This window comes from Armigeres subalbatus, chromosome 2 (assembly GCF_024139115.2).
Source record: "Armigeres subalbatus isolate Guangzhou_Male chromosome 2, GZ_Asu_2, whole genome shotgun sequence".
Lineage (NCBI taxonomy): Eukaryota > Metazoa > Arthropoda > Insecta > Diptera > Culicidae > Armigeres > Armigeres subalbatus.
Genome location: NC_085140.1, coordinates 176915405 through 177193583, shown reverse-complemented (window position 1 = coordinate 177193583; position 278179 = coordinate 176915405). Strand labels below are relative to the sequence as shown.

The 278179-nt window shown below is 41.1% G+C and overlaps 7 protein-coding genes across 12 annotated transcripts; 4 read left to right on the top strand and 3 right to left on the bottom strand.

The window, feature by feature from the left end:
- The first annotated feature begins 42231 nt into the window (after positions 1–42231).
- LOC134211274 (cuticle protein 19-like) lies at positions 42232–65031 on the top strand. Of its 2 annotated transcripts, none has more exons than XM_062687992.1 (2): positions 42232–42396; positions 64651–65031. In XM_062687992.1, the coding sequence occupies exons 1-2, from the start codon at positions 42232–42234 to the stop codon at positions 64981–64983; spliced, it is 498 nt and encodes a 165-aa protein (XP_062543976.1). In that variant the 3' UTR covers positions 64984–65031. The 2 variants fall into 2 exon arrangements, with proteins under 2 accessions (XP_062543976.1, XP_062543975.1); XM_062687991.1 differs by lacking the exon at positions 42232–42396 and adding an exon at positions 64511–64581.
- Positions 60852–255378, bottom strand: LOC134211266 (putative mediator of RNA polymerase II transcription subunit 15). Of its 5 annotated transcripts, none has more exons than XM_062687984.1 (7): positions 255025–255378; positions 254843–254957; positions 187850–187870; positions 187665–187750; positions 135712–135902; positions 119919–120399; positions 60852–63068 (listed from the first exon to the last, which is right to left on the bottom strand). In XM_062687984.1, exons 4-7 carry the CDS (start codon positions 187689–187691, stop codon positions 62967–62969), a joined length of 801 nt encoding a protein of 266 aa, XP_062543968.1. In that variant the 5' UTR covers positions 187692–187750; positions 187850–187870; positions 254843–254957; positions 255025–255378; the 3' UTR covers positions 60852–62966. The 5 variants fall into 5 exon arrangements, with proteins under 5 accessions (XP_062543968.1, XP_062543969.1, XP_062543967.1 ...); XM_062687983.1 differs by adding an exon at positions 208083–208219 and having other exon boundaries at positions 60853–63068; positions 187665–187870; XM_062687981.1 differs by having other exon boundaries at positions 60853–63068; positions 187665–187870.
- On the bottom strand, positions 83434–83837 carry LOC134211272 (cuticle protein 19-like). Its single transcript, XM_062687990.1, has one exon. The coding sequence runs from the start codon at positions 83835–83837 to the stop codon at positions 83490–83492; it is 348 nt and encodes a 115-aa protein (XP_062543974.1). The 3' UTR covers positions 83434–83489.
- On the top strand, positions 84437–85169 carry LOC134211271 (cuticle protein 19-like). The gene is made up of 2 exons (XM_062687989.1): positions 84437–84566; positions 84635–85169. The coding sequence occupies exons 1-2, from the start codon at positions 84558–84560 to the stop codon at positions 84971–84973; spliced, it is 348 nt and encodes a 115-aa protein (XP_062543973.1). The 5' UTR covers positions 84437–84557; the 3' UTR covers positions 84974–85169.
- On the bottom strand, positions 89224–89790 carry LOC134211269 (cuticle protein 19-like). Its single transcript, XM_062687987.1, has 2 exons — positions 89690–89790; positions 89224–89631 (listed from the first exon to the last, which is right to left on the bottom strand). The coding sequence occupies exons 1-2, from the start codon at positions 89696–89698 to the stop codon at positions 89293–89295; spliced, it is 348 nt and encodes a 115-aa protein (XP_062543971.1). The 5' UTR covers positions 89699–89790; the 3' UTR covers positions 89224–89292.
- LOC134211270 (cuticle protein 19-like) lies at positions 90231–90783 on the top strand. The gene is made up of 2 exons (XM_062687988.1): positions 90231–90317; positions 90376–90783. Exons 1-2 carry the CDS (start codon positions 90309–90311, stop codon positions 90712–90714), a joined length of 348 nt encoding a protein of 115 aa, XP_062543972.1. The 5' UTR covers positions 90231–90308; the 3' UTR covers positions 90715–90783.
- On the top strand, positions 137792–138617 carry LOC134211268 (adult-specific cuticular protein ACP-20-like). Its single transcript, XM_062687986.1, has 2 exons — positions 137792–137898; positions 137961–138617. Exons 1-2 carry the CDS (start codon positions 137890–137892, stop codon positions 138384–138386), a joined length of 435 nt encoding a protein of 144 aa, XP_062543970.1. The 5' UTR covers positions 137792–137889; the 3' UTR covers positions 138387–138617.
- Positions 255379–278179: the final 22801 nt, after the last annotated feature.

Below are 278179 nucleotides of genomic sequence, written 5' to 3'. Positions count from 1 at the left end.
CTTCTTCTTTATTAGCCTTACACCATCCACTCGGATATTATATCGCCGTGCAGCTTAGTGTTATTCTACAGTCTCTCCGTATACGTGGCAAAACAAAGCTCTTAAATGACACAAGACAAAGTATGATCATAATCGAGACAAAACCACCAAATTCGAGACGAAATGAAAAATCCCATTCTTAATTATTGCTGTGTTTCACGTTCTACCAATACTTTTCTTACTAATAATTCCAAAAACTTTCCGTGGCTCCTATGCAATGAGAGGTTGTATAGTTCTCTGCATACCAAGCTACCAAGCATACTCTTTCCTCAACATTCGTAAGGACGCGGCAAACACAAATCTTGACTGTTGAAGATTACCTTGCCTTTATCTAACTAAGAGATAGTGATTATTCCCAAATCAATATCTATGCTAACGGATGGAAGTTATGCTACTGCGAAGTTTCTAAGCCAAGTAACTTTTTTATCTATTGCGTTCATTTGACAGGCTCAGGTGTATTTAACGCTTAACGGAGCCGAGACTCTTTATGATATTTACAATCGATATCATCTTGTTTCAACAATTAGTAAGGGAAAGGCACACAGACCAGGATACTCGAGGCGACTCAAGGTTATATTGCGTAATTTCAGGACGGCCGAGGTTAGGATTTAGATTTGAGGCACTACAGCTGCTCATCCGGGCATTTTACGTCATTAACGGTTCGGCGTGGCGTCGTGCTCAAGTTTCCTTTTTTCGCATTCGTACATATATCGTAAGTCTAACACGTTGGTACTTCAATGTCGAAGGAAGTCGAAAAAAAAATTCATAATAAAAATTTCTTAGACCAGCATCTGGAATCCAACTCAGCTACTTTCAGCATGGTCTTGCTCTGTAGCCACGCATCTTACCTCTAGGCTAAAAAAGGTCTCTAATTGGGAAAGTTTTTTGATCACCGTACATGACTCAATCATTATTGATTTATTGGCATTTATCGGTGAGTACAACATCTAAAGCTCAAAGTAAGAGGGAGCGCAACAATGAAGAACAGTATGGATAGGTGTCACAAGCGAGCGACGAGTATGAAGCGAACAGAAATTGAAATTTTTAGTAGAGGGCCAGTTGTGAGAACAGCATTGTTGCGCTCCCTCTTACTTTGAGCTTTAGATGTTGTACTCACCGATAAATGCCAATAAATCAATAATGATTTTAAAAAAGGTCTCGTCTGAGGAAGATAAAACCAAATTATAAATATCAAAACATTTGTCAATATGTAAGAACTTCAGGGAGGGAGGGGGATTAATCGTTTTCTTACGCAGCATCAGCGCCGTAGCGTGAGATTGACCAGGTTGGCCACCGCCAAGGGCTCCAGTTTCTAGGGGGCGCTGAAATCAATAAAAACGCTATGAGAAATTGAACAATTTCATTAGTTAAGGCACCGATAAATAATAAATCGACCTACAAAGTTCAAAATTTGTGGGACAGATGTTTTGAGTAGTTTTTAACAAACAAAAAAATGTCTGTTCTTCCACATCAAATCATCGTCTCATGGATTGGACTAGGCTCTGACAACTATCATCCTCAACCTTTCTTAGTGTATTAATCATCCATCCGGAGGTGACTCCAACCATCGACCAACCTTCTTTGGTGTTGGATTTTGTTTAACCAACTAGGTCCAGAAGTTTCTCAATCCAAATAGGTCTGATGTCGATTTCAGCCACCAAACAAATATTCCAAACTCTAGAGATGATCCGACTAGGTCTGATAAATACTTCGATTATCGGTAAACACACTTCTGAGCTAGATTTCATTATCCGCATTATGTAGAATGGTGTATTCAATCCACTGACAGACCTACTCCAGAGTTGAGTTTTCGAGTCCAGTGAATTTTTCTTGATCCGAATGGAATGGGTCCGATAGCGATTCCGGCTATCAACCTATTTTAGCTAAGCTTAGCTTGATTGACTGTACACTTTGTAGTTGCTAGTCTTGATTGACCGAGAAACAACAAATATGCACAGCTCACCAATTGAATAGCTTTCTTGGGATTAGAAAAATAGGGGAAGTGCACTGGTTTTGGCCAACTTAGTACCTAATTTGGCCAACCTTGGAAAATACATATTTTTCCAAAATAATCGATCAGTTGAAAGCAGCGTTGAACCGTGAGGGATATATCTTTTGAAGAAACTAATGAAACCTTCGCGAATTGCTTTATTTTTGGAGTTATTCGCAAAATTGTCAAAATTAGGAACATGGTCAAAACCGGTACAGTTCACCTATTCTTACTTTATAAGCTTTGGAGTTTCATTAATTCAAGACTAATAACGATGCCGGCCACGTCTTCACAGATGATTAAGGATTAGGATTAGAAATTTAGTTCGACACCCACTGCTACAAGAGATCTAGGAATCCTCAGCACCTCCGTGAACACCACGGGAAAGGGATATCTGATTAGGAAGTCGCAACAAATAATTATTTTGTGCAAGGATATGTCAAAGTGATTTCCCCACCCGCATATAGCAGAACTAAGCATCTCGATAATTCTGCAATCGTTCGATGAGCACGCACGCACGCACAAAACAGGGGCAGCAGGGACTATGTCCAAGGGCTTGACGATCCCTCCCCAGGCCATCTGCGAGTTGTGGCGCCTGCCTAGGATGTGGTGGGGTTTGACAGTGGGCCCTGTTAAACCTTATTATAAAAAGCTGCATGTATCCGCAAGTAGGCTCCGCCAAAGCGACCGTGTGCCGCTCAAAGCGCACAAGCCCAAGTCCTGGTGTTAGGTGGGACGCTAAACAGCCTTGACACGACGGCCCTCCGACGAGACAGGAGGTTTGCGCAGGCCCAATAAGCCGCCTTTAAAAACAACCATTACCATAGAAGATAATACGACTCGATACAATCGGCAACGACCTAGGCGACGAATAAAGTATCACGATTGGAAGCTTGGAACATGGAACTGCAAGTCGCTAGGCTTCGCAGATTGCGACAGGATAATCTACGATGAATTACATCCCCGCAACTTCGACGTCGTAGCGCTGCAGGAAATATGCTGGACAGAACAGAAAGTGTGGAAAAGCGGGCACCGAGCGGCTACCTTCTACCAAAACTGTGGCACCACCAACGAGCTGGGAACCGGCTTCATAGTGCTGGGAAAGATGCGCCAACGCGTGATTGAGTGGCAGCAAATCAACGCAAGGATGTGCAAGCTGAGGATAAAAGGCCGTTTCTTCAACTATAGCATCATCAACGTGCACTGCCCACACGAAGGGAGACCCGACGACGAGAAAGAAGCGTTCTATGCACAGCTGGAGCAGACATACGATGGATGCCCACTGTGGGACGTCAAAATCGTCATCGGCGACATGAACGCTCAGGTAGGAAGGGAGGAAATGTATAGACCGGTCATTGGACCGGATAGTCTGCATACCGTATCGAACGACAACGGCCAACGATGCATAAACTTTGCAGCCTCCCGCGGAATGGTAGTCCGAAGCACTTTTTTCCCCCGCAAGAATATCCACAAGGCCACATGGAAATCACCTAATCAAGTAACGGAAAACCAAATCGACCACGTTCTAATCGACGGTAAATTCTTCTCCGACATCACGAACGTCCGCGCTTACCGCAGTGCGAATATTGAATCCGACCACTACCTCGTTGCAGTATGTCTGCGCTCAAAACTCTCGACGGTGTACAATACGCGTCGGAGTCGTCCGCCGCGGCTAAACATTGGGCGGCTACAATACGGTAGACTAGCCCAAGACTACGCACAGCGCTGGAAGTGAGACTTCCAACGAAAGAGCCGCTAGGCGCAGCATCTCTTGAAGATGGCTGGAGAAATATTCGATCCGCCATTGGTAGCACCGCAGCCGCTGCACTTGGCACGGTGCCCCCGGATCAGAGAAACGACTGGTATGACGGCGAATGTGAGCATGGGCGAGATTGCTGCAACACCACACAAGGGCGAACGAAACGGGTGTGGAACTGAAAAAACTCAATTTTCCGGAGGAAAAAGCGCCAGCAGGAAGATGTGAAGAGACGGAGCAACTGTACCGCGCTAATAACACACGAAAGTTCTATGAAAAGTTGTACCGTTCACGTAAGGGTCACGTGCCACAGCCCGATATGTGTAAAGACATAAACGGGAACCTTCTTACGAACGAGCGTGAGGTGATCCAAAGGTGGCGGCAGCACTACGAAGAGCACCTGAATGGCGATATGGCAGACAACGGTGGCGGTATGGTAATGAACCTAGGAGCACGCGCGCAGGACATGCGACTTCAGGCTCCGAATCTCCAGGAAATCCAGGAGGAGATCGGCCGGCTGAAAAACAACAAAGCCCCTGGAGTTAACCAACTACCAGGAGAGCTGTTTAAACACGGTGGTGAAGCACTGGCTAGAGCGCTGCATTGGGTGATTACCAAGGTTTGGGAGGATGAGGTTCTGCCGCAGGAGTGGATGGAAGGTGTCGTGTGTCCCATCTACAAAAAGGGCGATAAGCAGGATTGTAGCAACTACCGCGCAATCACATTGCTGAACGCCGTCTACAAGGTACTCTCCCAAATTTTATGCCGTCGACTAACACCAATTGCAAGAGAGTTCGTGGGGCAGTACCAGGCGGGATTTATGGGTGAACGCTCTACCACAGACCAGGTGTTCGCCATACGTCAGGTATTGCAGAAATGCCGCGAATACAACGTGCCCACACATCATCTATTTATCGACTTCAAAGCCGCATATGATACAATCGATCGGGACCAGCTATGGCAGCTAATGCACGAAAACGGATTTCCGGATAAACTGATACGGTTGATCAAGGTGACGATGGAACGGGTGATGTGCGTAGTTCGAGTTTCAGGGGCATTCTCGAGTCCCTTCGAAACCCGTAGAGGGTTACGGCAAGGCGATGGTCTTTCGTGTCTGCTGTTCAACATCGCTTTGGAGGGAGTAATACGAAGGGCAGGGGTTGACACGAGTGGTACGATTTTCACGAAGTCCGTCCGATATTTGGTTTCGCCGACGACATTGATATCATGGCACGTAACTTTGAGAGGATGGAGGAAGCCTACATCAGACTGAAAATCGAAGCTAAACGGATTGGACTAGTCATCAACACGTCGAAGACGAAGTACATGATAGGAAGAGGCTCAAGAGAGGTCAATGTGAGCCACCCACCACGAGTTTCTATCGGTGGTGACGAAATCGAGGTGGTTGAAGAATTCGTGTACTTGGGCTCACTGGTGACCGCCGATAACGATACCAGCAGAGAAATTCGGAGACGCATAGTGGCTGGAAATCGTACGTACTTTGGACTCCGCAAGACGCTTCGATCGAATAGAGTTCGCCGCCGTACCAAACTGACTATCTACAAAACGCTTATAAGACCGGTAGTTCTCTACGGACACGAGACCTGGACGATGCTCGTGGAGGACCAACGCGCACTGGGAGTTTTCGAAAGGAAAGTGTTGCGTACCATCTATGGTGGGTTGCAGATGGCGGACGGTACGTGGAGGAGGCGAATGAACCACGAGTTACATCAGCTGTTGGGAGAACCATCCATCGTTCACACCGCGAAAATCGGAAGACTGCGGTGGGCCGGGCACGTAGCCAGAATGTCGGACAGTAATCCGGTAAAAATGGTTCTCGACAACGATCCGACGGGAACAAGAAGGCGAGGTGCACAGCGGGCAAGGTGGATCGATCAGGTGGAGGACGACTTGCGGACCCTCCGCAGACTGCGTGGTTGGCGAAGTGCAGCCATGAACCGAGCTGAATGGAGAAGTCTTTTATGTGCACCACAGGCCACTCCGGCCTTAGTCTGATGATAAATAAAACACTTCGCTGGGGGGAAGAAATTTAGATTTCACAGGGCTTTTTATGACGCTTCTTGAGATATCGGCACATCTTGTTAAATAGTGCAACACATTTGCAAAACGGTCTCTAGGTTACAGAAACGACATCTGTCTTCATGATTCACAAGAGCAGTGTCCTGTCACTTCACGGTAGCCGGGCAAGCAGTGAAAAGGGTCAAAAACTTTCAATATCTTGGTAGAGCTTGGCACGGATCAATAAGCTAGATTTGCTTTTGCAAGTTTACGAAACATCAGATAATTGGTTAGGTTTAATTGGCAAATCAGTCTATGCAATTAAAAGAACGATTAAATTTTCATCCAACGTTTCGCCTTGCATAGATGCTTCTTCAGGACTTCAATTTGCTACGATATTTGCCCTATTTAATTTTTGAATGTTGTACAAGAAGGCTATAATTTCACTCCAAAAGTGTGTATGTGTGTAGCCCATAAATATTTTTTTGTTAAACGCGTCTCATATAGAAGGGCTTGACAGATTCGAGTGCAGCTGGTTTCATTCGACGGAGCAAATTTCCTAGTTGGACACTATTGTTTTTGTTTTTTAATAAATTAAGCAGTTTGGATTATATTTTTATTTTTTAATCAACAAAAACACAAATGTACACATTGAATCATTAATCATTTTAGCCGTGGCGCAACCCACGGTAACCCACGGTAAGTAATTTTAAAGCAACGTACTAGAATTGCACCAACTCTTTTTACCGCCGAAATGTAGGCAATAAGCACTGCATTTACAACATTAATTTGAATTTAACATATTGAATCGAGAAAGGCATCATCACCACCGGTGGATAAATTTGGGTTTTTGTATCAAGCTTAACTTTATACATTTGGGCACTAATTTCTCTAGTTTTATCATCAACTACTCGGGTGTCTATTTTTTATGGTTAGCTAGCCAAAACAAACTATATACCCAAGATATTTATGAAAAACTAAGTGCCTGAATGTATAAAGCTCTACTGGATTGAAAGTTACATCGGTGATTGTTGCTTCTGGTGCAAGATGCAACCACCCTAAAACGACAAATCAACTGCAGGCTGCCGAATTGCACTGCATTGGTAAGAAGAAAACATCATGAAAAAATCAAATCAATCACAATCGAAAACAGATAAAGCGCAAATTTTTATTTAATTTTTTGATATATTTTTTTAAACTTTTGGTCGCAGTGATTATAATACCTAACAAGGAAAAAAAGCACGTATGAAAGCAACAAATACCGACACAAACTAAACCAAAATAGTGCCTTTTACAAATGTGTTTAATATAGGAGCATATTATCGATGATAGAGCACATACCTAACTACTTACTTAACGAGAGTCCTCCGGAGTTGAATATTAGGAAAATTACCCGTTGGAATTTGTCCGGAGTTAGCAGATCATGATAAACCTTCCCCATAGCATGCAACGCAAAATATCAACAGCTACAATACATTTAATAACAGTATTAATCGAGTTAGCATGAATTGAAAATCACGTATCAAAAACTCCTTCAAGGTTAGTCCGCAAAATGCCAATCAGTAAAAAACACGTTTAAATGCCATCCAAAAAAAACACAAGTTGCGTCGCCCGGTAAATCTAAATATAAAACCCAGATTAATCCACCTAGCGGTGATGGCGCCTTTCTCGCGCAAAAAGGTAATAAATGTAGCCTTTACGCTTACACCTCGATGATGTACAAGAAAGGCAAAACAGTTACACCGTCTAATGTTATGATAGAAAATTTACACTAGTAGACGACAGATGCCGCTGCCAAAAGTTTCTCGAATTTCCTATGTTCGAATTTTGACTTTCGGACAATTTCATAGTACTATGAAACTTATCGAAGAGCATACTTACGCCTAAATGCGTGCAACACGAGCATCTTTATAGTACGATGAAACTCTTAATGGGAAGCCACGGATAAAATATTCATAGATGCAATGCATTTTTCATAACACATTATTGTTCTATGTGACAATGTCTCATCACTATTTTAATATTCTCTATTTTTTGCAATTTGCAATTATTATGAAATTCAATAGTGATCAACAGCGTTTTAGTCTCTATCGGATGCAACTTGTTGCAAGAAAATCGGTTGAGAGTTACTATGTGAAAATTTGGCTAATGTTTTTTATGGCATTTTGTGCACACACACACGCACACACATACACACACACACACGCACACACGGACAGACAGACATTTGTTCAGCTCATCGAGCTGAGTCGAATGGTATATAATACTATGGGTCTCCGGGACTTCTATCAAAAGTTCGATTTTGGAGTGAAATGATAGCCTTTCGGTACAACTTAGTTGTACGAGAAAGGCAAAAAGGAATCAACTGTATCATCAATTACTGAAACCATAGGACTGGTTATTGCAGTGTTCCACTTTACCCACCGTGTGCGGTGCTTTCATTTTTTGTGTGTGATTCCATTCCATCTCAAGCGAGTCCCAATTCGAAAGAGGGAGGAAGTGGTTTCCCGACGACAACGCGCCGTTGAACCCCCTTTTGTGCCTTCAGGTTATTGTCGCATCAAGCAAGCGACATTCCGCATTCGGTAAAGGTCAAGAGCAACCCCCCGGGGGCCCCGGCCGGCAGCAGCTACACGATCATTGCTCAACGGAGATGAAACAACTGATGATGGTCCCCGTGTTCAGGAGATTATACAGGGTGGGGTAACATTATCCGTGTTTACTGTTATTACTCGCATATATGTTTCGCATCGATGTTTCGATGTGAATATTAGAATCTTCTTTAACTGTAACACATATCTTAAATCACGTAGGGAAGATAACGACAATGTATATAGTTATTCCCTTCATAGATGTCGCACAGCATTCAATAAATCCTTTAGATTTAGATCCGCAGACTTCGTTGGCCATGTGTTTGAATAATTCTGTAAAATCCTCGGTGATATTTACAAGGAAACTTAGTGTGGTTTGTGAGCTAATGAGGTACCGATTTAAATTTGATCAACACTTTTTAGTCTGGGTTCTGCAGAACCGCATCAAACGGCTTTTTAGCAGTCTTATCACGCTGTAAAAAAATGGATTATTATCAAAGTTTCATGTACCTCCAATTTTCGTTTTACAGAAAGTTAGGTCAGATCATGAGAAATTAGGCACGGGTTGTTTTAAAACATTTCATCGGCGATTTTTTGAAAAAAGTTTCTTACTAACAATAGACCTGCCCACTGAAGTGCGCCATATTTTATAAAGTTTCTAACGTTTTATTTTTTAACACATGATACAGCTCGTAACTCATGCGTACGACACAGCTTTTTTCTGGTCTCTCACTGAGTAATGTACGTAACATCTTCCATTCGTTAAATTCTGAATCCAAACTTAGTTATAGAACTGATTACGTAAGCCAAAGGTAATCTTATTCGAATTAGAAATGCTTCACAGGAAACGTCATAATCGGACTCCTCCAAGCATTTGGAAGGTAAACATTTTTTCCACACCTTCAAATACAACTTTACAAGCACTACCTTAGCATAAACAACACAAAACTTATCTCTGTCTCTACACGCAACCAAGCTAACGCACATGCTCCTGGGTTTTGCAGATGAAATCGAGCTCATTGGAAACGATCGCAGAGGAATGATGTATTCTTTTTTCTTACTGAAGATTGAAATGGTAAGAATAGACATTCGTTCTACCAATAGTGGGAGTGGGACAATCATCCCTAGTAATATAGTTGTTCTTATGGTGATTTCATAGCACACTTGAAGAGTAAATCGCTATCTTCAAGAACATTATAATACCATAATTATTACTTGGGATGTTTCCCGTAAAGTTAAAAGCGTTTTGCTGCTGCAAAAATGGTCTTCTAAGGCGTAAGTAACCAATTTACTGCTTCTAAAAGCATGAATAACCCCCGCAGATATGGAACAAATCAAATATGAGACTGTCGAGCGTGTAGCAGCAGCTTAGCTTCCGTAACATACAGACAGAAATGAAATTCGCTCTATATAAAACTTTAGGTAAAATATTAGGAAGCCATTTTCGGACATGAAACATGGAAAATATGAGAAGTGTTTGTGGTTTTCAAGCAAAATGTGATGTGTACCACAGCAACTATGAGACAGTGTATCAAGTGGAAAATATTATGAATCCTATAAAATATAACAGATTGACAATGGGCTCGCTATCTAGTACGAATGTTGGGCGAAAAAAAAAATGCAAATACAACATTGAGCAGTGAACTGGATAAAGGCTTACAAAGTTTATACTAAGCTAGATTTGAAAAGTAATCTATTTAGGATTCAAAATTTGTTCAAAGAGGATACGGAGGTTATACTAAGGCTTGTTCACGACAAAATCTGAACACAACATTGAGGATTAAAAAAACTATGTAGTCAGTTTATTCGGCACAGATTTCACTTTAAATGACTTCATTCCTTGTCGATGCTTTGATGTGTACACTAAAATTGGTGATATTTTAATTTCTCAAGAAACAAGTCGTGCCAAAAGACTTGTCCGCCTCTATAGTATTCTTTTCACCTTCCATCTTTCACCATCTTTCTGGTAGTTCCCTAAATCCGTTCTTGTTCCACTCCTTGGCATCCTCATTGTTGTCAAAGAAGCATAGGTTTATCAGAGAAAAACACGAATTATTATTCCTCACCCTGTAGGTAGGTAGTTGCTTGCATGTTGATGTTTACACTCGTGCTGTTCCAAGCGATAGCGATAAGTAGTTTTATCCTTTTGTGATCAAGAGTGCGGTAATTTTCATTAACAACTTGTTACCATTTCGGTTGTGAAGGATGGAGAATGGCAGATGAGTGGAATCGGATATCAACTTCTGAATGATGGAACATAAATTATCAACTGTTCAGATTTTGATCGTTGATGACCAAATGTAATTGTCTCAACTCATTGGGGTTCGATTGATCGGTAAAGAAAATACAAGGACGATTCATGGTACAACCATAACTATGACATTATAAGGACGGCGAGACATTAGGCATAGATTTGTTAAACGCAGCACACTAACGATTCTTTAGTACGTTTGAAGCCTAATGTTCATTATGCTTATCCGTGAACTTTTGAATCCCTGAAATACAGGAAATTAGTTTGTTAGTGGGCACCTTTTTTCTTTGCTCCATACATTTTACCCTACCGAACCGGCGATCGTTAGATTTTTTTTTTAATTCTAAGCCTACCAAAATCTGTATATGAACTGTGCATATGCGAAAATGCTAGATTTTTATACACTGAAGTCGGTTTATTCGCGGGGGATATGTTCCGCGTGAATCAAAACCGCGTCAAAACCGATTTTTAGTGGTTTTTACGTGACGTTGGGCGATTTGTTTAACAAGGCAAAATGTTCTTCTCCATTTCTGAATCATGTCTGTGGATTAGGGTGGAAGCGTCTTAGAAAAGTCAGCAAAAGAACAAACACACCACACTTGGTCCATGGCTGCTTACAACGAGCATTCGTGCATCAAATCTCATTTTTTCGTCCTTTTCAGGAATCTCATGCATTGTCGATGCTACCGAGATCCTAAATATTTTAGAGCAGTGTGGCAGAATATAAGGTACTGTTATGTTTGTATGCTAACTTGGGGTCTAGTTAGCTGATTTACAGTAAAGTGATCGGTGACGGGATAGGAATCAACAGCACATCAGCTTTTCATGTGTGTCCTCTAACCTCGGACCGTTGTTGCCGTATCTTTGGGAAATATCTGAAATTTTATAACGCTACTGCAACAGCTCCTGAAACAATTGCACCGGCACCATGTCCCTTCGATAAGGTAACTAGAATCAACAATGGCTTCAATTAGAGTTTCCATCCCGGGACATCCCGGGACAAAAAATCCCGGGATTTAGGAAAATTCGGGATTTCCCGATTCCCGGGATATTATTTTCGAAATCTCCAAAAAAACCCGGGACAAAAAATACTGTTTCATTTACTGTTCGCAGACAGTGTAATTTTTCTTCTTACAAAAGTTATTTGTTTTGAACGCGAAACCAAACTTAGGTGATAAACTCATATCATATTTTTATACCTCCCATCAGACATGATTTTTTTTCCAAGTTCGTTTATTTGTAAGCATATGCGGTATTTCGAAAAATTTCGTTTCAGGTGGTTCGAAACGAAATTCCGCGGAATTCCGCGGAATTTGAGCATGGCGAAATCTGATTTCTTGATTTCGTTTCGTTTCGTAAAATTACAAAAATTTCGCTAGAAAAAACTAGCTTCTAACGAAATTTAACGGAATTCCGCGGAATTTCGCAACAAATTTAAACTAATCCATACTTTACATTATAAAAAAATTTTTGCTGCGCCGCTAAACAAAATCGTTAAGTTGTTTTCAAAACTTCAGGTTACACAATTTTTTCTATTAACGCTTACTAACCCCATTCTTAGTCGACAAATACGTAAGGAGTTTTCGTCTATAAAACGTCTTCAGTGTTTCCATGATTAAAATGTTGTGATATTTTTTTACCATTTGCACAATATGAATGCGGAATCGATCGTGTTGCTGCTGGTCATGGGACGGCAGCTAGTCCGGGAGAACGCGAAGTGATAAAAATCTACCTCGCGTAGCAGAAATTTGTTTAACCAGTGTGCAATCGATCGTGTTGATGCTGATCACGCCAGCTAGTGTGGGAGAACGCGAAGTGATAAAACTAATGTCCAGCGTTTGTAATGCTCACTCAATCTCAGGAGCACAGGATGCTCCCTCACGAAAACTTTCGGGGAGAAATCACTTTTTGGGAAAGAAAAACAGTCTGGAGAGTGATAACCATTTTTCGCTCACTTGATTGCCGTTGGAAATTGGTTTACTCGTTTTCTTTCATATCCGAGAATTTTCGGTGTCAGCAATCGGTAGCAGCCTTTGTGGAACAAATAACCTGGTACCTATATGCAGATAGCTTGGTGGTGTAGCTAGAGTGAGCGCATCTCTATGGCTATTATTGTTGATATGCTGGATTCGAGTCCCACCGTGGCCATACAATTTTATAATTGTTCTGCGATAATTCTCACGAAAAGTGAGTGAGAGATTAAAGTGATGAAACGAAAAAGGAATTTTTTAACGAAAAACGCTTGCTTTGGTCTCAACGAAAAGAAAATTCGGAACCCTGCTAATGCCTGCATCAAAGAGCACAAAATTATTTAGTGCGGAATCGACCGTGTTGTAGAAGATTATTAAACGAAGCACGACTTGAGTCGAGTCAAGTACGAGACGCTGAAGACGGCCTTACTTTTGAGGTCGAAATACGTCAATACTGTCAAGATACAATTAAGTGGTGGAATTCAAGGGGATTGTACAAACTCGTCTTATGACAAGTGATGAATTACCTTCTCAACAAACCAACGAGCGCTCACGGAGATGGAAAGCATACCTCGGTCTCTTAAAACAATGAGTGTTACACTAATTTTCCTCTCCTAATACTAAATTAACTATAAGCACCGTTATTGACCAGCATCGTTATTGTTCATAACTTTTTTGTATCCCAAGAAAATTATTTAATTGGTGAGCTATGCATATTTGCTGTTTCTCGGCCAATCATGATTAGCAACTGTGACGTGTACAGTTAAGAAACGTTATTAAGCTCTTCTTCGACTATTTGCACAATATGTGAGGAACATTGCAGATTTGTGGGCATTCCTAGATCTACGCATGGAATTTGCAAAACAAAATCCAGAACGGGTTGAAAGATCATTAGAATTGCTGAAAATTCTTTACTTATGATTGCTTCCGCAGCACATATTGACCATAATAGCTGTTCTCATCTGCCAAGGACACACACACAATAGCTCAGTTCTTCGAGCTTCAATACATATCTTTGTGCATTTTAGCAAGGTGCACAGGATTCTTCTAGTGAGCAAATGTATGCTATATATGTAGACGAGGAATAAGAAGGAATAAATTTTGGCAGATACACCCTTTTCAAATGTTGATCTAGTAATATCAATTCTATATCTGCGTATACGCCTGGCAGATGTGGATACCTAGTTGAGTATCCCACTAAATAAAAAAATAAATCTATGCATTCGTTTTCAAATTTTGACTAAGTCAATACTGTAAAACCACGCTGACAAGACAATATGAAATATGCTTCAGCATAATTACATTATTCTTAAGTGAACTAAGGTTTTAAACGAAATTTGAATCCGTATATGAAAAATCCCACAATTTCTTTATTTTTATATACTTACTTATATAAATGATACTGATATAAAATTGATCAGATTCAGAAGCACACGCTCCCCGATGAATTCTTATGAAAGCGGCACAAATGCTGGGGTATTGCCTTATCGCCAATGGTATATGCGGCGAGAATGTGGCGATTTATCACAGATTGCCTCTTCAGTTATTATAACTCTTTTGGTCGCAAAACAGTTATTCGACTTTGAAAAAGTGAAACCAGAATTGCGTACATTATGTAAAACCAATTCAATAAAAATTCCGCGGAAAAAATCCAAATTTCGTTTCGTTTCGAAAAATTTCGAATTAAATGAACCTTGATTTCGTATCGTTTCGAAGTATCGAAAGAAATCTATATTTCGTTTCGTTTCGATCCGAATCAACATAGACATTTTAAATTTCGTTTCGTTTCGATTCGTTAGGAAAAAGTGTGTTATCGCATACCCTTATTTATTTGATAGGCTCAGGCATGTATACGTAGCCAAGGTTCTTTGCGATGCTCAATCGATATCATTTTCTTCTTCATTAGCATTACATCCCCCACTGGAATATTGCCGCCTCGCAGCTCCACAGTTATTAACTGCGAGGTTTCTAAGCCAGGTCACCATTTTTGCATTCGTATATCATGAGGCTAACACGATGATACTTTTATGCCCAGGGAAGTCGAGACAATTTCCAATCCGAAAATTGCCTAGACCGGCACCGGGAATCGAACCCAGCCACCCTCAGCATGGTCTTGCTTTGTAGCCGCGCGTCTTACCGCACGGCTAAGGATATCATCTTATTATTAAATTAGTAAGAGAGGAACAGACATGACAATATTGGAGATAGTAAATAAAATATTAGATTCCCCTATACCACTCAATGGAGGGCTACTGAATGATACTTTTTCCAGTAGCTACAGCTCTCTATTAATTAAACGACAAGTATCTACACCTACAGTACAAGATCAGCTACATCTATTTGGCACCAGCTTCCTACCCAACTCCCTTCTACAGCGAGGTTGTGTTGTTGTGTACACTAGCTGATATTCGCCTTGCCAATCTCTTCGCGCAGCCGAACATTGAGGCAGTCTTCCTGAGCTTCTTGCCTTCAAACAATTCTTCCTTCTATGTCCTTCCAATCGACGTTCGTACAACAAACGTTCCCGCACATGCGCAAGTACAAGTAGCCCGATCCCGATGCTCTGCTCAATTTTTTGGTGTATCGGTTCGTTCAAAATCAACTCTGGTCAACAGGCTGCAATCAATTTGTCCAATTCTCGGCTTTTGTCAAAATTATATACCAACTTTAATCGCGTAATCTATTAACCCCATTATCGTTAAATTATCGAGTTAACTAACGTTAAATTATCGAACTCCGATAAGGCCGTTACAAATATTTAATTAAAATTATGTCCTGCTGGTCTGCGAAATGTCAAGTGGAGGAAGGGGGATAATAAAAAAATATATATTAAAATTGATAAAAATAAAAAATAAAACTCCTCGGGTTTGTTAAAGAATGTTTTGAAAATTCTTAAATCTTCCTAAATTTTTTTTGCCCCCTCAAAATATTATTTTTGGCCACAAAAGTCCGAGGGGGGGAGACATAATTTGTTTTAAATATTTGTATCGGCCTAATAATTGAATTGATTCATCTTCATCGCAGCAAGCGATTACGTTGAACACAATTAACGATAAATTAACGATTAACATCAAGATTAGGTATCGATCTTTTCAAAATTAGGAAAAACTGCAGCTCTTGGCAAAAGTATCAATTAGTGGCCTGCCATGGGTTGGAGGATACTCTAGTATTGTGTTTTCTTTGTTAGGGGGTTCCCATATCTCCAATAGGTTATGGGCCCAGTACGCTTCTACTGCGCATCTTCCATCTTTTGTCACTAGGGTATTGAATGCAATCCAAACAACTGTCAAAACCCAATGGATATTCAAAACAATGTAAACAGTCAAGACGACTTTAACCGCCAGCGAACTCTTCTTCTCGGACTCGGCGATCATATATCCCAAAAGGATAATCTACCTTCCGAGAAAAACGTGAATATTATTTGCTTCTTAAAGTCGTTTTTTTTCTTCGAGAAAATCAATTAAAATTAGAATAGAATTTCGTTCCAATTTGAAATCTGTGTTATCTGGCCTTTCTAAAATATGAACTTTGCCCCTGAACATTGAGTAAAATCAATTTTAATTAAAAATATAAGTTTTCTAAGGAAACAACGAAAAATCCGGGATATACGAACAAGTTCATCCCGAATCCCGGGACAACGAAAATAGCCGGGAAATGGAAACTCTAGCTTCAATGATGTCCCCAGCCGTGGTAACAACCCAATTATGCCCTCCGAGTATTTGTCTTTCACTTGCGTCTCAAATCTGGGCGTATAAAATGTTGAAAAGTCTCCAAATTGTGCTCGAGTCGAATCAAATAGTCTCCCGAATCAACCAAGCTGAATAATGGTCTCAGAGTATTTGTCTTTCACTTGCGTTTCAAATCCAGGCATATGAGTTATTTTAAGATCTCCAAATTGCCCTTGAGTTTGAATCAAATGGTCTGCCGAATCAACCAAGGCTTCCATGATGTCCCATGCCATGGTTTCAGCTGAATTATGGTTGCCGAGTATTTGTCTTTCTTCCCGTTACGCTGGGATATGGAGGTTCTATCACAAACGCCCGAATGACACTCGCCCGAATGATAAACTCCCGAATTCCATTCGCCCGAATGGACCAAACGCTCGTAAAGACCAAACGCCCGAAAAGACCATTCGCCCGAATGGACCGTTCGCCCGAAAAGACCATTCGCCCAAATGGATCATTCGCCCGAATGGATCATTCGCCCGAATAGACTATATGCCCGAATAAACTCTTCACATATCTTGATGAAAAGTTTTTTTGTGACTAATAGAAAGAAATTGTTTATTTGATTTCCTATTTATCTCATATTTTGTTGTACACGTCTCTCACATGTATCAAAATATTCGTTTCGCTTATGTGTGAAATAATAAGTAAAATAACGACGTTATGTACTTTATTTTTCATAATACTCAAATAATGACTTGATTTCTTCATATACGTATGCATAAAGTCCTTTAATGTAACTTCACACCTCGGGAATTTGGCCCGCAGATTTTTCCCCAGGGCACAGGGACCAAAATCCGACAGAAAACTTTCCCGAGGTGTAAAGCACCATTTAAGATTGATTATAAATAAAACCTACTTATCACTGTCTTGCAATCCATTCACATAGAATAAAAAGTCAGTTTCAATCGCTCAGCATTGTTGAGAGAATCAGATATTAAAATATGTTTTATGTATGCACTTGTACCGGTCCACAAGAATTCTGAAATGAATCAAAATCTAACGGAATAATTGGGTCCTAAAGCCCTACCTCGTTTATGGTTGCAAACGATAGTGCATCGGTCAAGATTACTTGTACCGTTGTTATAAAAAATCTCGTAAAATTCTATATCAGTAAAAATAATATTTTTGTGTTTAAGACATTTTAAGGCAAATTTTGGACTGTGCAACATTTCAGAACGAATGAACCATCAGCCCAAAACGTCAGCCCCATATATTAACTGTCAAAGGTTGAGTCAAGTGCCCTGTGGTGTTTTGCTAGTGCGTTTGAATCCGTACGTCAAACAAGACCGAAAATGTCGAGGAAGCATTTTTCATCTATTTTTCAATTTCAACTTAAAAATCGAAAAGAACATTGTCTTTTCGATTTTTAAGTCTAAAGAAAAACTGACACGTTTAGAATGATTACCTTCATCGTTCCCTGAAAGAAAATCGAATATCGATTCTTCATTTTAGGACCCAATTAGAGCTATAGCAAAAAATAATGAGCAAGGGTATTTATTTCAACCAATCGTCAAAAATCAGGGAACAAGTAGGAATTCGCCCTTCTTTTCTTCATACATTGTTCTTTCTAAATGTATTGGAGACATGATTTCCGAGATGATTTTTTCCCTAAGTATTGAGGTTCAAGCATAATTCGTTTTTAAGATAAGCAAAAACGAGCCACGTGGTATAATGTAACGCCGGTGAAGACGTGATGTACTCTTATAACCATCAGAATGTGACGATATAGGGGGAATGACGGCTTTGGCAGGTTTTGTTCTATTATTGTCAGGGGGGTTTTTTATGACTGATTTTGCTCAAATTTGGCCTAAACATTCTTTGCATATCAAAGAATATTGTGGCCAAATTTCATAAAATTCTGTCGACAAAAACCCCCCTGCAAATAATAGAACAAAACCTGCCAAAGCCGTCTGTTCCCCTATATATGCATTGTGCATATCGACAGATGCTATATGACAACATTGGACGCAGAACCTTTCTTGCGATCGACTATCCATGGTAATAATGGGACGATCTTGTTATTTCCTTCAACACATCATTCAGTGTTGTAAGCACAAGCCAAGATTTGGATAATTGACGGAACATTCTCAACTGCTCCACAACAATTTGCTCAAGTATTCACAATTCACGGAACTGTAAGCGAAGGTCAACGCCGTCGATTCGTTCCCTTGATATTAATGCTAAAACACGGGAACGTATGATAAAGCCTTTTGTTCATTAATGGAACGAAATTTATCAGTGTACGTTAGATCCAGAATATGTACTATTGGATGTTAAGATGGCTGGGATTAATACTGAGGAACGTGTCTTCCCAAATTCAACTTTCAAGGATGTTTCTTTCTCCCCAAACAAAGTTTTGTTTTTAGAAAACATCAGCGATTGGAATTACAATCGGCATACGGGAAGGATTACAGACTTCAACTTGCCTATAAAAAGTGTGTTACCTTAGTACTTTTTTCATGTTTCATGTTGTTCATTAAGCATTAACGGAGGTTCGAAAATCTTGCTCAAAGAAACGTTATTTTTTTATGTAAGTATTAGTAGTATTATGTGAATGGTACCCGTTAGGCATAATGGATGTTATACATAAATGACCCAAAGAACAGCCCATGACATAAAGAAGGCAGAATTATGCCAGACGACCATTATGCCTAACGTACATTATCCCTAACGTCCATAATGCGTAACGCCAATCATGTCTAACGTAGTTATGCCTAACCGAGTGGACTCATGTGAATGGTCGCCAATCAACGCACAAAAATACCACTAGAGACCCACTTTTCTCCCCTTCACTATGGTCGGTCTATGAAAATACCCTAAACAGTATTCCTCAAACTTCCAATAACATTTTAGGGAGGCACAATAAGTGGAATATGCTTTTGAAAGAAGGAAGTCCTCCGTTCTAAAGCGTTCTAAAACAGTTTCAACTAGAATAAAGAAATGCTACCACTGATACCCTACGACCGCTGTTGGCTAAGAAGACATCTAAAATAGCAGAAAAGAATGAAAAACTAGACAAACTGGTACGTTCATATATTCCAGGTGATTGGCATATTTTTTCTTTTAATATGATTAGAAAAAATAATATTTTGTTATAGAATCTGGAGGTATACATAAATATATGACCTATTCGGGCGAGTGGTTCATTCGAGCGAGTGGTCCATTCGGGCGAGTGGTCCATTCGGGCGAATAGTCTTTTCGGGCGTTTGGTCTTTTCGGGCGAATGGAATTCGGGCGATTGTTACATTCGGGCGTTTGTCATTCGGGCGAATGGAATTTGGGCGAGTGTCATTCGGGCGTTTGTGATAGAATCGATATGGATACTCTGAAGTAGTGCGTAACGGTGTAAATCCGGTCATATCGCCAGGCTCGGTACAACACTGAAGCTGACAATATGACGCCCCTAACCCCCAATCCCAAGGTGCCCGTGCCGAGGGGATGAATGGCCTGGGGGGTTAAACAATTAGCCAGGCAGTTAACGGAGCCTGTAATGCTTGGTAGACACCTTTCCGTGGTGCATTGCGGTAAAAGATCTACCACACTGTGCTCTAGTTCTTATTATTCTTGTTAATACTTATGAGTGATGGTCGGAAAAGTATGAAACGACTATAATTTGCTTTTAGATGACCCACCGTTTGCTCCTTTTGGATAGAGTCAATGGAGTAAATTATTAAAACGTAACTCAATCTTAGGCTGGTTTCGAAACCGACGACATGAATCTTCAAGCTCCAGAGCGCTGATTAATTATGAAAGAAGCAGATACGAGTTTTGTGGATCTGCTGAACCCTCTGACTGATTAGAGTTCTGTGTAAAGGTGAGATTCAGAAATGCCAAACGCAATGAAATTAGATCTCTGTACAAAAACGAATTCGGAACTCATAAGAAGATGCAAAAATATGTTTGAACTTCAGTGCCGATGCATGGTCAAAATCAGTGTTATCCCACTTATTGTTGAGCCGAAATTGATTGAGGGGAGCGCCTTTGAGAGTTGGTATAAGCCATTTTTGAAGGGTATAAATAGCGGTACCCTAATCTAAAGAGGCCTTACATTGAGTTTGAGAAATATCTGAATAAAAAACGACTACTTCATTTTTTCTCAATAGAAATGGAGCAGAAAGACATGCACTAAACAAATGACACGGGTAACTACAAAAGTTCAATTAAATGGACGCAGTGGTTCATCCCGAACAAAAAAAAATTGTCTTTCACTTGCGTTTCAAACCCAGGCATATGAGTTGTTTTATGTTTTCCAAATTGTCCTACTCCTGATATTAGATATGAGATACTGTAAGATCGCCAAATTGTACTGGAGTTTGAATCAAATGGTCTACCGAATCAACAATAGCTTCCTTGATGTCCTCCGCCGTGGTAACAACCCAATTATGACCTTCTATTATTTGTCTTTCGCTTGCGTCTCAAATGTAGGCATATGAGATGTTCTAAGATTTCCAGATATTCGTGGTGTGTGCATCAATCGGTCTTCCGAATCAATAGAGAGAGAATGAAATAAAAACTCATGTTTCATAACACATGCCATTGGACGAGTTGTAATTGTAACTTAACAGATACGTATTTCGACCTGAACAGTGAGGCCGTCTTCAGTGTCTCGTATTTGAATCGACTAATTATGTGCATGAGCTCGGCGTACATGATCGGGTACATGCCTTCGCTGGGGACATAGTTCCAGACGAGGTTGTCTTGGTAGACTACTTGATTCACACTGCAGGACAATATGGAGGACTTTGAACATCGCATCTTCATGTACGAATCATGTGCATCGGCTCTGAGGACGCGGACTAGAGAACTGAGGACTATTTGTCCCCATTCCAGGTCAATTTGGAGGACCTACAATATCGCATAGGACAATTTGGAGATCTCACAACATCTTACATGCTAAAATTTGAGACGCAAGTGAAAGACCAATACTCAGAAGACAAAATTGGGTTGAGACCGCGGCTGGGAACATCGTGAAAGCATTGTTTGATTCGGTAGACTATTTCATTAAAACTCCAGGACAATTTGGAGATTTTAAAACATCTCATATGCCTGGATTTAAGACGTAAGTGAAAGACAAATAATCGGAGGACATAATTGGGTTGATACCGTAGCTGGGAGCACCATGGAAAACTTGATTGATTAATTAGACCATTTGTTTAAAGCAACAGTACAATTTGAAGATCTGACAACATGTCATATGCCTGTATTTGAGACGCAATACTCAGAAGACAATATTGGGTTGACACCGCGGCTGGGGCATCATGGAAGTCTTGGATGATTCGGTATAATTGAGTTGATACCAACTTGGGACATCATGAAGGCTTTGGTTGATTCGATAGACCATTTGATTTGAACTCCAGGACAATTTGGAGATCCTACAAAATCGTATACGCATGTATTTGAGACGCAAGTGAAAGACTAATACTCAGAAGACAAAACTGGGTTGACACCGAGGCTGGGGACATAATGGAAGCCTTGGTTGATTCGGTAGACCATTTGATTCAAACTCCAGGACATCATCCAATAAGTGATGTGAAAAGAGGGTTGAGTGTACTTCACAAGATATTTATTTACAAGGAACGACGTTTTTATTCATATTCGGAGATGGCTTTTCAGTCTTGACAAAATCAAAACACTGTTATTTTATCTCGTCCAACGTTTCGGTCCGTTTGGAACCTTCCTCAGGGACTCAATTCTTACAGGTTCATCCTCAACTGTGGTTCTGCTGAACCATGATAAACCTGTAAGAGATTAAATAACAGTGTTTTGATTTTGTCAAGACTGAAAAGCCATCTCCGAATCACTAAACTACAGTCGAAATTAATAGTTTTTATTCATAAGCCATATGTATGTAATTAATACTAATGATTAATAATTTCATAGAAACCTTATGAAACGATTCTGAAATATATGTTTGGTGTTTCATAAGGCAAAACTTATGAATTTCCATATTTTATTGACGCCAATGACCGAACAGTGCCCACAACCGAATCACTTTCTTTACTTTATCTACGAGGCGTCAATGTCCCAATGGGAGATGCAACACGATTAAAAAAAAAGAATAGATCTGATATTTTATAAATTGGAATGCAATTATATTTAATTTTCCAATCTGCAAATCTGCATCATTACTTAACCATCACTTCACTCCTTTTTAAACCGCGATAAAGCTGATAGGGATCGTACTACTTCCCAAATGTCAACTTAACTTAATTGGACCCTTTTCAGGTGTACGTGTAGTGTGCTGCCTCATGCATTGCGCCGCTATCAACTTCTCGTAAAGATGAAAAAATCTGACATTTCGTTTCAAGCTCTTCCACAACAATTTCTCAAACCCCGGTTGGCCTTGCTGCTTGGCTCGTCTCGCTCCTCATCTCAAGATGGCCTTTGTTTTGTGCGGCGACTGACTGTGCCGTAGGTAGGCAGGTATTTAGATCAGTGGTTCATCCACTTTAGTTCCGTCGTCAAAACTCTTCTTGTTGCTGATGGCAAGACATGGTTCTTGCTCAACTCAAATCCCAAGAACTCGGAAAGTGCAACTACTACCAGTACCTGCCTACTCATCACATTATTGCTGACGATGGAACAGCATGAGCAGGCACAAGCCTTTCGATGAGGCAACTCGGCCGTAAATTAATGATAGCAGATGGAAAATAAAAACGGACTATTTTGCAGCAGCGTCATGTCGAGTCGGTGCGTTTCTTCACTTTAAATGTCATCTTCAAGGTGCGCTGGTTCGAAGAATACACATGTGCCAATTAAAGAACCAGCTGGAGGCAAAAGGATTGAGGAGGCATACACGTTGCACATCCTTTGAAAGGTTGGAATAAATCCTTCCGTACATTTCATTTTTGGATGAATTTCGTAACGATGTTTGATAAAAAGTCGGAATTTTCGTGAAAAGTAACAAATCGGATAGGATCCCGAGGCAAGTGGGACCTAAAAAACGCTAGTTCAGCAAAATTGTTAAGGGTCCTTTCTAAAATTACGTAACGCTAAATTTGGTGATTTTGGACCCCCACCCTCCCCCTTGTAACACGTTTTGTATGAAAGGTTTAATTGTTTTGTATAGATCGTAACACTCGGCTTGACCCCCTCCCTACCCCTACAATTTGTACGTAATTACGTAAAGGCCGCTAACGCATACTACGAAAACAGGGTATTCCAGAACATCAACCACGGATACATCATTATATGTTTCCGTGTTGAAGTGTAGACTTGTTGGAAGCCATAATTCAATTACAAACAATATTGGTAGTGACAGAAATAAGTTTACCTGTATGACCCACTTATCCCTTCAAACGGGGCAAGTGGGACCTATTCAGCTTTATACTGTCGAACGATACTAATTGATGATGATGATGATGATGATGATGATGGTCCCGCCACATACCCCTACAAAGGTTTGAGCTAGACGTTTATCTTTAAGATAATTAATTGAATGATATAATAACAATTTAATCAGATTAGCAAAAAACAAAAACGATCTGATTACCATCACAGATATGAATTACATAACTTTTCATTACTATCCAGCAAAAAAGGTAAATTAAGAAAAAAACTGTTGTTTTCATCTACAGATTCTCATAAGCATCGGTAGTGATACTTCGAGTTTATACTAAAATGCAAAACTTGTGATACCTCTCGCACAGATTTCAAAAGTTCCACCAAGAATCGCGTTTCATGTTTATACAAGACCACTTAACGTTTATCACTCGTAAGCATCAATAAAATTAATAATCTAAGTCGTCAACAAAACTAAAACTTGTGTTACCGCTCCGTCGATATCAAAAGTTTCGGTATCAACCACGGGACCAAAACTCTACCAGATAGCCCATTACTAATCCGAAGAATCATTCAAACAGTTGGAAATAGACGATTGACGTCGTCAGTCGCACGGCCATTAAGGCCACGTAATGCCAATAAAGAAGTTTGCCCTAACAGTTCATTTGGCTGTCATCAGACCGAAAGGAAAAAGTTGACCGAACGTGTCCATGGCCAAAAATCAATTGCAGAACGGCTAATATAGTAAAAAACGAGCAATGGGTAAAAAACCAGACCGCATCGTGCTTTCATGCTGTGCGGTTCTTTCTCTCTTTGCGGAAGGAAGTTTTTAATACTACCCGAAGCTATTTTAATTTCAACAGTGCTTCTCAGCGCAATTTGTACCCACTGATCCCGTTACGATCTTTGCAAGGACCCGTGCCTTCGTTTTACGTTGGACCCGTTTGCGGAAGTAAAATTCCGACAAGCGGTGGTAATCCTGCAGGGACACCGTTCTGGGAAAAAACCTCTTAGAAGGTCACGTCTCCACGCTCAGCAATGAGTATTAATAAAAACAAGAGGAAGGGGGAGTCTTTGAATTCTCCACTTCCTTCTAAGAAACAAGGTTTCAAGACCGTCCTGCCAAAGCGCGGAAAAAATAGAAGGAAGCTGGAGAATTCAGATATTCCTTCAAACTCTAATGTCGGAAATAATTTTTCTCCTATCGAACTGAGCAATCAGTTCGATTTGATTAATGATGATATTGAGCAAATCGAATCTAGCCCAGGTGATTCGATTCATGCGAAAAAGCAAAGGATTCCGCCGATTGTGGTATCTGTTGCCGAGTTTTCTGGCTTTAGGAATGAGATTTTGACTAACCTTCAGGGGATCAAGGTTTCATTTCAGATTGCTAGGAAGGGTGACTGCCGCGTTTTGCCGGGATCCTTTGACGATCGCAAACGTCTTCTTCAGTATTTAACTGAGAAGCGCCATAAATTCTTCACATACGACGACAAAACTGAGCGATTGTTCAAAGTCGTCTTGAAAGGTCTCCCCAGTGATGACAAATCACTGGATGAGATTAAAATCGAAATTTCTCAATTACTTGGATTTTCACCAGTCCAAGTAATTAAGATGAAAAAGAAATCCCATTCTGGTACTTCCCAGAGGGGCATTTCTCAAGAATTTTATTTAGTTCATTTTAACAAAAGTGAACTAAATAATATGAAAAGTTGGAAAAGGCCTGTATTATGTCTCATGTCCGTGTTACATGGGAACATTTCCGCAGGCCTGGGGAAATTCAAAACCCCACCCAGTGCCGTAAGTGCCAAAAGTGGGGTCATGGAACCAAACATTGTCACATGGATGCTAAATGCATGATTTGTGGTGGAACCTCTCACGCCAAGGACGCATGTCCTGTGAGAGAAGATTCAATAAATTTAAATGTGCAAATTGTGGGGCAATCATAAATCCAATTTCTGGGAATGCCCTTCACGCAAAAAGTTTTGAATTCCCGTGCAAAATTGATGATGGGAAATTCCAATCGGATCCCAGATTCGACGGGTAGAAATTTTCAAACGCTCAAATTTCGAAACCGGTTACCGGTCGAGCAATTCATACCCACCACAATTCACAAACAAATTTTGCCGCTCGTCAACAGGTAGCAAGCACTTCAGTAAATTCAATTTTTCCAATGTACCTACGTATGCAAACATCGCTGCTGGTAGACAAAATTGCTCTTCTCAAAATGAGGTTTATACCCATGTCCCAACGGAAAATAATGGTCATGTTGCCGATTCAGGTAGCATGACTGCTTCCGATTTTGATTTTTAACTGAACAATTGCATCACATGATTGATGCAATGTTCAAAGCAAATACCATTCCTGAAGCTGTTCAGGTTGGTATAAAGTACACACAAAAATTGTTATCGGACTCCGTTTCAATGGATCCAAATAATTGTGTGAAAGTTCTAAATTGGAATGCCCGCTCTCTAAAGGGTAAGGAAGATGAATTATTCAACTTCCTTTCAGTTCATAATGTGCATATTGCCATTATAACTGAAACGTATTTAAAACCAGGACTCTCCATTAAAAGAAATCCAAACTATTTTATCTACAGAAATGATCGTCTTGACAGCGCCTGTGGTGGGGTCGCCATTGTCATTAATAGACGTATCAAACATAAATTATTTTCTTCGTTTGAAATCAAAGTTTTTGAAACCTTGGGAGTTTCTGTTGAAACAAATTTTGGACAATTTTCCTTCATTGCAGCCTACTTGCCTTTTCAATGCAATGGGCAGCAAAAGAATTTGTTGAAAGCTGATCTTCAAATTCTGACTCGCAACAAATCAAAATTCTTCGTAATTGGTGACTTCAATGCCAAACACCGTTCATGGAATAATGCTCAAAGCAATTCCAATGGTAAAATTTTATTTGAAGATTGTTCTGCGGGATATTATACTATTCAATATCCCAATGGACCAACTTGTTTTTCTTCCAGTCGAAATCCTTCTACAATTGATTTAGTTTTAACGGATTCAAGTCAGCTGTGTGGCCAATTGGTAACTCATGCTGACTTTGACTCTGATCATCTTCCTGTGACATTTGAAATCTCACAAGAAGCCATTTATAATCCAATCAGCTCTACTTTCAATTATCATAGGGCTGATTGGGATTTATATAAAACGTATATCGATAGGAATTTTGATGTTGATATTCCTCTCGATACCAAAAGTGATATTGATAATGCTCTCGTATCTTTGACAAATTTAATTGTCGAAGCCAGAGGCATTACAATTCCTAAATGTGAAATTAAATTCAACTCCATTATTATTGACGACGATCTTCAGCTACTGATCCGTCTTAAAAATGTGAGAAGAAGGCAATACCAAAGAACTCGCGATCCCGCGTTGAAAGTTATTTGGCGAGATTTGCAAAATGAAATTAAAAACGTTTCGATATTCTGAGAAATACTAACTTTGAGAATAATGTCTCAAAGTTGGATCCCAGTTCGAAACCCTTTTGGAAATTAACGATTTTTTTTAAACCTCAAAAGCCAATTCCAGCGCTTAAAGAGGGAAATAAAATTTTATTAACAAATGGCGAAAAGGCTCAAAAACTTGCTCAGCAGTTCGAGAGTGCCCATAATTTTAGCCTAGGTCTCACTAGTCCAATTGAGGATCAGGTTACACGAAGCTTCGAAGACATTCTCAACCAAGATAATGTTTTTGACCCTTCGTTGGGAACTAATTTGGATGAAGTGAGATCTATTACTAGAAAATTTAAAAATATGAAAGCCCCGGGTGATGATGGTATTTTCTACATACTTATCAAAAAACTTCCTGAGAGCTCTTTATCCTTTTTGGTTAATTTATTTAACAAATGTTTTCAATTGGCATACTTCCCAGATAAATGGAAAAACGCCAAAGTTGTTCCTATTTTGAAGCCGGACAAAAATCCAGCCGAGGCTTCTAGTTATCGCTTAATCAGTTTGCTTTCTTCAATAAGCAAACTGTTTGAAAAGATTATTTTAAATAGAATGATGGTTCATATTAATGACAATTCTATTTTTGCTAATGAGCAATTTGGTTTTCGCCATGGGCATTCAACCACCCATCAGTTATTAAGAGTTACGAACTTAATTCGGATCAACAAATCTGAAGGATATTCTACTGGAGTTGCTCTTCTTGATATAGAGAAAGCATTTGACAGTGTTTGGCATGAAGGTTTGATTGTAAAATTGATGAATTTTAATTTTCCTCTGTACATTATTAAACTGATCCAAAATTATTTATCAGATCGCTCACTGCAGGTAAACTATCAGAATTCTAAATCTGATAGATTACCTGTAAGGGCTAGTGTCCCCCAAGGCAGCATACTGGGGCACATATTGTATAACATTTTTACTTCTGACTTACCTGATTTACCACCAGGGTGTCAAAAATCTTTGTTTGCAGATGACACAGGTCTCTCAGCCAAAGGGCGTAGCCTTCGTGTCATTTGTAGTAGATTGCAAAAAAGTTTGGATATTTTCTCCACTTACTTGCAAAAATGGAAAATTTCCCCGAATGCTTCCAAAACTCAACTTATAATTTTCCCACATAAGCCGAGAGCTTCTTATTTGAAACCTTCTAGCAGACATATTGTCACTATGAATGGGGTTCCAATTAATTGGTCTAGCGAAGCTAAATATTTAGGACTTCTGCTAGATCAAAAATTAACTTTTAAAAATCACATTGAAGGCCTTCAAGCCAAATGTAACAAATATATTAAGTGTCTATATCCTCTTATAAACAGAAAATCAAAACTTTGTCTTAAGAACAAACTTTTGATTTACAAACAAATTTTTAGACCTGCCATGTTGTATGCTGTGCCAATATGGACTAGTTGCTGCAATACCAGAAAGAAGGCACTCCAGAGGATTCAAAATAAAATTTTGAAAATGATTCTGAAGTTGCCTCCGTGGTATAGTACCAATGAACTTCATAGAATTTCTAATATTGAGACATTGCAACAAATGTCCAACAAAATAATTTCCAATTTTAGACAAAAATCGTTGCAATCTTCTATTGCAACGATTAACTCCTTGTACCTCTTAGTATAAAATAGGTTAAGTTTAGTTTAAGTTGAAAACATTGTAATTCCTACATGGTTCAATTCAACCAGAGGAAAAATTCTAACTGCCAGAGGCAATTGAAATGTATTAATAATAACTAAAAAGTAACATAGCAAATAAGGATGATAGTGTTAAGAAAACACGGAACACCTAGTCTAAGAGATGAATGCATGTATTAGATAATTAGCAAATAAAACTAGTTAAAAAAAAAAAAAAAAAAAAAAAAAAAGCAATGGGTAATGTTTTCATCAGAACCGCGAGTAGACGAAAAAAAATATTAGCTCAGGTACCTTATTTTATTTCGAGGAAGACTTGTGCATGATTAAAATACGCCTAAATAGTGTTTTAAGCCTCCCCCAGACCTAAGGGGCGATTCAAATATGACGTCCACTACTTTTTGGGATTTCTAGACCCCCTCCCCCCTCTGTCACGCTTTTTTGTATACCTAGTACATGTACTGTCACAAAATCTTAGACCCCCTCCCCCCTAAAACTTGTGACATCATTTTTGAACGACCCCTAAGCGATTTCATCGCCGCGACGGCGACAACTAGTCGCCGCGATTCTATCGCTGGGTCGGTGCAGGCAATGTTCCATTTATCCTTACCAGCGATGACAGAATCGCAGTCGCCAAGCGATAGAATCGCGTCGCGACTGTCGCGTCGCGTGTGTTTGGGGGAAGCTTTAATCTGAATATTGCCATCTGTTCATTTGACCACCTCTTCTCCTACATCCACACGACGCGAGAAATTAATATATCTACCTACTAACTATCAAATCCTTGTCTCATCCGTTTCACTGCATTCCGTTCGGGCTCTAATTGAAGTCACATTTTACCGATTGGTGGCACGGCTAATCCCGAGCTGCATCTCTTCGTTCTTAGTAAATCCACCCATTCCGGCAACAACGGAACAGCAATCGCACAGACGGTCAATCAAACTCCGACTGTGATCAATTTTGACATCTAAGACCTTCGATTCAATTAGCCATCAGACGAGCCTGAAACCATGACACAATCACACGAATAGCGGAATGACAAATGATGGTGTCATGGTTTGCGAATGCAGGCGATAGGAATGTCACACGTAATTACACATTCTAATTTATAGCGTTTCTTCACTGAAGCGCCCCCGCGCCATCTTCAAGCACCGACTGCTCCGCGCAGAAGGAAAGGTAACCCTATTCCAATGAGCAGCTGGAGAACGGATCGAGCGATCTTCAGCCTTCCGTTAACTGTATCGAATCATAATTATAAATGATGGTCGACGACGAGACGATGCTCCGGTGCGGAATCATGTTCTCGCTCTCTTTTAGCCCCGAGGACGTTACCTTCGTGTAATGAGTTTAGAATGGCTGCTAATTAGTTAGCTTTGAACGGGCTGCCAATTATTGATTTGTTTGCTCGTTTTTACCGATCGCTGTGGAGGCGGAATACGGCGTGGTGTCACGATTGCGGATTCCCAATAGAATACGACTTATTTGTACAGTAAACGATGGGTAATAATTGGGCAGTTAGTTGGGACAAAACGATTTAAGGATTAACGCTGCGGGATCCATAAATGGTCGTCGTAGTGACCGGTCTAGTTCTCATCTCGCTGTTTTTGATGGGACAAATCTCAATCGATAATTGATGCTACGCATCGTAGTCGTGACATCACGTTCATATGGAATTATTTGTACTTACCAATAAATTATTATTCAATTTAATATAGACAACAAGCGCTAGCGATGTCTAAAGATTCAGTTGTTTATTGAAATAAATAAGATAGTTCTTCTTCTTCGTCAATTGTTTTACATTCCAATTGGAATATGACCTCCTTGTTCGATAAGCATTTCCACGGTTATTAATAGAAAGCTGAGCCCTATGTCTGCAGTATGTAAAATTTCTCTCTATTACTTTATAGTCCTCGGAGGATCCGTAAATCCTAAACATTATTTAAGCTCTTTCAGTGGAATGTCTTCAACTGTCTAAGACGAGTTTAGTACTTTCCATTTGATTCCACTACGTTTTGTTATTTTTTTCAGATATGTATTTCGTTCACAACTGTGAGGCCGTCTTCAGTATCTCGTACTTGACTCGCCCCGTAAATCATGTTTCATTTGCCCGAACCACTTTGGGATACGCACCTTCTACGTGTGGCTACAAAGCAAGACCATGCTGAGAGTGGCTTGGTTCGATTCCCGGTTCCGGACTAGGTAATTTTCGGATTGGAAATTGTCTCGACTTCCCTGGGCACGCATAAATAATCGCCAATATCATCATGTTAGCCTCATGATATCTTATATATAAAAATGAAATGGTCTGTGTTCGTATCCGCATAACTCGAAAACGACTGGATGGATTTTCTTCATTCCTTCAGCACATATGTTCGTTATAATTTCCGACGGGTTTATATGATATTTTCTAATGCAAAAATCACGAGTAAGTTTGAGTAAATTGTGAAAATCTAAAATTAACATTCGAATGGGAATTTTTCCTGAGCAGTGCACAACGCGCATTATCGCCTACTATGCAGGACAACGTCTGCCGGGTCAACTAGTACGAATGCAAAAATAGTAACCTGGCTTAGAAACCTCGCAGTTAATAAATAAGTGGAAGTACTTAATGAATACAAAGCTGCGAGGCGGCTCTGTCCCAGTGTGGGGATGTAATGCCAATTAGAAGTACCGTGGGGGACCGAAATCCGTACAGCACCGAAATCCGTCACTTCGTGAGATATCAATAAAATAAAGGGGGTTTGAGGGAATTAATGTACACCCAAAAAACAAATCAGACAATTATTGTATAAGATCTGGGCATATACAATTCTGTAAGCTTTTTATACAAATATTGTATTAAAACAATACAAATCTGTATTATTTCAATACAATAATTGTATTAAAATAATACAGATTTTGTATATGCCCAATTATTATACAGTTTCTGCAAGGTTCTTATGCACAACTGTATTAAAATCTGCCATCCGCTGGTTGGGTGTATGAATCAATTATCTTATCTTGATCTTATGCTTGACAGAAAGCTTTCTGACCATTGAAATGGAAAGTAGGCTCTGAAATTAAAATAACATAATAAAAAAACAATTCGGCACCCCGCAAACGCGAAGTTTCAGGTGCCATTTTGTGCGCGTGTTGGACACAATTGCACCGAAAGTGAGTGTGTTTAAATTGCAAATTGCAATTCATAGAGCAAGATCAACAGCATAAATAACAAAGGGATCGCTTCTCAAGGTGCGTATTGCGCTATTCACAGTGTTAGTTTGATCAATTGGTCTGCTTTAGTTTAAATATTTTGTTAGAAAATAGCTGTACGGATTATGATTCTATGATTCGAAGTCCGTCCACGGTGGACGGATTTCGATTCAGGAGGTGTTGATTTTGCTCGTAATTTTATCATATTTTTCATTACTTTCAACGCAATACAGTGGAGCACACAAAAAATAGAGGCCCTCGTGCAGTTAGATCAATGACGAACGTTCGATTTGCATTCGATTTGTATTTTCTAGAGACTTTTACATATACTGAAGTGCTTAAATGTACGGGTTTCGATGCGCCACGGTAGAAGAAGAAACGATTTTTATGTACTTTCTGTCATCGATATCCTTTTCGCTCATTATTAACCATGACGACGTTGAGAAGCATCGCTCGACATTGACGTTGTCATGTGATAAAACTAAAGCTGTTCACTATCCGGGCGGGTATTATGGCTCTATACTCTATACTCGATGACAGCACTTTAATAAATTCAATTTGTGATGAAGAAGATCATAGTTGGCATGAATCGGAAGTACCTAACCTCACGATTTTCACAACATGCTTTAGCACCAAAGAACATAGTTCCCAAATTTAATATATTGCTACCAGATTCACAGTTGATTTGGTTGATGATAATAAGTGGAAAGTACAAATGATTTTTATTTTAAACTTTTTTTACAGTAGGCGATGCAAAAATAGTGACTTTTTAGTGACTAGACTCAAAATAGTGACCAAGTCACTAAAAAGTGACTCGCTACCAGGCCTGCCTATGAGCTGATGGTGTTGGTTTGCGTGGGAGTGCTATCAGATTCGTCAAATCGATGTTTGTATCTTTGTTTACAAAAGCGGAAGTTGTTTTGAAAATTTGTTATAGAATTAATTTCCTTGATGGGTGGTAAATATCCGGAAAATAGGCAATTATCTTTGATTAAACTGAATGATTTGAAAATTGCTGTGAGCTTTTAGAGAGGAAGAGAAAACCATAAATAGGGGTGGAGGGGGTGAATTGGACACCCTAAGAACTGCTGTTGTTTATCAAGTGACTATGAAGATATTTCTTTGTTCAATACAGGTGTGTCGAAGCTTATTTTATTGGTTATCAAAACCCGTTGTGAAAATTTTGAAAAAACCCGGATTAATCCACCTAGCGGTGATAGCGAATTAACCAAACAAGCTTATATGGTTCAACACACCATTTTCTTCATAGCTTTTGAACGCAATGACCGATCATGATTAGATTCAATGGTGATCAACTGGGGTTTGTCCCCCTTGATGCGAGGAAATCGGTAAAGAATTATTATACGAAAAATCTGAAGGGTTATGTACTAGACTCGATCGCCCAACTTAAACTACGTAAGGCAGTTTGATGCATTGAGGAATGTGGTGCCATCATGCATGAATACTTTAAAATAATAATATTGTATTGTATTGTAACTCCTATAGCCCGTTTCGAGAACCTATGCGTTCCGAAGCTATAGTCGTGCACAATAAGCAACGCATGATTATACCCACATATTATAAAAATACCTTAAGTACATTCACACCAATGAGCTCCTTGCATTTACACTTCCTGAATCAAATTTAAATTCTTCTGATTCTGACGCGTATTTTATTGTAAAAATATCACTATTAGTTTACAGTTTGCAAAAAAAAAGCTTAACATTTTTCCAAAGTTATCTTTGTGCATTTATTTATTTGTTTACAACACTATGATGGTCTTAAAATATAAAGTACATTTAGAAATCACAGTCAATCCAAAAAAGTTACAATTAAAGTATTAGTAAAATTGCTATCTTGGTGTGTTAAAAAGTCAAAAACCTCCGACGTAACATATTAAGCAATAAATGGAAGTCGAACAATGTTGCAACTCTTTTGAACATGCGTTGCCAGCCACGTAGTCCGTAGTCCGTAGTTCATCCTTTGAAGTGGTGGTCTATTTATTTATTTATTTATTATCAGACTAAGGCCGGAGTGGTCTGTGCTGCACATAAAAGTCTTATCCATTCAGCTCGGTCCATGGCTGCACTTCGCCAACCACGCAGTCTGCGGAGGGTCCGCAAATCGTCCTCCACCTGATCGATCCACCTTGCCCGCTGTGCACCTCGCCTTCTTGTTCCCGTCGGATCGTTGTCGAGAACCATTTTCACCGGATTACTGTCCGACATTCTGGCTACGTGCCCGGCCCACCGCAGACTTCCGATTTTCGCGGTGTGACACCTTCCATCCACTCCTGCGGCAGATCCTAATCCTCCCAAACCTTGGTAATCACCCAGTGCAGCGCTCTAGCCAGTGCCTCACCACCGTGTTTAAATAGCTCTCCTGGTAGTTGGTCAACTCCAGGGGCTTTGTTGTTTTTCAGCCGGTCGATCTCCTCCTGGATTTCCTGGAGATTCGGAGCTGGAAGTCGCATGTCCTGCGCGCGTGCTCCTAGGTTCATTACCATACCGCCACCGTTGTCTGCCATATCGCCATTCAGGTGCTCTTTGTAGTGCTGCCGCCACCTTTGGATCACCTCACGCTCGTTTGTAAGAAGGTTCCCGTTTATGTCCGTACACATATTGGGCTGTGGCACGTGGCCCTTACGTGAACGGTTCATCTTCTCATAGCGTTATTAGTGTGGTACAGTTCCTCCGTCTCTTCACGGTCTCGATCTTCCTGATGGCGCTTTTTCCTCCGGAAAATCGAGTTTTGTCTGTTCCGCGCCCGTTTGTATCGTGCCTCGTTCGCCCTCGTGCGGTGTTGCAGCTATCTCGCCCATGCTGCATTCTTCTCCTCAACTAACTGCTCACATTCGCCGTCAAACCAACCGTTTCTCTGATCCGGAGCCACTGCCTAGTGCAGCGGTTGCGGTGCTTCCAATGGCGGATCGAATATCTCTCCAGCCATCTTCAAGAGATGCTGCGCCTAGCTTCTCTTCTCTTGGGAGTGCCACTTCCAGCTGCTGCGCGTAGTCTTGGGCTAGTCTACCGTCTTGTAGCCGCCCAATGTTTAGCCGCGGTGGACGACTCCGACGCGTGTTGATCACCGTCGAGAGTTTTGAGCGCAGACATACTGCAACGAGGTAGTGGTCGGATTCAATATTCGCACTGCGGTAAGTGCGTACGTTCGTTATGTCGTAGAAGAATTTACCGTCAATTAGAACGTGGTTGATTTGGTTTTCCGTTACTTGATTAGGTGATTTCCATGTAGCCTTGTGGATATTCTTGCGGGGGAACTACCGGACTACCATTCCGCGGGAGGCTGCAAAGTTTATGCATCGTTGGCCGTTGTCGTTCGATACGGTATGCAGACTATCCGGTCCGATGACCGGTCTATACATTTCCTCTGGTGGTCTAAGCATTCTGCTATTGCGGAGTGTCCTTGTTCGAGTATTTAAATCTATCTGCTCCAGAATACCTTCGCAGTCGATTCGCCTCTGCAGTATATCAGCGATTGTCATCGCCCGGATGGTATCTCTCCTAGCATGAAGAAGTTCCAGATCGATCAACTGGCATCGGCTCTCATCAGTGGCGTAGCCAAAAAATTGGTTTGGGGGGGGGGGGGGCGTTCTGAACATTTTTGACGTAAACTACGTCTAAGGGGAAGACTCGGATACAGGGTGGCAAATGAAAATTTCCAAATTCGAGACCGTCACGAAATCATGTAAGATTTCAAACGTTAATAGCTCCGTTATCTTTCAATGGATTTTCGAGATTTTATTATCAATCGAATCGGAAACTCTCCAGCAATTTTTTAAGTCCATTGGAACTATTGATAATCAACGTAAAAACATTAAAAATTCCAATTCATTAACAACTCAGTAAGATTTTAAATTTTCGTTACGACCGCCGTATGGTGCCGTTGGTTCTTGCGCTCTACTTTTGTACGGTGATTCGCACAAAAAGTGCAACAATAGAACCAGAGCAATAACCGCGGTCGGAGCAAAAAAGTAGTGTTTATGAAAAAGTGCTAAATATGCTGGACATGTTGATGTCCAGTCACTCTCAAAATTGAGCGTACAGCATGGATTAGATGAATATACTCAAAATTTCCAAAGGAAATTTAATTGTTGGCTCAGTTGTTTTTAATGCATTTCAATATTCATCCCTTCCTTCAATGTATGCGTACATAAAATTATTGAAATTTTTTTCTCTAAAGTTCATTTATTTGAAAATAATCTCAAAATACGCCTATTAGATGTGACAAAATTGAGCGTACAGCTAATGTTTTTCTATAAAATTTCTTATTATAAACACGATTAATGTATTTTAATATTGTTTTTTCATGATTATATTTATAATAATAAACATCCGCTACTTAAACATTCAATGTTTTGACATTAAACCATGTTTTAATCAAAATTAATCATTGAAGGAAGGGATGAATATTGAAATGCATTAAAAACAACCGAGCTAACCATTTAATTTCCTTTGAAATTTTCGAATGTAGTCAACTAATCCATACTGTACGCTCAATTTTGAGAGTGACTGTAAGCAAGAGGTGATCATTAAAATTGATTATTAGGCAGCACCCCTTTAAAGTAACACTGCAAAAGTCACACAACAGACGGAAAAAGGAAAGGCATCATCACCAACTGCGGAATAATAAATTCGGGGTTTTAAAAAAAATGTTATATCTAATGTGACCAGACGCAGCATTTTTCAAATTCATTTTACAAAGTTATATTATTTTTTACGGTCTCACAAATATTTTAAAATATTTTTTGGCCCAAAATCTATGCGGAATGCATTTCTTTTATGTAAATTTTCAAGCCAGTGACGTAATACAGATAGGCGTTCTGCGTTTCGCAGGACGCTTACTGGTCACATTAGTTATATCATATATATTTTCATATATTGAGTTACGCTAATTTTGTTCGAAACACAAATGAATTGGTGTGCAATCAAACATGATTTGCGTAAAAACTACAAATTTCACGCGGCAAAACGTTTACCAAAACGAACCGCGCTGTTTCCTGACCCCATATATCCAACATCCCCAACGGCCGGCGCCGGTATTACTTAAATTTGGGTCACCCGTTTGTACACATTGAAAGTAATATTATTCTTAAATATCATCTGTTGGTTCTCTTTGTAATTACATCTGGCCTGGCAGAAACAGAGTAACAACCGTGGCGTCAATCATGCTCATAAGAGTGGTTCAATTTTTGACTTTTTCGCTCCCCTATGCTTAAACGGTTTCTATCAGTTGTCTTTATAGAACTTCCTTAATTTTTAGCAGATTTGTATGTAATTTGACTTAGGACGCGCGATTTGAAGTTTTGCAATGTTGCTCATTAATATCTAAAAATATATGAGTACGTTGGCAACATAGGAAATTTAGCGAGTGAATAAATCGTTTTTGTTGCGAAACAATTTGCTGCTTGCAAGAAAAATTATTAAGGAAATATTAAATCGTGGGAAATTCAATTGAGCACGTAAAAGAATAACATATCAATAATGAGCATTTCTTAACTTCGATAAAATGCTTGAACTGACTTGTCGTTCAAGATTCCTTAGAGACTATCTCAACTACATTTCTTCAGATCTTTGTCTTCCGTGTCATAATCCACCTCGAGTTCACTTCACCAACGACAGTTCCTCAATTGAATACGATCTGTCCATGGAATACGCTATTCAAGGAATACCAGATCATCTTCGACAAATATCTATTCCCTGCCTTTTTTCAGAAAAATATGAACATGTCAATTGCAACAACAGATATTTCACTGATGGTTCTCGCATTAACGGATCCACTGGCTTCGGTGTTCTCAATGTAACATCAACCACCTTCCGAAAACTTCAGGAACCGTGCTCGGTTTATGTTGCTGAGCTGGCAGCAATTAACTTCGCTTTGGGGATAATTTCCAATCAGCCCGTAGACCATTATTTCATCTTCTCGGATAGTCTTAGTTCTATCGAGGCAATCCGGTCGATGAAACCTGTTAAGCACGCATCTTACTTTCTTACAAACATAAGAGAGCAGATGCGTGTTTTGGTCGAAATATCATTTAAGATTACCTTTGTTTGGGTCCCTCCTCACTGCTCATTCTACGGCAATGAGAAGGCGGACTCGCTGGCAAAGGTAGGGAAGGTGAGGTTTATGATAGACAAGTCTCGAGAAACGATTTTTTCCCATAAGTCCGTCAAAGTACTCTTCAGAGTTGGCAAAGAAATTAGACACGCAACGAACTTGGACGGTGATTATTTTCCATAGCTCCAAAAGTTTCTGCGCGAACGTGGTTCAAAGGCGAAGCTTCATTCGCATGATGTCGATACTTATGTCCAATCACTATTCATTAAACGCACATCTGTACAGAATAAACCTTGTCGATAGCAACTTATGTAGGTGCGGAGCCGGTTATGATGACATCGATCACGTAGTTTGGTCCTGCTCGGAAAATGACGCCTCCAGAGAGCAATTATTGGATACCCTTGTGGCCCGAGGTAAACAACCCTTCAGGGAAGTTCGCGGTGTTTTGGGAGATCGTGATGTTGTCTATATGCAGGCCATTTATAGTTTTCTTTGTGCTTCTGACATCAAAATCTAACATTTTGTTTTTTTTTCTTTCTTTAAAGTTTTTTTTTTGTTCTGTCTGTTTGTTCCGTAGAGCTCCATAGCTCTTGCCATCCGGAAAATGCTCGCAGTCGAACCATTCCTCGAGCACGATGACATGCCACATCGTCACTGACGCCAAATGCCCGGATGAGAAGCTGAAATTTCCTGATCCCAAATCCTAAGCCCCGTCCATCCTTAAACATTGTAAACTAACCTCGAGTCACCACGAGTACGCTGGCTTCTACCCCCTTCTTACTAACCGTATAATAAAATGATATCGATTGTATATATCACAAAGAACAATGGCTCCGTAAAGTGTTATACACGCCTGAGCCTACCAAATAAACGAAATTGGAAAAAAAAATGAGCATTTTTGTTTTCTTTTTAACTTTGCTTACGAAAGTTCGATCGGTTCGCAACAACAACCGTCTTACAGATTAAGAAATATTCTTCGAAGTCTTCGGGTTGATTATATTTAGGGGGAGATCCTCCAGTGCCGGACATAAAAGCCATTTGACAAAAAACTCTAACTATCCGGATTATGTTTCCTTTTATACCTTTTACATAAAAAATGGCCATTGATGATTCATACAAGCTATATTTGATCATTTGAACACGTTTTACGACGATGAATTTTGGAGAAAAATTTCACGGTTCAGAAAAATGTCTCCTAGTACCGGACACTATTGCATCAAATGTTCAAATATTGTTCAAATGCGACTAAGTTCCTGTTACATGAGTAAAGACATCATTCAGAATAATCATATTTTTTACGTGCTTCAAGCTGTAAATATTAAAAATTGTTAATAGAGCTTATTTGACTCTTCAGCTAAATTGTTTACATCCTAATCCAAATTCTCACCTTTTTGAATGCCCTCTTTAATTTTTGTTTCTGCTAATTTCTGTGGCTTTCTCAGCAAGAAGAAACAATTGAATTGAAGTAAGTGTAACAAAACAGGTGTAAAAAATGGCTATGAAAAATCTCAATGTCCGAACACCACAATTACATGGCACATCTAACAAATCATCATCATTATTTAAAATATGGCTAATAAAGACCATCTTCACATAAACAAAATGCATTAGATTGATTTTAACATCGTTGGTTCAAACCTTCTTAAATAACGCGAAACATCAAAATTTTTAACATTTTTATTCAATTTCATATTTTGTACAAAGCTTACATGAAGATCTGATATATCATGCCGTTAAAAGCTTTTTAAATAGCTTCCTTTTGTACTTAATAAGCTGAAGGAGGGAGCTCTGCAAGTATCGTTTTAAGAAGTGTCCGGTATTGAAAGGTGTCCTGCGCTGGGGGATATCCCCCTAAATAGTTAATGAGCCGCCTCACGAAACGATCTTTCACATACGGGGCGATTTCCATACAAACTTCAAACTGCTCGTACTCAGTTAAATTACAACCAATTCGGTTGAAAATTTAGGAGGTTCATCAATACAGCAAATGTTATCGTTCAAGCATAGGGGAGCGAAAAAGTCAAAATTTCAAATTTCAATCACTCTAAGCTCTAAGCAAATTAATTATTATCTTATGATCTGCTTTACGTAGTTTACGTCGGGCGGTCGTATCTTGTATATAACCCTTCTGATTTTTTTTGTTAAAAAAAAAGTTCTTCTAAAAATTTTGTCTCGGGGTGGGGGGGATGGGGGTGGGCAAAACGGATCCCTCCATGGCAACTTCCGAAGTGCAAATCGCAGGAACCGTCGTTGAACCGATTCGATTCGTTCGGCGCCATTGTTGTACGCTGGGCTCGAAACTGCAGAGCAGTACTCCAGAGTTGAACAAAAGAACAGTAGATGGCTTTCAAACAATAAATGTTGGGAAAATTCTTGGCAATTCTAAATATGAGTCCTATGTCCTAGAAGCTTTATCGACAGCGTACGAGATGTGCTGCTTAAATGTTAGCTCTGAGTCCAGGACTACACCAAGGTTTTTGATGTGATTCGTGCGTTCGAGTGTCATGTCAAATAGTTTGTAGTCGAAAATGATCGATTTTTTTTTCGAGTGAACGTTATGACGGAGCACTTGGCTGGGTTTACGACCATGTGGTTTAGAGAACACCAGCTGGCAAAATGAGTGAGCTGCCGTTGTAAATTAAGACAGTCAGTAGTTGAGCTAATTTGAAGAATCATTTTCAAATCGTCAGCGTACGACAGTCGAGGGCTTTCGATGACTAGATGGACGTCATTGAACTAGAGCAGGAATATTAGTGGTCCCAGATGGCTTCCTTGCGGTATTCCAGATGTTGCTTGGAAACTATTCGATTCGCAGTCATCTAAACTCATTATCTGTTGTCGGTCAGTCACTATGTCGGTTAAACACTATGTAGGGGAACTGTTCCACTTTCCATCTCACTGAACATATATTCATCTCATCGCAAAACAAAGAAATACAGCACCAATCTCATCGCTTCTTTTCGTTAACACGCGTGATCACTGTTGAAAAATATCACAAAAATAGGAATCAAACAAATTTCCTTTCCATTGCTTTGTTTTTGATGGGATGGAAATAGGTGCTATTGGATGAGGTGCCGAGCCGTTCCCCTACTATACCTATATTACACATATTATTTGTTATATTTGTTTCAACAGCGGTCACTGCTCCGGATTCATTATTCTACTTTTTGTGCAACACCGTACAAAAAGTAGAGCCCAAAAGCCAACTGCACTGAACGACAGCCAAAATGAGACTCTTGCGAACGGGAAAATATGGGGCTGTCAAAATGATCCTATACCTTTGTTTAACGTTAATAATCAAAAGTTTCAATAAAACTGACAAATTGGCGGAGAATTTCCGAGTCGATTGATATATACATCTCAAAAATCCATCGAAAGATAAAAGCGCTATTAACGTTCAAAATCTTATATGATTTCGTGATGGTTCTCAATTTTAAAATTTTCATTTTACACCCTAGGCTAGATGTACCAGTGTGGCTATAGCACCAGTTGTCGCACTAGTGCTTTATATGCCAAATGGCCAATCAAATCACCGCAAACCAAGTTCATATCGATAAAGCATATTCATATAATTCATTGATCTCCTCCAAAACAAGCAAAGCATAATTGTAAAAATTGATTTTGCTTAATTTTTGACGTCCTTTGCACCAGTTGTCGCACTAGTGGTCCCTATTTGGCCAATCCCATAAGAAAACAATGAGATTTGCCAAATAAGGAACCAAAATTAAGAATCGTCCCACAACTGGTGCATGCGTACCTATTATGGATTAATCGATTTTGATTATTATAACAAATTTTATTGTGGTTTTCACAGCTGTTCTAAGGAGCAGGAAGTAAAACCTTTCGCTTGATATATAAAGTCCATCCACATGCCTTTTACTTATTTTTTCAAAAATAGTTGTTCTTATGTATGGCGACAATTGGTACACCCACCCTATATACGAGTCTTCCCATTAGACGTAGTTTACGTCAAAAGAACGACTAACATTTTCAAAATATTTTGGGATGAAAACGGTTTGAAAACGTGATAAAATCGGGTAGAAAACGTGATAAAAACAGGTGTAGCCAAACTCGGGGTAGACAAAATCGGTGAATGAAACAATCGGGTCAATATTACACAATTGAGATGAATAATATGTGTATGATGTAGGTTTTTGCTTAATATCAGCCATCGTTTGCATGCTACTTTATTTTCTCAATCGACAAAATTCATCAGTAATGTTGTTCAATGTTGGCGTAGCTCTCACCATGATGTGGATGGTGAGCATGTCCCTTGCGCAGCACATGAGGCTGGAATCCTCCCTTGTGGTCCGAGATGTAGTCCACAATGCGATGGGTACCATCAGCCTCATCCAGAGTGTACTGTCCCTTCACGTGGTCCCCATCGCGGTGTTCCCAGGCGCTCTTGTGATCGTGAGTATGGCCATCCTTAACGCCATATTCGAACTTGTATTTCGGGTGCGTATGATGATCTTCGTGGTGGTGACCGTAATCTCCTCCGTAGTACTGAGCGGAGGCAATGACGGCCAGACAGGCAACCAGAGCGACGATTTTGAACATCTTGGATCTCCTGTTTAATGGAAACGCTGTACTGTTTATTGAACACAAGCTGGCAAGCGACTGATGATAACTAATGGCTAAAATTGAGTTTTTATAGTTCAAATATCGCGTGGACAGAATAAATGCATCTTGTCTATTGATTCCGTTTTCCAAAACGAAATCGAAACTGTACCTACCGTGTTGGCCATTCTCTGCTGGGTTGCAGCAGGTCTAATTAAGCTAATTGAATTAAATCAGTAATCGCGTGCCATGTCTTCAACTTGTTAAGGGATTTGTTTTCGTTTTTGATTGTTGTTTCTTTCAGCTTGATCAAAATTCTCTCTCGTTCATTTAATTTGTATCGAAAGAACTTATTTCCATATGCTGCTTTTGGAAATGCCGTTATGATATCAATTTAGTCAATTGTAATTGTACACAAAAACTATGATCTTGATATTTCGGATGATTCAAAAGCCAGCTGGTGATTTTGTAGTTTATTTTTATTTACAAGTGATATGAATTTACATTTTTACAGTTCTACTATTTATTGGTAGGTTGGCTGTGCTCTAAAGTCTGCTGGCCAGTTTTGTTTGTTTTGTTGGTCGTCTAGGGTATTTAGTCGTGTCCATTGACCCATGTCTTGTTCGGTTTTCTTTATTGTTCAGCATTTTGTTAGTGGTGAAATATTTAGATGTATGATTTGATCCACCATTCCTGTTTGTTTTCTGCTTGGCATTATATTCTCAATCTATTTTACGTATGTATACGATAATTTACTTAGCTTTTCCAGCAAAACGTTGAGATAAAACTTAAAAAATAAATCATTCCATTTATGTCCTGAAAATTGTATGCTGAATCTTGTAGAATGCCATAAATATAATGCATTTCGTTTACTTATGATTCAGATGAGCGGTTTTTGAAATGGCAAATTAAAACCGAACATATATTTATTTAGAGCGTATTAAATCCGTTGTATGTTGAATATCCTAAAAATGGTAAATACCCTACGATCATGCAAGTGTATTGGCTTATAGATTCTGTTGTATTGGTTTTATTATAACTTTCAACTAGGTGTTTTAAAAGCCTCCACAGTATTTATGTCTACTCACAATGCATGAGTTTGTATATTGTAACCCTAGCAGCACAATTCACGTTGATTTGGTTGCAATAACTCATATATGACCAAATTTGGCCATATATGAGTATCATCAACTGATTTACAACATGTGTGTTGCTCGGGAAGGCAAGTTTATGTCCAAAGATTTCGAGAAGATATCCAACCCAAAACAAAACATCAACAGGACCGGGAATCGAACCCTCCTAGTTTTGACTTGATAACGTCCCAGGATGACGCCGTACTTCTACAAACTAAACAGATAGAAAAATCCATTGAAATTTACGCTTTTAATCATGCACGTAAATGGAACGCTATTATCTGCGTAATTCCATTAAGAGAAAAACAAACAACTATGCGTTCACCATTAATTTACATGAAATTGAGTCATTTAACACAACCATTCGAGCGTTTTGCCTCAGGCCCATTTTCAAAACATATGTTAAATGCGTTGGAAAGTTTTGAAAACCATGCTGTTTTAAATAGAAGATCATTATGAGATGTGGATAGTTTTGTAAATTTTGCATTGATTCGTTGAAATGGTTCAATGCTCTTGTTTATATTGGTGAATACATCGAAAAAGCAATTTGGACTGTTCTCTTCTATACATTACTTCACGTGAGCCTTTGATTTGTGTAAAAAAAACCTGTCATGTAAAATCCGTAGGAGCAATTGCTAAGGGTCTTAGTGAGTGAAAACTTCAAACAACCTGTTTTGTGCTATGATAATTTGTTTCCCCATTTTTTAATTCTATCGAATTATAACAAAATTATTAATGTTTCAAATTTTGGTTTTAAATTTTAGTTATTTTTACAATATTTTCTACCAACTATAAGGCCGATATAAATATTAAAAATCTATTTTGTCTCCCCCCCCCCCTCGTATTTTTTTTTGCCAAAAAATAATATTTTGAGGGGGCAACAAAATAAAATTCGGAAATTTTGAGGATTTTCGAAACATTCTTTAACAAATCCGAGGATTTTTTTTGATTATTTTTCATTTTAATATTTATTTTTTATTATCCCCCCCCCTTGACCTTTCGGAGACCAGTAGGACAAAAAGTAAATTTAAAAAATTTTAACGGCTTAATTGCCGTTGTTAGGAAAACTGATTAACTCAGTAACACAGCACGATAATATAAATTTGTTGTTCTTTTCTACTTATGATGGGACGGATTAGCAAATAATGCAAATAATTCAGATGGCTTCTCTGTGAAAGATACCACTAAGTGATTTGTTGGGTAAGGTTTGTGACGCCTATCTAGAGATATAGGGTTAGGATTGTGAGTTAAATTCCCACCACGGCTAGTGGATTCTTTTTCGCAAATGTGCTACATATAATAATATACATTTTCGAAACATGTGCTGTGCAAATTGATTTATGGAAGTCACACCTTTTACTTAAAAGTCGTCTTTGGTAGAAGTTAATCATTCCCACATAGTATAAACATGTTTCAGCATATATCCGTTCGATTCGACTCATTTTTCCATCATTTTTTTTATAATTTTTTTTTTCGTCGTAACGTGGATTGCATAGAGCGTGTATGCAATATTGTGTACAAGAAAAGTTGGATGTGAAATTAAAGGCTATAGAATTGTAAAAATACGAGTTCAAATTTTTCCATGACGTGTAATTTTCAGAATTTTCAACTGAGCAGCATTTCATTACCGCCGTGACAAGTAGTGTTGGTAAAATCTCAAATCTCATCGGTTATTCAAATCCCATCAGAATTATGGCCCAGAGAATCGCTCATGATTTGAATGGCTATTTGCATCATTGCATGATTTATACGTGTTCTTCGTTGTTAAATGTATTGAATTAACATTTATCGCTTAAAACAGTGCCTAATAAATCCATATGTAAACAAAATATACGCCTCGAATGCGTTTTGACTCTTTTTAGAGCGTCATTTTACGGCGAGTGAGCGAAGCGATGCGATTCTTTCCGAGAAACTCAAGCACGACGAGAAACTACAACGATCCACACCTCATCCACAATATTTCCACCATAGCTACACAGTTAAAAATTCTGAAAATTACACGCCATGGAAATACTTAAACGTATATTTTTGTGTTCAATAGCCTATAATATTACATCCAATATTTTCTTGTACGCAATATTGAATACAAGCTCCATAGTAACGACGACCTGTAATTTAAAAAAGTGATGGAAAAATGAGTCGAATCGAACGGAGCCTTTTTGTTACATCATATATGCTGCAACATTTTTATACTGTGTAGTGATACAAACTGACCGTTGACCGAAAAGTGAGAGATAATAACCGAGTTCAGATAATAGCCTTGATTAATGTTTATGTTCAGAAGTAATCCTATTTTATACATACTTAATATGAACTGCTTATTGAAATTAGTTTATACTTTTGTAGGAGTTTGCACCAACTTTTTCAGAATTTTAGACGGATTATGTTCATACAGAGCTTTCCAAACGATAACAGCTATACATTTCTGTAAGACTATACTTAAAGATTTGTATATTAAATTTAATATGTCTCGTTTTTTGTAGAAATCCCTGAAGAAGATGTAATATACCATCGAAGAAAAAAATCCCTGTGATTCAGTAACTCGTGATTAACTAACAGTCGATAGCTACTCCGTTTCCCATTTTCTTTACAGTTTATTATATATACAGATAATCGAGATTTAAAAATTTAAATTCCCAAACAAAATGTGCGAAAAACCATTTCATCAAAAAGAATGGTTTTTTTTTTCAAATTTTTACAGGTTCATCTGTAAAAGAATGATAGAAAGCAGTATAGATTGCCGTCTGTAAAAGAAATCTTATCTGTAGAAGAAAACTTATATAAATTAGCAGAAATTGGGCTGTATGTTCTTGAAGATTCTTCAATTATTTGAGGGGGTGAGTGACATTTTGGTCAATATTGAGTTGACTAAAGCTGAACATGATTTGGGTCTAGAGCTTTGCGGCAATATGTTGATATAGCTTGTAAGTTGTCCATAAAAAATGCAAAAATTCACAGAAAATTAGTAATTTTTTGAACTTTCATACAATTAGCATGAAACGAAAAAATATTGAGAAACTTTGCACCCATTTTTCTCAAAACTAGGTTTTTGTCACTTACACCCCTTTGCGTTCGACTCCATCATTTCTGAAAGCCCTCTCTACTCTATGTACGTATATGGTCAAAGCAGTATGGATTGCCAAATATGCATAAAGTTCCTAAAAAAGTTTTAATCATTTTCCGAAAGATAGAATAAACTTAAGTTAATCAAAAGAAAAATGTATTCTTTCGGGATCCCACGCACTACTAGACTTAATTGGGTCAATAAAATCCAACTCTGAAGTGAGGTGGTCAATGGTGAGAGTCGTTGTCGAAGCTAGTTGGAACACGAAAAGCTATATGGCCGAAATTACCATTTGGATCAAGAAAAAAATCAAAGGCAGTCGGTGATTTGAAGAAATAAGGATTGGAGGGTAGAGGGTTGAGAGTTCGAGTCCCTTCAAGGCAACATATCAATTTGTCCATTTCGAAACATGTTCTGCATATGCACAGCCAAGATATTCTATCTCAAATGAAAAAAAAAATATTTTCAACATTCATCCAGGAATTCCTACGGGAATCCTCCAAGGGTTCCTCCATATATGAAGGTACACGGGTACTTCGAACGCGCACCATTGCTCCCACAAGCAAATGTTGTAACATTATACCGTGATTCCTCTCTTATAATCATCGTGACCTTAACTAACACACAACCAGAGTGGATTGGGTGTAATGCACCTTGTATGGGAGATATCTGCAGTATTTTAAGGTTGTATCAACGGCTATTTCACTAGAGCGGCCATATCCAAAAACCGAGGGCGGCATCATTGTATGTAAGTGCCAACGACTACTTAGGTGACTGAGGAGGCAACTCCCTTATGTCACTCCCCTGGCAAGGCAGTTGGTGTGACAGCGGGCACACCCGCGGTATATCGGAAGTGCAACATCCTTGAAAAACCACGTTAATTGTATTTTCCTTCTTTTCCAAGGGCTCCGATGAGAGTCCTTAAGTGATTCCAACAGGAATGCTCCAACTAGCACAATTTGAATAGATTTGGTTGTAGCAACTTAAATGTAACCGAATTCGGTCACATATAAGTTGCAACAACTGACTTTGCAACATGTGTGCTACTCGGGGTCCGAAGGAAATTTTCCAGGGATTCTAAATCCTCCCAGGATGTCGACGGGAATCATCCAGGGATTCCGACGAGAATATTTAAATAATTCCAAAGGGAATATTCCGGCGATTCCGACGGGAATGTTCCAGGGATTCAAATGAGATCCTCCATCCTCCAGGAATACCGACGAGGATTCCGTAAATAATCCTCCAGTGATTCCGAAGGGAATCCCTGTTGAAGCAAATCGTTGAGGGATTTCGAAGCAAATCTTCGAATGATTCCGAAACAAATCTTTCGAAGCAAATCAACGAGAAATTCGGAAGCAAATCCTCCATGGGTATCACCGGGTATCACCTACAGATTCTCAAGGGTATCCCTCAACGATATCGAAAAGAATCCAGTGTGAATTGTTCTGGATGCCGGTTGGAATACTTCGATGATTCTGAAAGGAATTCTTACGAGATTCCAATGAGTATTCTTCTTGGATTCTGATGGAAATTCCATTCTGATTTTGATGGGAATTGTAAATATAATCATGCTGTTAGGCTAGCGGAAGTCTGCTGATAAACTGCCACTCCAGTCCGTGATGGTTGACCACATGTCTTTGACTGCTGGCGAGGTACCACGATTGCTTTGATTGATATTTTGGTGGCTCTCCGTCGTTGTTCACATCAAGCTTACTTTGATGTTTCCAAAGTAATTAAAAAAGGGCAATATCTTTCACAATTAACACCAAGTCCAATTTCGCTGCCAAACAGGAATCTTTCTCAAAAATGAGAAAAGAGCTCATTTGTCTTCCATCCATTTGATTATGATAGGGTGGATATGAGAGATAACTCTTTTGTCTTCGAACTTTTTCAGTACTTCATTATGGTAGGTATATGTTGAAAATTGATATCACTACTAACTAACTTTTCAAATCCTAGGGGGAGGGGGCTAATTTTTATCTAGGAAGAGCTAAGCCCCCTCCCTTATCTACACTAATTTAAAGCCATTGAAGAAGAAGAAGGTTATGACTTCCAGGAGGATCGTTTAGCAAATTGGCAGAGCCGACGACATTGATGATGTGACACCATTTGACACGTAACATTTATCAAGATAGAAGAAACCTGCTAGCCACGAACACGTCGTTGACGATGGGAGAGTTTGCATCGGATGTGATCAGTTTTCAGATTTTCGTTTTAATTGTGTTGTTTTTACATGTTTTTACATATTTTGAATCTGCATCAAAAAAACTTAGCCAAACCCCATTTTTTTAGAATTTTTGGAGAACCGAAAATACTTTTAACTTGCATTTTAAATTTATATGGCACTAAAAATTTGTTCTTATGCTGCATGGAACATCACATGTTCCAAGTCTTCCAAGGTCTTCCTGAAGTGTATCTGTGAGGCCTTTACGTGTAAACTGCCATCTATCCTCCGGTAAATATATAGAATTTTACTCAGAAAATGCTTGGATTTTGTAAAATTTTTGTGAATTTCCTTGGGAAACTTTTCGCAGATTCATAAATTCTCTGAAATTTCCTCAGAAAAGTTTTGGGTTTTTTTAATTATCTCAAGAAGTTCTTCAGGATTCGCTCAGAAAACTTTTAGAAAATATCTTGATGAATTCTGGAAATTTCTTTGGAATTTCTACGGAATTTCCTCGAGAATTACAGTGGATTTTCCTCAGAAAATATATTTGACTTTCCTTGAAAAACTCACCAGAATTTCTTCTGTAATTGCTCGGAAAACTCTTCGGAAATTTCTTGAAAAATTGTTTGGAATTCCATTGGAAATGGCATTTGCGTAAATAAGGGGGGGGGTTGGGCTGGCCCCCTCCAGACCTACTTGTGCCCCCCCCAGAAAATTTTGAAAAGTAATTCCAACTTAGTCAGTTTTTATTTCATTTACATATTTCCTACATATTTCTTAATTTTGATTATGAATTCTATAAACATATTTTTGTTGCGTTATCACATCTATGACCATTTGTTCAGCAAAGCATCGAAATATTTAAGTTGGAGCCCCGGGAACATTTTCTCGATTTTTAAGCTAAAATCAATGCCGCTTCTATTTCAGTTGCTAGCTTAAAACAATAAATTTGTTCTGCATTTGTTTGACTAGTATCCTGGTCGCAGAAAAATAAAAACATAATTGTATTAAGATATAAATATTTCTGTTTTATTAAACTACCATCCGCTTCAAAAAAGACTGAAGCAACTACATCAAAATGAGCACATGTACAGTAGACGTTCGATAACTGCAAGTCATATAACTGCAATGCTTTTTAACTGCAATTCAATAGTTGCAACAGTTTTGCAGTTATCGGACCGCTAAACTTCAAACTGATGTCAGACTCAATGACAGCTGCATTGCGCTGCACATTTAGATGCATTTTTATTGCATCTGACGTCGATTGACAACCGTTTGACGTCTAGAATGCATTGCAGCTATCGAACGGCATTCGTTAACTGAAAAGTAAACATTTTGCAGTTATCGAACGGCTACTGTACACAAATCCGGTCAATGAAATTTCGAACGACCATACTTTCGAAAATCTTCGAGTTAATCGCAAGGTATGCCGCAAAACAGTTGATCAAATTCCTATGGAGCTTTTTGCTCTCGCTAGGGTATCTGTTCCCATATTAGTAACAGCCCGTATATTAATCCCAACCATTGATAAACCAAATAAAAATCAATTTGATTACAATTTCTCACATCGTATGTACACAATAATGGATGGAACACATTCTTGAATGTTTCGAATATTATTCAAGATTGTGTTTAAGTAATGATTTAATTCACAAGAATCAAATTATTAAAAGATAAAATTATAAAGCACTTTTATTTTCATTTTCCTACCTCTGAACTGATGGTTTGATGCACTGCTCGTTTGCTACTAGCAGATTCATCTGTTTTCACGCCGTTGTTTTCCACTCAATTTCAAGCTAAAACAATTCTATCCCTTCAAAATTCACTTCACAGCACATAGAGCACATCACATTTTCACTATGAACATAAATATATTTTCAAAACCAACGCGATTTCCTATAGTTTGATATAGGATTATTTCGAACAACGTCTGAATTATCCTTGTCCGTATTCCAAACTGTTTACATGGCTTGCAGTACTCTCAAGGGTTGCCGACCTAGATTTTTATTTCAAAGCGCTTGAATGAACTTTCACTGTGAAATTCAACTCTTATGTTTGTAAAATAAATTATATCGAAAAGATAAATTATGACAAACACAAAATTGAACTGATAAGATGTAAAACAGCAACAAAAACAGCAATTTTGTAATTATATTTCAACTCAAATACAAAACATTGAAGAATTCGGCATCACTGCCATCATATCGTAACGTATACACACAAGTAATAGTGTGCGTATTTTATGTTGGAAACAGTATTATTGATATAGGTACAGGCATAGGATTAGCTGTTTTTGAATGTTATTGAAATAGGTACATGGCGGTGATGATGTTTTTTAGCTAAATACTTCTATATTGTGATGAAAATTTCATTTTTGAAGTTACCAAATTGTTTTCAATTAAAAATTACATGAGCCGAGCATAATTATTCTCACGTTTCTTGATTATTGGGTGAGAAATCAATGCATTTCATATGCACATTGCCTTATTGTTATTGATATAGGAACAGATACCCTATATAATTCTGGCACAGAAAAATATAAAATAATAAAACTTAAGAATCTTTGTTACAATGACATTCATTGACGAATTCCATTGAAAGTATGTATTAGGACAAAACTTAGGCAACCTTCGCACTCACAACAGAGATTGCATTAAAGAAATATTTTTATAATCCTCAAAAGATCTTGTTCCTTTTAATTTTTTGGCGATTTCATAAGCATCATCGGAAAACTCTTTTGTGCCTGCTTTAGTTAGATTTTGTTCTTTAGGATAAAAAAATAGATTAAGAAACCAGTTCGTATCAGAAAACATTTCTTTTGCAGCACAATTCAGATCGATTTGGTTGCTTCTCAAGTCTCTTTGATTTTTGCAGAGAAATCTCTCACCTATTCAGAAAACCATAATAAAGCCTCTTCCTAACGTCAGTAACTACAAAAACCCTATGTTTTTCTGGAATTTGATTTATGACTCATAATTTTATGACTCATGGAATTTATGACTCATAAAAACACCTTAGGATTCCAAATTTGTGTTCATCGGTACTTAACTATTTCAGCACATAGCATACATTTTGGAATTGCATGAATACTTATATTGATTATGACAAAATTTCGTGGAATTTATTCCACATCTAAAGAGTTTCAAAAATTTCAAGTTTCAAAAAAAATCGAGATCTTTATGCATTATATAATCATGGAAATGCTTGAAAACTTTCAGAAATATACTCATATCGAATTTCATTTAAAGATAATTCGAAGAAGATTCTTGAATCTTAGATTACACACTTATCCACATTTAGTAACATGGAGAAGACAAGTTGACACAGACACAGCGTTTTGAAGCAATCACAGCATCATTGGAAATCAATTGCATTATTCGCGATTTTTTATGTTAGTTCTAGGACGAATGAGCGATAAACTTAGTCAAACAATTACTATTGCAATCCATGCGTACAGTGCTTTAAATCGCCTTCGAAAATTACATCCCACCAGCTGGTGCCATGGCAACCCTGGACCGAGACTCTAGTTACGCCTATGGGAAATGGTTCCGAAATTTATTCGCAGTATTCGCAAAAACTCTTCGGGACTTATTCAGAAAAAATATAGAATTTCATCGAAAAATTCTCCGACGGAGCTCTGGAGAATTTATTGAGGAATTGTCAAAGCGGTTTCCGAAAAAAATCCCAAAGAATTTTGTGAAAAACAGTTCTAGGAATTTTTTAAAAAAATATCTTTAAAAAAAGCCCAGAAAACTTCATGGGAAATTCTTCGGCTTATTTTTCAGAATTTCGTAAGAAAACTCTTTAAAAATTCTTGAAAACAATGACGGAATTTCATTGGAAGTACACTGAAAAATTCGTCGGAAAATTATTTGGAATTGCTTGAGCTTGAGCTTGAACTTGATTGACTGCCCGTAGTTACTACTCCATTATGACCAGATCAGCTGTTCTGGCACAGAGAACCATCAGATGTTTGCTTGGAACTAGCATCTTTAATGTATAAGTACTGGTGAACCCATTTGTTAGGTCACACTAGCGCCTGCCATGTTATTGTAAGGAAGGGGGAGGAAGTTATGATGCAATCACTCGCCCACTGCAAGCCGAATATACTTTTGCACTTGCTACGAGTTCGTGTGGAATTTATTGGAATTTTAGGGTTAAGTTCTAGGGGTGGAGGTTCGTCTTTGTTAACGAGCTGCCAAAATGATAGAAAGGAGAAAGTAATTATTGGAATTACTAAATGGATGTAGGAAAAGAGTTTTTTTTTTCGTTAATTTCCAATAGAACATCAGTAGTTGTATCTGCTCAAGATTTCTGATATGTGGTGCATGTATAAGCAATGCTATTGCAAGTGAGAGTAGTAAAAAGAATATTAATATTTTTTGTTGCATTTATCCCAAATTTCGCATTTCAGCAACGTGTCGTTGGCGAGAACCAGCGATTCCTCCTTACTAAAAGTCATATTGTACTTTAAATGTAATGACGGCATCTCTTCGAAATACAAACTTTGACGACGTCTATTCTAGCCCAAGTGACACCTCGTGTTTCTCAGTGAGTAACAACAGATGTTGAGTGACTTACTAAGAATCTGAATTATGCACAACGCACTTGAAGCTCCGTTGTGACACGAATAGTGCAGGAGGAGGAGCCTTTTTACAACATCTTGCGACTACATTGAAAATAGAAACACAAAAACCAACTGGGAATCGAACCATGGACCTTGCGATTCGCAACCTGTTACTCTAACAATGTCACCATCAATTCTATTTGGAAGTTCTGCCTACAAGTACACTACTAAAACAACAAATTCATTTGTTACTTCAGTGTACCGTTTAGAGAACATGCAGATACTATTGAAAATAAAATGCTACTCAGCTGAGAACAAAGTGTAATCGAAAAATATCGGAAACATTGTGGGAACAGCAATGAACTGTTTTTTATATGAAACATATTGAACCCATAATCATCCAACCCGAGTAACACAATTGTCGAAGATAAGTTTCTGTAACTTGTCTTTGACCAAATTGAGTTACAGTGGAGTTGCTGCAACGAAATCAGCTAGAATTGTTCTACTAGGGAAGTAGTCCGATGAGAGGCAGATAGTGACGACACTGAATCGGCTTCAACACAGTATCGGCTTGGGAACAGTTACTGCTAGAATAGTCAATATTAGAGGAATTCTGCGTATGAGGCAGAAGCAGTAGCCGTATGACTACCAAGCCCGTTTCTTTGGAAAATTCTTCGGTATTTCCTCGAAAAATTTTCTTGAATTTTGTTGGAATATTTTTCGGAATGTAATGCTAAATACCCGATAAATTCTATCGGAACTTAGGTATCGTTCACATATTACGTAACGCTGTAAGAGAAAGCAGAGGGTAATGCAAATACATTAAATCTTCAATCCAAAAAGCGTTACGAGGGGGAGAAAGGTGGACTAAAATTGCCCAAATTTGCGAGACGCAATTTGTGAACGGTCCATTACTCGGAGAACTTTCCACAGTTTCCTTGAAAAATGTTCTAGAATTTATTTGGAACCAAATTTAAGGTATGAATTCTTCGGATGACGTAACGGACTTATTTTTGCAGTTTAACAAAGGAACATGGATTATTACTCGCGCTTTGTGGATCATGAGGGCGTAACTGTATTGATCGACTTCAATTTTTAGCGTGATTTGGAATTATGGAAAATTTTACTTTTTTTGTAATTCTAATAAACATTACCCATTGTGTATTTCCATGGATCATCACAATTCCTAGATTTCCGACGGTCTGGTGTCAATTCGGAAGATCCGGAACATCCGTAAAACTGATAAATTCATAAAACTCATCATAAAAGAGCGCAGGTTTTCCAAAGCTTTGATTATCGTACTCTGAGCAACAAACGGTTGTAGTGAACCATTCTGATGGACCTGAGTGGCCACCGGAGATCCCCCAGAAGATCCGAAATATCCGTAAAAGTTGTCAATATATGAGACTCATCATAAAAGAGCGCGTTGTTTCCAAGGCTTTCCCTTATCGTTTTCTGAGTAACGAATGACTTACTTACTTACTTACGGATCCTGTACACCTCCGGTGGTGCAAAGGGCCGACTTGAAAGATCTCCATCCTGAGCGTTGCCCGGCTATCGCTTTAACCTGTTGCCAGGTTAGATTTCGGTCGACTTCTTTTATTTCTTTATTGAGGCTTCGCCGCCATGAGCCTCTGGGTCTGCCTCTGCTGCGATGTCCCGCTGGGTTCCAGTCTAATGCTTGTTTACAGATTTCGTTTCCGCCCCTACGTAGAGTGTGGCCGACCCAGCCCCACTTCCGATCCCGAATTTCTGTCGAATGACTGCGGTGACCTATTTTCATGGACTTGAGTAGCCACCGGAGGTGAACCGGAGGAATCTCCGTAAAATCAATTCAATGGAGTTCATCATATGTACATGAAGGCGTTTTTTTCAAAACTCTTTATAATCGTACTCTGAGTAACAAATGATTGTCGCGACTCTTTGTGACCCTTTGGCTAAAAGAGATCTTCCAGAACACCCGTAAATCAGGTTAATTCATGAAACTCAAAAGAGCATTTTTTTCTTCAAATCTTTTCATTATCGTGCTCTGAGCCAGACTTGGGCCTCCATATACAGATGTGCTCGACTTGCGGCTAGTGGCAGTCTATATGTCAGATGGTTTTCTGATTGTTTTGCACCATTTCTTAAGTTTACCTCTGATAACTGCCTAATATTTTTCGTTGGGACGAAAATTTGGACATTTTGGTGGGTTGATTGTTTTATTTAATAACATCAATAACATTCGGTTCATACCAAGGGTCATAGCATTCCATTACATCCCGCCTGTAATAACAGCTACGCGAAGTCTGGCCAAAGCATCACAGGACCGTCGTGTGATTGAATGAATGGCAAAAATCGCTTATGAAAATACTTCTCCTTGTATACTTGCCCATTAATGGTTGCTCCAATGATGAAAATTTTAGTTTTTCTTTCCACAACTGCAGATGCTTTGCTATACTATCAATTGGTGGTCAATCTTGCCTACATAGACAAATTTAAACCTTTCTGGGGCATCACACTTCCGTTCGGCATATGTTCCACTTCTTCAGTTGTTTTGTTTCGTACGATCCAGCGATAGTTTTCCCGATAACAATTGCCGGTATTTACAGTCAATTTCGGTAATTTTAGATGCTTTGCTATCATTCTTCCTTACCACGTTGGATTTCCAACGTGAGTTTGCAAAAAAAAAATCCCGTCTCTCGCGTTGTATCTTCGATAACTTTTCAACGTGAGGATCAATACTGATGAAACTTTCACCACAAATTAAACAAACTTTCCTCAACGATGTGATGTATTTTGCTTTTCGGTATGGCCACCAGAGGCGCCGCAGTAATTGGAAAGAAACGGCCAAATATTTACTAAGTGGATCAAGCTTTATTGTCGAACCTTAAGCAAGAAATGGCATGTTCTCATGGACCTTAGTGACCAGCAGAGGTCCTCCGAAAGGTCCGGATCATCTGTAAAAGTGATCCATTCAAGACAACATTTTCAAAAGGACTTATCTGTTTTTGTAAACAAAGAAACGACGATTTGACGAATCTGATAGCTCTCCCATGCAAACCAACACCATCAACAGGTAGCGGAAACCTTCACCTACCTTCAAAATTTTGTCCTGCATTCATGAAATGCATCTTAGAAGCACGCCGATTTTTATTTTTGTTCTCATGTTCTGAGCAAGAAATAATTGTCCTGATCCATACATAAGGATTTGAATTGTGGATCCTTAAAAAATAAGCTTTTGAAGAGCCTGAATTGACCATTTTCGTGGATGTTCCGGATCTTCGGGAGGACCTCCGGTAGCCACTCAAGTCCATTAAAATGGGTCACGACAATCACTTGTTAATCAGAGTACGATCATCAATACAGTCAAACCTTCATGAGTCGATATTCTATGACTCAATATCGACTCAAGGAAGCAAATTGTGCTATAGTAAAAAAAAAATCTGGGTTACAGTGATGGTCGCTTCAAACAGCTACTCAAGGATTTTCTATTCCACATATCGATATTTCCATGAGTCGACGGTCCCTTCAAAATCGACTTACGGAGGTTTGACATGCTTTTCTATAATCAGTTTCATGAAGTCAGCACTCAGGTCCACAAAAATGTGTCAGGAAAATCATTTGTTATTCTCACGACAATCAATATATTTAAAAAAATACGCAATTTTCTATGATGAGTTTCATGAATTCGTTACTTTTACGGATCTTCCAGATCTTCCGGAGGACCTCCGGTGGCCACACAGGTCTATTATTGTGGGTCACCACAATTATTTGTTACTCAAAGTTCGAATAATGCAAAGGTTTGAATAAACCGCGCTCTTCTATGATGCGTTTCATGAATTGCTCACTTTGACGGACATCTTCTGGAGGAACACTGGACAGAGGAATTGTGATGATCCATGAAAATAGACAATGGGTACATTTTATTGGGATTATTGCTACAAAAAATTGTGAGCATTTCCCTTGGAAAGACAAGAAATCACGCCAAAAATTGGCCTAAGAGTTTATTTTCCTTTAAAACCGATTACTGGGAACCAGAATTGCCGAATTTCAACAATAAAAAGATTAAAAATTGGTTCGAAAATGAACTTTTGGGAGCGAATTGAAGTTGGGGTCATTTTTGATCTGCTTATGCGTCATTTTTTTTTCTTTGGCGTTCCTAGAGGTCGCTGAAATTTGGTCACCACCCACTATTTTTCGTTTCCAAGAGATATGAAAAGTCAGACAACTTCAGGCCCCTATCACATTTCGTTACAAAACTACAACGTTTTTAAATCATCTCTGGGCCAAAATAGACCCCAATGAAAGGTTAAGACGAATACTCTAGAACAGCGGTTCTCAACCTGGGGTACATGTACCGCTGGGGGTACCTTCGCTAGCCCCAATCTTGCTCTTGCCACAGTTAATCTTGCCACAACCCCAACTAGGCTATCGGACGAAAGGCCAAACGAACAAAACGAGTGAATTTTAAAATTCATCAATGTAATCTATCTGATCGAGACCAATAACAAGTTGAATAACTTAAGAATATGCTTCTGAACTAAAATCTAGAATCTAGAGGGTTGGAAGTCCCTATTTGAGAGGCCCAAATGCCTTTTTTGAAAGGCTTGGAAGCCTCCATTCAAAGAGGCTTGGAAACCCCCATTCAAAGGGACTCGGAAGCCTCCTTTCAAGAGGCTCGGAAGCCTCCTTTCAAGAGCCTCGGAAGCCTCTTTCAAGAGGCTCGGAAGCCTCCTTTTAATAGGCTCGGGAGCCTCCTTTCAGAAGGCTCGGAAGCCTCCTTTCAAGAGGCTCGGAAGCCTCCTTTCAAGAGGCTCGGAAGCCTCCTTTCAAGAGGCTCGGAAGCCTCCTCTCAGAAGGCTCGGAAGCCTCCTTTCAAGAGGCTCGGAAGCCTCCTTTCAAGAGGCTCGGAAGCCTCCTTTCAAGAGGCTCGGAAGCCTCCTTTCAAGAGGCTCAGAAGCCTCCTTTCAAGAGGCTCAGAAGCCTCCTTTCAAGAGGCCTCAGAAGCCTCCTTTCAAGAAGAGCTCAGAAGCCTCCTTTCAAGAGGCTCAGGCCTCCTTTCAAGAGGCTCAGAAGCCTCCTTTCAAGAGGCTCAGAAGCCTCCTTTCAAGAGGCTCAGAGGCCTCCTTTCAAGAGGCTCAGGCCTCCTTTCAAGAAAGCTCAGAAGCCTCCTTTCCAAGAGAGCTCAGAAGCCTCCTTTCAAGAGGCTCAGAAGCCTCCTTTCAAGAGGCTCAGAGCCTCCTTTCAAGAGGCTCGAGCCTCCTTTCAAGAGGCTCAGAAGCCTCCTTTCAAGAGGCTCAGAGCCTCCTTTCAAGAGGCTCTGGAAGCCTCCTTTCAAGAGGCTCAGGAGAGCCTCCTTTCAAGAGGCTCAGAGCCTCCTTTCAAGAGGCTCAGAAGCCTCCTTTCAAGAGGCTCAGAAGCCTCCTTTCAAGAGGCTCAGAGCCTCCTTTCAAGAGGCTCAGAAGCCTCCTTTCAAGAGCTCAGAAGCCTCCTTTCAAGAGGCTCAGAAGCCTCCTTTCAAGAGGCTCAAGCCTCCTTTCAAGAGGCTCAGAGCCTCCTTTCAAGAGGCTCAGAAGCCTCCTTTCAAGAGGCTCAGAAGCCTCCTTTCAAGAGGCTCAGAGCCTCCTTTCAAGAGGCTCAGAAGCCTCCTTTCAAGAGGCTCAGAAGCCTCCTTTCAAGAGGCTCAGGCCTCCTTTCAAGAGGCTCAAGCCTCCTTTCAAGAGGCTCAGAAGCCTCCTTTCAAGAGGCTCAGAAGCCTCCCTTTCAAGAGGCTCAGAAGCCTCCTTTCAAGAGGCTCAGAAGCCTCCTTTCAAGAGGCTCAGAAGCCTCCTTTCAAGAGGCTCAGAAGCCTCCTTTCAAGAGGCTCAGAGCCTCCTTTCAAGAGGCTCAGAAGCCTCCTTTCAAGAGGCTCAGCCTCCCTTTCAAGAGAGCTCAGGCCTCCTTTCAAGAGGCTCAGAAGCCTCCTTTCAAGAGGCTCAGGCCTCCTTTCAAGAGGCTCAGAAGCCTCCTTTCAAGAGGCCTGGAAGCCTCCTTTCAAGAGGCCTCAGAAGCCTCCTTTCAAGAGGCTCAGAGCCTCCTTTCAAGAGGCTCAGCCTCCTTTCAAGAGGCCCGGAAGCCTCCTTTCAAGAGGCTCAGAGCCTCCTTTCAAGAGGCTCAGAAGCCTCCTTTCAAGAGGCTCAGGAAGCCTCCTTTCAAGAGGCTCAGAGCCTCCTTTCAAGAGGCTCAGAAGCCTCCTTTCAAGAGCTCAAGCCTCCTTTCAAGAGGCCTCAGAAGCCTCCTTTCAAGAGGCTCAGAGCCTCCTTTCAAGAGGCTCCAAGCCTCCTTTCAAGAGGCCTCAGCCTCCTTTCAAGAGGCTCAGAAGCCTCCTTTCAAGAGGCTCAGAAGCCTCCTTTCAAGAGGCTCAGGCCTCCTTTCAAGAGGCTCAGAGCCTCCTTTCAAGAGGCCTCAGAAGCCTCCCTTTCAAGAGGCTCAGAGCCTCCTTTCAAGAGGCTCAGAGCCTCCTTTCAAGAGGCCTCAGAGCCTCCTTTCAAGAGGCTCAGAAGCCTCCTTTCAAGAGGCTCAGGCCTCCTTTCAAGAGGCTCAGAAGCCTCCTTTCAAGAGCTCAGAGCCTCCCTTTCAAGAGAGCTCAGAAGCCTCCTTTCCAAGAGGCATGGAAGCCTCCTTTCCAAGAGCTCAGAAGCCTCCTTTCAAGAGGCTCAGAAGCCTCCTTTCAAGAGGCTCAGAAGCCTCCTTTCAAGAGGCTCAGAAGCCTCCTTTCAAGAGGCTCAAAGCCTCCTTTCAAGAGGCTCAGAAGCCTCCTTTCAAGAGGCTCAGAAGCCTCCTTTCAAGAGGCTCAGAAGCCTCCTTTCAAGAGGCTCAGAAGCCTCCTTTCAAGAGGCTCAGGCCTCCTTTCAAGAGGCCTCAGGAGCCTCCTTTCAAGAGGCTCAGAAGCCTCCTTTCAAGAGGCTCAGAAGCCTCCTTTCAAGAGGCTCAGAAGCCTCCTTTCAAGAGGCCTCAAGCCTCCTTTCAAGAGGCTCGGAAGCCTCCTTTCAAGAGGCTCGGAAGCCTCCTTTCAAGAGGCTCGGAAGTCTCCTTTCAAGAGGCTCGGAAGCCTCCTTTCAAGAGGCTCGGAAGCCTCCTTTCAAGAGGCTCGGAAGCCTCCTCTCAAGAGGCTCGGAAGCCTCCTCTCAAGAGGCTCGGAAGCCGCCTTTCTAGAATAGAAGCTTGATGACTAAACCCAATTTGAATTTCAAAGTTTCACGGAATTATGATTTTTTTTGGATAGAAACCACGAGAAGCATATATCCCGTTAGTTTTCAGGTCTGTTTTTCATACATCTTGTTATTTATGCTAATTTTCATCACGGCGATCGAAATAGGGGGTACCTCAATGATGGAAAAGTTCGAAGGGGTACCTCGCAAGAAAAAGGTTGAGAAACGCTGCTCTAGAAAGATCTTGGGTGACATTGAATTTTTGAACAATTTCCAATTTGGTTCTATAGTGAATGAGTCATTGTTAGGGTCACTCATCACGGAATCCAGGTTTCAAAGTGCTCGCGTTTTCAGGGGCATACCACTCGATATGGAAGTAGCGCACAACTGTCATTTTTATTATTTCGCAGCAAAGCTGAAAACGCGAATACTTTGAAGTTTGGATTCCGTGAGGAGTGTCCTTAAACATAGATTAACAGCCCTTTTACTGTTAGATGTCAATAATGCTTTTTTTATGTCACCTACCGTTAAACCGTTAAATGAGACCATTCTGAAGGTGGTTGGGATCAGATCTCGATCTGGTCAAGGATATTATCGTTTAGGAGTATTTCTCGACTTCTCTAGGCATGCGAATATCCTCGTGTTAGCCTCATGATACGCAAATGCAAAAATGAAAACATGGCTTAAAAATCTAACAGTGAATAACTGGGAAAGTGCCTATAGAACTGTGAGGCTGAGGCTGAAAGCTGTAAGGCGGTAATGTTCCAGTGGGGGATGTAATGCCAGATACGCAGAAACAGACTAATAGTTTAGTAATAAAACCCAACTTAATTCACCGAGTGATGATACCGCCTTTCTCGCGTTTAGCCAAGACACCAACCTTATATGGCGCTTATATAGTTCGATTCCATTTTCTTAATAACTTTTAAACGCTAAATGGTCGATCGTTACCAAATTCAATAGTGATCAACAAGGCTTTGTCCCCTGTCGAATGCAACTTGTTGCGAGAAAATCGGTTAAGAATTACTATATGAAAAAGTGGCTAATGTTTTTCGGTTTTCGTGTGCACGCACACACACATACACACGGACAGACAGACATTTGTTAAGTTCGACGAGCTGAGTCTATTGGTATATAACATCATGGGTCTACGAGACTTCTATAAAAAGTTCGATTTTGGAGTGCAATGATAGCCTTTCGGTACAACTTTGTTGTACGAGAAAGGCAATAAGTAATAAAAGATAAAAACAACTTAGACACCGTCTGAGATGCTAACAGTTCCATGCGTCATGTTCGGTTTGCAGTCAGTTAATTTTACTTTTTTAACAAGTTTCAGGGTAAACCTATCCGCAATTGAGAAAGCTGCACGTGGGCATGCGGTCAGTGTGCTGGGAGACTGCCCTTTGCCAGAGCAAGAAGGAGCGAACTGTAATATGATGTTACAATCGTTTTACACCGAGCAACACGGAGTGTCCGACCATCGAAGGTTCTTTTTCATAAGCATTAGGTATCATCGCAATTTTTGAAGAGAAGTCTTTTTGTAAAATTTCCCAGGAAGTGATTTTTATTTTGCGCTTAATTTTGTGTAATATTTTTCCACATAAAAACCTAGGAAAAAATTAAACCGTGAGCGCTGATCCTGCTCACACAGTTGTATTGTAGGATGCTGTCAATACGATACACCGCGCAGCTGTTGTAATGTTTCTAAAAGCGCAATTGCACAAGATTCCACGCGGCGTTTCAGGTTCGAAAGGAACAACCGCACCTTAGGAAACGCCGCAATGTTATCTCCCCATAATAATCGAGTATACGGGCAGCAAAAAGCGCGGTGCGTCGTTTCCTGTGGGTAGCACCGCGTGTACTTTTGGGCAAATGCGTTAATACTAGGATTCAATACGCTTCCGTACTATCCGTAATAAAATAGTCCAAGGATATAATGGAAACACTGGATCTGAAATAATGCTTGCCAATATCTGTAATTTTGGAAATCTATGAATAGTCCAGTTTAGAAAACATCAATTCATGCATAGTGCTCAATTATTTTGCAAAAGCCAGTACTCTTATAATCTAATGAAAATAATTACACCTTAAGTTACCTCAGTACAATTGAAATGGTAACCCTAATTTAGGTTAGTTTGTTTCGTCGCGTCATTTGTGTCTTTTATATATCACCTCCAATTTGAACCATTTCTTGTTCGAAAATGTCGTTTAGTATTATTTTCGAGTGGATTAACTAGTCATTAGTATGTCAGAAACTGTCTTCGTATTCTTTCGTAAATGCTACTCTACGGCTTACGCTGCTGCTTTACCGGCGGCTGATCTACAAATTATTAGGGCTAGCATTACCATTAAAGTTATTATTCACAGCCTTTTGAGACACGCTGGACGAAACGTACTGCTGCTTCGTCGGCACGTCGTAAATCTGAAAAGAAACAAAAAAATATCATTAATTACTGTTGGAGTCAAGTAACGAATTAATATAATTAGCCTGTGTTTATAATGAATGAGAACTCCTGGATTTTGAAAAGGCTTCGTATATATTCACTTACGGGTCGTACAATAATTACGTAAGCACTTATGGAGGAGGGGGGTCTGCCGCTCCATATATTTGTAAAAATGTTTTATTTGGGAAAAATCTTACGTGGGGGGAGTTGGAGTTGAAAAACCCAGAAAAATTGCTTACGTAATTAGTGTACGGCCCTTAACTTTTTTTCGCATAAACCAACTTTTGAAGCAAAAGTTTCAATACAAAAACAGTTGAAATTTCATTTAAAAAATACTTCCTCTGTTATTTTTTTCAAATTAACTTATTTCTTCGGGTATTACGTACATAATCAATTTTCGGAGAATTATTTGAAGATGTTGCTTTCGAACTTAACTTGTAAACCGTTCAATTTGGTCTCATTCGTCCAAGTGCACTTGCTGGTCGATAGTCGTTGATTACCGGGCACTGCCAAAAATGATCTCACCCGCCGCTTATGTCATAAATTATCCCACAGACGCGAAGATTTGCGGCACCCATAGCATAAGACAGATCCCCTGGTGAGTATGTCTGCGTCGCATATGCATCTTGACCTGACTTGCTGGACGCAAAAGCCACGAAACGAAGACTGATGTGATAACAGGTTAATTGGTCATCTTGCTGTCGGTCGCAAATGCAGCCGCTCATATGCTCAGCTTTACGCCGGGCAATTTCCGAGTTAATCGAGTCTGACTTGCTTCCTTTTGAACCGCTATGCTCTCCTACATGAAACATGCCCCCAGTTACGAAATGTCCCATATTCCGGGCGAGCTGTCTCGAAGTTGTCATTAAATGTTACTCGCCTCTCGTCAAAAGGTCATTTTTCACGTCGATTATGATTCGACGCAATTTTGAATTTTTGGCGATTGATTTAAAATTATGCCGTTCAATAAATTGATGGCTAGCGGATTAATTGACCGGTACGAAGCGTCGCAAGCAGTGTATTACATTAAATGATCAACACCATTTACCGTAATGGGCGAAACGCGATGTAAGTAATTATGGCAAAGCAGTTTGTCTGAATCAGCAACGGAACAATGAGAGAAACATCTAAACCACGCAAAGTTAAGCCAAATGCAAGGCAAAGGTGGTGTCATACAGAGACTCATAACTTCGGACATGGCGTGTGGTGGCGCGCAAGGCTGCACGATAGAACGACCGAGAGAAGTGAAAACGGAATTGTGGGTAGCTGTGCAACTGTTATGAGAATTTTCCAATTAGTTGCATGTTATGAGATTTCGCTTTTTCGGCAGAGGCGAGACATTATGTTTAGGAAGGCCAGCATCGTGGAAACGAAAAATATGATATTTCGCATTTTTGTATATAAGATCTGTGTTCTAGTGAAGAAGGCATCAGTGTTCAGAAAAGTGTACAGCAGACGAGCCCACTCAAACCTATTGTCAAAATGTTTAAGGCAAGTATCATATGTGATATTCAAATGTTCCATTTCGAAAAATTTATAACAACTGTTCCATTTTCAAAGATTATCGCTCTAGTTGTTTGCCTGTCAGTCATTGCTAGCGCTGAGTACTATGGGCATGGTCATCATCACGAAGAACACCATCATGCCCATCCGAAATACAAGTACGAATATGGCGTCAAGGACCCACACACCCACGACCATAAGAGCGCCTGGGAACACCGTGATGGAGACCAAGTGAAGGGACAGTACACCGTAGATGAAGCCGACGGAACCCACCGTGTTGTTGATTACCACTCTGATCACCACCACGGTTTCCAAGCCCATGTTCAACGCAAGGGACACGCCCACCATCCTCACGGAGAGAGCTATGCCAATGTTGATCAGCATCACTGATTGAATAGATTAGTTGACTATATTAAATAAAATGTAGGAACATAATAATTAGCTCTTATTTCCATTGATTAGCTAAGAAAGAATTCCAAAAGTTTATGATTTTTCGAAAAATGTTGTTATAGCCTTGAAAACCAAAATTAAAATTAAAAAAAATAATGCAGAGTCCAATCCAAATCCAATCCAAATCCAATCCAAATCCAATCCAAATCCAATCCAAATCCAATCCAAATCCAATCCAAATCCAATCCAAATCCAATCCAAATCCAATCCAAATCCAATCCAAATCCAATCCAAATCCAATCCAAATCAATCCAAATCCAATCAAATCCAATCCAAATCAATCCAGTCAAATCAATCAAAATCCAAATCAATCCAATCAATCCAATCAATCCAAATCCAATCCAGGTCAATCAAATCAATCAATCAATCCGTCAATCCAGTCCAGGTCAGTCCAGATCAGTCCAGGATCAGTCCAGGTCAATCCAGGTCAGTCCAGATCCAGTCAGGTCAGTCCAGGTCAGTCCAGATCCAGTCCAGATCAGTCCAGATCCAGTCAGGTCAGTCCAGGTCAATTCCAGTCAGTCCAGATCAGTCAGTCCAGTCCAGTCAGTCAGATCCAGTCAGATCAGTCCAGGTCAGTCCAGTCCTAGTCAGTCAGGTCCAGTCCAGGTCAGTCCAGGTCAGTCAGGTCAGTCCAGATCCAGTCCAGGTCAGTCCAAGGTCCAGTCCAGGTCAGTCCAGATCCAGTCAGATCCAGTCAGTCAGTCAAGTCAGTCCAGGTCAGTCAGGTCAAGTCAAGATCGGTCAGGTCCAGTCAGGTCAGTCCAGGTCAGTCCAGATCCAGTCCAGATCCAGTCCAGATCCAGTCAGGTCAGTCCAGGTCAGTCAGGTCAGTCCAGGTCAGTCCAGATCCAGTCCAGGTCAGTCAGGTCAGTCAGTCAGGTCAGTCCAGGTCGGTCCAGATCCAGTCCAGATCAGTCCAGATCCAGTCAGGTCAGTCCAGATCCAGTCCAGGTCGAGTCCAAGTCCAGATCCAGTCAGGTCAGTCCAGGTCAGTCCAGGTCAGTCCAGATCCAGTCCAGTCAGTCAGATCAGTCCAGATCCAGTCCAGATCCAGTCAGGTCAGTCAGATCCAGTCCAGGTCAGTCCAGATCCAGTCAAGGTCAGTCAGATCAGTCCAGATCCAGTCAGATCAGTCAGATCCAGTCCAAGGTCAGTCAGGTCAGTCCAGATCCAGTCAGGTCAGGTCAGTCCAGATCCAGTCCAGGTCGGTCCAGGTCAGTCCAGATCAGTCCAGATCCAGTCCAGTCAAGATCAGTCGATCCAGGTCAGGTCCAGTCAAGTCCAGGTCAGATCCCAGTCAGATCCAGTCCAGGTCAGTCCAGGTCAGTCCAGGTCCAGTCCAGGTCGGTCAGGTCGGTCAGGTCCAGTCCAGGTCAGTCCAGATCCAGTCCAGGTCAGTCAGTCAGGTCAGTCCAGGTCAGTCCAGGTCAGTCCAGATCAGTCAGATCCAGTCCAGGTCAGTCCAGGTCAGTCCAGATCGGTCAGGTCCAGTCCAGATCCAGTCCAGGTCCAGTCCAGATCCAGTCAGATCCAGTCAGTCCAGATCCAGTCCAGGTCAGTCCAGTCAGTCAGTCCAAGTCCAGTCAGATCCAGTCCAGGTCAGTCCAGATCCAGTCCAGGTCAGTCCAGGTCAGTCAGATCCAGTCCAGATCCAGTCCAGGTCAGTCAGGTCCAGTCCAGATCCAGTCCAGATCAGTCAGATCCAGTCCAGGTCAGTCAGGTCGGTCAGATCCAGTCCAGATCAGTCCAGGTCGGTCAGGTCAGTCAGGTCAGTCCAGATCCAGTCCAGGTCGGTCCAGTCAGTCAGAGTCAGTCAGGTCGGTCAGATCCAGTCCAGATCGGTCAGATCCAGTCCAGGTCAGTCCAGATCCAGTCAGGTCCAGTCCAGGTCAGTCCAGGTCAGTCCAGGTCAGTCCAAGTCGGTCAGATCCAGTCCAGATCCAGTCAGGTCAGTCCAGGTCAGTCCAGGTCAGTCCAGATCGGTCCAGAGTCAGTCCAGGTCAGTCAGATCCAGTCCAGATCCAGTCCAGGTCAGTCCAGAGTCAGTCAGGTCGGTCCAGTCCAGGTCAGTCCAGGTCAGATCCAGATTGGATCCAGTCCAGGTCAGTCCAGGTCCAGTCAGTCCAAGTCAGTCAGGTCCAGTCAGGTCAGTCCAGGTCAGTCCAGGTCAGTCAAGGTCAGTCCAGTCGGTCCAGTCGGTCAGGTCAGTCCAGATCAGTCCAGGTCCAGTCAAGGTCAGTCCAGATCCAGTCCAAGGTCCAGTCCAGATCCAGTCAGGTCAGTCCAGGTCAGTCCAGGTCCAGTCCAGGTCCAGTCCAGGTCAGTCCAAGGTCAGTCCAGGTCAGTCCAGATCCAGTCCAGTCCAGTCCAGATCAGTCCAGATCAGTCAGGTCAGTCAGGTCAGTCAGTCGGTCAGGTCAGTCAGGTCAGTCCAAGGTCGGTCCAGTGTCGTCAGTCAATCCAGTCGGGTCGGTCCAGATCCAGTCCAGTCAGTCCAGTCCAGTCCAGGTCAGTCCAGGTCAGTCCAGGTCAGTCCAGGTCGGTCAGGTCAGTCCAGAGTCGGTCAAGTCAGTCCAGTCCAGATCGGTCCAGTCGGTCAGATCCGGTCAGGTCGGTCCAGGTCAGTCCAGTCCAGGTCGGTCAGGTCAGTCCAGGTCAGTCCAGGTCAGTCCAGGTCAGTCAGGTCCAGTCCAGATCAGTCCAGATCAGTCAGGTCAGTCCAGTCCAGTCCAGGTCAGTCCAGGTCAGTCCAGATCCAGTCAGGTCAGTCCAGATCCAGTCCAGATCCAGTCCAGATCAGTCCAGGTCAGTCAAGATCCAGTCCAGAGGTCAGTCAGGTCGTTCCAGATCCAGTCCAGATCCAGTCCAGGTCAGTCAGAGTCAGTCAGATCCAGTCAGTCAGTCAGTCAGTCCAGGTCAGTCCAAGTCAGTCCAGGTCAGTCCAGTCCAGATCCAGTCGATCCAAGATCAGTCAGGTCCAGGTCCAGTCCAGATCCAGTCCAGGTCAGTCCAGGTCAGTCCAGGTCAGTCCAGGTCCAGTCCAGATCAGTCCAGGTCCAGTCCAGGATCCAGTCCAGGTCAGTCAGTCAGGTCAGTCAGGTCAGTCCAGATCAGTCAGGTCAGTCAATTTCCAGGTCAGTCAGGTCCAGTCCAGATCCAGTCAGATCCAGTCCAGGTCCAGTCCAGATCCAGTCAGATCCCAGTCCAGGTCAGTCCAGGTCCAGTCCAAGGTCAGTCCAGATCCAGTCCAGATCCAGTCAGGTCAGTCAGGTCAGTCCAGTCCAGGTCAGTCCAGATCCAGTCAGTCGGTCGGTCCAGATCGGTCCAGGTCAGATCCGTCAGTCAGTCCAGATCAGATCAGTCCAGATTCCAGGTCCGTCCGGTCGAGATCCAGTCCAGATCCAGGTCCAAGATCCAGTCCAGATCCAGTCAGATCAGTCCAGGTCAGTCCAGAGTCAGTCAGTCAGTCCAGGTCCAGTCCAGTCAAGTCGATCGATCCAGTCCAGAATCCAGTCAGATCCAGTCAAGGTCCAGTCAGATCCAGTCAGTCCAGTCGGTCAGAGTCAGTCAGTCCGGTCAGTCCAGTCCAGATCCAGTCCAGAGTCAGATCCAGGTCAGTCCCAGTCCAGGTCAGGTCCAGTCAGTCAAGATCCAGTCCAGGTCAGTCCAAGTCAGTCAGATCCAGTCAAGGTCAGTCCAGATCAGGTCAGTCAGTCAGTCCAGGTCAGTCCAGATCCAGTCAGAGTCGGTCAGATCCAGTCCAGATCGGTCAGTCCAGATCCAGTCCAGATCCAGTCCAGGTCAGTCGGTCAGGTCCAGATCCAGTCCAGATCCAGTCCAGATCCAGTCAGTCCAGTCAGGTCCAGTCAGGTCGGTCAGTCAGTCCAGTCCAGTCAGATCCAGTCAGTCAGTCCAGTCCAGGTCAGTCCAGATCCAGTCCAGGTCAGTCAGGTCAGTCCAGATCAGTCCAGATCCAGTCAGGTCAGTCCAGATCGGTCCAAGTCAGTCCCAGGTCCAGTCCAGTCAGTCAGGTCAGTCCAGTCAGTCCAGTCAGTCAGGTCCGTTCCAGTCAGTCCAGTCAGATCCAGTCCAAGTCAGTCGATCAGTCAGGTCAGTCCAGGTCCGGTCAGGTCCAGTCCAGGATCGGTCCAGGTCCAGTCCAGTCCAGTCCAGATCAGTCAAGGATCAGTCAGATCCAGTCCAGGTCCAGTCCAGATCAGTCAGGTCAGTCCAGATCCAGTCCAGATCCAGTCCAGATCCAGTCCAAGTCAGTCCAGATCCGGTCAGATCCAGTCAGGTCCAGTCCAGGTCAGTCCAGGTCAGATCCAGGTCAGTCAGTCCAGGTCAGTCCAGGTCAGTCCAGGTCCAGTCCAGGTCCAGGTCAGGTCGGTCAGATCCAGTCCAGATCAGTCCAGATCCAGTCAGATCAGTCCAGGTCAGTCAGATCCAGTCCAGGTCAGTCCAAGTCAGTCCAGATCCAGTCCAGATCCAGTCCAGGTCAGTCCAGGTCAGTCAGATCCAGTCCAGATCCAGTCCAGGTCGGTCAAGGTCAGTCCAAGTCCAGTCAGGTCAGTCCAGGTCGGTCAGATCAGTCCAAGTCAGTCAGGTCCAGTCCAGATCCAGTCCAAGTCAGTCCAGATCGGTCCAAGGTCAGTCCAGATCCAGTCAGTCCAGTCCAGGTCAGTCCAGATCAGTCAGATCCAGTCAGAGTCCAGTCAGGTCAGTCCAGTCAGTCAGGTCAGTCCAGATCCAGTCCAGATCAGTCAGATCGGTCCAGGTCAGTCCAGATCCAGTCAGGTCAGTCCAGATCCAGTCCAGATCCAGTCAAATTGTCCAGATCCAGTCCAGGTCAGTCCAGAGTCAGGTCAGTCCAGGTCAGTCCAGATCAGTCCAGGTCAGTCAGGTCAGTCCAGTCAGTCCAGTCCAGTCAGTCAGATCCAGTCCAGATCCAGTCAAGATCCAGTCCAGATCGGTCAGGTCAGTCCAGGTCAGTCCAGATCCAGTCCAGATCAGTCAGGTCCAGTCCAGATCCAGTCCAGGTCGGTCAGATCCAGTCCAGTCCAGTCCAGGTCAGTCAGGTCAGTCAGGTCAGTCCAGATCCAGTCAGGTCCAGTCCAGGTCGATCCAGTCAGTCCAGATCCAGTCCAGTCAGTCAGATCATTCCAGTCCAGTCAGATCCAGATCGGTCAGATCCGATCCAGGTCAGTCCAGTCGATCCAGATCAGATCAGTCAGGTCGGTCCAGGTCAGTCCAGTCGAGTCCAGTCCAGGTCAGTCCAGATCCAGTCAGATCCAGTCCAGGTCAGTCCAGATCCAGTCCAGGTCAGTCAGGTCAGTCCAGATCCAGTCCAGATCCAGTCCAGATCCAGTCCAGTCAGGTCAATTCAGTCGGTCAGTCCAGTCAGTCCAGGTCAGTCCAGGTCAGTCCAGTCAGTCCAGATCCAGATCGGTCAGGTCAGTCCAGATCGGTCAGATCAGTCCAGATCCAGTCCAGGTCAGTCCAGATCCAGTCCAGAGTCAGTCCAGATCCAGTCCAGATCCAGTCCAGGTCCCAGGTCAGATCAGGTCAGATCCAGGTCCAGTCAGTCGGTCAGATCCGGTCCAGGTCAGTCCAGTCGGTCAGGTCAGTCAGGTCCAGTCCAGATCAGTCCAGATCCAGTCAGGTCAGTCCAGGTCCAGTCAGATCCAGTCCAGGTCGTCAGGTCCAGATCGATCCAGATCCAGTCCAGGTCCAGTCAGGTCCAGTCCAGGTCAGTCCAGATCCAGTCAGTCCAGTCCAGATCAGTCAGGTCAGTCCAGATCCAGTCCAGGTCAGTCCAGTCAGTCAGTCCAGGTCAGTCCAGGTCCAGTCAGGTCGGTCCAGGTCAGTCCAGATCAGTCCAGTCCAGTCAGTCCAGTCAGTCCAGATCGGTCAGGTCCAGTCCAGGTCAGTCAGATCAGTCAGATCCAGTCAGGTCAGTCAGATCCAGTCCAAGGTCCAGTCCAGGTCCAGTCCAGAGTCGAGTCAAGGTCAGTCAGGTCCAGTCCAGATCCAGTCCAGGTCAGGTCCAGTCAGGTCAGTCCAGATCCAGTCAGATCCAGTCCAGGTCAGTCCAGGTCAGTCCAGTCAGTCCAGGTCGGTCAAGTCGGTCAAGGTCAGTCCAAGTCAGGTCAGTCGGTCAGATCAGTCAAGATCCAGTCGGTCAGGTCGGTCCAGGTCCAGTCCAGGTCAGTCCAGATCCAGTCAGGTCCAGTCCAGTCAGTCCAGTCAGGTCAGTCCAGGTCAGTCAGATCAGTCCAGTCCAGATCCAGTCAGATCCAGTCCAGTCCAGTCCAGATCCAGTCCAGGTCCAGTCCAGGTCAGTCCAGGTCAGTCCAGTCCAGTCCAGGTCAGTCCAGATCCAGTCCAGGTCAGTCCAGATCCAGTCAGGTCAGTCCAGGTCAGTCAGATCCAGTCCAGGTCAGTCAGTCAGTCGGTCCAGATCAGTCCAGGTCAGTCCAGGATCAAGTCAGGTCAGTCCAGTCGGTCAGATCCAGTCAGTCCAGTCGATCCAGTCCAGATCCGTCCAGTCAGATCGGTCAGGTCAGTCCAGATCCAGTCAGAGTCCAGTCCAGTCAGTCGGTCAATCCAGTCAGGTCGAGTCCAGTCAGGTCAGATCAGTCAGGTCAGTCCAGGTCAGTCCAGGTCAGTCCAGATCGGTCCAGGTCAGTCCAGATCCAGTCCAGGTCAGTCCAGATCCAGTCCAGGTCAGTCCAGATCCAGTCCAGATCCAGTCCAGGTCCAGTCAGATCAGGTCAGTCAGGTCAGTCCAGATCAGGTCAGGTCGGTCCAGGATCCAGTCCAGAGTCAGTCAGGTCAGTCCAGATCCAGTCCAGATCCAGTCCAGGTCAGTCCAGATCCAGTCCAGGTCAGTCCAGGTCAGTCCAGATCAGTCCAGGTCGAGTCAGGTCAGTCCAGGTCAGTCAGTCAAGTCCGGTCAGGTCGGTCAGGTCAGTCCAAGATCCAGTCAAGTCCAGTCCAGGTCCAGTCAGATCCAGTCAGATCAGTCAGGTCCAGTCCAGGTCAGTCAGATCCAGTCCAGGTCAGTCCAGGTCAGTCCAGATCCAGTCCAGTCAGTCAGTCAATCAGTCGATCCAGTCAGATCGGTCCAGGTCAGTCAAGGTCAGAGTCAGATCGGTCAGGTCCAAGTCCAGATCCGTCAGTCAGTCAGGTCTGGTCCAGTCGGTCCAGATCGGTCAGATCCAGTCCAAGATCCTAGATCCAGAGTCAGTCCAGGTCCAGTCCCGGTCCAGTCAAGATCCAGTCCAGATTCGGTCCAGATCCAGTCCAGTCAGTCAGTCAGTCAGATCCAGTCCAGAGTCAGTCCAGATCCAGTCCAGGTCAGTCCAGGTCAGTCAAGTCGGTCCAGTCAGTCAGGTCAGTCCAGATCCAGTCAGATCGGTCAGTCAGTCAGTCCAGATCCAGTCCAGTCAGTCAGGTCAGTCCAGTCCAGTCAGTCCAGTCCAGTCCAGGTCGGTCCAGGTCGGTCAGTCGGTCCAGTCAGTCAGGTCAGTCCAAGATCCAGTCGATCCAGTCCAGGTCAGTCAGGTCAGTCCAGGTCAGTCCGATCCAGTCCAGATCGGTCAGTCCAGTCAGGTCAAGTCAGTCCAGGTCCAGTCCAGTCAGTCAGATCAGTCAGGTCAGTCCAGATCCAGTCCAGGTCAGTCCAGGTCAGTCCAGATCCAGTCCAGATCGGTCCAGGTCAGTCAGGTCAGTCCAGGTCAGTCCAGATCCAGTCCAGATCCAGTCCAGTCGATCCAGGTCAAGTCCAGATCAGTCCAGGTCAGTCCAGATCAGTCCAGATCCAGTCAGATCAGTCAGATCGGTCAGAGTCAGTCCAGATCAGTCCAGGTCAGTCAGGTCAGTCCAGGTCGATCCAGTCAGATCCAGATCCAGTCAGATCCAGTCAGTCAGGTCAGTCAGGTCAGTCCAGATCAGTCCAGGTCAGTCCAGTCAGTCCAGATCAGGTCAGTCAAGTCCAGTCCAGATCCAGTCCAGGTCAGTCCAGATCAGTCCAGGTCCAGTCCAGATCCAGTCCAGGTCAGTCCAGATCCAGTCAGATCGGTCCAGGTCAGTCCAGATCCAGTCCAGGTCAGTCAGATCCAGTCCAGGTCAGTCCAGATCCAGTCCAGGTCAGTCAGGTCGGTCCAGGTCAGTCCAGATCCAGTCCAGGTCAGTCAGATCCAGTCCAGGTCAGTCCGGTCCAGGTCCAGGTCAGTCAGTCCGGTCCAGATCCAGTCGATCAGTCCAGATCGGTCAAATTCAGTCAGGTCAGTCAGATCAGTCAGATCCAGTCAGGTCGAGTCCAGGTCGGTCAGGTCGATCCAGTCCAGTCAGGTCCAGTCAGGTCCAGTCCAGTCCAGATCCAGGTCAGTCCAGGTCGGTCAGGTCCAGATCGGTCAGGTCCGGTCCAGGTCGGTCCAGATCGGTCGATCCAGTCGAGTCCAGTCAGTCCAGATCCAGTCCAGGTCAGTCCAGGTCAGTCCAGGTCAGTCAGGTCAGTCCAGATCCAGTCCAGGTCAGTCAGGTCCAGTCCAGTCCAGTCCAGGTCCAGTCCAGATCCAGTCCAGGTCCAGTCCAGATCAGTCAGGTCAGTCCAGATCAGTCAGATCCAGTCCAGATCCAGTCCAGGTCAGTCAGGTCAGTCCAGGTCAGTCCAGATCCAGTCCAAGTCAGATCCAAGTCCAGGTCAGATCCAGTCAGGTCAGTCCAGATCCAGTCCAGGTCAGTCAGATCCAGTCCAGATCGGTCAGGTCAGTCAGATCCAGTCCAAGTCCAGTCAGGTCAGATCCAGTCGATCCAGTCAGGTCAGTCCAGATCCAGTCCAGATCCAGTCCAGGTCAGTCCAGATCCAGTCCAGGTCAGTCAGTCAGGTCGATCCAGTCAGGTCAGGTCAGTCAGGTCAGTCCAGATCTCAGTCGGTCAGTCAGGTCAGTCCAGGTCAGTCCAGGTCAGTCCAGATCCAGTCAGGTCCAGTCCAGGTCAGTCCAGATCAGTCCAGATCAGTCAGATCCAGTCAGGTCAGTCCAGGTCAGTCCAGGTCGGTCGATCCAGTCAGTCGGTCCAGGTCGGTCCAGATCAGTCAGTCAGTCGGTCAGATCCAGTCAGATCGGTCAGATCCAGTCAGATCGGTCAGGTCGGTCCAGGTCCAGTCAAGTCAGTCCAAGTCAGTCCAGTCAGTCCAGAGTCGGTCCAGATCAGTCAAGGTCAGTCAAGTCAGTCCAGATCCGGTCAGGTCAGTCAGAGTCAGTCGATCCAGTCGGTCAGTCCGGTCAAGTCGGTCCAGATCCGTTCCAGGTCGGTCCAGTCCAGTCGGTCAGGTCCAGTCAGGTCCAGTCCAGGTCGGTCAGGTCGATCCAGTCGGTCAGTCCAGGTCAGTCCAGGTCAGGTCCAGATCCAGTCCAGAGTCAGTCAGGATCCAGTCCAGGTCAGTCCAGGTCAGTCCAGGATCAGTCAGTCAGTCAGGTCAGGTCCAGATCAGTCAGGTCGGTCCAGATCCAGTCCAGGTCAGTCCAGATCCAGTCAGATCCAGTCCAGGTCAGTCAGATCCAGTCCAGATCCAGTCAGGTCAGTCCAGATCCAGTCCAGGTCAGTCCAGGTCAGTCCAGATCCAGTCCAGATCCAGTCCAGATCAGTCCAGGATCCAGTCAGATCGGTCAGTCAGTCAGATCGGTCAGGTCAGTCCAGATCCAGTCCAGATCCAGTCCAGGTCCAGTCAAGATCGGTCAGGTCGGTCCAGGTCAGTCCAGGTCAGTCAGATCAGTCAGGTCAGTCCAAGATCCCAGTCAGGTCAGGTCGGTCAGTCAGTCCAGGTCAGTCAGGTCAGTCCAGGTCAGATCCAGGTCAGGTCAGATCCAGTCAAGGTCAGTCAGGGTCAGTCAGTCCAGGTCGGTCCAGTCCGGTCAGTCGGTCAGATCCAGTCAGAGTCCAGATCCAGTCAGGTCAGTCCAAGGTCAGTCCAGATCAGTCCAAGATCGGTCAGGTCAGTCCAGGTCAGTCAGGTCCAGTCAGGTCCAGTCCAGATCCAGTCCAGATCCAGTCCAGGTCAGTCCAGTCCAGTCCAGATCCAGTCCAGGTCAGTCCAGATCAGTCAGATCCAGTCAGATCAGTCAGGTCGGTCAAGTCAGTCCAGGATCCAGTCCAGAGTCCAGTCCAGGTCAGTCCAGGTCAGTCCAGATCCAGTCAGATCCAGTCCAGTCCAGTCCAGGTCCAGTCCAGATCCAGTCCAGATCCAGTCCAGGTCAGTCAGATCAGTCAGGTCAGTCCAGATCCAGTCCAGGTCAGTCCAGATCAGTCAGGTCCAGTCCAGGTCAGTCCAGATCCAGTCCAGGTCAGTCAGTCGATCCAGTCCAGATCAGGTCAGGTCCAGTCAGGTCAGTCCAGATCCAGTCCAGGTCAGTCCAGATCCAGTCCAGGTCGGTCCAGTCGGTCAGATCCAGTCCAGATCAGTCCAGGTCAGTCAGAGTCAGTCCAGATCAGTCAGGTCGGTCAAAGTCAGTCCAGGCCAGTCAGTCAGTCCAGTCAGTCAGGTCAGTCCAGATCCGGTCCAGTCAGTCAAGTCGGTCAGGTCAGTCCAGGTCAGTCGATCGGTCCAGATCCAGTCAGGTCAGTCAGTCAGTCAGTCCAGATCCAGTCCAGGTCAGTCCAGATCCAGTCCAGATCCAGTCCAGATCCAGTCAGGTCAGTCCAGGATCCAGTCCAGATCCAGTCAGTCAGTCAGGTCAGTCCAGATCAGTCAGATCGGTCCAGATCCAGTCCAGGTCAGTCAGGTCAGTCCAGATCAGTCAGGTCCAGTCCAGATCCAGGTCAGGTCAGTCAGGTCAGTCCAGATCAGTCAGATCGGTCAGATCCAGTCAGGTCAGTCCAGATCAGTCCAGGTCAGTCCAGGTCGGTCCAGATCCAGTCCAGATCCAGTCAGGTCAGTCCAGTCCAGTCGGTCAGATCAGTCAGTCAGTCAGTCCAGGTCAGATCCAGTCAGAGTCAGTCAGATCCAGTCAGATCCAGTCCAGATCAGTCCAGATCCAGTCGAGTCAGTCGATCGAGTCAGTCCAAGTCCAGGTCAGTCAGGTCCAGTCAGATCGATCGGTTGATCGGTCAGGTCAGTCCAGTCAGTCCAAGATCGAGTCATCCAGTCAGTCAGTCCAGGTCAGGTCAGTCAGGTCAGTCGATCCAGTCCAGATCCAGTCCAGATCCAGTCCAGATCAGTCGGTCAGGTCAGTCCAGGTCAGTCCAGATCGGTCAGGTCAGTCCGATCGTCAAGTCCAGTCCAGGTCGGTCAGGTCAGTCCAGATCCAGTCAGGTCAGTCCAGTCCAGTCAGTCAGTCCAGATCCAGTCCAGGTCAGTCCAGATCCAGTCAGGTCGGTCAGGTCAGTCGATCCAGTCAGTCAGTCCAGTCAGTCAGATCCGGTCCAGATCCAGTCAGGTCCAGTCAGTCAGATCCAGTCCAGGTCAGTCAGGTCAGATCCAGTCAGGTCCAGTCGATCAGTCAGGTCAGTCCAGTCAGTCCAGTCAGTCAAGTCAGTCGTCCAGGTCCAGTCAGATCCGGTCAGGTCAGTCAGTCAGTCCAGATCCAGTCCAGATCCAGTCCAGATCAGTCCAGATCCAGTCCAGGTCGGTCCAGATCAGTCAGTCAGTCCAGATCCAGTCAGGTCAGTCCAGATCCAGTCCAGATCCAGTCAGGTCAGTCCAGATCCAGTCCAGGTCAGTCCAAGTCCAGTCCAGATCAGTCAGATCGGTCAGGTCCAAGTCAGTCCAAGTCAGTCCAGATCCAGTCCAGGTCGGTCAGATCCAGTCAGTCCAGTCCAGTCAGTCAGGTCAGTCAAGATCGGTCCAGTCGGTCAGGTCAGTCAGTCCAGTCAGTCGGTCCAGTCAGTCCAGGTCAGTCGATCAGTCCAGTCGGTCAGTCCAGGTCCAGAATTCAGTCCAGTCAGGTCGATCCAGGTCCAGTCAGTCGGTCAGGTCAGTCGATCGGTCAGGATCCGAGTCAGTCGGTCCAGGTCAGGTCCGGTCGATCGATCCAGATCAGTCGGTCCAGGTCCGAGTCCAGGTCAGTCCAGGTCGAGTCCAAGTCGGTCAGTCCAGTCAGATCCAGGTCCAAGGTCAGTCAGATCCGGTCAGGTCAGTCCAGGTCAGTCCAGATCCAGTCCGATCCAGGTCGGTCAAGTCCAGTCAGATCCAGTCCAGGTCAGTCCAGATCCAGTCAAGGTCAGTCAAGTCGGTCCAGGTCAGTCCAGATCCAGTCAGGTCAGTCCAGATCAGTCCAGGTCCAGTCAGGTCAGTCAAGATCCAGTCCAGATCCAGTCAGGTCAAGTCAGGTCAGTCCAGATCGGTCAGGTCAGTCCAGGTCGAGTCCAGGTCCAGTCCAGTCAGTCAGATCTCAGTCCGATCCAGTCAGATCCAGTCAGATCCAGATCCAGTCCAGATCAGTCCAGGTCAGTCAGATCCAGTCAGGTCGGTCCAGATCAGTCCAGGTCAGTCATCCAGGTCAGTCCAGATCCAGTCGGTCAGGTCCAAGTCCAGTCAGGTCAGTCAGGTCAGTCAGATCCAGTCAGATCCGTTCCAGGTCAGTCCAAGATCCAGTCCAGATCGATCCAGTCAGTCAAGATCCAGTCCAGATCAGTCCAGGTCAGTCAGGTCCAGTCCAGATCGGTCCAGTCAGATCCAGTCAGTCGGTCAGATCAGTCAGGTCAGTCAGGTCAGTCAGATCCAGTCCAGATCCAGTCCAGATCCGATCGGTCCAGGTCAGTCCAGTCCAATCCAGTCCAGTCAGTCCAGTCCAGGTCAGGATCCGGTCCAGGTCAGTCAGGTCAGTCCAAGGCCAGTCCAGGTCCAGTCCAGATCAGTCCAGATCCAGTCAGGTCAGTCAAATCCAGTCAGATCCAGTCAGGTCAGTCAGAGGTCAGTCAGATCCGGTCAGTCCAGTCAGTCAGTCCAGTCCAGTCAGTCGATCCAGTCAGTCAGTCCAGGTCAGTCCAGATCCAGTCCAGGTCGGTCCAGGTCAGTCCAGTCCAAATCCAGTCAGGTCAGTCAGTCCAGATCCGTCCAGTCAAGTCAGTCCAGATCCAGTCCAGGTCAGTCCAGGTCAGTCAGGTCGATCCAGGTCAGTCCAGGTCAGTCCGATCCAGTCAGATCCAGTCAGTCCAGTCAGGTCAGTCCAGGTCCAGTCAGATCGGTCAGTCAGTCAGGTCAGTCCAGATCCAGTCAGATCAGTCCAGATCCAGTCAGATCCAGTCCAGATCCAGTCCAGGTCAGTCCAGATCAGTCAGATCAGTCCAGGTCAGTCAGGTCAGTCCAGATCAGTCCAGGTCAGTCCAAGTCCAGATCCAGTCCAGATCCAGTCAGATCCAGTCCAGATCCAGTCCAGATCCAGTCTGGTCAGGTCAGTCCAGGTCAGTCAGATCCAGTCAGATCCAGTCCAGGTCAGTCAGATCAGGTCAGGTCAGTCCAGATCAGTCCAAGTCAGTCAGATCAGTCCAGTCCAGTCAATCCAGTCCAGATCCAGTCAAGGATCAGTCCAGGTCAGTCCAGATCCAGTCCAGGTCAGTCCAGATCCAGTCCAGATCCAGTGGATCCAGTCAGAGTCCAGTCGATCAGGTCCAGGTCGGTCAAGTCAGTCCAAGTCAGTCAGTCCAGGTCAATTCAGGTCCAGTCCAGTCAGGTCAGTCAGTCCAGTCAGTCCAGATCAGTCCAGGTCAGTCCAGATCCAGTCAGAGTCCAGATCCAGGAGTCCAGATCCAGATCCAGTCAGTCAGAGTCCAGTCCAGATCCAGTCAGGTCCAGTCCAGATCAGTCCAGTCAAGGTCGAGTCCAGTCCAGGTCAGGTCCAGGTCAGTCAGATCAGTCCAGATCCAGTCGATCCAGGTCAGTCCAGGTCGGTCCAGATCCAGTCCAGGTCCAGTCAGATCCAGTCAGGTCGATCGGTCCAGATCCAGTCAGGATCCAGTCCAAATCCAGTCCAGGTCAGTCCAAGTCAGTCAGATCCAGTCCAGATCCAGTCAGTCAGGTCCAGTCAAGATCGGTCCAGATCCAGTCCAGATCAGTCCAGATCCAGTCCAGATCAGTCCAGAGGTCCAGGTCAGTCCAGATCAGTCAGTCAGTCAGATCCAGTCCAGATCGGTCCAGTCAGTCCAGGTCAGTCAGATCCAGTCCAGATCAGTCAAGTCGGTCCAGTCAGTCCAGATCCAGTCAGATCCAGATCCAGGTCAGAGATCCAGTCCAGGTCCAGTCCAAGTCAGTCAGTCAGGTCAGTCCAGGTCCAGTCCAGGTCAGTCCAGATCGGTCAAATCCAGTCCAGGTCCAGTCCAGATCCAGTCGGTCAAGTCGATCCAGTCAGTCCAGGTCAGTCAGATCCAGTCAAGTCAGTCAGATCCAGTCCAGATCAGTCCAGGTCCAGTCAGATCGGTCAGATCCAGTCCAGGTCAGTCAGATCAGTCCAGGTCAGTCCAGGTCAGTCAGGTCAGTCCAGGTCGGTCAGGTCAGGTCAGTCCAGGTCCGGTCAGGTCAGTCAGGTCAGTCCAGGTCAGTCCAGATCCAGTCCAAGTCGGTCGAGTCAGGTCGGTCCAAGTCGGTCAGGTCAGGTCCAGATCAGTCCAGGTCAGTCCAGATCGGTCAAGTCAGTCCAGATCGGTCAGATCCAGTCCAGGTCAGTCCAGGTCAGTCCAGATCCAGTCCAGATCCAGTCAGATCAGTCAGATCCAGTCAAGTCAGTCCAGTCGAGTCAGTCAGTCAGTCCAAGTCAGTCCAAGATCCAGTCCAAGGTCAGTCCAGGTCAGTCCAGGTCAGTCCAGATCCAGTCAAGGTCAGTCCAGTCAGTCCAGATCAGTCAGGGTCAGGTCAGTCCAGTCAGGTCAGTCAGATCAGTCCAGATCCAGTCCAGATCAGTCCCAGGTCAGGTCCAGTCAGATCCAGATCGGTCCAGTCGGTCAAGTCCCGGTCAGTCCAGGTCAGTCAGGTCAGTCCAGATCCAGTCAGATCCAGGTCCAGTCCAAGTCAGTCCAGATCGATCCAGTCCAGTCCAGTCAGGTCAGGTCAGTCAGATCCAGTCAGGTCCAGTCAAGGTCAGTCCAGATCCAGTCCAGATCGGTCAGATCCAGTCAGGTCCAGATCCAGTCTGAGTCAGGTCAGTCCAGTCCAGTCAGAGTCCAGTCCAGGTCAGTCCAGATCCAGTCCAGATCCAGTCAGTCAGTCCAGATCCAGTCCAGATCCAGTCCAGGTCAGTCAGATCCAGTCCAGGTCCGGTCAGATCCAGTCCAGATCAGTCCAGTCAGTCCAGATCCAGTCAGGTCAAGGTCAGTCAGTCAGTCCAGGTCAGTCCCAGGTCAGTCAGGTCAGGTCAGTCCAGTCAGTCAGATCCAGTCGGTCAAGATCAGGTCCAGATCGGTCAGATCCAGTCCAGATCCAGTCAGGTCAATTCAGATCCAGTCAGATCCAGTCCAGATCCAGTCAAGTCAGTCAGTCGGTCCAGATCAGTCCAGATCCAGTCAGGTCAGTCCAGATCAGTCCAGATCCAGTCCAGGTCAGTCCAGATCCAGTCAGATCCAGTCAGATCAGTCCAGATCCAGTCCAGGTCAGTCCATCAAGGTCCAGATCAGTCCAGTCGGTCCAGAGTCAGGTCCAGATCGGTCCAGGTCAGTCCAGATCAGTCAGGTCAGTCCAGGTCCAGTCCAGTCGGTCCAGGTCGGTCCAGGTCGGTCAGATCCAGTCAAATCCAGTCCAGGTCAGTCAGGTCCAGATCCAGTCAGGTCCAAGTCAGGTCAGTCCAGGTCAGTCCAGATGTCGATCAGTCCAGATTCCAGATCAGTCCAGTCGTCAGATCCAGTTTCAAGATCCGTTCCAGATCAGTCCAGATCCAGTCAGATCCAGTCCAGATCCAGTCCAGATCGGTCAGATCAGTCAGATCCAGTCAGATCCAGTCCAGATCCAGTCAGATCAGTCCAGATCCAGTCCAGATCAGTCCAGATCAGTCCAGGTCAGTCCAAGGTCAGTCAGATCAGTCCAGATCCAGTCCAGATCCAGTCCAGTCGGTCAGTCAGATCCAAGTCCGTCAGTCAAGTCCAGTCAGAGTCAGTCCAGATCCAGTCCAGATCAAGTCCAGATCCAGTCAAGGTCAGTCCGATCGGTCAGTCCAGTCCAGGTCGATCCAGTCCAGATCAGTCCAGATCAGTCCAGATCGATCCAGATCGGTCCAGGTCAGTCCAGATCAGTCAGATCCAGTCCAGATCCAGTCCAGTCAGTCAGTCAAGATCCAGTCAAGATCCAGTCAATCCAGTCAGTCAGTCAAGTCAGTCAGATCCAGTCCAGGTCAGTCAGATCCAGTCAGATCCAGTCCAGGTCAGTCAGGTCAGTCCAGTCCAGTCAAGTCAGTCCAGATCCAGTCCAGGTCAGTCCAGGTCAGTCAGTCGGTCCAGTCGATCAGTCAGGTCAGATCAGTCGATCCAGTCCAGGTCAGTCCAGATCCAGTCGGTCAGATCGTCAGTCCAGATCCAGTCCAGATCCAGTCCGATCAGTCCAGATCCAGTCAAGTCCAGTCAGATCAGTCCAGATCAGTCCAGATCCAGTCAGTCAGTCAGATCAAGTCCAGTCGATCCAGATCCGTTCCAGGTCAGTCAAGTTCAGATCCAGTCAGATCAGTCAGTCAGATCCAGTTTCCAGGTCAAATTGATCCAGATCAGTCCAGATCAGTCAGGTCAAGTCCAGTCAAGTCAATCCAGTCCGATCAGTCCAAGTCGAATCAGATCCAGTCAGGTCAGTCCAGATCAATTCAGTCAGATCCAGTCCGATCCAGTCAGTCAGGTCAGTCCAGGTCAGTCCAGTCAAGTCAGTCCAAGTCAGTCGAGTCAGGTCAGTCCAGGTCGATCAAGTCAATCGAGTCCGATCAAATCCAGTCAAAGATCGATCAGATCAGTCAAATCCAGTCAGGTCCAGTCCAGATCGATCAGTCAAATCGATCCAGATCAGTCAGATCAGATCCAGGTCAGATCAAGTCAGTCCAGATTCAGTCAAGATCCAGTCAAATCCGATCAATCAGTCAAGATCCAATCCAATTATATCTATATTTTGTATGGGAATTTAAATTGTGATCATTTGTATATATAAACGAAGTTTACTTAATTAATAGGAAAAATGTGAGAATAAAACTGTAAAAAATGAAAAATCATTCTGAAGAACCGATTTGTTTTCTAAATAAATTGTGTACGTAAAAAACATGTTGGGTAAGACGGTATAATATGCCCCCCCTAAGGCAACTCCTTGATAACTTTTCACTTTTCAACGCAATTTATGCAAACTTTGTGTTATTTGGTAGTCCAATACATTGCCCGTGAGTAGTCATATATATTACAGAATAAAATATTACAGATAACACGTAATAAAGCTTTTTTGAAAAGTAGCGAAAAAATGGATTTCAAAAAGTGGGCAATACGCCCACCTTAACCAAAGACGTTTCATAGCCCTTAATTAGTATTTTATCAATCCCATAATAAAAAGGTTACAAATTCTTATGCGCATGACATTAAAAAACAAACATAAGTCCATTTAAGCAGGTGTGAATTACATTTCAATATTTTCCATACAATTTGGAAGCAACTGCTGCAGGCTCGCTGCGCTTGTGTCCAGTTGGTAAGGGCATATCGTCCTGCCTAAGTATACTGGGGCGTTTTGGCCAGTGAAACATGTTCTCAAAAATCATTACATTTTTGAAGATGGAAGCATTTTTATATCATATTAACCACTGAGGAAAGTTATTTTGTTGCCCAACTGAGTGTTCCAGTGCAAGTTTTGTGGACAGTATGCCAGAGTCGCTCCAGAATGTGGAGCTAACAAACATGGAAAGTTACATCAAAACTGTAACTTTTTGTATTTTGCTATTATTTTCATTGTGTAATACAAAAATACTTCCATATTCAGATAGTATGATGGTTTACAAATATGTATAGGTACCAACTAATTTTGACCCTTAATTAGTTATAGTTTTCTAGAAATCTAAGGGTGGTGTTTTGGCCAGGTGGGGCGCATTATACCGTCTTACTCTATCAGAAAATTTATCATTTTTGCGAAACAAGGTTGGCTGGGTCAGCTAAGTAGTTGATTATAAAATGTATTGGAAAAAGTCCATTAGATCGTCAAGATTTATGGGAGACAGGTCCCATTATTTACATCAAATCTTTTGCTTGTATTACTTTATTTATTCGTGATTTTGGGAAATAAAAAAAAACAATGTTATGTCGTTAACTTCGGCATCCAATGGCTGATCGCGTCAGCTTATAGACTGCTTCAGACGGTCATTGTGAAAGCCATTTTTGGACTCTGTCGTAATTGCCTTTGAATCAAATTTTGTTTTTGTTTTACAATGAATATTTTAAATTTTATTTACAAAAAAGTACTATTTTTCTGTGACCATTATTACAAAAACGAATGAACATACAAATCAGTAGTGCTGATCGATGTTTGCGTAGCTCTCTCCGTGATGTGGATGGTGAGCGTGTCCCTTGCGCTGAACATGAGGCTGGAATCCTCCCTTGTGGTCCGAGCTGTAATCCACAACGCGATGGGTGCCATCAGCCTCATCCAGAGTGTACTGTCCCTTCACGTGGTCTCCGTCGCGGTGCTCCCAGGCGCTCTTGTGATCGTGGGTGTGTCCATCCTTGACACCATATTCGAACTTATATTTCGGGTGCGAATGATAATCTTCATGATGATGGCCGTGATCTCCTTCATAGTACTGAGCAAAGGCAACTACGACCAAACAGGCAACCAGAGTGATGATCTGACCCATATTGATTTGACATTAACCAATCACGTATTGTAATAGCGAAGTGATTCCGACTTACCTTAAACATCTTGGATCTCCTGTATGAGGTATGAGGAATGCACTTTGTCGGAATGTTAATGGTAGACTGATATCGAACACAACTCTGCAAATAGCTTTTATACTGCTCTATAGCTTCACGATTTCTTTTCTTATTTACCATATCATGTAAACTTTTTGAACATTTTGTTTATCGTTCTAAAACCGAAAGGTCTCAATATACTTTTGACATTTGCATATAACATGGGACAGGTATTTATTATAATTAAAATACTGATTACAAAACTGTCTTTGAATGCCATTTTTTTAAGCTCCTAAGCTAAAAATAATAATTTATTGGTGTTATCTAATTCTATGATTCATTTATTCATTTTATTCATTTTATGCTTAACATAGATTCATATCGATTCTCGAATTAAAAGACAATCAACCATTTATTTCTTTCCCACACTTTCTACTCACATTTTCTGCTTGGTTAACGACTTAATCAATTTGTATTTGTTCGTGTTTAAGTCTTGCAGCGAACGAAATCATTCCACCATGACATTCGAATCGTATGGAGGTGCCGGAACAAAAAAGAGAGAAATGACGAATAACAAAAAACGGAACCGTCTAACGGTATAAAAGTTCTGTACTAAGTTGAAATCGATATCAGTTCAAGCACAAACTGCATACAGGAAATCCACGATGTTCAAGGTATGTAGAAAAATAATTAGATTCACTTCCAGATGAATGCTCACTAATAAAGATTTGATTTCTTGCAGATCATTGCTCTGGTTGCCTGTTTGGCCGTAGTTGCCTCCGCTCAGTACTATGGAGGAGATCACGGTCACCACCATGAAGATTACCATTCGCACCCGAAATACAAGTTCGAATATGGCGTCAAGGATGGACACACCCACGATCACAAGAGCGCCTGGGAGCACCGCGACGGTGACCACGTGAAGGGACAGTACACCCTGGATGAGGCTGATGGCACCCATCGCGTTGTGGATTACAGCTCGGACCATAAGGGAGGATTCCAGCCTCATGTTCAGCGCAAGGGACACGCTCACCATCCACATCACGGAGAAAGCTACGCCAACATCGATCAGCATTACTGAAGATTGTATTATAATACAATAATGCATTCATGAAAATATTATTCTTTGAAGAAATTAAAACTTTTTATAATGAAACATATGTTATTCAAATTCAAAAAAAAATAGTTTTGGGCGTGTCGACGCGTGGACAGGCCTATTATTATGAACAGGCCTAGGATGCATGTGTCAAATTAAAGATCCGGTCAGTCATCGTGAGTATACACATTCGCAGTCAGTCGATCCCATCTTACTCGCGAGTGCAGCAGTGCAAATATGATGGGTGATTTATATGCTTATTGCCCGAAATAAACGCTGCGCTGAAATGCACTTCAGAGGATTCAAAATAAAATTTTGAAAATGTTTCTGAAGTTGCCTCCCTGATATAGTACCAATAAACTTCATAGAATTTCTAATATTGGAACATTGCAGCAAATGTCCAATAAGATAATTTCCAATTTTAGACAAAAATCGTTGCGATCTTCAATTGCAACGTTTAGCTCCTTGTACCTTTGGTATAAATTAGGATAAGTTTAGTTTAAGTTCAAAACATTGTAGTTCCTAGATGGTTCATAAACGCTGGGCTGATATCGTACAGAGGAGCAAAGGCTGTGCTAAAGCGGACATTGAGCAGAGCAGCCAAATACAAGTAGCGTCAACGGTATTACGCTTTAGAAAGAGAAGTTAAACGCTGTGAGAGCGTGGAGCACTTTTAGACGGAAGATAGTTCCTCGTCGAAGCGCAGTACGAAGCTTCTAGGCTCCCCCAAACACACGCGACAAGACAGTCGCAATGCGATTCTATCGCTTGGCGACAACGATTTTGTCGCCGTTGGTATGGAAGCGTAGATAGAACATTGCCTGCAGCGACCCAACGATAGAATCGCGACGACTAGTTGTCGCCGTCGCGGCGATGAAATCGCTTAGGTCTGGGGGAGCCTTTGACTGGAAGCTCTCGACTGTTTTAGACTGTTGCTGACTGGACTTTCACTGCTTGGTTACATTCGGAAGGAGGGCTAGGTTTTAGAACCCTATTCGTGTGTGGCGTTGCTACCAAGTTGGGCAGTAAAATAAATCCTCTGGTGGATGGATTTTGGTAGCAGACGGAAGGACAAATCACGGCTGCGATGGATGGCGGAAGGAACGTGGAGGAAAACGGTTCGCGCGAAAAACGAGGGAAAATTGGTCTTCGATCATAGACTGTACGCCCAAGCGTATCGTAAAAAGGTGTTTCTTAAAAAATCGAGTGATTGAGTCAAGCGAACTAACAGCTAACAGCCATACGATACTGGACCGATAACGTGGTAGTGGCGAGATAGTGCAGCAGTTTTTATACGAGGAAGGCTCTAGCCCTGTCCTCCGGACCAAGTCAGCTAACGAAGCCGGAACGGCGTCGGTCGCCGTTGCCGCCATTATGATTGTACCCGTTCAGTCATCGCCCTACCTACTCTGTCCTCCGCTCTCGAACGGCTATTGCAAGCACGAACCAGCTACTCGTTTAGAGAGGCGACCTTCCATAAGCGGCTATTAAATCTCGTCAACCAGTTTTGAGTTCCCGTTCCGAGCGGCCACTGTAAGCCAACACTATAGCTACTCGTTGAAGAACGCCCTTCAATAACCTGCCAACAAACCTCGTTTACCAGCTGTAGTTCCCGTTTCGAGCGGCTTTAGCAAGCCCGAACGCCCGAACCAACGGCTCGTTGAGGGACGCTGGGTGCCGGAAACCCTTTTGTTTGACCATTCTGTGTGAACACCTTCCACGCGACGCTCTTCATCGGTGAAAGATTATCCCTCCCAACAAGACGCGATTGAGTGTTACTGCCGCAACCTGCATGCCACCTATTCATCGTCGTTACTGTCGCAGTGACCCGCTTCCACTGGTCTGTCGCATCGCGCTACCCCACGTGGCCGACGTACCGCCTTACCCGTTCGGGCCCAACCGACCGACTGCGCGACTGGTGCTGTTCATTCTTCTCCCTCTGCCGCCCGGCAGGATCGACCGATTGTCGACTTTTTGTCCCTTCGACCTTTTGTCTCTTCGATTTTTTGTCCGTCGACCTTTTGTCCTTCGACTTTTTGTATTTCGACCTTCTGTCCCAAAGCCGTTCACTTTAGTTAACTGTTGGATAAACCTGAGGTCAATCTAGTATAAGTTTTCGGAAATCTCTCCGTACTGAGTATATTTTTCATCCAGTGGGAATTAAGGGCTAGATTGGTGACTTCTGGGGTATGGTCTTCACCTTAAGCCAATTTTAGCATTGCCGGAGAGCAACGCACTCAACGACAACAAGTCATGCATCACGGCCATCAATGGATTCCTGGATCTCTACGAGTAGTTACGATTTTCTGGATCAATTTATACTAAAATTGTTCACCTATATTTTGCCCATGTTACCTTCGTCGACCAGGGGTATCATTGCGCATCTCCTTTCGATAGATCTTTCGTATGACAGTTTGCATGGTTTGCTCGTTTCGAGTCGAGGTGCGCAACGAAACCCCAGTTTTTAATTTCAAACCAAATATTACTTAAATTTTTAATTATTAGTTCTAAGTTTTATCAATTTTAGTCCTAATCTTAATTCTTTAATTAAATTTTGCATATGAAAGGTCCTAGATTGGACTTGAGGGTGGCCATTTTAAGCCCCTTCCCGCTATCAAGTGCCACTAGCCTCGGTACTTTCGACGAGTGAAGAACTGATTCGAGTATCAAAATTGACATAAATAAAAACGAAAAAACAGTAGGAAGAGATCATCGATAGCATCAACAAAACCCACATTGCCGCCGAACTATGAAGGCATGTTGACACACTAAGAAGTTAAGGACAATGCCTATCCACCTTAAGCAGGGTAACTGTACAATCTCTGATCCAGTACAGTATTATAAGCTTTGTGGTTCCCATCCCGAAAAAAGTGTCGGGACACCACAAAGCTCAGGTTGATCTCCTCAACGTCCTTCCCTTCGAAGACCGTCGAAAGAATGGTCAACCGTCGCCGCATAGAAAAGTTGAAAGCCGATGGATGGTTTGGCAGCACAATTTTCGCCCAAGATGTGGCACTCACACTCGCTTCGCCACCTTCGCTCGTCAGTACTGCGCAACTATAAGCTCCAGAACGCGTATCAAGAAGGAAAGCATGTAGGCCTGGCCTCGCTTGACATTGTCAAAGCCGTTAGCAGGACCCGGGCGCCACTGGTCGTTTGTAAGCTCCAACTTCCTTACCGGACGGTCCTTCCATTCTTATTGGTATTACACTGGGACATTGCCGCCTCGCTGCTTAGCACTTTCACAGTTATTAACCGCGAGGTTTTAAGCCAAGTTACCATTTTTACATTCGTACATCATGAGGCTAACATGAATTACTTTTATGCCCAGGGAAGTCGAGACAATTTCCAAACCGAAAATTGCCTAGACCGGCACCGGGAATCGAACCCAGCCACACTCAGCATGGTCTTCCTTTATAGCCGCGCATCTTACCGCTAGGCTAAGGAGGGCCCCAAGATTGGCGACACTACTTCAGATGAATTCGAAATGGTCAATGCTGGCAGTGACCGACAATGAGGCCGGCACGGAACTCTTCCCTAGTGACGCAAATATCTTGGCTGTGCATATGCAGAGAACATGTTTCGAAATGAACAAATTGATATGAAATTTGCGAAAAATAATCCAGGTGTCCTGTAGGGGCTTGAACCCTCAACCTCCTACTCTCTAGAGAGGCGAAAGTCCATGCTTCATGTCCATAAAGGGTCTACTGGTAGAATCAGAGTTTTAAATAGAGCAAATTTCGTTTCCGTCTGCATGTTACGGGACCTAAGCTGGTATATAATACGCATAGGTTTCAGAAATACATGTATAACAAGTGTGCTGCTTGAGTACTGCGTTTTACTGCCTTTTTGTCAACTCTATCCCGCTGACCAACGTGTAAAGCAGGACAAAAAATGTCGCCAGTCGTCAGGACTGCGCATCGCTGTGGAATAATGGAAGACCGGATTTCTTGAGGATTATATAGGGCTCCACCGGTCCTAAGACTTTCCAAAAGGAACAGATTGTAATCTCTAAGCTCCGGACAGCCAATACAAGGGACTCCCACAATTTCCGGTTTTACTGCGATCTCTGTTGCACCGAAAACAGCGTAAAAATATTAGTTACGGTTTATAGTTATTTTTATGGGAAGTATAACCGTGGAAAATCTTTGGCAGAAAGTCTGTAGGCCTTTCTCTAATATGCCATATAAAAAACTAACTCCCAATTCAAATTAATAAAATTATAACCAAGCTACTTCAAGTTGATCACAATGCGCTATTTATTCACAGTCATTTCACAAAGCATCCATCACAGTTCTCAATGTTCAATAATGCTGCTCAATATTGGCGTAGCTTTCTCCATGATGTGGGTGGTGAGCGTGTCCCTTGCGCTGAACATGAGGCTGGAATCCTCCCTTATGGTCCGAGCTGTAGTCCACAACGCGATGGGTGCCATCAGCCTCATCCAGAGTGTACTGTCCCTTCACGTGGTCTCCATCGCGGTGTTCCCAAGCGCTCTTGTGATCGTGGGTGTGTCCATCCTTGACACCATATTCGAACTTATATTTCGGGTGCGAATGATAATCTTCATGATGGTGGCCGTGATCTCCTCCGTAGTACTGGGCGGAGGCAACGACAGCCAAACAGGCAACCAATGCGATGATCTGTTATCGTTTATAAAATCGTAAAAAATGTAACGAAAATATGTATCTGGGTTTTTACCTTAAACATCTTGGATCTCCTGTAAGATTTTCTGTTAAACTGTTAATTATACGATTACTGGCGATCAACTGTTGTCGAACTCTGTTTACAATGAAGTATTTATAGTTGAACGTTTCGTATCCCCCGTACCAATATCTCTTCTTCCAATTTAAAACAATGAACTGAAAGTCAATACTTATGCGGCAAATCGAAAAACTAGTTGGGAAATCGATAGGGCTGCCTAGACAGAAGCATTTTCGATCAAAGTTTAATTGAATTAAAAACCCATCGCGTGTGTGACACCCTCCGAATTAACAACATTTTTCCAACTCGTGTAAATTGCGTGTCCAAACAAACCGAGACATATAAATTAATAAATTTATATTTCATTCCTCTGGTTTGCATCCATCGATGAAAACCGACGAAGTAGAAAATTGCATTCGTTTTGGATCTAAACCACCAACAAAGTACATATTACTTTATGAGTGGGCCATGTTGCTGGCTGTTTTGAAAGTCGAAAACGGAAAGCCATGTGCTGTGCTAAATGAGTATAAAATATCTGCGACAATCAAATCAGACATCAGTTAGTAAGTAGAACCACTACTCGTAACATTCGAAACTGTACCACAGGAGATCCAAGATGTTCAAGGTACACGTTAAGCAACATATATTCAAAATGTTTTAATTTTCGTTCGACCCATTTTTAGATCATCGCTCTGGTTGCCTGTTTGGCTGTCGTTGCCTCCGCCCAGTTCTACGAAGGAGATCACGGTCATCACCATGAAGATTACCATTCGCACCCGAAATATAAGTTCGAATATGGCGTCAAGGATGGACACACCCACGATCACAAGAGCGCTTGGGAACACCGCGATGGAGACCACGTGAAGGGACAGTACACTCTGGATGAGGCTGATGGCACCCATCGCGTTGTGGATTACAGCTCGGACCACAAGGGAGGATTCCAGCCTCATGTTCAGCGCAAGGGACACGCTCACCATCCACATCATGGAGAGAGCTATGCCAACATCGAACAGCACTACTAATCAAATGGAACGAAGTCCAAAGATGTGTTTGAAACAAAGACTTTCCCTTAACTATCCTTACTTACTGTATATTTGACTGTATTATTGTATGCAGATATCACTTCACCAAATGGCTTTTAAAATTCCAAACTTCATTAGCCCGAAAACTTGCCCCCTAACCAAAATATCTTTATATAAAAAATAGAATGAACTGGTTATTATAAATTAATATGAATACTTCAGATCTTCATATTATTTGCATTTAAAAATTCAAAAATTTCACTTTGAAATTAAATCCAATTATTCTTTCTAATGATTTCATAAGTCTAGTTATTGAGAAGTTGTAAGCAGCTGAAAAGGGTACTTTCCCTTTCGGGTCATACATCAAACTTATGATTTTCACATATATTCATTGTGGTGCTAAATTAAAAGTGGTTTTAATGATGACCCTAAGTATTTTTTTTTGGCTGAGTGTGTATGGCAATGACACAACACCTTCAGTAACTTCAAAGCTTGTTTGGGTTTCGGTCAAATAAAGTGCACGCTAATACCGGGCCGTTTGCTCACGGCGCGGCACCGTGGATGTCGGCAAGCATTAGAGAAACGGTTTGTTGACTAATGCTGACCGTCAAGGTAAGAGACAAATTGGCGTGTTTTGTTTGATTGCTTTGCTCGTTTTCTATCACCCACATGGAGACACATGGAAATCCGACAGAGAACTGATGGTCATACGGAAAATGAAATCAATCGTATAAATGGTATAAAAAATTGACAACAATATGGATTGCCATCAGTTCTTCGTCTTCTTCTTCTTCTTCACTGGCATTACATCCCCCACTGGGACATTGCCGCCTCGCAGCTTAGTGTTCAATTAGCACTTCCACAGTTATTAACTGCGAGGTTTCTAAGCCAAGGTACCATTTCTGCATTCGTATATCATGAGGCTAACACGATGATACTTTTATGCCCAAGGAAGTCGAGACAATTTTCAATCCGAAAATTGTCTAGACCGGCACCGGGAATCGAACCCAGCCACCCTCAGCATGGTCTTGCTTTGTAGCCGCGCGTCTTACCGCACGGCTAAGGAGGGCCAGTTCTTCGACATCAAACTTATTACAAACACCAGAGGCTTTGCCAAACAAAAGGTCAAAAGTTGAAGGTACTGTGACAAGAATCCGATTTCCTGCAACGAAATTTTATATAAACGACTAATTTAATATCCCTATTTCAAATCATTCAGATCATCGCTTTGGTTGTAATGTCTGGCTGTTGTTGCCTCGTCTCATTACTACGGTCACTATCACGATGAATAGTATTCGCACCCGAAATACAAGTTCGAATATGGTATTAAGGATGGGCACACCTACGATCACAAGAGCGCCTGGCAGCACCGCGATGAAGACCATGTAAAGACCATGTATTATATACCGTGGATGAAGCTGACGCCACAGTTGATTACAGCTCGGACCATAAAGGAGGTTTCCAGCCGCATGTCCAGCGTGTTGGCCATTACCACCACCCTCATGGTGAAAGTTACACCAACATCGGATGGTGGTAATTAGAAATGAAATTTATGAATTGTGATTTATTCAGAGTGGTAAATAAAAGTTCCTCAATTTCCTCAAATCTGTCGAGAAGATTTGTTAAACCAGCCTAGTTTAAAAAACGGAGATAATTTACATACATACAACAAATGATTCTTGTTAGCTAGCGTTGTTGCTCAGACAATGCTACGAAACAATTATGGTCAATTAGCGACTGCAAGTCGTGCGATATGTACTTATTGAAGTAAGGAACTGAAGCAGCGCTCGGAACGAACAATGAGGAAGACATTATGCTTAATTTTAACGGAAACCTGTCTAGGTGACCTTCACGTGTGCCACTGTCAAGAAATGTAGCTGTTTTACAATATTCATGAAGTTGTCTGTCTATATGGGATTTTTTTTATGTAATGCTAATTATCAAATAAAACCATTTCCATTCTTTATTTTTGGCTTTCTGGGCTTTTTCAGAAAGCTGCCCTACCAGAACCAGAAAAATCTTTTTCAAAGCAGATCTATGTACAAGTATTTAATATTCATAGATATAACCGAAGCTATAAGCTCAAGCTGTGATTTTAGCCACATCTTCCGCGTTTTAAAATGTTCATGCCACGTGTACTGTGTTCGATGAGCCACTTTTTCTTGTGCGCGGTTGATCAACATGCAGTCCCGGCTTTACCTTGAAAGCCTTCTGAATCATTATTTTCCGTTTAAGCATTTCCTTCGCCGCGTGGAGAAAAATACTCCACCAATCTAAAAGAGTGATCTTGGAGAGAGCCGATTTATTTTAATTAATATGCATTTCCAATGACTCCCCTACGCAATGTAGTGGAACGGTTATGGTAACCGCAGGAATTTGCCGATATCTCGAATATTTTTTGTCGAATCTTGCCGTTCCGCTGAATTGCATTCGATACTCAACAGCGACAAAATCAGAATCTTTATAGAAATTTTCTCTTGACTGCTACTTACGCCACTTATGCGAATAAAGTTTCGCAGCATCTGCCTCCGACGCGTTCTTTACAACTTTCTGCCGTCGCGAAGCTATAGGCGAATTCGAGAAGGATCCAGTGGTAGAGTGCGCTGCGAGAATTTGAGAGAAAAGTCGTCAGAAGCGATTATTTACATTCAAAATCAAATTTTCTCCATTAAATTTACTTCACTTTTTGGTATATTGTCACATGTTTTCCACTGGCAATGGCTTCTTACAGTCTTTAAGCAGCTGTTGAAGACGAATCCAACCTTAATAAGCCGCGAATTAAAAATCCGGGAATTCATAACCAAGATAGTGCGGTGGAGGCACTGCAAGAGATATTCTATTTAATCGGAAAAGTCACATGCAAGCACCCACCGGGTGGAATCTCATCCCAAAGAAAATAAAATTTTCTTCCAATTTGCGACTATTTAAGCTTCCATAAATGGTTGGATTAATGAGAAAACGGGAAAATCTTACTCCCTCCGTATGCTGCCAATGCACTTTTTTGGCCAACGACACTTTTTTCGTGGTTCTTGCGACGACCACCAGATGTTGAAATGATCGATGAGCTTTACTCAAATTCGCCTATACACCGCACCTTCATGGATGCTGGGACCGCTATCGACGCTATCGTTCTGTCCGCTCACCGTAGATTCAGAAATGACGCGTGAGCGCTATGCTCCATTGCACAGTGACGTCACGCACGACTTTTGACAGGTACTGGTCCTGTTGTTTACAGACGACTTTATTTTAACTTTGAGATACTTCTATCATTCTTTGAATTTTCTGATCGATAATTACCTAAACTTATCGATAATTACCAATATTTGAATGCGGAATGTACGGAATGTCTTCAACATCGTGAAATATGCAAATTTAATTTGAATCAAAACAATTCTAAGTCCGAAACGTAAACAACAGGACCAGTACCTGTCAAAATAGTGAGGTTAGGTTTGCCGCGCGCAATGACACATACACGGGTCTTTTTAAGCCGAGAGAAAATGCGGTGGACCAAAATGCCGGTAACTTTATTCTGATTTCAAACTATGCGGGTTTAAACGCGCCACCCCGAGGCTAAAACGCGCCAGCCTAAAAATGTAAACAAACAGCAGTGAACTGACAGAATAATCAAGAATCAATTTATGAAAAGTCCCATTCTCGTTTCCACTGTAATGAAAGCTTATGAAACGTTATTCATTTTTTTTTTGCTAAATTTACGTGTGACTACAAGGGGAGGGTCGCTGAGCACAATTCAAATAATGTTCGTTCAAATATTTGTGCCACGGTGTGCCACAACGTGCCACGTTTTGTGCTTGAAAAATTACTGGTAAAATGTTTGGCAGCACTGTTCTAGTATAAACAATAAACTTCTGTCAAACGAAACAAAATAGACGAAGATCAAATTTTCACCAGTATCCGGAATGAAAGCGGTGAAAATATTATTTCTTTCGAAAAACGCTTGAAAATTGTGTCTTGGATATTAGTTTACCTTGTCATGAACTGTAGTGTCCCAGAAGATTAATGTCGAATTCGTTTTTAAACCTGGGTCAGTGCCAACCCGAACCCTGAATAAAAAAACATTTTCAGTTCCATCTGTCATTGGATATGTTGGTGTGCGTAGCATCGTGTTTGTTTTCATTCGAAACATATGATCCAGGACATCCAGTGCACTGGCAGTGCGTTGGTGTTGACTAATCAGATCATGATAAATAAATATAAGTGCGTGAACTGATTTTTGCGCATAGTGGAATTTACTTTTGGGCGGATATAAATAGGGAAACTGCTCCTGTAATTCATCTTACGGCTCCGATATTCATCCCATCAAAAACAAAGCAATGGAAAGGAATTTGGATTGTTTATTATTTTTGTGATTTTTCTCAGCAGTGAGCTGTGTACGCATGTTGACAAAAAGAGGCGACGAAATTAGTGCTGCGTTTCTCTTTTTTCCGATGAGATGAATATATGTTCAGTGAGATGGAGATCGGAACATTTTTCCTATTTAATTATATTCAATAATCCTGTGCACATTTTTATACCAAGAATTCCTTATATAATTCATGTAAAAGAGATTTTCTATTCTACAAAATTTCATCTATTTCTGCAAAAGTTTTTTTTTTTCGGAGTACAATCAGAAGCATGTAATAAAAGCCTCACACCTCGGGAAAATTTTCCGTCGGAATTTTCCGTGCATTTTCAATTTTCAAGAATCTCCCGGAGGTATTGCTCAAGGTACTTCTGGGGGAATTTATGTACGAAACTTGTGGAGCAATTCCTGAAGGAAACTTCGAGTAGGTTCCTGTATTCCAGAAGGATTTCCTGAAGGAATTATATTGTAGGAATTTCCAAATTAATTCCTGGAGCAACTTCCAGAGAAAATCCTGGAACAGTATTCAAAGATATTCTTAGAAGAATTTCCGAAGGAATTCATCTCGAAAGGATCCCTTGGAAAAAATATGGAGGAATTCCTGAAAGATATCGCCAAAAATATAAGAAAGAATTACTGAAATAATTTCTGAAGTAATTTCTGGCAGAATTCCCGAAGAAAATTCTGAAACGCACGAAAGAGTTTTTGGAAGAATTTCAAAAGAAATTCTGCATAAGAAATAATTCTATTCGGTATTCCTCAAATATATTTTTCTGTCAATTCTTGGCGGATTTTGTGAATGGGTTCCAAGGGGAACTCTCAAACTACATAATTCCATCCACCGACCTAATTTAGGACACCATCTGTGAGGAAAACCTGAATGAACTTACCCGAGCAGGAGAAATTGGTTAAATAATACTTAATTCTGTTATTGATACCTTACTCTGTTATGAACTAGCCCTGCATAAGAGGTAAAATATCAAAGGAATAATACCAAAAATTTATATGCACAATACTTGAGCCATAACATACTCTAAATTCTATTTCAATACCAAATGCATAACCAATTATTATTCGTTTGGTATTGAAATACCTAAGCATGGTATGCCTCAAGTATTCTGCATATAAGTTTTTGGTATTATTTTTTGGTATTTTACCTCTTATACATGGCTAAATCATAACAATTTCTGTTATCGAGGTCGTCGCTCCTGCTTGGGTATGAATACATAACTTCCCTAAGAATTATTTTTAAAACTGAATCTATATAACAGTACCGTATTAATTTCATTTTAAACTACAATAACAAATATCGCAAAATTCCCGGGAAAAAAGATTTTCAACGCGCATTTTATTTTGATAAACAGACAGCTTCGTTTCTCCTTTCTGCTTGTTTATTTCCATTATTATACCCAGTCCCACCCACCCACGTGGTTTTGACAGTTGTATTGGTGAACCCGGTGCGAAACCGTGAAACAACACAGTGCGAACACTTTGACAGCACTTAGGTTGGAACTGGTTCCAACCTAGGTTGGAACTTTTTAAAAACGAATTCGACATAAGTAAGCGCCTCGTCGCACCGTCTGAACGGACTCAATTTTTTACAAAACATCCCGGCTGCTGATGCTGATTGCATTCGGCAATGGCTGGCATAATCCTCACACTTTGTATTGTATTGTAACTCCACTTCCATCTCGCCCATCTCGACTTCCATCTCTTGTGAAACTCGGCAAATGGGCTAACTTCATTTATTTTTAAACATGGTACATAGAAGTAAAACTTGACAAGAGATTCCAGAGAAAGGAGAAGATAAATAAGATGCAAATTGCTTTCTACTTGAGCATACGGTGGCTAGTGATTTTTGTTGTCTTTGCACTTGAACCAGTCAACAACAAACCCCCAACACGATCTTTCATTCATGGTAGGCAAAGACTTTCTCGTTACCCCATCGAATCCTCAGACCCATGCAAACTCAAACCACCAACAAGTAGATCCTTATTCATAGTTTCTGTGTTTAGATATCTGGTTTTAATTAACGTAAGTTAGTTTAAATAAATTGACACTTGCATCCCTGTTTGCTTAAAAAACGATTCGCAATAAAATATTTAACAAAGCTGTCCAGTCCATCTCCAAAAAACAAAAATATTTTATCAACGGTGCTTACTTTGCATGTTTGGGAAAAGCGGGAAAAGAATGACAACAGTTGGCAAGGTTGCCGATTTCTGACATTCTGCAAATGTCAATGTCTAAAGTGTGCCAAAGTGTGCCACAATTTGTGAATTGATTGTTCCTTGTTAGCGAACAGTGTTCCAATGCATGGTAAAAAAGTGCGCTTGGCACATTGTGCTCAGCGTCCCACCCCTTGTGTGAATAATTGATGTGTGAATACAAGATATGTTTATTCTTTAACTTATTTGATGGGCGCTTGTAACCTTGTGCATTACGGAGCCAAATCACGATTTTCTGTTCACGGTACACTGCGGCTAACCGCAAGTCGAGCACATCTGTATATGGAGCCCCATATACAGATGTGCTCGACATGCGGTTAGCGGCAGTACATGTATCACGCTCAGGGAATCAATACTCGAGCAACGCCTAACAATATACTCTTTGTCATCAACAGAGTTTGTTACTGACAAACGCACCTAGCGACAAACCTTTATCAGAACCCGAGCACAATATGAAAAGAATCATTTGCCTTGCATGCTCTGATATTTCCGAAAATACGATGCTAATTTTGTAATCATTGTTTGATTCTCGAATATTTCCATAAAAGCTGAAACTATGACAGCATAAAACCGAAATTAGCTCTTGAGAGAATGCAAAATAACGGAATGAAAAGTTAGCAACAAGATTGTCTTCTTGTTTGTTGCTGACAAATTTTTTCGGATCTTTGTCATTATTATCTCCGACAAAAACAAAGCTTTGTCGTTGGTTCTCTTTTGTCGCTTGTTTCGCATGCGCATTCCAAAAAAAATTGATTCCCTGATCACGCTTCCTGGAAATTCCTGGTCTAGAAGAATGTGATATATGCCCTTTGTGATACGTAGAATAGAATGTGTTCACGTTATAGGTTCTTGATAGTCCAAGAAATCTCTGGATCAAGGCTATAAGGTCTATAGAAGCATAAAAAATCGATCGGACTGTTTTAAACATGGTACATGCCCTTTATGACACATAGAATAGAATGCGTACCAAGCATTGGTTATAGGTCGTCCAAGAAATCCATGGAATAGGCCTTTGGGTCTACATGCGGAACCAAGGATTTCTTACATTGTTTCAAATATGGGACATGCCCTTTGTGATGCATAGAATATAATGTGCTCACAGTATGCGTTCTTGGCCATCCAAGAAATCCGTGGAATCAGGCCTTTTGATCTACATGTGTAACCATAGATCAATTGGATTGATTCAAATATGCTACATGCCCTTTGTGATACATTGAATAGACCGCGTTCCAAGCATAGGTTCTTGGTCGTCCAAGAAATTCCTGGAATAAGCTCTTAGATCTACATGCGTAACTATAGATCAAATGGATTGTTCCAAAACTGATACATGCCCTTTATGAAACATAGAATAGAACGCGTTCCCAGCATAGGTTTTTAATCGATCGAGAAATCCGTGTAATAAGGTCTTAAGTCTACATGCTTAACCAAAAGTTACTTGGATTGTTTCAAATATGGAGCATGCCCTTTGTGATGCATAGAATAGAATGTGTGCACATAATATGTTCTTCGCTGTCCAAGAAATCCCTGAAATTAGGCCTTTAGATTTATGCGTAACCATAGAACAATTGGATTGATTCAAATATGAAACATGCCCTTTGTGATGCATAGAATAGAACGCGTTCCAAGCCTAGGTTTTTGATCGACCAATAAATCCCTGGAATAAGGCCTTAAATCTACATGCGTAACCAAAGGTTACTTGGTTTGTTTCAAATATGGAGCATGCCCTTTGTGATGTACAGAATAGAATGTGTCCAAAGTATGAATTCTTGGTTGGAATAAGGCGTTTAGATCTACATAAGTAACCATAGATCAATTGCATTATTTCAAATATGGTACGTGCCCTGTGCCTATGCACAACAAAGGGATTTTTTTTGTTTTGTAGTTGATCTTAAGGTCTTGCTCTAGGTATGTCTTAAATAACCGACAACCTATGACTAGATACATCATATTCTATAATTTAAAATTGGCAGGAACCACATTTAAAATCGATCGATTTATCTTCGATTACTCGTGCAGACCTGTGTGCCAATCTCATGGGATTTCTTGGATGATGAAGAACCTCTGCCGCTAACTTATTCTATTCTACACATCCAAAAGGGCATATACCACAATTAAAACAGTCCGATTCATCTTTAGTGACGCGTGTAGATCTTAAGGCCAAACTCCAGGTAATTCTTGAATGACTCAGAATCCATCGAAAAGGCCCATTTTATTCTACACATGCAAAAAGAAATGTGCCATAACTGAAACAGTCCGATTGATCTTTAGTTACGCGTGTAAATCTGAGGACCTTAATCCAGGGATTTCTTGGATGATCGAAAACCTCTGCCGCTGGCTTATTCTATTCTTTACCTCCAGAAGGGCATGTACTACAATTGAAACACTACGACAAATCTTTAGTGACGCGTGTAGATCTTACGGCCTAACTCCAGGGGTTTCTTGAATGACCCAGAGTCTCTTACGTTGGCTCATTCTATTCTACACATCCAAAAGGACATGTACCATTACTGAAACAGTCAGATTGATCCTTAGTTACGCGTGTAGATCTGAGGAACTAAATCCAGGGATTTCTTGGATGACCAAGAACTTTTGCCGCTGTCTTACTCTATTCTACTCATCCAAAAGGGCATGTACCACAATTAAAACACTACGACAAATCTTTAGTGACGCGTGTAGATCTTTTGGCCTAACTTCAGGGGTTTCTTGAATGACCCAGAATCTCTTACGTTGGCTCATTCTATCCTACACATCCAAAAGGACATGTGCCATAATTTAAACAGTCCGACTGAACTTTAGTTATGCGTGTATTTTTCACTTTTTTTTTCTCACTTTTCAATTCTTTCTTTTTTACTTTTTAATTGATAATTATTTAAAAATAAATTATTATTGGCACACGCCCTTCTCAAACTATGACATCCATAGTCAAGTACATAAGATGGGCGCGTTTTATCCTGCATGCAGAGGTTTTATTAAAATGTGTGTTTTCTATGAAAAATGTAGTAAAGTTTACTTTTCAGTAACTTGGCACAATCTTTACTGATTTGTTTTTCCAGACATATGCAAAGATAATTGAAAAAAAAAAAATTATCTAGTGAAAAAAACTTTAACGGAAAACAAGCTTAAATTTTATCAAAAGGCAGAAAAAAACAAATTTATTTTTAAAAATTTTATTGCAGATGTCTTGACTATTATTTTGTTGGTCTAAAAACATGTTTAGGCGTCAGCTGCCATCGGTTTTGTAACTTAATTTAGCCTATTAACCCAGAAAATGCAATGGCTCGTATTAGCTGACTGGCGCATTTTAAACCTAGTTCCCCACACGGGTCGGTTTTTACGCGGTTTGTTTTGGTTATTTGTGGCCTTTATCCATATCTGATGACTAATATCCTAAATGTAGGCAATTAATTGTAAAAGTGAAATATGTATAACCACTCCCTGGTAAAATTGAATTTTCCATGAAAGAATTGAATCAATTATCTACAGCAGTCGTATCTAATCTCAGAGAGTCCACTCACTGATCGATGAATACCGAAATCTCCAGAATCCGTTAGAAAACGGCTGAGTTATTGACTCTTACTTCCTGACCTCTTTTCGTGACGGTCCCATATTTGAAACATTGGAATGACCCCCGTTACCCTTATCTTACCGAAGGACGTATGTAATTCTACATTAAGTTTTGTCTACCAAATTGATTGTTCACTTGTCACGGTTATTTACATTTTTTACCGACTTAGTCAGCAGTCCAAATCTCCGTAAAATTTGACTGACCCCGATCAACTGATTCAACTATGTATATCACCTCGCTGATGATTTTGTTCCAGTATTTGTTCCATGCTGAACACACCTTCCCATCTACCATAGTTAGAAGCATTTTGTATTTCATACGAATCTTTTGGCCATTCCTTGTTGATTTCAATAATTCAATTTGACGGACTAGGTGAACTTTCTCACGGGTCACAAGTTTCAACCGTTTCAACTGCCATTTGAATGTGGATTGGTCTATAGAGAAGACGATGGACGTGGATTTTGAAATACGACATTTTTTTATGAAGCGGCTTTGATAGGCGCAAGTGCAGACATGAAAATACTTGCATTACTTTTCGAGCCATCGCCATTTTCAAACATTTTGATAGTACTTAGAATAACCAGTGCTACCGTCCATTCCGCATTTCACTGTCATCTCAATTTCCAAAGGCTCTGAGAAGCTAGTTTCCCTTCATTTAGCTCAACAATTCTTTCAGAAGTTGAGTTTGCTGAACCTTGTTTTCAATATTTGTTTCCAATAAGGTAAGTATAGGATTTTGATCGTTTGTTTTTCGGCGAGTACAGACAACTAGGGACGTTCCGATACTTCAAAATATCGATATTTGATTTGATACGATAATCGTATGTATAACTTGTATAACTTTGTTCTGATTCAATATATCGATATCGAAAGCAAAAATATCGATATAACCGATATATTGTAAGCAAAGTATCGATACAAAAATATCGGATATCGAAACAAAAATATCGATATTCCGATATATCGGAAGTATCGGAACGTCCCTACAGACAACACATAGATTAGCTAGATTGTCTGGATGTTTCGGTCGATTCACTGGCCCTCGATCATCTTCTGTGGGCATTAGAAGATGGTCTAGCTTTGCTAAAGATGCCAAGTCTCTGTGTCTTCTTCTTCTTATTGGCATTACATCCCCAACTGGGACTTTGCCGCTTCGCTGCTTAGTGTTCATTCAGCACTTCCACAGTTGTTAACCGCGAGGTTTCTAAGCCAAGTTACCATTTTTGCATTCGTATATCATGAGGCTAACACGATGATACTTTTATGCCCAGGGAAGTCGAGACAATTTCCAACCCGAAAATTGCCTAGACCGGCACCGGGAATCAGTCATGGTCTTACTTTCTACCGCTTCTTACCGTTAGGCTAATGATGGCCCCGCCCCCTAGTCTCCATGTCTAAACAATTTTTTTTACGTAAACCACGTCTAAGAAGACTCAAACTACGTCACTCCACCAACTCAAAATTGCTTATATTTCCGATATTTATAACTACCGATCGTCTGCCCAGCTGCCACTCTTCGTTAAATTCAGCAGTCACCAATTACCAACATCGTTGTTCTGTTAACTATCAGTTTCATGGTGGGAATGCCATAAAGACTAAACGGTTTATTTTCTAACAAAATCTGTACAATTCGACCAACAACCATCCGCCCATCGCGACACCATTTTCTTAGTTATCCTCAACTTATTCTTCTTTTCTTTCATTAATGACCTCAACCACCTCCCTCCAACTTCAAACACCTTTCACAATTTTGCATCCTCTCACTTTCCAGTTAATCCTATCAGGGCAACAATCTGCCCCACGAACTCTCTAGCAATTGGTGTTAGTCGGCGGCATACAATTTGGGAGAGTACCTTGTAGGCGTCGTTCTGCAATGCGATTGCGTGGTAGTTGCTACAATCCAGCATATCGCCCTTTTTGTAGATGGGTCACACGACACTTTCCATCCACTCCTACGGCAAAACCTCCTCCTCTCAAATCTTGGTATCGATCTTCCTGCTGGCGCTTTTTCCTCCGGAAAATCGAGTTTAGTCTATTCCGCGCCCGTTTCTATCGTGCCTCGTTCGCCCTCATGCGGTGTTGCAGCAATCTCGCCCATGCTGCATTCTTCTCTTCCACTAACTGCTCACGTTCGCCGTCATACCAGTCGTTTCTATGATCCGGGGGCACCGTGCCTGGTGCAGCGATGGCGGTGCTACCAATGGCGGATCGAATATCTCCCCAGCCATCTTCATCTTCAGCCATCCGTTGGAAGTGCCACTTTTAGCTGATGCGCGTAGCCTAGGGCTAGTCTTCCGTCTTGTGGCCGCCCAATGTTAAGCCACGGCCTTCGATTTCGACGCGTGTTGTACACCGTCGAGAGTTTTGAGCGCAGGCATACTAAGGGTATGCGATAACACACTTTTTCGTAACGAAACGAAGCAAAACGAAATTTAAAATGTCTATGTTGAGTCGAAACGAAACGAAACGAAATATAGATTTACTTTTACGATACGAAATCAAGGTCCATTCAATACGAAATTTTACGAAACGAAATGAAATTTTAATTTTTGTTCCGCAGAATTTTCATTGAATTGGTTTCACATATGTAATTCTGATTTCATTTTTTCGAAGTAAAATAACAGTTTTGAGTCCAAAAGATTCATAATAAGCCTGTGACAAATCGCCGGGTTCACGTTTCCGAATAATATGCAATTAATTGTAATCAAGTGTCGGTTTTCCACCGTCATTAGTCGTCTGAGTACACGCGACCGCATACGTAGGGCGATCAAACTCATCAAATACTTTAGCCAAGCAAGCCTTTGGCCCAGCGGAGTGTGATTTATTCGCACTCTATACAAATCCACCCAGCCCGTTGTTGGGGCATAGAGTGTTGATGTTTCTCGAATACACCCAGGTTTTTTTTACACGGTTTGGTTTTAGTCGTTTAAGACCTTCAGCGTCAATGAAACAATGATTTACCCCCACAAAAAAATTCAAAAAAAAAATCAAAGAAAATTCAGGTGGTATTTAAAAAGCTGTGAAAGTTTGGGTTTACCGAGAAATTAATGAATTCCAACCGTGTAAAAAAACCTGGGTGTAATAAAAAAGGTGCACTCGCTTGACTGTGGATATACAACAGTAAAGCACATGTGACGATTGGACAAATCAAACATCCGAAAGATATTCAATTTGCAAAAAAGAGCTAACCGCGGTGGAGGTTGGTACTCGGATTCTGATGGCTTTTCCGCAAACGTGACCTTTAAGTGGTTTTGTTGTGTAGGGGCTATCACGCCTATCTAGAGAGTAGGAGGTTGATGGTTCGAGTCCCTCCAAGACACGTGGATTCTTTTTCGCAAATGTCATATCAATTTGTCCATTTCGAAACATGTGCTGTGCATATGCACAGCCAAGATATTTAACAAAAATGATTTTCATTCGGCCGAGTTGCCGAATAATATGCAATTAATTGTTATTGGCGATAAGGCAATACCCCAGCATTTGTGCAGCTTTCATAGGAATTCATAGTGGAGCGTGTGCTCCCGAATCTGATCAATTTTATATCAGTTCAGTTTCATGTCGGTAAGTATACAAAAATATAGAAATTGTAAGATTTTTCGTATACGAATTCAAATTCTGTTAAAAACATTAAGAATTATGTGATTACGCCGAAGCTTACTTCATATTGTCTTATCAGCGTGGCTTTATGGTATTGAGCTAACTGAAAATAAGAAAATGAATGTATAGATTTTATCTAGTGGAATACTCATTTATATATCTACATCTGCAAGGCGTATAACCAGACATAGATAATTAATAATAGCATACATTTGCTCACGAACCAGTCTCGAGCTGAAAGTATCGCGAACAAAGACAAAACAAAATGTTCTTACTAGAAGAATCTTGTGCACCTTTCTAATAAGCACAAAGATATGTATTTCAGATTGTATTCCGCAAAGTTTGCCAGGTATGAAGAAATAATTTTCCCTTTTCAGTTTTATAGGAGGCTCGGAGACCCATAGTCTTATATACAATTAGCTCGACGAGCTGAGGAGTCTGTTCGTCCTTGTATATGTGTTTGTCTTTTCTTCTTACTTTTAGATAAGCTTCAAATTGTTGATTGAACGTAAAATGATGCATTTGGTTTTCGGCCTTCTTCACGGTTAGAAAAAAGTACTTAATATTAGGTACTTTTCACTCAAAGCGGGGGTTCAGTGTGGGAACCCAAAATTAAGTAATTTTTTCTTGAAATTAAATAAAATTCACTTAGTATTAAGTAAAATATACCTTATTTTAAATAGAAACTAACCAAAAGTTAGGTAAATTTCACTCAACTTTTGTAAACATGAGATTACTCAACGTTGGGTTCCCACACTTTAATGCCCTTGTTGAGCGGTTTTGCTCTTCATTTTATGACAACAAAATGAAGAGGGAGGGAGATGCAAGAGAAAAAAGTACCTAAAATTAGGTACTTTTTTGTAACCGTGTTTATTCTTAAGCGGTGCTCACCCATGCGCTTAAACCTGGTTCGAGACCTAAGCGGAGGTGATAAGGAAGAAGCGCTCAAAAAAGACTTCACAAGGACCATAGGAAGCCACGTCACTGCTTTGCCTCTTTGACAAAGTTAAAACTGAACTGATTCATATCTGAAAACATTTACACTCTAAACCTGACGTCTTGCAGGGTGCGGCAGAAAATAATGCCAAAATGTTTAAACTTGAATATTGGGTTAATTTGAGTAGTTAGTGACTAATTTCCATTGAAAGTATATTTGTTTATGTTTACTTTCAAATGCTGCACCGAGAGATTGTAATTGTTTTATTGTAAATTTCTAAAAATGTATGCAAAAGAAGTAGTTACTAGTTTGTTGCTCGCCCAGAAGACGCTGATTGAGATTACTATGGACGAATTTCGCGCCAACCCTTCTATGGGCTGGCAGCACCATCTCAGAATCGAATGAAACTTGGTGGACATAAAGATATGGTATTTCTAAGCTACACTGCATACTTAGTTTTTCAAAAATTGTCAAGAGTAACATTTGATGAGGGCCTAATTTTTTTCATGGATTTTTATAAATCGATGTAGCTCTAAAATGACAAGACCTACAAAAAGTGTTGTATGGCGGACTGTCGTGAAATTCCCAGAAGTTTTTTGGAAAAATATCCAAAATAAAAAACCGATTTCTACATTGAAGGAAAATAGTTTTAAAAATTAAAACGATATTACAAAAAAACCTCGTCTCAGAAATCGATGAAATTTTTTCTGCAGATAGATATTTTAATTATCTAACTTTTCTGGGAATAATGTTCCTGTGACATATTTAAGGAAAAAAAGTTTTTCAACAAAAACTTTTTTCATGTCCATATTGAGTGAAAATTTATCAGCGTGTTTTATGCCTATAGCGCCAATTATAGGTTCAGCAGACTATCATCAACCAACGACACATTTTGAACGTATGAAAATTTGTTTGGGGAGCAATTTAGCATAATCTAACATAATTGTGGACCAACATTTGAAAAGGGTTTATGTTTTATTTGACTTTTTGTATCGAAGTAACTTAAAAATAATTACTTTGAAAACGGGCAATGTTGCCGAAACGAAACTGAAGTGATATTTAATTGTAATAGTGGAAAAGAAGATGTTGTTTTTCAGCAAAGGCTAACTACTGAACGGTGTAATTTAGAAACCGTTATGAAGCCTGTAGATGATTTTGTATCGTATTTTATTGAAAAAATTGATAAACTTATAACTTATGACATTATTTGCAAACAGCAATACACTTGTACAGTTATATTTCTCTAAAAAATATTCATTCATTATCCAAAATGCTGCTCAAGGTTGGAATAATTCCCAGGCAACAATACATCCATTCCAAAAGAAACGGTTAATTAGAAAATGTTGACTTTATTAATCAGAAGTAATGACCCATGACACAAAAGCTGTTCACTTATTTATTTCAAAATTAATTGACTTTTTGAAACAGTCGATCGATTTTACAAAAATTACTTTTGTGTCTTGGTGAGCTGCAGCACATTATAAAAATAAAAGGAACTTTGCAAGTCTGTGTAATTTAAATTCAAAACATGGCTTAGAAGCAAAATGGCACTTTTTTACAACATCGCACGGAAAAGGCCCTTGCGAAGCTATTGGTGGCACTCTCAAACGAATGGCAAAACGAGCAACTCTTGCCAAAGATTTTGGAAATACTATCAAGACTCCTCGGGAGTTGTACGAATGGGCGAATGGGCACGTTTTCAATCAAACAAAAATATCACTAAATTAAATTTCTGTTATATCACGTATGAGCAATACCGCCATCGGGGGTGGCAATAGGTCTGGGGGTGAGAATGGGTCATCGCTCTCACCGCGAGCATGGAGGGCGTAAAGCAAAATCGTTCAAAAAGGTCTCTTATATTCTTGTCTTCTTGTCCTCAGATACATCCATTCCACAAGCATTCTAAGTAGTTGAAACAGTGACCCATTCTCATCCCCATTTGACCCATTGTCACCCCCGACGACGGTACTCAACAAGAGTTTGATGAACTTTTCAAAAAAGCAAAAACTATAATTGGCACACAAAAGCTTCATTCTTTTATACCAATCGCTCATAATAAAATCCTGGCTAAAAAATTCCAACTGAGATGAAGACCCAAAAGTCTTTGAATTGTTCGACTAAGTTTACAAATTAATGAGTATTCAAATAGAAATAAGAATTAAATGTAGTAACAAATAAAATTGAAGAAAAAATTTAAAAAAAATGCGGAAAATTTATTATTCTTTAAATGTGCGTTTACCGGAAATCCCCTTAATGAAATTACCTACCGAGCTTCATCGTTTGGAATCAAAATGTTTATCTGATTAAAAAAATTGTTTTTTTTTGCTTGACCAATTTTAATCTTTACATTCATTAATTTATTTTCTCGGTGAACGAAACGCTCTTTTATGTTTCAGACTTCATAGTTCAGACAAATTTACAATAGTCCATCAAACATCACAATTTTGTAAATCTGGTCATTTGTGTGTAACATTAATATAAGCAATCTAGGAAAATATACGCCCTTTCAAAATGTTGGTCCACATTAATGTTAGATTATGCTAAATTGCTTCCTAAACAAATTTTTATACTTCCAAATTGTGTCGTTGGTTGATGATAGGCTGCTGAACCTATAATTGGCGCTGTAGGCATAAAGCACGCTGATAAATTTTCACACAATATTGACATGAAAAAAGTTTTTGTTGAAAAACTTTTTTTCCTTAAATATGTCACAGGAACATTATTCCCAGAAAAGTTAGATAATTAAAATACCTATCTGCATCGATTTCTGAAATGAGGTTTTTTTGTAATATCGATTTTAATTTTTAAAACTGATTTTTTTCAGTGTAGAAATCGGTATTTTATTTTTTGGATATTTTTCCAAAAAACTTCTGAGAATTTCACGACAGTCCGCCATACAACACTTTATGGTAGGTCTTGTCATTTTAGAGTTACATCGATTTATAAAAAATCCATGAAAAAATTAGGCCCTCATCAAATATTACTCTTGACAATTTTTGAAAAACTAAGTATACAGAGTGGCTTAGAAATACCATATATTTATGCCCACCAAGTTTCATTCGATTCTGAGATGGTGCTGCCAACCGCTGGTCGAGTTGGCGCGAAATTCGGCTATGGTGGTAGGATGTCTTTTAGCCACAGTATATCGCCTTAAAACGTCTCTGCAGGATGGGTCTAAGCAGTGGAAGCCGTCCATGCTTTGCACATATGCCAAACGTGATCAAATCGGCTCGTGGAAAGATTGCTCGCAACCTGATGCGTTCCATCAAAAAATTGCCAAGGAAGTCAAAATTTCTGAGAAATCCATGCGAGGTCCATCAAAGAAGACTTGCATGCACCTTCCAGAGTTTGAGTGAAACGCCACTTGATTACGGACCGGGTATAGGAACTACAAGTTACTCGTTCAGAAAGATTGCCTTCTTTGTTGAAGGAGAAAAACAATATAATCCTGTTCTTCGAAGCGAAAAGCTTTTCAGCATCGATGCTGACGCCAACGGCCCCATGGACCGGTTCATTTCACTGAAGAAACTTGTGGATGTTCTGGAGAAAATGAATTTTAAATTCCAAACCAATCCGGCTGATATCATGATGTTTGGCTTGGTGGCCACAACGGTTTGAAACTGCCGCCTGTTTTCATTTATGTTTGGTTTAAAATCAATACCGAATTATTTATTGGTATTTTGAAAGACCAAGTGCTTCCCTGGGTGAAGGCCAAATTCTCTGATGATCAAAACGTTGTCCTACGGCATGATGGAGCGTCACACGTCCAATCGATCCAAAAATGACTGAAGAACAAAATGAAATTTGAGTCGAAAGATTTTGGCCCCCTAGCAGTCCTTAATCCGTTGGGTTATACGATTGGGGCGTATGTTGAAGCACGAGCCTGCAAATCATCGCACCCTTGTGTGAAAACCCTAAGGTCAACCTTAACATGAACATGGCAGTCGATGTCGGAGGACTAGTTTCGAAAGGGGTGTTTTAGCTCCGGCGTCGTCTTGGAGATATTAATAATAAAAATATAGCACACATTCAGTAAATTTGTTTGAAAGGGCCTTATAATGATAATCGAACTCGAAAATGTTGATATTATTGCTTGGAGCAGTTCAAATGGGATTTGAAAGAAATAGAACCATTTTTTGCATTATTTTCTGCCGCACCCTGTAAGGATAGAATAGTTAAAGATACTTTTCGTTTTCTGTTAGATATTGCTAACAAAATACTGAAGATCTTTTATAGAAGAAAGCTAAATACACCCGATTCTGTTTTTACACGGATTTTTTTTACACGGCCGTGTAAAAAAAATCCAATACAAAATTTTTGCGAAGTTGTTCCATTTTGCATGATTTGTCGAGAAATCATAAAACTTTTTTTACACGGTTTTTAGAATTTTGAACTGAAAACTTTTTTTACACGGAACGCATCCCCCGTGTAAAAAAAGAATCGGGTGTACAGGCATACCTCGATTATATGGACTTTTTCGTTGCAAAAAAGTCCATATAATCGAACTTTCCATATAATCGGATCAAACATTTTTTGTCTCAAAATTTGTGTTACACGATAAAATTTGTCTTAATACAAGAAAAATATATCCATTTATTGCCTTATAGTCTAATCCGCATGTTTGTGCCCTTTTTATGATGATTCACAAGATGTTGAATTTTGTACGAACTTGACCTTTTTTCCGTCGCTAACTTGTACACCTTTTTAAGATTATGTTAGTAATGAAGACTTCGCCAAGCTTAATGTGGACATAATATTATTTTTGTTTAAGAATTCTCACTACAGTTTATTTATTATCAGGCTAAGGCCGGAGTGGCCTGTGCTGCACATAAAAGTCTTCTCCATTCAGCTCGGTCCATGGCTGCACTTCGCCAACCACACAGTCTGCGGAGGGTCCGCAAATCGTCCTCCACCTGATCGATCCACCTTGCCCGCTGTGCACCTCGCCTTCTTGTTCCCGTCGGATCGTTGTCGAGAACCATTTTCACCGGATTACTGTCCGACATTCTGGCTACATGCCCGGCCCACCGCAGTCTTCCGATTTTCGCGGTGTGAACGATGGATGGTTCTCCCAACAGCTGATGCAACTCGTGGTTCATTCGCCTCCTCCACGTTCCGTCCGCCATCTGCACCCCACCATAGATGGTATGCAACACTTTCCTTTCAAAAACTCCAAGTGCGTGTTGGTCCTCCACGAGCATCGTCCAGGTCTCGTGTTCGTAGAGAACTACCGGTCTTATAAGCGTTTTGTAGATAGTCAGTTTGGTACGGCGGCGAACTCTATTCGATCGGTGCGTCTTACGGAGTCCAAAGTACGTACGATTTCCAGCCACTATGCGCCTCCGAATTTCTCTTCTGGTATCGTTATCGGCGGTCACCAGTGAGCCCAAGTACACGAATTCTTCCACCACCTCGATTTCGTCACCACCGATAGAAACTCGTGGTGGGTGGCTTACATTGACCTCTCTTGAGCCTTCGTCTTCGACGTGTTGATGACTAGTCCAATCCGTTTAGCTTCGCTTTTCAGTCTGATGTAGGCTTCCTCCATCCTCTCAAAGTTACGTGCCATGATATCAATGTCGTCGGCGAAACCAAATAACTGGACGGACTTCGTGAAAATTGTACCACTCGTGTCAATCCCTGCCCTTCGTATTACTCCCTCCAAAGCGATGTTGAATAGCAGACACGAAAGACCATCACCTTGCTATAACCCTCTACGCGTTTCGAAGGGACTCGAGAATGCCCCTGAAACTCGAACTACGCACATGACCCGATCCATCGTCGCCTTGATCAACCGTATCAGTTTATCCGGAAATCCGTTTTCGTGCATTAGCTGCCATAGCTGGTCCCAATCAATTGTATCATATGCGGCTTTGAAGTCGATAAATAGATGATGTGTGGGCACTAGAGTGATTCAAATTTTGACTTTTTTGCCCCCCGATGCTTAAACGATTGCATTTGCCTTTTTATTAACCCACCTAAATTTTTAGCTAATTTGGATGTAAATTGAGTGAGCACGCGCGGTTTGAAGTTTGTATGAAAATTGCTATGAAAACAGTAACTTTCATGGAAAACCGTTCCCCAACGCTTCCCTTTAAGCTCTAACAACATATGATGACATCGGCAACATAAGAAATTTTACAAGGAAACAGGTCGTCTTTGTTGCGAAACGATTTGATGCTCGTAAGAAAAGTTATCAAGGAAATACTGAATCGTGGGAAATTCAATTTAACACGTAAAAGAATAACATCAATATCAATAATGAGCATTTTTGTTTTCTTCATAACTTTGCTTCCAAACGAGAAATCGCTTCGCAACAACTGTCTTTCAGCTTGAGAACTATTCTGTGCAGGCAATGTTTTGATTATATTTAAATAGTTCATGGGCCACCTCACATAACGGTCTTCTACATAAGGGTCAGTTTTCACAGTGATTTCCATACAAACTTCAAATGACGTGTGTACAGTCAAATTACATCCAAAATTGCTAAAAATTTAGGAGGATTATTAAAATGGCAAATGCAATCGTTTAAGCATCAGGGGGGCAAAAAAGTCAAAATTTGAATCACTCTAGTGGGCACGTTATTCGCGGCATTTCTGCAATACCTGACGTATGGCGAACACCTGGTCTGTGGTAGAGCGTTCACCCATAAATCACGCCTGGTACTGCCCCACGAGCTCTCTTGCAATTGGTGTTAGTCGGCGGCATAAAATTTGGGAGAGTACCTTGTAGGCGGCGTTCAGCAATGTGATTGCGTGGTAGTTGCTACAATCCAGCTTATCGCCCTTTTTGTAGATGGGACACACGACACCTTCCATCCACTTCTGCGGCAGAACCTCATCCTCCCAAACCTTGGTAATAACCCAGTGCAGCGCTCTAGCCAGTGCCTCACCACCGTGTTTAAGCAGCTCTCCTGGTAGTTGGTCAACTCCAGGGGCTTTGTTGTTTTCAGCCGGCCGATCTCCTCCTGGATTTCCTGTAGATTCGGAGCCGGAAGTCGCATGTCCTGCGCGCGTGCTCCTAGGTTCATTACCATACCGCCACCGTTGTCTGCAATATCGCCATTCAGGTGCTCTTCGTAGTGATGCCACCACCTTTGGATCACCTCACGCTCGTTTGTAAGAAGGTTCCCGTTTATGTCCTTACACATATCGGGCTGTGGCACGTGGCTCTTACGTGAACGGTTCAACTTCTCATAGAACTTTCGTGCGTTATTAGTGCGGTACAGTTCCTCCGTCTCTTCACGGTCTCGATCTTCCTGCTGGCGCTTTTTCCTCCGGAAAATCGAGTTTTGTCTGTTCCGCGCCCGTTTGTATCGTGCCTCGTTCGCCCTCGTGCGGTTCTTACTACAGTGCCTTACTGTTTTAACTACCAAGCAAACACTAAATGTATTAGAAAGCAATATGTTCGCTTCAATACCAAACTTGTATAAAAGGACTGACATTTATCCTTTATCGATATGATCAAAGCAAATTGAACGCGACGGAGAATTCCGTCCCATTATCGCCTATTCAAATTTGGTCGGATTGGATTATAGGCTAAGAAGTTATGGCCAAAATACATTTGTTTATACAATGAAACTAAGAAACAGTCTCTCCTTTCTGACACTTATCTTTGACCGATCTGCTTGCAACAAGTTGCGTTTGGTCAGGATTCTTACAATGGATTCAAACGATCCACCTATCAGTTCCATTTTTCTACCAGTACCAAATGCGTCTCCACCTAATAGGTGGAATAATCAACGTCTTATAATAAATTGTTGTGAATATTTTGGAATTTGTTCGTATGTTAAAGCAGGATCGTATTTTCCGGCGTGTTTCGAAACTTTATAAAGTCCTTGGTACATACGATTGAAACCAACTTGAGACCCCTTAGATATATTGCTAAAACCAGTCTCAGTGGGTCAAATTTGATGAATGTAAAAGCGCCATCGGCCCTTCTACACTCAATTCCCTGTATCAAAAGCAGAAAAAGATTGGAAGCAAAGATACGACAGTTAAATATTGCAATCTCATCTCATCAATTGCTCTCATACTGTCAGACTGACCATTCACTTCACTTTTTCATGTAGCAGAGATCACCTAAATATACACTCAACCAGCGACTGTTGGATTTTCTAACATTTCTGTATAAGAACCTATCAAAACCTGTATAAGAACTGGGCATATGCGAAATTGTTAAATAATTATACAAAAAATTTATGCTTACAAACAAATATTGTAAAAAAAGCTTACGAAATTGTAATGCCTCATACAATATTTGTATAAGATTCTAGCATTTTTGCATATTCCCAGTTCTTTTACAGGCTTTGGCACGTTCTTTTACAGGATTGTAAGAAAATCTAACAATCACCGGTTGGCTATACTTGTTATCTTTCTCCACCTATTTGTAAGGACGTGGCCGTGGCTGTTTTAGATTTATGAAATACATCCAGTACAATGGAATTTGCAACGCGAAAATGGTTAATCAATTCAGTCAACCGGTCATATTCTTTAGCTTGCGCTTTCATATATAACTTCTAAAACATGCCTTATTGATCTTTATTTGCCCCAAGGTACCGTCAACTGGGGGGAAGATGATCATTTTTAAGACAAAACATGCAATAAAAATGTGTGTTTACATTTTAAATAGAAACAAATATTTTCAAAACATGTAAACTAATATACGTTGCAATAATCAACAACTTTAGTTTTCTGAAATGCATTCGCATGTATTAAAATAAATTAAATTATCACACATTTTTTGAGAAATCTGGTTTGGGGTGAAGTTGATCAAGACAGCTCTACTAAAATCATTATGACCTAGTAGTCAAAATACACTAGGTTATTTGTATGAATGTTGAATTTACTACGTAAAGAAGTCTACGAAGTCAATATTTGAAACGAAAATAGCGTCATTTATGACTATCTCTCTCTTTCTTCCACAAAATATATTTTCATGATTATAATCGAAAAACTCGGATTTCAACCTAGCGGTAACATTACTTGAACGGAGAATATTGTTGACTACCGTTTCATAAAAAAATTTGGCACTTTTGACTGACACATCAAATGATCATCTTCACCTCAATGATCATCTTCCCCCCAGTTGACGGTACCTTAAAACTAAAATCAACGCTAAATATAACGTAAAATATGCAAAAGCAACTCGAAACCCCAAAAAACGAAAAAAAAATTGAGCGGCTAAAAATGTCCATATAATCGAGGTAAAAAGTCCATATAATCGAGGGTCCATATAATCGAGGTATACCTGTACGTATTTGTCGACTCAGAAAGGGGTAAATAGTAAGCGTTAATAGAAAATTTTGTGTAACATAAAGTTTCGAAAACAGCTTTATGATTTTGTTTTTGGTAATATGAAGTATGGTTCAGGTTTAAATTTATTTCGAAATTCCGCGGAATTCCGTTAAATTTCGTTTGAAGCTAGTTTTTTCTAGCGAAATTTTTGTAATTTTATGAAACGTAACGAAATCAAGAAATCAGATTTCGTCAGGCTTAAATTCCGCGAAATTCCGCGGAATTTCGTTTCGAACCACCTGAAACAATTTTTTTCGAAATAACGCATTTGCTTAAGACATATTGCAACGAGATAGTGGTTGGATTCAACATTCGCACCGCGGTATGTGCGGATGTTCATTTTTGCTACGGCCACCTTTCCGACAAACGAACCAATCGTAGTTTTCACGGACTGCGCTAGTGTAATTTCCGCCCTTCAAACTGAGACTCCAAAAAACCCCATGAATCCAGGAAATCCTTTCATGTATGATTCCCGGTAAATACGCCTGGTTTCTCGGCCACAGCGGCATGAAGGGGAAATACCGAAGCCGATGCCCTGGCTAATGTCGGACACGATGGATTACCTTACACCTGTTCCATTTTGCTGGCCGACGCACATAGGAGTAAATAAGCCAATTCTTGGACAACACTATTTTTTGCGGTTATTTGGGCCTGATATTCCTAGGATGAAGTAATAATTGCCCATTAATGCAGGAAAATGCAATTTTTTGGCTAAATCTATCCTAAAGCTAAATCTAAAAATCTCAAAATACATATGTTTTCAAATAAAACCTCGCGTTTTATGTAAAATCTAAATCTCTTGCTGCCGCTACGGGAACGATTCTAAAATGGCTATATTTCACAAAGTAGCAAGAAACCCGTAGTTAGAGCTCTACCCCTAAATGGATTTTCTAACATTTACAAAGGAACAAAAAAATTTAACTTAATGGTCTTCCGAGAGATGTAATGAGTGTGACAGAAAAGTTACTTTAGCAGCTGTAGAACTCAAGTCCTGAAATCAAGGACAGTTTGCTTGATTCAAAATATCCCATAACTATTTTACAATGATAGTTGGTCTTGGTTCGTCCAGGTTGGTTGGTCCAGGAGATGCTGTGAATATAAACAAAATATATGTAACAAAAAAGTTAAGCAAATTCTGACCACAAGAACAGTTTAGATGACCCATAATATCCCAAAATTACATCTCATTGTTTGTTGATCTACAAGGTGATGTAATGAATATAATATTTTTTCTTCTGGATTCGTTATATGTGGTAATTTATGAGCAAATGGTAAAATTTTGTTTTAAAATGATAAAAAAATCGCATTTTATTCAAATAGCTCAGAATCTAACTTGCGGACGTTTGCGGACGAATTTTTACGTCGAATGCTTAGTCCATATCTTGAAGTTACACCCAAGTGATTTATGTTTGCCGGATCTTGCCGTATAGATTAACTTTTCCTCTGAAGAAAAACACAAAAAATAGAAAAAAATAGTTATTTTCAAATGGTCAACACCTGAAACATAAAATTTATAATTTGACCATAAACATGAACAAAATGGAGACATACAACTATAATCTACAAATTGTGTACTAATAATAGCTTGTTGATAACATTTATGTTCTGTAAAAATCAGATTTTCCAAATACTCCTCAAATAAAGTGAATAAAATCAAATTCCATACCTCATTTTTGAGCCCTAATTTTATTTTTTTACAAAATTTTGGGTCACTTCTGAAATAGCCATAGTATGCAGAATGTTTCTAAGTATCTAAAAAAAATATAAGAATGTATAAATGTTGAAAAAATATTTTTGGGTTTTATCCACGAGTTTATTCTAGTTACACTCTTCTGTGCGACGTTAATAAATGGATGAAGAGCGTGGTCGGCCAGTACTCGGCTCGAGCTCGGATTTGGGATAATAACAGAAGGCTCTTTTTGAGGAAAATCAAAGGATCAACCGGTCCCTGGAGTGAACTTGTCTCTCAAAAAGAACAGCAAGTCATATCGAGGCTCCAGAGCAGCCACACAATGGTCTCCCACAATTTCAGTAGAAGCTTTTTCTAGTCCCGCTGTGAGCTCTGCGAAACCGAAATCAAATACGACCTCCCCCGAAATCTATATGGGATTCCAAGTAGTATACGGGACGCACTGGCGAACGACGGAGCTTCAATGGCTGCCCTTTTCTGCTTACTTAAGAATGCTGATTTATATTTTCAAATGAGTCCCGGAACACCCCAAAGGCTCTGCTTCGAGGATAAGTCCTTTTGACAAAAGTGAAAGGGCCTTCTGCACAGGGTTGTTAATCGTTAATTTATCGTTATCGCCGATAAAGTTGATTGTGATCAACGTTATCGGTTGCTACGATAACGATGAATCAACTGACGTATTATCGTAGTTCGATAATTTAACGTAAGTTAACTCGATAAATTTGCGATAATGTGGTTACTAGATTACGCGAATAAAGTTGGTGAAAAATTTTGACAGAAGTCGAGAAAGAAACAAATTGTTTGCAGCTGGTTGATCAGAGTTAATTTTGATTGAAGCGGGGCACTCTAAAATTATTGCTTAATGCATGATGCTCTATGAAACGATGAGAAGTGAGGTGCTCTGTTGGTGGTTAGCGTTTTTTTAGATTTCATCGACAATATATTGGGATCCAAGTACTAGAAATTAATTTGATGCAGCGATCTGTAGTGCTGCATTCCAGGCAGCACCAGTACCAAGTGAAAATTATCTCAACAGATTGGTGGACTAACCTCGTCACCTATGATTTGGTTAGACTAAGGAGTTTAGTCTAACCTGTGAGTCATAAAATTTTCATATAACTGGGTGCTCCGGATCTTCAAATAGAAGTTTTGTTTATAATGCTAGATTAAACATAAGTATATGTCGACATTAAAAATGCTCTCAGATTCTCTACTATGGAGAACTGCGACTCTGTAAGAACTTTAATGATTGAATGAAATAATGTGTTGGCCAATTCGGTGACCTCCTTGAATCCCAATTTAATTCCAGGATTTAAAGGTGTTCTCGAATATTGTAAGGCGATACAATATTTAAAAAAATAGATATTGCGAATCCAGCTTGTGAATATTTGCACTTCAAACTGTAGTACCGTCAACTGGGGGGAAGATGATCATTGAGGTGAAGATGATCATTTGATGTGTCAGTCAAAAGTGCCATTTTTTTATGAAACGGTAGTCAACAATATTCTCCGTTCAAGTAATGTTACCGCTAGGTACAAATCCGAGTTTTTCGATTATAATTATGAAAATGTATTTTGTGGAAGAAAGAGAGAGATTGTCAAAAATGACGCTATTTTCGTTTCAAATATTGACTTCGTAGACTTCTTTACGTAGTAAATTCAACATTCATACAAATGACCTAGTGTATTTTGACTACTAAGTCATAATGATTTTAGTAGAGTTGTCTTGATCAACTTCACCCCAAACCAGATTACTCAAAAAATGTGTGATAATTTAATTTATTTTAATAAATGCGAATGCATTTCAGAAAACTAAAGTTGTTGATTATTGCAACGTATAGCAGTACATGTTTTGAAAATATTTGTTTCGATTTAAAATGTAAACACACATTGTTATTGAATGTTTTGTCTTAAAAATGATCATCTTCCCCCCGGTTGACGGTACATGTTACAGTTAACTCGATAATTATCGATAAATCAACGAATACTCGATAACGATAACGTTAATTCAACGCTCATTTTATCGTCAACGAAGCATTATCGTAAAAGTGTTATCGTTATCGAAGTTGGCGTTAAATTAACGATGATAATTTATCGATTAATAACCCTGCTTCTGCAGATATAAGTACCACCAGGTTTATTGCATTTAACTGTTGAAGAAATGCATGAATCTAGCGTAATGTAGAAAAATCTACTTGATAAACCTTTTTTTGAAAAAACGGTGATAAATATCTTTCTACTAAACTATGTTTTATTGCTAAATTATTGATTAATTTGCGTGATTAGCCAAAGTCCTAACATTAACTTCCGTAAGCTTATCAATAAAAAAAATAAAGATGCAAATTTGTACAATGAAATCATGTTCGTATGCATACGACTTGCTCAAAAAGGAAACAACAGATTGAATTTCCAATTCACCTGAGCGATCGTTCACCTTCCTTTCGACAAGCCCTGCTCAATTCCGCAATCGGCCTCTGGCGTTCGTCGAGGAGCTCTGTATCAAATTTGCCACATTCTCACATTACTTCACTTAATTTTCGCATGAACAGATACCATTGTCGTTGGGCCGACTATAATCGACCGGCCGGCTCCGAAATATTCGACAACGCTACAGCCCAGCTGGAGGAAAAGTAAAAGCAGCATCGATGATATAATACCAATCGATCTCACCAGAGTGCATGGCAATGCACCGGGCAGGTCTGTTTTGCATAATGAGGAATAGCCCGTTCGCTCGACCTATTGGTCGTTGAATAGCCCTTTCTTCCTGTTGCTGTTGATTATGGGTGTGGACAACAGGCGAGACAGGACAGGGGATGTCAAAACACATTATGGCGGACTAGAAGCGAGTTGGATCCAGTGTTCCTCAATTGATGGGACACAAACTACGATTGGGTCTTTGTGCAATAAACCGTATTGAAATAAAAATACGTACAATATAATACTCGTGAGAAGTTAGCTTATCTTCGGCATAAAGTTGAAATAAATTCTGCGATTGAATTTCTAAAATTGTCAATAATAAAACATAGGGTGCAAACTTTACAGGATATGAAATTTTCATAGGAGGTTATAAAAAGATTTACACTTAATTTTTATTTTGCAATATTTTGTTTCATTACAGTTTCGATTTTGAATATTCCTGATATATTCATTCGTACTGCTCTGCTAAATTCATATTGTTCAAGAACCAACATTTTATCTTTGATGCGACGTTTCAATTTGTACCTAGTGCTTTATTTTGACGATAATTGATCAGAATGATAAAAACTACTGACTACTGGACTGCAAAAGTTTGAAAACCTCTGAATAAAGCATTCTGTATAGTAGGTACCTAACTAGATCCTTGCAAACACAATTATTACGGAATGCTAAGCTCACCCAACAAGACTTGCATGCTGCAATCAGCGACGAACCTGGTAATCAGTGCCCCGAATTTGCATATTCAAAGGGCCACGGAATATCCGGGGGATTGCAGTTTAGGTACGAACCTGCTTCGTTAGGTCATCGACGTAGACATAAAAATGAAACGGTCACTTACCATGTAGTACGGCACGTATTTCGCCTTCTCGAAGGCTTTGTACTTCTTCAGCTTGGCGTTGTACCTTCCGTTCGGTTTGTCGTACCGTTCGTGCTGCTTGCCCAGCTGAGCGTCATTCGTTTTCAGATAAGCGCTCTTGCTGGGGCCCTCGCTGAGCACCGGCACAACGGCGTAGTACTTGAAGCCCTGGTTGGGCACATACTGAACGGCTAAGCTTGGCACCACGTTCTGTTGTCGCCGTTGGAATTGTTGCTGCTGTGGAACCAGCGCAGAAGGCTGCTGATTGGGTGAGTAATTTTGCACGAAAGCAGTCTGTTTGTTTTGATCCGGGTTTTCGATTACTTTTCCGGCCGGTGCAGCCGTTGTCGTCGATGGAGCCTGAACTACGCTTGGCTGCGCATTATTTGTACTGTTAATGTGCTGACGCCTTGATAAGGAGATGTCGTTGTATTTTGGTCGCGAGGGAGGTGGCAGAATGTATCTGAAATAAGAAACAGAGACAATTTTTGATGATTAAATAACGAATAACTTGAGGATTTGGATTTTTTTCTGATATTTATGACTTGTGTAAATGAATTGATGGAATAAGAGATATGCATGGTTGACAGATTGTTAAATAATTCATTATGCGAAGAAGGGACACGACAGGTATTTCCGTCCGTCGTCGTTGGGGCTAAAACCAACGAAAGCAACGTTCATTTGCTAGAACACCACTATTGCAGAACTTTTCTCCTGAGCTTACGATTTAGTACGGATGAGTTTGGTGAAAGTTATTGGTAAAAGTTATTGGTTTTCGAGACTATGAAAAAAAGACGAAAAAGCCTACTTTAACTATAGTCGAAGAAAAACATAACCTCGGCAGCACCCTACAGTGAGACGGGGCTTTTTCAATATATTGGTTATTAGGGAAGCACATTTGCCGTGAAGCGTTACGCATTCGAAATCATGTTTTAAATCAGTTTTTTTACTTCATTTCGATAATTAATTTCATTCTTGGGGAACCAAAAAAAAACTCGCGGTTTGGTCAAGGTTAGGGAATAGAATAATACAGTAGGAAGAGACAATTACAACAAGAAGAAGTCATTCGTGATGGGCTACGATATAAATTTGGGTAAATGGCCTAACGACATGATTACGTTACGTTACCAAACCTTAACAAACTCAAAAGCAAGACCATGCTGAGGGTGGCTGGGTTCGATTCCCGGTGCCAGTCTAGGCAATTTTTGGATTGGAAATTGTCTCGACTTCCCTGGGCATAAAAGTATCATCATGATAGCATCATGATATACAAATGCAAAAATGGTAACTTGGCTTAGACACCTCGCAGTTGATAACTGTGGAAGTGCTTAATGAACATTAGGCTGTGAGGCGGCTCTGTCCTAGTGTGGGGATGTAATGCCAATAAGAAGAAGAAGAAGATTAGCGTTTGATCATTTTCTAGAACGCATACATCGTGCCGCCATAGCGTGGACGCTCAGTGCTCTTGGTGAAACCTTTATTGGGTGCGCTTCACTTACAAAAATAAAATATGTGCAGTATGCTTTATTTAGAGAACAGTTTGGATCTTACCTTCAAGAAGTAGGATTTAAAAGTTTGATTGTTCAAGCATGCTTTCTAAATATCTAGAAACTTCCTAGGATTTAATTTTTATTTTAAAAATATCTGGAAGATTTAATAAACATATGCGAATCTAAATAAAGAATTTTTTATGTGTATTTGTTAAATGGGTTAATAAAAGTCAAATCTGAAATGCATCGATCTATAGTTTGAATCGCTAACAAACCAATTCGAATCTTCACAATTTAGGCCAATAAATGTTAGGAGTTAGGTGGTCGATGTCCAAATCCGTTATCGGACTTATAGTCGAATGAAGAAAAACCTTGTTTTGGAAAGTTGGTAGCCCGAATCGTAATTAGACACATTTCGTATCGCACGCAAATTACGGGTGATTAGTTCAGTTTTGTGCTGTCGAAAAGTTAATGAATCAGTGCGGACGAGAAGTGAATCAATTAGTGCGCTATCAAACGTCTTTCGTATCCAGATGTTTAGCTCTGTTTTGTGCGGTCGGAAAGTAAATCAATCACTTCGCAATCGATCGTGTTTTGAGTGCTCGTTTTCTCATGTTTTCTCGCAGAACGATTGCAGAATCATCGAGATGCTTAGTTCTGCTTTGTGCGGGTGGGGAAATCACTTTGATATTTCTTTGTACAACACAATTATTTTGTCGCGACTTCCTAACCAGCTTTCCCTTTCCCGTGGCGTTCACGGAGGTGCAGCGGATTCCTCGATCTCTTGTAGCAGTGGGTGTCGAACTGAAATTCCACTCCTAATCCTTAATCAACTGTGAAGACGTGGCCGGCATCGCTATTACCCTTAAATTAATGAAACTCCAAAGCTTGTAAAGTAAGAATGTTTTTCTTATCCAAAAAAGGCTATTCAATTTGTGAGCTGTGCATATTTGTTGTTTCTCCGCTAATCACGACTAGTAACTACGAAGTGTACAGTCAATCAAGCTAAGGTAAGCTAAGAAAGGTTGATAGCCGGAATCGCTATCGAACCCATTCGGATCAAGAAAAAATCACTGGACGTGAAAACCCAACTCTGGAGTAGGTCTGTCAGTGGATTGAATACACCATTCTGCATAGTGCCGATAATGAAATCTAACTCAAAGGTGTGTTTACCGATAATCGAAGTATTTATCAGACCTAGTCGGATCATCTCTGGAATATCGAATTCAAATCGACTTCAGACCTATTTGGATTGAGAAAGTTCTGGACCTAGTTGGTTGAACAAAATCCAGCACCAAAGTGGGTTGGTCGATGGTTGGAGTCCCCTCCGGATGGATGATTATTATATTAAGAAAGGTGGAGGATGATAGATGTCAGAGCCTAGGCCAATCCGTGAGACGATAAGTTGATGTGGAAGAACAGATATTTTTTTGTTTGTTAAAAACTACCCAAAACATCTGTCCCACAACTTTTGAACTTTGTAGGTCGATTTATTATTTAACAGTGCCTTAACTAATGAAATTGTTCAATTTCTCATAGCGTTTTTATTGATATCAGCGCCCCCTATAGACTGGCGTCATTGGTGGGGGGCAACCTGTTCAAGCTCACGCTACGGCGCTGATCGGAAATGATTATTTTAAAAATTTGGAAGGAAAACGACGCATAAACTATGCCAAAATTGTTGCGGAGTTTGATCAGCCCAATATATGGCTTGTGGTTCGGATTAAGCATATGCGGTATTTCGAAAAATTTCGTTTCAGGTGATTCGAAACGAAATTCCGCGGAATTTCGCGGAATTTGAGCATGGCGAAATCTGATTTATTCATTTCGTTTCGTTTCGTAAAATTACAAAAATTTCGCTACAAAAAACCAGCTTCTCACGAAACTTAACGGAATTCCGCGAAATTTCGAAACAAATTTAAACTTAAACCATACTTTATATTATCTTCAAAACTTTATGTTAGCAATTTATGACCTTTCTTACGACATCATCATTCTCACTGAAACATGGTTGGACTCACGCACGCTCTCCAGCCAGATATTTGGCAACGATTATGAGGTTTTGCGATGTGACCGGTCTGCGGATAATAGACAAAAAGCTACAGGCGGCGGCGTATTAGTTGCTCGTAATAAAAAAAAACTTCACTCCAACTCAATCGAGAATCAGGAATGGAACTGCTTGGAACAGTTGTGGGCTTCAATCGAATTCGGAGATCATACATTGTTCCTCTGCGCGCTGTATATTCCACCCGATAAAATTCGCGAACGTAGGATTATTGAAACTCATTGTCAATCTGTTTCCACTATTCTGGAAAAATCGGAAGCCTCCGATGAAATGTTTGTGATCGGCGATTTCAACCTCCCAGGAATTTCTTGGGTGAATTCGTCCAATGGCTTTCTCTTTCCGGATGTGCGCCACTCTGCCATTCATCAGAACACCTCGTACCTTCTAGACAATTACAGCTCTGCCACGCTCTCGCAAATAAATCACGTAACTAACCAGAATGAACGTAGCTTAGACCTATGTTTTGTCAGCGTTCAAGATGTCGCGCCGTTCATATGCGAGGCTCCATCACCACTGGTAAAACTAAGTAACCACCATCCTCTTCTGCTGGTTTCTCTACACTGAAAGTTAGAAAACTATGTCGATAACTCCTCCGCTGTATTCTTCTATGACTTCAGAAAACTGATCATCGCAGTATTTCAAATCTCATGTCTAGTTTAGACTGGGGTAATATTCTGGACAATGACGAAGTCGACCGAGCAGCTGAAACGTTCTCCCATGTACTGTCATATATCATTGACAGACATGTTCCCAAAATAGTGAAGCATAACCCTCCCCACGCACCGTGGCAAACAAGTGGTCTGCGACGACTGAAGTCGTATAAAAGAGCAGCGTTAAGGAAGTTCTCAAAGTACCGTACATTGTCACTGAAACGGCACTATGCACAAATCAATCTCGAATACAAACGGACTGCCAAAAGTTGCTTCTCGCAGTATCAGCGTGGACTGCAAAGGAAGCTGAAAACACATCCTAAAAAGTTCTGGAAGTACGTAAAAGAGCAACGTAATGAATCTGGCCTTCCTTCGCGAATGACGCTTAACGGAATTTTGGCGTCTAATTCTCAGGACATCAGTAGACTGTTTGCAGAAAAATTCGCCAGTGTTTTCAGCAATGAAAGATTATCAGAAGACCAAATACGAAATGCTATGAGCTCCGTTCCTATCTCCGGCCAAGCTATGAGCATGGTTGATATCAATGTTGAAATAGTTCGCGAAGCTGCATTGAAACTGAAAGCATCCTACAACCCCGGACCTGATGGAATTCCTTCCGTATTTCTGAAGACGCACATCGATGGCATTATTACTCCGTTAGTCCATGTTTTCCAACTTTCGATTATGTCAGGAATTTTTCCGTCTTGTTGGAAGATAGCGCACATGTTCCCTGTTCATAAGAAAGGTAACAGACGGGACGTTGCAAATTACCGTGGTATCACCTCATTGTCTGCTGTTGCCAAGTTGTTCGAGCTAGTCATCATGGAACCTCTACTCGCCCATTGTAAATCATACATTAGTGACGACCAACATGGATTTATGCCCGGACGTTCCACTACTACAAATCTTTTGTGCCTTACCTCCTACATCAATAGCAGCATGGTGGATCGCAGTCAAACGGACGTTATCTATACCGACCTAACAGCAGCCTTTGACAAATTGAATCACCGCATAGCTATTGCTAAACTGGATCACCTCGGAATCAATGGTTCTCTCTTGCGATGGTTCCAGTCGTATTTAACCGGTCGCAGCCTTACCGTGGTTATTGGAGATCATCAGTCGAACCATTTTGCCGCTACCTCAGGCATTCCTCAGGGTAGTCACCTGGGACCACTAATATATCTGATATATTTCAACGACGCCATTCTAACAATCAAAGGACAACGCCTCTGCTATGCAGACGACCTCAAACTGTATCTCCGAATTTGTTCCATTGAAGACTGTCACTCTCTTCAACGCCAACTGGATGCCTTTGCAAGTTGGTGCGTGCTTAACCGAATGGATGTTAACCCATCTAAATGTTCGGTAATCTCTTTCTCGCGGAAAAGGGAAACAATAATTCACAAGTATATCTTGTATGACACAGAACTTGAACGAGTCGATCAAGTTAAGGATCTGGGAGTTATTCTAGACTCAAAACTCATCTTTAAGCAGCATGTTTCCTACGTGGTCAGCTAAGCATCAAAGGTTTTAGGTTTCATCTTCAGGATTGCCAAAGAATTCACGGACATTTATTGTCAAAAGTCGTTGTACTGTTGCCTGACTGAAAGCCTGAAAACCGTTGCCGTTTGATTGATCTGGAACTCCTTTCCGTCCGCCGAAGCACAACGAGGGCAGATCTATTACAAGGACGTCTCGACTGCCCTTCTCTTCTGGAATAAATTAACTACCACGTGCAACCCCGATCCCTTAGGAATAGTTCGATGTTCAGGGCTTCTATGCATCGAACGAACTACGGTATGTTCGGTGCTATCGGCGGTCCTCAAAGACTATTCAACAGAGTTGCATCTCTTTTTGATTTTAACTTGTCCCGTCAACTAATTCGCGAAAGGTTCAGTTCTTTTTTTAGGAATAGTTGATAATGATACTTGACCGTATAATGTAATTTCGCATTTTGTAATTAATTATAAGTAAGCATCATTGGGGCCAATACAGCCTGTTGATGTATCATATAAACAAACAAACAAATATAAACAAACAAATTGCATACATCCAAGCGAAAATATCGTTTAAAATTACGCTCTTTTTGGCATTCCCTTTATGTGCATTACTTTCGTGTAAATTTCAACAACTTTTTCTATAAGAAAATTATTTTGAGCTTTTTAGTGGAATGTCTTCACCTGTCATAAGACGAGTTTATACAATCCCATTGAATTCCACCACTTAATTGTATCTTGACAGATACGTATTTCGACCTGAAGACGGCCTTACTGTTGAGGTCTAAATACGTATCTGTCAAGATACAATTAAGTGGTGGAATTCAATGGGATTGTATAAACTCGTCTTATGACAAGTAAACTTTTTCTATTTGTGTTGGTTTTTCCTTAAAATTTTCACTAAAATCAAGAAGAATTCCTATTAAAATTTTGGTTTTATACTGGTTTTTTCATACTCTTGTAGAGTAAATTATGGTCTTCAAAAGCGTGATAAAACATAAAATGTAGAAACTTTTTTTTCAAATAATCGTAATGGTATTTGGCCTTGAAATTTGAAACGACTAGTATACTTGCATATTTCATTCAACTGACGTTTCTATCAGCTAGATCGCAATCTATCCCTTCTGTAAGGTGCAATAGTTGACCAAAATTGTTTGAATTAAGAGCACAGTCGCCATTCTAAAAATCAAGATCAGAATCAATTAGGCCCATTAGAAAAAAAAGTTCCTTGAAATGTTACACAGATAGAAAAAGTTGTTGAAATTTACACGAAAGTAATGCACATAAAGGGAATGCCAAAAAGAGCGTAGATTTAAACGATTTTATCACCTGAATGTATGCAATTTGAATTGCATTATGTCACTTTTTATACGAATAAGTGTCATAACGCTATGTAAATTGCATACATTAAGGGCAAACTTGTTGGTAAAGATCCATGTACGCTCAGAATAGTGTAATTTTCCACGCCTTTATTATATACACGTCGATTACTTTTCATTATTTTTTTCTGTGTACTTTTTAATATTCAAATTGCATACATTCAGGTGATAAAACCGTTTAAATCTACGCTCTTTTTGGCATTCCCTTTATGTGCATTTTTTTCGTGTAAATTTCAACAACTTTTTCTATCTGTGTAGATTTACTTCTATGTACATGCAAGCCCTCCCCTTTTTTATGGTTTTGAAAAGTAGGTGGCCCGAAAATGCAACTTTAGACAATTATATACACAACTGGTCATATTTGACGTAATTAGACCGTATGAACAGGAATATTTATTATGATTCAGTTATATGAGATTTGTGCAAATAATGTAATTAGAACTATGCTTAAGGCTACCAATATATCTGGATGATGGGGGTTGAGATCAATAGAACTCAGCAGGTCCACATAAGTCCCTAAAGTCCTTGTAAATTCTTCAATATTTATGTAACTCCAAACCAGATTTTCCAGGTTCTAGTTTATGTCGAATGGTCTACCAGATCAACAACGCGTAGCTACAAATGAACCATCTTCTGCATGTGACACTTTTGGCAAAAATGAGATTTTTTATATTTTCAAAAATTACGTATTCAAATAAAAAAAAGTTTAAAAAAATAGGAAATGTAATTAAATATTTTTGTTTGTTTGAGAAACTACATATATGTAAACGCACTTTGAAAAACGATTGTGAAGCACTGTTTGCAGTTTTCGAACTGAATGTGCCCCAAAGCGTTAGGTTTTGCCAATTACTTTTGACCTGTCAAAACAAACGATTTGGCACCAATTTGTTCAAAATCAGTTTTTGCTGGTTTCTCATAATAGTGTAAAATGGATATTTGTTCGAGAAACTGAACAAATTATTTAAATGTATAGTTATCCAGCATGTCTATAGAACTCCCAATAGCCCTAGCGAATGTTAAGAAATTTTAATAAATTAATAGTAGATGTTCTATGTTTTCCAAAGTATTCTGGTGTTGAAGTTCATTGGTCTACCATGTCCACTGTGTCTGGGATCGAACGGAAACCAGCTTTACATATCATGCTCTCAAACCATTCTTTGTTATTTTCAATTCAATTTTTTTTTTGCTGATTATGGATCGACTGTACGATTGAATTATATTTATTAAACGGCTACTTAGACTCAGTTAGCCGCTCAAAAATAAATTATTCTATTGTAGAAGTTCTAGTTACTCCACATTTTGCCTGGAACAACCTACAGTAACCCATCATACCTTGGTTTGGTATTAGGCGTTGTTGATATGGTAGATCAAATGATCTTATTTCTTTGATAAGTATGGAAAACCAAGAACTTTTGACTCTTATTTATTTGACCGGTGAAGTATTCGTAAGCAGTGTAAACTTACTGGTCTGAGCTCCAGACTGGTTTGAAAAACTTAGAATATCCGATTTGGACATATTCATAACGTAAATTTTACGCATAGGCTTCATGGGTTGCTACTGGTTTTAAACCGAGCCCAGTTGACTTGAAAGATCTATTGGTTTCAACTCCACAATGATTTGGAGAACTTTGAACATTCAATTTGGACATAACTTAATCGCAAATCATGCGTATGGCTTCCATGGGCCTTTATGGACACCAAGCATTTGCTATTTTTTATTGATAGGTAGACCTTGGTAGACCGATTTGTCTGAGCTCCAGAATGATTTGGAGAACTTAGAACACACGATTGGCCATATCTAGATTGTAAATCATGTGCATGGCTTCTAAGGGCCTGGATGAATTGTTATTGACTTGATATCAAACCAAGTTGTCTAAGTGTAGACCAATTCGCCTGAACTTCAGAATGATTTGGAGAACTTTGAACAATCTGTTTGGACATATCCAATTCTTAAATCACGCACACGGGCTCTGAGGGCATGTATGGAAACCATGGGTTGCTATTGACTTTGTATTGAGCCCAGTTGACTTGGTAGAACAATTGGTTCGAGTTCCAAAATGATTTGGAGAACTTAGAACATTTGGTGTGGAAATATCTAGATCGTAATTTATGCACATGGCCTCTGAGGGCCTGCGTGGGTAACATGGGTTGCTATTGGTTTCGTTCCAAGCTTAATTGACATGGTAGGCTCTGGCTCTGAAATTTAGAATGGTTTGGAGAACCTAGAATATCTGTGGAAATATTGTATGTATGCATGATTCGTCATCTCTGAAATAGTATTGGGTACATTTTTGAGAATAAAACAGCAATTAAATCGTTCATGCGCAATATTTGTGTCCAATTTTCGTCCATATAAAAGTGGCCAACTGAAGATCCTCCGATGATTACAGGATGTAGGTGTGGCCGATCAACAATCTGGTCAGTTTCGAAAAATTTATAACGTTTTTTTTTTTGGGTATATATAAACATGTGAATTTGGGTGAGAAATGCCTGCGGTATTGCCAAATCAAATTCTGGTCAATATGACAAGAGCACTGTAAGTGTAAGTTTTTTGGAGCCCTTCAGGAACGTCGTACAAAGTAGGTCAACGTTCATGAATATAGTTTTTCACGAAATAGGAAAAGTCAAGAAGTTTCAGACCTTCACATCTGCTAGCAACAATGTGAAGATTTGGTTTCGGTTCTGTAATAAGTGGTTGTCTTGGTAGAACAATTATTATGAATTCCAATAAAATTTAGAGGACCTTAAACAACTGATGTAACCTTAAATGATTGAAGGACCTTAAATAACTGGGGTCTGCAGCAGCCTTGCGAGCAAAGGCGTAGGATTGCCAACTCGGAGATGGCGAGTTCGATTCTCGGTCTGGTCTAGGATGTTTTCGGGTTGGAAACTTTCTCGACACCCTGGGCAATAGTGTATCCATTGTACTTGCCACACAAGATAAATACTCATGCAATGGCGGGCATAGAAAAGCTTTCAATTAATAACTGAGGAAATGCTAATAGAATACTAAGTTAAAAAGCAGGACAAGTTTCAAGTGCTGAATTTGGGTTCTATTTGTTGCTTCCTCGCTTTCCGCATCGTGCTTGAAGTTTGTATGGAAATTAGTATGGGAAAACGTATATTTTTGCATTTTTACATCTAAGTGTATCAGCTCATCGTTAACCAAGTGACACATTGCGTTAAAGTATAACCCAAAGGATGACGAAAAACTTTGCTGAAGAACGTTCGTTGCTGGAATGTCCACGAAAAAAGTTATAACGCTTCGAATATTGGTTGTCCAAACCATATGCATACAATCATTTATTCTGCCAGCACTGCCGAACTAGGGGAAAAGACGGCTTTGGCAGGTTTTGTTCTATTATTGGCAGGGGGGTTTTTGTCGACCAAATTTTATGAAATTTGGCTACAATATTCTTTTATATGCAAAGAATGTTTAGGCCAAATCTGAGCATAATCAGTCATAAAAAATCCCCCTGACAATAATAGAAAAAAAAATCTGCCAAAGCCGTCATCCCCCCTACGTGGTCCAATAATTTAACTGAGTGTTATTTCAAAATTATTGGTCCTACAGGGCTTTAGGGCTAATGGGAGTTATTCGAAACCATTTCACAAATTAAAAACTTCGACAACAAGGAAGATGGGTTTTGGCCTCTAACAACCATAGGTAGTACGGTATTGCTGGTAGATTTCTTGCATATGGTTTGAACAATCAATGATCGAAGCGTAATAACATTTTGTGTAGACCTTCCAGCTACGAACCTTCTTCGGCAAAGTCTATCGGCATCTTTCAGACTATATTCTAACGTATTGAGACACTTTGATTTGTTGATAAATTGAAACCGCTACGAACAAAAATGTAAAAAAGTATGTTTTCCCGTACTAACCTCCATATAAATTTAAAACGCGATGCGGAAAGCGACGACGCAACAAATTGAGCCCATATTTTGCACAGTTGATTAGGGTCCAAGAACGATTCATAAAAACCTTGATCTCACTTGATTGGATGAAATTTACGTTTTTCCATACAACTGCGCCCGGGCAGCAGGGACTATGTCCAAGGGCTGGACGATCCCTCCCCAGGTCATCTGCGAGTTGTGGGGCTTGGCTAGGATGTGGTGGGGTTTGACAGTGGGCCCTGTTAAACTTCTATAAAAAGCTGCATGTATCCGCAAGTAGGCCCCACCAAAGCGACCGTGTGCCGCTCAAAGCGCACAAGCCCAAGTCCTGGTGTTAGGTGGGACGCTAAACAGCCCTGACACGACGGCCCTCCGACGAGACAGGAGGTTTGCGCAGGCCCAATAAGCCGCCTAGAAAACCAATCATTACGAACAATATAAGAGATAATGCGACTCGATATAATCGGCAAAGACCTAGGCGACGAATACAGGATCACGATTGGAAGCTTGGAACATGGAACTGCAAGTCGCTAGGTTTCGCAGGTTGCGACAGGATGATCTACGATGAATTACATCCCCGCAACTTCGACGTCGTGGCGCTGCAGGAGATTTGCTGGACAGGACAGAAAGTGTGGAAAAGCGGGCATCGAGCGGCTACCTTCTACCAAAGCTGTGGCACCACCAACGAGCTGGGAACCGACATCATAGTGCTGGGCAAGATGCGCAAACGTGTGATTGGGTGGCGGCCAACCCACGCAAGGATGTGCAAGCTGAGGATTAAAGGCCGTTTATTCAACTATAGCATCATAAACGTGCAATGTCCACACGAAGGGAGACCCGAGGACGAGAAAGAAGCGTTCTACGCACAAATGGAGCAGACATACGATGGATGCCCACTGCGGGACGTCAAAATCGTCATCGGTAACATGAACGCACAAGTAGGAAGGGAGGAAATGTATAGACCGGTCATCGGACCGGATAGTCTGCATACCGTATCGAACGACAACGGCCAACGATGCATAGACTTCGCAGCCTTCCGCGGAATGGTAGTCCGAAGCACTTTCATCCCTTGCAGGAATATCCACAAGGCCACATGGAAAACACCTAACCATGTAACGGAAAACAAATCGACCACGTTCTAATTGACGGTAAATTCTTCTCCGATATCACGAACGTACGCACTTACCGCGGTGCGAATATTGAATCCGACCACTACTTCGTTGCAGTATGTCTGCTCTCAAAACTCTCGACGGTGTACAACACGCGTCGGAATCGTCCGCCGCGGCTTAACATTGGTTGGCTACAAGACATTTGACCAGCCCAGGACTACGCGCAGCAACCGGAAGTGTCACTCCCAACAGAAGAGCAGCTAGGCGCAGCGTCTTTTGAAGATGGCTGGAGAGATATTCGATCCGCCATTGGAAGCACCGCAACCGCTGCACTAGGCACGGTGCTGCAGGATCAGAGAAACCACTGGTATGACGGCGAATGTGAGCAGTTAGTAGAAGCGAAGAATGCAGCATAGGTAAGATTACTGCAACACCGCACGAGGGCGAACGAGGCACGATATAAACGGGCGCGGAACAGACGATTTTCTGGAGGGAAAAGCGCCAGCAGGAAGATCGAGATCGTGAAGAAACGGAGCAACTGTACCACGCTAATAACACACGAAAGTTCTATGAGAAGTTAAACCGTTCACGTAAGGGCCACGTGTCACAGTCTGATATGTGTAAGGGCATAAACGGGAACCTTCTTACGAACGAGCATGAGGTGATCCAAAGGTGGCGGCAGCACTACGAAGAACACCTGAATAGCGATGTGGCAGACGAAGATGGTGGTATGGTGATGGATCTAGGAGAACGCGCGCAGGACATAATTTTACCGGCTCCGGATCTCCAGGAAATCCAGGAGGAGATTGGCCGGCTGAAGAACAACAAAGCCCGTGAGGTTGACCAACCACCAGGAATGCTATTTAAACACGGTGGTGAGGCACTGGCTAGAGCGCTGCACTGGGTCATTACAAAGATATGGGAGAAGGAAGTTTTTCCGCAGGAGTGGATGGAAGGTGTCGTGTGTCCCATCTACAAGAAGGGGGATAAGCTGGATTGTAGCAACTACCACGCAATCACATCACATCACGGACCAGGTGTTCGCCATTTGCCAAGTACTGCAGAAATGCCGCGAATACAACGTGCCCACACATCATCTATTCATCGACTTCAAAGCCGCATATGATACAATCGATCGGGACCAGCTAATGCACGAACACGGATTTCCGGATAAACTGACACGGTTGATCAAAGCGACGATGGATCGGGTGATGTGCGTAGTTCGAGTTTCAGGGGCATTCTCGAGTTCCTTCGAAATCCACAGAGGGTTACGGCAAGGAGATGGTCTTTCGTGTCTGCTATTCAACATTGCTTTGGAAGGGGTAATACGAAGAGCAGGGATTAACACAAGTGGTAATATTTTTATTAAGTCCGTCCAGCTATTTGGCTTCGCCGACGACATAGATATTATGGCACGTAACTTTGAGAAGATGGAGAAAGCCTACATCAGACTGAAGAGGGAAGCCAAGCGGATCGGACTAGTCATCAACACTTCGAAGTCGAAGTACATGATAGGAAGAGCTTCAAGAGAAGACAATGTGAGCCACCCACCGCGAGCTTGCATCGGTGGTGACGGAATCGAGGTGGTTGAAGAATTTGTGACTGCCGAAAATAATACCAGCAGAGAAATTCGGAGATGCATAATGGCTGGAAATCGTACGTACTTTGGACTCCGCAAGACGCTCCGATCGAATAGAGTTCGCTGCCGTACCAAACTGACAATCTACAAAACGCTCATTAGACCGGTAGTCCTCTACGGACACGAGACTTGGACGATGCTCGTGGAGGACCAACGCGCACGGAGTTTTCGAAAGGAAGTTTGCATGAGCTGCTGGGAGAACCATCTGTCATTCACACCGCGAAAATCGGACAACTGCGGTGGGCCGGGCACGTAGCCAGAATGTCGGACAATAACCCAGTGAAAATGGTTCTCGACAACGATCCGACGGGCACAAGAAGGCGAGGTGCGCAGCGGGCAAGGTGGATCGATCAGGTGGAAGATGACTTGCGGACCCTCCGTAGCCTGCGTGGTTGGCGACGTGTAGCCATGGACCGAGCCGAATGGAGAAGACTCTTTTATACCGCACAGGCCACTTCGGCCTTAGTCTGATTAAATAATAAAATAATAATAATACATTTTGATTCGAAATTCGTCCAGCTTGGACGGATTTCGAATCATAGGATCATAATCCGTACAGCTATGTTCTAACTGAATGTTTAATTTAAAGCAGACCGATTGACCAGGCTGCCACTGTAGAAAATTCAATACGTATCTTGAGAAGCGATTCCTTCGATTTTTATTCTGCTGATCTTACTCTATTAGTTGCAATTCGAAATTTAATCACAGTTACTTTCGGTACAATTATATCCGGCTGGCGACAAAATTGCGGCTGAAACTTGGCGTTTTCTGGGTGGCGTTTTGATTTTCAATTGGGATATTTTAATTTCAGAGCATATTCTCCATTTCAATGGCTAGAAAGCTTATTGTCAAGTATAAGATAAATGATTTATAAATGTATTTCATTTATCCTTCTTTAATTGAGTGATATCTCACGAAGTGGACGGAATTCGGTGCTGTACGGATTTCGGTGGTGCATTCTTTCTAATTTCAATTTGCTCGCGTGGAAGGACTCGATAATTGAGATTTGTGAATGATTTTACCAACACTCTGCTTGCAACGAAGCTATTTAGCTTTGCGGAAAAAGTTGTCGTCATGTCTCTCAAATTAAAAACCAATTATTAACACTGAAAATAAGCCTCTTAAATAATGGTTGTTGTGGCAGGACATAATAGGCTTCAATTTTTCTAATCGCCATGCATATCATGTACAATGCAAAGTTTTGGAATAAAAAATTAAACTATCCAAACTCGATCAAAAAGTGTTTGTGGAAGTGGAATTGAGTCCAGTGAAGGTATCCTCAGGGGTACCCCAGGTTGAGATCCGCTGCCCTAGAATATCTGTAGTGGACTTATTTCAATGGTGAAGCTTTCGCAAAGGCTCCAGGGACTTATATGAGCACGCTGGGTTTCTATCAGTTTGATGTCAGGTGTAGTTGACCTGGTAGACCAATTTAAGTCAACTCACGGACAATTTGGTGACCTTAGAACATCTGCATTGGACTTATTTGATGGATGAAGCATTCGCAAGGGCTTAAGTAGCTTATATGTACACGCTTTAAAATCTTTTTCTTTTTGTCAGACGTTACCATTTCTCTTCTTATTTCTGACTTCGCACTTTTCATAGTGAGAATTGAGATATGAGATTTTTCACTTCTCACTACTCATTTTTATCATCAAATTTCTTACTTTGTACATCTCGCATTCCGAATACGATGAATCTTAGAGCTCAAACTTAAGCCTTGAAGATGCATCAAGCAGCTTAGTAAATTAGCATTCAGATTGCTTTTAGTATTCCAAAAACTTCAGTAAATAATATTTTTATTTACTAAAACCATGTCAGCATTAGCATTAAAAATGCATATTCATTTTTCAATACTGCACGTGGATTCATAAAAAAATGATGGTGAAACTAAACATAAAACTGAGCATAGCTGACCACGCCAGGATGAACAAAACTGCACAGAAACCAGTGAATGTCTGTAGTCTGTAGTTTCAATTCTCAATATGCAATTAGATCACGAAGAAAAAGTAAATCTGAAGTCATGGAAATATTACGTTGGTACTTACACGTAAGGATAAGGGTTGGCAACATCCTCGGATTGGTCTTCCCACACTGGCGCAGGGTCTCGGAACGGTGGCTGAGGTACTGGCACTGGCGTCGTGGTGGGTGGCACAATAGGACCAGTGTTCGTATTCCAGTACACTCGTATGGCACCCGTCTGCGTCACTACTAGGGCGATTATTAGCCCTATCAGTGCCTGTGTAAAACGAGAAATTTAAAATAAATCAATAAGTATAAAAAAATTGGCTCTGATCGATCATTGAATAAACAACAACAGATATTTTTCCCTTGAAAACAAAAATGAAAATAAAAATAAAAATCATGAAGAATGGTGATGCATGAATACAATAAAATTATGTGAAATAATAATAATTATTCGAATTATGTAACTATGAATCTTCCTAAAGTGCTGTTTTTTTTTTCATTATATCTTATATAGCACAATAACTGCATCAACATCACTACAGGTCAATCGAATCTGTATCTTTATTACTTTTATCTACTCTCTTTCGCTTTAAGTAGTATAATCATCACCGAAATAAAGCCAACAAATCAATTTCGATAAAGTCACGCGGTGATCAAAACGATCCTAATCACTACAGGTGGTTTTATACATTTTTATCCAACTACATATGTCAATTCATTGCCACAAAGCGCCAAGAATTCTAAATCTCAATAATATTTTATTCGAGTACTTAGTTTTGAACTAAAATAGTATCACTTACACTCTTTGATTTTGGTGCTCTGATTTCGATTGTTTTTTACGACCACCACACGTACGCGTTTTCCATTTTCCTGTCAAAGATCTCGATGAGTACTACATACTCTTAACATCATTTTTGGAAAATGGCGTATACGTCAATATTAAAGCAGTACACCTGGGCTCTACGTATCGAACCCACCAACATGGTAACTACATTCTGCGAACAGATAAAACTTTTTGACCTTATTGAATGTTAGTACTTAAGCAGATGATAGGAAAATTATAAAATGAAAACACTTGTAAGGACGTGGCCAGGTGTGTACAGAAAATCGGGTCCACTTAATTGTAGATTGTGGCAAAATCTATAATGACCGTGGATATGTTTATCTTTGCAGCTCCATCTATGCTATCTATGCTATGCTATGCTTAAGACATAGGTCAGATGGAGGTGATCAAGCTAATAAATATCCATAAAATATAAATATGCAGATTATGAATCGAAATCGTTTGTGATGGAATATACAATGAAGCTGTTCTGCTTGAAGACGTCATATTTGTTGTTTATTTGTATAATGTTTTAATTTAGACGATTCATTTCAATTCAATCGCTAGTTCTTTTGCGTCTGGATGTGCTTTGAACCGACTAATCATCGATTAACATTTCTCAAGTTGCCCACCAATTAAATAATTCTACGAACCACTGGTAAATCAATCAAGTTGCCACCACCTGAGTAGGCAGCAAAAAATCCAAACAATAATCATGTGCTTCAACCCAACAGCACAGTTCCCCATAAAATAAACCGATTGGCAAACATTCTGTGCGAACTTATGCTCACGCATATGCCCCCGCCCGGTGTGATGCTTTCGGAGTCGAACAACACTAGGGGAAGCTGGTCCAATATGCATATATAATCCACTTGTAATTAAAACTGTTTTTTTAAACACCCAGCCCAAATTAAATATGAATGATTTATGTCAACACCAAAAACATTATCTTATTTTTCTCACAAGGTTAGAATTTGTATTGTAAAGGACTTCAAGCTTCGCTAAACGAAGGAAAGTTTTTTTTTCGTTTTATAAAGTGTTATTGGTTGTGAAAGTTTAAGAGAAACACTGAATGGTAATATCATTCAGTAGCTCGTCATCCGCTCAATCGGTGCACTTTAGACCCCATTCCCCAACATGCTATAAGCCATAACAATTCAGGGCAGAAGAATTCGCAACCGCCCAAACGTCAGTGCCTCAATGCGGTTCCATAACCAACAACTGACTTAGATTAGGCGTAAGTGCATTTTTTCTATCGCTATTATGCTCTTTTATTGTTTTGGACTGCGTATGGTCCCACGGTTAGGCAAACTATTTCGTTCCTACTGTTTGCGTTACCGAAATGCTTGCCGTATAAAACCAAGGTTTGCCCTACAGAGCACTATCAGTTAGCGATCGTTTCGATTCTGGTGCAGTCAGTGAAAGCTATTCGAATATGCTAAAAGTAAGTGCATTTGGTTTGCTTTATCGTTCTTACTCTAGAAGCTACGTTGCTCCTTCTTGCAGATTGTTCTAATCGCCTGCGTGGCCGTGGTAGCCGTTTCTGCTCAGTACTTCGGTGGGGAATCATACGGTCTGGGCGACGAAGGTGGATACGGTGGTGGCGAAGATGAGCACAAGGATTACTACGCCCATCCCAAGTACAAGTTCGAGTACGGAGTGCAAGATCACAAAACCGGAGACCACAAGAGCCACTGGGAAATCCGTGACGGAGATGTGGTCAAGGGTCAGTACTCGCTCCATGAACCCGATGGCACGGAACGTGTGGTCGAATACAAATCCGACAAGCACTCAGGATTCGAAGCTCACGTCAAGCGTGTAGGTCACGGCCAGCATCCTCAGCTGTATATCGGAGCACTGCACGAGGAGGACGGCCACGGCGATTATGAGCAAGATCATTCCTTTAGCTACAACAACCAACATCACCTGTGAGTGCCAGGCAGCGCCGCACGGTGATGGGCGATGGTTGATGATCCCGAAAGCAGCCATATTATCCTTACGCGTAACTATTCGAGACTGAAAACCAAATACTCTTTTAACGAGAACGTGCCTGCCGATTCCGCGCACTGGTGCGCAGGAGAATCGGCTTCATCCTATCTGTTGTTTCAGCTGTCGACTGTTTTTAGTTTAAATATGCCCCTCAATAAAAATGCGAAATGAAAACCCAAGTAGGAAATTGTTTCAGTTTTGTCATTGTGAAATTTAATGTGGAGCATTTATCCTATGCATTGATGTGAGAAATCTTTTGACATTTTAACAGCTTCTTTAGATGTAATAACAATTTAACAGTTTATTCTTTAACGTATGCCTTTCGAATAACTTTACCATGGAATGTACATAGGAATGCGTTGGACATACGTAGGGACATACGGCAAGGGTTCGAATCAAAATTTATTACCATTTTAGGAAAAGTTCCAACCTAAGTGCTGTCAAAGTGTTTTTTTCAGGTGGAACTAGGTTCGCACTAGTTCCAACTCCAAAGCTGTCGGGTTCGCACTGTTCACCAAACAACTGCACTTCAACTGTCAAAACCACGTGGATGGGTGGGACTGGGCGGAATATACAAGCAGAAGGGAAAAACGAAACTGTCCGTTTATTCAAATCAAATGCGCGTTGAAAATCTTTTTTTTTTCGGGAATTTTGTGGTATTTGATATTGTACTTTTAAATTAAATTAATCCGGTACTGTAGTCTAGATTCAGTTTCTAAAATAATTGTTAGGTAGATTATTCGTAAGTTCATTCAGGTATTTCCTCACAGATTGTGTCCTAAATTAGGTCGGTGAATGGAATTATGTAGATTGGGGATTCCCCTTAACCCGTTCACAAAATCCACTAAGAATTGTCGAATAGAATTATTTCTTAAATAATATGCAGAATTTTTTTTGAAATTCTTGCAAAAACTTTTTCGTGCGATTCAGAATTTTCTTCGGGAATTCAGAAATTACTTCAGTAATTCTTCCAGTAATTCTTTCTTGAATTCTTGTATGCATTTATTGACGATATCTTTCAGGCATTCCTCCATATTTTTTCCAAGGTATTCGAGATGAATTCTTCTAGGAATATCTTTGAATACTGTTCCAAGATTTTCTCTGGAAAGTGCTCCAGGAATAAATTTTGAAATTCCTTCAGATGTTCCTCCAAGAATTTCCCCGGATGTTCTTTCGGAAGCTTCTTCTTATTGCCATTACATCCCTACACTGGGACAGAGCCGCCTCACAGCTTAGTGTTCATTCAGCACTTCCACAGTTATTAACTGCAAGGTTTCTAAGCCAAGTTTACATTTTTGCATTCGTTTATCATGAGGCCAACACGATGATAATCTTATGCCCAGGGAATTCCAGACAATTTCCAATCCGAAAATTGCTTAGTCCGGCACCGGGAATCGAACCCAGCCACCCTCAGCATAGTCTTGCTTTGTAGCCGCGCGTTCTACCGCACGGCTAAGGAGGGCCCGGTTGTTCCAGGAATTGCTCCGAAAGTTCCTCCAGGAATTTCTCCAGAGGTATTACTGGAGGGACTTCGTGAGAAATTTCGTCCTTCTGGAGGAACTTTCGGAGGAATTTCTGGAGGAACGACCAGAGGAATTTCCGGAGGTACCACTGGAGGAATTCTTGGTGAAACAGCCGTAGGAACTCCCGGAGAAATTCCTGGGGGAACTTCCGGAGGAATTTCTGAAGAAACTTCCGGAGGAATTCCTGAAGGAACCACCGGAGGGATAGCCGGAGGAATTCGTGGAGGGATTTTCTGTGAAATTTCTGGAGGATCTTCCGGAGGAATTCCTGGAGGAATTTTCGGACGAATTCCTGGAGAAACTTCCGGAGAAATTTTTGGAGAAGCTTCCGGACGAATTTCTGGAGGAACTTCCGGAGGAATTCCTGGAAGAACCTTCGGACGAATTCCTGGAGAAACTTCAAGAGGAGCTTCCGGAGGAATTTCTCAAGGAACTTCCGGAGGAATTCCGGAGGAATTTCTGGAGGAACTTCCGGAGGAATTCCTGGAGGAACTTCCGGAGGAATTCCTGGAGGAACTTCCGGAGGAATTCCTGGAGGAACTTCCGAAGGAATTCCTGGAGGAACTTCCGGAGGAATTCCTGGAGGAACTTCCGGAAGAATTCCTGGAGGAACTTCCGGAGGAATTCCTGGAGGAACTTCCGGAGGAATTCCTGGAGGAACTTCCGGAGGAATTCCTGGAGGAACTTCCGGAGGAATTCCTGGAGGAACTTCCGGAGGAATTCCTGGAGGAACTTCCGGAGGAATTCCTGGAGGAACTTCCGGAGGAATTCCTGGAGGAACTTCCGGAGGAATTCCTGGAGGAACTTCCGGAGGAATTCCTGGAGGAACTTCCGGAGGAATTCCTGGAGGAACTTCCGGAGGAATTCCTGGAGGAACTTCCGGAGGAATTCCTGGAGGAACTTCCGGAGGAATTCCTGGAGGAACTTCCGATGGAATTCCTGGAGGAACTTCCGGAGGAATTCCTGGAGGAACTTCCGGAGGAATTCCTGGAGGAACTTTCGGAGGAATTCCTGGAGGAACTTCCGGAGGAATTCCTGGAGGAATTCCTGGAGGAACTTCCGGAGGAATTCCTGGAGGAACTTCCGGAGGAATTCCTGGAGGAACTTCCGGAGGAATTCCTGGAGGAACTTCCGGAGGAATTCCTGGAGGAACTTCCGGAGGAATTCCTGGAGGAACTTCCGGAGGAATTCCTGGAGGAACTTCCGGAGGAATTCCTGGAGGGACTTCCGGAGGAATTCCTGGAGGAACTTCCGGAGGAATTCCTGGAGGAACTTCCGGAGGAATTCCTGGAGGAACTTCCGGAGGAATTCCTGGAGGAACTTCCGAGGAATTCCTGGAGGAACTTCGGAGGAATTCCTGGAGGAACTTCCGGAGGAATTCCTGGAGGAACTTCCGGAGGAATTCCTGGAGGAACTTCCGGAGGAATTCCTGGAGGAACTTCCGGAGGAATTCCTGGAGGAACTTCCGAGGAATTCCTGGAGGAACTTCCGGAGGAATTCCTGGAGGAACTTCCGGAGGAATTCCTGGAGGAACTTCCGGAGGAATTCCTGGAGGAACTTCCGGAGGAATTCCTGGAGGAACTTCCGGAGGAATTCCTGGAGGAACTTCCGAGGAATTCCTGGAGGAACTTCGGAGGAATTCCTGGAGGAACTTCCGGAGGAATTCCTGGAGGAACTTCCGAGGAATTCCTGGAGGAACTTCCGGAGGAATTCCTGGAGGAACTTCCGGAGGAATTCCTGGAGGAACTTCCGGAGGAATTCCTGGAGGAACTTCCGGAGGAATTCCTGGAGGAACTTCCAGATGAATTCCTGGAGGAACTTCCGGAGGAATTCCTGGAGGAACTTCCGGAGGAATTCCTGGAGGAACTTCCGGAGGAATTCCTGGAGGAACTTCCGAGGAATTCCTGGAGGAACTTCCGGAGGAATTCCTGGAGGAACTTCCGGAGGAATTCCTGGAGGAACTTCCGGAGGAATTCCTGGAGGAACTTCCGAGGAATTCCTGGAGGAACTTCCGGAGGAATTCCTGGAGGAACTTCCGGAGGAATTCCTGGAGGAACTTCCGGAGGAATTCCTGGAGGAACTTCCGGAGGAATTCCTGGAGGAACTTCCGGAGGAATTCCTGGAGGAACTTCCGGAGGAATTCCTGGAGGAACTTCCGGAGGAATTCCTGGAGGAACTTCCGGAGGAATTCCTGGAGGAACTTCCGGAGGAATTCCTGGAGGAACTTCCGAAGGAATTCCTGGAGTAACTTCCCAAGGAATTCTTGGAGGAACTTCAAAAGAAATTCCTGGATAAACTTCCGAAGGAATTCCTGGAGGAACTTCCGGAGGAATTCCTGGAGGAACTTCCGGAGGAATTCCTGGAGGAACTTCCGGAGGAATTCCTGGAGGAACTTCGGAGGAATTCCTGGAGGAACTTCGGAGGAATTCCTGGAGGGACTTCCGGAGGAATTCCTGGAGGAACTTCCGGAGGAATTCCTGGAGGAACTTCCGGAGGAATTCCTGGAGGAACTTCCGGAGGAATTCCTGGAGGAACTTCCGGAGGAATTCCTGGAGGAACTTCCGGAGGAATTCCTGGAGGAACTTCCGGAGGAGTTCCTGGCGGAACTTCGGAGGAATTCCTGGAGGAACTTCCGATGAACTCCTGGATGGACTTCCGGAGGAATTCCTGGAGAAACTTCTGGAGGAATTCCTGGAGGAACTTCCGGAGGAATTCCTGGAGGAACTTCCCGAGGAATTCCTGGAGGAACTTCCGGAGGAATTCCTGGAGGAACTTCCGGAGGAATTCCTGGAGGAACTTCCGGAGGAATTCCTGGAGGAACTTCCGAGGAATTCCTGGAGGAACTCCGGAGGAATTCCTGGAGGAACTTCCGGAGGAATTCCTGGAGGAACTTCCGGAGGAATTCCTGGAGGAACTTCCGGAGGAATTCCTGGAGGAACTTCCGGAGGAATTCGTGGAGGAATTCCTGGAGGAACTTCCGGAGGAATTCCTGGAGGAACTTCCGGAGGAATTCCTGGAGGAACTTCCGGAGGAATTCCTGGAGGAACTTCCGGAGGAATTCCTGGAGGAACTTCCGGAGGAATTCCTGGAGGAACTTCCGGAGGAATACCTGGAGGAACTTCCGGAGGAATTCCTGGAGGAACTTCCGAGGAATTCCTGGAGGAACTTCCGGAGGAATTCCTGGAGGAACTTCCGGAGGAATTCCTGGAGGAACTTCCGGAGGAATTCCTGGAGGAACTTCTGAAAGAATTCCTGGAGGAACTTCTGGAAGATTTCCTGGTGGAACTTCCGGAGGAATTCCTGGTGGAACTTCCGGAGGAATTCCTGGTGGAACTTCTGGAAGAATTCCTGGTGGAACTTCCGGAGGAATTGCTGGAATAACTTCCAGAGAAATTCCTGGAGGAACTTCCGGAGGAATTCCTGGAGGAACTTCGGAGGAATTCCTGGTGGAACTTCCGGATGAATTCCTGGAGGAACTTCCGGAGGAATTCCTGGAGGAACTTCCGGAGGAATTCCTGAAGGAACTTCCGGAGGAATTCCTGGAGGAACTTCCGGAGGAATTCCTGGAGGAACTTCCGGAGAAATTTCTGCAGAAACTTCTGGAGGAATTCCTGGAGGAATTTCCGGAGGGATTCCTGGAGGAACTACCGAAGGAACTTCCGGAGGAATTCCTGGAGGAACTTGCGGGGAAATTCCCGGAGGAACTTCCGGAGGGATTCCTGGAGGAACTTCCGGAGGAATTCCCGGAGGAACGTCCGGAGGACTTTCCGGAGGAACTTCCGGAGGAATTCCCGGAGGAACTTCCGGAGGAATTCCTGGAGGAACTTCCGGAGGAATTCCTGGAGGAACTTCCGGAGGAATTCCTGGAGGAACTTCCGGAGGAATTCCTGGAGGAACTTCCGGAGGAATTCCTGGAGGAACTTCCGGAGGAATTCCTGGAGGAACTTCCGGAGGAATTCCTGGAGGAACTTCCGGAGGAATTCCTGGAGGAACTTCCGGAGGAATTCCTGGAGGAACTTCCGGAGGAATTCCTGGAGGAACTTCCGGAGGAATTCCTGGAGGAACTTCCGGAGGAATTCCTGGAGGAACTTCCGGAGGAAGTTTCGAAGGAATTCCTGGAGGAACTTTCGAAGGAATTCCTGGAGGAACTTCCGAAGGAATTCCTGGAAGAACTTCCGGAGGAATTCCTGAAGCAACTTCCGGAGAAACTTCCTTTCGACATCTTCCCAAAAGATCATTCAGGAATACCTCTGGAAGTTAAGGAATTCTTCCGGAAGTTCCTTCCGCAATTCTTCCGGAAGTAACTCCAGGAATTCCTCTAGAAGTTATTCTAGGCATTTTTTCGGAAGTTCCTTAAGCAATTCCTCCGGAAGTTCCTTCAGGAGTTCTTTAAGGAATTACTTAGGAAGTTTCTTCAGGTATTCCTTAGGAAGTTTCTTCAGGAAATCCTTAGGATGTTCCTTCAGCAATTCTTACGGAACTTCCTTCAAGAATTCTTCCGGTATTTTCTTCAGGATTTCCTTCGGAAGATCCTTCTGGAATTCTCCCTGAAGTTTCTTCAGGAACTCCTCCGGAAGTTTTTTCAGGAATATTTGCGGAAGTTCTTTCAGTAATATTTCCGGAAATTTTCTCAGGAATTCCTCCAAAAGTTCCTTCAGGAATTCCTCCGGAAAATCCACGAACAATTCCTTCTGAAGTTCCTTCAGCAGTTTCTTCGGAAGTTCCTTCAAGAAATTGCTCCTGAAGTTTCTTCAGGAATCCTTGAAGTAACTTCCGGAGGAACTACCGGAGTAGCTGCTGTAGAAATTTCCGTAAAAATTGCTCAAGAAGCTTCCGGAGGATTTGCTGAATGAACTTTTGGATGATTTTACGAAGGAACTTTCAGAGAAATTTCTGAAATAATGTCAGGAAAAAATTCTGAAGGAAGGTATTCTTGAAGGAACTTTCAGAGGAATTCCTGAGGGAACTTCCGGAGGAATTCCAAAATTAACTTCTAGAGGAATTTCTGAAGGAAGTTCCAAAAGAATTCCTGAAAAAAACATCCTGAAGGAACGTCCGGTGATATTCTTGGAAAAACTTCTGGAGATAATCTTAAAGGAATTTCCGGAAGAATTCCGGAAGGATCTTCCAGCAGAATTGCAAAAGGAACTTTCCAAAGAATTCCTGGAGGAACTTCCGGAGGAGTTGCTGAAGGAACTTCTGGAGGAATTGCTGAAGGAACTTGCAGAGGAATTGCTGATGGAATTTCTGGAGGAATTGATGAAGTTTCTTCAGGAATCCTTGAAGTAACTTCCGGAGGAACTACCGGAGTAACTGCTGTAGAAATTTCCGTAAAAACTGCTTAAGGAGCTTCCAGAGGATTTGCTGAATGAACTTTCGGATGATTTTCTGAAGGAACTTTCAGAGAAATTTCTGAAGTAACGTCAGGAAAAAATTCTGAAGGAAGGTATTCTTGAAGGAACTTTCAGAGGAATTCCTAAGGGAACTTCAGGAGCAATTCCTAAATTAACTTCAAGAGGAATTTCTGAAGGAAGTTCCAAAAGAATTCCTGAAAGAACATCCGGAGGAATTCCTGAAGGAAATTCCGGATGTATTCTTGAAGGAACGTTCGGAGGTATTCTTGAAAAAAATTCTGGAGATAATCTTGAAGGGACTTCCGGAAGAATTCCGGAAGGATCTTCCAGAGGAATTGCAGAAGGAACTTTCCAAAGATTTCCTGGAGGAACTTCCGGAGGAGTTGCTGAAGGAATTTCTGGAGGAATTGCTGAAGGAACTTGCAGAGGAATTGCTGAAGGATTTTCTGGAGGAATTGCTGAAGGATCTTCCGGAGGAATTCCTGAAGGACCTTCAGGAGGAATGTTTGAAGGAACTTCCGGAGAAATTCCTGAAAGAACTTTCGGAGGAATTTCTGGAAGAACTTCTGGAGGAATTCCTAAAAGACCGTCGGGTGGAATTCTTGAAGAAACTTCCGAACGAAATGCTGCAGTAAATTCCGCACCGCTTCCTCCGATCACCAATGGTGGGACGTCGGCACGCCGCCACCGCTTACTCAAAATTATTTATCACGCCGCCGCCAATTAAATTGCAATCGGCGCACAGGTCTATCCCTGAACCGGTTCCGGGTGCCTGAAACATAACCAATAAGGTTAAAAATTATATTAGAGGCAAACCTATGATTGTTTTTTTCTTGATCTGATTTCGAAAAGTCGAAATGTGCGTACAACTAACAGTTGGTAACGAACTTCAACTTATGAAACAAACTTCAAAACCGCTTCCTTCGACTTCCGGATTTTCCCGGAAGTGACCAGAAGTAGAATCAAGATCTAAAAAATGTTATCCTACATTTTTTTCATGGAGAATCATGAAGTTTGATATGTCGCATGCAATGTTTTTTTTTTTCCAAAAACCGGATTCAAGTCTTCCACAGGGTCCCCGGAATCGGTTCCAGGTGTTCCGGGATGTTTGGATCAACTGGATTAAAAGGATCAAAATTGATAGTAGAAATCTAAAATTAGTTTCAAAATATCTTTCGCCAAAAAATACCGATGATTGATATGCCTCATGATACATTTCGAAGTATTCTGATATATGTCCCCAGTTAGAGCCCCTGAACCGGTTCCAGTGTGGCCATCATGCATCCAAATTTGTTCAGAAGCATCGCAAATAAGTTTTCTTTATGATACGGGTATAAAAAGACGATATTGGTACGAATAACAAACATGATACTTTTATGCCCGGGGAGGTTGAGGCAATTTTCAAAAGTGAACATGTAAAGAATCTTAATAATGTCAATTTTTCTCCTTCTGATGCAATATGCGATAGAATAAAAGGCACGTACAACCGTTCATACTTATAAAATAATCAAATAAAAAAAAACTCAACTGGTTCTAATGCAATCAAAATTAAGACATTATCTGTTCTGTCGATACAACGTTTTTATGTGCAAACACATGATAGCGACTGGAAAAAAAAATCCAATCAAGATTCTATACAAAATATTCTGTTTAGTTACGCAACCATCAGCACACGCCACAGTTAGACTAATTTGCGGTGATTGAACTTTGTCACAACAAATGTCAAGCATATCAATCATTTTATCGATTGCCTGAGCCGTGCGGGTTGGACTTGTCTTGTTCGACGATCCTTCAGCAGCCGTTAATCCACCAGAATGCGGTTCATTACATCGGGCCATTTTTTGCCCTTTCGTTCGCAAGTCGTAAGCCGTCAGGAGAAGGTCATCGAAGGTGTGTCAAATTGCTTTATCCGTCAGAAGCCTCGCCATTGCATTGATTTGGCTCGATCGCACCTGTTGGTCAGTTTTTTTTGTTGCCTCCTATATGGCGGTGAACACTTATGGTCATACATGGTTGTAACGGTGATCAATTGGCGATTAATTAAAGAGTGCTATAATTAGCCGATGGCCGCTGTGTTCCATGCTGATAGGCACACGGTCACCAGTCAAGTGACGATTGTGCTTGTGAGTCAATCAACGAAGGAAGGTTCTTAGGAAAAACGTCTTCTTAACAACATTCTAATCAAAGTTAATATTATAGATATACTAGGCTAAAAATACTATGTTGTTCACCTATCTTAATTTAGACTTCTATATCCGGATTCAGCGCTCAACAAATTATTCAAAAAGCTTATTCGAACATGTTTGACTTTTTAAGTTCCAACACAACAGCACAAATAACCAATAATACTAACAACAATCAACCAAACTGGCAAAAATCATCAACTGAACAACCAACAAAAAATATGGCGTTATAGGATGGTATGGAAATGCTAATAGCACTTTTAAAAATATATAAGCACATTTAAATGCCTACCTTTTGCCAGTAAAACGTTTCTAGGCTGATACTCTTCTATTCCTTTCCAATGAAAGCTGAAGATCATTCTATTATTAGGGAGTTTGCCATCCGTTATGCTTCTGGGCCGGACTTTTCCGGAGGTGGGGCCCGGGGCCAACAGTTTTCGGGGGCTCCTAAATGAACGAAAAATCAGGCCCTGCGTATGCTACCGTATCTTTCGCCTCTAATTCAACAAAAAACTCTGTTTTTGAAAATATATCATCACCATTCCCATATCATTGAAAATTGTTTTGACTTTACGCAGAAGTAATACACTTATCACATTGATTGTTATAACACAACAACTTTGAGTAAACCCACTTAAGGTTTTTATTCTTTTTAACTAAAATCAATCGCAAAATTTCGCCATCTAAAAGGGCGTCTATTACTTCAGTGCCTTTGCAAATTATGGGGCCCTGAGCGAAAGCTCCCGCGAGTAGATATTATTACTCCATTGCTTATGGCATGCACTTCCATAGCCATATGACAACGAAACGGATAGGGTCAAAGTCAACCAACAGTCTGGTTGGAGTACAATTACTGGAACATTATCAGCCAGTAAAGGAGCCTAGGGCACAATTTTAAAATTTATTGTCTGTAGCCACGGGGTCTTAGTAGTTTGCAATCATTCAAATAGAAGCAGAATAGGCAAGTTCTAGAATCATTGAAATAAACAAGCCTACCGCAGTCGTCGCCGCAGTTGGTGACACTACCGCAGTCGGGGCTCGAGGGCCTATGCACTAGATTTATGGTCTGAAATCAGATAATGATAGTCCTGCGGGTTTAAACATGTAAAATCGTAAAAGTGCAACAATTGATTTCAGGGTAATTTCAACATTCAGCCTCAAATGAAAATTGCAGTAATTGGAAGAAATGATTAGATTATTGTTCGGAGAACTGTTCTTTACCATTCTTTGCATCCATGCCATATTGGAAAGGTCACGCTTGAGATTTATCACACTGTCAATCAATTTCTATTGTGATTGATTGCCCCCAGTGATTGATACCACACAGATTAAATTGATTCATACTTTCGTCTCCGATTAGGCCAGTCTTTCATAACAGACTAATTGTTCACGAAAATACAGATTCAATCAGTTAAACGTGAGGCTCGTGATAGGACACGAAATGAGGTCGACCCATAGTTGAACCCCATCAATCGCTTTACGCTCATTCATTTCCAAACCCCCATATCTAATTCGATCGGTTTCATACGCTATCACTTCCATAGAAGTAAGAACTGAAAATTGTATCTTCAAGCTCTTGCATTATGTAGCGCGATAGACATTAGATATTACGATTGGGCGATCTCTTTCACTTTTGCTCCCTCAGTTCAGATGATGACTGGTGGCACCGCTTAGGCCATTCATTGCCTTTGTGCCTAAATTGGCCATCGGCCCATCTCAGCCACTACTGGTGCCGACTGAATCAAAACGTTTCATAAATCCGACCGTGTAGAAACGATTTACGAACAAAAGACCTGTCAGTGCAAGCGCCTGGTGGTAGGTTGGGTAGTCGATTCGTGGCAGCCCAAGCGGCGGCAGCCTGCCAACCGATAACCAAATCATGCCCCCGGGGTGTCAAATGTGAACGCCCAGACAGTAAAGCGATTAGTAAGGGGGAAATTTAAATGGAACTAAGAATACAGAATATTATTTCCTTGGAGCACAAATCGAACATATTATGTTGCAGTAACGTATACATTTATAATTTAAATTGTTCTTATATGAATAATTAACGCTTGAACTGTAATTTTAGGTTTTGCGGAAAGTTGATTTTTGCATTCATAAAATCAATTCTTATTTGCACCAATTTTCTTTTTTCAACTAAATTTGTATCACAGGTGACCATTATAATACAATTAAACTAATCCCACTCAATTGGTAGTGGTTTATACCAAGAAAGCAAATTATTCAAATATTTTACACTTACCCCAAATATCAAACACTACGGGGGAAGTGGATAATGTTCTAATCAAGCATTTTTTTCCCTCCAGGGTTTATTTCGCTAGCTGTGAATCTTAAATGTTCCTTCTTTGTTATCATTGTGATTCCAGTGGTGATTGGACTAATATAAATAAGAAAATGCCTGATTAATCCACCTATCGTTATTGATGCCCTTCACATGTTTAAATATGAAAAAAAAGTATGAGAAAGTTAAGAATCGCACTGAAAGGTAAATATATTCTATAATTCACATTAATTTTTATTCATAACAAGTTTCACCATTTTTTTTGCGTTAAGGTTGGTTGGTTAAGGACATAATTGGTTAAGGACAAGTGCTTAAGAATAGTTGATAATTTTGTACGTGCTTTTCGCACACACGTACATACAAATACGCACATACAGACATCATTAAACTACGTTGATTAGTTTATAACCCTGTAAGTCCCATTTTTCCTTTAAAAAATTCATTTAAGGAGCGAACATACAGATTTTACGTACACTTAGTGTTCGAGAAGGCAAAACCAGTCCTCCCCTAGCTATTACAAAAATTCCTTAAGGATCTATTCCGTTAAAGTAATGAAATTATTCCACAAAAGATACTCAGAGCAATTATCGTATTGATTTTAGTTATATGTAACTACTCATCATTATTGAACATCAAGGTAACATGGGTTTTCCACTTACCCCATCCCACTAGGGTAAGTGGAAAAACAACTCCTAATTTTAAAATGTATTTCCATAAATTTCAAGCGACCAAAATGGTATGAATTACCGCACAGTTGGTGCAAAATTGACTGTTTTTGATAGCCCCTTTTAATTGAACGCATTTAGATCATTTAAACTGGTTTCACACTAATTCAAACATGCACTATCGATTTTTCCTTTTCCACTTCCCCCAGTATACCTTATAATACTGCCACAAAATCTTAGCCCCCACCTAAAACCTGTGACGTCATTTTTGAACGACCCCTTATGAAATACAACTTCAGGAATCAAATAATATTCACATTGTGCGAACACCAGTTCGCTGAGTTCGATAAGGCGCGAACGCTGTCGATCGAAGTTGACTTGATTGTTTGCATTGCTTAGAAGATGTATTGGATTTAAACAATTCCTGAGTTGGCATTCTATGCCCTATTCCAGCATTTTCTGTTGTATACATCACTATAGATGGAAGATGCGCAGTAAAAGCATATCGGACCCATAACCTAACAAAGAAAACACAATGCCAGAGTTCCCATAAACCTTAACTGAAACTTCCGCCAGCAGTTAAAGCTCTCCCTTATCTCCAACAGCTCATGGGCCCAGGAATGGATTTGGATCTACAACTGAGTGTCATTGGATTAGCCACATCGCACATCGTTATCCAGAATCGCGTGATTCATGGATCAGCCACATAAGTCGGATTGGCTACGTAAGTCGTGGGTAGCTTCGTAAGGAACTTAACGGGAGGTTGTAGCGTTTGGAAGGTTGCTGGTTGATCAGCAGGAGTTGGCAGAGAATTGAGAGGCTGGAGTCGGGTCATTTGTGCAGGCGCATGTTCTAGAGAGGTTGTTGTACAATCGTCGAATGAAAGACCATTTGTACGGCAACGGATTGGCCCAAGAATTGTTTTGAAAACAGGGAGGATTTTTGGCTCAGTGTTGGGAGGAACGAGTAGAGTAGAATAACGAAGCGTACACAATGAGGAGAATATGTGTATCTAGCAGAATGCGACATCTTGCTGTAGACGGCAGTTGAGTAGGAAGCAGGCGCTGCTCTTTTGTATATTAGGGAATTTTGTGGGCTTCGTGCCCGTGCGATAAACGGCGTTGGTCGTCTATGCGCATTTGCGTGCTGTGGAGTGGGGGTTCGATTCTCGCCCCAGTAAGGTGAAAACTTTTGTATCGCGTAAAACTCTCCACTGGTCCACTAGGTGTTGTGTAAATGTCCCATCCGTTGTCTAATGCTATATCTCTATCTAGGTTATGCCGTTTTCTATATCTCTCTATCCCATTGTTTTGTCGTCATATTTTGAACAGTATTCATTCTTCTATGTCGCTATATTCAAATTTACAGCCTACTTGACCATCTTTAGGCAATAACAAGCACATCAAAGATGATGGATGACATTTGTTTGTTTTGTTTCTCTCGGCAAAGATTTTTTTTTTCAATCTAGTGCCCATTTAAAAGTTTCTTCCATTTCCCGATCTCTCCTTATCTACCTACACAGAAAAAATAAAGAACCTAAAAAAAAGTTTAAAGAACTTAACTTTGAGTACGAAGTTCAAATTTTTAACTCAAAAGTAAGTAGTTTTCTCACTCCCTCTCATGAATGATGTTATAAACAAAGAGAGCTGCATCGACCCAACGTGTGCTGTTCCGCCAAGAAGCCAAATTTGAGTTGTCATAGTCATAGTCTCGAGCAGAGCGTGAAATATTCATTTTCATGAGGGTAGCCAGTCCGAATTTTGACAAACATCGCATGATTATTCAAAACATAGAATGAAATAGTCAGTCGACTACTCCACGAACTCATTCATTCGACTGTCACTGAATGTGTTTACTATGTACAGAAAAAAACACAATAAGCATTGTTTATATTGATGTTTACCGTTGAAAGTGCCTCACGAATGCAAATCGGATTCAGTTCTTTGTGATAAATTACTTCACTCATTTAAAACGTGTTTAGATTTCAGATAGGTAATTTATCAATTTGTAGAATGTGCATAAATATTCAATGACTAATATTCGATCGAATATTGACAGTTCAGTGCCGACTATGAATGCGTCTGAAAGTGAGCTGACAAGTGAAGAAAGGTGGACTTCACCAACAAAATTCGATTATTTTACACTCTGGCTCAAGTGAGTGAAAATAACATAAATTTGAGTTGGTGAAACTTCATAGTGGGTGAAAATTCAACACGGGAATTTTTTCGCATTTTACTTATTTTTGGCTTCTTCCACGCAAGGGCGGATTTGAGTGAAAGGAACCATAACGTGAGTTTTTTCGCGGTTCCGTGTAGATGGCTAAGAGACGTACACTAACTACATATGATATTGTGTATGTTTTTCACCCCCTTCTATTAGGCAAGATTTTAATTACTCGAAATATTTGTTATTAATAAACTAAGCAAACTAAACTATCGAAATACCTTCGAATTATTATTCAAACAATAATGCTTCATATACGAAGCTACCTTACCAAGTCTTCTTCATATTCCAGAAAGCAATTCCAGAATCAAAATCGCGTTTTACTATTATTCAGAATTCTCAATAAGGCCAATACAAATATTAAATTTATTTTATGTCCGACGGCTCTTGGAAAGTACGAGGGGGAGAATAAAAAAATAACAAGGAAACGAAAAAAATAATCCAAAATGCAATTATTCCGTGCAAAATTTGAAATATTAATGAAAAATAATAGCAAAGAACGTTTGGAGAAAACAAATAATATGAATATTTGTAACATATTATTATCCAGTAGTGAATTTTACACAATTTTATATAAATAAAAAAAATACTAAAACTTATTTTTTAAGAAAATTTTGTTTTTCTTTTTGGAAAAGTGCAAGTTCTTGCATAGGTTCGGAATTGCAGATTTCTCGGGCTACATATACGTAGGCTGACCAGATCATTTCGGTGAAAAAACGGGACAAACGCACTTCCAAACGGGACATGTCAAAAAACCTTGTGAGAAAATTCAAGAGCTGTGGAAATTTCAAAATGTATGGGCTGAATTTTCATTTTCCATGTAAAAAATTAGAGAAATTTTTTAGAGTGAATCATTGAAAAATGGTGGAATTTTGAAATTTCTACTCTACTCTTAAGGTAGCCTCACACCTCGGGATTTTGGTTCGCGGAATTTTTCCCCATGGATTTTTACGTATGCGATGTTTTCGGAATTTGGGCACGGAAAATCAAAATCCCGGCCCCATTTAAAATGCACGGGGACCAAAATCCGGAGGAAAATTTGGTAGTTGTGGTTTGGAGGTGTAAGGTAGCCTTTAGGGTCTGTCTCATTTGGAGAATTAAACTTAAAAGTAACAGTTCGAAAATTAGAAAATCATCCCGTCATAAGAATGGCTGGCACTACCCAGCAATTCCAATAAGACATCGATGCAAAATGATTCGATATCTGTCAAAAGTAATCTTGCTCTGCGAGTAGGGTTATTCGATAATTATTGAAATGTCACTTTTAAGTTTAGCTTCAGTTTAATTCTCCAAATGAGACAGATCCTTAAACATGGATTTTATTTCAATTAATTGCATATTATTCGGCAACTCGGCCGTACGAAAACCATTTTTTTGTTAAATATCTTTGCTGTGCATATGCACAGCATATGTTTCGAAATGGACAAATTGATATGAAATTTGCGAAAAAGAATCCACGTGTCTTGGAGGGACTCGAACCCTCAACCTCCTACTCTCTAGATAGGCGTGATAACCCCTACACAACAAGACCACTTAAAGGTCACGTTTGCGGAAAAGCCATCAGAATCCGAGTACCAACCTCCACCGCGGTTAGCTCTCTTTTTTGCAAATTGAATATCTTTTGGATGCTTGAAGCCTTTGGCACAGCAGAGTGCGATTGAATTCGCATTCTATACCGTCCCGCCCAGACAGTTACTGGGGGGCATGGAGTGCGATCCTCTCGTTTAATAAACAATGTGCACTCGCTTGGCTGTGGATATACAATAGTAAAGCACATGTGGAGATTGGACAAATCAAGCATCCGAAAGATATTCAATTTGCAAAAAAGAGAGCTAACCGCGGTGGAGGTTGGTACTCGGATTCTGATGGCTTTTCCGCAAACGTGACCTTTAAGTGGTCTTGTTGTGTAGGGGTTACACGCCTATCTAGAGAGTAGGAGGTTGAGGGTTCGAGTCCCTCCAAGACACGTGGATTCTTTTTCGCAAATTTCATATCAATTTGTCCATTTCGAAACATATGCTGTGCATATGCACAGCCAAGATATTTAACAAAAAAAATGGATTTTATTACTGATCAATATAAAAAAAAACTTTTCCAATTCTGAACAATTGAAAAAAAAACAAAAATAGTACCCTGTCAAAAGGCATATGCGAAAATGGTAATAGGATAGAATTATAGATTTTTCGTGCTAAAATCTTTTTTCATGAATATAAGTGAGGGAAAATCTATGGATAAGAATAACAAGAATCTCAGCAAGAAAAGAATATTAACAAAATGTAATTTTAATTATTTCCATAAATATGGTTGGCGCATGTGCTTAAATGTAAAATCTAATCAATCCACAGTACTTTTTGATCGAAATTGATTTAAATGTCGCTAAAATAGCCTCACTTACGGGAATCTTGTCCATTGATTTTGTTCCCATGTTCTAAAAGGGCGGGGCTCATGCAATTTCATCGCCAAAAGCAGAAAAACAAATCCCGGCTAATTTATAGGCAGATTTACAGCTCGGACTCTCGGAAATTACCGCCGGAATTCTAACTTCCTACACCGGAATTCCATAAATCCCGCCCACACATATGGAGACGAAACTTGCAGACAAGTTCCTGATCTGTAAACTAGTCTTAACCCTTTCCCGCCCACGACTTCTTTATAGATTTCAATAGGAAGGAATCATCTTTGAGAAAAATGCTAGAACAAAAGTTGGAAAACGAAAAAAAAGTTTTTGATTGTAAATCAATAGTCAATTGATTGTTTTCAATAGTTTCACTATTTGTACTCAAAATTGATTATATTCGCAGTCTAATGGAACCATAAAGTTGTGTCAAATATTCCTTTTTGTTGTTGAAACAATTCGATGAATGTTAGAAATTGGTGCAAAATTGGAAGGTGCTCCATAGACACTAATGGCGAGTGAGGGTTAAAGTACGTGAGGAACGAAAACCGAACAAACTTTCCCTCGGTTTGAAACTGCCTCAAAATCGATTTGTTCAACTGATTTATTTTTTTATTGTCGTCCATTTTTTACAGTGGATGATTTCGAAATATTCAGCGTTATTCAGAAAAACTTTGAATGATTCCTAATGTTTCGAAAAAAATCAATCAATTGAAAAATATGTAGATTTAAAAAAACAGGACTACCTACTTCGCAAAATAAAAATCGTAAATCGTAAATAAACTTAATCTGAAAATTAGAATGTCTGTCCCTGCCTTCATTTTCTTGACGTTGAGGCCTGACCTGATTTTCAGAATGTAGTACTTGCTTACCAAGTTACCGGTTCCGTTTAATTCATTGATGAAATTGATTAATTTTTTAATGGCTTCGAAATAAGCAGAAACAATTCATAGAAATGAAACTCTATGAAGAAATCTTCTGTTGTCATTAGCTGTGAAAAACCTTAAGAGAGTCAATCCATGCAAAATACATAACGGCTTTAATAGCTTTCTTTGAAAATCAACACAAATAACATAACATCTCACAATTTTGTATGGGTTTCGTCCTATTTCTTTGTATATGGTTTATGATTCCTGCCTAAAATATTGATTTTTTTATTTTGGAAGAATCAATGAAAAAACGGGACAAATTGAGGATTTTTTAGATTACGACGGGACAGCACAATAAGGTCTAAAAAACGGGACTGTCCCGTTAAATACGGTACGCATGGTCAGCCTACATATACGGAATACATAGGTGAAGTCCGAAGTGAAATCGGTGGAGCACGTCATATCAGCATGCTCTCGTTCCTAAAATTATTCAAATTCCTTGCTTGTTAGCGGCTTAGATACGACCTCGGACAAACCCATAGACAGGATACAGGACGCTAAATTCACCCATGCAAGAAACAAACACGGGTGTGCTGCGGAGTCATTGTGGCTCATCTGAGGCACGATCTGAGATGTCTTCTCAGGTGTCTGAGTGCAGATTCGCCTTTAAATACCTTACTCCAAGCAAAGGAACGATACACTGAAAACAACCTTGATTCTTGAGAGTTAAAGCTCCACTTGTTTTATGATAAACTAGCAGACCCGACGAACTTCGTTTCGCCTAAAATTAATTAGTTCTCGAGTCATGCAGAAATTGATGCTTCATTTGTATGGAAAGAGGAGCTCCAGAAGGGGGAGGAGTTTCGAACCACCACTGAAACATATCTTCCCTTCCAAAACCACCGCATGCCAGATTTTATTCCATTTTCTTGATTCATTCTCGAGCTATGAAGAAATTGGTGTTCCATTAGTACGGGGCCCCCTATTCTACACTGGGGAGGGGTCTCGAATCATCTTAAGAACCTTCCCCGGCCTCAAAAACTTCTATATACAAGTTTTCACACTGATCGGTTCAGTAGTTTCCGAGTCTATAAGGTTCAGACAAACAGAAATTCATTTTTATGTATATAGATAGATAAAACATTTTTCCAAACAGTTCAAAAATAAACTTTATTACTTTGTAAACATAGCGATGGGTATTGTTACATTGTTACATAGGCTATACGGCACTGGGATTGGTTTCTTTCTCTCTCCATCCTTGATCTGATTCCTAACGACTTCGTTTATTTCTCTGTTAGGTTTTCGTCGCCTGGATATCTCAAGTCTACCTCTGCTGCGATGTCCTGCCAAATTCCTGTCTAGCTGTCCAGCCAGTGCTGGATCCAGTTGTGAGGCTACCAGACCCGAGCTGTAAAACGTAGACATCAGCTGATGCATACTTGCTAATCTATATGAACTCTGCTAATACGCACCAAGTCTCACTGGGCTATAACATCACAGATTTCACGTTAGAGTTGAGTATTCGAGGTTTGGTGCATTGCCTGGGCCGATTGGATCTCCATGTTCTATGTTGATCTTGGTCGGCCACCCGACGTTAGCTGGCTTTGGTTTTCGACCTTCTCCACTGTTTGCCCGGCTACCGTGGAGTTGGAGTTGTTCATATACAGCGATTTGGTCTTGCTGACGTTGATGAGTGGGAGTGTACGACCAGGTCATTCAGTTTACTCTACATGGTAGAGCACTGTTGCGTTGGTAGAGCAGTATCATCTTCTGAGTCGAGGTCGTTCGATTGCTCTATGGTGGTAGGCTGCTAGAGCGGCCCTTCTTCTTCTTCTTCTTCTTATTGGCATTACATTCCCACACTGGGGCAGAGCCGTCTCGCAGCTTAGTGTTCATAAGGCACTTCCACAGTTATTAACTGCGAGGTTTCTGAGAAAAGTTACCATTTTTGCATTCGTATATCATGAGGCTAACACGATGATACTTTTATGCTCAGGAAAGTCGATACAATTTCTAATCCGAAAATTGTCTAGACCGGCACCGGGAATCGAACCCAACCACCCTCAGCATGCTCTTGCTTTGTAGCCGCGCATCTTCCCCTAAGAGTGGCCCTTGATTTCGTCGATTACGATGAGCAACAACAACAGAGATACCATAAATCTATCCTTACCTCACTTTAGCGACTCCATTGCACAGGACTCGATTTGTCTAGACCTCCCTGGGACGCCCACAGTTTTTTTGTGATTCAAACGATCGGAGACTTCTCCGTGGCTAATCAGTATTAAATGGAGGGACTCTTGAAATTCAATGACCTGCTCCAGGATAATACGAAGCATGACAGTATGATTCTCACATGATCATCCGGGCCGGAATCCTGCCGGCTGCTCAGAGAATTGTCAACCTTTCCCTATATACGAATTAGGATAAGTCGTCAAAACTTGAAGAAGTTGTTCTAAGTGGTCAAGTCAACGTTTAAACTTATCAGTTGGATCGGTGAGTGACTGACATGTCGCGTTTTACTCTGACATCCACCAATTTGTCCTTGCTCCAATCAGATTTCGTGAAATATCGTAGAGGAGGCGATTATCGCCGGTTGTTGCGGCTTTCCTCCCCTTGCATTGGGGAGTCCATCCGCACCCGCTTCTCCCGTCTGCAGCCAGCAGCGTTTGATTTACTTCTCAGGAGCCGCTTTTAATTGGCAGGACCAAGATTAATACATTACTAGGTTTCCAATCTGCCAAATTCATGGAAAAGAAGAAGGAGGGGTGGAAAATTAATTTCCAGTGCAAACGAACTCGCTGGCTCTGCCATACTAAAATCCAAGATGGCTGAATCGTGAATCTGGCAGATTGGAAAACCCTATTAGTGGACAGGACTAGTATATGGTTTCTCTGGAAATGGATCATCTGAAAACGAAGACGGTGCCTTCATGAGTCCGATGCAGAGCTAGCATCGCGTTTGACTTTCATCTTCTAATTGACGAGATCCGACAACGCATTGCTCGGATTCAGCGGCTGAAGGAGAGGCTCTGGCAACGAATCAACATAGACCGACTAGAGGATCCAACTGAGATCGTTCGTTGAAGAACTTGGAACTCGGGTAGTGCATGTTCTGGAAGGTAGTGGTGTAGAACAGAAGTAGGCGGCGAAGAATGCTTTTATTGAAACCAGTGAGAACAACTTTGATGAGTTGCACATTAAACGAAAAGAATGGATTACATATGTTACGCGGCGGAAGATTTAGGAGCGTAGAGTAGCAAAGGCTGAGAACCAGAGGAGTAAATTACGAGTCCCGTCAACGGTATGTTCATCTGTAAGTGGGAGTCGGGCGATACTGCAGACAGGACAGTCGGGCATAGGTCATAGGACATCCTGACCGATGAAAAAAGGATGGCTCAGCATCCGGAGATTATTGCCTCAATTACTCACTGACTTGGACAGCTGAAATGTTGGTTCGAGCACTTTGAACAGCTTCTTCAAGTCTCAGTGTTCTTCATAAAGCAGCCATCCGACGCATGAAATCTAAAGATCGGCTTTCGGCGGAGGTGTTCAGGGCTGACCCTATGCTGTCTGTGCGAATGTTGAAGCAACTATTATGCAATATCCGCTCCGCATCATTCTGGAGCAGGTCAAACAGGTGGAAGTGTCCCTTTATTTGCTAAATATTCATTGACTGAAGGGATTTCTTTTGTCTGAATCACGGAAATCTGTGTGGTGCCCATTGATGCAAGCGATTTTCAGATATGATCGTAGTTTCACCGACCCTATTCAGATAGTCGCTGATGTGAAGTAAGGACGCATTTCATCTCCACTGTTACTTCTCATCGTAATCGATGAGATCTTGGTAGGTACGATTGACGGTGTGCCATACCTTGAGCTGTTTGACAGTTTATTTTGTGAAACACCAAGACGACTCCGATTTGGCTAATGACCACGAAACGCTAAATCAGTACTGCAACGCTCTTTTCTGCGGAATGGGCTCAACAAGCTGACCATATGCTTCTTTGGGACGTCTCACTATCAACGTCAGCAGGACCATGTGGTTGAGTGTCATCGATAACAACATAGCATAGCATAGTTACGGTGTACTTTCGTAGATTGGACACTAGTGATACTCATGTTTTTCTTTTGAAATTATTCAGATTGCTATCAGAAATCAAGGTGGATGGGATCCTTGATTTCAATCTGAAGATTACTACTCCTGGCCACGCCATCTTCATAGTAACTTGGGAGGGGAAGAAAGTGTTGATGTAGGAGTTGGATATTGGGGAAGGTATTCGTTGGGTCAGGATTTGCCTGTAGCTGACAATGTGGCCGTGGTAGATCTTACACCGTAACACACCACGCAAAGGTGTCTACCCAGCGTTACGGGGCTGTGGTTGAGTGTCATCGAGAAAAGCCCCTCAAACTTTGAAGTAGTTGAACGATTGAATGATTTCAATATCTTGACAGTCTGATATCATCAGATTGCAAAATTGATCTATAAATGATATATTTCATGCCAAAATTTAAAAATTGCTCAAAATTAAAAAAAAATAAAAACCATCAAAAAATTTTTTTTTTCGCCCCCTCGATATTTTTGGAAAATTGAAGGGGGGGTGACATCAAATAAATTTAATATTTGTATCGGCCTAATTCCTTCCCGAAAGTCTCTTTAATAAAGAAGAAGAAATAAAAAGAATTTCTTCCCAAGAAGCACACATGTTACACATAGATTACAGTAACTTATATATGACTAGATTTGATCACAATTAAGTGACTACGACCAGATTCACTGGATATTTGCTGCTTGGGTTGGGAAATAACTTCTGATTTTTTCCGCAAATGGCTTAAATAGATCTTGAGAAGATACCTCCAGAGTTTTTCTTCAAGAATAATTGCAGAAAATGATATCATGAATTCCTTAGGACACTTCCGGAAATCTGATTCCCTCGGAAATATTATTCCCTCGGAAAGTTATTCCACCAAGAATTCTTTATGCAATTCTAGGACAAATTTTCAGGAGTTTCCTTGGTGATTTTCAAACGAATTCCATACAGAACTTCCAAAGGAACTTCCAAAGGAACTCCTGAAGGAATTTCCGACATTCTTAAATTTGTCCAAGAATTTCTTTGGATATTCCTCCAAGAATTCTTTTGGAATTTTCTTCAGGGATTTTTCCCTAAAATCCTCTGGAAATTACTCGGGAGATAAATCCAGAAATTCCTTTGGAAATTCCTCAAGATATTCCATGTGTGTGTGCGCCGGTCCAAAAATCGTCGGCGGCGGCGTTTGGCAAAATTTTAGCTGGAGGCGGCATGAAAATTCTTCGAAATTTACATGAAAAGCTGTTTTTATTTTTTACAGCAAGTTGTTACAAATTTCTACAGGAAAATGTTTGGAATATTCATGGAAAATTCCTGATGAGTTTATGTTGAATATCCTTCGAAGCTTACATTCAAAATGCTTCGTAATATCCGATTCACGAAAAACTGTTCTGAATATTTACGAGAAATTCTCCGGAATTTCTGAAATTCTTTAAAGTTTCCGCGGCAAGTTGGTCAAAATGTGGATTTCAATAAAAACAAATCTTTGGATCTCAACGAAAGATTGTGAAATGTATGGGAATATGCACGGATTTTTTTATTTAATAGAAAGTAACGTAATTCTACGTAATTCCCACGGGAAATTTTCCGGAATTCCCACTAAAGCTATTCATAATGTCTGTGTATTTTTTTTATTTTCACGGAAAACTGTCCGGCATACTTACGGAAAATTATTTGGAATTTAAAAAAAAAATGTTCGGATTTCAACGGAATATTCTTTTTAGTATCCATAAAAAGTTCTTTGAAAATTCTGTGGGAAATTATTAAAAAAGAGAAGGGTTCTTTGGCCAAAAATCAATCGGAAGAAAACTGTTTGGCCGAATAACATGTAATGCCGAAAGCCATCTAGCCGTAATGCATTTAGATGGAATTAACGTATGGGCAAAATAGTTATTCATCGAAAAAGGTTTGGCCAAAAATTGCATTTGACCAAAGTAACATGATAACTTTGCCGAAAGCGGTTTACTCTAACATATCGTCTGGATGAATCATTAGGACGAATATGCCGTTTAGCCAAAATGGTCATTTGAAAGAAAGGAACATTTGACAGAAAATGTGAAGGTTTCTGTCCAACGACCCTTGCGGCCAAATGACCCCTCCGGCCAAAGCACCATTTCGCCAAATGGTATTTTCGGTTAATGTCTATTTGGCGTATTGTGCCAAACGACTTTTTCGGTCAAATAACCAGTTCGATCGTAAGTAAATCTCGGCAGTATGTCCATTTCGGCTAAATGACATTTCCGGCCATCTGGGTTTTGGCCCAATGGTTTGTTTGGCTAAATAATATATTCGGCCTAACACTTTTCGGTATTTTGGCCTTCGGCCTTCCCGTCGTTTGGCCGAAAGTCACACGGTGAAAAACCTTTTTTTCGAAATCCACTTGGCCAAATAGCGCATAAAGCCGATGATCATCTTGCCTGAATCCATTTGGCCGAATTGAATGTTTGTCCGAAACGGTTATTAGGCCGAAAATGTCATTTGGCCGAAAGCGGGAAACAGTCAAAAGGGATATTCGACCGATCAGGTAATTTGACCGAAAAAGTTTTTTGCTAAACATTCCTGCTAAAAGTGCCGTTTGGTCGAAAAAGTCGTTTAACCAAATAGATCATTTGGCCGAAAATGCCATTCAATAGAAATGGTCTTTTAGCAGTAAGGGCCATTTAGCCCGAAAATGTTGTTTTTGGAAAACGTCATTTTCTGCCAAATGACCTATTCGGCTAAACGATTTTTTTGCAGAATAATCAATTCAGCCAAATGAAACTTTCAGCCAAAAGGCCTTTTCTGCCAAACGACTATTTCGGCCAATGAGAATTTTCGGAAGTTGTGATGTTGTCTAGAAATTCTACTTAGGATTTTTTTCGGGATACATATGTTTTAAGAAATCCTCCAAGAAACTCTTTTGAGAACTCCGCCAGAAATTCATTCCAGTTATAACTTGGAACATTAGGCCAGAGATTCCTTTTGACATTCGTCAAGGGATTCCTTCCAAACATTTTCTGTACGTTTTTTTTTATTTTCTCCGGAAATACCATTCCACCATTCCTCTTTTCCCAATGACCATCCCATCCCCTTTGTTATCTTTTCCTTAGGATAGATAATGTGTGTACCAAATTTGGTTCAAATCGGTCCAGGGGTTCATAATTTACTCTGTTCGGTTGAAGTCTGTCCTGGGAGTTGAAAGATACGCAGAATTGTTCGTTTTTTAAACAAAACCCCTTCCACCACCCCTCCCCCTTTTCCAAATGACCATCTCAACGCCTTTGTTAACCTCCCCTGAGGATAGAGAATGTGTGTACCAAATTTGATTAAAATCTGCCAAGTGGTTCAGAAGTAGTAAGCGAACATACATACATGCGGTGGTCATAATGCTTATGCTCATTAATTGATTTTAAAACTTGCTATAGTATCTCATAGTTTTATTTGTCATACGGAACGTGTTCAAGTCCTGCAAATTCCCTGATACATCTATAATGTATAGATTCCAACTTAAGTCCTGATGTAAGCAACGATGAGAAATGAATTGGAAGTAATTCACACTTTTTTGCTTTTTCATGGAGACAACCGTCTACTCCAATTCTTGACGGAGACTCAATCTATAAATAAATCCATATAATCGTAGACAATAGCTCAGTACCCGCTAATAATGAAATCTGTCACTGTCGTGTCAATAGGTTAGCGACAATCCGCGTATGTGAGTATCATGCGTGACGAACAAAACCCCCCATAATAGAACCGTTGTCCTCCCAAACAAACCGTTTAATGATGTTGTTCGGTGGCTAAATTGAATGTCTTCTTACATAATTCATCACCCTCTCCAACAAGAGGAGCTGGGGAGCTCGTTCATCTGATCTTGCACGATCTGTTGGTAATTGAGTGTGGCGAACACCGCCGTCAAAACATGAATAGACATTGCTTTTTATTCATTTTCATTTTGAAATCGGTTGGCCGTTTGGGGTTAAGATTCGCCCGTGATGGGCGCACATCTTTTCTTCGGACCTCGGATTGGACGTTTAATTTTTATTCTCCTGCCCTCACGACCTTTACTCCGCATCTCACGTTGGCAATAAACGGCACAACACGGTCATCAAGTAGCGTTGTCATTTGGGCGTGGTAAAATTTGATAAATCGCATGAGATCTCTTGCTTTCTTTGTTACATTTTGGTACTTTGTATCCAAATAATGATGGAAAACCACTACTGATGGTATCTTTATTACCTGTCATTATTGGTAAGATTTGCAAAAAACGACACTATTTGAGGTTTGTTGCCTCCTGTTGCATGTTGTCAGAGTCATGTCAAAGGGGAGATTATAAAAATTAATAACAAAATGAAAAAAAAAATCTAAAAACTCCTGGGATTTATTGAAGAATGTTTAGAAAATCCTTAAAATTTATCGAAATTTTGAATGCCCCCTCAAAATATTATTTTTGAGTAAAAATATTCGAAGAGGGTGGGCAGACATAATTGTTTTTAAATATTTGTATCGGCCTAATATCCTTTGTGAATGTCATATCGTGTATTTTTTTTCAGACTGTATTCAAAACAAATAAACAAAAAGGTTCATCGAAAGTATTTTGACCAGATTTCTAATTCATTGATTTATTGGATCCCATCGCTAGAACCGATAGTAATACAAAAATGGTAGAGCCGATTTTTTTTTCGATTTTCTTCCAGTAAAAATGTCTCAATTGGGAGAAGTTCGGTGAATTGACATATTTTGGTACATTGTCGCTGAACCAGTCTAACAATCGTCACGTGCGTTGGCAGGATGCTAAAACAGACAGCAAGGACGGCCCGAGGTACTCTTCCTGGAGGATTGTTCGGTTGCTGGTTCCCGTCGTTTTTCACGGATGTGTCATGTTGATAAACAATTGCATACTGGTCATATACGAAGTTATTTCAAAGAAACAAGATGACAATCGTGTTCCTGGTCAATCCCACGCGCGTACCCAATGTGTTGCGCCTGATAAAGCAATCACATGATCCAACATATACTCCACACCTGGGTGGTGCAGATAGAATCGATTTGGTTGTCAAAGTGAAGCCAAAATTTTCTATTGTGCCGGAGCCAAACATTGAAGATTGTGGTTATGTTCGTTTAGATCTTATATTGAGAAGTGTTGTTATTATTTGGGGAAAAAATGAAAATAAACATAGTTTGAGTTTTGCATTTTTTTATCAAACATATTCAGTCACATTATTTTTCGAGTGGAAAATTAGTAGGAATGCAACTAAAATGCACTCGTTACGAGATTTCACGAGATTCAGCAGCTAATTGGAGCAGAAATGTATGTAAACCATCGTAAAGTCATGTAGAGTCTCGAGCGTTTGTGCGCCTTCGTGCAGCATGGAAAAAGAAATTCGAAAAGCGGGAAATGTTTGACAGTCAAGTAACTGCAAAATAATTTTGCTTATGGGATTGATTTCAAAATATCCCGCTAATACTGAGGAGGATCGCACTCCTACTGAAGGGACGCGCACTATTAATGTACGATCTATCTAAGATATGATAATATGTGAGAAATGGGGCATGGAAGTTATAAGTGCAACATCTCCTTCTGTGATGTTTGAAGTGAGAAACAACTGAGGCGTCTCACTCACGCTTTTTATGTCTTTCTTTTATCAGTGAGAAGACAAATGTCTAACTTCCCACATCATATTTCTCAATTCTTACTTCTTACTTCGCATTTCAAGCTCTATCTGGTAAAAGGGCGAATGTCGCAAGAGAGAATTCTCTTCGTCGACTTCCCCTCTTTTAAATAAAAGTGACAAGCAGAGGATTTATTTGCAGTTTATCACCTCAGAATGCAAGTTCGCATTGTCTTCTATCGTGCTGAGGTGATAAACCACAAAGAAATCCGCTGCTTGTCACTTTTATTAAAAAGAGGGGAGGTCGACGAAGAGAATCCTCTCTTGCGACATTTGCCCTTATTCCAGATAGAGCTTGATTTGTTAAGTTTTACTTCTCACTTATCACTGTGAGAAGTAACAAATGACAAGTTAAAAATAAGGGGCTGTATATACGATGTGAGAAATTAAAAGCGAGAAGACTCACTTCTCACTTCTCACTGCTAATAGTGAGATGCGAAAAATGAGTAGTGAGAAGTGAGATTTTATCTAATTTTTCAACAACTTCTTATATTTTACTTCTCAGTTCTCAATTATCATTCATCACTTTACACTTCACATTCACAATTGTTCTGCCAAACGACATTGTTGGCTATATAATGGCTAAGGAAGGCCCACGTGGCCATGTGACCCAATCAGCAATCGGTCGACCCGGTATGACCCCGTTCGGCCAAATAACATTTTCGGTCAAGTGGAAATTTCGGCTGAACGGCATTTTCGACCAAATGACCTGGCAAGCCAAATTACTTTTTTGGCCTCATTCCCAGTTCGGCCATGCCATTTTTGGCATAAGAACCGTTCCGGCTAAACATTCAATTAAACCACATAAAATTCGGCTTTAGATTAACTCGTCAAGTCTCTGCCATTGTAAACCACAAATAAGGTTGTGGTCAAGTCTCTGCCAATTACCCCCAAATAAGGCTGTGGTAGCGAAAAGGTCAGAAGAATGAAATAGCTTTTGCTTTAATAAGCCATCAAACTGCTTTGTATTGGTGGAAATTTTAAAAGGATTTATGGATTACGAGCTTCATTACGAATTATAGTATAAAAAAATCGCAAGGGCAGTTCACACGTGTATTTTTGCCCAATATGTTTTTAAATGACAATGATGCGGCCCCAAAAAACGGAACAAACACCCCGAGCAGGAACACGATCAAACGCGTATCAATTGATTTACTTCTCGACCACACAAAGCACAAATCCAAATCGTTCGACGTGTCTATGAACCGAGCATATGATCGCGTTTTGGACGACCGAAATGACGCGCAGCACTCTGTACAGCCAGCCCGATAGCTACTGCAAGCTATGGAATATCGCACTTGTCTCGACCAGAGCGAAGCGCAATACAAGCGCATGATCCACCAAATCTCAGATAAATATTTTTTCTTCTGTTCGTTACGCACAATAAGGTATTTTATATGAAAAAAAAATTCTAAAGCAAAAAATCCATCTTTTGAAGGAAAATAAACATATAGGGATTTATCTTGAGGGTTGTAAAGATCTTTAGGGCTCATGTTTATCGGACAGAAAAAGATTAAATGGTCTTAAAGGCAATAACACACCAGGGTTAGTGGCAAAAGCTCGAAAGACAAAAGGTCGATGAAGCATAAAGTCGAATGACAAAAGGTCGAGGGGACAAATGATCGAGAAGGGTAAAAAGTCGAAAGGCACAAAAGGTCTACAGGACAAAACGCCAAAAAGGACAAAGGGTCAACAGGAAGAAACTGGTCAAATAGTAATTCCTTCTTTCTTTTTCTTTCCAAATTCTTCTTTTTTTCACCTTCCTCTCTCTTCTTCCATCTTATTTCCCCCTTCCTTCTCTGTTCATTTTTTTTCTTATTCTTATCCTTTTTAATCCATTCTTCCTTATTCTTTCCTTATTGCTTAATATTTTCCATTTTTCTTCTGTCCTTCTTCTTGCTTCCTTCCTTCCATGTCTCTTCTTCCTTCTTCATTTTTTAGTCTTTCTACTTCCATCTTTCGTCTTCTTTTTTCCTTCTTCCTTCTTCTTTCATTCTACTTCTATCTTCTTCCTTCTTCAATATAATTACTTCATTGTTCCTTCTCCCTTCCTTCTTCTGTCTTCTTCTTTCTTTATTCTTCCTTCTTCCTTCATTTTTCTTTCCATTTTTTCTACCTTTTTCGTTTTTCTTTCCCCAAGGAGTCTTCTTCATTCTTTCTTCCTACTTCCTTTCTGTTTTCTTATACCTTCTTCCTTCTTCCTATTTCCTTTAACTTTCTAACTTAAGTGCGAATTGAAGACTGTTTTTTTTTATTTTTCTCTGCACACTACTCAATTGTCACATATCACTGCGTGCAGTGGAAAATAAGAAATATATATTGAAGCCTGAGAAATAAAAAAAACAATGCACTTCTAAGATAAGAGAGAAATAGAGTGTTGTTAAATCTTCCTACTTATTGATTTGGTTGTTGTCAAAATCGCTCGATGATGTTACACGTTGTTTTTCTGTGCTATCGTTGTTTTTATGTTTTATCCCAGAGAATAGACATCTGGTTTTGAAAAAGAGTACTGAGTACCGCAGAAACGAGGAAGGGTCATTTGGCCGAAACCCATTTGGCCGAATGCCCCTAGGCCGAAAGTTCTTTGGCCGAATATACCATTTGGCCGAACAGACCATTAGGCCAAAAGGGTTGTTTGGCCGAAAGGGTCATTTGGCCGAAAGGGTCATTTGGCCGAAAGGGTCGTTTGGTCGAAAGTGTAATTTGGCCGAAAGCAAATACACCCAGGTTTTTTTTTACACGGTTTGGTTTTGGTCGTTCAAGACCTTCAGAGTCAATGAAACAATGAGTTAACCCCACGAAAAAATTCACAAAAAATCAAAGAAAATTCAGGGGGTATTTAAAAAGCAGTAAAAGTTCGGGTTAACCGAGAAATTAATGAATTCCAACCGTGTAAAAAAAAAACCTGGGTGTATTATATATTAACAATATAGCCCACTCTTGCTAAAAACAGGCGAACGCGACAAAAGCGCTCCAACGGATGACGGTCGAACTATCAAATTACAGCCACGCTTGAAAGCGCACAATTGCTTCTATATCGACGCGTAGAAGCACATCGTTGTGTCCAAAACAATTAAAAGAAAATAAAACGTTAAAAGTTGTTAAGTGACGTTTCACCGAAAGCATCGTTTGTCCGACAGGGTCGTTTGGCCGAATGGATCGTTTGGCCGAATAGGTCATTAAGCCGAATAGTTTATTGAAAAGTGAGAAATCAGGAATGAGTAGAGAGAGACGTCTCACTACCTACTTCGCACTATTCACTTTTCACAGTGAGAAGTGAGAAATGGGGAAATAGAAGTGAGAAGTCTCACTTCTCTCACTTCTCGCTGTCAAAAGTGAGAAGCGCGATGTGAGTAGTGAGACGTCTCACTACTCACTGCACGCTTCTCACTTTTGACAGCGAAAAGTGGTTAATGAGGAGTGAAAAATGAGACGTCTCACGTCTCTTGAAGTGGTAGCCAATCGGATTACAGGTTCACCACCCCCATTTTTGGCCCTTCATACAGCAATATGTTGAATTCAAAATGATATTGAATTTTGACCTTACTGTAAAGTGGAACCGCATGCAGAGCAAGACTCCAGCCAGGATGGTGGCTAACTACATACATACATACATACAAGTTGTGTAAAACTTTGCCCTGGCCATTTTGAAGTATGTCGTTATACTTCCGTTGCGTGGTGCTTGTGTGCTAAGAATGTTAGTGAAAATTAGCCGTATTTTTCTTTATAGCGCTAGTGGCGGCTAGTTTTTTTCTTGCTAAGCAATGGAGGGGTAATCTGCTCAACAGACATCCTGGGTTGTCCAGGAAGTGAGCAAACGAGGGAGGCAGGACTACATCCCCGACCCGCTAAACCGTTTCCATTGCCGCCACGTCCATAGTCCCTTCGGCACAACTAGAAAGTAATGCTTCAAAGGGGGGCCAGTGCACAACGCACCCTCGAGCTAAGCTGCGTGTCCTTGCAGCATCGAACATCGTGACTCGCTTTTTTAGAAGAACACCATGGTATCGTGCCAGCGCATTGCCGGCTTTCCAGGTGGCCTTAGCATACCCTATGTCCTCGGAAGGTGGGAAGGGTCGACTTCGCACCTGCTTCTCTCTGCACGACTGGTATCAAGAATGATGATGCCGCGTGCACCCCAAATTGACCTCTCTGCGATAGGGTCGATTCACCAACACACAGAGGGACTTGCTGACGCGGTGCCTACGCCTGCCCCAGCCTTGACGAGGACTTTCCGTCCTCGGGCTCGGAACCCGCCCGGTTGACCGACGCCGCGAAAGCGACAATACCATGTTGTTCTTCGCGCGGCCACTTGTTTGATAAAAGGATCGAGTTCGACCACAGAGCATGACCACCGGCATGACCCATGAAGCCGACTTCGAACCCTTGGACCACCTCTTATTTGCGCCTGAAATAGCCATCCTTGAGTCCACGCGCCACCTTCTGTGTAGCTCCGAGACGATTTGGGCGATAGTCGATAAAACGGCGTTCCAGCCAACTTCATCTTTACACATCTTCCGAACTAGGTTGTCCGGGGTAGTGTCCAGACCACATGTGGCAAGCATGTGGTCACGCATTGCGCGAAAACGTGGGCACACGAACAACACGTGTTCCGCCGTTTCCTCTAAACCTGCGCACACTAAACACTCGAGCGAGGCCGAGCAAGCCAGCTGCGTTACCTGCACTGTGATTTTGCAGCACGCTTAAAAGCCGGGCACTTCGAACCCCCCATGGGGTGCTTACTGTTCACTGCTTCGCTGGAACAAATCAAACATTTGGGATTGTGCAGCATTGCATTTGAGGTTCGTGCAGCATTGTGCCTTATGTCCCTCCAATCCGCAGCGTCGGCAGAGATTGCTTCTGTCAGGGTCTTTGCAGTCCCATTGCTTGTGCCCCGGTTCCAGGCACTTAAAGCAAACTTCGGGTTGTTCGTATCCCAAATAACAATTTCCATGCTTCTTGGATTTATCTAATTCTTATTGCAGACTTATGACAGCAATCATCAAGCTAATTGCTCAGTTTTATTGGCGCTCTTATTGCTATCAGTAAACCTCTCATAAATCTGTTAAAAAAAGCTTCAAACTTCAAATGTCTATTTGACCATATCAACAGATTTATGATTGTGATAAAGAGCGTAATAAATCTAATTCTCAACGCTCGGATAAAGCTCCAATTTTTGGTCATAATGTGGTCAAATGAATATCCCCCATAAGAATGTTTGCATTGCGAAGAGTTTATGACGGTGTTGAATAAAAGCGAAAATTTTCTGATCAATTTCCATGATGGCCATATTGAAAATGAAATAGCATTTCGCAGTCAGTGAAATATATCACAGAAATTCATGATTTAACGACATTTTCACCGCGTATCATACTTTTTCTGATAAATAATTTTATTTATGATTAATTTGGGCAAAAGTACTAATCGATTTAGTGGTTGTGGTAATGAATATTTTCGATTTATTTCCCTGAACTACGTTATACTGCCGGCGCGTGGTGTTCAACCTTATTTTTTCACCAGCTTTGCCCATAAAATTAGAAGCGCACTTCCTTTCAATGGTACTGAATCGGAAAAACCAACCTGAAAAAAATAATATTTTGTTGTCATCATCATAACTTCCATCAACAATCCATTTTGTTATTATTTTTCTACAAAGTTTTGTTTCTCTTTTTTCAAAGCAACATTTTGAAAGCTGCCGCAGCCAAATTCCCTTTTTTGCGGGTGGGTTAAAAAGTGTTTCTAAATGCTCTTATGATAGGTTTATAGTGGTTATCTGGAGAGGGCCACTTGGCAATATCTTACTCTTATAGAGGTCATCAGATGGTTGCCGTGTAGTATTCGGTTTTATTGTTAGATCTTATAAATTGATCTTGAAAACCATTCCTAGAGCGGAATAAAACTTGAAATGTTACTTGGGATATGCTCACAGGGCACACCGACCATCCCACCTTGACGCTCCCTAACTTGACTACCTTGGAGGCGTATGTATGTATGTATGTGTGTGTACAGTGACCTGCATAATAAAAAGCCCACGTTTTTCATATAAAATCAAGACAAAATTTTCAAAACGACTTATCTGCTTTTGTAAACAAAGATTCAAACTACGATTTGACGAATCTGATAGCTCTTCCACGCAAACCAGCACCATCAACAGGTAGCGGAATGCTTCACCTAACTATTGATGGTGTTAGTTTGCGTGGGAGAGCTATCAGATTCGTCAAATCGTCGTTTGAATCTTTGTTTACAAAAGCAGATAAGTCGTTCTGAAAATTTTGTCTTGAAATGGTCAACTTTGGTAATTATCGCGGTAATACCAAAACGATTTTTTTGGCAAAAAATTGATTTTATAATATCTTGAAAACTACAACTTTTAGTGTACAAGTATATTCCGCAAACTTTTTTGTATTGCCAAAATACGCGTTTTTGCTGAATAAGTCATCAGTTTACAACCTATAGAATTCAAGATATTTAAAAAATAATTTTTTGCCAAAAAATTCATTTGAGTATTACCGCAATAATTTTTTACCCTATGAATAAATATTGTTGAAACTCAGGTGTGGTAAAATTCAAGTTATATCTGAGCTTTAGTCAAATTTTCAGCAAAATTGGTTCACACGCAATCGAGATCTAGAACTCCAAAGTTGACCATTTTGTATGAAAAACGGCTAGTGGGCAGTGCCGGTCACTGTATGTGTGTATGTGTACAACATTTTGTAGACACACTTTTTGGAACTTAGCATTGGCCGAATAATTCGCAACAAGTTCCATTCGACTGAGAGTCCTGTCCCATTATTTGCTATTGAAAATTGGCCAAATTGGACTATGGGATCAAAAGTTATTTTCTATGCGCAAAACACGCTAAAAATCACTCACTCATATTTTTTAGTTTTTTTTTGCACGAGAAAGGCACCAACACCGCTAGGTGTATCAATCAGGATTTTCAGTCAAACTTTGCTTGACATGCCGAACAGTACCTAAACCGCATCAAATTGCAAAAGTTTTGCGAGTATTTGTTGTAAGACAGTTGTAATGATCGCATACTAAAGACATAAAATCTGTTCTTCATCAAGATTAGTTAGCCCACCAATATTATAAAATATTCAATTGAAATATTTCAGAAATATCTCCAAATACAAACGAGTCTCCGGAATATGAGTCTGTTCGGGAATTGAATCAAAAAGGATTGAAAGTCTTTAAAAACCTTTGACAATAATAGGACAAGCCTGCCCAAGCGGTCTCTGCTATTGCCTGAATGTCTGCGAACATTGGTAGCTCTGGCATTTCACCGAAGATACTAAATTTTTAATTCGACTTCACAACGCTTACCAACGTTTGGACCTACTGAATAAACGAACGGTAGATACAAATTGGTTCTTTGTCTCGCCTCTCTTCAACACGTGTTGGAATGCACCGTATGATTCTGTAGCATTTTCAGTTCAGTATCCGAATTGTCAGCTAGATGGCAGTATCACCTCGTTTCCGTAGTGTAAGCCTACGCCAACGTTTGGTGAGATTGAGTTTGTATGTCGGACAGTCTTCGTTGACGGCGCTGAGGAGCTTTACACACGTTTTCAACAAAATTGCCTATGAGCCTCTATGTCTATTCTCTGTGGTTTCCATTAGCATTAGCATTGAGCAATTCGCACAAATTCGTAGGTGGTACAAGCCAAGACTATTGTATGAGAGTAGCATTACTTTCATCCGTTACCTCAGATATTGATTTGGGGCTAATCACTCTCTTAGATGGAAGCATTGCACTCTCCAATAGTCGATATCTGTCCTGGCCACGTCCTTGCGAATGCTGAGGAAGGGGAAGGGTGGTTAGTTGGACACCTACTTAAGAAAGATGCAAAGAACTCTACGACCTCTCATAGGTGCCACGGGAGGTTTTGGGATTGTGTGGAAAGCTATAACAGTAGGAATCGTTTTGGTAGAACGTGGAACACAGAAAGAACTAAGATAGAAATACAAAGTAGGAAAGGGACGAGCCAGGAATTGAACCCACGACCTCCTGCTTATAAGGCAGGAGCGGTAGCCACTAGACTACCGAGCTCGTCATGTCTGTTCTCGATGGTTTCACTTGCAAAATAGAATTCCGTGCAGAGGACATCGTTGTTTCATGTGGTGGATTTTGTCAAGTTCGGAATTACTTCCACGCAAAATGTGTAGGGCTAGCGTATGACGAAGAATGTGCTTGTTTGCATTCCAATATATTTTGGATGTGTGACTCGTGCAGGCGCCTTATCGAAATCAATCGATTCAGAAAGCCTTCTAGTAAATAGGAAACTAAAGAGTTCTCGCTTAACTTTTCAAAAGGACCTAAGTAACATTCTTTTCATTAATTAATTTGAATACTGCAATCAATAGCTTTCGTTTTATTCTGTTGATTGCGCTATTTAAATAAATTCATGAAAAAAAGGTTACTCACGTCCTTATGAAAAGTTAAGCGAGAGTTGATCCCGTAAGAAGAATTCATTCAACTGAAGACTGAAGTGCAACACATTAGCAGCATAATTAATAAAACAACATCAGATTCATCAAACACTGCAATGACAGATACATCTTTATCTCTTCATAATGTTCCGAGATCATCGTCTCTACACGCCACGCTGAGTCGATTGGTATATAACACTATGGGTCTCCGGGGCTCCTATCAAAAGTTCGTTTTTGGGGTGATCATATAGCCTTTCGGTACAACTTTGTTGTACGAGAAAGGCAAAAATATTATTAAAACGTTTCAAAGTGAATCAGAGGTTTGAAAGCTTATCAGAGGTTAAACTGACAATCGTGGAGGTTTCCGGTATTGTAAAGAAATAATTTCCGAAAGGCTTCTCAGAGTCTATGAGGAATTCTTTCTATTCCAAAAAGTGCTCAATGATGTATTGAGATTTTCCAAGAAGTCTTGAATTTTCTAATAGTTTCTGCTCTTCCATAAAATTGTTGAAAATTTTCTGGAAGTATGTAATTATTTCTGCTAGTTCAGGGAGGCTCAGAATTTCTGAAATTTTATAAGAATTGACAGATTGACAAGTGAATTAATTAAAATTTGAATATCTAAACAAGGATATAGCTTAGCTCAACTAGCTAAGACTGACTGTACTTGTAAATGGTTGCTTCTTCGTGACTGGTCAAAACTGGTATAAATTGCGCTACGATCCAAGTGAATAAAGGTTGGTATTTACTACCTACAACTTTAGTTAGTTGGGAAAATAGAGGATTGTTAGTGTGTAGTTATTGTTGCTACTAGAGACCGAGAAAACCTGCGCATTCCCATAATAGGGGAAATGTTCCGATCTCACTGTACATCTCACTAAACATACTGATCATCTCACTGTACATATATCCATCTTATCGCTAAACAAAGAAATACGGCACCAAATTCGTCGCTTCTTTTTGTCAACATGCGTGCTCACTGGTGAAAAAAATCACAAAAATAATAAACAAACCAACTTCCTTTCCATTACTTTGTTTTTGATGGGATGGAAATAGGAGCTATGAGATGAAGTGGCAAACCGTTCCCCTACCACTGAAAGGAAATTTCGTTAACTCGATAAGGTAGATGAAGAGAAGTACACAGATAGAAAAAGTTGTTGAAATTTACACGAAAGTAATGCACATAAAGGAATGCTAAAATGAGCGTAAATTTAAACGATATTATCACCTGAATGTGTGCAATTTGTATTGCATTATGTAACTTTTTATACGAATAAGTGTCATAATGCTATGGAAATTGCATACATTTAGGGCGAACTTGTCGGAAACGATCCATGTACGCCCAGAATAGTGCAATTTTCCACGTCTTTATTATTTATGCGCTGCTTACTTTTCAATATTTTTTTCTGTGTATAGATCGATGATTCACTTAGAAAAGTGATGTAGTCTATGCCAGACCTCCTGTCTATAAAGCAGAAGCTCGTATCCAAAAGTTGAGAAACTAAACAAGGATATGAGAGAACAATCGCAGAAATATGAAGCAGTTTATGATGATGGTAGCACATCTGGATGTCTGGTAGCAAAACTATGAAAAGAAAAACTCTGAAAGCTTCTAAGAGTTTATTTGCAAGAAATTTCAGACGTTTGAAAGAAAAAAGTCTGCAATTCGGAGTAACATTGTTCTTGAAATTACTGAAAACCCGTAAACACTTAAACAGTACTGAACACCCTTAAAGAATCTGGGACGATCATAAGCTTTACTGGTAGATCGTGGCGATGTTTCTGAAGATTATTAAAGGTTGAAATTCCTAAAACTTATTGAAATTGCTTGCAGCCATGCAATATTTCATAAAATTTACAGGAATCCATAATCACTCCTGAAAATTCGTGAAAATGAGGAAGACATGCTTTTTGGAAATGTTCTATAAACACTAGAAATGTAATGATTGTCTTAATAGTCATAGGTAGTTTATAACTTATATGTTCGAAAAAATCTCTTGAAATCCGAGTCGCTGAAATTCCATAAAAGTATTCTATAAGAAAATCCAGTTTTTGTCTCGGAACATGGCCGGGCCTTCACCCCTAACCTATTGCGTTCGACCGAGAATCCTGTCTTAATGTTTCCTATTTAAATTTGGCCAAATCTGGCCGTAAAATCAATAGTCATGGCCAAAACGATGTTTTTATAATACACGAGAAAGGCACAATTACCGCTAGGAACATTAATGATGGATTTTTCTTCCTTTTTCTTCTTTTATTAGCTTCATAACTTCAGAGAGTGTGATTTGTCACATCTCAGTACTCACTTACCATTTTTCAATGCCTATGTTTGTTCGGCTAAATGATTTGACCACGCTCGGGCAAATTTCATGTTCGGCCAAATTACTTGTTTTGGATTCGGTCAAAATGAACTTGTAGACTGTTTAACGCACAAACATATTTTGGTCAATTAGTTTTCGGCCTAGGTACTGGTCGATTAGACCTTTTTGATAACCGTGTAAACTTGGGACTCATTTTTCAGGCACTTATCCTTAACCGATTTGCTTGCAACAAGTTGCATTCGACGCAGAATCCTGCTCCATTGTTTCCTATTGAAAATTGGCCAGGTCAGACTATGGGCTCAGAAGTTATGGCCAAAATACTATTTTTATAACACATAACACACAATTTTGGTTTTTATATTTGAAGCTTACTCCAAAACGGGCTTCCTTTTCACTTTGGCGTTTACATTCAACCAAATTACAGATAGAATCGTTGAATTTGGCAGTAACCTCATTGACATTGGCAATGTCGTAGATGAAGCTTCGTTTCAGTACAGGCAAGTCAGCAAGCAGAAGGCCAAAATCGATGTTGCGCTAATTTAATCTTTTTTATATATTCGCTTCCTGGATGGCATTTTACTGATGACAGACATGTCATACTGTTAATATCCAGTATGGCGATGGTGATGGTGAAGATCAACTGGTAGACAGGTTCAGGAAATCCATCCCACAGTACGTATTTAGTTCCTGTTATAGAGGATGAATCGTCAATGGAAACCGATTCCATTCTAAGCAACACACCAGGGTCGATTGTAATCAATACACACGAATACTTTGTAAGCATCAGATGCTATGTCACAAAGCACACGAACGGTAGCGATGTGCTGGTGCTCATCCATTTGTTGTGCTCATCCATCAACACAGCATTTCGGCAGGAAACGAGTAACTTCTAATATTGCCGTTCTGCTACAGCTTTCAAAATACCACCAAAGCTATGCTTATCGCTAATCATTGTAGTCCGATCGAACCGAAAGAAAAATAAATAGGGGAACGGTTCGGCACTTCATCCCATAGCTTCTTTTTCCATCCCATCAAAAACAAAGCAATGAAAAGGAATTTGGTTTGTGTTTTATTTTTGTGATTTTTTTCACCAGTGAGCACGCGTGTTAGCAAAAAGAAGCGACGAGATTGATGCTGTACTTCTTTTTTGCGATGATATGAATATATGTTCAGTGAGATGGAAAACGGAACAGTTCCCCTAGGTATTGAATATCTGCAGGAAATGGATGCTCTCGTCTATACCACTTTCCATTGAAATAATCACGTCGTAATTACTATTTACAGAAGCCAGGATTATGCCATCCAATTTGGTTTCCAATCTTCTAATATTTTGATATATAAATAACCAACTACTAGTTACGAGGAAACGATCTTGAAAAATCATTATTTTCTCGAATTATTATGGTTAGCGGGGACTCCGGTAGCCTTGCGAGCAGCCGGCGAGATGGATTCTCGGTCTGGTTCCAGGATGTTTTCGGGTTGGTAAGTTCTTCGACACTCTGGGCATAGTGTTTCCATGGTACTTGCCACACAAGATACATACTCATGCAATAGCGGGTATAGAAAAGCTTTCCATTAATAACTGAAGAAATGCTAATAGAATACTAAGTTGTGAAGCAGTTCCAGTTGTAGAGCCATTGAAGAAAAAGATGGTTAGCGTATACATTATAACAACTCAACGTTAAACTTTAACATACATGTTTTTTGTGCCTGAATCCACAATATTTATTACATCCTATTCATCAATATTTCTACAACTTCAATATAATTTGAAATGACTATTATATGCCAATGAGTTTAACTTTTAGACGAAAATCCATAGATATGAATACGAAAATTCCATCGAAATAAATTACAACTTTGTTGCAGCATAATCAATTTCATGCCGCTGATAAATTTGCCTCTTGTTTTTGGTAATGAATTGTAAAAACAATCTCTATAGAATAATAAATTTGTCAGTTCATTCAATATTTTCAAAATGTTTGCATTACCCGCATCTTGTTCAGCAAACCCGGCAAGCGTAGCTTAAAACAAATTATCGATCAATAAGACCCGGCATAGCTGTAAAGCTCCACATCCGGAATCTGATACCGAAACAGCTAAGTAACTAATTCGCGATGCAAACGCGTCGTGGCGTCATGCTGACAAGCAAGCAGCCATCCGCCAATTTATTGATCGTCTCCACAGCACAGTCAGTGGTTACGTGCAAAGTCAATTGTTTCGAAGTTCATCCAGCCATAATTATATATGCGACGTTTCTCACGGTCCGTAACGATACATGATCCATCATCAACACCCTCGTGGGGCAGAAAAGCGCTAAAACTGGAAACTGTTCGTTTCGATCAAACTAATGAATGACTCATAGGTAACTGTTGATTGATGTTGGTAGCAGGGTGCATAACTTAAGATATTGACGTTTGGAATACGACGTTCAGAAACTCATGATCAGATGCATAATGTTTAATATAAAGCTCACCACCTTTGAGCCTACGTTTTCTTCTATAAAACTAATTTTACCTCGTGTCCATAAACTTAAGCTTCATTATGCTAAACGATCATATGTCGAACGGGGTATACCTGCAGCTGCTATATTTCATTAGAAAATTATTTTTATTATTAATTCACCTGTCAGACATTTGAAATGGATCTTCAGTATCAGAAATGGAATGACCTTGTGTAAATCTTCTGCCGGATTCATTTCCTTATGCCATCGCGATCGCTACGCATCTTTGACCACTTGTCAGGTCAGGGTCCTGAACAGTGAATATTCGTCAACATCTGCCGGTGTCCATCCGTTAGCCACTATTTCTATTTCATCAACTTGTTGTATGGCTGTTCGCCACAGTCGTCTCACCGCACCGCTATGTCATTCCTGACTCAACCGTAGACAGTAACAAAATAAATGTTTACGTTTCGGAACTAAGTGGTCGTTAATGAGCGTGCCGAGTGCCGAGTGCGCGGCGCTGCTACCGTTGATGGCTGTGGACTGAACTTGACTGGTTCGTGCCGTGGTGGCGACCTTGATCTTGTACTCGAACGAACTTTATTAACCTGATCGTGAATGTGGCGAGCGTGGCTAAAGAATTTTGAGAAAACGGCGCTTACCAGGTTGGTTTGTTGCAGCATTACGATTTTGTGAGGTAATAAATTTACATATAGTATGGTATTTGATAGTGCTCATTCAATTGAACAACTAATAGGTAACTGAGTGGGATAGTATTTTTTTGCCTTTCTCGTACAACAAAGTTGTACCGAAAGGCTATCATTTCAATCCAAAATCGAACTTTTTATAGAAGTCTCGGAGACCCATGATGTTATATACCAATCGACTCAGCTCGTCGAGCTGAACAAATGTCTGTCTGTCCGTGTATGTGTGTGTGTGTGTGGATGTGTGTGTGTGCACACGAAAACCGAAAAACATTAGTCACTTTTTCATATAGTAATTCTTAACCGATTTTTTCGCCTAGTTTATCACTATTGAATTTTGTTGCGTTTTAAAGTTATTAAGAAAATGGAATCGAACTATGTAAGCCCCATATAAGGTTGGTGTCTTGGCTAAATGCGAGAAAGGCAGTGTCACCACTCGGTGAATTAAGTTGGGTTTTATTGGTTGAGGTTGAATACGACATTGGCAAGGTGCGACGGTTATTGGCAACCTTAACAATATTTGCGTATTCCAGAAAATATACACAACTTATGAACATAATGTAGGTCCAATCACACAATTTTGAGTATAAGCTTCAATTTGAATAGGTTATTTTTTTTTGTAACAGTAGAAATATTTCAGGAGTTATTAACCGAAACAAATGTGCAGATCTACTGTGTGCAGTGACGGTCACATTATCGGCGGCAATGGCAACATTATGAAGTCACTTTGCCCCGCCCCTTTTGCATTTATCGGCGATGGCGGCGGCGGCGTGAACCGGCGTAGGATCTTTTAACGAAAATTTATCTTCACGTGGTGTTAGCCAAAATTTTGGGATTCAAGCGGTTTTTAAGCGTTTTTTAAAAAGCACGTGGAATACATGAGGACCGCCAAAAACCTATTCCAATTAAATTAAATTCTTACGCGAATTTTGAGATTCATGTGGTTCGAATCACCAGCGTAAAAATCGACTTAAGTGCATTTAAATTGCGATATTTCATAATAGTCAACAAATCATACAGCACCTTATTATGTTCTCGATAAATCCTGGCGAAAATATTGCCTATTTCCGGCAATTCTGGCTGAGATTTAAGACATCGTTACCGATACTTTTACTCAATGGGAGGTGGGGGGTGGTTAATTTAAGGAAGGATTTCCATTGGAGAAATTTATGTAGGGGGAAAGACGGTTTTGGCAGGTTTTGTTCTATTATTGGCAGAGGGGTTTTTGTCGTCCAAATTTTATGAAATTTGGCCACAATATTCTTTGATATGCAAAGAATGCTGAGAACAAATTTGAGTCTAGTCAGTCATAAAAAAACCCCTGCCAATAATAGAACAAAACCTGCCAAAGCCGTCATTCCCCCTACAATACCAGGAAAAAGTTGGAGGACTTTCGGAAGGATTTTCTGTATTTTTTTTTGTGAGAATTGCCGGTGTTCAAGTATACACACCTTAACAAAGATTCGTAATTCGGTAATTCATGTTATTGAAAATATCAGTGATCTGAAAAATTACGGATGATTCGGTAATTATGCGCTGTAACCGTTCGGGGAATGTTCTCGAGGATTGCTAAAACGGTGGCTTAAGCGCCACTCTCTACGAGAGACCACCGGTCGTGTTTGGTTTGCCCGACTTTTGGAGACCTTTTCGCTCAGGGAAACTTCTCGAACGGTTCGCGGAATAATGTTCAATTTCGTAACGCATGCACTGTTTCTGACTCTCTCTTAACGAAACGAAACTTAGGGAACGTAGAAGGAGTGTTCACTCATTCGAGCAATAACGAAACGTAGTTTAATTTAGTGAGAGTGTTTATTATAGTTCAGGCATTAAACGTACTGAAATCCAACCAAGCATAAAACAATATTCAATCAAAACACTATATTTTAGATCATTCATTCGCATTGGACGCGTATTTAACGTACGGAATGGAAAAGAGCAAACATGGCCATGTAATAAAAAGCTCTTCACGTACCTGCGCAGGATTTTGATGACTCGGTGCTGGCGGGAACGATGAGGCTATCGTTGTCTCGATGATGGCGACGATTACTTCGAAGATGGCAGTAACACGATGGCGGTCACCGGCGTGTCCGTACTGCGATTTGGCGCGCAGCGATGGAGATGACCCGTGTGCGATATGGCCGAACTAACGGTGCGGAGAGAGTGGCGGCTGGAACGGAAGCTTCGGATTTCGATCGGAGTGTTGTGGCACTTGGCCTGATTTTCCCTGGGACGATCGGCTCCGCCAAATAGAGGCACACGTACCCAAGCAACCCGGCTTCGCGTACTTATCCGGTTCACCGAGCGGGGAGTGGTACGTCCTTTATCCTTTGGTTAGGATCGAGGTTCGTGGCGTGCAATTGACGACACGCGGAAAGACGAACCTACACTCTCTACAACACTGGTCCGAAAATGTAACGTAAAGGACCATTCCGTCGGCAATTAACGACGTGGAAAATTCGCTACGATTGACTTAGCGACCTCACTCACCTCCGTTTGGCTACCTACTTGAGGCGGGCCTTCGCTTGGCACACGGGTCGGACGGTCCTCGGACGGTCAACGGACGAAGTCGTGGTGGAATACCACGAACGGAATCTCGATGAGATGATGAATGCCACCGATTAGCGACAGAAAATCCAGCCGTACGAAAAAAACGCAGGGCGCTGCGTGTCCAACACGAAATCACATTAAATTTAAGGAATTGCTCAACATTATTAGATTTAATTACCTTTTTTCGTACTAATTCACTTTAATAAAGTTATCTGAGCAGAAAACGCAATCGATTCGACCTCGGTCCACTAAACTAGGAAGAAAACACAGAACATTTAACACCACTTATTTTTTTAAAACTCACTCACTAATTTTACCTTCAAATTAAACTAAAATTACTCAAGCAAAATCTTAAACTTTCAAGAACTGAACGTAAGTATTTTATTCGCGCACTTCTGCTCTCCAGCCGATTCGTAGACGAAATGAGCGAGTCTGAGTCGTACTTGCGCCAAGAAATTTTGAATCTTTTGAAATCATTTTACTATTCAACTATTCAAATCTGAGCTATCATTCAATTTGATTGTAAAGCATATTCAAATCAAAATTGCGCCAACCGATTGGCATGGCGATCGGAGGCATGGCGCCTGTTTGCCGCCTATTTGCAGCTCACATGCGTGCCATAATGAGTTGAGCTTTTATAACAAATACTATAAACTTGAAATTGATACAAGAACGAACAGATTTTACGAACGCAAACGAAACACGACACACGATCATAAATTAAAACAAAATTCAAAATTTATTTTTGTTTTATCGGTTCTAAACGAATATTTTTATTTAAATTTTAATCGAAATAAACGTAAAACGTTACAGCGCAAGTTAATTGTTAAATAACTGAATTTCGATGATTTTTTAAATATTTACAGAAACCAGCGAAAAATATCACCGAAGAAAATGAAAGAGAGCTGTATCACCTATTTCGGTGATACTGAAACATCGGTAAACGCAAACAAGGTCAAAATATCATGCAGGGAACTGGAATTGAATGAGTAAGTATTTCCTAATGAACTTCGAAGTCCCGCAGTCAATGACATTTTACTTACTTACTTATGAATCCTGTACACCTCCGGTGGTGCAAAGGGCCGACTTGAAAGATCTCCATCCTGAGTCAATGATATTGTCTTCTCAAAACTACCTGAATTACCAGAGAGAAGGAATTCCTGGAGAACCTTCTGAAGAAATTCCGAGGACTTCCTGGAGAAGTTTCCCGAATAATTCCTGGTAGAACTTTCAAACTAATTATTGGAAGAACTTGGGGAGGAATTTCAGAAGAAATTCTTAAAGAACCTTCCTGAGGAATTGCTGGAGAAATTCGGATGGATTATTTTGGGAACTCCGGGGATAACTTTTAGAGAAATTTTTAAGCAATTCTTGAAGGAACTTCCGGAGGAATTCTTGAATGAATTTCCAGAGCAATTCCTGGAGGAACTTCCGGAGGAATTCCTGGAGGAACTTCCGGAGGAATTCCTGGAGCAACTTCCGGAGGAATTCCTGGAGCAACTTCCGGAGGAATTCCTGGCGGAACTTCCGGAGGAATTCCTGGAGGAACTTCCGGAGGAATTCCTGGAGGAACTTCCGGAGGAATTCCTGGAGGAACTTCCGGAGGAATTCCTGGAGGAACTTTCGGAGGAATTCCTGGAGGAACTTTCGGAGGAATTCCTGGAGGAACTTCCGGAGGAATTCGTGGAGGAACTTCCGGAGGAATTCCTGGAGGAACTTCCGGAGGAATTCCTGGAGCAACTTCCGGAGGAATTCCTGGAGCAACTTCCGGAGGAATTCCTGGAGCAACTTCCGGAGGAATTCCTGGAGGAACTTCCGGAGGAATTCCTGGAGGAACTTCCGGAGGAATTCCTGGAGGAACTTCCGAAGGAATTCCTGGAGGAACTTCCGGAGGAATTCCTGGAGGAACTTCCGGAGGAATTCCTGGAGGAACTTCCGGAGGAATTCCTGGAGGAACTTCCGGAGGAATTCCTGGAGGAACTTCCGGAGGAATTCCTGGAGGAACTTCCGGAGGAATTCCTGGAGGAACTTCCGGAGGAATTCCTGGAGGAACTTCCGGAGGAATTCCTGTCGGAACTTTCGGAGGAATTCGTTGAGGAACTTCTGAAAAAAAAAAACAGAAAAATTTTGATCACCTGTCATAAGACGAGTTTATACAATCCCATTGAATTCCACCACTTAATTGTATTTTGACAGATACGTATTTCGACCCCGGCCTTACTTTTGAGGTCGAAATACGTATCTGTCAAGATACAATTAAGTGGTGGAATTCAATGGGATTGTATAAACTCGTCTTATGACAGGTGAAAACATTCCACTAAAAAGCTCAAAATAATTTTCTTATCAAAATTTTGATGCTTGAAACTAGTTTACGCTGACGCGCCGCCGTCGCCAATCACCAACGGCGTGACGCCGTACGCCGCCGCCGCTAGCTGAAAATGATCTATCACGCCGCCGCCGGTAAAATTTTAATCAGTGCACAGGTCTACAGCCATTAATACACTATTTTTTGGAGATGGCTTAGGGTAAGGGAGGTATTTTTGACCACCAGTTCGACGGCTCATATTTTGGACCACTGAGTGCAAATTCCTCTTGATGGTCCAAAATACATCCTTTACCCTATTACGTCACTTTTCAGGTTATGGCGACGCTCGAAATCTTCTTCAATGCTGGAGTGGATGCGTTCTGTAAAACTTTATTCGATTCGTTCCTCTGCTTCTTAGGTGTCTGCTGGACTATAGGGCACTGCACGGAAAAATATCTTTCTTTTTCGTTCTTCATTAATTTTGACTTTTACTGGCCTTGTTGTTTTCTAATTTCTATGCAGCGAGAAACAGACAAAGCAGTCCGTGCAGTGACCAATATACCAGATCAGTCTTTCTATGCCATGTCATGCCGCGAAAAGTCTCGTTCTGCCAAATTTTATTCCGCTAATTGTTTGACCCCGAAAATGAATTCGACGGAGGAGGTATGGAGGTATAATGTCATACATGAAACCAAACTAATTAATCATCTTCAGCGCCGTAGTATGTGGTTGGCCAGGTTGGCCCCAGCCATGGGCACCAAGCCTAAGGGGGGCGCCAAAATCCAGAGTCTCATCAAGGTTTTTGCAATTGAATACCACTTTGATTCAGCATCACTGACTTTTTTTTATCATTCATCTGATGGCAACGGAAGAGAAAAATAGAAAGGAACAGGAAATATAAATGAAAATAAAATATAAATGAGAACTTCATATGCCAAAGGCGAAACACAGAGTAGACTGTAAAAAACCCAACTTAATTCAGCGAGTAGTGATACTGCCTTTCCCGCATTTAGCCAAGACTCTTCTTCGTTGGCATTATATCCTCAACTGAGACATTGCCGCCTCGCAGCTTAGTGTTCATTAAGCACTTCCACAGTTATTAACAGCGAGGTTTCTAAGCCAAGTTATCATTTCTGCATTTGTATATCGTGAGGCTAAGACGATGATACTTTTATGCCCAGGAGAGTCGAGACAATTTCCAATCCAAAAATTGCCTAGACCGGCACCGGGAATCGAACCCAGCCACCCTCAGCATGGTATTGCTTTGTAGCCACGCGTCTTACCGCACGGCTAAGGAGGGCCCTAAAAAAAGCCAAGACACCAACCTTATATGGTGCTAATGTGGTTCGATGTAACATTTTCTTTATAACTTTCAAACGCAACGGTCGATCGTTATCAATTCAATAACCATAACGATCGCATTTGATCCAGTGACATTTCATTCATTTAAACCAGACACTTGTAAAATGGTGAAAGCCGTTGAACATTCGATAATATTTTGAATTCGATTTTTTCTTTTGCGTCTATATAATCTCGCAAAGCTTTAAACGAGGCACTTAACTTAAGACACGCTGAATATGAGAATAAGTCCGGAATTGTTTTGTTTTCTTGATACGATCTGGTCCAATCGATATTATTCCTACCTTCTACCAATTATCTCCAAAGTTGAGTTTGATTTTAAAGTGCAGTAGTTCTTTCAAACCACCGACCTAGGGCTAATGGCGATTCCGAAGGTCATACGATCCACTCCCAAGTAGGGTTCTTCTTGATGCGACTACATCTGATCCACTTGTGTGTAAATTCACAACAAGGATATTTGATTTTTTATTTTGTCACACGCACTACTTGATCTCTTTTTTATTATTTGTGTAGGTTTAATTAATCTTTCGGAAAGCTGTTAAAACCTAAAAAAATGATTTTTAGATATATTCTTGCCTTTTTATTAATCCTTACTTTCTACCTATTGAAACATACGTAGGTTATAGAAGCTTAAGGAATTCATAAAACAAACATTTATCAAATCCACCACGCAAAAATTTAAAAAATATCCCAGCTGTTATCATGCTATTTGTTTTGAAAATGCATGAAAGTAAGGTGCGCCCAATAACAGTTTCGCCAAAGGCGTTGGGAGTCCACGCTACGGCTCTGATTATCTTAAACTATTTAATTATATTACTGTTAGCTTTCTAGAAAACAAATATATTTACAATAAAAATGACACCAGGATTTAGTGTATGTTTATCCTAAGATATACACATGTATAATAAATAATAGAAATGGTTATAACTAGTTCAGTTTGATGTGTGCTTCCAGGTTTTTCTAAGGTTTAATTGCTACTCTTATGTCATGGTTTTAGATGACATTTCTCGCCGTAATTCAGGTCATGGCTTTATTTACCGGTGGCGTTATTTATACGGGCCTTTATGCGGGTAGCAGTAGAAGCAACAATTATTCATTTATGCCAAATAAATTCGTTTGAAAAATTAACTTTTTATCTAACGACAACCGTGCATAATTGGAAATCTTGTTCTTGGCACAGGAGTGCCCCACAAATAACTTCAACCTCTAACGTTATCAACTAACCTAGGACTTAATAAAGTTGCACGAGTCACTTTTATTTTTGCTGCCGGGCATTTATTATCGTTTCGGTAGCGGTACAGACACTACCCACAGAAAAACTGGAAAAAGCTGCTGCGTTTATAATGACATGTATCAAACGAGACGGTTATTAAAAGGTGTGACCAAATTATAATCACATGCTAATTGGGCTGTGCTTCCGAAAACAGGTGATTACGATAATCTTAATCTGAAGAACAGATTGATAGCATCTACCGTTTTTGATTGATGTGATGTTGATAGCGAGTAATTACACAGCGATTAATATTTGGCTAAATTGGTGCGGCATGGAGAGCTGAGATAGATTTGGTATTAATAATAAGGAGAAAATAACTCAATTATATCTCAGACGAAATAATTGCTTAAATTGTAGCAACATACTAATTCACAACTAGTGCTCTGGTTCAATGCTCATAGCTCAAAGTATCATTTTCCAATTATTGAGTAATTGGATTTAAAAATCAACAGCTAAACGAACGCCGTTGGGCAACTTTTTTTTTATTAAAACGGCGTTTACAATCAATCAAATCAGTTCGCTTTATTCGCGGTACTTCGAAGTCTATTGAAACAGCGAAACGAATTCATCGCCAAAATAAAGTTATTGGCTTGCCGCCGGTCACTTACCGAAATGTTATGTATCACTTTTGCCATGGTCGATCACCGGGTGAGTGTGTGAAAAATTTATTGGATGATGCAGAACTACAGCTTCACTGTTGATGTGCGTTGAAGAAATGATGAGGAAAAATGGAAATTAAATCACTGAAACAGGCTTCACTTTTTCTTCACTAAATGGAACACTTTTTAAACACATTCATTCACAAAACGGATACCTGAAAGAGAGAAAGAATTTTACAATAAATAAAATTTTATAATGATTATAGTTTGATTAGGATAGTTTTGTTGAGGCACCACTGATAAGCATTTGAAATAACTTAAGAACTTTCCAAAGCCTCACTAAATAACCAACGCTGGACTCAAATATGTTGCAAGTGGTCGCTCGATTGTTCATATAATATTGCTTTCATAGTTCTTATTCAGAGCATTTGTGGAATTTTTTTGTAGATTTTTTTTTTGTTTGACAAATGTTGATGAGGCCGTTTTAGCCTAGAGTTCAGACTTCAGATGACCATCTATGTACAAAGCAAGACCATGCCGAGAGTCACTGAGGGTGCTTTCCGGTCCGGTATGTTTAGGAAATTTTGGATTTAAAAATTGTCTCGACTTCCATGAGCATGCCATCGTGCTAGCTTCATTACGAATGCAAAACGATAACTTGGCTTAAAAACCTCACAGCTTAATTAACACGAGACGGCAATGTCCCAGATGAATGGTGAAATATCAACAAAGAAAAAAAAACTTTTGTTTTGATTGTTCTGTTTATTATAAGGGATTCCTTGAATTTATTAAAAATAATGAATAACAAGATAGGATCAATGTCTTTTCTCCAAGGGTTTGGTGGAATCTCCAAATGGGTGAAGAATTCAATACCAAATTTTCAAAACGACTTATCTGCTTTTGTAAACAAAGATTAAAACGTCGATTTGACGAATCTGATAGCACTCCCACGCAAACCAACACCATCAACACGTAGGTGAAGGCTTCTGCTATCTGTTGATGGTGTTGGTTTGCGTGGGAGTGCTATCAGATTCGTCAAATCGACGTTTTAATCTTTGTTTACAAAAGCAGATAAGTCGTTTTGAAAATTTGTTATTGAATTGCTGCATTCCATTAACACACGTAATAGTCATCATTCACGTCACGTGTTAACTATCTGCGAAAACCCAGCATCCATGAATGAAAACAAAAGTGAAGAAATGTGTACATTGCAAAATTGCCTTTCTTGGTCGGTGCGGCCAGAGCCGACGTCCAACCCCGCGTCGGCATCTTTTCTTGGTCCAGTCCACCGAATTGATAGCACAGAAGGCAATTATTTAGTTACACCAGCAAAGAGCAGACAGATTCACTTTCAGTTGCAATAATTTTCAATTACCTATGCCTACTTCTGCTGTCTCGAGTACCCACTCAACACTCTCCAGGCAGGGTTAAAAACAGTGCGAAGTAAGAAATGGGCCAGTCGGTGGAGATACCGGCTTGAAAGAAAGCATTGGAAGCTAACTCGTTAAGCACCGCTATCATCGTGGTGAGCTCGCTGGGCACCGTTTTTCTCACTCTTTTTTTAACTTTAGTATTTTGCCTTCAACTGCTCCACTCGCAAACGTGTTTAGTGTTTGGATGCTTGGAATACCGCTATACATTCGTGCATAATTTATTGCGACCACGCCACGACCTGCCTTAACGAGCAGTGAGCAGCCAGTGAGCATTTTTCTGGGAAATCAATGATTGGAGACGGTTAGTCGATCGGTTCGCGCAGTGGCTGCTTGCCGACCAGAAACTGAACGGGGCTATTACAAACACCAAAACAAAATCGAGTAGATGTACCAGTCGTGACTCTAACACCAATTGTCGCATCAATGCATTATGTGCAAAACTACGCATCAAATCACTTCAAAACATATTCAGAACAGTAGACCACATTCATTCGATACTGTATCATCTTTAATCTCCTCCGAAATAAAAAAAATAAAAAAAGACAGGAGCACCGTCTTCGACCAGAGGTCGTACAGACTGAACAGTTAACACCTAGCATTAGACAACGGACACATAACACCCAGTAGACCAGTGGAGAATTTTTCGAACATGAAAAGTTTCCTCCTTACCGGGGCGGGAATCGAACCCACACTCCATAGCACATGCGTCTAGACGATTGACGTCGCTAACCGCAAGGCAAAACCCAACTTATTTTTTTTTTTAACTATTGCATTTATTTTACAGGCTTTACAGGCGTTTAACGGAGGCGAGATTCTTTATGATATTTACAATTGATATCATTACTATTTACAGTTAGTAAGAGGCAAGGGACAGATTGCGTAATTTGAGGACGGACGGGGTTGGGATTTAGGTTTACGGTACAGGCCGGACTCGATTATCCGGAGTTTTGAAAAAAAATTCACTCCGGATAATCGAACCCTCCGGATAATCGAGCCATTTGTTTGTTGTTGATAAAAATTTAACTTTTGCTCAAATAATCTTTATCCTAGTTAAATATAATCTAATAAAATATCCCGTTGGTCCGTTCATGGGTTCTGACTACCGTTAGAGGTCAGCGCCGATCCAAAAATCGTCAGCGGTGGCGTTTGTCATAATTTTGGTCGGCGAAGGCTTGGCGATTTATTTATTACGTTCGTAACGTAAAGTTTTTTTCCCAGGATATTTTTAATACATTAACGAGAGAATCTTTTTATTTCGCCGGAAAAATCTTATGAACTGTCCCAAATGTTTTTCGTACTTTCAACAGGAAATTCTCTAAAGTTTTCACCGGAATTTCTATGAAATTTTCACGGGAAATTGTTTAGAAGTTTCCACTAAACAGAATTTCCTTGTGATTTTTGTTAAGTTTCACAAAAACTGTTTCCAACGGAATTTCAACTGGATTTTTTCTCGGAATTTCTTTGGATTTCTACGTGAATTTTTTTATGTTGTCCATTATTAATTTTTATTACGTTCGTATAACTTAGTAATTTTGGTTGAAAATCATCCGGTGGAAAGTTGAAAGTCGAATACCACTTGGGCGAATAATACGTTAAGCCGAGAGCTATCTAGCCGAATTCCATTTGTTCGATACGGTTATTATGTGGAAAACAATTTGACGGTACGACCAAACTAGTCATTTGGCTGGAAAAGCCATATGATCTAACAGGTCGTTTTGTCGAATAGGCCTTGTCGTCGAAAATTCCCATTTGACCGAAATGATAGTTTGGCATTAAGGGCAATTTGGCCGAAAGTGTTGTTCGGCTGATCGGATTATATGGCGAAAACGTCGACCCGATCGGCCAAACGCCCGTACGTCGCTTTCAGCCAAATGACAGTTTTGGCCAAACCGTTTTCGACCTTATGTCACCTCGTCCGACCGAGCAAAATTTTCGGTAAAACGATTTTTTTCGGCAGCTCGGGCAAACAACACTTTCGGCCATATGTTCATTTCGGCCAAATGGGCCTTTTATGCCAAACGACCATCTAGGTCTTTTTGGCTAAATGACCTATTCAATTAGACAACTTTTCAGCCAAATGACCTGTTCAGCCGAACGACATTATCGGTCTGTTTCGACCAAATGCCAGTCGAGTTTCAGATTAATGACATATTCGGCCAAACAACAAACGGCCCAAATTCTGTGGATTTCAACAGGAAGTCCTTTGAAATTTCCGCAGGTAATTCTTTGAGATTCCCAAAGGAAATTCTTTATAATTTGCCCGGGAAATTTCAGGAATTTGCACCTGGTGAGCTTCCGGGCCGTGTGGTTAGTGAGTGGCGTCAGTCGTCTAAGCGTATTTGCAAGCCATGGAGTGTGAGTTCGATTCCCGCCCTAGTAAGGAGAAAACATTTCGTGAAGCGGAAAACGCTCCGCTGGTTCACTGGGTGCTGTGTGAATGTCCTGTCCGTTGTCTAATGCTAAGTGTTAAGTATTCAGTCTGTGCGACCTCTGGTCAAAGACGGTTATCCTGTCTTCCTTTCTTTTAAATTCTACAAAAAGATCTTCCAAATTTTTGGAGAAATTTTCGAGATATCGAAGGAAATTCATCAGAATTTTCCATGAAAGTTCTTAGTTTTACGAAAAGCTTTTTCGATTTTTCAACGAAAAATTGTATGGAATTTTCAAGAAAAAAAAGGCATTTTTCACGAGAAATCCTCTGGAGTTTCAACGGTATTGCCATAAACTGTCGGCGGCGACGGCGCATACCTCTTTCCACCGTGTGAAGGATAAAAAAAAAGAAAACTTCTAAATTTTATCGTTAAGCATCAAGATTTTTCAGATGCACTTGATGTTGTGGCTTATACATGTCATGGCCTTTCGAAAATTCCGGAACGTCCATGAAATAAAACAAAAAACAATGAATTTCATCGTATAGGGTAAAACGACCTATTATGGAGAGGTTAAGCACCGTGTCAAAACAAAATTGATTTCAAAAATTCTTCAAAAATTACCTGTTGGTCGATTCACACATTGTAGTAGTTGAATAGGATGCTGGTTAACTATAATTTCGTAAATATTACGTCAATTGTGCCGAACTTATGTTGTTTTGTTTTTATCACAATAAAAACAAACTACCGCAATAATAGGACGCAGTTGCCTATCGTTGCGATATTTTTTGAAGGTCAGTCCTATTGTTGCGGTATTGCATGTAATTCTTATGGGGAGCGATACCGCAACAATAGGACCTTAGCACTACCGCAATAATAGGCTCAAAAGATGCAAATTTGTTTAAGAAAAATGTTTATTTTTCATCATTTTGAACGGAATTTTATCAAACAAAAGCAGTTCTAGTCGTTAATCCGAAGAGTTTTAGCGTACCCATAATTGTTTTGAATGCTATTATATCCAGAATAGACTACTTCAACACTACCTCAACATTAGGACATACCACAACGATAGGACGTTTTACCCTAGCACCATTTGACATTCGAACATCGGTATTTATTTCATTTGATTTATTCAAACTAGGGCCTCTGCAATACATAAAATTCATCTACATTTAGCTCGGTCTGTAGTTGCACGTCGCCAACTTTGTAGTCCACTTAGAGACCTCAAATCGATCCACCTTGCTCTCTGCGCACCTCGCCTTCTAGTCCCCTGCGGATCCCTATCAGGAACCATATTCACCGGGTCATTGCCCGACATTCCTCCTGTCCCCCCTATGACACAATTTTTATATGAAGTATCTAAAAAATGTGTATGAATTGTCACACTTCAGGAAACCCCCTCCCCTCTAAGCGTTACGTAATTTACGGTTGTTCCCTAAACACAAGGATTATTTAAGCGTCATTCGTTGCTACTATGGATATAGAACTAATGTTTTATTCCATACATGGACCACCATTAGTGAAATAATTATGTTTTCATATAAAGATTGAGGCTGTTCACACATTACGCAAAGCTGGAAGGATAAGGAAAGGGTCAGGCCGTGCCTTACGATTCATACAAAGCAATTAAACCTTCCATATAAAAAGCGTCACGAAGGGGAGGATGGAGGTCCAAAATCTTCAAATTTGGCGTTACGTTATTTGTGAATGAATCCATTCCGGATATTCCGAAGGACAATTTGGTGGCACGAATCACAATGTCAAATATCGGTCAAATATCATTAAATGACCAATTATGAATGTTCTTGATTTCCGTTCCCTTAGGGTTCTTTCACAAAATCCGTAACGTTGAATTTGATAATTTTGTTACCCCACCCTCCCACTCGTAACTTATGGAAGGTTTATTTTTTTACGCTTGGTTTGACTTCCTTATTTCCCCTAAAACGTTACGTAATTTGTGAACAGTACCTTAGGGAAGATCCATTAATTACGTAACGCAAAGGTTGGCCAACCCCCTTTCCCCTATGTCACACTTTTTGTATGAATCATTGCAAATTTTTGTATGGATTGTCCCACTTTGGGCAACACTCCCTCCCCCCTCTAAGCGTTACGTAATTTATGGATGCTTCTTTAAGAAAGCGAGAAAGTCACTATCATGTCTTGAACATATTGGATACGTTACGGATACACAAAGATAAGATTTCTATTTTTCTAAGATGGGTAAAAATATTACTCCGGATAATCGAGCCATTTTCTCCGGTTAATCGAGCCTCCGGATAATCGAGTCTGGCCTGTATTTCAGCTGCTCATCCGGATATTTGACTTTTTGACTGCTGATGCGTAGCGTTGTGCTCGAGTTATCGTTCCCAACTTAAATCACCTAATAGTGTTACGGCCTTTCCTGCATTTAACCAAGACACGAACCTTCTATTGCGCTAATATGGGTCGATAAACGGTTTCCTTCATAACTTTTAAACGCATCGGTCGATCGTTACCAAATTTAATAGTGACCAACTAGGCTTTGTTGTTGCGAGAAATCCGGTTAAGGTTAACTATATGAAAAGTAGTCTAAGCTTCTATAAAAAGTTCATCTTCGGAGTGAAATGACAACTTTGTTGTACGAGAAACGCAAAATCCATTTTGTTTATTTTTTGTTCTTTGCGCCAATTGCTTTGCGCCAATGGCCAAAAACTTAAGAAATCAATGGGATTTATCATAATAGGGACCAAAATTAAGAATAGTGCCAAAATTGGGACATGTGTTCCTATTATGGATAAAGCGATTTAGAGTATAAATATGAAATCTAATGCGGTTTTCATATTTTTTATCTTCTTAGTGCAATTTTGAAAACCCCACACATAAATAGACTTTCTCAGAAATCCTTCCTCTTTTGTATCTTGGAATGCGCAATCGTTATGAAATTCAATAGTGATCAACTACGCTTTATTCTCTGTCGAATGTAACTTGTTGTGAGAGACTCGGTTTAGAATTACTATGTGAAAAAATTACTTATGTTTTTTATGGCACATGTGCACGCACACACACATACACACAGACAGACAGACATTTACTCAGTTCGTCGAGCTGAGTCGATTGGTATATAACTTTATGGGTTACTGAGGCTTCTATCAAGGCAAAACGTTCACCAACTAACGTAGAAGGCACAGTTGAGCTGGCACATTACATCTGACAAGTGATACAATTTTTTGTGCAAGACTCGTGGTACCAAATGTGGCACTTGTTGCATTTTTGCCAATCATGCCCATCTCCTGAAGCGCTGAAGCTAATTCCGCAAGTATCACATCTGCATCTTGTGCATCTTGAACAAACTGATTTTCCTTTGGACGTCGTGGTATGGGTTTGCATTGAGGGAGTTTCTTAGAATTTTTTTCCGATGCCTTCAACTGATTTACTTCTTTGGCAACCTGCAAAGTCTTTAGTGCATTCCTGTATGGCAGTGATCCCCAAAGTGCGGCCCTCCAAGTCTTTTCCTGCGGCCCGCGAAGGATTTCAGATAATACACTACATGTAACCCATTGTTAGGTGTTATATGTCAAGAGAAGCTTTTCATTGTGCCTATTTTTTCGTTGCATTCGGGTATTCCGTTTAGATTGCACCATTGTTGATATATGAAGCATGAATCGTGTTATTATCATGATTAATTAAATTGATCACTACATCAATATTATGTAGGCCAAGCCCAACAGCAAACATACTTCGTTGTTATTGCCCCGGGCTATAAAAATAGCAAATGTTTTGCCTTTCTCGTACAACTAAGTTGTACCGAAAGGCTATCATTTCACTCCAAATTCGAACTTTTGATAGAAGTCCCGGAGACCCATAGTGTTATATACCATTCGACTCAGCTCGATGAGCTGAACAAATGTCTGTCTGTCCGTGTGTGCGTGTGTGTGTGTATGTGTGTGCGTGTGTGTGTGCACAAAATGCCATAAAAAACATTAGATTTCCTGCCATGATGCGTCTCCGAATTTCTCTGCTGGTATCGTTATCGGCAGTCACCAGTGAGCCCAAGTCCACGTCAACCACCTCGATTTCGTCACCACCGATAGAAACTCATGGTGGGTGGCTTACATTGACCTCTCTTGAGCCTCTTCCTATCATGTACTTCGTCTTCGACGTGTTGATGACTAGTCCAATCCGTTTAGCTTCGCTTTTCAGTCTGATGTAGGCTTCCTCCATCCTATCAAAGTTACGTGCCATGATATCAATGTCTTTTTAATCTATTGCATTTATTTGACAGGTGTATAACACTTAACGGAGACTCTTTATGATATTTAAAAACTGTATCATTATTATTAACAGTTAGTAAAGGGGAAAGGGACATTGACCAAGATACTCGTGGTGACTCAAGGTTAGATTACGTAATTGCAGGAACAAAAAGACGCACCGGAAATAACATATTTTCAATATCTACATACTTTGGGAGAATCGAACCGGCGAATCACCCGAAGTGAACCTGAATTGGAATACACTTTTTGACCATCGACCATGGCAGCTGAATGCAACTCCTTGCAATCCAGAATATCCACAGTAGATTGTAGGGCATTCTTTAAGCGACCTTTTCCTGCAAGTGCATACGTGCAGGTCAGGCTCGCTGCGTTTATCACGCCTTCAATTTCGACCTCCCGCGAGGGCACATAAACCAAATATTCTACATTATACAGTTGGTCTTTTGCGATAGCATTTGCATCCTGATATGTAGGTACGGTTACACGTAGTTTGTTCCGATTAATCTGATGAAAATCAGTTTTCGGAAAACGACGCGTCAAGTCGCGTTTGATTCCTAAAAAACCAATACTTTTCACTTTCTGCCGAAAGTAAACAACCTTAGGCCCAGGCGAAGAAGCCTGGTAGAATCGCATGCGAACGACATTGTCTTTGGGAGGCGTTTCGTCTCCGTTTTCTTCGTTTATGTAATATAACCCAAAATCCCCAAAATAATAATTTAAAAAAATAATATGAGAAAATACTAATAAGATTTAACTATAATAATAACAAAACAACAACAAAAACACAGAAAAAGCGAAATGAATTAATAATATTTCAGGCGAACTTTTTCGCTTTTTGGCCCACTGTAATCCACCGGTATCTAACTATAGGCAGAACACAAAACGGCACCACTGAAGTGTGGATGAATCGAGTTCAACGGGACAATGGGATGCAATATTTTACTTAGCCTGTTTGCTGCCTACTCCACCGAGTATTTAGGTAGCTTTTAGGTGACGGCGAGTGCTGTTGGTCGTCACAGTAATGCTTTCAGAAAAAAAAAACCAACTTAATTCACCGAGTGGTGATACCACCTTTCTCGCATTTAGCCAAGACACCAACCTCATATGGCGCTTATACAGTTCGATTCCATTGTCTTAATAGCTTTTAAACGCAATAGTTTATCGTTATCAAATTCAATAGTGATCAACAAGGCTTTGTCCCCTGTCGAATGCAACCTGTTGCGAGAAAATCGGTTAAGAATTTCTATCTGAAAAAGTGGCCAATGTTTTTCGGTTTTTGTGCGCACACACACACACACACACACATACACATGGACAGACAGACATTTGTTCAGCTAGACGAATTGAGTCGATTGGTATATAACATCATGGGTCTCCGAGACTTCTATAAAAAGTTCGATTTTGGAGTGAAATGATAGCCTTTCGGTACAACTTTGTTGTACGAGAAAACCAAAAAGAAACTTCACCCTCTCATGAGACTGCAATAGCATTGCTAAGATAGCTCGCTTCCTTCATTAGTCGGCAGGATAGATCACCTTGTGACTAACTAACTTTTAACTCGCGTAGGCAACTAATGATATAAAAACAACCCCGATCGTGGGGAAAAAAACTCCACCGATTAAAAGAGAAAAGAGCGTCACGTGATGAGACACGGATGTAAATACGTCCCGCTCGTCCAGAAACACGACAAGGGATGATGTTATCAATGTCGTCGGCCAAACCAAATAACTGGACGGACTTCGTGAAAATCATACCATTCGTGTCAATCCCTGCCCTTCGTATTACTCCCTCCAACGCGATGTTGAATAGCAGACACGAAAGAACATCACCTTGTCGTAACCCTCTAAGCGTTTCGAAGGGACTCGAGAATGCCCCTGAAACTCGAACTACGCACATCACCCGATCCATCGTCGCCTTGATCAACCGTATCAGATTATCCGGAAATCCGTTTGATCCGCATGATCACCTAGCTTCAAAAACACTTTTGAAACATGCTGTCGTCATTGGCAGCAAAATCAAATTTCCATGAAGAATTTGAAAATTTTCCTTTTAAAATTAGGAAATTGCCAAAATATGTATTTTATGGAAAATTTTGTAATTGTTTATTGCTAATATTGATTTATTTATGGAAATTTTGTATTTTTTTCCGTGGACCATTTTGATTTTTTTAATGAAAAATTCTTCTTCTATAATTGCAAGTTTGCTATTAAAAGTGCTAATTTATTTTTGTTTTGTGGAAAATTCTCAATTGTTTGTGGAAACTTTGCATTATTTGTGGAAATTGTATATTTATTTATTGCTCATACCCTGATTCCTTTATTGGCAATTATATATTTTTTTATGGAAAATTTCTAATTTTTTAGGGGGAGTTTTTATTTAAACCGTCATTACTCGCACGACAACTTATGGTGAACAATATATCCTTAAAAATAAATACATAATGTCATATGACTATTTGGAAAAAATAGCTCAGAATCAGTTCAATCAAAGTTAATTGCCTATTTCCGGGGATTAGACCACCCGACTTGGACATTAATTTACAATGTTGTGAAAACTCATATGTGAATATGTACATTATGTGGATGATATTCATCATCATCAGTGAATACTGATCTATTGAATGGTGCAATACCAGCTTTGCGGAATCCATTTACTGCAACAGAGACTAAAGTTGAGCGAAGATAAGCTTTTCCGAACAGCTCACTAACTTCGTTGAGCGTGATAACTTTGCCGGGATACTTTTTCAAATACTTTTAGGATGCTTGATTCAAATTAGTTTTCAGGGGTCCCATAAAGCTGATATTAAGCGGCTGGAGTTTGTGGCTGCAGTGGGGAGGTAGAGATACCACTGTGACATGCAAACGCTTGACTTTTTCAAGGAATTCCAAGTTTTTGGTATGGGACGCATGTCCATCTAGTAGCAGCAGCACAGGATTTTCCATTGTAGGTCGTGCGTGCTCCAAAAAGTGGTCAAACCACGAAGAAAAGTCGTCAACTGTCATCCAGCCTATCTTGTTGCAAATGAATTTCGTTTCCGGAGGCGCTTCTCTTTTCAATTGTTCCGTCAATCGTGCTCTGGGGAATATAAGCATCGGCGGGATGTAGTTTTCCGCTGCAGACATGCATAAGCAAGCCTACCTGTCGCTTTCCTCGTAGGGAGATAACCCTTGACGTTTTTGTTGGGACCTGAAACATGAACATATGTTCATGGACTCTCCCGTACTTTCGTTTCGTTTCCATCATAAAGCGATCCTAAAATAATTAATATTTCGATGCGAACATTCACCAAAATTTCCACGGCCTATTATCGTTGAATACAAATAATAATAAACACCCCACTTGAATTCAGGAAGAACACTTTTGTGCTTGTTACATCGTTAATGGCCTTGGCGTCAATCATGCAAGACATCATATCAACCTTAATCCATATTTTATTGACTCTCGCTTGGCATTCCGTACGTTTGAGATTTTTAATCTAATTTTAAATTTGATTCACTACTAGTTCTGTCAGTACAGCCGTTTCTTTCTGAAATATCAGTTTTAATGGACGACATAATGAAACAGATCCTTCGTAGACCGTTGTTTCAAATAATCTCCTGGACTGATGGAGAGCTTCTGTAATTTTCCAAATACGTAGTGGGACTAGCAACAAGGTAAATATATGGAAGTCACAATACATCCTCTCTGATGGCACCTTCTTTAGAATCGTCCTTATGAAAAAAATGTTGCTTGTAACGGGAATGGTTGGAGCTCTCACCACAGCTCCATTTTATCACCTGCAGGTTTGGGGGAGTGGAGGGTGTGGTTGTGCATTTTGGGACTGTTCCGTTAAATGCTTCTTCGCAATTTGTGTTACACATTATTACAGATTGCGGAAGCTGTGCTGTCCACAGTGCCGGTGGTGCGGATAATGTATTTTCCTCCGAGGACGAGCTTCAGCATTCAATCGAGACTGACGGGTTGTTCGTCACGTGACACCGCTTCTAAAACAAAACAGACAAAAAGTCAGCCTTCGTTTCAAGACATAAACTTGGCCAAAGACGCTTAACCATGTGATCGATTAAACTCTGCAATGGAACCTCACCTGATGATTGAACAGAATTATCTGGAAATAATTAGTCAATATGATACACATCAACAACTAAATTAGTTTTAACAAAAATTACCGTTGGAATAACACTTTGATTTGGCATCTCTAACATGATTGTAAGCTAACAATAGAGCGCTTATTCAACTAAAAATAGCCTTCTTCAGCTAAAAATCTAGCTTCTTCAGAGACACCAAAGACACCAATAAATGTTAGAATATTGTTCTTTAGCAAACCCACTTTGACACAAAAACTCAAGACCATCTTCTGGTGTATATAAACTATCCTCAGCAGCATGGCGGGCAGTAATTGTGTGTACTTTAACCTTCCTAATGCATTAGAAAAAAGTTACACATTGAACCCAAGATTTCATCTCGATCACAAAAACTCAAATTTCAACCGGTTTTCGATATTTAGGCACCAAACGAAAGCTGTAGATTCCAATAACAAGCCCACGGGGTGATTCATCCAAATTGATCACCATTGACCATTCAATACGACTTATCTGCTTTTGTAAACAAAGATTCAAACGAAGATTTAACGAATCTGATAGCTCTCCCACGTAAACCAACACCATCAACAGGTAGCGGAATCCTTCACCTACCTATTGATAGTGTTGGTTTGCGTGGGAGAGCTATCAGATTCGTCAAATCGTCGTTTGAATCTTTGTTTACAAAAGCAGATAAGTCGTTTTGAAAATTTTGTCTTGATTTGATGGATTCAATGATAGATTGCGAACAAATCTCGCTTAACTTTTCAAAAGGACCTAAGTAACATTTTTTCATGAATTAATTTGAGTACTGCAATCAAAAGCTTTCATGTTTCATGTTTTCAAATTAATTCATGAAAAAAATGTTACTTAGGTCCTTTTGAAAAGTTAAGCGAGAAATATTGTTGTTTTTGACTACCTACTTGGCGTAATAACCAAAAGTAAGAAAGCCGTTTGGTGGCATAATTGCGTTTAGGTCTTCAATATATGAATATTTAAATCGATAAATGTGCTCAACCACATCATAATAGGCTTAGGTTTGAGCCACATACCCTAATTCTGCAATCTTCTATTTAGGCTATCAATAGAATCGAGCGAAATGGACTTTATGTTCGGCAAATTTTCCTAATCTTAGCTCTGGTGGTGGATGCTTTTTCAGCCCATGAAAGGTTGGTGCATTATTCACTATAAATCGTTTGTAAAAGCCGTAAGGTAGGCAATTATAATGTGCTGCTTCAAATGGAAATCGTAAGCTGTATTTTGGCAACGAGTGCTCCAAATATTGTCAAACAAGGTTTTGGTAAATCGTATCGCAATGAAAATTGCGAATTTAATATGAATGCTAAAATAGTGTGATTGTTTTCATCTAATGTGCGAAAATTGATAGGGGGAATGACGGCTTTGGCAGGTTTTGTTCTATTATTGGCAGGGGTTTTTTATGACTGACTAGGCTCAAATTTGACCTAAACATTCTTTGCATATCAAAGAATATTGTGGCCAAATTTCATAAAATTTGGTCGACAAAAACCCCCCTGCCAATAATAGAACAAAACCTGCCAAAGCCGTCTTTCCCCCTAGGTAAATCCATTCATCGTCGAGTTGCGTTGAACGGTGCAAATGTTTACGAGTTTGTCATCAGAAAATCATTAGTAAAGTAGCAGTAAAGCTGATTATTAACATGATCAACATAAAACATTATTCATGATGTATTTTCCACAAACACAAAACTACCTCTTCGAGATTTTTCTCAGCGTTTTTCACAAGTGGTTACAGCATAGGGGAACCGCTCCTTGAATTCATACCATGTACCCAAATCAATACCATTCGAAAACAAAGAATTGATGCGCAAATTGTTTTGTTTCTCATTTTTGTGATTTTTTTCAGCAGTGAGCACGCCGGATAACAACAAAACACCGCACAAATTGAGCCTAAATAGCCTGTTTTACGAATGTTATTGATATAGGAGCATGTTATTAATAATGGAACAGATACCCTAGTTGTTGACGTATCTCATGTCCGTATTTACATGAATTTTTCAACTTAGCAACAGTAGTCGAATCTTCGTTGGTTACAACTGTACAGCCCTGCCGTCCTGATTAGTCACGCTTAGTCGACAACTAAGAAGCTTTCTACTAAAGCAAAAATTTGTTTTGGTCTATTTTAGCTAATTGAAACTCAGATTCGCCTACATAGGTCTCAGTATGATAGTTACTATCAACTGATTGTACAAAAATAGTAAACCAATCGGTTTTACCGTACGACTTCGCACTACCGGCGCCCTCATGTGTCGCAGTTGAGCGCTGTTAGTTACTATCAACTCCCCCAAAGTCAACATGTTGTGCATCCGCGAGTACGGCTTCGCACTACCGGCGCCCCCATGTGTCGCAGTTGAGCGCTGTTAGTTACTATCAACTCCCCCAAAGCCAACATGTTGTGCATCCGCGAGTACGGCTTCGCACTACCGGCGCCCTCATGTGTCGCAGTTGAGCGCTGTTAGTTACTATCAACTCCCTCAAAGCCAACATGTTGTGCATCCGCGAGTACGGCTTCGCACTACCGGCGCCCTCATGTGTCGCAGTTGAGCGCTGTTAGTTACTATCAACTCCCCAAAGCCAACATGTTGTGCATCCGCGAGTACGGCTTCGCACTACCGGCGCCCTCATGTGTCGCAGTTGAGCGCTGTTAGTTACTATCAACTCCCCAAAGCCAACATGTTGTGCATCCGCGAGTACGGCTTCGCACTACCGGCGCCCTCATGTGTCGCAGTTGAGCGCTGTTAGTTACTATCAACTCCCCAAAGCCAACATGTTGTGCATCCGCGAGTACGGCTTCGCACTACCGGCGCCCTCATGTGTCGCAGTTGAGCGCTGTTAGTTACTATCAACTCCCTCAAAGCCAACATGTTGTGCATCCGCGAGTACGGCTTCGCACTACCGGCGCCCTCATGTGTCGCAGTTGAGCGCTGTTAGTTACTATCAACTCCCCCAAAGTCAACATGTTGTGCATCCGCGAGTACGGCTTCGCACTACCGGCGCCCTCATGTGTCGCAGTTGAGCGCTGTTAGTTACTATCAACTCCCTCAAAGCTAACATATTGTGCATCCGCGAGTACAGTTTTGCACTGCCTTCTCTAATATGGGTCTTGATTCTGCATCGAAAGTTTCTTATTGCTCACCTAAAATCGCATTCCAACATCCCCTGAAAACATATTTAATTTTGGGATACTCGGATCATACAGCCCTGCCGTCCTGATTAGTCACGCTTAGTCGACAACTAAGAAGCTTTCTACTAAAGCAAAAATTTGTTTTGGTCTATTTTAGCTAATTGAAACTCAGATTCGCCTACATAGGTCTCAGTATGATAGTTACTATCAACTGATTGTACAAAAATAGTAAACCAATCGGTTTTACCGTACGACTTCGCACTACCGGCGCCCTCATGTGTCGCAGTTGAGCGCTGTTAGTTACTATCAACTCCCCCAAAGTCAACATGTGCATCCGCGAGTACGGCTTCGCACTACCGGCGCCCTCATGTGTCGCAGTTGAGCGCTGTTAGTTACTATCAACTCCCCCAAAGCCAACATGTTGTGCATCCGCGAGTATGACTTCGCACTACCGGCGCCCTCATGTGTCGCAGTTGAGCGCTGTTAGTTACTATCAACTCCCCCAAAGCCAACATGTTGTGCATCCGCGAGTATGACTTCGCACTACCGGCGCCCTCATGAGTCGCAGTTGAGCGCTGTTAGTTACTATCAACTCCCCCAAAGCCAACATGTTGTGCATCCGCGAGTACGGCTTCGCACTACCGGCGCCCTCATGTGTCGCAGTTGAGCGCTGTTAGTTACTATCAACTCCCCAAAGCCAACATGTTGTGCATCCGCGAGTACGGCTTCGCATTACCGGCGCCCTCATGTGTCGCAGTTGAGCGCTGTTAGTGGCTTTCAGCTGCCTCAACGTCAACATGTTGTGCATCCGCGAGTACGGCTTCGCACTACCGGCGCCCTCATGTGTCGCAGTTGAGCGCTGTTAGTTACTATCAACTCCCCCAAAGTCAACATGTTGTGCATCCGCGAGTACGGCTTCGCACTACCGGCGCCCTCATGTGTCGCAGTTGAGCGCTGTTAGTTACTATCAACTCCCCCAAAGTCAACATGTTGTGCATCCGCGAGTACGGCTTCGCACTACCGGCGCCCTCATGTGTCGCAGTTGAGCGCTGTTAGTTACTATCAACTCAGTACAGTTTTGCACTGCCTTCTCTAATATGGGTCTTGATTCTGCATCGAAAGTTTCTTATTGCTCACCTAAAATCGCATTCCAACATCCCCTGAAAACATATTTAATTTTGGGATACTCGGATCATACAGCCCTGCCGTCCTGATTAGTCACGCTTAGTCGACAACTAAGAAGCTTTCTACTAAAGCAAAAATTTGTTTTGGTCTATTTTAGCTAATTGAAACTCAGATTCGCCTACATAGGTCTCAGTATGATAGTTACTATCAACTGTGTGTACAAAAATAGTAAACCAATCGGTTTTAAATGCCCCACCCCCTTCCCCCTCCCATGGCTCTCTCTTGGATTCGAACCAAGAGCATCAACAAAACCGCCAGATTGATGCGTGTACGCTATCCACTCGGTCACGGTTAACTTGAAAGTTATTACTGTTATAAAATGAAGCCTCGCTTGTCTGAAAAGTCAGAAAGTCGGTGAGCGTTGGTTCTGCGCTCTCCACCCTCATTCGTGTTAATTGCAGGGGTCTGCGAAGCGGCCATGTTTTTGATGCCAGCATCAAAATCATCGATTAATTTAACACGAAGACGTAATCATAGTCATCGAAAACCTCCCATTGGAAATATGTTTCAAATATCGTGATATTTTGGCGAAGTAGAGCGCTTGGTGCCGATCGAAATATGAAAATTTATTAGGGAAGATCCATTAATTACGTAACGCAAAAAATGGGCATTTTCAACCCCCCCTCCCCCCTATGTCACACTTTTTGTATGAAACATTTCAAAATTTTGTGTGGACCGTCACACTTTGCTCAACCCCCCCTCCCCCCTTTAAGCGTTACGTAATTTGTGGACGCTCCCTTAAAGGCATCAAAATTCTTGTTCAAACACACCTTGCATTCATACTTTCGCACAAGTTCTCGAAAAATGGTGAAAAATATTTACGTCCATTTGGAAAAAATCAGTTCGAAATAATGGTTTGTTTACAAAATAGAATTGTCAGTGGGAAACCCATTTTCAATAGAACAATGGGAAACTCAAAGATGTTGGCTATTGTCAAACGTAGTGGGTAGGATTGGGGGTGCCAGATACCTGGTTAATTGCTTCGGGTAGTGAGCTACCATGGTCTGCTAGAGAGAGCGAGTACGCGCAAAATCGATGTTGCAACTCACGCGATGCAAAGTTTATAGTACGATCTTGATGTGCTTGACTACAGGTGTGGGCAAAAGATATTTTAGTTACCAGATAAAGATTGTCGCTGTCGTCGCTGTCCGGAACAACTTTTGCTGGCGAGGATATGGGAGCTAAATGTCAAAGAAGGAAAATCCATACGATTTGACAGCTTGGTACCCAACATGTTCCGGACAGCAGAACAAAGGGAACCGAAGCGACAATCTTTATCTAGTAACTAAAATATCTTTTGCGTGGGCACCCTAAAGTAGTATTTGTTCAACGAAAATTCTTTCTTTTGAGGGAGAAACTCTCAGCTGGGTTGCCGACGATGGCCAAAGGCGACCGAATGTGACGTCACGTCTGGTATACTCAGTACAATTTTTATAACAGACGTGATGTTTCACTACGCCCGCCCACTACTGTTACATTTTGTTAAGAAAATTATTTTAAGCTTTTTAGTGGAATGTCTTCACTTGTCATAAGACGAGTTTGTACAATCCCATTGAATTCCACCACTTAAGTTGAGTCAAGTACGAGACACTGAAGACGGCCTTACTGTTGAGGTCGAAATACGTATCTGTCAAGATACAATTAAGTGGTGGAATTCAATGGGATTGTACAAACTAGTCTTATGGCAAGTGAATGTTTACATTATTTTTTCGACTAATACAGACTTAGAGGACTTTGGCCCACACCTTTACTGAAGCACATCGATATAAGCTCTTACAAGCTGCTTTTCTATTCTAAATATATAAAAATGATTCCTTTGAGGCAATATAACTCCCAAACGGATGTACTTCTCATGAATCGATTTGTATTGAGATCAGCTGTGTTTATATTTATGAAGATTGAACATTTTGCCGGGAAAGTTGGAGTATAATTAGAATACAACGTTTTCATGTGTTCTGGAGAAAGCCATCAAGCTCGAACTTAAATCCATCTATTAGGGGGAATGACGGCTTTGGCAGGTTTTGTGCTATTATTGTCAGGGGGGTTTTTTATTATGCTCAAATTTGGCCTAAACATCATTTGCCTATCAAAGAAATTGTGGCCAAATTTCATAAAATTTAGTCGACAAAAACCACCCTGACAATAATAGTACAAAACCTGCCAAAAGTGCTAGCTAGCTAGAGTGCGGCGCTACAATCAACTAAACGATTGACAGTTAGATCTTAGTTCTCAATAAATACATTTAATACTGGTTTCGCACTAAAGCCTTCTTATGTTATTCGGCTATCTTGATGAGCTTTCTATTGTTGATAATTTAAATAACATGTTATTCAGGCCGTAGTGCGAACATAGTATAAAGACATCAAATTATAGTCGTATCACCGCTCATAAAAAAAAATCTACTGGTTCGCTTATTTTTAGTCACAACGAAAAATATGCGTCAGATAGTCGCCCAAACAACATACCTCCAGAAAAAAGTAACTTTGTTATTTTTGAAGATTTGGTCATTTGGTGTTTGTGTGTGCACAAAGAAATCTCACCCCTTTTTTCGGGCATTTATCCTTAATTATTTAGTCGCAACAAGTTGCATTTGACGAAGAATCCTGCTCCATTGTTTCCTATTTAAAATCGACCACACCATGGGCTCAAAAGTTATGGCAAAAATATTTTTTTATATGTAAAACCCGTGCAAAAAAATCCTAATCATTTTTCGGGCACTCCAGTAGTAAACATTTTTTTAAATATTCCTGGAACACCGTAAAAAATGCCAAAAAGTTGTTTTACCCCAGTTTCCCCTAAGTCATATAAAAAATCGATCCGATCGCACTATGGGCTCAAGAGTAAAGGCTAGAATATTATTTTATAAGCAAAACTTGTGCAAAAATCTCACTTATTTTTCGGGCAATTAACCTAAGCCGATTTGCTTGCAATAAATTTACATTCGGCAGCAATCTTTACAATGCAAAATTTTCAATTTAAGCGAAGGTGAAAAATAAGTCCCTTTTACCTATTAGTGTTATTAGAGACTTCTCTTACATGTTTATCAATTATTTTGAATAAGAGAGAAATGCATCATCATCAGTAGGTGGTTTAATTAGGGTTTTTTAGATGTTGCTGCCACGTATCATAATAAGCACAATTATGGGCTTCGTGGCCGTGTGGTTAGTGACGTCAGTTGTCTAGATGTAAGTGTTCAGTCTGTGCGACATCCGGTGATTCTGTCTTCTGTCTTCATAAACGCATATAGATGTGGATTGATGAAAAAATGGAATATATTCCCATGAAGTGCTACTTGGATCTCTCTAATGTATAACACTTTATGCATTTATTACATAGTGTATTTATTACACGAGAAAGTACCATTACCGCAAGGCGGTTTATTTATTTTGTTTTAGCTTAACTTAACTGTACATGTAAATGGTTGCACTACGATCCAAGTGAATAGAGGTTAGGATTTACCACCTATTCTCAAAGTACACGTTTCAGCAGATAACAAATTGAGATCAATAATGGAGCTGCGGCCAAGTCCTTGCAGTCAGTTGGAAAATGAGAAGAATGTTAGTGTGGATTTATTGTAGCTACGAGAGACCGAGAATACCTCTGCATCTCCACAATTACCACGGAAAGGAAGTTTTGTTAATTGGGTAGGGTAGATAAACTGAAGCATAGGTCGAGGATTCACCAAGGAAGTGGATATAGTCCGTGCCACTTTAAAAATAGGGACGAGCCTGGGATCGAACCCACGATCTCCTGCTTGTAAGAGAAAAGCGGCAGTAACTAGACCACCGATAAAAAGTTATTGATTCGCCATACACACACCATAGCAAGCAAAGCATGCATTTGCATGCTTGTGTAATACCTATATTGTGTAGAATCACCCTATAGTCAAAATAAAGATCATAAACCAAATATTGCATATATTAAGATCATAATATTATAAAGAATAACTTACGACAAATTTACGCCAATTAGCTGTATCATGCCGCCGATGTCCCAGAATTCCAACTGTTCTACGACCATGCTGCCATACTGCTGCCGCTGATAAACGATCCTTTTAAACGAATTGACGTGCACGTGATATGCACTCCGCTAGACAAAACAGAAAATTTCCACTCTTACACTTTGTGAAACTCTCGACGATCAAGAGTGTCAGTCACTTAATCGCACCAACACGCACTATAAAATTCTTTCAAACTTCGGGAAAATTCTTCTGATCGAACTGGTTTGCTAAGCGATAGCACGTTGCAACACACATTTATCACGTAAATATTTTCTCCTGCACAAAGCATAAATCAGCATAAATCTTATTAACACAGCAGGAAAACACTTTTGCACTTCGCATTAGTGCGCCAAGCACCAACATTATTTCTGCTAAATTAAGCAAGTATAACATTTTCCTTATATAACTTAAATAACTCATAGGCATTAGCTGGAACTGATGTGCCAACCAACAGCGATCCACTTTGCGAATAATGCCTGATCACATCACAATACTCCTGAACGAAGGAACGTGCAAATTCACCCTAATTTATAAAGAACAATGAACCAATACGAACTTCAAAACATATTCTCGATAACAAAACACTGAAGAAGTTACCAAGTTTTAACCGAAAATTAAATTTACACATTTATGGGATTATTAAATTTTTCCATTCACTAGTAAAAGTTGTGTAAATTGTATAATTTATTGGAAATCTCTGGATGAATGTTTGGAGGAATTTCATATAAAATTTCTTAAAGATTTTTTGGTGCAATTCATGAAGAATTTTTTGGAAGAAATCTCTGGGTAGCTTCCGGCGGAATTCCCAAGGGAGTTTGCAGGAGAATTCTTGGGGGAATTGCCGGGAAATTTCTGAAGGAATTTCGAGGAATTTTCTTTAAAAGTTTTGAAATAATTTTCGAAGGATTGTCTGGGTAATTGACGGAGAAATTCCTGAATAAATTTCCGGACGAGTTCTAGGGAAACTTCTGCAGAATCTCTTGGGGGAAAATTTCCGGAAGAATGTTCGAAGGAATTCTTTAGCAGGATGTCTTGAGTGAATTGATTAGGTGTTTCTGGAAGAATTTCTGAAAGAATTTCCAGAGAAATACCAGGACTTTGTGTAGAAATTTACGGAGGAAAATTTGGATAAATTTCCAAAAGAAATCTGCGAACATTTTTCGAACAAATTTCCGAAAAGAAAAATTATTTTGAGCTTTTTAGTGGAATGTCTTCACTTGTCATAAGACGAGTTAATACAGTCCCATTGAATTCCACCACTTAATTGTATCTTGACAGATACGTATTTCGACCTCAACAGTAAGGCTGTCTTCAGTGTCTCGTACTTGACTCGACTTCGAGTCGGAGTCTTCTAATTATTTAAATTTATTTAAAATTATTAACGAACTACCAATTCCATCCAATTTATACAGAAATTATACCTTAAATGGAATCATCAATGGAATTTTCGGAGGAATTCCTAGATCAATTACCGAAGAGATCCTGAAAGAATTCCAGTGGAAACTTCAAAATTTTCCCTGAGAGATCCCGGAAATTTCTCCGGGAGTTCCTGTGGAATTCGTCCAGGAGTTCCACCGGCAGTTACTCCAAGAATTCCTCCAGGATTTTCTCCGAGAATTATTTAGTTCCTACGGGAGTTCCTCTGAATATCTAGAGAATTTCCTCCGGGAAATCATTCAGGCTTTCTTTCTAGAATTCATTTAGGCTTCTTCAGGAATTTATAAAGAAATTCCTCCAGAAGTTCCTCCGAGAATTTCTCTGGGAGCTCCTCAGGGAATTCTCCGGGAGGTCCTCTGATGATGATAATGATAATCCAGCTACATACTCCTACAAAGGTTTCAGCTAGACGAGATTTATCTATTAGATGAATTCTCCAAGATTTTTCGAGTTCCTCCGGGGTTCCTCTGAAAATTCTAACGGGAGTTTCTTCACAAATTCTTCCAGGAGTTACTTCGAGAACTCCTCCGAGAGTTCCTCCCGCAATTCATCCGGGAGTTTCTCCGGGAGTTCCTGCGGGAAGTCCACCAGGTGTTCCTCGCCAAATTCCTCCGGGAGCTCCACCAGTAGCTCTTTCAGGAAATCATTCAGGCTTTTTTCAGGAAATCATTTAGGCTTACTTCACAAATATAACTGGAAATTCCTCCCGAAGTTCTTCCGATAGTTTCTCTGGGAGGTCCTATAGGAATTCTTCTAGGAGTTCTTCCTGAAATTCATCTGGGAGTTTCTCCGGCAGTTCCTTCGGGAATTCCACCGGGAGATCCACCGGCATTTTATCCGAGAATTCTTCCGGAAGTTTCACCGGCAGTTCCTCCGGGTAATTTTTTGAGGAGGAACTTCCAGAGTAATTTCCGGAGGAATTCCAGGGGAAATTTCCAGAAGAATTCTCGGTGGAACTGCCGGTGGAACTTCTGGAGGAATTTCTTCAAGAGCTACAGGAACGATTTCCGGAGGAAATTCTGTAGGAATTCCGGAGGATCTCTCGAAAGAACTCCCTGATAAACTTCCGTAAGAATTCCAGGAGGTACTCCTGGAAGAATTCTTAAGGGACCTCCCGGAGGAACTCCCAAAGAAATTCTCGAAGGAACTTCTGGAGGAATTTGTAGATAAATTCCTAAAGAAAGCCTGAATAAAATCCCGGAGGAATTACTGGTGGAACTCCCGGAGGAATTTTCAGAGGAACAGCCGGTGTAAAACTCAAAATTGAATTTCTTGAGGAACTTCCAAAATCCCATTTCCCGTGAAATTCCTGCCAAATATCTTCCAGGAATTCCCTGTGAAGTTCCTGGGGATTCCTGGAGGAATTCTTAGAAACCCCTTGGAGGAGCTTCCGGAGGAACTCCCACAAGCACTTCCGGAGGAATTCCTGAAATAATTATTGGTGAAGTTCCTGAAGGAATTTCCGGTGTAATATCTGAAGAAATTCCAGGAACAATAGCAGGAGGAAGAGAAATTCCCGGATGGAATCCTGAAAGTATTTGCAGATGAATTGCTGAAGTCCTGGGGTTTCTTTAGAAGAAAATCCTGGAAGAACTCTTAGAGGAACTCTCAAATTAATTTCCGAATAAAATTCTGTAATAAATTTCGTGTGAAGTCCGGAAAGAATTCCAGGACGATTCCACGGAAAATTCCTGAGAAATTCCTAAAGGAATTCCTGGAGAAGTACCTGAAGGAATTCCCAGAAAAATACCTGGAAGAACTTCCGGGAAATACTTAGACGAATTCCTGGAGAAATTACTAAAGAAATTTCTAGAGGAATTCTTGGATGATATTCTGAAGTAATTGCGAAAAGAATTCCAGAATGAAATCCTAGAGGATTTCGCTATGTAATTTATGTAGGTATTCCTAGGGCCCTCCTTAGCCGTGAGGTAAGACGCGCGGCTACAAAGCAAGACCATGCTGAGGGTGGCTGGGTTCGATTCCCGGTGCCGGTCTAGGCAATTTTCGGATTGGAAATTGTCTCGACTTCCCTGGGCATAAAAGTATCATCGTGTTAGCCTCATGATATACGAATGCAAAAATGGTAACCTGGCTTAGAAACCTCGCAGTTAACAACTGTGGAAGTGCTTAATGAACACTAAGCTGCGAGGCGGCTCTGTCCCAGTGTGGGGATGTAATGCCAATAAGAAGAAGAAGATTCCTGGAAAAAAATATGGAAGTTATCCCGGAGGTATTAAAGGAAGAGTGCCTATAGGTACTCCCGAAGAAGTTCCTAGCAGAATTTCCTAAGAATTTTTTTTTATAGATTTACAAGTGTAATTATGGAGCGAAGCTGGAGGATTTCCGTCATAAATTTCTGAAGAAACTTCTGGAGGAATTATGGGAGGAAGTTCCGTATGTATTCTTGAAGGAACTCTCGAATGGATTCCTGAAATAAATACCGTAGTTTTTCTGAAAGAATAGCTGAAGAAATGTCTGAGAAGAAAAAGAAATCTTCAAGGAATTTTCTTATGAATTTCATAAAAAAAATTTAGTGAAGGGTTTCTATAAAAATTTTAGGAGGAATTACAATTATATGAGAAGGATTTTCGAACGATTTCCAGAGGAATTCGTGGACAACTTTCCGGAGGAATATATGAAGTTCCCGGGGATTTTCTAGAAGGATTTCTTGTAGAAACATATTATTTTGTAGGAGGTAGAGAAAGGGAAAATATCGCATCAAGTATGAAAACCTCAAGGAGAAAATGAGATAACGACAAAGTAGATGAAATAAAAAAAAACGGTTCATGAATTTCTTAGTGAACACCTAGAAAGTCAGAAAACCACTAGATAAGATTTAAAATTAGGTTGGATTATAAATTATGTACGGATCTTCAGATCTGATGACCAGATAAATACCATGTTTTGATTCACTTCAAATTTGTTTTATTTTTTAATGAACCATTGTTAATAAATATCAAAAATCTTAGCAATGAAAATATAGGTTACTTGGTTGTTTGCTTGATTTTCGTCAGCTTCAATGCGCTAAATTTAAATGTTTCCAAACCAGACGCGCCCGACGTTGTGACACTGATAATTTAGAACATTTAGTACAACAATGCGTTACGCGTCACACACTATTGCGCTACTATTGTACAATAGCAACGCACTATTGTAATCCAGCCTTGACCAACCAACAGAAGAGACTATTCGGCAATCCTATGGTCAGCTAGCTAATGGGTTTTCCACAACATAAAAAAACTCACAATCACTTCACGTAATCCTGCATACCCTAATAAGTTTTTGGGAATCATTCGAAGTTCAACCACCTATTTCTGAATATGATTGGATCATGTGCACATGTTTAGGGAAATTCATTTCAGTACCCGTTCAATCTTTAAACCGTTTAGGGGGGGGCGACGAACCCCCGGCCCCCCTCTAGCTACGCCCTTGCAAACATTGAAAAGGAATCTGGGAAATTAGGCACTTTCTGAAAAAAATACAATATCCGACAAGACGAGCCTTTCATTGTCAGATAAGGGTATTAGTTTTGTAGGAAATCGTATACATTTCTAGCATGAAAAGTCGAATGTCCACATAAGAGACACTTTTTCAATACCCACTAATTCGCTAATACACTGCGTCAAGTAGATTTAAGACACCCCTTTATTTTTTTTAATTATGCTGGAAATTTATAAAAGTTTCTTTCAAATTCAATTTAAACTCATTTATTTCATTTTATAACAAAGTATTTTTGAGATAAAGTTTAAGTTTGATATACAAGTGGGCAACTATAGCAAAAATTGTTTTTTGACTTGTCAAAAAGATTTAAGACACGCCCGCCGATCTATTTCAAAATCATCCATATTTGAGACAGGCAGTGTTGCAGCGATTCTTCAATACTTGATTGGGCCTCCATTCTTATTAATAACTGCAAAAACTCTGTTTGGCACACTGTTAATTAAATTTTTGGTGATTTTCGGCTCAACGGAATGCCAAGCTTCTTCAATGGCAGTCTTGAGCTCTGCCACAGAAGAGTAACGTTTATTATTGGCATATACACGACGTACTAGAATTCCCCATAAATTTTCTATTGGATTGCAGTCGGGTGAACGGGCTGGCCATGGAAGAACATCGATTTTTTTCTCCTTCAACCACTTCATCGTCTCGGTGCTCTTGTGGATCGATGCATTGTCTTGCTGGAAAATCAGCTTAGATCGCGAATAACGCCGTTTGAAAGGCAGAAGATTCGCTTGAAGGACACTGATGTAATCCTTGCTGTTCATTTTACTGGAAGTGAACGCTAAATCCAGCTTTCCACGGGAGCAGAAAGCACCCCACGCCATACAACTTCCTCCTCCAAAGTTCCGTGTGGAAAAATGAATCTCATCCTTTCGTAAATCGCGCCAATATGAATTAAATCCATCTGGGCCATCGAGATTAAACTTTTTCTCATCACTGAAAATAACCTACGTGAATAAAAAAAAATGTATTAGGTTGAGTATTAGGTAATGAACGCAAATAACAACCATCATGAATCTTTTAAATTTTAAAGAAATTACCAAGCTCCAGTCCCGGTTCATGTTAGCTTTGGCGAATTCCAGTCGGGCTACTTTATGTTCCGGTTTCAGGCAAGGCACTCGCATCATTTTTGACGGCATATGTTCGGATTTTTCACAAGTACTTGTCGAATTGTTTCTCGAGAAACATTCAAATCGAGTTCGGCCTTGATTTGGCGGAGTGATTTCGTGGAGTTAGACGCCGTATTGACAATTTTTCTCTTGTCTCGAGTTGTTAGCTTCTGTTTGATAGTCTTCGGATAATTTTTGCCGTAGTTTTCCGGGTCTTGCAGAAAATTTCGAACAACGCATCGTGATCTACCAATATCTTTTGATATTTGCTTAATGCTCATGTTTTTCTTTCGATAAGCGAGTATTGTGTATTTTTCTTCTTGTGAAAGATACTTTCCTTTCGGCATGGTTCTAAAAAAACGCTCCAAAACTTCGAGAACACACTAAACTTGACCGATCTACAAGGTGTCTTATAAGTATTTGACACTCGAAAATGTTGTTTATATTCACTGGGTGGTTTAGACTGAGTATGTTTGCAAGTGTTGCCAAAAAATTATTTGTGAATGCTTTTTACGTGAAACTGGATTGAAAAATATATCGTTATACTAGAATTGTATGAGGTAATTGATGAATTTATGGGGTGTCTTAAATCTCCTTGACGCAGTGTATGTAGGCTAGTTTTGTATTTCTTGCAATATTTTCACCTCAGCACTATGGGCAAAGCTATTTTCTTTAGATCTCTGCTAAAAAATCCAGTATAGATGTCAGTATGGCTTTGTAATAATCGAGAGAGAAAGTAATCAAAAGGAGTTTCTTTTTTTTTACATACCACGTTTTTAAAAATCATGCTAGATTTAATGAATTTGGTGAAATCGAATTGTTTTAATGTGTAAAACAAGTTCTCATCAGAGATGAACCTCGGACTGCAAGTCTTAAGAAGGGTTCGTACACTATTTATACAACGCGAAAATTGACTATTTTCAATCCCCATCAACCCCCTCGTAGCGTTTGATAAAAGAGTTCTCAAATTGGAGACGAGCCAGCCTCGGGCTGAAAGTCTCCCTAATAAAGACAATAAAAAAAAGTTCTAAAATTTAAATAGTTCGTATCGTTCAGGCAGATACCCTCCCACCCTATAATGCGTTATCTAAGTTGTGAATGAGCCGTTACTGAAAAAACATTCTCACCGATTTACACCGCACCGTACCTATAGTACGACTGTCGACCGAAGCGATTCGCTTACTTTTACCGCGACGAAAATAAGTAGGTACTTACAAAATCTACACAACACGCACCGCACTAATAAATTATTTTTCTGGCTGTCCGAAGCAGAAAATGAACGCGCGCCCGCAACATTCAAAACCGTACTGACGAGCAAAACAAAACACGCACTAGGGTAGGAGTACCAGTTATAGTAATATTAGTATCTGTTTGATGTATATAATAATACGGAATACACTTTATGTAATCCAAGCGTTAACTAAAAGTATTTCTTTTCTACCTTTTGCTGTTATTTTTTTAAGGTAATTATCTACATTAGTTTTGCCGAAAAGTTGAGAAGGACAAGGATGTTATCAATCATTTAATAATTTGCGTTTGATCATTTAGCTGAATTTAGAAGCTGAATTTCAAAATGTGTTGTATCGTGGACTAGTGCGAAGGTTTTTTACAACTCTGCCTAACGGTTCGTTGTTTGAATTCCACTCGTAGCGGAGTTATAACTATAGTTTCAGTAACTTAGACTAAATGACAACAAAATTCCAATAATTTAGTTTAAGTTACTGCAACTAGCACTATAGCTCCGTTATTAGTTGAATTCTAACAACGAACCATTAGAAAAAGTTGTAGAAAAACCCTCGCACTAGAAGTTCACCATACAACACATTTTGAAATTCAGCTTCTGGAATGATTTAATGACAAACTACTAAATGATCGAACGCAAATTACTAAATGATCGATAACAGTAGCGATTTGGCATGTGTCTGTTTTCCACGCATGTGAGTTTAAAAAACCGATGATATTGGTGTCTCATTAGTTTATTAAAATAGGGCTCTGCACGGACGAATCTATTTCTCTTTCGTTCTTCATGAAATTTGAAATTGACTGGCCTTGTTGTTTTCTAATTTCTTAGCAGCGAAAAAGAGACAAAGCAGTCCGTGCAGTGCCCTATAGCCTTAATATATCACGGATACCACCGTTATTGGTACACTGACCCTACCGATGAACTGTGTGAATGCAACCGTAGCAGCACTGACAACCAAGCGAAAGAGTACCTGTCGCCGAAACGAGAGAGTGAGTACATACCAAATGCGTGATGGGAAGTGAGTGGAAAACAGTTCTGCCGCCGCCGGACAGTTGCGAGCGTAAGCAGCTACCATCATTATCATCATCATCATTAGTAATACGCGTTGCGCTTAGAAAACACCACGTGCATCTTGCCAACCATCTCTAGAATTTTTGGTTGAGGAGAGACATTCATGGTATTAATATGCGCCCCAGTGAATTGAAAGTCGTTCGTTCGACTTGAACGCGAATGAAGCGTCTTATAACAATTTTAGCACAGATAACAGACATCCAGGCTAGAACAAATTTCACTCAAAAAGCTGTGTAAATCAAAGTACGTTAGAATACTGACTGTGGCAATACGTCGTTTGGTGGCGCTAGGTGTCTTTCATGACGTCGTGTGTACTAGCTGTCACATTCCACCAAACAAACATTGCGCGCTAAAATGATACCAAGCTTGCCGCCTCTCCCAGCACATGCTAACTGTTGATGTTTATTTTTCATGCACTATGGAACCAATAAAGTTAAAAAACAAATTCAGCCAAACACATTTTCGTACCTTCAAGCAATTTGATTGTATTACCAAGTAGAGTTTCTGCTATAGCCACTTCCCATATTGGCGAATAAATATATGCTTATAATAGTATGTTCCGATTGAAATTAGTTAAAATTACTGTCCGAAGAGAGGCAATTATTCACTGCCGGAAACGCTAGTTAGATTTTTATACATAACCCGAATTAAAATACTAAAAGGGACATGAATGATAGAAAAATCATAAATATACTTGAGCACAAATTATGGCCTTTTCATCATTTTAGTGCTTCGCTGCTGGCTGTGACGATGATTCATAAGATTCAAAAGAATTGAAAATACAGGCAGAGGTGGTAGCTGCTGTTCACCAACGAAACATCTCAAGGAACATCCATAAATTACATAACGCTTAGAGGAGTGAGGGGGTTGCCTGAGATGTGAAATTCAGTAAAAATTCTAGATAAATTATTCAAAAAGTGTAACTGGGGAGAGGAGGGATCATACATGATCGTTCTGGCGTTACGTAATTAATGGATCTTCCCTCATCACAAAACAAACCATGTGCTCCTTGATGGCAGAGAAATCGCGTGCGTTAGTGTGAGAAAAAAACATCATATATGGAATTGAAACCAGAGTGAGGAGGAGGATCTGTTGTTTATATCCATGGTGTGTGGTGGCGCCTAAAATTTTGACAGCTTCTTGATGAGAGAAACTATGCGATGCCAGCGCCTCCACGAGATTGCCACTTGTGTTGCATTTTAAAACGTCCGTTAAATTCCTTACACACGATTGAGAACGGACTTGTATGTCTGTTCTCTGTGATTTTAGCAACATCAAGTAGAAAATGTCACACTTTTGACATGCCAATGGGTTGATCAATTCACTTGCCCAATTCAAACTTAATTTTAGAGTTATGTCTCAAATTTGATCGAACAGAAGTCCTGGTCTTTTCACTCTACTTAGGATTCAATCCAGGTAAAGACGGATTTGTAAAAACCATCTGAGAGTTAAGCGGAGGCGAAGAAATTGGACATAGTCCTTTACCTGCATAAAATAACAAATCTTCATTGTTGTGCGCTTTGTTCAAAATTTGAAATTGAAAAAGAATTACTTGAAATTTTGGTGTTCTGCCTTACTTTAGAAGGTTTGAATAAACAATATTAAAATCGATCAAACGTATTCCAATTATCTAGAGATGGTCAATCAAAGCCATATTTAAAATATCGATAATGACTTGTTAGATATTTCATGCGGATGTTGTACGAAAACAATACCGGTAACCAGCAGCTGTTTTCCACACCCGGACAGTGAGATATGTACTTCATGTGACTTTTTACACCTGTTATGTTCAACTTAGAAAAATATTTAAAGATTTTTGTGGTATTATCGTCACAGCGTTTTTGTTCGGCATTCTTGCAACATGCCCTGTCCATTGTATCCTTCCAGCTTTTGCCTCCTCCTGGATTCGCTGTAGAGTTGGATCAGTTCCCCACGCCAGTTGGCACTTCATGGGCTCTTGTGTGCTTTGAGTGGCCAACGGTCGCTTTGCTATGGCCTGCTTGCGGACACATGAAGCTTTTTGTAGATCTTGTAGCATTTTGTAGATTAAATGAAAAGTACTAAACTCGTCTTAGACAGTTGAAGACATTCCACAAAAAGAAGCTTAAATATTTTTTCTGGTTTTTTGTAGATGTTTAAAAAAGCCCACTGTCAAACCACAACACGTCCTAGGCAGGCGCCCTAACTGTTGTGTCGTGGGGAGGGGTCGTTAAGCCCTTGAACATTGTCCCTGCTACCCCAGCCCAGGCGGACTCTTTTTTTTTTTTTTTTTTTTTTTTACAAGGGAGAATGCATTTACACACTAACCCAGTAAACGTGCATTGTAGTTGCCAAACTACCACACGGAAGTGTACTGGAGTGTCGGACTCGACCATACCGGTAATACCGACTAAACTCCCTTGGGCTCCACCATCGTTTCCCCCAGGAACTACCTCGCAGTACTACTTCTGGGGGGACGGCAGTACTAAGCGTACTCACTCATTATCGCTCACACAGGCACTCGTCCCACGCGAGACTGACTTGGGTGCTCGCACCCCATTCACTCCATTTGAGTCTTACTTGGATGCTCTCCCGGACGCTCCGCTGCCATCCCGACTAGAAGAGCATAACAAAAATTTAACACAATTTTAACATATTGTGATATTTATAACTTATTTTGATACAATTTAGTTCTCAGTAGCCATTATCTTTCAAATGTTGTAACAGGATTATATCATAATATGATTTGAAAAATGTTAGCACCGAATTGCCCAACAGTAGGCAATTAAAATAGATGTAGCAATGTCTCCCAGCCATAGATATCACAACGCTGATATAATTTCAGAAGGTTGCCTTATTTGTAATGTTGGTAATTTCATGTTCTCGAAAAATATTCTTGTTCAGACAAAAACAAAAAAATATGATTGTTGATCGCAATCTGTAGCCCTATCACGACCTGTAAAAATTCCAACTGCACAGAAACAATATATTTTGTATCTGATTCTGTTATAAATTTCTAACAAAATATGTTATTTTTATGATAAAATGGTAACAAAATTTGATAGTTTTTTGTTTCCAGTCGTGCAGTTTTTGGTAGAAATTTAGATATTTTAACAACATCCTGCACCATGTTTCTAACACATTTTGTTATAAAAATTTAGTATAACATAATAACATAGGGTGATATAATTTTGATATGACCTTCTGGTCGGGATGCCTCGAGGTGTCAATAGCGGTAACTGCCTGGGCCTACAGATATTGCGCTACGACACTCTGCCTCAGCACGAGCAGATCAATCACACCACTGCCGAAGCAGACCATACGCTATCCTGCCGAAGCAGGGACACTCCCCATGCACCACATGTGCACAACTGTAGGTGTGTGGGTACAACCCACTGCTACCCTGCCGCCGAAGCAGCTTCTCCAAAGACCATTCGCTCCATGTGACCCTTTTTCGGGTGCTCACTCTAACACTCCACTGCAATGCCTCGAGGTGTCGATGGGATACCTCGACTCCTGCCTCAGCATGTGCAGTCCATACTCAGACTTCTGCTGCGCTTTGAGGTGACAATAGCGGCGGAGACACGCTATGACACTCCTGCCTCAGCACAACCAGATCACTCACTCCCTGCCGAAGCAGCTCACGCGCTACCCTACCGAAGTAGGTACACTCCACAACTTATTCTAACACTCCACTGCCATGCCTCGAGGTGTCGATAGCGGTATGTGGGACTAATCAACGATACTACGCTACGACACTCTTACCTTAGCATGTGCAGTCCATACTCAGACTTCTGCTGCGCTTCGAGGTGGCCATAGCGGCGGCGACTCGCTATGACACTCCTGCCTCAGCACAAACAGATCACTCACTCCCTGCCGAAGCAGCTCACGCACTACCCTACCGAAGTAGGGACACTCCACATGCCAGTTGGCACTCCCTCCCTGGGCTTGTGCTTTTGAAGCGGCACACAGTCGCTTTGATAGAGTCCGCTTACGGGCACTTGTGGTTTTTTGGGAGGGATTTTAGCAGAGCCCACTGCTAAATCCCACCACGCCCTAGGCAGTTCTCCCTGACTCGCAGACAGCTGGGGAGGGGTCGTCAAGCCCTTGGACATCATGCTGTTCCTGCTGTCCCTGCTGCCCCCAAGGCGGACTATGTCGCGCTCGAAACGCTCACCACCAATCCAAAATTTGCTGCTTCACGTTTCAGGCCACCTTTTAACGTTTCAGGCCACCGTACGTTGTAGGCGAATCCTCGGTCCTCCACCACATTGACAAGTATCCGCTCCAAATGATGTTGTGAAATTTGCAGTGCCACGAACCGAGCTTCTAATCCCTAGCTCCTTAGAAATTCGCAGTTTTCGAATGTGCGCCCTAAAAACCGCCCTATGGTATCAGCGCCCCCTTAAAATATAAGCGACTAAGTAGCTCATATTTTACGACGACAGGGCTGCAACTGTAGTAATTTTCATATTTTTGTGGTAGAGTTTTTTGAATCCTTCAATGATGATGTCCGCTCCTTGCCACCGGGTGCTCTTTTGTAGTTTTTGTATCACTTATGCCCACTTGGAGGTTTTCGGGGTTCTTTTCATTCCAATCACACTCGCTAAAACTTTTATTCCTACATCCGACAAAACAAACCTTCTTTGTTTTCATTCCTTCAATTGCTGCGCAACCAGATGCAGACCCTATGCAGATACAGATGCACGCATGTTCCACAGAGGTTACTGCACAAAGACCCGTTTCTTAAAACCGGGGCTTGAATTTCCATCTCGTCCATAGTACTCGCCATTTCACCACGTACAGCACCACTTCACTAATCGCCCATTTCGGTTTTCTACTGGATTGATAATACAGTAATATCCCGATTTTATCACCCACCTGGTGAATTTTGGGGTGACAAAATAAGAAATGCGACAAAAACTGAAAATTTTCATTTTTTTCTATTCATTTCACTAATATGAATCAGTTTATGGCTTGGAAAGGTAAAATGCGTGAACGGTACCTGTTATTTCTGGTCGAAAATGGTTATAGAATCCTTGACAAGTACTACGAAACTCACTTGTCATTAGACGAGTTAATACAATCCCATTGAATTCCACCACTTAATTGTATCTTGACAGATACGTATTTCGATCTCAACAGTAACGCCGTCTTCAGTGTCTCGTACTTGACTCGACTTGGTCGACGAAGACTAGTCACTAATTAGTCACTCGACTAAGTCGAGTCAAGTACGAGACACTGAAGACGGCCTTACTGTTGAGGTCGAAATACGTATCTGTCAAGATACAATTAAGTGGTGGAATTCAATGGGATTGAATTAACTCGTCTTATGACAAGTGAAGACATTCCACTAAAAAGCTCAAAATAATTTTCTTATCACTACGAAACTGTTTATAATAAACCACAGGCAATGAAAGTTATTTCATAAAAATCATTATTGTTTGCGGTATCATTTGCGAAAATAAAAAGAAAGACTAAAAATTTTTAATTTTTTTGGGGTGACAAAATCGGGTCGAAAACGTAACAAAATCGGGACGTGATAAAATCGGGTCGAAAACGTGATAAAATCGGGGGTAGACAAAATCGGGGAGTGACAAAATCAGGTCAACACTGTATGTGTCCTTGATCCTCGCGATCATTTGGGTGAAATTACGTTGAAGTTTGAGCATTTTTCCTTTGATGTAGTTTATCGTTGGTAGAACAGTTGGATCCGTGAAATATCGATCGTATGCTTCTCGTAGCTGATGTTCGCGAAGAAATTCTTTGAAGACCGTATTGGACTTCCAGCGAAAGAAGGCTTTTATTTTTGGTTTTGCATGATGAATCCACCATGCGATCCAGGATGGGTATCTTTGCCGAGCTCGGGTCCAGTATTGCCATTTTAGTTGAAATTCATCGATATGTTCATTAGTTAGCAGATGTGGGCGAAGGCTCCAGTAGCCACGACCGGGTTCTCTGCCAAGATTAGACAGACTTAGCCGCACCGTTACTGCCTTATGGTCTGTGAAGGAGCACACATGGGTGTCCGCGGAGCACAGATGCTATTGTAACCCTGAGTTTACATAAAAGCGGCCTAGACGAGAGGAGGAGTTAGCAGTAATAAATGTGTGACTGGGAACGCAGGGGTGCAGTTTCTCCCACACATCTGTGAGTTGAAGTTGTCGTACCGCCGCTATTAGAGCTGGGCTGGTATTTGCACCTGTTGCATCACATTCTCTCAACACACAGTTGAAGTTACCTGCGAGAATCACATTTGGGGTGTTGTGGCGAAAGTAAAAGCACAAATAACAGATATTTAGGCTCAGACCGCATCGTGCTTTCGTGCTGTGCGGTTCTATTTTCTCTCTTTGCGGAAGGAAGTTTTTAATACTACCCGATGCTATTTTAATTTCAACAGTGCTTCTTCTACTTCCCAGAGGGGCATTTCTCAAGAATTTTATTTAGTTCATTTTAACAAAAGTGAACTAAATAATATGAAAAGTTTGGAAAAGGCCTGTATTATGTCCCATGTCCGTGTTACATGGGAACATTTCCGCAGGCCTGGGGGAAATTTCCAAAACCCCACCCAGTGCCGTAAGTGCCAAAAGTGGGGTCATGGAACCAAACATTGTCACATGGATGCTAAATGCATGATTTGTGGTGGAACCTCTCACGCCAAGGACGCATGTCCTGTGAGAGAAGATTCCAATAAATTTAAGTGCGCAAATTGTGGGGGCAATCATAAATCCAATTTCTGGGAATGCCCTTCACGCAAAAAAAGTTTTGAATTCCAAACAAAATTGATGACGGGAAATTCCAATCGGATCCCAGATTCGGCGGGTAGAAATTTTACAAACGCTCAAAATTCGAAACCAGTTACCGGTCGAGCAATTCATATCCACCACAATCCACGCACAAATTTTGCTGCTCATCAACGGGTAGCAAGCACTTCAGTAAATTCCAATTTTTCGATTGTACCCACGTATGCAAATATCGCTGCTGGTAAACAAAATTTCTCTTCTCAAAATGAGGTTTATACCCATGTCCCAACGGAAAATAACGGTCATGTTGCCGATTCAGGTAGCATGACTGCTTCCGATTTAGATTTTTTTTAACTGAACAATTGCATCACATGATTGATGCAATGTTCAAAGCAAATACCATAGCTGAAGCTGTTCAGGTTGGTATAAAGTACACACAAAAAATGTTATCGGACTCCGTTTTAATGGATCAAAATAATTGTGTGAAAGTTCTAAATTGGAATGCCCGCTCTCTAAAGGGTAAAGAAGATGAATTATTCAACTTCCTTTCAGTTCATAATGTGCATATTGCCATTATAACTGAAACGTATTTAAAACCAGGACTCTCCATTAAAAGAGATCCAAATTATTTTATCTACAGAAATGATCGTCTTGACAGCGCCTGTGGTGGGGTCGCCATTGTCATTAATAGACGTATCAAACATAAATTATTTTCTTCGTTCGAAACCAAAGTTTTTGAAACCTTGGGAGTTTCTGTTGAAAAAAATTTTGGACAATTTTCCTTCATTGCAGTCTGCTTGCCTGTTCAATGCAATGGGCAGCAAAATAATTTGAATTTTGTCCAGAAATTCCGCAATGAATTCCCCTTTAAAATCTCCCTGGATTTTTTCCGGAAACTCCTCTAGGAATTCGTGCGAGAAATGCTCCTGGAAATATCCGGGAGCTTCCTCTAGATGTTTCTCCTGAAGTTATTCCAGGATTACCTCCGGAAGTTCGTCCAATAATTGCTCTAGAATTACCTCTGCCAGAAATTCCAATGGGAGTCGCTTCAGTGACTTACATGGAAAAATTCCCCCAGTAATTCCTTGAGAAATTTCTTCAGAAATTCTATCTAGAGTTTTTCCAGAAATGTTTTGAGTTTTTTTCAAAAATTTCTTCAAAAACTCCTCAAAAAAATTATTTTTTTATTTTTTTAATTTCTCATGGAATTCCTCAAAACTCACCTCCCTTAAGGAATTCCTTTACAAAATCGCACTCCTGCCGAAGTTCTTCCTAGTATTGCCCCAAAAATTCATTCAAAAGTTTCACTCGAAAATCGTTCGGTAATTCTTAAAAATCATATCTCAACCCAGCATCGGGAGTTTCTGAAAAATTCCAGGAAGCAATTCCTGGAGGATTTCTTGAATAATTTCTCGAAAGTAATAACTGGTTTGAATCACCGTAGGATTTTTCAGATAAATTCTTGAATGAATTTTCGATGAAATGTGTGCATCACCCAAGAAACTTACTGGAAAAATTATTGACTGGAAAAATACAGGAAACAAATCCTGGAAATACTATTGAAAAATTCTAGAATAGAACACTTCAATTTTCAAAGAAAATCCATGAGAAATAAAAATAAAAAATCTCGTAGAATTTCAAAGCAAATTTTACATGTAGTTTTGAAATAATTTCAGATCAAAGTACCAAAGAAATCCTAGTACAATTTTCAGACGGTTTTCTAGAAGGTATGAACAATGCCTACATTTTCTGAAACATTGAATTTCAGACGGATTTTTAAGAAAAAAATATGTTTACGTTTGTGTGTTCAAGTTGGCCTTACAAAGATATTTTCCACAATATTTTTTTGCAGTAGTTAAGCTAAAAATTAGCTCCGTGCTAATTGCAGTAAAGGTTCATCGGAAATGAAAATAAATTCTGCACATTCAATTGGAAGTAGTTAAATTTCATATGAACTTGGCTGAAAATGTGTAAAAATTGAGTTTTGAAAAAAATGTATGAAACCCTAATGCTTCAATAGCCATTGGCGCGGTAAAAAATACTCGGCGGCGTACAGTGGTTGACTCATAGACAAAAAATAAATTTTAAAAATTCTAGCATATTCTGCACATAAAAGTATTTGTATATAGTCCCTGTAATGTTAACCTGTATTGGAAGCATAGAGAACAGTCACATGTGTCACGATATGCTTCAGAACTTATTTGAATGGTTAGGCATAAATCAATCAGAGATTTCCCTCAAATAACAAGGTCCATAAAAACGTTCCTCCGCATTTTTTACTGCACGAAGCCACAAATCGTAAATCAAATATCTGATAATAAGGGTTCTTTCTAAAATTACGTAACGTTGAATTTAGTGATTTTGGACCCCGCCCTCCCCCTCGTAACACTTCTTGTATGAAAGGTTTATTTTTTTGTATGGGTCGTAACACTCGCCTTGACCCCCTCGCTCCCCCTACAGCGTTACGTAATTTGTGAATGCAAAAAATATTGTATTGTAAACAAAAAAAAGTTAGACTTTGAATGCAAGAAACAGAAATGTTAAATTCGTAGAAATATTAATCGATAAACATTTTTTAAATAATTTGGAGCTCACAAAAAAGTTTTAACGAGTTCTAACCTGAAACATCCACAGAACAGTTGTTTTTGGTGTACCCTATGAAATCATGTGCATTGCAGCTGCAACTATCCGCAACTTTGTGAGTTTCTAGCAGCTGAAGTTGCATTAAATTGCCTTCCAGTTAACCTCCCATTAAGAATTCATGCAGAGACCGAGCTACTTTGCACACGAGGTTCATACAAATACCCACAAAAACAATGGAAATGATTGGCCGAGTATATGTTGAAACCGATTTGAGATCTTCAAATAGTTGAACCCTTCGTTAGTTATTTATGGAATCATTTCTCTCCAACATTTTCAAATCAATTTAATTTGTTAGCATACCGCTGAAAACGGAAAATAGCGGTCATCTTCAATTTAAGTTTTTTTTTGAAATTAACATTTTTTTTGCAAAATCCATAACTAACCATTTTACCGGATAAAATACTTGAAAGTTTATCCTAGTTAATATCTTTTAAATACATATTGTTCCACATATATGAAAATTCAACTATGTTGTGCGTCATTCATATCAAAATGTTGACTTCGCTGACTTTTCACCATACTAAAAGTTTGTAAATAGACGCCTAATGTTAGTGATTTATTCGAAACAAACGTTATGGTTTAAAACAGAAAAACAGCAAAGTGGATATTAAGTAAATCACTTAAACACGTACAATTTGATCAAAGTTTGCATTATTCTTTTAGAGTACAGACTACAGACTTTTGTAATAACCCCTTCAGAATTATTATATATTTTTTTTTAATTTGGTGTTTGAGACAATCTTGCTATTACCTGTATGTGACATTTATGCTAATAGCATCGGTAATGGTTTGGGAAAAGCCCTCCTATGTTATATACGTATAAAAAAGCCTAAAACATCCAATTATGATTTTTGTCCCGAATTGTCATCTATTAAACGCGCTGTGCGGTGTGGTCAATTTTCATACGGTGCGGCATAAGAAAAGGCAAAACATACTTTTGCATTTAAATAATAAGGAAGGATCCATAAAAAAATAAAAAACGATCCGTAAATAAGATCTGAATGTTCCATAAAACGTTACCATAAATTCAAAAAATAATTCGGGAGTATCAAAAAAAAGTAATTTTATTATCCATAAATAAGCTAAAATTTAGCAAATAATAGGAAAATATGTTCTTTTAAACATGGTAAAGAAAAACAATAAAATTCTTCCCATGCACGTATGCCAAATGATCCTCAAATCTCTGGAAAATGATCCATAAAAATAAACTATATTTTGATCCATAAAACCTTAAATTTGCGCAATTTTTATCGTGATGATGATCCATAATTTCAGTAAGATGGTCCAAAATTTTGGTTATTTGATTCATAACTGTGATCAAATGATCCATAATTTTGGTGATATGATCCATAACGCTTGGAAAGAAGGTCAATGAAACTATATTAGTTGACACACAAAAGTTGGATCATTCCACTGAAATTATGGATCATTATCACGATAAAAACTGCGCAAATTTGAAGTTTTATGGATCAAAATATAGTTTTTTTTTTATGGATCATTCTCCAGAGATTTGAGGATCATTTGGCATACGTTCATGGGAAAATAGCAAGAATTTTATTGTTTTTCTTGACCATGTTTAAAGGAGCATATTTTCCTATTATTTGTTAAATTTGAGCTTGATTATGGATCATAATTTTTTTTTATAGATACTCCCGAACTATTTTATGGATTTATGGAACTTTCAGATCTTATTTACAGATCGTTTTTCATTTTTTATATGGATCGTTTTTGCACATTTAACGGTGCAAAGTAAGGGCAGCCATAAGAAAATACCTATTCGGTGGCATCGGACAGGTCCAAAATTTAATAATCTTTTGATATTTAGTTCATGGTTTCTGCCCGGTATGTCACGATTGTTGCCTTTATTTTATCGTTTATCATTCTCTATGTAGTCTTCGCCGATTGTTCCAGTCAGTATTCATTGATGATTTATTGCTAAGTTTTTTAAGACTGGTTTGCAGGGCCTGACATCAAATCCAAAATCCCGGAATTTTGTGCTTAGAGTCCCTCGTTGGCATTTAGCGAAGCTCAGCTGCCCTATGACATGGCCAGCAGATGCCGTTGTGAGCAGCTCATCCTTGGTGGACGAACTCTCGATGAAATAAGAGTTGCACATCCGGAGAAGAGCAAACCCTTCTTTTCTGGCAGCCAGATCGGTAAGGATAGAAATTATCGTTCTCTATTGAAAACGAATTCTGCATAGTGCTCAATATAGATACAAACATGTAATTGCTCAATACAAATTTGAAATCGGCTTTGAGTTTTTCTGTTCCAATATTTTTACAGCTTTATACATATCGTGGGTGCCCTCCAAATATAAATAACCAAAATAATCGATTTCCAAACTCATCGATATACGATACACGTTCGGTGCATTCCCGATGCGTGTAGATACACACAGACCCAACCGATTGCTAAGCTATGGGTGCTGCATAAAACCAACGATTATCCGTTGTCAGTCGATGTCGTATGCAAATTTGCGGGCGCTTGCGATCACCCCGCGCACGCAAGGGATTGCATCATAGGCGCGTACGCGATTTATCATCTCTAATTCGTGTGCTCCAATATCATCGACGTCGTCGTCGTCGTCGTTGTAGTTCGCTTGTCAGAGCCAAGCCAGCTAGCGGTGGAACGAAAGCGCACGTTGCACCCATTTTCCGCACACTAATGCTGGTACCGAGTGCTTGCAGATTTTAGGCCCGCAGCTTGTGTGTACCCAAGTCTATCTTGGGCGGTCTACAGCCATAGATCTTTCTTCTGTTCAGACTAAAGCTGAAGGGTTTAATGACTTTGGCCTACTGCCGCGCCGATTGATAAAGTGTTTGTTGAGTATATGGCCGAAGGTAACCGGCAGAGGCGAAGGACGAAATGCTAGGCTGCAGGTCTGTCGTAAAGTTGATCCCGCTGCACTGTGGGTCACAGTTGGGGAATGCAATGGTGAATTGAATGTTGCTTAGAACAACTGCTGTGAATAGTCAATCACTCAATTTGATTAAGTGTTTTTGTAGCTGTGAACATGTGGATAATTTATTAAATAGATTTTCTGTTCAGCAATCCTTACATAATGCACGTGGCAAGATTAGCATAGAATTCCTTAACCATCAATTTATTAATAACAGACATTCTTCATGGCCCACAGTGCGTCTCGCAGAAGCAGCTAACACTGGTAGCAATACGCGGGCAGCATGGTAGCTAGTGGTGTTGCTCTTGATTACGATGATAACACGTCGCGCCGCTAATGATGATGAGTCCCCGAGGCCAGGCGTCTAGGTTTGTTTTTTTTTCTTTCTTGTAGAGCGAGTCTTCGACAACGACGACTTGTATAGGTTGTACGACCTTTTCGGGCACCTAAGGAGGCAAGAAGGACGGAGAATCGATCGCTGTCGGGTTGGGTGCCTGTGCGTGCCCAATCAGCGATCACGTTTGATGTGGATCGATGCAACCATGCTCCATTTGATGTACGACATGTTGCTAATTGAAGCCAATTACGAGAATTGCTGTAATAATTAAGTAAAGAAAATACACAAGTTTTGCGGAGCATATGTATCTGCCTCCAGCAAGACAATGATTATAGTGAAATGCAAAGCTATGGCTGGCTTAAAATTTATTAAAAATATATTAGATAACGACGGATCATAGATAATCAGTTCTACCGTCATATACCAAGGCGAACGAACCATCGGCAATTTAATCACGCCAACTATTTACGGTGATTTTGTCTATCTTCTCGTGCGACCGACTGGACTGTTTGCAACCTCATCTTGCTACTGTCTATGCAAGGCGAAAGTCGCAAAATGCACAAGCGTGGAAGGTAAAAGTATTAATAGTTTATATATAATCACTAATAAGAATGGAGAACTGGAGAGCACTACTCAACAGCGCGATACCGGATAGGTATTTTAGTGGAATTACATTCATTCTGCTATTAATTATTGTTACTCTATTTATCTAAAGACAGTTTTGCATATAGGGTAACCGTACCCTTAGTGGAGGTAGCACCAATAGTGGAGGTAGTGGGGTTTTAATGAGATTTATCATATTTATAGACTTTACGATGGTTTCAGTTGATGCGACGTGCTTTAATAATCCTTTTAAATGCAACTTACCTTAAGATTTCGCTTGAAAAACTATTGAAAACAATGATTTTCCTTAACAAAATTGACTCCCTTGCACCTTTAGTGGTGCAACTGTACCAATAGTGGCGAGTCTCATAAGAAACCAATGAATAGCACCACTATAGGAACCAAAATTAATTTTTACCGCCACTAAAGGAACAGTGTAGCCATAGTAGTGCAAGCAATATTTGGTAATTGTTGATGTTGAATGACATCTATCTCATTTTTTTTAGCAAATTTATTAGTTTATCTATTGACTAAGATAATGAAGCAGTAAATTTCCCATAATTTTCAATTTAAAAAAAATATTTTCTTTCGTGGATCTACTAATACCTTCACTATTGGTACCGTTACCCTAATAATATAAATTGATATGTATTTTTGACATTCTTTCTCACTGAATAAGATCCTTGAAGCAATCAGCTATCTATCTCACAGCACGGATGTTCAACAGTTTTGCACTCAAGTCTTATTGGGTCCTAAAGTCGAGTCAAGTACGAGACACTGAGGACGACCTTACTGTTGAGGTCGAAATACGTATCTGTCAAGGTACAATTAAGTGGTGGAATTAAATGGGATTGTACAAACTCGTCTTATGACAAGTGGGTCCTAAAGCCCTACATCGTTTGTGGTTGCAAACGATAGTGTATCGGTCAAGAATAATGAACCGATGTTATATAAATTCTAATAATAGTCTAAGCCAGTAAAATGATATTTATGTGTTTTAAGACTATTAAAGACATGTTTTGGGTTGAGCAACGTCTGTTGCTGAAAAGGCATTCTAATCAGAACGAATGAACCATCAGCCCTAAACGTCAGGCCCATATATTAACAGTTACTGTCAAAGGTTGAGTCAAGTGCCTTGCGGTGTTTTGTTAGTGCGTTTGAATCATATTATCCCGTACGTCAAACAATACCGAAGTTGTCAAGGAAGCATTTTCCATTTATTTTCAAACTTTAAATTAAACAATGTTCCTTTCTTCCTTTTGAGTCGAAAGAAAAACTGACGCGTTCATGATGATCAACTTTATCGTTCCATGAAAGAAAATCGAATATCGATTCTTCATTTTAGGACCCAATTGAAGATGCCTGATAAGGATGCTGTGAAACTTGCTTTTGTAAATGAGGTGGGCTTTGTTACTACCCACGTTGATGAATAGTTAAAAATTAAAAGTTTGGTACGGTCTTCGAGGAAAAAAAAAACAAATTTTCTAAATCAATCGGATTGGGGCCGTCTTGAAGGTCTCATTTTTAAGTCGCGTCAAGACAGCTCGTTTGTATCTGGTTGCTGTCAAGCGAGTAGAGGAATATTTTGAAATCACTTCCATAAGCAAAATTATTTTGCAGTTACTTGGCTATCAAACATTTCCCGCTCTTCGAATTTCTCTTTCCATGCTGCATGAGGGCGCACAAATGCGTAAGATTGTACATGACTTTACGATGGTTTACATACATTCCTGCTCCAATGAGCTGCTGAATCTCGTGAAATTTCGTAACGAATACTTTTTAGTTACATTCCTACTAATTTTCCACTCGAAATATAATGTGGAAATATTTGTTACAAAGAATGCAAAACTCAAACTAAGTTTATTTTTAACTTTTTTCCCAAATAATAACCATACTTCTCAATATAAGATTTAAAACGAACATAACTACAATCTTTAATGTTTGGCTCCGGCACAATAGAAAATTTTGGCTTCAGATTGACAACCAAATCGATTCTATTCGCACCACCGAGGTTTGCAGTTGCTTTTTTACAGTTGTTTGGAAACCCGATTGATTTTGAAAAAACTTTGATTTGAAAAAAAAAAAAAATCATATTGCACCAGTTTATAGGGTCGTTTTCAAGGGAAAGCTGTCTGTCCCTTGAAAAAGACCCAATAAAAGGGCCGAAACGTCTGGCAATGCAAATATGAACTCGTTTGAATAATTTTCAGAATTAAAAAGCCAGAAGACAAGAAGTCCGACTTTAGTCCGACCGAACCAAATTTCTTTGGGGCGGAGTCAAAGTTGTAGGTACAACATGTCAGAGCGTGTATGGTATTCCTACGAAAAGTACGAACCCTGGTTGAATTTCAACATCCTGACGCCGAGTACGCATCCCTGTAGCTCAAGCCTCGGAATAGACATGGGCTTCAAAGGAGCCACTTTTGACTTTGCAGCACCCAATGAGCAACGTCCGTATCCTTCGATGCCCATCACACGAAAGTAGATGACGCAGCAGTACACTCAGGCAAATGAACATACGAAATACATAAGGCAAAAATTATGAATCTTCAAGATTGTTGAAAATTGTCGAAACATAAGTCTCTTATGCTTTTCATCTTGAGCTCTTTAAATTTGATTATGGGACGTATGTTGTTTATCCGTTACATGTAGTGAATTTCATAAGACACCTTTCAGTATTTTATTCAAAGCTGATTTGAAGGAAATCATAAGGCATTGTATGAAAGACATGATGCTCATTTTATTTATACCCTAATCGGAAGAAAGAGCTTCTGTCAAGAGAATCATGTTTTCACATATTGCAAAGTTTTCAAGTCGTGCGGTTGTATTGAATATCTAGGGGGTCTTGAAAAAAGATTAAGTGTTCTAGAGTGAACGGTGAGTAATATGAGTTCAACGGTTAAATAATAAACGCGAATTTGAAATTACTTGTAGATGATATATGCATAACAATGAATGAACCAAATTTTTTAATATCTAACAATCAACACGTGCTAATAATTCAAGAAAATTTTCAATATACTCGATTTAGAAACTCATAATGCAGCATTATGAATCGATTAATATATCTTAAAATGCTATAACAAATTCATAAATTTGCATTATGAATTAATTAAGATGCTTCTTTAAAACTACGAAATTCATAAGGCGTGGTTATGGCCTCCAAATGCTACTTCCGTAATTCATATAAGGCAGGGTTATGCACTCAGACAAATTGGCTATCGAAAATCATAATTCTGCCTTTTGGAAATTTGCCACAAGTTTTGAACATGCAATTCAAAAAGACTCATTATGAATTAGATTTTGATGGTCAATACAAAACGTAACGTTTTCTAAAGGCTCATTTATAAAATCACCATGAAGCATTATGAACGCTGTACGCTAGACATTAATAAATCTATAACCCTACCTTATGAATTGCGGATGTAATATTTAGAGGCCATAATCACGCCTTATGAAATTCGTAATTTGTATATAGAATCTTAATCAGTTCATAATGCAGATTTATGAATTTATTATTGTATTTTACTGTATATTTATGCATTCATAATGCTGCATAATGAATTCCTAATCCGAGTATAATGGAAATTTTGGTAAAGTAATGAACATGTGCTTCACGTCAAAAAAATAATTGAAGATTCTCATTCAGGCATGCATGCATTTCTTTCGAATTCGCTTTTTGGTTATATCATGTACATCGAGGAGGTATGGACAAATGTGTGGTGTCAATCGTGTTCCAAAATGTCGAGTCGTTAATTGCATCACTATTCTTAGTCGTTTTAAAAGTGTTTCTATATACATGTTGTTACAGTTATCGTTTGAAATTTTTAAATTTCAACAGTTGAGAACGAACACTTGCCTTGACACTAACTTGATCTTTTTTTCAGACCACCTCGCAATCGCACGACTTGAAATACTTTACAATATGAGAATATGGTTCTTTTGACCAAAACACGTTCCCTCTGATGGAGGCATATTTGAAATGAGCATGATGTCTTTCATAAGATGCCTAACGATTCCCTTCAAACCAGCTGTGAACGAAATACCAAAAGGTGTCTTATGAAATTCATCACATGAAACGAATGGACCACGTAAGTCCCATAATGAAATTTGAAGAGCTCAAAATGAAAATCATGGGAGACTTATGGTTCAACGATTCTTAAAAATCTTGTGTCTTCATAATTATTGCCTTATGTATTTCGTATGTTCATTTGCCTGAGTGTGGATTTATTCGTGTCTAGCGTACAGGTTAATAATGCTTCATTGTGATTTCATAAATGTGCCTTAAGAAAAAGGTTATGTTTTGTATTGACCATGAACATTTATTTCATAATGCGTCCTTTTGAATTTTAAATCTAAAACTTGTGGCAAATATCCAAAAGGCAGTATTATGATTTTCGATAGCCAATTTGCCTGAGTGTATATCACTGGACTTCTTCTCCTTCATTGCCATTACAACCACCACTGGAACATTGCCGCCTCGCAGCTTATTGTTCATTAAGCACTTCCACAGTTATTAACTGCGAGGTTTCTAAGCCAAGCTACCATTTCTGCATTAGTATATCATGAGGCTAACACGATGCTACTTTTATGCCCAGGGAAGTCGAGGCAGTTTCCAATCCGAAAATTGTCTAGACCGGCACCGGGAATCGAACCCAGCCACCCTCAGCATGGTTCTTGCATTATAGCCGCGCATCTTACCGCACGGCCAAGGAGACTGGACTAGCATCAACAAAAACATGGATTTGATCGTTTTTGTACGTAGCAGATACAAAATAGCATCGAGGAAATCGAATCGTGTCTATGAACTGAATCATTTTTACCTAATGGCTCTATCGCTTGAATTGAGAATCTGCTAGTTTACCGTAGCTCGTCGGATTGAGGTGTCCATAGACGCCGTGAAATCGCTCTGCATGATCCTTATCAGCCAGATTATTGTTCTTAGCTTCCACACTAGGCTATTCTTTTAGAAACTTTAGTACCGCACTGTTGGTATTTCAGTTCCGAAGATGGAATCCACCGTTACGATGGACTAGCCGAAATTCTCCCGCGATCTTTTTTGCTTCGGAATCCCTAAAACTATCCAAGCAGTCGTCGACTTAGGGGTTAGTGATTATATGCTGGTTGCCTGAGGATATTAAAATGAATATTCTTCAGCTTCGAAAGTGGCCACATCCATAACATACACCTTAGGGGCTTGGCCAATTTCGAAACGAAACAGGAATCGCTGAGACTGTTTGTCATTTGGATGTATTAGTATTCCCAGCCAACACACAGTCGCATATGCTAGCATAAGTATAAATGGTGGAGGCGATATAGGCGCATGTCCCCATTTGACTGCATAAAAAATGTACCTATATGGCCTCCACTTTGTACACTTATTCGCTATGATATACGATCTTGTGTTTGCTGGGTTTGGTGGAACATCTCTTGAATGTTGCCGCTAACTACTACGCTGAACTGTCGGAAGCGGAATAGCACAGAAGGCAGCAATGTTAGTTGGTCAGGTCTTTTCAGGAGAGTTCAAAGAAACTCCATCCGTCTTCGCTGCTGCGTTCCAGATGATACGCACATTATCTAGTATCTTCGGGTCTGTAACTGTCCCTAGGGGAAGATACCATAGTCTCCTAGAATCGGCAACGACCATCTCATCGTTTGTTAACGTGTTGGTGTAACTTTTTCATGTACTCCTTTTTTCTTTTTTTTTTCTTTATTTGAGTGATTTTTTTTTGTACTCCGCTCTAAGCACTTCACTCTACTGGCAGGATAGCAGTGGGGCAGCTCTACGTTATCGGTGCGCCACACAGTAATGGGCCAAACACAATTGATACGTTTGCGTGCGTTTTGACAGTTTTTTCATGGGAAAACTGTCAAAACACACGCAAACGTATCAATTGTGTTTGGCCCATAATAAGCCTTTTTCTTGTTTGCTCGTACTCTGAAGAAGTCCTTCCGCTAGGTTGTCATCGGAAGATTTAATAGGTTTTGACAGTATAAAGAATAAGAAACAATACGATTATCTATTTTACCCATGTACATAGTATGTTGAAGAAACTGTTGGGTACAGAACTGTGAAATCGTATTGATTTTTCTGTGAAATCGTATTGATTTGGCCAGTCTCGGTAACAGTGACTTTCATTCACTGCCCGAGCCATCCCCAGAAAGGATGTACGGCAAAGACGGACGCTTCGATAATTTAATTATTCTCAAATGGCCCTCGCATACTTCAACACCTTTCAAACCATTTTCACACTTGTCGCTGCCTAGCGATAACATTCAGACTCCGTTTCTTTCCCATCAGCCTTCTCACACACGCTGCTCCCTCCCTCTATACGAGCAGCATCAAGACCGATATGCCAATAAAAATAAATTTAAACTGATCACGGTCGTACAGCTTCTGTCTAATAAGAAATTGATTTTTCCTTCATTTGGCACCCTATCCTTGCCAGGACTCGCCTGTTCCGGACAGCGAAAATCTAAAAAAAAGACAGGAACACCATCTTCGACCAGAGGTCGTACAGACTGAACACTTAACACCGATCATGAGACAACGGACAGGACGTATAACACCCAGTAGACCAGTGGAGATTTTTTCGATCACGAAAAGTTTCCTCCTTACCGAGGCGGGAATCGAACCCACACTTCCCAGCACATGCGTCTAGACGATGGACGTCACTGACCCTTCACACCTTCTTATTTACTTCATTACTGGGAATAGTCAGCACATCATGTGCAGTAGACCTCCACAAACGCCATATCAGAAATTATCCCACAGGCAAATTGGTGTCCATTACATCTTGATGAAAATTAGATTGGAAATTTTCAGAACTTTTCAACACATCTGCATTTTGAGGGGATGTATTGTTTTATAGTAAACCGCGTAACTTGGGAAATCATTTGCAAAAGACCGTTTGTTTGAGAAACCGCATATGTGACATTTTAATAATACTTCGAGATGGGTCAGCGCCTTCACTGACCGTCTGGAGGTCAGATTACAAAATCATTTAAAAAGGTCTCTTATAATTCAGTTTTCTTGTCCTCAGATACATTAAATCAAATCTACAAGCATTCTATGTAGGTAGTTTAAACAGTTACCCAATCTCACCCCCATTCGACCCATTGTCACCCCGACGACTTTATTCTAAAACTTTGCTGACAAAGGCACAATTACTATTCATGAGTTAAAACACATAAATTAGTAAAAAAAATTAAGGGGGTCCGCTCTTGGTCTTCAACGAGAAACGTCTCCCGTAAACGTATTGTATCTATAGCACACAGTTGCGATCCTATTTGGGCAGATTGAAATACAACTGCTCAAATATATTTCGAATTGCGGTACTCGATTCGGAGTTTGCATGTTCATGAAGAAGTGAAAACATAATTTAAAACCGTGATTTTCTAGAAATGTTTTGTCACTTTAAAGCATATCTCCATATTTATATTTTTTCCAAATACTGATATCTCGGTACCATATACGTTATAACCGTTATAGATACCGGTTCTCATTGTTGTTTGGTACCGGTATTTTCCGTATCGAAAATCGCCGGTATTTTCGGTACCGGTACCACCGGTACCACAATCCTAATTCTGAGTGTAAAAAATAGCTGGAGGATTACCTGCTTGATTTGATTGATTTGGCTCGCCCTTCTGCTATGTAGGTTGGTTAGCCGACGTGATATATGGACAGCCCCTTATTTTACTTCGACCTCTTGCTGGATTTCTACAAGACCTTCCATTCTTTCTTCGCTCATACATATAACAAAGTCGCAATTGCAGGTAAATAGACAGAAAGGTTTTTATTTATATCTGGTTGACTATAGTTACAAGAACGAAAAAGATTCAACTAGGTAATTGTGTCTTACACTTTTGAAACTGATCGATGATTTTAGAACCTTTTGTTCAAATAAACTATAGGGCACTGCACGGAAAAATCTCTTTCATTCTTCATACATTGTAACATTTACTGGCCTTGGACATTTTTTCCCATTGTGCATTCTGTTATTATTGGATAATTAAACAAAATTTCTGAGACAGGCGTACAGATTAAGGACATTAGAATTATCTAATCAAGGGATAACGTTAAAATTTTACATTTTCTGTGGTGGTGGTGAAGTGAAAAATGTGCTTAAGTGATCGTAATATGAATCAAAACGGAACTTATGCTTCTACTGTTTACTTCTACTGTTATGAAAATATTTATAACCCACACATTTGTATTTATAATTGTAAATTAGTAAATGTCCACAAAACGACTATTAATTTTATGTATTTTCCATTTGATAACTTATCAGTAATGAGAATATTTCACTCTATTCAATTTCTATACAGCATCTCCTTCAGATCAAAACATGTACAACATTCACTCCAGTTGCTTTATGGATCATTCTTGGTAGTAATCATATTTATTTAGCAATAACTACTGAACAACTGCTCTACTTTCAAATGCACCATTCTCGGCTTCATTTAATGATACATGCGCCCTGAAGCACCTGCTAAAATTTACATTTAAAAACCCGTTATGATACTTTGAATACATCTACGCGGAATCTCTCAACGGCAGCCGTCTCCGATGATATCGTCGTAATTCCAGCAAGCAAATTCGTATCTGATGCACACGCGCCCGCTGGAGATTGCATTGCAAATGACTGTAATCACTTGGCTGGAGAGCTGCTCCATAGGTAATCTGGCATCATCGCAGGCCTGCTGACCGGCACGGCGCGACGTCGCGATCGCTCCACTCCAGCTCAGCTGTCGGATAAATCTTCCGCGTTCTGAATAGAAGACAAGACAGCAAGGAGCGGACTACCTGCGGCTTTTGTAAGTGATCCAGTTTGGGTACGCCGTCGTGGTTGGATTCTTTGTCAATCGTCAAGGTAACATCAATCGGCTTCGGAGCGAGGGTTGTTGTGTGCTCTTGCTTGCTGTGGACATCGGAGACCGAAGTGAAGAGGAAGAGGGCAATCAAAGTTCATTATTATTCATATTTGTCTTTCCATCTGCCAAGTGAATTGAAGCGGAGCGGGTTTGTTAATCGAAAAGAAGAGTGGAATCGAGTCTGAATTATCATGGAGATTTAAATTTGAAGTATGGTGTGATGCATAAAAATGTACAGTGAGCAATGACAGCAGTCAGTGTATTATGAAAATGGAATCGTCATTATTGTTCCTTAAGGGAAGATCCATTTATTATGTAACGCAAAAACAAGTTAATTTTAACCCCACTCCACCCTATGTAAAACTTTCTGTGAGAATCCGAAAATTTTGTATGGATCGTCACTCTTCTCGCATCCCCTTCCCCATAAGTGTTACCTAATAGGGGAACTGCTCCTTGAATTCATACCATGTACCCAAATCAATACCATTCGAAAACAAAGGATTGGTGCGCAAATTGTTTTATTTTTAATTTTTGTGATTTTTTTTTCTAGCAGTTAGCACGCCGGATAAACAAAACACGACGCAAATGGAGCCTAAATCGCCGGTTTTGTGAATGTTATTAATATAGGAGCATGTTATAAATAATGGAACATATACCCTATATGGACATTTCTCAAGGAAAAGCATGTTAGCTCAAGCGTTACCCAAGTAACATTTTGAGTTTTATCATACTCTATTAGAACTCTTGGAGAGCAAATTTTCAAGGCAAGCGATAAAACTAAATACTACATGACAGCCTCTTGATGACCGCTACAAGAGTAATTTATGACCAAGTGGACCAGTCTTGAGAACGTCTTCAAAGCAAGTTCCAAGTTGATAATAAGGCTACCATAAAACCGCTGTCAAAAAAAGGTAATTTCTTTTTCACGGAGCTGTTTGTTATTGTTTTGGAGAAAAGGGGAAAATATCAGAATGGAACAACGAAGAAAAATAATAACCAACATTCATGGACATAGAAGAAAAATAATTGGAAATCATAGGAACATTGTAGTCTCGAAATTCGTTCGCGTGCATCAAATCTTTGTGCGCGTTCGAATTTCTGGTAAAACCAGGTGAGAAAATTAATTTGATCGAGCGCGCCGGCAATAAATTGTGGTTTACGACAATCACATTGAGGCTGTATCGTCCGCAAAATCGATCGATATGCTAAAAGCTGACAAATTACTCTGATTCAACTCGAAACATTTCCAGATCTTCTATATTTAGAACATATTCTAGAAATAACCACTAACTACATCTGATAGTGATTTCCATTAAAGAATTTGCGCCAGTTTGAAAATAATTTTATTTAGGGGAAGTGGGGGTAGCACGCCCATAGGGGTTAAAACGCGCCACCCCTGAATAAGGTTAAATATCCCCATTTTGATTATTTTCAATAGTCTATACGATAAAGCAATGAAAAATATTGCCATTGGATACATATATTTCATGATTTTTCTCTAGTTATACATGAAAAACTCGAAAAAACGATTTTTGCGTGTTTTGATGCAATTCTAGCTCGGTGGAATTTAGTCTTTCTGTCGCTGTTATACATTGATAAATTAATAATTGAGCCATGAGTCATGCTGCTTACTCGTGTTCTTTATGTTCCACACGAAATCGTCGTCAAAAATGGTTTTAAAACGATTTTATGGGCCTTCAAACTTCTGAGGTCGGTGTGGGGCATTACGCCCATGCTCATTTCGTATGACCGAAACAGCTGAAACATTCGGTTAATTGCCTTAATGTAGGCAATTAAAATGAAAATCAGTACGATAAGCACATGCGCGTTTTAACCCATCCACTGGCGCATCTCACCCCGCATGGTTTCAAAATCATTTTTTTCGGGTGCTTTTTAAAAATCAAATTTCTGTGCAATAAAATGGACAATTAGATATCTGTTATCGGTAGTCAGTCGCAGATATGCTGTTCTTCAGTATGCGCTGATGAAAACTGGCTGAAATGGTGGTTTTCATTGATAAAAATGGCATTTTCCTTAACGTGGGCGTCCTACCCCCAGTTCCCCTAACCATCATGGCTGCTACTACACGATGGGTACTTTTCGTTCAAGTAGTGGCCAAAATAAATTGCTGCATACCCAAGTAACAAATTCAATGCTATCTGGATTTATTTTAGTTTTATTAGGGTTTTGTGTCAGCTTTGGTCAATACCATAAGATTACCCTTCGTGTTACTCTTATAGCTATCTTCAGAACCGTAATAAATCATCCAATAAAACCATGAATGTCAAATGCTTTATCATCTTATGAGCGGTATTATGGTTACCTTGAAGAGCCCTATAAATCTAATGTTGTGAGCTGTTATAAAACCACGTTTTTTGGTCTCAAGTTTATCCTACGAGTAACCTCATTAAAACTTTGTGGTTTCTATAAGATTTGAAATGACATTGCACAAGAACAAAACAGTCGTGAATTATGAAATATCAGGTGGTCAAAATATTCGCCAATGTTGCGGATAAACAGTTTGCTGGACTTGATATAATAAATATCTATCGAAAATATAAATACTTAGAAGAAATATAAATACTTAGAAGATATCAATGGATGAGCTTGATGAATAATAAAGGCAAGATTCTTTTTTGGAATATCAGATGATTTACTAAAATTTAATGAATTATCCTATTTTATTTTTTATATTTGAGTTCACCTATGAATGGTTTTTGTTCATTATTATCCAATAGAGATATCCAATCCAATTTGTGTTCATTATTATCCAATAAATTATGATACGAAAATGAACACCACGGTGATCAATAAATACTATTCTCGTTAAGTAGTATTGAATGAAACGAGTGACATTCTGCAAAAATAAAGTATTGCGGTTCCAATGTCATTTTAAGTATTCTATTTTTCTTGCAAAAATATTGCTTCCACCCATGTTATCTAATCAACAGGATAATCAAATAGGAAAATTTAAAAGTTCGAAAAAGTACTCTAGCTTATTATTTCTAGGCTATTTTCTTCAATTATTGAATGTTCTAGAAATGAAAAAAAATCTCTTCGGAAACAATTAATTTTGACTGCTATGTTATAAGATAACTGCTCATAGTGCCATTGCATCCATGTTGAAATGAAATATCCTTCTTACCGACCAACATTTTTTTGCATAAACCCCTTCTAATCACAATTATTACTGCAATTAAACACTGTTTTTTATTATTTAAAGCACTTTGAATGTTTCTTGACGATTTTTCGATGCACATAGTGAAACATTATTGGGGCGATGAAAATTATGTCGGAATTTGATTAATTCAGATGACAACATTTCGGTGGCGCGCAGTAAAATAGTTATTTTTTCATCTGCTTTCACCAGAAATTCGAACGCGCACCAAGATTCTATGTACGCGAACGAATTCTGGATCATTATTTTATTTCCAATGAAATAGTTCTGCCTCCATTAAAATGTTTGTTATCATTTTTCCGAAGACTGCGTTCCTCGGAGCATGCCTACCAATTTCTCTTTTTTTCTCAAACAATAACAGCTGCTGACACGAAAATCTCTTTTTTGACAGCGCGCAGCGGTTTTATGACGCTCTTATTATCAGCCTTGAAATGCTTTTGAAGACGTCCTCAAGAGTGGTCCATTTGGTCATAATCTACTCTTGTAGTGGTCATCAGGAGGTTTTCATGTAATTTTTGGTTTTATCGTTGTTCTTAGAAATTTGCTCTCCAAAACTGCTAATAGAATATCATAAAACTTGAAATGTTACTTGGGTAGTTATCAAGATAATAAATTATTTGAAACTCTCCTAAATAAAGACAAAAAAAAATTGAAATAGAATGCTCAATAATTAACTAAATATGGTAGAAAATAATAATAGCATTGAATACTACACTATGATAGCTCTGAGATGAGCTAGAATCGGGCTAAAAATCTCACAAATAAAGACATAATAATACGTTATGATAGCAACGGAATGACATTCAAAATAATTTCAATTAAAATTATTACTTCATCAGCAACAGTAGAACCTGTATGTTAGTCGCACCCATTCACACTAAAAATTTCAGATAATTCACTATAGTTTTCAACCATTTTATTTTTTCGGGAAGTACATGGGCATCTTCCATTAAATGTATATAAGAAAAATTATGTTATGGACCATTTTGAAGAATTAGATTTTATTGTTTTCATACAACAAACTTTTTGTTTATTTTTATGTTTCTGCTAAATATATCCAAAATAATGGAAATAGAAACATAGACATTCTCAATTGTGCATTCGAATTAAGAATGATTACGTTTCTGTTCTTATTATGTTGGATACATTTAGCAGAAGAATTATGACAAAGAAAATGTATTTTTGACCATTAAATCTGCTATAGTTCATGAACTGAAAAATAAACATTATGTTCTTGCGTAATACCATTATAAATCTATTGAAACCCACGAAGTTTTATGGATGTTATGCGTGAGACTAGACTATGACCAAAATATTTGGCATTATGACAGTCTTCCAATGTAGTTTTAAGAGACCCCTCAGGATAATCATTAGACCACTAATAAGGTTATGATGCATTTGACATTTGTGGTTTTATTGTGCAGTTTATTATGGTTTTGAAGATAACTATAAGCCCATCAATAAAGCTTATCCTATGGTATTAAGAAAAGCTGTAATAAAACCGTTAAAAAACTTTATAAAAAACCACGAAGCTTTGAAATTGTTACTTGGGTATGGTTCTTACAAACACATTAAATCATCGATACAAACAATATTGAAAAGGGGAAGCGAGATGAAACATTACCCAATTGCGCGTTATGCAATTTGTAGAATAAATCCTTAGATCGTACAATCAAAAACATGTAGATATGAAATGTCTTTTCCATTCAACTCGGTCCATTGCTGCATTTTGCCAGCTACCCAGTCTCCAGCTAGGTCTCCAGAGGGTCCGCAAATCGATTAGGATTATTAGGAACTGAATTGTGTATTTTTGGATTTATTGATCGAATCGCATCAGCCGAAACCTATATAAAAGTTCATTTAATCATCATACAATGTTCTGTGAAATTGTTCTGTAGCATACCAACTGCCGTTTTTGCAATTCTGAGGTCAATCGAGCAATCAGAACCAATTTCCAGATCGAATGAGTGACAGAGATGTATTTTCCTATACATTTTGGCTGAAATCCCCATACAAACTTCAAATCAAATGCGCTAGCTTATGCAACAAGCGATTGAGCTGAAATTTTCAGAGATTGATTTTCTCACCCAAAGACACAATCCTGGAGGGTGCCCCATGGAATTAGACAACTTTTTGTTTCCTGGGCCAGTCTAATGTACCGTCTTCCAACTGCACCCCGTCATAGATAGTATGCAACACTCTCCTCTCGAAAACTCCAAGTGCGCACTGCTCGTCCACGAGCATTGTCTATCACCCAACCGGCGGTTGCTAGATTTTCCAACAATTATGTATAAGAATCTACCAAAACCTGTATAAGAACTGGGCATATGCAAAATTGCTAGATTCTCATACAAATATTGTATAAGAATCTAACAATTTTGTAAGCTTTTCTTACATTTTTTGTATAAGAATCTAACAATTTCGCATATGCCCTGTTCTTATACAGGTTTTGGTAGATTCTTATACATAATTGTTGTTAAATCTAACAATCGCCGGTTGGGTGTAGGTCTCGTGTCCGTAGAGGACTATCGGTATAATGAGCGCTTTGTAGATAGTCACTTTGGTACGGCGACGAGTTCTATTGAAACACATAATTCGAGAATTAATCAAGCAAATGGAGCCAAATCTGGCCTGTAGAGGTTTTGGGAGGGAAGATATGTTTCTGTGGTGGTTCAAAACCCCTCCCCTATCTGGAAAGAGGGGTCCCATACAAATGAAACAGATATTTCTGCATAACAATCAAATATTCGCAGGTGAAACACAAATTAAATATGAGAAACTCAAAAAAAAGCCATATGATTAAAATAAGGAAAAATTCAACAATAAAATATATTTAAGTGAAACACAAGTAAATATAAATATGCGAAAACCAGTAAGAACAGTCTATGACTAAAAGAAGGAAAAATTTCACAATTAGAATCAGGTTAATCACAAATAAATATTGATTTAAACGTTTATAGTTTCGCGCCGAACCCACACTTAATCTAGTACCTCAAATATGGGCTATGCGGCAGTAGTAGTGTTATACACTAATGAAATTCAATTTAACCTTCGGGGACTCGCGCTGTTTTAAAAAGTACAACATGTTCGAAAAAAGCACGCTTCTTGTTCACAACACAGGCGGGACTGCGTGAGCGGTCCAGGATGAAGCGAGTCTCGGAAGGTTAAATGAAATGGTAGTAGTAGCGAAGGAGATTTCATTAGACCTGAAATTTAGCAAATAAATTATTCCAAATTGAACTATCCTAAAAGAAAGTGTTACAAAAGTTATACTTCTACAAGCAATAAAAATGAACTATGTGTGAAGCAACTATACTAGTTTGATTCGTGAGGAAGAACTCTCCTAGTGGCGTATAGTGGAAACTTTATGAAGTAGTGCATTAGCTTATATCACCACCTCGCTGAGCGTAGTAGCTACATTACAGCCAGTGCCCAATTTGTCAACCGTTAAAATTTCACCGGAAATCGCGAACGTGCACCAACAAATATAATTGTGCGAAACTCGAAGGAACTTCGTGGATTAAAATAAAAAAACAAATAAATATTATCACATAAATGTGTGAAAGAATGGTTGCTTAATACTTGACGCTTTGCTCATTTTTTTATAATTTTGAACAACCTCTTTATGCCATCTCACTTTTAAACCCTTCGATCTTTTAACAATCGACCATTTGACCTTCGACCTTTCGTTCTACAACCGTTAATTTTATCTTTTGGTCTATTTTTCGTCATTTCAACCTTTTGTCCTTCGATCTTTTGACTTAATTTTTTTGTTTCGACATTTTAACCCTTCGACTATTTGACTCAGATTTTTTGCTTCGAAATGTTGTCCCTTCGACTTATTGATCATTTGACCTTTTGACCCTTCGACTTTTTCACCCTTCGACCTTTTGTACTTTCGACCGTTTGACCCAGATTTTTAGTTTCGACCTTTTGTCCCTTGGACCTTTTGACCCTTCGACCTTATGTCTATTCGATATTTTGACCTTCGACGTTTTGTCCTTTGACCTTTTGACCTTCGACCTTTTTTCCTACAACCACGGTATGGCGTAGCGTTGTGCTCGAGTTGTGGTTCCTCAGGGAGCATCTTTCGGATGGCCATAGCTTCGTGAACAATAAGACAAAGACAAGAGAAAAAAACTGAGAAAGAAAAATAATAGTTTTTCATTATTCATGCTGTTTCATGTCCGTCCCCTTTCAGAGCGGGGAGGGCTCTCGAGTCAACTCAGAAACATATCTCGCCTTCATAAACCTTCAGATGCAATTTTTTTTTCAATTTGCTTGATAAGTTCTCGAGTTATGCAGAAATGTTTGTTTCATTTGTATGTGAGCCCCCCCCCCCTTTTTTCTAGAACATGGAGAAAAGATTGATATTTCGTTACTGTGTTCTATAAAACCAGCGAATAAACTTGAAAATTGCTGAGCTAGGCTTGGATTTTATCAGGATATTTAACAGATTTACATGAACTATTTTCAACAAGATCAGGTAAATGTACCAGTTTTTAGCAACCAACTTTGTCACAACTTTGTCAAAATGTGTCGTGTCAATTACAAAAACTTAAAAGTTATCAGTGTCTTGCGGTTTAATGTCCAGGTTATAAAAGTTTTTGGTAATACTGTCGCCTCTCCACATCTCGATATTGAAGGGACCATCGAGATAGGGAGAGATCGAGGAATGGAAGTAAATTTTTTTTTAATCTTTATTTAGGTGTTTTTTAAATTCTAGATTAAGTTCAACACCGTGGAAGTAAAATTGAAATGGATACTAGATCCAAAAAAGCTTGTTGCTATGAAAAACGACAACAAAACAAATGTCATTCCTTGTTCTTGGTATGTTTGTTATTGTCCAAAGATTATCTAGTAGCCTAAAAATTTGAACATATTGACATAAGGAGAGTAAATCCAGAACAAAACATGATCAGAACACATCGAGAGAGAGATATCGAGATAGGGAGGTTATCGAGATGTAGAATGCCCAAATGTATGTAGATTGAAGGGACCTAGGAAACCATCGAGATAGGGAGATATATCGAGATAGAATATCGAGATGTGGAGAGTCGACTGTATCTACAAGAAAAGCTAAGCCATTCACCAATTCAGGATCTATCAGTTTGGGCATTAGTTTTTCTTCATCGTGTAAAAATAGTGCGACACCGTGGCTTAAACGAAAAGGAATGATACAGCAAATCTCCGTTCTCTGCCTCCATTTCCGTTAACATTATTTAGAATTGGTCGTGGTGGATTTCTCGCGTTGATAAAATTTATTGGCTTAATGTCGAGCGTCAATATTTCAATAATATTGATCAATTTCGCACATAGATTTTTTTAGTGAATAATGCAATGCGCGGGGAATTATATCCATGCTTTTCTTGGATGTGTCACGATGCCGGCTCCATCAGTTGTAAGACTACTTAATTTTTGAAAGGAGTGTCCAAGTTCCTTTAAGTAGGTCTTAACAATTCTCCTCAACAGGTCTTTTCCGGTCATTACACTCATTGGGATCAAAGCTGCCAATTCATCGGTGATTTAAAGATGATCATCAACTTCCCTTATGAAGGCAAGTACCTGCACCATGTTTTTAACATTAGTATTATCATCGATTGCGATAAAGCAAAATTTGAAGCAGGCAGCTTTTTCACGTAACATAGTTTTCTTCATGGACTTTTATTCTTCACGTGTTCCGTGGCAAGCTGGTGCTACTGAAGAAGACTTTCTCCTAAGGACACACAATTCTGTTATTAGCAGATATGCATTGCTTAACAAGTTCTCCGCCCTAGAATTGTTTCATTCGTTTTGCCAAAATCTCACAAACAACAAAACTGGTCGGTACTGAATTTTCCGGCTATGTGTTTGCCAGAAGAGAGTTTGTTGCTTCGATAATCCATTGTTCCACCAATAATTTGAATTAATATTGGACATTTAAATTTATTGATCACCTTATCTTTAAACTATTTGAACATTTCTTTTCTTCCTGATTTAGTCTAAATTTCGTGTTTTGTAGAATGCTTGGTTCAGGGCTCATGTTTAAGCCACCTTCTTTACAATTTTTACGTCAGAGACATTGATGAATGTCTCATGCCAAATTGCTCGTTAAGACAGCTTGCAGATGATTGTGTTGTATCCGTTTCGGGGCTAACCGCAGTTGATCTGCAAGGACCGTTGCAAGATACTCTGGACAATTTGTCTACTTGGGCTTCAAAGCTGGGTATCGCATTCTCTCCGGAGAAAACTGAGATGGTTGTCTTTTCAACAAAACATAAGCCGGCAGTTCCCGCTCCAACTGATGGGTAAGGCAATCACTTATAGCATGTCTTCTAAATACCTCGGGGTCTGATTCAACTCGAAATGTACCTTTGGGAAGCACATTGTGTATCTGACACAAAAATGCCAGAAAAGAATCCACTTCATGCGAACGATTACGGGAACTTGGTGGGCAGCGCATCCCGAAGATCTTATCACGTTGTACCGAACAACCATTCTGTCGGTTCTCGAATACGATAGTTTCTGCTTCCAGTCCGCGGCTAAAACACACATGTCGAAGCTTCAACGGATTCAGTACCGCTGTCTCCGTATCGCGCTGGGTTGTATGATTTCGACTCCCACGATGAGTCTGGAAGTACTTGCGGAAATATTGCCTCTGACAGATCGTTTCGCGGAATTATCGCTCCGGTTCATCATCCACTGTGAGGTTCTCAATCCATTGGTCATTGACAACTTAGAGAACTGCTCGAACAAAACCCTCAATCTCGATTCATGAGTATTTACCACTGGTATATGACGCTGGAGGTAAGCCCATCTTCGGTTGATACCAACCGTGCTAATTTCTTAGACTCTTACAGTTCCTCCGTTACTTTTGATCAGTCCATGAAGCAGGAGGTTCATAGAATACCAGACTTCCTTCGTGCGGAGCTCTTACCTCCAGTATTTACAAGCCAATACGGGCATGCCAGCGACTAGAGAATTTTTTTTACAGACGGGTCAAAAATGGATAACTCCACTGGTTTCGGTGTTTTTAACGTTTTTCATAGCGCCTGCTTTAAGCTGAAAGAGCCTAGTTCCATGTATACTGCTGAGCTAGCTGCTGTACACCATTCACTTGAGCATATTGCATCCCTACCTCCTGACCACTTTTTCATCTTCACCGACAATCTAAGTACTCTGGAGGCTGTTCGGTCAATGAAACCTGTAAGGCACTCAGCGTATCTTATAACCGGGATACGGAAAGCTTTGAGTGCTTTATTAAAACGGTCATTCACAATCACCATGGCTTGGGTCCCTTCTCATTGCTCGATCCCGGGACATGAGAAAGCGGACTCTTTGGATAAGGTGGGCGCCGTGGAAGGTGATATTTACGATCGGCAAATCACCTTCGAAGAATTTTTCTCATTAGTTCGTCAGGAAACCTTGATCAGCTGGCAGCAGAAATGGACAAATGGGAGCTGGGTAGATGGCTGTAGTCAATTCGCCTGCAGGTGTCGAAGCGTCCATGGTTCAAAAAATTGAATATAGGACGAAACTTCATTCGAACCATGTGTCGTCTAATGTCCAATCACTACACTACACTACAGAATCGCGGCCCCAGATCTGCGCTAACTGAACATCTCCGGGTCCATGGAAAACAACCAAAGCCTATTAGAGAAGTGTTGGCGGTTGAACATGTTATTCATTACTGAATAATCTGATTGCCGGTGAGGTTTTAATTACCTCCCAATTCCAAGCCTACTGGGTGATATATGGTGATATGCTGCAAATATTAATACTGACAAGAAAATGCTCGGAAACACAACCGACAATTCCAGTATGCTTTTAAAAACTGGCTGTACATGTGCTAAACTTTGATAAATATTTTAAAATTTTGAATAAAAATCTAGTTTTCAACAAGAATTTGTGGACCTACACACTTGTGTTTTTTACCGGGATCTCAGCAAAATATTAAACTTTTACCGAGATTCGCGCAGCCTTGCCCCAGCAAACATGTTTTTTTGCCGAGATTTCTGTCAAAGTTACTGAAAATAATTTGCTGGAAATTAGCTAACACACGTCATTTTTGTCGGAGTATCAGTTTTTTATTTTGCTAGTGCACGGTTGTGAGTATTTTTGCCAAGCAGCAGAAATTAAAACTAAGAGTGTATAATAATTCTAAGTCTCCCATTGCAAAGAATGGGTTGAGAAAATACAATTCCAGTAATGTAATATGAAGGAATCCTTCTATGCGGAAAGGAATCCTGAGTTTATAAATTTATCACTGGGATCTCAATTTGAATGTCAGGATATTGATTCTCCACTTTCTAAAGGAAACGTGTAATGAGATATAGAAACAACCAAGATTATTTTGTTATTCTGAATACAATTTGAAACCTTCTAAATATTGTAGTTACTGTCGGGTAATTTTGAAGATTATTTTAGATTTTCAAATAAATTCCAAAAAATAAATTCCAATAAATTCTTTAAAACAGGCTTCAAAGTTTTTTGAAAAATGAAATTTTGAGAATAATTTCAAGAGTACAAGAAGGATAAATTCAAAATAAATCGGTTTCGAGTTATTTTTCAGTTTGATGAAATGTAGGTGAAGGGTTTTTGAAAATATAAATATTCGTTATCGGGAATGTTTCTGCACACTTAATTTTTTTTACCGGGATCTCAGCAAAATGTTGAACTTTTACCGAGAATCGCACAGCCGTGCCCAAGCAAACATATTTTTTACCGAGATTTCTGTCAAAATTGCTGATAATCAGCAAATAATTTGCCGAAAATCAGCTAACAAACGCTATTTTTACCGGAATATCAGTTTTTTATTTTGCTAGCGCACGGCTGTGCGGATTTTTGCCGAGCTGTAGAAATAAAAACTGAGTGTGTGGTTATAAACATTGCCTCAAGTCGCTGATCGCGTTTATGGTCGGAGCCACCAGGAAATATTTGTAAGGTTTAGTTTAACGAAAAATGGAACAACCTCATAGTCGTGCTTAAAAATTCGAAGGGAAATATCGACTGAAACTTTAACATACACTAAGGTTTTTTTTACGTCGCTCCATGTACCGCGTAAAAAAACCGCGTTATGTAAAAAAACGACGTAAAAAAACCGCGCTATTTAAAAAAAACGACGTAAAAAAACCTATTGGGGGACTTAGAAAATTTTAAATTGGGACTTATAATGGACGGGGCTTCTTCCTATTTGTTCGCTAGGTGTTGTTTGTAGGTCATAGTACGCTAGTATGGATCGTGATATGGTACATGGTTTTTGTGACATGAAACGAGGAGTCTATAAAGATCTGTCCTCTTGTTTCAAATATGTTACATGCTCTGTGTGACTCATAGAATAGATTGTGTTCAAAGCCTAAGTTTTTGGTCATCCAACAAAATTCCGAAATAAGGCCTTTGAATCTATACGCGTAACAAAAGATCTATCAGCCTATTTGAAATATGGTGCATGCTCTACGTGACTCATAGAATAGATTGTATTCAAAGCATAGGCTCTTGGTCATCCAAAAAAAAAATCCGAGGTAAGACCTTTAGATCTACACGCGTAACCAAAGATCTGTCCGCTTGTTTCAAATATGGTACAAGCTCTGTGTTACTCATAGAATAGATTGTGTTCAAGGCATAAGACCTTGGTCATCCAAAAAATTTCCGAAGTAATACCTCTGGATCTCTGGATTCTGGAACCTATTTTTATGAGTTCAGCTCCGACACCATCTTTACCAGCTGCTTTATTGGTCGTTAGCTGTCTGATGGCATCCTTAACTTCTCTCAGAGTAGGGGCAGAATGGATCCTTATCATCATCAGTGCTTCCTGCGTGTAGGCTATGAACGTTGATTATGCTAAAGCTGAAGAACCGGTCTTTGATCCTCAACCTGCACAATCGGTCACCACCAGATCGCGCCTTTGAATATCGCCCATCACTATGGGGACAAGAAGGCGAGGTACGCAGCGAGCAAGATAAATCGATCAGTTGAAGATAATTTGATGACCCTCCGTGAACTGTAAGGCTGGCGACGAGCATCTACTGACTGAACTGAATGTAGATAGATTTTGTGTACATACAATACTTTGTGAACCACAAAAGAACGAGCTGGGTAGCCTAGTGGCTACCGCTTCTGCCTTATAAGCAGGACGTCATGGGTTCATTTCCAGGTTTCTTCGTTTCCGACTGTATTTTTATCTTAGCGGTTTCTGTGTTTCACGTTTTACCAAAACTATTCCTACTGTTATAGTCTTCCACATTAACAATTCCAAAAACCTCACGTGACACACATGGGAGGTCGTCGCTGCATCTTGCTTAAGTAGGTGTTCAACATACCATCCTTCCCCTTCCTCAGCATTCGCAAGGACGTAGCCAAGACAGATCTCGAATATTGGAGAGTGCATTGCTTCCATATAAGAGATAGTGATTAGCCCCAAATCAATATCTGTGGTAACGGGTAACGGGCCCTCCTTAGCCGTGTGGTAAGACGCGCGGCTACAAAGCAAGACCATGCTGAGGGTGGTTGGGTTCGATTCCCGGTGCCGGTCTAGGCAATTTTCGGATTGGAAATTGTCTCGACTTCCCTGGGCATAAAAGTATCATCGTGTTAGCCTCATGATATACGAATGCAAAAATGGTAACTTGGCTTAGAAACCTCGCAGTCAACAACTGTGGAAGTGCTTAATGAACACTAAGCTGCGAGGCGGCTCTGTCCCAGTGTGGAGATGTAATGCCAGTAAGAAGAAGAAGAAGAAGAAGGTAACGGGTGAATGTGAAAGCGCTACTCTTATACAATAGTCCAGGCTTGTACCACATATGAATTTGTCCGAATTGCTCAATACTAATGCTAATGCTAATAATAAAGCTAATACTACACCACTAAAAGCATGTACCATATATTAAACATGCCGGTGGATCATTGGTTACGCATGTAGATGTCAAGGCCTTACTTCAGTACTTTTTTGGATGGCCAATAACTTATGCTTTGAACACAGTCTATTATATGAACCACGAAGAGCATGTACCATATTTGAAACAGGCTGATAGATCTTTGGTTACGCGTGTAGATCTAAAGGCCTTACTTCAAGGATCTCTTGGATGACCAAGAACTTATGCTTTATTTACAATCTATCCTATGAGTCACATAGAGCATGTACCATATTTGATACAGGCGGACAGATCTTTGGTTACGCGTGTAGATCTAAAGGCCTTGCTTCGGGATTTTTTTTTTTGATGACCAAGAACTTAGGCTTTGACTACAATCTATTCTATGAGTCACACAGAGCATGTACCATATTTGAAACAGGCTGATAGATCTTTGGTTACGTGTATATATCCAAAGGCCTTTCTTCGGAAATTTTTTGGATGACCAATACTTAAACTTTGAACACAATCTATTCTATGAGTCACGCAGAGCATGTATCATATTTGAAACAGGCGGACAGACCTATGGTTACGCGTGTAGATTTTTTTTTTAGATGACCAATAACTTAGGCTTTGAACACAATCTATTCTATGAGTCACACCGAGCATGTACCATATTTTAAACAAGAGGACAGATCTTTATAGATCTCAAGGCCCTATTTCATAGATCTTAAGGCCTTATTTCAGGAGATTCTTGGATGAGTTTGAGCATAGATCGGAACACATTCCAGGTTTCATATCACAAAAGCCATGTACCATATCACGATCCATACTAGCGTACTATGACCTACAAACAATACTTAGCGAACAAATAGGAACACGGGGACGGGGCCATTATAAGTTCCAATTTAAAATTTTCTTAGCCCCCAGTAGGCACCAACATATAAAATTTTCCAAGTCTAACCTATTGGGTTTTTTTTTTAAATAGCGCGGTTTTTTTACGTCGTTTTTTTTTAAATAACGCGCTTTTTTTTTACGTCGGTACCGCGTAAAAATATCCGCGTAAAAAAACCGCGTAAAAAAAACTTCTGTGTATTTATAAGTACGCTGAGAAAAGAGGATAAAATTGCAGAAAAATAAATCTATATCTAAGATACTATTGAATACATATTATCTTTTGATACTACCGTTTTTACTCACATTTCGAACATGACTAATACTCCGAACAATTGCTTTTAGTTGACCATTTTCTTCCAATGTTGTATTGAATTGTTTTGTAGCTGAAGTGTTCGGAGTCATGTTCGGGTATTTGAGTCAAACGATATGTTCTGAGTATATTAAAAAATACCATAACAAATGCTGTAATATAAAAAGGGAAAAATTGGGAAAAAAAATATTAGGCTATATGATCACTTTTATGTCTTTTATATATCGTACTCAGATGCAAATCCTTTTCAAGGGTTCAAAATACTCATAAAAAGACAAAGATGTACTTATCCTCAGCACGTTCTAATAAAGTAGATGTCAATAACTATGAATCATTGTCGCTAGGGAGATCGTTGTGTCAATTAGATGCTTCTCCATCAGGCGGTTTAAGTGTATTACGCCATCTGCCTCTACACATTCTGCTCATCTGAATGGCATCCAAGCGCAGCTTATTCTAAACATGAGATTCATTGATTGCATCCCAATCGAAGGTCCAACGAGCGTTGCATCAATTCATCAATTTTAGCGCAACCAATCGCAGTCAGGTGTTCAAAGCAGCAACGGCTCCGGCCGACGACGACATTCATTCCCATAACCAAACAGATGACCGGCAGGGCCCGCAATCGCGCTGATGATGTTACGCTTAGAGATGTAACACGGTACGTCAACTCACACTGGCACTGTGTCAATGCTAATTGTTTTGCCAAGAAACAAGCTGCCAAACAAAGCGCGAATTCTCATCCAATCACAACCGCCGCCAGCTCAATGCGGCGCGACAAACGCCGATTCTCAATGATAATGCACTTTTCTGAACACATGACCCCCATGGCAGCATAATCAAACCGTCCGATCCGTCTGTCGTCGCAATTGCGAAGTTTTCCCATTTTCAATAACACACAGCAGTTCGTACGACACACGACGACTGGAAACAATTGACATGTGGAAGCGTAGACAAGCGGCACTTGATTTGCGGAATTATGTTCACTGTGACCCTGTACGTGCGGTGCTATCAATCAAAACTTCAACAAACCATGAAACCACTTCAACATATTCAACTTACGGTAATTGACAATACTCGACAACTTCGCCCGGAGATTCACTTTTCCTATTGAACTTCAAATTTGGCAGGCACTTATAAAGGTAACTGCATCCACTTCACTTAACAAAACTAGAACCTATAAAGTAAAGAAAAAGCTATTCAAACAACCACAACCCCCCCGAAAAATGTTCTCGACGACTGACCCACGTGTGTTGTTCTTCCCCGCAAAAATTGTCAAAATCCGCACGGCGTGAGCCACTCGAAAATTCGCGCGTGATAAACCCGGTGACGACAAAAATCGTACTAAAAGTTTCAAAACAGAGGAAACGTATTAAAGTTTGTTGTGATTCTGCAGCTTCGCTGCATCAGCCAGCTGCGGGGAGCCTCGGCGGGATCGACCGACCGTGAGAGCGAGAGCCACCTACTTCACGAGAGACGCCAAACAGCAGGGGTCGGAGGTCCCCGGCCGGGAGTCTCCTTGGCGTTTTCATTTTGCGACGATACACAGCATGGGCAGAACGAGAGCACGTTCGATTATTTCGCGCGCGGCACGCTTACCGGAGGAGAACTCTCGTAGACCTATTTGGTGGATTCGGACTGATAGCAGCTGCCACCGACCGGCGGCGGTAGCAGCGGAGTTGTTTTGGTCGTTGTTGATCGACCGCGCACAGTGGGTATCGTACAGGTGAAAGAAGCTCGATATGAATTGAAGAAGAACTTATTGTTCAAGGAGCAATGGTCGGTGAAGTATATGTCGTTTGCGATATGAATGAATTACATAATATGTATGGTACAACTCACTCGTTCTTTATTACTAAAAGCTAATGAAAAGCAATTCTTGGTCCTGACCAACAGCGAATTCCACCTTAACCACTGTTCCCCGATCGCGTGTGGCTGTGGCAAGAGAGAGTAGTTGGTCACTCATTCTCGATCATATCCAACGTTGATATGTGGAGAGTGCGTATTTATATACAGAATGCTAAACCGTTTGGTCGATACACGTTTTCAGAGAAGCTCCCAAACGACTGCTGACCACGCGCGGGCTATCTCGCGAGTGTTCATGCTCCAGCGATGTTATTATGTCACCTTTTTGCGGCGGCATCACCCGGCAGAATTTGAATACTGGTGAGAGTTCACACATGCTTGATGAGCTGTTGAACGGTACATTCCATCTCTGAGAGGTTCTCGTTGCTAGCAAAGCTAACCAACTGCTAGATTCGGTTTGAGTGACCATACATCTGGAGACTAGAGTCGTTTCGACAGCTGTCTTGCTTACAAAGAAGAGCATAAGACTTACAACATCAAAAACATTCAAAATTCAATTAATTCTGATTAAGTTTTGTGAGATTCAAATTCAAATTATATTTTTGACCTTTCTGTAAATTGGATTTAATCTCGTGTTTCTCTTATGGCAAGTTGTCACGCTTTGCCACGCTCCAGAGCACTGATAAGTTCAATATATGCTGATATCGTTAGGAGGCATCCTATTCCTGAATCCTGACAGATTGCTGCTGATCGTACGAAAGATGAAACAAGTACTATAATGAAATTAAGGAAGCTTCATCACGAAGATATGCGAAGTTTTTAAGAGACTATTAATGGCGACCAAGAACGGAAATTGCTGACAGATAAAACCGAAGTGGCTGCCAGGTGGAAGAAATCATTTGCCGTTGTTCATATGCCGGAAGAACGTCAAGCGAAAATAATATTCAGTACAGCAGCAGTTCTCAACCTTTCTCTTGAAAATGTTCTCTTGAAAAGTTTTATGAAATGATCGTTATACCGTGAAACTTTCCAAATAAAATTAAGTTTATGTATTGAGGTTCCTACAAGACTTTAAGGACTTTTGAGACTTCTGATCCTATTAAAAGAAGGCTTCCGAGCCTCTTCAATGAAGGCTTCTTAGCACTTTGAAAGGAATCTTCTCAGTTTCTTGAAAGAAAGCTTCCAATCATCTTAAAATAATAACTCCGAATGTCTTGAAAAAAAGGCTTCCGAGTATCTTAAAAAGATGTTTCTGAGCATATTGAAAGGATGCTTTCAACGGGCATCTTAAACGGATGCCACTGAGTATGTTAAAAGAGCACTTCCAAGCCCCTTGAAAGAAGAATTCCGCGCCTCTTGAAAGAAGAATTCCACGCGTTTTGAAGAAGAGTATCGTGTCTCCTGAAAGGAGACCCTCTTGGATGGAGGCTTCCGAGCCTCTTAAAAGGAAGCTTCAAGGCCTCTTGAAAGGAGGCTTCCGATCCTCTTGAAAGGAGGCTTCCGATCATCTTGAAAGGAGACTTCCGAGCATCTTGAAAGGAGGCTTCCGAGCCTCTTGAAAGGAGGCTTCCGAGCATCTTGAAAGGAGGCTTCCGAGCCTCTTGAAAGGAGGCTTCCGAGCCTCTTGAAAGGAGGCTTCCGAGCCTCTTGAAAGGAGGATTCCAGGCCTCTTGAAAGGAGGCTTGAGCCTCTTGAAAGGAGGCTTCCAGGCCTCTTGAAAGGAGGCTTCCATGCCTCTTGAAAGGAGGCTTCTGAGCCTCTTGAAAGGAGGCTTCTGAGCTCTTGAAAGGAGGCTTCCTGAGCCTCTTGAAAGGAGGCTTCCGAGCCTCTTGAAAGGAGGCTTCCGAGCCTCTTGAAAGGAGGCTTCCGAGCCTCTTGAAAGGAGGCTTCCGAACCTCTTGAAAGGAGGCTTCCGAGCCTCTCGAAAGGAGGCTTCTGAGCCTCTTGAAAAGAGGCTTCCGAGCCTTTTGAAAGGAGGCTTCCGAGCCTCTTGAAAGGAAGCATCCGAGCCTCTCGAAAGGAGGCTTCTGAGCCTCTTGAAAAGAGGCTTCCGAGCCTTTTGAAAGGAGGCTTCCGAGCCTCTTGAAAGGAAGCATCCGAGCCTCTTGATAGGAGGCTTCCGAGCCTCTTGAAAGGAGGCTTCCGAGCCTCTTGAAAGGAGGCTTCCGAGCCTATTGAAAGGAGGCTTCCGAGCCTATTGAAAGGAGGCTTCGGAACCTATTGAAAGAAGGCTTCCGAGCCTATTGAAAGGAGGCTTCCGAGCCTATTGAAAGGAGGCTTTCGAGCCTATTGAAAGGAGGCTTCCGAGCCTATTGAAAGGAGGCTTCCGAGCCTATTGAAAGGAGGCTTCCGAGCCTATTGAAAGGAGGCTTCCGAGCCTCTTGAAAGGAGGCTTCCGAGCCTCTTGAAAGGAGGCTTGAGGCCTCTTGAAGGAGGCTTCCAGGCCTCTTGAAAGGAGGCTTCCAGGCCTCTTGAAAGGAGGCTTCTGAGCCTCTTGAAAGGAGGCTTCTGAGCCTCTTGAAAGGAGGCTTCTGAGCCTCTTGAAAGGAGGCTTCCAGGCCTCTTGAAAGGAGGCTTCTGAGCCTCTTGAAAGGAGGCTTCCAGGCCTCTTGAAAGGAGGCTTCTGAGCCTCTTGAAGGAGGCTTCTGAGCCTCTTGAAAGGAGGCTCTGAGCCTCTTGAAAGGAGGCTTCCAGGCCCTTGAAAGGAGGCTTGGAGCCTGTGAAAGGAGGCTTCCAGGCCTCTTGAAAGGAGGCTTCCAGGCCTCTTGAAGGAGGCTGGAGGCCTCTTGAAAGGAGGCTTGAGGCCTCTTGAAAGGAGGCTTCTGAGCCTCTTGAAAGGAGGCTTCCAGGCCTCTTGAAAGGAGGCTTCGAGCCTCTTGAAAGGAGGCTTCCTGAGCCTCTTGAAAGGAGGCTTCTGAGCCTCTTGAAAGGAGGCTTCCAGGCCTCTTGAAAGGAGGCTTGAGCCTCTTGAAAGGAGGCTGGAGCCTCTTGAAAGGAGGCTTCCTGAGCCTCTTGAAAGGAGGCTTCCAGCCTCTTGAAAGGAGGCTTCCGAGCCTCTTGAAAGGAGGCTTCTGAGCCTCTTGAAAGGAGGCTTGAGCCTCTTGAAAGGAGGCTTGAGCCTCTTGAAAGGAGGCTTCCAGCCTCTTGAAAGGAGGCTTCCGAGGCCTCTTGAAAGGAGGCTTGAGGCCTCTTGAAAGGAGGCTTCCGGGCCTCTTGAAGGAGGCTTCGAGCCTCTTGAAAGGAGGCTTCTGAGGCCTCTTGAAAGGAGGCTTCCTGGAGCTCTTGAAAGGAGGCTTCCTGGCCTCTTGAAAGGAGGCTTCTGAGCCTCTTGAAAGGAGGCTTCTGAGCCTCTTGAAAGGAGGCTTCCTGAGCCTCTTGAAAGGAGGCTTCTGAGCCTCTTGAAAGGAGGCTTCCAGGCCTCTTGAAAGGAGGCTTCTGAGCCTCTTGAAAGGAGGCTCTGAGCCTCTTGAAAGGAGGCTCTGAGCCTCTTGAAAGGAGGCTTCCTGAGCCTCTTGAAAGGAGGCTTCCTGAGCCTCTTGAAAGGAGGCTTCTGAGCCTCTTGAAAGGAGGCTTCCAGGCCTCTTGAAAGGAGGCTCTGAGCCTCTTGAAAGGAGGCTTCCTGAGCCTCTTGGAAAGGAGGCTCTGGAGCCTCTTGAAAGGAGGCTTCTGAGCCTCTTGGAAAGGAGGCTTCTGAGCCTCTTGAAAGGAGGCTTGAGCCTCTTGAAAGGAGGCTTCCAGGCCTCTTGAAAGGAGGCTTCTGAGCCTCTTGAAAGGAGGCTTCCAGGCCTCTTGAAAGGAGGCTTCCAGGCCTCTTGAAAGGAGGCTTCTGAGCCTCTTGAAAGGAGGCTTGAGGCCTCTTGAAAGGAGGCTTCCAGGCCTCTTGAAAGGAGGCTTCCGGGCCTCTTGAAAGGAGGCTTCCAGGCCTCTTGAAAGGAGGCTTGAGCCTCTTGAAAGGAGGCTTCCAGGCCTCTTGAAAGGAGGCTTCCAGGCCTCTTGAAAGGAGGCTTCTGAGCCTCTTGAAAGGAGGCTTGAGCCTCTTGAAAGGAGGCTTCTGAGCCTCTTGAAAGGAGGCTTCTGAGCTCTCTTGAAAGGAGGCTTCTGAGCCTCTTGAAAGGAGGCTTCCAGGCCTCTTGAAGGAGGCTTGAGCCTCTTGAAAGGAGGCTTCTGAGCCTCTTGAAAGGAGGCTTCCAGCCTCTTGAAAGGAGGCTTCCAGGCCTCTTGAAAGGAGGCTTCTGAGCCTCTTGAAAGGAGGCTTCTGAGCCTCTTGAAAGGAGGCTTGAGGCCTCTTGAAAGGAGGCTTCTGAGCCTCTTGAAAGGAGGCTTCTGAGCCTCTTGAAAGGAGGCTTCCAGAGCTCTTGAAAGGAGGCTTCTGAGCCTATTGAAAGGAGGCTTGAGCCTCTTGAAAGGAGGCTTCCAGGCCTCTTGAAAGGAGGCTTCCAGGCCTCTTGAAAGGAGGCTTCCAGGCCTCTTGAAAGGAGGCTTCTGAGCCTCTTGAAAGGAGGCTTCTGAGCCTCTTGAAAGGAGGCTTCCAGGCCTCTTGAAAGGAGGCTTGAGCCTCTTGAAAGGAGGCTTGAGGCCTCTTGAAAGGAGGCTTCCAGGCCTCTTGAAAGGAGGCTTCTGAGCCTCTTGAAAGGAGGCTTCCAGGCCTCTTGAAAGGAGGCTGGAGCCTCTTGAAAGGAGGCTTGAGGCCTCTTGAAAGGAGGCTTCCAGGCCTCTTGAAAGGAGGCTCTGAGCCTCTTGAAAGGAGGCTTCCAGGCCTCTTGAAAGGAGGCTTCCAGGCCTCTTGAAAGGAGGCTTCCAGGCCTCTTGAAAGGAGGCTTCCAGCCTCTTGAAAGGAGGCCTGAGCCTCTTGAAGGAGGCTTCCTGAGCCTCTTGAAAGGAGGCTTGAGCCTCTTGAAAGGAGGCTTCCAGGCCTCTTGAAAGGAGGCTTCTGAGCCTCTTGAAAGGAGGCTTCCAGGCCTCTTGAAAGGAGGCTTCTGAGCCTCTTGAAAGGAGGCTTCTGAGCCTCTTGAAAGGAGGCTTCTGAGCCTCTTGAAAGGAGGCTTGAGCCTCTTGAAAGGAGGCTTCGAGCCTCTTGAAAGGAGGCTTCCAGGCCTCTTGAAAGGAGGCTTCTGAGCCTCTTGAAAGGAGGCTTCTGAGCCTCTTGAAAGGAGGCTTCTGAGCCTCTTGAAAGGAGGCTTCCGAGCCTCTTGAAAGGAGGCTTCTGAGCCTCTTGAAAGGAGGCTTCTGAGCCTCTTGAAAGGAGGCTTCCAGGCCTCTTGAAAGGAGGCTTGAGGCCTCTTGAAAGGAGGCTTCTGAGCCTCTTGAAAGGAGGCTTCTGAGCCTCTTGAAAGGAGGCTTCCAGGCCTCTTGAAAGGAGGCTTCCGAGCCTCTTGAAAGGAGGCTTCCGAGCCTCTTGAAAGGAGGCTTCCGAGCCTCTTGAAAGGAGGCTTCCGAGCCTCTTGAAAGGAGGCTTCCGAGCCTCTTGAAAGGAGGCTTCCGGGCCTTTTAAAAGGAGGCTTCTGGGCCTCTTGAAAGGAGCCTTCTGGGCCTCTTGAAAGGAGGCTTCTGAGAATTTTTAAAGGAGGCTTCCGGGTCTCTTGAAAGGAGGCTTCCGAGCCTCTTGAAGGAGGCTTCCGGGCCTCTTGAAAGGAGGCTTCCGGGCCTCTTGAAAGGAGGCTTCCGGGCCTCTTGAAAGGAGGCTTGAGCCTCTTGAAAGGAGGCTTCCAGGCCTCTTGAAAGGAGGCTTCCAGGCCTCTTGAAAGGAGGCTTCTGAGCCTCTTGAAAGGAGGCTTCCAGGCCTCTTGAAAGGAGGCTTCTGAGCCTCTTGAAAGGGAGGCTTCTGAGCCTCTTGAAAGGAGGCTTCTGAGCCTCTTGAAAGGAGGCTTGAGCCTCTTGAAAGGAGGCTTCCAGGCCTCTTGAAGGAGGCTTCTGAGCCTCTTGAAAGGAGGCTTCCGAGGCCTCTTGAAAGGAGGCTTCTGAGCCTCTTGAAAGGAGGCTTCCAGGCCTCTTGAAAGGAGGCTTCTGAGCCTCTTGAAAGGAGGCTTCTGAGCCTCTTGAAAGGAGGCTTCTGAGGCCTCTTGAAAGGAGGCTTCCAGGCCTCTTGAAAGGAGGCTTCTGAGCCTCTTGAAAGGAGGCTTGAGCCTCTTGAAAGGAGGCTCTGAGCCTCTTGAAAGGAGGCTTCCACGCCTCTTGAAGGAGGCTTTGAGCCTATTGAAGGAGGCTTCCAGCCTATTGAAAGGAGGCTTGAGCCTATTGAAAGGAGGCTTGAGGCCTATTGAAAGGAGGCTTTGAGCCTATTGAAAGGAGGCTTCTGAGCCTATTGAAAGGAGGCTTCTGAGCCTATTGAAAGGAGGCTTCCTGAGCCTATTGAAAGGAGGCTTCCAGGCCTATTGAAGGAGGCTTGAGCCTCTTGAAAGGAGGCTTCCAGGCCTCTTGAAAGGAGGCTTCCTGAGCCTCTTGAAAGGAGGCTTCCAGGCCTCTTGAAAGGAGGCTTCTGAGCCTCTTGAAAGGAGGCTCTGAGGCCTCTTGAAAGGAGGCTTCCTGAGCATCTTGAAAGGAGACTTCCGGGCCTCTTGAAAGGAGGCTTCTGAGCCTTTTGAAAGGAGGCTTCTGAGCCTATTGAAAGGAGGCTTCTGAGCCTATTGAAAGGAGGCTTCTGAGCCTTTTGAAAGGAGGCTTCTGAATCTTTTGAAAGGAGGCTTCTGAGCCTCTTGAAAGGAGGCTTCTGAGCCTCTTGAAAGGAGACTTCCAGCCTCTTGAAAGGAGGCTTCGAGCCTCTTGAAAGGAGGCTTCAGGCCTCTTGAAAGGAGGCTTCTGAGCCTCTTGAAAGGAGGCTTCCTGAGCCTCTTGAAAGGAGGCTTCTGAGCCTCTTGAAAGGAGGCTTCTGAGCCTCTTGAAAGGAGGCTTCAGGCCTCTTGAAAGGAGGCTTCTGAGCCTCTTGAAAGGAGGCTTGAGCCTCTTGAAAGGAGGCTTGAGGCCTCTTGAAAGGAGGCTTCCTGGCCTCTTGAAAGGAGGCTTCTGAGGCCTCTTGAAAGGAGGCTTCCTGAGCCTCTTGAAAGGAGGCTTCTGAGCCTCTTGAAGGAGGCTGAGCCTCTTGAAAGGAGGCTTCTGAGCCTCTTGAAAGGAGGCTTGAGCCTCTTGAAAGGAGGCTTCCTGGCCTCTTGAAAGGAGGCTTCTGAGCCTCTTGAAAGGAGGCTGGGGCCTCTTGAAAGGAGGCTTCCTGAGCCTCTTGAAAGGAGGCTTCGAGCCTCTTGAAAGGAGGCTTCTGAGCCTCTTGAAAGGAGGCTTCTGAGCCTCTTGAAAGGAGGCTTCTGAGGCCTCTTGAAAGGAGGCTTCCAGGCCTATTGAAAGGAGGCTTCTGAGCCTCTTGAAAGGAGGCTTCCAGGCCTATTGAAAGGAGGCTTCTGAGCCTGTGAAAGGAGGCTTCCAGGCCTGTGAAAGGAGGCTTCCGAGCCTATTGAAAGGAGGCTTTCGAGCCTATTGAAAGGAGGCTTCCGAGCCTATTGAAAGGAGGCTTCCGAGCCTATTGAAAGGAGGCTTCCGAGCCTATTGAAAGGAGGCTTCCGAGCCTATTGAAAGGAGGCTTCCGAGCCTATTGAAAGCCTATTGAAAGGATGCTTCCGAGCCTATTGAAAGGAGGCTTCCGAGCCTATTGAAAGGAGGCTTCCGAGCCTATTGAAAGGAGGCTTCCGAGCCTATTGAAAGGAGGCTTCCGAGCCTCTTGAAAGGAGGCTTCCGAGCCTCTTGAAAGGAGGCTTCCGAGCCTCTTGAAAGGAGGCTTCCGAGCCTCTTGAAAGGAGGCTTCCAGGCCTCTTGGAAAGGAGGCTTCTGAGCCTCTTGAAAGGAGGCTTCTGAGCCTCTTGAAAGAGGCTTCCTGAGTTCTTGAAAGGAAGCTTCTGAGCCTCTTGATAGGAGGCTTCCAGGCCTCTTGAAAGGAGGCTTCCAGGCCTCTTGAAAGGAAGCTTCCAGGCCTCTTGAAAGGAAGCTTCTGAGCCTCTTGAAAGGAGGCTTCCTGAGCCCATTGGAAAGGAGGCTCTGAGCCTATTGAAAGGGGGCTTCTGAGCCTATTGAAAGGAGGTTTCCAGGCCTGTTTGAAGGGGGCTTCCAGGCCTATTGAAAGGAGGCTTCCAGGCCTCTTGAAAGGGAGGCTTCCAGGCCTCTTGAAAGGAGGCTTCCAGGCCTCTTGAAAGGAGGCTTCCAGGCCTCTTGAAAGGAGGCTCTGAGCCTCTTGAAAGGAGGCTTCTGAGCCTCTTGAAAGGAGGCTTCTGAGCCTCTTGAAAGGAGGCTTCCAGGCCTCTTGAAAGGAGGCTTCCGAGCCTCTTGAAAGGAGGCTCTGAGCCTCTTGAAAGGAGGCTTCCAGGCCTCTTGAAAGGAGGCTTGAGGCCTCTTGAAAGGAAGCTTCCGAGCCTCTTGAAGGGAGGCTTCCGAGCCTCTTGAAGGAGGCTTCTTAGTTTCTTGAAAGGAAGCTCCTGAGCTTCTTGAAAGGAGACTTCTAAGGCGCTTGAAAGGAGGCTTCAGAGACTCTTAAAAGGAGGCTTACGAACCTCTTGAAAGGAGGCTTCTGAGCCTCTTGAAATGAGGCTTTCGAGCCTCTTGAAAGGAGGCTTCTGAGCCCTCTTGAAAGGAGGCTTCTGAGCCTCTTGAAAGGAGGCTTCCAGGCCTCTTGAAAGGAGGCTTCTGAGCCTCTTGAAAGGAGGCTTGAGGCCTCTTGAAAGGAGGCTTCTGAGCCTATTGAAAGGAGGCTTTGAGCCTATTGAAAGGAGGCTTCCTGAGCTCTTGAAAGGAGGCTTCTGAGCCTCTTGAAAGGAGGCTTCCAGGCCTCTTGAAAGGAGGCTTCTGAGCCTCTTGAAGGGCTTCCAGGCCTCTTGAAAGGAGGCTGAGGCCTCTTGAAAGGAGGCTTCCAGGCCTCTTGAAAGGAGGCTTGAGCCTCTTGAAAGGAGGCTTCTGAGCCTCTTGAAAGGAGGCTTCCAGGCCTCTTGAAAGGAGGCTTCCTGAGGCCTCTTGAAAGGAGGCTTCCAGGCCTCTTGAAAGGAGGCTTCTGAGCCTCTTGAAAGGAGGCTTGAGCCTCTTGAAAGGAGGCTTCCTGAGCCTCTTGAAAGGAGGCTTCTGAGCCTCTTGAAATGAGGCTTCCAGGCCTCTTGAAATGAGGCTGAGGCCTCTTGAAATGAGGCTTCCAGGCCTTTGAAAGGAGGCTTCCAGGCCTCTTGAAAGGAGGCTTCTGAGCCTCTTGAAAGGAGGCTTCCGAGCCTCTTGAAAGGAGGCTTCTGAGCCTCTTGAAAGGAGGCTTCCGAGCCTCTTGAAAGGAGGCTTCTGAGCCTCTTGAAAGGAGGCTCTGAGGCCTCTTGAAAGAAGGCTTCCGAGCCTTTTGAAAGGAGGCTTCCGAGCCTTTTGAAAGGAGGCTTCCGAGCCTCTTGGAAGGAGACTTTCGAGCTTCTTGAAAGGAGGCTTCCTAACCTCTTGAAAGGAGGCTTCCGAGCCTCTTGAAAGGAGGCTTCCGAGCCTCTTGAAAGGAGGCTTCCGAGCCTCTTGAAAGGAGGCTTCCGAGCCTTTTGAAAGGAGGCTTCCGAGCCTCTTGGAAGGAGACTTTCGAGCTTCTTGAAAGGAGGCTTCCGAGCCTCTTGAAAGGAGGCTTCCGAGCCTCTTGAAAGGAGGCTTCCGAGCCTCTTGAAAGGAGGCTTCCGAGCCTCTTGAAAGGAGGCTTCCGAGCCTCTTGAAAGGAGGCTTCCGAGCCTCTTGAAAGGAGGCTTCCAGGCCTCTTGAAAGGAGGCTTCCAGGCCTCTTGAAAGGAGGCTTCGAGCCTCTTGAAAGGAGGCTTCTGAGCCTCTTGAAAGGAGGATTCTGAGGCCTCTTGAAAGGAGGCTTCCAGGCCTCTTGAAAGGAGGCTTTGAGGCCTCTTGAAAGGAGGCTTCCGAGCCTCTTGAAAGGAGGCTTCGAGCCTCTTGAAAGGAGGCTGGAGCCTCTTGAAAGGAGGCTTCTGAGCCTCTTGAAAGGAGGCTTCCAGGCCTCTTGAAAGGAGGCTTCTGAGCCTCTTGAAAGGAGGCTTCCTGAGCCTCTTGAAAGGAGGCTTCCTGAGCCTCTTGAAAGGAGGCTTGAGCCTCTTGAAAGGAGGCTTCCAGGCCTCTTGAAAGGAGGCTTGAGCCTCTTGAAAGGAGGCTTCCAGGCCTCTTGAAAGGAGGCTTGAGCCTCTTGAAAGGAGGCTTCTGAGCCTCTTGAAAGGAGGCTTCCGAGCCTCTTGAAAGGAGGCTCTGAGCCTCTTGAAAGGAGGCTTCTGAGCCTCTTGAAAGGAGGCTTCCGAGCCTCTTGAAAGGAGGCTTCTGAGCCTCTTGAAAGGAGGCTCTGAGCCTCTTGAAAGGAGGCTGGAGCCTCTTGAAAGGAGGCTTCTGAGGCCTCTTGAAAGGAGGCTTCGAGGCCTCTTGAAAGGAGGCTTCCGGGCCTCTTGAAAGGAGGCTTCCAGCCTCTTGAAAGGAGGCTTGAGCCTCTTGAAAGGAGGCTTGAGCCTCTTGAAAGGAGGCTTCTGAGCCTCTTGAAAGGAGGCTTCCGAGCCTCTTGAAAGGAGGCTTCTGAGCTCTTGAAGGAGGCTTCCGAGCCTCTTGAAAGGAGGCTTCCAGAGCCTCTTGAAAGGAGGCTTCTGAGCCTCTTGAAAGGAGGCTTCTGAGGCCTCTTGAAAGGAGGCTTGAGCCTCTTGAAAGGAGGCTTCTGAGCCTCTTGAAATGAGGCTTCCTGAGCCTCTTGAAATGAGGCTTCTGAGCCTCTTTGAAAGGAGGCTTCTGAGCCTCTTGAAACGAGGCTTCCTGAGCCTCTTGAAAGGAGGCTTCCAGCCTCTTGAAAGGAGGCTTCCAGGCCTCTTGAAAGGAGGCTTCCAGCCTCTTGAAAGGAGGCTTCCAGGCCTCTTGAAAGGAGGCTTCTGAGCCTCTTGAAAGGAGGCTTCCTGAGCCTCTTGAAAGGAGGCTTCTGAGCCTCTTGAAAGGAGGCTTCCAGGCCTCTTGGAAGGAGGCTTCAGGCCTCTTGAAAGGAGGCTTCGAGCCTCTTGAAAGGAGGCTTCGAGCCTCTTGAAAGGAGGCTTCCAGGCCTCTTGAAAGGAGGCTTGAGGCCTCTTGAAAGGAGGCTTGAGCCTCTTGAAAGGAGGCTTGAGCCTCTTGAAAGGAGGCCTGAGCCTCTTGAAAGGAGGCTTCTGAGCCTCTTGAAAGGAGGCTTGGAGCCTCTTGAAAGGAGGCTTCCAGAGCCTCTTGAAAGGAGGCTCTGAGCCTCTTGAAAGGAGGCTTCCTGAGCCTCTTGAAAGGAGGCTTCTGAGCCTCTTGAAAGGAGGCTTCTGAGCCTCTTGAAAGGAGGCTCTGAGCCTCTTGAAAGGAGGCTTCCAGGAGCCTCTTGAAAGGAGGCTTCTGAGCCTCTTGAAAGGAGGCTTCTGAGGCCTCTTGAAAGGATGCTTCCAGGCCTCTTGAAAGGATGCTTCTGAGCCTCTTGAAAGGATGCTTCCTGAGCCTCTTGAAAGGATGCTTCCAGGCCTCTTGAAAGGAGGCTTCTGAGCCTCTTGAAAGGAGGCTTCCTGAGCCTCTTGAAAGGAGGCTTCTGAGTCTCTTGAAAGGAGGCTTCCAGGCCTCTTGAAAGGAGGCTTCTGAGGCCTCTTGAAAGGAGGCTTCCAGGCCTCTTGAAAGGAGGCTTCCTGAGCCTCTTGAAAGGAGGCTTCCGAGCCTCTTGAAAGGAGGCTTCCGAGCCTCGCGAAAGGAGGCTCCCAAGCTTCTTGAAAGTAGGCATCCGGGCCTCTTGAAAGGGGCCTCCCGGGCCTCTTGAAAGGAGGCTTTTGCGCCTCTTGAAAGAGGCTTCTGAGCCTCTTGAAAGGAGGCTTCCGAGCCTCTTGAAAGTAGGCATCCGAGCCTCTTGAAAGGAGGCGGCCGAGCCTCTTGAAGGAGTACATCCGAGCCTGTTGAAAGGAGGCTGCGGAGCCTCTTGAAAGGAGGCGTCCGAGGCTCTGGAAAGGAGGCTCTGAGGCCTCTTGAAAGGAGGCTTCTGAGCCTCTTGAAATGAGGCTTCCGGCCCCCTTGAAAGGAGGATTCCGAACCTCTTGAAAAGAGGCTTCCGAGCCTCTTGAAAGGAGGCTTCCGAGCCTCTTGAAAGGAGGCTTCCGAGCCTCTTGAAAGGAGGCTTCCGAGCTTCTTGAAAGGAGGCTTCCGAGCCTCTTGAAAGGAGGCTTCCGAGCCTCTTGAAAGGAGGCTTCCGAGCCTCTTGAAAGGAGGCTTCCGAGCCTCTTGAAAGGAGGCTTCCGAGCCTCTTGAAAGGAGGCTTCCGAGCCTCTTGAAAGGAGGCTTCCGAGCCTTGTAGTTTAACAGTTTGTAAAAAAATGTAAATCGGCAAGTCAACGAAATCATCAAGAAGATTGGAACGAAACATACCGTCAATGATTTCTAGCTTAACTTTTCAAAAGGACCAAAGTAACATTTTTTTCATGAATTAATTTGAATAGCGCAATTAACAGAACAACATAAAAGCTTTTGATTGCAGTACTCAAATTAGTTCATGAAAAAAATGTTACTTAGGTCCTTTTGAAAAGTTAAGCGTGATTTGTCAATATCCAGAAACAGTGGAGCTCGTGGCAGCCCGAAAACGGAATATGTTCGGCTTGGAGCTGTTGAAAATCCAATAAATTGATATTGTTATGATTATCGCAAATTTCTGAGTAAGAATTGTTTCGTTAACAATTGAATTTCATTTCTAGAAGGTCAGATTATATATTCAATTATAAAAAAATCAGATTATTTAAATATTGATGGTTAAAAACATCGACAAGACTAAATTTCCTCTTTATAAACCGAAGAGTCCTTATGAGTTCAAATTAAGCTATGTTTCGGAGATTGGTAACATTTTTTTTTCAATAATGACACGCTTATAAATGCGACAATGGGTATGCATTGAAAAAATCTACAAACATGTAGCAAACACCGGATACGGTACGTCAATATTTCAAAAGTATCACCTCAATGTAATCTGGAACGTCAGCAATTAACAACCGTCTTTATTGAAGCAATCGGCGCTTGGAAATCCCAGACACTGTGCAAAGCGGATCTGACGGTTCAAGCGCAGCTCTGGAACAAGTACACTCAAGTCACTTAACTATAGTCTGGCGAATTCAAGTCGATCCGATCAAATTCATGACACATGATATTTCACATATTAAAACCGCCTCAGAATTGCTATAAAAGATTTGAAGCATTTAATTCTGTAGTTTTAAGGACATAGTTTAAGTGATTTCGCTTTCTTTCTAAACGAATGTTATACCAAAACTGCAAACAATTTTACTATTTGTATTTATTTTTCACAGAATTTTATCTTATGACGCTCATGTATTTTTGTCTAACTAATGATTGAATTCCAAAAAGGCTTTTAAATTTGATCACGTCAATATTTCCGTCAAACTGCAGTAAAGTGACTATTATAGTGCAACATTGTCACCCATCTCCAGGCTATTTCCTTCAGTTTAGAGTGGCTAACGATCGACTATACCAGTGTTGCGAAACGATTCTATATATGCCATTGAAATGTAAGTTCTATGTCATCAGCCGGCAACGACGCCGATCAATCTGTTTTATGAGAGGTGACACCCGCAACAGCGAATGAAGTTCTCCAGTAAAGTGGCCCATGGCCTTCTCACTCGATGGTCAGCCACATGTCAGTGATGAGGGGATTGGAGGCAGGAATAGAATAAAAAGATTAATCTCTGGCGATAGCTTTATTATAGGATCCGCAGAACCCGGCACCATTATTGTACAAGAACCACCGCAAAATTGAAGTCTCTTGTACCTATGCCTACTGATCATATTTTGAAAGTGAGAAGAGCTTTGAGTGGATCGTATTCCGAACGAGGGAATCGCAGCCCGTATTTTATTACAGGCAAATCTACTTTACACGCGCACCAGATGACAAGGCACCGTAGCCGAAAGCGTTGAAAAGTTTACAGTTTTGCATACGACTAATTATTTATTGAATCATTGTTAATAATTGATGCGTTAATTCACTACCCGAACATGCAGGTAAAAAGACATTTATTACTTCCCTGCGAAAATCTTCAAAACAAAACGTCACTTTTCCTTAGTTCATGCTAAAAAGTTTGTTTGCCAAAAATCGTGTTTCTAATCTTGGTAAAAGGAACACTAAATAATCTGAGATCCGAATGGATTAATTATTATTGTTTCCAAATCAGAAGTCCAATTTCCAAATTAAATCTTGAAATTTGTATCCCAAATACTAATTATACCAATCCATTCTTCAAAGAATTTCTCAAAACTCTTTCCCTTAAGACTATTCACCACATAACAATTACCTTCCACTCTGTTTTTAAATCATTGCTTTACCCCATGTGTTCCCCAACTTTTTAGATATGCGACCCACCTAGCGAAATCCCATATTGCTTGTGACCCCCAGGTATAAATATATAATACTATAGTTGACCCGGCAGACGTTGTCCTGCATAGTAGGAAATTTGTATTCGCGATGCTGCGCATGTGTTGCATTCGTAGTTCTCGACTGGTTACTAGCGTTTTTCGTTTGATTGGGGAAATTCTGAGTTTATTTGGTCAAGGTACTTCGCTTAACGGCGTTTAAGTCACTTGCATGTTTGCATGATTGCATATTCATATAGGTTATAATACTAAGTTATTACGATTATCTATCCAGTAATTACATCATCATGAGTGTTTCTTAAACAAAAATAGGCCTTCCAGGGGAAACGATAGGTAAAGCTTTTGAAAACTGTTAAGCAGCATATGAGCATAGAATCACATGGAGACGCAAGGTACATTTGTGCAATGATTCATATCTACACTTAAATCTATTTGCAAATTTCATCTTATTCGTTTTATTAAATAAATGAATTTGTATGGAACTTGTATTAAGGGAAACCTGAACCTCATTGCATGTGAGGAAGTACATGTGATTGGTTAACATGTCAAATACTACGATCGAAAAATCATTAGAATCATGATTTAAAACAAAAGTAGGTTCCCTGACGTATTCTAAGCGATTTTCAAAAACAATTTCACTTTTATCTTATCCACCTAATTTAATTTGAATTTGAATTGGATTTGGATTAGATTCGGATTGAATTTGAATTGGATTTGGATTGGATTTGGATTGGATTTGGATTGGATTTGGATTGGATTTGGATTAGATTTGGATTGGATTTGGATTGGATTTAGATTGGATTTGGATTTGGATTGGATTTGGATTGGATTTGGATTGGATTTGGATTGGATTTGGATTGGATTTGGATTGGATTTGGATTGGATTTGGATTTGATTTGGATTGGATTGGATTGGATTGGATTGGTTTGGATTGGTTTGGATTGGTTTGGATTGGTTTGGATTGGTTTGGATTGGTTTGGATTGGTTTGGATTGGTTTGGATTGGTTTGGATTGGTTTGGATTGGTTGGTTTGGATTGGATTGGTTTGGATTGGTTTGGTTGGTTTGGATTAGATTTGGATTGGATTCGTTTTGGTTTGGATTGGTTCGTTTTGGTTTGGATTGGTTTGGGTTGGATTCGGATTGGTTTGGATTGGATTCGGATTGGTTTGGATTGGTTTGGATTGGTTTTAATTGGTTTGGATTGGTTTGGATTGGTTTGGATTGGTTTGGATTGGTTTGGATTGGTTTGGATTGGTTTGGATTGGTTTGGATTGGTTTGGATTGGTTTGGATCGGTTTGGATTGGTTTGGATTGGTTTTGGATTGGTTTGGATTGGTTTGGTTGGTTTGGATTGGTTTGGATTGGTTGGATTGGTTTGGATTGGTTTGGATTGGTTGGATTGGTTTGGATTGGTTTGGATTGGTTTGGATTGGTTTGGATTGGTTTGGATTGGTTTGGATTGGTTTGGATTGGTTTGGATTGGTTTGGATTGGTTTGGATTGGTTTGGATTGGTTTGGATTGGTTTGGATTGGTTTGGATTGGTTTGGATTGGTTTGGATTGGTTTGGATTGGTTTGGATTGGTTTGGATTGGTTTGGATTGGTTTGGTTTGGATTGGTTTGGATTGGTTTGGATTGGTTTGGATTGGTTTGGATTGGTTTGGATTGGATTGGTTTGGATTGGATTGGTTTGGATTGGTTTGGATTGGTTCGGATTGGATTCGTTTTGGTTTGGATTGGATTCGTTTTGGTTTGGATTGGTTTGGATTGGATTCGGATTGGTTTTGGATTGGTTTGGATTGGTTTGGATTGGTTTGGATTGGTTTGGATTGGTTTGGATTGGTTTGGATTGGTTGGATTGGTTTGGTTTGGTTTGGATTGGTTTGGATTGGATTTGGATTGGTTTGGATTGGTTTGGATTGGTTTGGATTGGTTTGGATTGGTTTGGATTGGTTTGGATTGGTTGGATTGGTTTGGATTGGTTTGGATTGGTTTGGATTGGTTTGGATTGGTTTGGATTGGTTTGGTTGGTTTGGATTGGTTTGGATTGGTTTGGTTGGTTTGGTTGGTTTGGATTGGTTTGGATTGGTTTGGTTGGTTTGGATTGGATTTGGATTGGTTTGGTTTGGTTGGTTTGGATTGGTTTGGATTGGTTTGGATTGGTTTGGATTGGTTTGGTTTGGATTGGTTTGGTTTGGATTGGTTTGGATTGGTTTGGATTGGTTTGGTTGGTTTGGATTGGTTTGGATTGGTTTGGATTGGTTTGGATTGGTTTGGATTGGTTTGGATTGGTTTGGATTGGTTTGGATTGGTTTGGTTGGTTTGGATTGGTTTGGATTGGTTTGGATTGGTTTGGTTGGTTTGGATTGGATTTGGATTGGTTTGGATTGGTTTGGATTGGTTTGGATTGGTTTGGTTGGTTTGGATTGGTTTGGATTGGTTTGGATTGGTTTGGTTGGTTTGGATTGGTTTGGATTGGTTTGGATTGGTTTGGTTGGTTTGGTTGGTTTGGTTGGTTTGGTTGGTTTGGATTGGTTTGGATTGGTTTGGATTGGTTTGGATTGGTTTGGTTGGTTTGGATTGGTTTGGATTGGTTGGTTTGGTTGGTTTGGATTGGTTTGGTTTGGATTGGTTTGGATTGGTTTGGTTTGGATTGGTTTGGATTGGTTTGGTTGGTTTGGATTGGTTTGGTTGGTTTGGATTGGTTTGGATTGGTTTGGATTGGTTTGGATTGGTTTGGATTGGTTTGGATTGGTTTGGATTGGTTTGGATTGGTTTGGTTGGTTTGGATTGGTTTGGATTGGTTTGGATTGGTTTGGATTGGTTTGGATTGGTTTGGATTGGTTTGATTGGTTGGATTGGTTTGGATTGGTTTGGTTTGATTGGTTTGGATTGGTTTGGATTGGTTTGGATTGGTTTGGATTGGTTTGGATTGGTTTGGATTGGATTGGTTTGGATTGGTTTGGATTGGTTTGGTTGGTTTGGATTGGTTTGGATTGGTTTGGTTTGGATTGGTTGGTTTGGATTGGATTGGTTGGTTGGTTTGGATTGGATTGGATTGGATTTGGATTGGATTTGGATTGGATTTGGATTGGATTTGGATTGGATTTGGATTGGATTTGGATTGGATTTGGATTGGATTTGGATTGGATTTGGATTGGATTGGATTTGGATTGGATTGGATTTGGATTGGATTTGGATTGGATTTGGATTGGATTTGGATTGGATTCGTTTTGGATTTGGATTGGATTCGTTTTGGATTTGGATTGGATTTGGGTTGGATTCGGATTGGTTTTGGATTGGATTCGGATTGGATTTGGATTGGTAATATTACTACAGGAATGCATTCAAGGGATGGTTAGGTTTGACTTTTAGGTCAGGTTGCCTCTCCGATGTTCCTTCAAGACACTGAAAATGACTTCATAGTTTAAGGTTCAACTACGCATATCGGTTGGTTGAATTACACGGATTTCGATTAGAGTACATCTCCACTGTGCACCAACCCGGTAAGAGGAACCGGTTTGTAATTGCATCCTATGACTTCATCGTATTGCGTTGCCCTAGAGCATCTTCTTAGTTGTATCGAGCCGACGCTCCTTTCAAAAACTCTTCATTTGGTTTCAAACAAGTGTGCAGAGCGATCTGAAGATTTTTGATATCTGGCCCCTCTCGGCAGCACCGTACATATAGAACTACGTGCGAAAGCGAAGCAAAAACCATCCAAGCAAAAAGTCAAGATTTGCAAAACCCACTCAACCGTCCTTGTGTGATAAAACCGATGATTGAGAGTAGCTTACACGTGTGCATGTTATACCCGGTACCTACTTGTCCTGCGATTGTTGTTGATGTTGCGAAGTTGTAGAATCAGCTGTGTCTTGTCTATTGTGGAGGGCACTCTCCGACGACTGCGGCGTTTTTGCAAAGAGCTTGTAAAAGACATCTTCGAGCATGTTTATTACAACTTGTGAAACATGCGCTTAAACACATCATCAAGACGCATTACTCACTCGATTCATCTTCAGCCGATGATGAATGGTTGTTAATCTTTTTTTTGCTGTTTGCAGTATCTTGGAGGAAGGTGAGTTTATTACTCGTGGTTCTCTGTAGTTTAGTGAAGCGCGATAAGCATTTTATTAGATGTATCAGATGTGAGAAAATTATCAGACTCTTTTATTGGAATAACTTCTCCAGTAATAAGACGAGTTTAGTACTATTCCATTTAATTCCACCGCGTTAAAATCTTTACAAATGCCTATTTCGACCTCAACTGTAAGACCTTTTTAAGTGTCTCGTATTTGAAGTCGAGTCAAGTACGAGGCGCTCAAGACGGCCTTACAGTTGAGGTCGATCAGAAAAAATTACAAGCCATCTATGTGATCCAATGATCCAATTTAATGTACTAAACGTTTGCATTGCTACTTACTGTTCTAACCGAAATCATGTTGAACCAGACCAATATTGGAGTTTCCCATTTCTGGATTAGTAATCCCCCGCTTTGGAAGGCTAACTGGAGACCCTCACTGATCTATATGACATGATACTTTTTAAATGCCAAGGAGACATATCAGATTGAAAGCAGTTTGGTTGAGGCAGGTATTTTCTTCATGTCGGCTCAGGACCAATGTACTGAGAATCTGGTAAAAGAATCAAACTAAAATTGCGTCCTATAGTTTTTGTTCACCATGTGTAAAATAAGACTTAATACGGAAATATCTGATTGATGAATTCAAGTCATCTATTACGTTGAATAATTGAGCAATTTTACCGGTTGCCTTTATAATATTTCTTCCAAATAGATTTTAACTAAAACAGTCGCATGTGTTGCAGTTAAAGCAAAGCAAATCCAACAATTTAAATTTTACAACAAATTTTTAAATAACTCTGCCACTGATTAATCACCGCCATTTACTCATCTCGAAACCTGCCCGAACTGTTGAGAATTGGATCAAAATAGCAAAGCACGAAATTCGGATTAACCTTCTTCTCGATCACTCGCCCTGATGTGCGCAGTAAAATGAAGCAAACAAAAAAAATCCAGTTTTTTCCTGGGACCGGCAAATTGAATTAATACCCACTGAAACATCATTAAGCGCAACACGCGCGAAGGAAATCCCCCATCACAGAGTAAAACAATAAAATTGGACATGCGAAATGATTGCAATTTTGAATAGAATGCCGTTCCGGAGCAATTAATTTCCATCGCGTAATAATAATTTTATTTTTGGAGCGATTCGGATGAGTGCCGCCGACTGGTAAGGGTTCGGGTGCAGTCTTTTGTGATGCTTCTTTTGCTCACTGAAGATAATACAAAAAATAAGGTCGATAATTAATTTTAGAAGATTTGTTCGATTCATAGTGACACGAGAGGTGTATCTGTCCGTTGTCGTAGGGGTTAAAACCAACGAAAGCAACGTCCATTTGCTAGAACTCCACTACAGCGGAACGTTTCTCCTGAGGTTACGATTTGGTACTGATGAGTTTGGCAAAAAGTGTCTCAGTGATTGATTTTTGAGACTATGACGAAAAGGCGAAAATGCCTACCAGGAACTTTTTTCTCGCATTACTCGTTGGAGACAAGAAACAGTGAATTTAGAACAGATTTAGGGGAGGAGAGGGTAAGCCCGCCCCTTAAGCATTTGTTTCATTTAATAATGATGGGATTAAATGAAACAATGTTCAATACACTGGGGTTAATTTTTACGCGGTTATTATTACGCGGCACCGCATGAATTCAAAACACAACGTGTAAAGATCAAGAAAACTGATAATGTAGAAACACGATTCATGTCATTGCAGAACTTTTTTCAACGGATTTTTTTATCGGATTTTTGGAATAACCAATAATGGGACGGAAAAAGTCCTCTCTACCAACCTGAGCGTTAGCGTCTCCGATAACATTTTTCACGTCATGCTTTGGGCACTCTGCATAGGCTTTTTCAAGACATTCATAAAACGTGTCCTTCGCGTCGTCGGATTTATCGTTTGTCGGTGCGTAAACGTTGATTAGGCTGTAATTGAAGAATTTGCCCCTTATCCTCAACACACAGATTCGTTCGCTAATGGGTTTGCATCACTCGCTTCATCTGCTTGTCCAGCACTACGGAACCAACTCCATGCTGTGCTTTTCCGCTGCCGCTGTGATAGATGTTATACTTGGTCGTAGGGTCCACGGCTCGGAATTCACGTTCTCCGGATCTGGGCCATCGGACTTCTTCAATAGCGGTCACGTTCACTTATTTCTTTGCCGGGTCGGTTGCCAAAAATAACGTTCTCTTTTTCTTCTATCTCCATTTTTCGTGGTATTTGAGAGGCTTTAGTAAGCTACCTTACCGGGGTCGCGTTACCTACATCACGCTGGCGCTGACACCTTAGGTATAGCTGGCGCGATACAGCATTTCGTTAATCAGCCACTGGGTAGCAGGCAGACGCTGTTTTAGCCGCACCTTTTGGTGAACAGACGCTCGAGGCGTACCTTCTCGCTCTAGCTGATATCAGAAGGACAAAAGTACCCAGGCTGCACTACCAGCTAAGTACACAACCCTTAGCTGGCGGTCTTTTGTCATCGGACGACCCGTGGAAGCGTGAGCTAGGAACTTGTAAGGAGCTCTGTTGGGCGCTCCTTCCTTGATGTCAATCCACCATTTTGCAGCCCAAATATGGTTGGTACCTTGCACGATATAGTGCAACTCGATAGTTGAAATTTCATGCGACTGAACTATACATTTTGCTGAATCAATTTCCTGTGCCTCTGTAAATGATAAGATAATTAGAGACTCATAGTCTGAATATATTTAAGTTAAAAATATTTACCTGGTGCGCCAATGATTTGGATTACTTTTTGTTTGTCCGCTGGATCTAAGTTCTCATAAAAAGGCACAGTCCGATGAAGATGTTATCCAAATACTGTAAATCTCGCGCTTAGTTTCATAGGGGTCTAACTGTATTGATCGATTTGGTATTGGTTTTAAATTATAACCGCAATTCTGATTTCATTTTTTCGAAGTGAAATAACTGCTTTGAGACCAATAGAGTTATGGTAACAAAAGAAGCAGTATGTGATAAATTGACGCGTTCCCGTAGGCGATAAGTTAATACCCCAGCATTAATGCCGCTTTCCAAGGAATTCATCGTGAAGTGTGTGCTGCCGAATCTGATCAGTTCAATATCAGTACACTTTTATATTAGTAAGTATATAAACATATAGAAAATGGTGTAACATAAAATTTCAAAACAACTTTATGATTTTGTTCAGCGACGCAGCCAAAATTTTTGATAATACACGACCGCACGAGGTAGTATGTTTTATTTGTTTCAAAATTCCGCGGATTTCCGTTAAATTTCGTTAAAAGCTAGTTTTTTCTAGCGAAATTTTTGTAATTTTACGAAACGAAACGAAATCAAGAAATCAGATTTCGCCATGCTCAAATTCCGCGAAATTCCGTGTAATTTCGTTTCGAACCATCTGAAACGTAATTTTTCGAAATACCGCATATGCTTAATTTGAAAACGCGTATACTTTTAATTTAGGACTCCGTGAGGAGTGATCCTAAGTTCAAGACACTGTAATTTCTTATTATTTATTTATTTATTCAGACTAAGGCCGAAGTGGCCTGTGCGGTATGTAAGAGACTTCTGCATTCGGATCGGTCCATTGCTACACGTCGCCAACCACGCAGTCTACGGAGGGTCCGCAAGTAATCTTCCACCTGATCGATCCACCTTGCCCGCTGCGCACCTCGCCTTCTTGTGCCCGTCGGATCGTTGTCGAGAACCATTTTCACCGGGTTAATGTCCGGCATTCTGGCTACGTGCCCGGCCCACCGCAGTCGTCCGATTTTTGCGGTGTGAACGATGGATGGTTCTCCCAACTGCTGATGCAACTCGTGGTTCATTCGCCTCCTCCACGTACCGTCCGCCATCTGCACCCCACCATAGATGGTTCGCAGAACTTTCCTTTCGAAAACACCAAGTGCGCGTTGGTCCACCACGAGCATCTTCCAGGTCTCGTGTCCGTAGAGGACTACCGGTCTAATGAGCGTTTTGTAAATTGTCAGTTTAGTACGGCGGCAAACTCTATTCGATCGGAGCGTCTTGCGGAGTCCAAAGTATGTACGATTTCCAGCCACAATGCGTCTCCGAATTTCTCTGCTGGTATCATTTTCGGCAGTCACCAGTGAGCCCAAGTACACAAAAAAATTTCTACCACCTCGATTTCGTCAT

Bases quoted from the DNA above. Each gene is read 5' to 3' on its own strand.
- LOC134211272 (XM_062687990.1), bottom strand. From the start codon at position 83,837: ATGGGTCAGATCATCACTCTGGTTGCCTGTTTGGTCGTAGTTGCCTTT.
- LOC134211266 (XM_062687984.1), bottom strand. From the start codon at position 187,691: ATGGCAAAAGTGATACATAACATTTCG. The intron at 120,400-135,711 runs GTAAGTACCAAC...TTCTTATTTCAG, and splicing joins GCCAACCCTTATCCTTACGT to ATACATTCTGCCACCTCCCT. The intron at 63,069-119,918 runs GTAAGTGACCGT...GTTTCTTTTCAG, and splicing joins AATACGTGCCGTACTACATG to ATTTACGACGTGCCGACGAA.
- LOC134211274 (XM_062687992.1), top strand. From the start codon at position 42,232: ATGATGTGGATGGTGAGCATGTCCCTTGCGCAGCACATGAGGCTGGAA. The intron at 42,397-64,650 runs GTGAGTATGGCC...CCATTTTCAAAG, and splicing joins TCCCAGGCGCTCTTGTGATC to ATTATCGCTCTAGTTGTTTG.